Source organism: Pelobates fuscus, chromosome 3 (assembly GCF_036172605.1).
Source record: "Pelobates fuscus isolate aPelFus1 chromosome 3, aPelFus1.pri, whole genome shotgun sequence".
NCBI classification, from domain to species: Eukaryota; Metazoa; Chordata; class Amphibia; order Anura; family Pelobatidae; genus Pelobates; species Pelobates fuscus.
Genome location: NC_086319.1, coordinates 302,281,114 through 302,509,792, shown reverse-complemented (window position 1 = coordinate 302,509,792; position 228,679 = coordinate 302,281,114). Strand labels below are relative to the sequence as shown.

Sequence of the window (228,679 nt, the reverse complement as noted above, 5' to 3'; positions counted from 1 at the left end):
TTGTGTGTATGTACGTGAGCTTGTGGTGTGCTTGTGTGTATCAGTGAGCTTGTAGTGTGCTTGTGTATATCAGTGAGCTTGTAGTGTGCATCAATGAGCTTCTGGTGTGCTTGTGTGTTTGTCAGTGAGCTTGTAGTGTGCTTGTGTATCCCCTTAAGGACACATGACGGAAATATTCTGTCATGATTCCCTTTTATTCCAGAAGTTGTGTCCTTAAGGGGGTATCAGTGAGCTTGTAGTGTGCTTGTGTGTGTATCAGAGAGCTTCTGTGTGTCAGTAAGCTTGTGTGGGTCAGAGCACTTCTGTGTTTGTCATTATCAAGCTTGTGTTGGTCAGAGAGGTTGTGTGTGTGGTGAGCTTGTCTGTAGTTAGGTTGTGTTTGTCACTGAGTTTGTCTCTAGTGTGCTTGAGTGAATGTCAGTGAATTTGTGTACGGCAGTAAGCTTGTCTGTAGTGAGCTTGTGCATGTGTCAGAGAGCTTTTGTGTTTATCGGTGAGCTTGTCTGTAGTGAGCTCTTTTGTGTCAGTGAGCTTTTCTGTAGTCAGTGTGTGTGTGTGTGTGTGTGTGTGCGCCATTGAACTAGTGTGATTTATTAATGTGGGACATTCTTTTAATATATATTTTTTCTGAAATTACACAATTGACACACTGATGCCGATATGCTGATATTGGCATGGAGTGTTTCCCTGCTTAAAGAATTGTCCCCAAGCAGAGGCAGTCACAACGGACAGGGAGCATCCTGGAGGGTGGTGGTTATAGCACTGTAACACCCATGGATCATCTAGAGCGATGGGCTGCAGGTAAGACAAAAGTCTTCTTCAAAGTGCATACATATAAACAATACAAGCATACTATAGGACACAATGAATTAGAGGGCTGAAATATTTTTTTTCCAGGGCTGCTTTCTGTTGCCAGTTCGGCCCTGCACACAAAAGAAATAACAGCATGTCAGAGGTGGTTGGGATTGAAGGATAAGATACTTGTATCAATATAAGCTAGGCCAGGGATAGGCAACCTTCGGCACTCCTGATGTTGTGGACTACATCCCCCATAATGCTCTTACACCCATAATGCTGGCAAAGCATCATGGGAGGTATAGTCCAAAACATCTGGAATGCCGGAGGTTGCCTATGCCTGAGCTAGGCCAACCGCCAGACCAAATAGGGAGGGGGGAGCATGACTGCTGATCTGAGGGGTTGGCATAGCAACACAATGGATATACCTGGTTTGATAGTTAGAAGCAGGGAATTCTGGGAAAATTACCAAACTACTAGTAAACAATGCGGAGGCAGCCTGGCAGTGTCTTTCCCCAATTGTTCTGTTTTGGAATTGTTGTTAGGGTTGTGTTTTCTTTGTTTTTTTAAATTTTGTCACAGCTGCGGGTTTCCTGCGCCAGCAAGTTTGGTAAATGAATAATGCCCGGATGGGCTTGGGGAGTCGCAGCCTGAATTTGGTTGATGACGAAGGACAGGCTGAAGAGGCTCTGGAAGAAGTTAAAAGTGTACCTGTCTGCTGGGTAAAACCAGCAGCAGACAGTATTTGGTTGTGCTGGTTTAAATAAAGCTGTGGCCGTTGCCCTTAACCACTTAACATGGTGTTGGATTACTTATTGGGAAGGAAAGGATAACTGGATTTAGTGATCGAAGGAGTCAGCACTGCAGTCAAGAAAGCTATTGAGATGTGGGAACCAGGGAGGGCAGTGAAATGAGAGATGTATCACCTAGGAAGATGGTAAGCTTTCCTAAAGAGGTGGGTTTTCAGTGACTTCTTAAAGGACTGGAGGCTAGGGGAGAATTTGATGGCATGAGGTAGCAAATTCCAAAGGAATTGCAATAGTCAAGTCAGGAAATTATGAGTGCATGAAGAAGTGTCTTAGTTGTAACTTGAGTTAAAAAAGGGTGAATGTGACCAATATTTTTAAGATGGAAGTCATAGAATTTGGGGACAGACTGGCCGTGAGGAGAAAAGGTAAGACCTGAGTCAGAAGTATCTTCAAGGCAGAGAGCATGAGGAGTTGGGGTAATAGATGTCCTGTTGACTTGCAGGGAGATTGATGAAAGACTATTTGAGTGGGGGAAAGACGAGGAGTTCAGTTTTAGAAACACTAAGTTTTAGAAAATGGAAGACATAAAAGGAATTAAATTGGGCTCCCACACCAGTAAATTTACAGATTTTGTGGATGATATTACTTTATTTCCTGGACCTGTAACATTCCTCCTGAATACAATCGTTCTTTTTGAGCACCATGGCTTGATAACAGGCTTTTAAATTAACTGGTCCACATTGACAACCCTGAGCTTGGGCCCAGACCCACCAGTAAATTTAAACGCACTGACCACCCTATCATGGACAATCTCAAATTTTAAATGTTTAGGAGTACTGATCCCCAAAACAATGTCCACTATATATATCGAATAAGCATTCTCTCTAGATGGGAACACCTCCCTTTGTTTCAGTCGGGTAGAGCCATCCTGTTAAAATCCGTTATAATACCCAAACTTCTTTATCCATTACATGCCTTACCCATATTACTCTCGCGATCAGACAAGAACATTATCAGTCAGCTTTTCTCCAAATTTCTATGGGAATATAAACATCCTAAAATAGCAATGCATCCATTATCTTACTCAGATTTAATCTGGGTTTAAATATCAAAAATCTGAAACTTTGCACTCTAGAAGCACATTATCACCATGTCCTAGATTGGATAAAAGGATCACATAATTAAATCCAATTTTGAATTTACTGATTGGTACTTAACGAGGGTTATAACGGGCCAACACCCTATAGTTTCATAATACAAATCTTGCAAAACTGGATACTCTAGATGTGTTGCCCTTGATTTTGCGTCAAGTTTGTGCCTTTAAGCTTATGATTTATAAAAGAGAATTTATTTAATTCACTTTTGATTATATGTTATCACGTTTTTCTTTATTCTTTTCTTTTTCTTAAAAAAACAAACAAAAACAAAACACATCATGTAAGATGTATACATCAATAGTCTCCTATTTGCTATTTTAAAATATGATACTTGTGACTGTCTTGCTTATTATCTCCTTTTGACTCATGACAAATAAAGAGTTTAATACTAGAAAATGTAAAAACATCCAGTTAGAGATAGAAGAGTTGGGGAAAAAAGGGGAGTTTAAAATGTTATTTGCAAAGTAGTCACCCTTCAATGGTTGGTAACAGATATGCTGAACTGTTATAGAGTGTGCATCACTTTTATCCCTTTTAAGTTTAAGCACTGAAAACAGATCTCAAAAATGAAGCCTTTACGTTAATCTTAGGTATAACTCCTTTAAGCCTTATATCACGTTAACCCCTATGGGCCTTTAATCCTCTTCAAACTAAACACTCTATATATGTGATATATCTCCGAAGGTTAACCCCTCTCTAACCTTAAACCCCCTTTTACCATAATCACTTCTAACATTATCTTTAACCCTGCAATGCATTTACACAGCTGCATACACTCACCATACACACAGATTCAAACACAATGCATCACTAACAGAAATATACACATACGGGAGAGTGGGGAGAGTGCTCCCTCAGGGGAGAGTACTCAGGGGAGAGTGCTACCTCGCGCGCCCGCCCAGCAGTCCGGCTGCCCAGCAGCCCCACTGGACCCCAGGGACAGCAGGAATCCCCACAGAACTCCCAAAGGTAGGGAGGTTGGGGGATTAAATAAATAAAAAAATAATGTGCGTGTGTATGTGTGTCAGTGAGTGTGTTACTGCGTGTGTTAGTTTGTGTGTGTCTGCTAGTGAGTGTCAGTAAGTGTGTTAGTGAGTGTTACTGTGTGTGTGCCACTGAGTGTGTTTGTGTGTCTGTTATTGAGTGTGTGTCTGCTAGTGAGTGTCAGTGTGTGTGTGTCAGTGAGTGTGTGTGTGTTACTGTGTGTGTTAGTTTGTGTGTGTTTGTCAGTGAGAGTGTATGTTTTTGTAAGTGAGTGTGTATGTCTGTCAGTAAATGTGTGTGTCTGTTAGCTAGTGTGTATGCGTCTGATCGTGAGAGTGTGTGTGTGTGTAGTTAAAACCCCTTCAGCACTTACCTTTTTCCAGCGTCGGGCTCCCTTGGCGCTGGGGATCTCTCCGCCCCGATCCGCCTCTCAGCTCCGAATGCACATGCGCACATTCAAACCGCCCATAGGAAAGCATTACTCAATGATTTCCTATGGACCTCCAGCGGAATCGCGGAAGCGCCTCTAGCGGCTGTCGGTGAGACAGCTACTAGAGGCTGGATTAACTCTCAGTGAAACATAGCAGTATATTTTCAGCTGCAGGGTTAAAACTAGAGGGACCTGGCACCCAGACCACATCATTGAGCTGATGTGATCTGAATGCCTATAGTGGTCCTTTAAGTGTATCTGCATGCACTGGCGGCACGCAGGGTTCGCAGCCCTGCGACTAGGTGCCCGCCGCCATGTGTAGCGGCACCGGCCCGCGCAGAGTAAGCACGGGGGAAGGGAGGGCCACGGATCAATTTTCGCACCGGGGCCTCATGGATCTTCTGTATGCCACTGATTCACATGCTTTCATTGAAACACGCAGCTCACAAACACAGCCATGCAAGGATAGTGACATTGTAGATCCCATGCTAGCAAAGCATTGTGGGAGTTGTACAATAGTTGAGGATTTACCTTTTGCCCACTGTTGCCATACAGGGGGGCCTTAAAAAAATCCTTGCACCAGGGCCTTCTGTATTAGTTCTGCTACTAATTAAGACATTTCCTGTCATATTCTTTAGCAGACCACAACGTTCTCTAAATTGAATAAGAATGTACTGATCTGTAAATAGACATGATAACCTATGGATCAATGACCAAATATTACATGATTAGACATGGACTAAAAATCTAAACTCCCACAATTCTTAATGTTGATTTAAAAGTTAAATCAGTTTCAGAAGCTTACTAATATCTCCAAGGAGACAATGGCTATTGAGAATAATATTAATATAATGAACAAATATTGCAGCACCAACTGCTAGGAGATAAACAAACAAGAAAACAGTTTAACCTCTTAAAGGGACAATATAGGCACCCAGACCATTTCAGCTCATTGAAGTAGTCTGGGTGAAGTGTCCCCGGTGGCTACTTTTGGTCCCCTAACTGATGCTAGACATCCTCACGCTATGCACCACGGGGAGGGAGGATGGCACTTTAGGGAGCTGTAGTGCCAGGAAAACAACTCTTTGTTTTGTTTTTTGTTTTACTGGCACTATAGTTTCCCTTTAAGGACGAAGTTCTGAACTAAAACAAAACCTGGAATTTGAGCTATATGTCTGTTCAACCATAATTTACCTCTTTTATATTAAGTGCACTCACACTTTTTCTATATCATTTTGTTCAGGAGAAATAGGACTTTCGTTTCTCATCAAATATTTATATATGAAAAATAGTTTAATATGAGTGCAATATAAAATGTTTGATACATTCCGAAATTGTGTTATTTTCCACGTTTTGCGTGGCTATAAAATACACATTTGTATGCTGTGATGTACCATAAGTACAATGGTGCCCCCATGTAATGGTTTCATGGTATTTTGGAAAGTCAAAGGGTCAAAGATAGGGCTTGCCCATTTCAGTTTTTACACATTGAAATTTGACAAATTGGTTTGCTGGGCCAATGTTGTATTTGAGATCGTATGGCAACCAAGGAACGAAAATTACCACCACCATGGCATAACATTTGCAAGTAGACAGCACAGGGTATTAAAAAAGTGATATGTCCAGTCTTATATAGTAACCACTTAGTTACAAACCCTGGCCAAACTTATATACTTAGTATATATTTGTGTCCAAAGATGTCTCATAATTACTACAGTAACCCCATGCATAGGTTTTATAAGATTTTGGAAAGTTACAGGGTCAAAGATAGTGCTTGCCAATTAAATTATCTGGAATTTCTGTCTGAGTTGTGAGGCATATTCCCAATATGTAATTAATAAAAATAATATAATTAATATATAAATACATATGGAATATATACGTTCATTGTAAGTGTATAATATATATAATTTATATATAAATTTTATTATTTTATTACCGTATATACTCGAGTATAAGCCGACCCGAATATAAGCCGAGGCCCCTAATTTTACCCCCCAAAATTGGGAAAACGTATTGACTCGAGTATAAGACTAGGGTGGGAAATGAAGCAGCTACTGGTAAATTTCTAAATAAAATTAGATCCTAAAAAAATTATATTAACTGAATATTTATTTACAGCGTGTGTATATAATGAATGCAGTGTGTATATGAATGCAGTGTGTGTGTATGCAGTGTGTATGAGTGCAGTGTGTATATAATGAATGGAGTGCAGTGTGTGTATATGAGTGCAGTGTGTGTATAATGAATGCAGTGCAGTGTGTGTATGAATGCAGTGTATGTATGAGTGCAGTGTGTGTATATGAGTGCAGTGTGTGTATATGAGTGCAGTGTGTGTATATGAGTGCAGTGTGTGTGTGTGTATGAATGCAGTGTGTATATAATGAATGCAGTGCAGTGTATGAGTGTAGTGTGTGTATATGAGTGCAGTGTGTATATGAGTGTGTATAATGAATGCAGTGCAGTGTGTGTATATGAGTGCAGTGTGTATATAATGAATGATGAATGCAGTGTGTATGTGTGAGTGCAGTGTGTGTGTGTGTATGAATGCAGTGTGTATATAATGAATGCAGTGCAGTGTGTGTATGCAGTGTGTGTATGAGTGTAGTGTGTGTATATGAGTGCAGTGTGTATATGAGTGTGTATAATGAATGCAGTGCAGTGTGTGTATATGAGTGCAGTGTGTATATGAGTGCAGTGTGTATATAATGAATGATGAATGCAGTGTGTGTGTATGAGTGCAGTGTGTATGCAGTGTGTGTATAATGAATGCAGTGCAGTGTGTATGAATACAGTGTGTATATAATGAATGCAGTGCAGTGTGTGTGTATGAATGCAGTGTGTGTATGTGTGAGTGCAGTGTGTGTGTGTGTGTGTGTGTGTGTGTGCAGAGCATTGGTGGGGGTTGGGCATTTTATTAATTATTATTTAATTATTATCTTAATTTTTGTTTTGTTATTTTTTTAGGTAATTATTTTTTTATTTTATTATTAATTGTATTATTATTTTTTGTTATTATTTTAATATTATTTTTTTCTTATTATTTGTTTTATTATTATTTATTTCATTTATTTTTTCGTCCCCCCTCCCTGCTTGTTAGCTGGCCAGGGAGGGGGGCTCTCACTCCCTGGTGGTCCAGTGGATGGGCTGTAGGAGGGGGGCTGTCAGGAAGCTGTAACTTACCTTCACAGCAGCTCCTGTCAGCTCCCTTCTCTCTCCTCCGTCCGTGCAGCTCCCAGGTCAGCTTCCTCTGCAACTCTCGCGGCCGCGCGGAGCGTTGCCACGGTAACCCGTGGCAACGCTCTGACCCCGCGGCTCTCGCGAGAGTTGCAGAGGAAGCCGACCTGGGAGCTGCACGGACGGAGGAGAGAGAAGGGAGCTGACAGGAGCTGCTGTGAAGGTAAGTTACAGCTTCCTGACAGCCCCCCTCTCCCCCCAGTCTGTATTATGGCAATGAAAATTGCCATAATACAGACACTCACTCGAGTATAAGACGAGTGGGAGTTTTTCAGCACAAAAAATGTGCTGAAAAACTCGTCTTATACTCGAGTATATACGGTAATTATATATTGGGGATCTGCCTGACACCCCCCACCCCCCTGCAGCCAATACTGCTAATCAAGCTGATCCGTGTCATGTGATCGGGGTGTCAACTGGACCCGGCAAGGTAAGTATAATTTGGTGATGCTGCAGAGGCACAGATGTTAGGACGTGTCATTACACACTAACGTTGTTAAAGCACATGCCATTCAGGACTTAATGAACATCCTAACAGCGTGAATGGTTTAAAGGAACAGAGTTAGGAATATAAATTACCAGATTTTACTAATTTCATGACGTAAAGTCATGATTTTATAAAGGACACGGAGGCTCTTATTATGCTTTTCTCTTTCTTTTATTCTACAGCAGCAAAAGAAATATTGTACATATATTCCATGAAAAAGAAAAACAATTCAATCACATCAATCATATCATAACCTCTAAAGGGTTACTCAGATACCACATATGAACCAATCAGAGTGTCCCCATTACAACAAAGTCCCATGTGACCCTAAGCCACTCCTCTTTCTTTTGGTGTTGCTGATGGACACTCCAAAACTCGACATTGAAAAACAGAAAAAAAACAAACAGTACTCGTGTAGAAGAACAAAGACTTTGAATCCAATAGAAGATGACATCAAACAAAGGTCCAACCAAACTGGACGAAAAACTGGTCATCCTCCATTCGTAGACTTATGGGCATGCTTGAACCATTATGGCACTCCAATTAGGAAGCTGTAAGACAGAGAAACAAGATGGTAAAATATGGTCTTGGATAATATTTTCTCCACGTTCATATTCCAAAACTATCTAACATTCAATCTTTCTAAATATCATCACTCAAATGGTAATAGGATATCACATTATCACACATTTCTAATCCCATAACATACATAGTATTCTCAGAGGCGGGTAACTTACCTCTCGTGGGTGGGATAATACTCGCCTCCGTGTCCTTTATAAAATCATGACTTTACGTCATGAAATTAGTAAAATCTGGTAATTTTATTAAAGGACACGGAGGCTCTTATTATGCTAGTTTAAAGCTGTGTGATCACCGACGTGGAAAAATGAGAAACCGGACGAAAATAGAATTCACGGAAAGTGGATTCTCTCGACCAGTCGGCCGCTTGGAGAAGATCTTCCAATTTACAGCCTAATGAAAACGCTTTTGATGCCATCGCACCTCTCATTGAATGTGCTCCGTATGTGGAAGTATCAATGCCTGCTGACGTCATGATCCATTTGACCCATCGAGATAGAGTGACTGTGGAAACCGGGCGATGCGGTTGTCGAACGGCCAGGAATAGTTCCGCCCGTTGGGGGTCTCGGACAATTTTTTACAGGCACGGTGTAGCGTATAGCCCTTTAATTACCACCTCTTGGATAATAATACCCCCAATAACAGTGATGCAAAGAGAAAATTATTATAGTAGGCACCAGGCACTAATGTGGGGCAGAACCAGCACAACAGAAGAAATTGCACTAGACAAACACCAAATCAGTAAGCTCACCGAGTGTTCCCTCAGGAATAAGTTCCTGGGGAACACAGGGAGAGTTTTGCCCGGCAACAGGAGTATCCCCCGCCCCCAAACCGGCCGATTGGGCGCGCTAGCAGAAGTGCGGCAAAACTGCCAGTCCCAAGATGGCCGCCACGATGCGCACTAGCGTTGTGCGCATGCGCGGGCGGCCGCGCCCACGGTTATCGCGGACCGCCGGGGACCGCGATCGGCAGCGGTACCCGGTGAAGAAATAGACCCGGAGGGAGGAAATCGGAAAAAGGACGGTCGGGAAATAAACAACCCGACCGGAGGAGGGAGGGGGGCGAGGAAGACAAAGGGAAAACGGAAGGGCAACGACACGAAATTCACCAGCAAAACCCGAAAGGGTTAAAGAGACATACAACCTAAATCTGAGGAAAACAACTTAAAGGTAAATTGACTGAAAAAAACAAACAAAACTATAACTGTCAGTAACAGAGTAAAGTTTTGTACCTATCTGAGGCTGCAGCAGCAAAAGAAAGAGGAGTGGCTTAGGGTCACATGGGACTTTGTTGTAATGGGGACACTCTGATTGGTTCATATGTGGTATCTGAGTAACCCTTTAAAGGTTATGATATGATTGATGTGATTGAATTGTTTTTCTTTTTCATGGAATATATGTACAATATTTATTTTGCTGCTGTAGAATAAAAGAAAGAGAAAAGCATAATAAGAGCCTCCGTGTCCTTTAATAAAATCAGTATTCCTAACGTTATAGTGTGGAGCCCCTGTCTAAGTCAGAGAGTAGCAGAAGAACAGGGGCAGAGCTAAACAAAGCTGGATTCAAGTCTTGGGGGTTAAACCTTTTCTGAATGGATTAACCCCTAAAGGTAAACCTCATAGCACACTAACAACTTCATCCAGTACCTCCCTGGAAACTTAAAGGACCACTCTAGGCACCCAGACCACTTCAGCTTAATGAAGTGGTCTGGGTGCCAGGTCCAGCTAGGGTTAACTATTTTTTTATAAACATAGCAGTTTCAGAGAAACTGCTATGTTTATCAATTAGTTAAGCCTTCCCCTATTTCCTCTAGTGGCTGTCTCACTGACAGCCGCTAGAGGCGCTTGCGTGATTCTCACTGTGAAAATCACAGTGAGCGCACGCAAGCGTCCATAGGAAAGCATTATGAATGCTTTCCTATGTGACCGGCTGAATGCGCGCGCAGCTCTTGCCGCGCGTGCGCATTCAGCCGACGGGGAGGAACGGAGGCGGAGAGGAGGAGGAGAGCTCCCCGCCCAGCGCTGGAAAAAGGTAAGTTTTAACCCTTTTCCCCTTTCCAGAGCCGGGCGGGAGGGGGTCCCTGAGGGTGGGGGCACCCTCAGGGCACTCTAGTGCCAGGAAAACGAGTATGCTTTCCTGGCACTAGAGTGGTCCTTTAAGGAAGGGAGGACATGACTGCTGGCAGGGATAAGGGGTTGGGTCATAAGGGGATACATTGTGGCACCTGGGGTACATTAAGAAGGGGAGAAAGGGGAGGGTACTCACCAGTTCCCGGGCAAAGGTGTAGTGTTGCTAGCTTCCACAGGGACTGTAATAAAATTAATAAATAATATTATATTCAGCATATAGTAATTAGATAGCTCAATTAGCTATTTCACTCCTTTTAAAATCTTCATTGAGTACTTAGCTGGTATCGGGAGAATGGCAGCGGTGTCCAGAGATGCGGTGGTAGCCTTGTTACAGGTGTACCTGGAGTCCCATGGAGCCGGCTCGTTGGAGGAGGTGATTGCCGGTCTTGAGGCCCGACCGGCGTCAGCTACCAGGTCGGAGACGGTAGAGGATGTGCCAGAGGGCAGTAGGAGGGCCCGGCGTTCCAGGCCTCCTACGCGCTTGTCACCGAGTCCAGTGTCCAGATGGCGTGGTTGGCAGTGAGGGGAGCGGATCGTCACTGCCAGGACTTCACCAGTTCGTGGAAGAGTGAGCCGGAGGTCGGATCCTGGCACCATCGTTGAAGGACAAGATGGCGGCGTGGCGGTGAGATCCAGGAGCCCGCCGTCTCTTCCGGTCCAAATGGCGGGAAAACAGAGGACGCCGGAAATGACGGTAAGCGTCGGTGCCCGTGAACATGGCAGACGTCAGGGCGCCGGACGTCATCAGTCGGCGAACCCGGAAGTGAGCGCCGGACGTCATCAGTCGGCGAACCAGGAAGTGAGGTGTAACATCGGCGCCCAGGGCGCTGGATGCGGAGGAAGGTCAGCAGGAAGGAGAGGACACTCCCATCACCCCCAGGCAGCCGGATTCGGAAGCATTCACCTGGAGAGCAACTCAGGTCCTGCAATTGACGACCAGAGAAGATCCAGGTCAGAGTCTGTATCGGAGGAAGAGGACCTTCCAGTGCCTGCGGTTCCCCATCGGTTCGGTGAGTTTAGTAGCGCCGGCGCTGGTGCCCTAGAGCACCCAGGGAAGTGGTTGCACCTGCTTAGGGCCCTAGTGGATAGGTTTCCACAGGAGATTACTGGGAGTAGGGACTCCATAGGGCAAGATAGCAGGCTCACAGCGCAGAGCGCAGGGCTACATAGAGGGTCCTTACATTCTGGGGTTTAGGATCCAGGGGTTCAGGTTTCCAGGGGCATTTCGCGCGGGTACTGTGGGATGTGACCTAGCTCCTTTAGGGTTGCATGTTCCGCAGGATATCCAGGAAAAAATTTGGAGAGGTGAGTATGTGGATCTGCTGTCCTTGGTCTCTCCCGACAAGGATTCCGTGGACAGACCGCGCCGGGGTCAAGTCTCAGAGGCGCATAAGGGTAAGCATATCCCCAGGACCTTTGGCAACTGGTTGCAAGGTTTTAATGTTTTTTCAAGCATCCTGGTTTCCCTGACAAGGCCCCTTCACTATTTGGCTACCTCGACCTATTATGGGGGGCATATAAAATCTACGGGGGACAATGCTGGTATAAGTATGACCAGCATATAAGTATGGCCCACCGGGTTCGGGTGAGTGTGAGCGGCTTTTACAAGCGTTTAGGGCAGTCATGGGATATTTCGGGGTACCTGTCGCGGAGGCTAAGACGGTGGGCCCAGTTCAGGTTCTGTTGTTTTTAGGGATAGAGATCGACTCTGTCGGTATGGTTTTCCGTCTGCCGGAAGAAAAATTGTCGGTCCTCTTGCGACTGATTGACCTGGTTCGCGGAGCGAGGAAGGTACAGCTGCGGCAAATGCAGGTGCTTCTGGGGCACTTGGCCTTCGCGTGCCGAGTTCTTCCCATGGGGCGGGCGTTCTGCAGGCGCCTTTCTCTGTCCACTGTAGGGGTTCGGGAGCCCTTTCATTTTATCCGGGTCACGCGGCATTTGCGCACGGACCTTCAGGTGTGGAGCTCCTTCTTGGAGCGCTACAATGGTCGCTCTTACTGGTTGCTGGAGGCTGCATCTAACTCTAACTTGAACCTCTTCACAGACGCGTCCAGCTCCGTGGGGTTTGGGGCATACTTTCAGGGCAAATGGTGCGCGGAGGCATGGCCAGCACAATGGCTGGGCTTGGATGTGATGCGAAATCTGACGTTTTTAGAGCTGTTTCCCATCGTGGTCTCCTTGGAGCTCTGGGGGGAGGCTCTTGGCAACAGGACAGTGGTTTTTCACACGGACAACATGAGTGTCGTCCACGTGATAAACCGCTCCTCCTCCAGTTCCCCTCCGGTTCTTGCGCTGCTGCGCCGGTTGGTCCTTCTTTCCTTAAAATTTAATATTTCGATTAAAGCATGTCATGTCCCGGGTGTTCATAACGTGATAGCTGACTCCCTTTCTCGGTTTCAGTGGGACCATTTTCGGGAGTCGGCTCCAGCTGCGGAGGCAGTAGGTATCAGTTGTCCGGTTTCCTTATGGGAGATCGATTTGGAGGATTGAGAAGCTTGGTGTCAGACTCCTTAGCTGACTCTTCGTGGAAGGCATATCAAGCTGTCTGGCGGACATGGCTGTCTCGCAGGGCCTGGTGCTGGGGTCGGAGTCCAGGCGATTGGAGGCGACTCTGACAATGCTGGAGACGATGTTTGCGCAGGGTAAGTCCTGCTCTGCGGCCGAAAAGTCATTGACCGCTCTATCTTTTCTGTGTCGGTTTATGGGTTGGCAAGACGTTTCACGTGGTTTGGTATCCAGCGAGTTATCCGGGGTTGGAGACTTAGGAGGGCCCCAGACCGCCGCCGCCCGGTGTCAGCCGACTTTCTGGGACGGATCCAGTCGGCCCTTGGGGTGGTTTGTTTCTCGGACAACGAAGCCTCATTATTTCGGGTTTCATTTGCATTCTGTTTTTTTGGAGCTTTTCGGGTGGGCGAATTGGTTGCACGCAACCGTAGGGCGGTCGGGCCGCTTTTGCTGGCGGATATCCGGTGGTCCGAGGACTATGTAGATGTCTTCATCAGGCGTTCCAAGACGGACTAGGTAGATAGGGGTTCATGGGTACGTATTGGCGCTACGGGTGGCGTGTTTTGTCCAGTTCGTCTTTTCTTGGATTATTTGCAGATTAGGCCGGTATGGTGTCTCTCCTTTCTGGTTCATAGGGATGGGTCCCCCCTCACACGCTACCAGTTCTCAGCCAGGTTCCGTGCTGCTCTGGCTGAGTGCGGGGTAAATCCTCGCCAGTACTCGGCTCATTCTTTTCGGATAGGGGCAGCCACCCAGGCTAGTTTGTGGAGTTACTCGGATGAAGCGATTGGGTAGATGGGGTTCAAACCACTACAGGTCCCATGTCAGACCACATTTACTATAACACATTTTCTCCGTAGGTCCTAGGCCCCGCTGCATTTGGATACTGGGACATTCATACGAGTATTGGGCAGCGCGGCGAGCTGAGGAGCGTCTTATGGGAGAGATTTGGGTTTTCCCTATGAGATAGCCAGGGTAAGGTGGAGGGGTATTAGGGGTATGTTATGGCAGCAGTTGTATTCCGAGTGCGTATCCCATCGTAGGTACGTGTCGGGGCCAGTGACTCTAGTTATTCATGCAGGGGGAAATGACCTAGGGCGCAGCAGGTCAGTGGACCTCCTGCATGCAATTAGGCATGATCTGGCTCGGTGTATGGCCCTTTTCCCCGAGTTGACCCTTATTTGGTCGGACATAGTGTCCAGGCCGTGTTGGCATTCGCTGCCTCACGCAAAGGGAGTGGAGCGTAGTAGGCGCAAGCTAAATGTGGCCATTGGAAAATGTGTCCGCCGCATCGGCGGGTTTGTGGTTAGGCACAAAGAGCTGGCAGGGGACAATTCCAACTTGATGCGTAAGGATGGGGTACACCTCTCCCTCATAGGGTTGGATATCCTAAATGTGGGACCACAGTCTGGTATTGAGGAGGCGCTGGCTGCGGGGGGGGGGCGCGGTCCCTCCCAGGGGAGTAGGTAGGGAGGAACCGCGGTGGCGGTAGTCCTGGCCAGCGAAGAGGTTTGGAAGGAAGTGCCCAAGCGGCTTGGGGAGTCGCAGCCTGCTGAGAGCTGATGGCGGGGGCAGGCTGCTCCGCACTCGTGGGTCATTTTGATAGAGCTGTCTGTTGGTAATCCCCCAACAGCTGACAGGTTGTGGACGCTGGCAATAATCTATTAATAATCTATTAATAAAGCTGTGGCCGTTGCCCTTACCCATACAAAAGGTGTTGTGTATTTATTGGGCAACGGGTGGTGGGGGTTGTGGCTGGGGTCAGCAGTCAAGTGAAATTCTTATGGTGCTTGCAGTGTTCCTTTAAGTATAATTCAGTTTAGAACATATTCTCTGCAGCATCTATCATGTAGTACTATTAACTGTAAAGAAACATTTACTGAAACAAATGCTACACAACAGCACCACCTAGCTGATCTGAAAAACACAACAACTTATTGCACAAAAAATCTCCTGTTTTCCTCCTGTATGACGGACTGAATCACTCAACACTGTATTTTCTCAAGGTTGAAACAATATTTTGAAAATTATTGCATTCAGAGAAGAATGGCAATTCTCATATTTACTAAAGTCAACTATGGTGGGAATTCGGTCTCCCCGAACAAATCTGTACCAAACAACCAAATGCATTTAGTGCCTGGATGAAAATCAGTGCTCTTCCATCTGAATCCTATACACAGTATACAGTTTTAATGATTCTCAAAGAACCTGTTTTGATAAAGGGCAGGATGCACATTCACAAATTATAGTTCACTTGCTTTCATCAAGTGAATATAATTTTACGTACTATTTGGCCACTGGCAGAGCACAATGAGAGGGAATTATGTTACGGCTGGCCAGCACTTGTAGCCAGCCCCCACATTTAAATAGTGAAAATTAAATAGAAAGCCTATGGGGGTCAATAAGACCCCATATTACTGTAAGGGAAGTTTAAAACCTTCCTATGCAATACTATCCACCCCCCTGCTTTCACGCGCGAGAATCAAGTTGTAACTATTATAATATAAGAGGAAGGAGATCTTGGAAGAAGGAAATTAGGTCCTCCCAGCCTGAAAATTATTATTAGGGCCCTGCCCCTCCTTTGGGTTGTGGCCTGGGGGGACACTAGGTGGGAGCCATGGGTGGCAGCAGGGGAGTGGGCACTGATCTATCCACCGCCTCATTGAAAATTGTAAAGTCCCCCACCCGATGACCAGTGGTTGGGGCACAGAGGGGGAACTATGACATTGGCTCACAAGTCGCGAGTTTTAAATGTTTAGCAGATATGCTCCCAGGTAAGCAATTGTGTTTATCTGGAATCTAACATTGGGGCAATCTCCTTATCGTGATTGATGATCTCTGTCCAACACAATGCTTCTCAAAGACAAGCATTGAAGATGAAAGACACATGCACAGCAATCAATTCCAATGCATCCTTATGATAAGCTTTTGTGTCATCATCATGTTGTTCCACATCAGCCCATCCTTGTGTCACGCCGCCTGCAGGGTCCGCTCATGCCAGAGAGCGGTATGGGTCCCGGCATGCACGCATCATTGTGGCGGCATTCCCACATGTCGAGGGGAATGCCGACGGATCCTTACCTGTCCTGCAGACACCTGCTCGGGACCGCTCATGACGGGTACTCCTCCCCCTCTGCAATCACTAGAGACCGGCCGCTGCAGATTAGATGCTTTATGGCTTTTTCGGTAAATTTTTGTTTATTCCATTATTCAAGTTATATATGCAATGTTAACTGTGGACACGCAGGTCCGCTGATAAAACTGTTCAGGGTATTTCCTGGAAATAAGGTACACATAAATGAAAGATAACAGTGGTGACGTGCAAGTCACCCAACATCTGTCTGCAAACATTTTAGGTAGGGCTCGCAGGTCCTGTAACATGGGTGAAGGCGGGCCTTGCCCCTTGACTAGTGGTCTCAAGAGCTATTCTGGGGACTCTACTGTAACGGGTGTTAGCCCTGACCTGTGACTTGGTACGTTAGTGGTATACGATACACTCCCCCAAGGCGTGTCAGTGTGACGTCTCCGTCCTTCAGGTGCGGGCCTAAGGTCTACATTGTCGGTCGGTTTGGTCACTACCAGGCCAATCTGGGTGTTAGGTCTCAGGTCGTGCGGGGAACCCCTATTTCACGTCTCCCGTTATTTCGGGCACCCATCTGTCCAGGGTCTCTGCGTCTGCCTCCCCTTTCTGCTGTGTCGCCTCTCCGTTTTGGGTACCCCCGGGGAGAAAAAGAAGGGGGGGGGGGGTGGTGTGTGTTAAGAGGGAAAGGGGGGGGGGGGCAGTTTCCATATTGGGTTGGTTTGCTTTACCTGACCTGTTTGATAAAGCTTTCGTGTTCCGTGTTTGGTGGTGTGTCGTCAAGTCAGGCGTCTCAGTCCATCAGTAAGTCTCGGAAGTCTGCTCTAGTCGTTGTCTAGATCCAGTGTGTCCAGATTGTCATATACGCCTGTGTCCTCCCCTCTGCCAGCAGGGAGAGCTCCTCCAACGCCCTCAACTCCTCCATCCGTTGGAACCATGTGTCTAGAGGAGGTGCACATTGCTTTTTCCAGTAGAGAGGGATCAGGCTCTTGGCTACATTAAGTATCCGGATGGTCAGGGATTTTTTATAGGTGGACATTTTAGTTGTATTGTGATTGATCAGGAATGTTGCGGGATCTAAGGGTAGCGTGGTATCTGAGAATCGTGTGATGATCTTGTGTATGGCCGTCCAGTATGGTCGGATGATCGGGCAGTCCCACCATATGTGGAGGTATGTACCCGTGTGTGTGGTGCAGCGCCAGCATGTGTCGTTTGTCGTGGGGTCATATAGGTGTGTTTGGAGTGGTGTGCGGTACCAGAGAGCTAGGATTTTGTATGCAGTTTCCTGCGTCCCGCTGGACGGTGCGCAGTGAAGTGAGAGGGTGCAGAGTTTGTCCCACTGGTCAGGTGTGAATGTGGTACCTAACATTGTTTCCCATTTCCCCATGAAGCTTGGGGGTGGCAGCCGCCTCATCCGCATGATCATTTCATAGAGCGTTGACAGGCCCCTGGCCAAGGTATCCGGATCCATGCACAGCTCTTCAAAAGCTGTGAGTGGTCTGAGGGTGTGCCTGTTTTGAGTAGTGTCCCGTACGAACCCCGCTAGTTGACTGTATCTGAATCGTGTCATAAATGAGTGATTGGGGGTTCCTGTCATGGCCTCTAGCGTCTTTGTGTGGCCGTTGTCTAGGGTGTGGCATAGCCTCGGCACTTTGTGGTTCAGGAGTAGAGCCAGCGACCTCGGTTCTCTTCCCGGAGGGAAGGCCTGATTGTGGACCAGTGGCAGCATTGGGGATGGTGTGGTGGTGAGCGAGAGTGGCGTTGCCATTGTGTGCCACACGTGCATGGTAGCTTTGATCAGGGGGTGTGGGGCTGCCAGTAGTCTACCCTGTTGGGGGTCCAGCCAGGGGAGGACTGCCATCGGTCTCCCTACTAGCGTCGCTTCCACGTCCTTCCATAGTTTCTGCACCCCTTGTTTGGTCCACTCCAGTATCCTCTGGATATGGGTGGCCCTGTGGTATCTCTTGAAGTCTGGCAGGGCCAGGCCTCCCTTGGCTTTCGGTAGTGTGAGCACGTCGTGTTTGATTCTCGCCTTTTGTTTCTGCCATGCGAACCTCAGGGCGAGTGATCTGAGGGATGTGAAGAAGGCCTCCGGGATGGCCGCAGGGATGGCCTGGAACAAGTACAGGACCCTTGGGAGGATATTCATTTTGAGCACCCCCATTCTTCCGAACCACGAGAGGCGGACCTGGTCCCAATCTTGAAGATCCTTCTGTATGGTGGCCAGGAGCGGTTGGAAGTTTGCTTCGTATAAGCGGGAGAGGTCTTTTGTGAGCACTGCACCAAGATATTTCAGGGAAGTGTCAGACCATCGGAATGGTAGCTCTCGTTGAAGGGCCTCTGCCCTGGGTTCCGGGATAGATACATTGAGGATTGTGGATTTAGAGAAATTGATTTTAAGGTTCGATAGAGCCCCGTACGTTTCAAATTCCTTCATGATCTCGGGCATGGATACTTCTGGTTCGGTCACAAAAAACAAGAGATCGTCAGCGTATGCTGCGACCGAGTGTTTTCCATGTCCCGCCCTCAGCCCAGGGATGTTCGGATTGTCGCGCACCGAGTTCAGGAACGGTTCCAAGGCTAGTATGAAGAGCAGGGGGGAGAGTGGGCAGCCCTGCCTGGTCCCATTCCGTATTTGGAAGGGGTCGGTGAAGGCCCCGTTTATGCAAATTCGAGCAGTAGGTGCCGAATATATTGCTCTGATCCAGGCCATCATGAATGGTCCCAGTCCTAGTGTTTCCAGGGTCTAGAACATGAAGTCCCATGCGATCCTGTCGAACGCCTTCTCCGCGTCAGTTGAGAGCAGGAGAAGGCCCTCGTGTCTAGTTTTTGCGACGTGTATCAGGGACAGAGCTCTAATCGTGTTGTCCCGTGCCTCCCGGTGTGGGGTGAATCCCACCTGGTCTCCGTGTATCAAGTTCGGGAGATAGGCCTGCATTCGTTGTGCAAGTACCTTAGTGAAGAGTTTCAGATCGCAGTTGAGGAGTGATATGGGGCGGTAGTTCGCACAGTGTTCGGAATCTTTCCCTTCTTTGGGTATCAGGGCGATGTTAGCTGCCAAAGTCTGCGTCGGAAACTGCTGCCCTTCTCGGATCGCGTTTAGCGCTGTCGTGAGGCGAGGGACGAGAAGCTCCGCGTAGGTCTTGTAGTAGCGGGAGGGCAGGCCATCTGGACCGGGGCTCTTACCCGCCTTGGACTTTTTGAGGGCCCATGCTACTTCGTGTGCCTCGATTGGTTCATCCAGGTCCGCTCTCGCCTCTAGAGAGATGTGCTTGCGTATGCGCGGTTCTAGATAGTCTGCTATCTTAGTCTTCCTGTCGTCCCCGGACTCTACTCCTCCTTGTGCGTCTAGCGAATATAGGCCAGCATAATATGTCCGGATAGCTCTGGCCATCTCGGTTGGCATGGTTCGTAATTTCCCTTCTCCGTCCCGAATCCCTGGGATGTAGGCCGCCGCTCTCTTTTTGGCGATCATGCGGGCAAGGAGGGCACCACATTTGTTTGCGTTTGTGTGGAAAAATGCTTTAGTGTGTAGGTAGGCCCTGTTATGAGTGGCGTTTAGGATGGTGGAGAGTTCCCTCCGAAGTTCCGTCAGTTGTGTCCAGTCTGCTGGTAGGTGGGTTTGTTTGTGCCTATGTTCCAGGTCCTGTATATCCGTTATTAAGATTTTAAGTTTCGCGGATCTGGCCTTTTTTAATGCGGCACTTTTTGCTATAAAGTGGCCCCGGATCACGCTTTTATGGGCCTCCCAGAGGCAGAGGGGTGTGACATCAGGCGTATCGTTCTCTGTAAAGTATTGTGTCAGTCGTTCCCTAGTCTCCGTGGTCGTTACTTCGTCGTTTAGTATTGATTCGTTGAGTCTCCAGTTACTGCAAGTGGGCCTGTAAAGTGGGGAGACTAATGTCATTGTGATCGGGGCGTGGTCGGACCATGTCGCCGTCCCAATGTCCGTTCGTCTTACTTTGGTCAGGTAGTAGTGTGGGATAAGGAAGTAGTCTATTCTGGAGTATGTGCTATGGGGAATGGAGTAAAAAGTGTAGTCACGGTCGTCAGGGTGAAGCGCTCTCCAGCAGTCCACTAGTCGCTGCTCTTTCATGGTTTTCGCAATATGGGTCAAGATGTGTTGGGGAGTCGCGGAGGACCCCATAGATGTGTCTATGGTTGGCGACAGGGCCACATTCAGGTCGCCTCCCACAACTAGGCAACCCTCCGCAAATCCCTCAATCTTTTTGAGTGTCGTGCGGAGAAATTGGTGTTGGCGTTTGTTGGGGGTATACAGGTTCGCAAACGTATATGTGCGGTTTGCGATCGTTCCCTTGACACAAACAAAACGTCCGTGGTCGTCTCGCAGTGTGTCGGTGGGAGCAAAGTGAAGTGATCTGTGAATTAGTATCGCTGTGCCCTTGGATTTCCCTTCAGGGTTATTGCTTAAAAAACACTGTGCGTAGTGGCGGTCCGTCAGTCTGGGTACTTGGCCTTCTTTGAAATGTGTTTCCTGGATAAAAACTACCTGTGACTTCTGGCTATGAAAGTGTCGTAGGGCGTGTGAACGTTTCTCGGGCACATTCATGCCCTTAGCGTTAATGGAGAGGAATTTTATTTCAGCTTGTTTGTGTGTGGCGTGGGACGGCATATTTGGTACGGTCCTAAGTGTACAGGGTGTGACGGTTGGGAGTGGTCAGGGTGGGTGGGGGCGGCTGGCTTTCCCCGTGGGCCCCGCTGGGAGAGGCGAGCGTCAGCTACAAATAACAAACTGTAGAACAGATTAGAACAATAAACCTTGTTGGTGTCGAAGCACCAATAAAAATGTGAACTAGAAGGATAAGGTGAAAAACACAAAAAGAAAAGAAAAGACTAGGGTACTGGCTAAGCAGGAGTCGGCTGCGCCGCACCTGTCGGCACCGTCGAGTCCCCTCGCCAATTTCTGTGTGCCCCCGTCTGGTGGGAACGTGGCCTTGTGACCTCTATCCCACTTTTCCCCTTTCCAAGGGTCAGGTGAGGAGTAACTCTTCTCTGTCTAGGTTCCCCGGGACCCCCGGCCCCCCTCCTCTTGGGAGCTATCTGGTCGTTCCGGGCGGTGTCGGCAGTTACCTGGCCCAACTTCCACCCTCCCTCTCCCACCTCAGTGTGTGCCCGTGTGCAATCCCCTGGAGTCGATCAAGTATCTCCTGAGTCACCTCCATCACCCCACTGTCCCTTTGCACGGCAGTGTGTGTCTGTATGCTAACGTGCAGGCTGGTGTGGCAGCTGAATGTGTCTGGTTGGCTCGTATGGTCCCACACGTATTCCCACCCCCACCCTAGCGGTCGTGCCTCCCCGTTGAGGTTGTCCTGTAAGGCGGGGGGGCTCGGTTGGGGGTCTGACTGCGTTCCCCTGCCAGGGCTACTCGGGTTATCTTTTGGGGAGTTCCTTCCCGTGTGTTTCCCGATCCCTTTTCCCTGCGGCCCCATACGTGGTCTCAAACCTTCCCTTCCTCCCCCCCCTCCCGATCCCCCACCCAAGCAGGCGTTCATTAAGCATTAAGTCCCCCGTGCGTCTTTCTTGCTTTTCCAGGGTGAGCAGTCAGCTTATCCCGGATAACCTCTTCAGGGTACCCCCCCACCTCCCCCCGTATCCCCCACCCAAGCAGGTGTGTAGTAGGCATTAAGTCCCAGTGTGTCTTTTGCTTTTTTTTCAGTGTGAACATTCAGATTGTCCCGGATAGCCTCTTCAGTGTACCCCCCCCCCTCCCCCCCTGGTACGTGTGGTGCAAGGTAGTGTAGCAGTGCATAATGTGGCCTAAAAGTGTTGTGGGCCTGCGTGTATATTGTCCCAGTGCATAGTTACTAGTTCAGTGCGCTGCTCCCTGCTCGTTGGTTCTTCTCGGAAGTCCCTTAGCGCGGTGCTCCAGCCGGTCTCACAGTCTCCAATCTCGTCCGGTTTCTGCGCTGTTGCGGTAAAGATACTCCTTGCTGCGTGGGTGGGCTATTGTAGAAATCCAGCGGGTCTGGCCAAGACATGTGGAGGGGGGGCAGGTGTAGTTCTTCTGACAGCTCTTGTAAGTCCTGTGGGGTGCGGATCAGCCATGGGCCTTGCTGGGTGATGGCTATCAGACCTGTAGGGAAGGTCCAGCGATATCGGATTTTCTGTGATACAAGCAATCTGGTAAGTGGTTTCAGTGCTCTGCGATACCCCAAGGTGGCTGGGCATAGGTCTGGGTATATTTGTAGTTGTCGGCCTTCAAAGTCGGTGTCGCCTTTTGTGCGCGCTGCATGTAGGATGTCTTCTTTCAGGGAGTAGTGTGCCAGGCAGCAGATCACATCTCTAGTTGGTGCTTCTGGTGGACCCCTGGGTCTTAAAGCCCTGTGTGCTCTGATAAAGTCTATGGGAGTCTCTTTGGGGCGATTCAGGAGCTCATTGAATATGGCCGTGAGTGTACCTTTAAGAAGAGCTGGTGAGTCTTCTCCTTCTGGCAGACCCCTTATTCGTAGGTTTTGTCTGCGGCCTCTGTTATCCAGATCTTCTATATGTCTGGCCATTGCTTGCATTTGGGTGTTCTGTTTGGCTTGACTCACAGCATGGGCTGCTTGTGCTGCAGTGAGGGAGTCATGATCTGCTTCAATCTGGGCCATGCGGTCTGCTATGCCCTGGATATCAGCTCTCATCAGCTGTATGTCTGCCCTGATGGAGGACTGCAGGGCTGAGGTGGTCTGGGTAAGATCTGCCCGTGTGGGCAGTGCTTGAAGCAGGGCTAGCCATTCTGGTGGAGGGGTTTCCCTGGCTTCGTCGCGGCCTGGGGAGAGGGAGTGTGGTGTGGAGGCCTCTGATGGCGTGTAGGCCTCAGATTGCGCCTGGGATGGCGGGTCCGGCGCTGCGGCCAGGAACTGCCGCATGGAAGCGGTCTGACTCACCGGGCGGGTCCCCGAGGGTCTGGGGGTGCTCCCCGCCTTGGTGTGCTTCCCCATTCCCGGGTCCGAGGTTGGCAAATGTAGCTCGTTAGAGTGGGGCCGGAGGAGCTCGGTTCCTATGCGGCCATTCCGTTCCGCCGGCAAGCCACGCCCCCGCTTTATGGCTTTTTAGTCCTTAGAGTGCCATTCCATTTTGAACGTGTGGGTGTGTTTTACACACACACACACACACGTCCACTATCACATGTTTCCCTGCAGCCAATCAGGGAGCACCTTAGGCTATATATACCTTTTCTGTCCATTTCTCTGTGCCTTGTCATGGTTTCCATTGTGGTTATCTGAGAGCACATTTCTGACTATCCGATCTCTGTATTCCTTGACCTTTGGCTTGGCTCCTGACTATTCTGACTTCTATATTGACCCTTGGCTTGTTTTTTGTTTCCGTGATTGCTGTGTTCTTGTCCATATCCTGTTTTTTCTTTTATCTGTTAAATCCGGCCATTCTAAGGCCCGGTAATACTTCTTAGGGTTTTCTTAAAATTTTTACTTACGCTTTGCGTGTTGGGCATCAGCTATTCCTGACACCTTGCAAGCACGCTGTCTTGGCGTCATACTTGATTCTGGTCTCATCTTTGAGCCTCACATTCAGTATGTTACCAAATCCTGTAGATGCCATCTTAAAAACATAGCCCGCATCCGCCCTTTTCTTACACAAGATGCTACCAAGGAGCTTGTCCATGCTCTAGTAATTTCCCGCATGGATTATTGTAACCCTCTCCTCTTTCCAAAAGCCATATTGCCCCGCTACAGTCTGTAATGAATGCGGCCGCCAGACTGATTTTCCTCTCCAGTCTGTCCTCTCATACCTTAGCCCTCTGTCGATACTTACATTGGCTTCCTGTATTCTATAGGAGTCAATTCAAAGTACTAACCCATGCCTATAAAGCACTGACCAATTCTAGCCTCTCCTATATCTCTTCACAGATCCATAGGTATGCCCCTTCTCGGTCTCTCCGCTCTGCTCATGACCTTCTACTGTCCAATTCTCACACCCGTACGGCCAACTCACGCTTGCAGAACTTCTCGCAGGCGGGTCCCTTCCTATGGAATAGCCTAACTACCGCCATCAGACTCTCCCCTAGTCTTCAATCGTTTAAGAAGTGCCCTAAAACCCATCTCTTTATGAAAGTTATGGCCTCCCAGAGTAACCTCTACCTCACATACTCTGCTCTGCTTCACTTTGATTGCTATCTCCTGTCCTATTGTGTTTTATACCCCACCTCCTATAGACTGTAAGCTTGTGAGCAGGGTCCTCTTCAACCTATCATTCCTGTAAGTTTTCTTGTAATTGTCCTATTTATAGCTAAATTCCCCCCTCTTATAATATTGTAAAGCGCTACGGAGTCTGTTAGCGCTATATAAATGGTAATAATAATAATGACACCAAACATGAAAATGTTCGATTTTTGAAGGTAAAAGTGCTTCTAGTGGCTTAGAGCTAAAAGTAAACATTGCTGTTTCACAGAAACAGCTGTCCCAAAAAAGGGACAGCAATCTATGCACCAAAATCATTACATTAAGATATGTGGTTTTGGTACTTAGAGTGTCCCTTTCAATATAGTAGATAGGCAAACATAAAATTAAAAATTCCTGGAAGTGACAACACTTTGATAGCATACCCATTTTTATTAGATAGTTTGCTTTGCATTTTCTGGTGTCCAAATTCTTTAAAACGTAAAGAATATGTGTGCTCCTGGTGGATGCAGTGTCTGGAAATAAAGATTGAAAATGGCAGCCCACATGGAGTTCAGCATCAGGTAGGTATAACTTACCTCCACTGCACCCCCAGGCCAGTGCACTTCATCCACCCAAGCAGCAATGTTACTATCAGCTATTTTCACAAATTATGCATAGATCAGAAGGTGACAGAGCCGCTTTAAGAATTAGAGTCTGGTCATTTGAAGCTTGTGATTAAGTCTGATATACATCTGATCTGAGATTTAAAAACAAATGAAACACATCTAATATACTTGTAGCATGATCTCATCTATGCCAGTCTAAAAAGTACTAGTATTGTAATGCTCTGAACATTCATATGCATATATATATATATATATATAACCACTAGGGCTGACTGTTGTTTGGCTGCCTTGGAGCTATCAGTCCTATGGAACAAGAAATGATTGTTCTTGGTCATGAGATTACTATGACAAATAATCAGAATAATCACAAGACAAAGTCGGTGTTTTGAAAACAATGACTACCAGCGTCTCTGCTTCGTCAGATTATGTGAGAGGAGATGGTTTAGAAATTCAGAAAAGCCAAAGTGAAAAAACTTGGTGACTATGACTTGTAAGATCAGAAAATGTTTGATAGAAATTGGGAACTTGAGAGAATTGAAGTATAGAGATCAAATAAATACACACGTTACTCACAATTTAGGCATAAACTATTATGATGGTAAAAAAATATATATATAGAATGATTGATGCAGATAATAGACTAGCCTTTCTAGCTAGATTGCACTCTTTAGCTTGCAAAGTTGGTCCTGGTAATTTCTTAAAACCAAATCAAGAAGAATGCGCAGTCTACACTGATCAGCCACAAAATAAAAACACCTGCCTAATATCATGTCGACCCCGTCATCCTGCCAAAACAACTCTGATGCATCGAGGCATGGAGTCCAGACGACCTCTGAACATGTCCTGTGGTATCTGGCAATCTGGCACCAAGGCATTAGCAGCAGATCCTTTAAATCCTGCAAGCTGTGAGTTGTGGCCTTCATGAATCAAATTTGTTGTTCCAGCAAATGCCACAGATGCTCAGTTGGATTGAGATCTGGGGAATTTGGAGTTTAAGGGAACACCTTAAACTCTTTGTCATGTTCATTAAACCATTCCTGAACAAATGTTGCAGTGTGGCAGGGTGCATTATCCAGTTGGAAGAGTCACTGCCATGAGGCTACTGTTCACTTGCTGCCTAATATGTCCCTCTCCTTGACAGGTGCCATTATAACAATATAATCAATGTATATTCATCTCACCTATCAATAGTTTTAATGTTGTGGCTGATCTATGTATAATGGGCAACACTACAAGCATCACTTTAAAGGGACACTTTAGGCACAGCTCATTGAAGTTGTGTGGGTGCAGTGTCCCTTGTCCCACTTACTCCAGCAATGATAATCATTGCAGTTTTTAAGAAACTGTAATAATTACCTTGCAGGACTAAGACAGCCTCTGGTGGCTGTCAATCAGACAGCCACTAGAAGCACTTTCTGCTTGTTAGGCGACTTTTAGTTGCGAAACTGACGCTGGATGTCCTCACTCTCTGTATGAGGATACCCAGCGTCAGTTAGTTACCCATAGTAAAGCAATGCTTTCCTATAGGGTGTACTAATGTGCTCACCGTGAGGGAAGCACAGGGAAGAAGAGTACTAGGAATACAGATTTTTATTCCTTGCACTATTGTTTTCCTTTAAATATCTGTTTTGTCAGTTTGTTAAGTAATTTAAACAAAACGAAGCGGTGGATTTGCTAAAAAGCATTGTGGAGAGTACCATTACAACCCTACCAACCTTGTCAAACAACTGTCTGGGTCAGTTCAAATTTCGGGTTCCTTGGTTTGTTCTAAGTTGTCCTACTTTTGTGGACATCAGGAACTTCAGAAAGCATAGTTTGAGTGCATTATTAGACATACTCACACTACACTAAGGGCACCAAGATCATGCACAGAGTGCCCTAACAGTGCTTTGTGACTCATTCACCATTAATGGGGGCCTATGCGTAACCTATTCGTGAATGACCTGGTGCCTTTTTCCACAGCTTTCTACAAAATGTGGAAAAAGGCACCAGAGCATTTACGTATAGGTTAAAAAAAAAGTATTTCTACTGAGTGGCACTCTCATAAAAACATGACAAATTGGCAGGGGATCTGTTCTTGCACAAAGTGAATTGTGTGGGTTTTTTAAATACCTGGCATACGTGTAAATATAATAATCTGAAGTGTTTCTACAAATGCCAATATGGTAGCAAATACATGCCAAATGCTCTGAATGGAAGTGTTAAAGGGACACCATAGGCACCAAGAGCACTTTATCGCAATGAAGTGGTCTGGACGCCATGTCTCTGTAGTTTTAACCCTAAAAACAGCGGCATTTTGAAAGAACAGCAAAGACAGCCACTTGAGGTAAAACTCTGCTATTTCAATCAGGTGATCTCAGAGCATTTTCCATGTATGCAAATTAGCCGAGAAACTACCTTTTTAAATCTTATAGGGTGGGGAGTTACCTAAACAGTGACTAGGACACTATAACATTAGGAATACCCATTTGTATAATAGTGTTCTTGTGAAGCAGCACTGTGACGTCCCAGATTTTGGTTTTAAATTAATCCTTTTTTTTTTTTTGCATCTCTATTTTCCTTTATTTCTTTATTTTCAACTTCACTTTAGTTGTTTTTTTTTTTTGTTATACCTAAGACAAAGTACGTAGTAGATCTTTGGCAATGGATGAAGCTTAGCAAAGTTTCATTTTTAGTTGCTAAGCTAATTTACCCACAATCCACCAGTGGAAAAAGAATCCCACAGAGCAGCAAATTGCAGAAATCATAGACAGAGGAAAACAAAATGGAGGCATTGAGGTTTTGAAATCCAGTGCAAGGTAGAAACTCAATGAATAAAAAATAAAAGTAAGTGGCAAGGGAGAGTATACTCATTAAAATACAAGAGATACAGTGATGCTTTAAATACCTCAGAAAATGGCAAAAGGACATGTGAAGTAATTCAGAGTGGCAAGAACTGATTTTCTGGAAAAATAAACAGGCAAAACAAATTGAAAGAAAATTGGCAATTTAATGAAAAAGACTTTCAGCCAAAGTTAGATTATTATATATCTGGATTAATTACAAAAATAAATAGGAAGTTAGAGAACTTAGTTGTATGGTGATGAATTGTCATATTTCCCTATTACTATCTTGCGTTATGAAAAATAAGGAGCGTGAATAAATGTATGTTGAAAAACAGAAATTGATCTTAAAATAAAAGGAAAATGGTCAGTGGGCAGTTGACCACCCCCTCACGCTTTCTGCCCAACAAGAACAAAGCTATTCCACCTATACATTCTGTGGTGTTAGTGACGCTTATTCCGCTTATTCCAACTGCATCTGCGGAGGTTACAGGCACCGCAAGACCATTGCAGGGCCGAACCATTACAATGAAAGGCATTTGAAATAAAGGGAGAGTAACAGGAGTGAATTAATTTTATTTATTTCTTACGTAGGTGAAATGATGTGGTGACTACCAGCACCAACACATTTTAGAATACGTTTTGTTCTACAAAGAGTGGGGGGCTGGTGGGGTGGGAGGGGCGGGGGGGGGGGGGGGGGGGAAGAAAGCACACAGTGTGTATTACTGAGGGAACAAGCTTGCAATTACTTACTACAAAATTGGTTCACTGATGTAGATTTCTATTATCGATTTTTGTTCAAAGTGGTTGTAAACGTCACTGACAGTAGCACGCTAGGCAAAATTATATTTTTTAAACATTTTTTTAAAAGTTTTAAAATTCACTAAGTGATTTTTAAACATTTTTAAAAAAGTTTTAAAATTCACTGTGATGAGGGCTACGACTGTTCTGTCGACTACGAGCACTATCCTCATCATCCAGCCATTCCCAGTTCAATTTCTCTGTCCTGGTTCAGCACTGTTAACAAAACAAAAAAAAAAAACAACAAAGATTCTGTCTGGTGACACTTTGGAGCAGAGGTGTTGGACTAAAACATTATTGGGTCAGAGGAGTGTCAGCCATGAAGTCACACAATTAAGCAGTCGTGACATTTGCAGACACACCATTTTTTTTAGTATTAGGTTTCTCCTTGATTAATTGTATTTCTTGCTTTAGATTATCAACCAATGTTCTTTTAATTGATCTCCAATATAATTTTCAGAACATAACATTTGAAATGGTGAATGGCCAGAAATGCCTGACACAATATGTATATTTTATCATTTCCAACCGCTTTGAAATGTAACTAGGTTATTCACTTTTATAATGTTAAGTCAAAAGGTAATAATTATATGTAATGTCACGCTAACCAAGAGGGCAAAGTCTGAATTTACTTTCATTCTACAAGATGACAGAATAAGCTATTTTTTAAGCAAAAAAATACATTTGTGCTAACGTCATTAGGAATCTGAACTTTGATAATCTGTTTATATTTGTTTATTACCACCATATATGACTCTATATTTTACGTCTGAGAAACATAATCTGGAATAATACACCAGAAATCAATATATATCTTACAACAACAATGAAAACATCGCTTTAAATTCTATACTCTTACTCTTACATTATTTACTACAGTTAGAATTGCTAGGAATTTAAAGTGAATGTCAAATTAAAGACTAAAATAACTACACTGGAAAGAAAATCAACTATCTTTCCAGTTTAGCTACTTTGACCTTTAAAAATGAAATTCACTCCCACTTCGCCCAAAAGAAACCACTCCCCCTCCTGAGCCGACACTATAACAAGTACTACACAGCGAATTCCCCAACAGGCAAACAAAACGGAGTGGCGATTATGCTTAGAAAATCATGCCCCCTAACTGTCACACAAACACACGTGGACCCGCAGGGAAGATATTTGACAATCGCAGGATGCATAGGCCCTCAAAGATACGCGTTCGCATCTATATATGCACCTAATCACACGAACAAATCGTTTTGGCATGCCATGCAGGCCCACCTCAAACTCTTCCCCTCACACCACCTGATAGTAGGTGGCAACCTCAATGCCACAATGCAACCAACCCAAGATAGACACCGCACCGGACCACCCACACACAACCAACCACCAGCGCCGGTGCAAGGATTTTTGCCGCCCTAGGCAAAAGTAAAGTTTGCCGCTCCCCCTCCCCCCGTGACATCACAATGCCCCACCCATATGACCTGCCATGTTAACTAACGCTAGTGCTGCAGTGCTGCAGTGCCGCCGTGTTTACATTAAAAGGCCTGCAGGGACAGGCTATAGACACCAGAACCACTACATTAAGCTGCAGTGGTTCTGGGGACTATAGTGTTTCTTTAATGTGAGGTAAATTAGAGATTAGTGCCACGAATAATATACTAGATTGCCCACTTACAACCAGATGAGGATGATGATGGGCTCTAGCTGCAGTCTGGCTCCACTGGTCTGGTGTAGAACAGGATCTCTGGAGGCTGTTTGTAACTGTGGTCACAAAAATCAATGTTCTGGGAGAACGGGAAGCAGCTCCATTTTTGGGGGGCCCTTTACACAGCTCAAGGTCTGGGTCCCAGGGTCCACCTTCATGTTCCACCAATGAGTTTGTTCGCAGGGGGTGGAGTGTGTAGGGGATGTCCTGATTTGTGTGTAAGGAATGCATTGGGTGAATCTGTGTTTGTATGTGTAAGGGCTGCAAGGTGTGTTTCTGTGTATGTAAGGGATGAAGTGTGTGAGTCTGTAAGGGGTGCTTTGAGTGTGTGTAAGGGGTGCATTGAGTGTGTGTAAGGGGTGCATTGTGTGTTTCTCTGTGTGTAAGGGATGCATTGTGTGTAAGGGTGTCATGCCCCAGTTACCGGTAATTCCTTGTCTCTTCCGGGTTGACGGAGTTTAGCCACACCCCCTCTCTGACGCGATCTCGCCACGCTACATAATGCGACCGCGCCAGATACAAGACGCTGGATTAATGAACAGCGTTACCGCGATATCAAACCGGCTGAAAGTTTCTCTGCAACCAACCTGTGTACCGAACCGGACTGGAACTCGAACTAACCTCCTTCTCCTCTCCTCGACCACGGCTAGTATCTGGACTTCTATCATCCTGCCTCAGGAAGAACCTCCCCGGAGGAGAACTCCGGAACCTGAAGTTCACCCTCTGGAAGCTAAGTCAATTGTTTCATCTTTGATCAGAACTTCCTTCTCTCAAGCCTGCTGAGCATTCCTTCCATAGTCTGCTCTCAAGTTTCTCCAAGCATTTCTGCTACAGTCTGCTCTCAAGCCCGTTAATCATTCAGGCAGCAGCTGCTCCCTGACCTGCTATCTCTAAAACCAAAACGAATCTCAGCTGTTACAACTTCATTCATGGCTTTTTTTCAATACACTTAAAAAACTGCAACCACCAAATGTGCTAGATTGCATGTATATAGGAAACTGCTTACTCCAATTAAACCACAGCGAAGTATTTAAAGATCCAGTACCTGTATTTTCCTATATTGAATAGACAATTCCTATTTTATCCTCTAATTTTCTAATCATCTATTTAAATCCTAAGAAATCTGCAGTTGCGCTCCACATCAATCTATGTAAACGTGACAAAGGGTTGCATTGTGTGTGTAATGCATTGTGTGTTTTTCTGTGTGCAAGGGGTTCATTGTCTTTGTGTGAAAGGGGTGCATTGTGTGTGATTGTGTGTGTGTGTGTGATGGATGTCAATCTCTCCCCCCTCCCTTGTCACTCTCTTCTCCCCCCCTCCCTTGTTACTCTCATTCCCCCTCCCTCCCCGCCTCCCTCCCCTGTCACTCCCCTTCCCTGTCAATTTCTCTCTCCCCGTCAATTCCCCTCCCTGTCAAAGTCTTCCCCCCCTGTCAATTTCTTTCTCCCCCCTCCCTGTTAGTTTCCCCCCCGTTAGTTTCTTTCCCCCACATGCCTGTTAGTTTCTTTCCCCCACCTCCCTGTTAGTTTCCCCCCGTTAGTTTCTCCCCCCCTCCCTGTTAGTTTCTTTCTCCCACCTCCCTGTTAGTTTCTTTCTCCCCCACACCCCCTGTCAGTTTCTTTCTCTCCCCCGTCAGTTTCTTTCTCCCCCCCTCCCCCTGTCAGTTTCTTTCTTCCCCCTCCCTCCATCCCCTCCCCTCCCTCCCTGTTTCTATCTTCCCCCTCCCCCCTCCCTCCCTGTTTCTTTCTTCCCCCTCCCTCCCTCCCTGTTTCTTTCTTTTCCCTCCCTCCCCCCCTCCCTGTTTCTTTCTTTTCCCTCCCTCCCTCCCTCCCTGTTTCTTTCTCCCCCCTCCCTCCCTCCGTTTCTTTCTTCCCCCTCCCTCCCTCCCTGTTCCTTTCTTCCCCCTCCCTCCCTCCCTCCCTGTTTCTTTCTTTCCCCTCCCTCCCTCCCTGTTTCTTTCTTTCACCTCCCTCCCTCCCTGTTTCTTTCCCCTCCCTCCCTCCACTACCTCTGTTGTAGTGTGGCCGAGCTCTGTATGGTCCGGCCGGGTACAGGGAGCTTTTTTTTCCTGTACCCGGCCGGACTAACAGGAAGTGCACACTCAGTGTTCACTTCCTGTTAGTCCGGCCGGGTACAGGAGACAGATGCTCCTTGTACCGGCGGACCATACAGGGCTCGGCCATGCTACAGTGAGGGAGTGACAGGAGGGAGTGCTGAGTGCTTCCCTCCTGTCAGCCCCTCTCCTCTGGCTGCGCCCGGGCGGTGCGCCCTCATGGACGCACCAGCCCGGGCAAATCTGCAGCCACCTGAGGCTCTCTGCAGAGCGCTCGGGCGGCTGCAGCATGAGGGGGGCCGGCGCTCCTGGCGGCGCCCTTTCCCAAGGGGCTCCCTAGGCGGCTGCCTAGTTTGCCTAACAGGTAGCGCCGGCCCTGCCAACCAGCGACAGCCAAAGCAGATAAACTACTACTCGCTTTCGCAAATGACTCCAACTTACTAGACATCTGGAGAATCCAACATCCTACAACGAAAGACGAACATAGGCTCCATAACATGGTCAGACCACGCAGACATCACCCTAAAAATAAACCTACCAAACATAGCGGGACCCTGGACATGGTGTTTGAACCACACTCTTGCACAACCCGGCCAACGTAGAAACCATCCAAAACGCGATAACTGAATATTTCACGATAAACGCACCCTCAGTACAATCCGAAGGAATACTATGAGCAGCTCACAAAACAGTGGGCAACTAAGGCCCTTCAATGGACCAAACAGCTTTTTTATGAAAAATCGAATAAAGCCGACGCACTACTAGCCCGGAGATTACGCCAACGCGCAGCACACAAACACATTGACAAAATCACAGCTCCGGATGGGCAAATAAAAGACCTACCTGACCAGATAGCGGGAGTCTTTCAAACATACTTCGCGGATCTCTATAATCACAACCCACAAGCACGCCTAGAACCGAACGCCCTCCGAGACCTGAAAAACCGATACTTGTCCTCCACCACACTACCAGCCCTCAATCAATCAGCAGCGGACCAAATAGCCGCCCCAATCACCGAAGAAGAAGTGGCAAAAGCCACGAAGAACCACAAGCCAAACAAATGCCCAGGCCCTGACGGATACATGGGACTATATTACAATTCATTCACGAACACACTCACCCCACACCTATGCAAATTGTTCAACTCAATACTAACCGGGGACCCACTACCGACAGACATGCTACAAGCAAATATCTGCCTTCTTCCAAAACCACATAAAACACTCCTAGACCCTGGCCACTACCGCCCTATCTTACTATTAACCCCTTAACACCGCAGCCAAATGTACAAGTTGTGAACGAAACAAAACGTAAACAAAACCTGGCATTTGCGCTATATGTCTGTCCAACCGTAATTCACCTCTTTCATATTAAATGCACCCCCCCTTATTATATATCATTTTATTCAGGGGAAACAGGGCTTTCATTTAATATCAAATATTTAGCTATGAAACATAATTTAATATGAAAAAAATGGGAGAAAATAAGATTTTTTTTTATTTTTTTCGTTCTACATGACATTTTAACTGTCAATGTCATAATACTGTTTGCTTTTACTGCAATAAAATACACATATTTGTATTCAGCAAAGTCTCACGTGTAAAACAGTACCCCCTATGTACAGGTTTTATGGTGTTTTGGGAAGTTACAGGGTCAAATATAGCGTGTTACATTTTAAATTGAAATTCGCCAGATTGGTTACGTTGCCTTTGAGACTGTATAGTAGCCCAGGAAATAAATTTACACCCATAATGGCATGCCATTTGCAATAGTAGACGACCCAAGGTATTGCAAATAAGCGATGTCCAGTCTTTTTTAGTAGCCATTTGGTCACAAACACTGGCCAAAGTTAGCATTCGTATTTGTTTGTGTGTGAAAAATGCAAAAAACGCCAATTTTGGCCAGTGTTTGTGACTAAGTGGCTACTAAAAAAGACTGGACATACCCCATTTGCAATACCTTTGGTTGTCTACTATTGCAAATGGTATGCCATCATAGGGGTAATTTTCATTCTTGGGCTACCATAGGGTCATAAAGGCAACGTAAGCAAACTGGCGAATTTTAATGTGAAAAAGGAAAGTTATAAGGTTAAATATAGTGCTAGCAAATTAAATTCCCTATACTTTCGGCATGGGTGGTCAGGCAGGTCCCGCTAATTGTAATTAATTAGGATACCTAATTATGTAAAATTATTACATAAATATATGTGTAGAATTAATATATGTATATATATATACATATGTGTATATATACGTATATATATATATTTTTTTCTTTTAATATTTTTATTTATATATAGGTATATATAGTGATATATACGTATATATTTATGTATATAGATATATATATTATTTCGTTCTACGTGTATTTTGATATAAATATATATATATTAATATCACAATACAGTTAGAACGAAATAAAACACATCTATATATTTTTTAATATTTTATTTTTAATTATTTTTTTTATTTTATTTTTTTACGTATTTACATATTTTTTTTATATTATTTATAAATATATATAACAATAATTATATATATATATATTTAATCAGTATCAGTCTACGTGTAATTTGATATTAATATATATATAATTATATATATATATTAATATTAAAATACACCTAGACGGTGTATGTGTGTGTATGTATATGTGTATATATATACTTAGATCATATATATATAATATATATATATATGATCTAAGTATACATTTTTTTTTTTTACACTTATTTAACATTTTTTTGATTTGATTTCAGCCAGCAGGGGGACCAACTGTCATTACAGTTGGTCCCCCTGCTGGCATTGCTGCAGCCAGCTATACCGGCCATGTGATTGTGAGGTCCTCGCAAGGACCTCACTCTCACATGACCGGGAGGGACCGGAGGAGGAAGATGTGCCGCGGGGGGGCTCCCTGGGAGTCCCCCCAACCGCGATCGCCGGCGTGGGACCGCCGGCGACCGGGTAAGTTACTAAAAACCGGAGGGCGTACTATTACGCCCTGCGGCGTTTAGAGCCGCTTTAAAAAGGACGTAATAGTACGCCCTCCGGTCTTAAGGGGTTAAACGTGGACATCAAATTGTTTACAAAAATTTTGGCCAACCGCTTAAACCCCTACCTAAACAAACTAATCCACCCAGGTGGGCTTCATCCCCAACAGACAGGCCTGCGACAATATCAGACGCACATACGACCTTATATGGATTGCAACACACAAAAAGACCCCTACCCTGATACTGTCGCTCGATGCAGAAAAAGCATTAGATCGCTTGCTCTGGCCATTTCTATTCGCAACACTTCACAAATTCCCCAAACCCTTCCCCAAACCCTTCCTAATCGCCCTACAGACACTTTACGAAAAAAAAAATGAAATTCACTTTTAATTCATAACAATTATCGCTTTAATGAATAACTCTGTTAGTGTATTCTCTATTTGCACATTTTGCATTTAGGCATGTCATGAATTTACTAACATTCACTAATATCTGCTGTGTTATCTGTGCAAACAGTTTATCCATAGTGGGACAAGAACTAGAACCAGTGTGCAGTGGTTAGTACCTACCAAAAGTGTTGCGAGGAAAGACAATCAGTGCACTGGCAACAGGACCATGGGAGCCCAAGGCTCATGGATGCATGTGGGGAGTGAAGATTAACCCATCTGGTCTGATCACAGAGAAGAGCTGCTGTAGTTTAAATTGCTGACGGAGGCAGTGTTATGCTTTAGGCAATGTTCTGATGGGAAACCTTGGGCCTTGGCATTCATGTGGATGTTACTTTGACACATACTTCCTAGCTTGAGATTGTTGCAGATCACATACACCCATCTGTCACGGGTGGCGGTGCAGAGACCGGGACCCCTGAGTGCCTGAAGATGATGGGAGTCTCAGCGTGGAAATGGACATTCAGGGCCTGGAACAGGATAACCACACGCCCCCTGGTGTTGAGCACCAGGGTTTGTGTGGCCACATACCAGGGCCCTGAAGCAGCTAAAGCGGAAGCCAGGAGCAGATGAAATTATGCAGACATCCCAGGATATGGATAGGGAGGCTCTGCAGCAGATATGTATCCAGTACAGAAACAAGGCAAGACTAGAACAGGCACCTAACAAGAAATTAAGACATGACTAGAAGAACCCAGAACCGGAGCAGGACAGAAAGCAGAACCCAGAACATGTACACAAGACATGAGGAAAACATGAACAGGGCAGGACAGGGCTGTACATGAACTGGGAAGACAAAATAAAACAAGACAAGAGATACAAGGCAAAACAAGAGGAGACATAACCAAGTACTATATATGTAAAACATTGGAGATTTAGACATACATAAATGGCCAAGATGTATGCAAGCCACCACTGCCCCAAAGTACTCAAATTATGGTGGGTCCTAACTGCCTAGATATTCTTGACTAAATAAACAATAAAACACACACACTACTTACCTGCAAAGAAAGGAGCAGAGGTAATGAGACCAGGACCAGACTGAAACAAAAAAGGATTAAATGGCAAAGGAATGGGTGTGGCAACAAAAACAAACATTTAAAGCAGGTTTCCCCAAACTCCGGCCCTCCAGATGTTGCTAAACTACAACTCCCATGATTCTCAGCCTATCTATTTCATTCATAGAATCATGGGAGTTGTAGTTTAGCAACATCTATAGGGCCGGAGTTTTGGGAAGCCTGATTTAAAGGAATCCAGGAGACTGGGAATTCCAGGAACGGAATAAAGAAATGAACCCAAAAGACCCTGCATAAAGAAAACCAGACATAGAATAGAAAATCAGAAAAAACAAGAAAAACTAAACAAGAATTGTAAAAAGAGTACTGGATACCAGAAGCCAAGGCCAGACAGAACACAACAGGATGTGACACCTTCATGGCAATAGTATTCCCTGATAGCAGTAGCCTTGTTCAGCAAGATAATGCACCCTGCTACACTGCAAAAATTGTTCACAAATGGTTTTAAGAACATAACAGAGAGTTGAAGATGTTGCCTTGGCCTCCAAATTCCCCAGTTCTCAATCCAATTGAGCATCTGTGGGATGTGCAAGAAATCCGATCTATGGAGACACCAGCTCTCTCAACTTACAGGACTTAAAAGTATCTGCTGCTAATGTCTTGGTGCCAGATACCACAGGACATGTTCAGAGGTCTTGAGGAGTCCATGCCTCAATGCATCATAGCTGTTTTTAGAAAAGGTAGCAAAAAATCCCTAAACACAGGGAACAGAAACAGCTAAAGAGTTGTAAAAGGAGAAAGGGTAGACAGGGATAGCAGTGATAAAGTGACTACTATATTGACAGAATCAATAATATAAGTAGAGTCTCTGTCAAAAAAAAAAATCCATCTCTAAATCCTAAAGAGTCAATAATGGGGCATCCCTATTACATCTACATCACTGGACTAATCCCTCTGTCAATATAGTAATCACTTTATCACTGCTATCCCTGTCTACCCTTTCTCCTTTTACAACTCATTAGCTGTTCCTGTTCCCTGTGTTTAGGGATTTTTGCTACCTTTTCTACCTGCTATTGGACCTTTTTCTTTCCATACTAGGCTATTATTAGCTAGTGTCAGGTTTTACTTCCATTAGCTGGCAACAGTAATTAGGTAGGATCAGGCTGCTATTCATTACTGCTATTCAATCCTATCTCGCTAATACCATATATTTTTCTGAGCTGATGTAGGGGATATGGTTGTGGGGATATCTATGGGATAATAATAGTAAACAGTTGAGAATTGCCCACTATTTCAATTCTCAGATCCCAAAGATCGTTATTGTGTAAGTGAAATGTATTCCATATAAATAAAATCACAGTTTGTTACAAAAATAGATACAATTTATTGTGACATTTTAAATAATAATAAGTAACATGCGTGACAATAATCAATGAAATTTTAGTATAACATGAGTATGCAATCAATGGCAATATATTTTCCAACGGTTAACACAGCTTAGAATCTACAACATTAGCTGTCAAGAAGATTTATGATGGGCTCCACAGAGACAAAGAAAGTTTCACATAGAGACAGAGCTGCAGCGTAAAGCCATAAAAACTTTAGCTGTCAGTTAGAATAACCCTTTCAATGCTTGCTAGATCTCCTAGGTAATTAAGATCTATTCTCATGTGATTTTAAATAAAGTAACAATTAAACCAGTTCATTAGTCACTTCCTGGAACCATCCAATAAGAGAAATCTACCAAATTCTACAAGCTGAATTTTTAACTTGCCTAAACAGATATTTTATCTTACTTAAGAGCAAATCAATACACCTGGATAAATATCACGATATGCTAACATGTGATATGTCACATAAATACATACTTATTAATTTCTATCTGCAGAATAGAAAGTTTATAAATGTACTTCTTATTTAACTAAGATTTCTAAATATCGAAATCTGATCGTGATTTATCCAGTCATATATTATGCTATTAGAAAATTTTAATTAATTTAGATTAATTAAATGAAACCAGTATATTTACCAGTTAAAGAGATGTTCTCACCAGATGTTCTCAGGTAGCTAAGTGTCAAGGAATGTTTATTTCTCGCTCTGACTCTGCTTGCTTCTTACTTAGCCTGCTTCCGACTTTCTCTGCATTCCCCTGCATACCTCTGTCTTCCCTTTGTCTTAACTTTTAAAGGAAAAGTTTCTTTGTTCGTCATTAGGTAATAGACCAAGTATTTGGTCTATAGAGGGCAGTCTCGTCCCACTAAACATACCTATCCAGGAAAGAGTTAACTTTTCCTGGTGGCTATTTTGACGTCATTTACGTTATCTTTATAGTTGCCTATAATTTAAGTTTTCTGTCAGATCAAACAGTTTCTTTAAGTTTTGTCCAGACTATGTGTCTGGCAAATTCTGCTATAATTTCTAATATGACAGTTATAATACTAAGTATGACCCCTAAACTTACAATGGGACTCTTATACATTATCGAAAGTAAAATTAAATTATTTAATCTTCTCTGTCACAAATGTCTGGGTTTAGAATTTATTCTATTCCATTAGCAATTAGCTAACAGTCTGTCCATCCCCGTTCTCATCTCTTATCACTTGGTTTGTTTATACTATGCATTCCTTTAGCTCTGGCAAAGTGGTTAGTTTTACCGAAAGGATAGAAATGTTGTGTCTCTTTATTAACTTGAAAATAACAAAATGGAGTCTGGTCTGTTCAGAGTGACTCAGAATATACACTTTTAATTTCTATCATAGCACAAAATGTCTGCCGATATAAATACCCTGACATGGTCTACCTCAGTATTTTCAGTATCATTAATACAGTTTTTGTTATTTTCTCTCAAGACCTTTTTCTAGATTGTACTGGGATTTTAATCTAGTGGTCACTGTCTATGAGAGATATTTATACATTACTTTGGGTTACCCCCTGTTTTCCTAGTCTAGGTGACCATATTGGTTAAGGAACAGGATGTTGGAGCTCTGTTAAGCCCCTATCCTAGACCTCTAGCTCTCTTCTTTATTATTATTCTACATTGTAACACTGCTATCTGTCAGGAATCCCTGAATAACCCTTCACAAGTATATATTTTTTAAAAGAAGACAACCTAAGGTATTAAACTTTGGGTATTTTGACTCTTTTCATGCAACCATGGCCCAACGTAGCGGGGTGTAAATTTTTGTGAGGGAACACAGAGCCATAGGTTGCGGGAAGACAGCCAGACCCTCTCTCCGACCTGATAGGAAGGCGCAGGAAGGCGTCTGCAGTCGGCCTGGAGTTTGTAGTTCTGCATTGCACATTGCAAAGAGTTCTGAACCTGCGCCCAAGTGGAACGGAGTTCCCTGAGATGTTCCTCGAATGCCGGTATCCCTTGTGGCATGAATGTATCAGGCAACATGGACGGTTGAAACCCATAGTTTGCCAAGAACGGGGTTAGCCGGGAAGAGGCATTAATCGCACTATTGTGGGCGAAGTCCGCCCAGGGTAGCAGATCAGACCAGGAGGAGGAGGAGAAGGAAAGCGGAATTCCCATTTGTGTACAAAAAGCTATCCAAAATCTGGACACAAACTGGCTACCCCTATCTGAGATTATTACTTTGGGTAACCCATGCAAACAAAAGACCTCCCAAGCAAAAATTGTTGCAAGTTCTTGAGAAGTTGGTAGTTTTTTCAAGGGAATGCAATGCGACATCTTAGAGAATCGGTCAACAACCATAAGAACTACTGTATTGCCACGGGAGATTGGAAGATCTACGATAAAATCCATGGACAAGTGAGTCCAGGAGACCCACTGGAGGGTATTGTGGGGTTTTATTTTGAGCGCATACAGGACAGGCAGCTATAAAAGCGGGAACATCCAAGCGGAGACTAGGCCACCAAAATTACAGAGGGACGGATCAGATTAACTGTTTTTTGCCTGGATGTCCAGCTGCTTTGGGGTTGTGATATGTACTTAAAAAATTAGTATGGAGATGAATAGGTACAAAACAACGGCCATTGGATTTATCTGGAGGAGCATTAATTTGTGCAGCCAGAATCTCCTTGCCTAGGGATGAGGTGAGGTTAGTACGGATGGTGGCCAGTATATGGTCCAGAGGAATCACAGGAGTAGGGGTTATCTCCTTTGTTGATGGAGGAGAGAACTGTTGAGACAAGGCATCAGCCCGCATGTTTTTATTACCGGGCAAATAAGAAACCACATAATTGAATCTTGATAGGAAAAGAGCCCATCTAGCTTGCCGGGGGAAAAGCAGCTTAGCTTCGGAAAGATATGTAAGATTATTGTGGTCTGTGAGGATGAGAATTGGCACTGGAGTACCCTCAAGAAGGTGCCTCCATTCTTTAAGAGCTAAAATTATAGCTAGAAGTTCTCTATCACCAATCTGGTAATTGCATTCCGCTGGGTTAAATTTCTTAGAGAAATACCCGCAGAGATGCATGGAGCTCTCTGGGTTAGGATGTTGAGACAGGAGGGCGCCTACTCCTGTCCCAGATGCATCGACTTCAAGAATGAATGGTAAGGCAGGGTTAGGGTTTGCCAGTTTTGGATCTGCAGCAAAGATGACTGAGAGACTCAAAGGCAGTAATGGCTTCCTGTGACCAATGTTGTGGATCACCATCTCTCCTGGTCATATCCGTGAGAGGTTTAACCACGGAAGAAAAGTTGCGTATGAACTTCCGATAATAATTGGCGAAGCCAAGAAAATGCTGTGTAGAGCGAAGACCCGTAGGTATGCCCCTGTTCGTTTGTTCCAGAATATACCAATTAAAACTACCGGACGGACGGCCACCCAGCAGAGAAGTGTGCTGCTGGTTAACCTCTTGGCCCCAATTAGAACGTTGTGGTTATCCGCAGACACCTCTCCATTCTAACCGTATGCAGGGTGGTCGTCGTTCGTATGCCGACCACGAGGCGGCGGCCATTTTAAACACACGAAAGACCAGCGATGTTCGGCGAAGATTCTATGGAACTATAAACGGACACTTTACCTACCGAACACCGCTGAAACTACCAATCGCCCTTCTTTTTCGTCAAGGCATACGAACACCGCTCCGTTCGGGTGTTTGGATCATACGCATGGACTTAACCCAGATAGCCATCCCATGGAGTCAATCGTATACCGAAAAACATGTGAAAGACTTTGACTCCATGGCGATTGAACTGTGCGCATTGGATCTGAGTGCTATTCGGTATAAATATGCACTCAGATCCAGGCTATCTGGGGATATGTTGCTCGAAGCCCATGTATTCTGTATTTGTGTAGTTATATATTTTTATGTGTTTTTACAGTCTTGTATAAAATGGCGGTTTGCCTCTATCCCTGGAGATAATTAGATTCCTTCCCAATTATCTCCATGTAAAGGGGAGTGTTTAAACCTGGGCCACTGCAATTGGCTACTGTACAATATATGTCCCAGTCTCCCATCTGGTCCCCGAGGGGAGTGTCCACCAGGTGGGAGACTTGCATAAATACTCATTAAACAGATTCCTGTTTTACCCTCAAGACGGAGCTTGGTCTCGTGTTTGGGGGGATTGCTACTTGGAAGGATTTATTTAATCTGTTTTAGCCGTGGAAGGAGTTTGGCTGATTTGATGTTCGTGGATTTACCTCATTCCCTTCCACTCCGTTCGGGAGTTTGGCGGTCGGTCGTGCATAGCCTGTGTCTCTGAAAAGGGGGATTATCGGCTAAACAGCGTTTTCATCTATTTGAGCTGTGAGTGTCTTAACAACTGGTGGCAAGCGACGGGATGATCCTCATCGCCCAGAGAGACAACTACACACCCAGAATTAATGGAAATACCGTACCAAAGGCTGAAACGAGCTACCCTTAAAGATTTACTGGAAAAAGAGGCAGACAAGCCAGTAACCTCAGGAAGAGGGAAATGATTGCCATACTGACCGAGATGGATGGAGTACCAGGGACTGAAGGAACCAATGGGCCCAGCACAGCTGACAGAAACCCCGAAGAGGCAAGCTTTGACTGGGCGGTAAGAATCAAATTGGCCCATTATGGTCCCAACCCGACTACAGAAATCATCGACCGGGTCATAGCAGCTGTGGAGGCCAACCTGCTACGCCAAAGTGGTGCTGCAGCAGCCCCAGTTCCAGCAACCCCGGTGGAGAAAAGGAAGGTACAGTTTGCAGCTTTTAAATCCTTCATTAAAACAGAAGGGGAGATTGATGGGTACCTTGCTGATTTTGAGCGGCCATGTGCGCTACACAAGGTACCCGCAGAAGACTGGGTTACTATATTATCCGGAAAGTTATCCGGCCGGGCCAGTGACGCTTTTCGGGCCATTCCTGATGAGGAGATCGTAGATTATGTGGCTGTAAAGTATGCTTTGCTTTCCAGGTATGCCGTTACACCGGAGGCATACCGGAGGCGGTTCCGGGACACTGCAAAACTATCTGGGGATTCCTACTTTGAATGGGCATGTAAAGTACACCGCACTGCCGCTCACTGGATGGCGGGGTGTCAAGCCGTATCCGGGGAAGAGGTGCTGCAGATGTTCCTGCTGGAACATTGCTTTGAGAAATTATCCCCAGGCGTCAGAGAGTGAGTAAGGGACCGTAAACCCTCCACCCTGCATGATATCGGTGCAATCATGACATTGCTCCAAAAGCACTTGGTGTCTGAGAACCAACACACCGGAGACACTGTGGCTGTGAGAGTAGCCGTAGGCGCTGTGTTTCGCCGACCCGTTGCCCCGGTATATTTGGATTGGGGAGTAGGCGCTAGACATGTGAATGTGGGGATCATGAGGGATTTACCAGCTGACGTCCTCCTTGGAAATTACCTGGCCCCTCTTGTCTCCGCATACGCTCCCATGGGTCCCGCCGAAGTTAATGCTGTGACGACTCGTGCCCAGACCTGTGCCGCCGAGACCGGCCCACCTGCTGCTGAGACCCAGGTAAGACTCTCTACCCAGACTTGCACCTTAGATGAGGCCCCCTTAGGCTGGGATACCCCAGAGACGTACGGGAAGGAAACCCGGGAGGATCCGACCCTGGAGAAGTATAGGGCTAGGGTAGATGCTGGGGAAGAGGGAGGAGATGGGGAGCGTTACAAGTGGGTGGGGGACAGGCTGTATAGGTTTCCTAAACCATCCCAGAAAAAGAATACCCCTCTGCAGAACCGGCAGCTGGTGGTACCTGCGAAATACCGGCAAGAGATTCTGCGGATTGGGCATGATGTGCCGTTAGCTGGACATCAAGGCTCCCGCCGCACAGCTCATAGGATCATTCAAAATGTATTTTGGCCCAAATTTAACGGAGATGTGCGGGTATACTGTAGCACTTGTGACACATGTCAACGGGTAGGTAAACGGGGGGATCACCCAAAAGCTAGGCTTTTGTCTATGGCTATCATTGGTGAACACTTTTCCCGCATAGCTGTTGACATTGTGGGTCCACTGGCCAGGGCTAGTCCATCAGGTAAGAAGTATATTCTCACCGTGGTGAACTATGCCACTCGTTACCCAGAGGCAGTAGCGCTGTCTAATATTGAGGCATAGACAGTAGTTGATGACCTGGTTAAGATTTTTACTAGGGTAGGGTTCCCTCAGGAGATTCTCTCAAACCAGGGAACTCAGTTTACCGCTGTGCTCACCCAGCAGCTGTGGAAGGTGTGCGGCATTAAACCACTGCTTAGCTCACCTTATCACCCACAGACTAACGGTCTCTGCGAGCGATTTAATGGTACCCTCAAGCAGATGCTGAGGACCTTTACTGACACTTGCAGAGACTGGGAGCGATTCCTGCCTCATCTGCTATTTGCATACAGAGAGGTGCCTCAGGAATCTACTGGGTTCTCTCCCTTTGAGCTACTCTATGGGAGAAGGGTCCGTGGACCCCTAGATCTCATTAGAGGACACTGGGAGGGAGAGACAGAGCAGGAAGGGACTCCCATAGTACCATATGTTCTGGAACTCCGGGACTGCATGGAGAAACTGTCCCTAATGGTAAGGGAGAATCTCCAGGCGGCCCAGGGGAGACAGAAGAGGTGGTACGATCGGGGTGCCCGACGGCGGGTCTTCCAGGTGGGGCAAAAAGTTTTAGTGCTCAAGCCTGTGAAGACGAACAAGATGCAAGCATCTTGGCAGGGCCCGTATAAGATAGTAGCTCAGGTATGTGATACTACCTACCTTATAGTAAAAATAGAAATCCAGCGCACTCACGTATCAACTAATACTAATACTAATGCGCTGGATTTCTATTTTTACTGTACTTATTGGCCCCCAGCAGCACCCCATTTAAGCATGTTTAGGTGAGTGCAGCCAGCCCCTTACTACCTACCTTATAGCCAGCTGTGCAGATGAAAGGATTCAGCGATCCTTTCATGTGAATATGCTGAAGGAGTATCAGGAGAGACCGGAGGATGTCGCTGCAGTGTGTGCCCCGGCTGCAGACGACCCAGAGAATTTACCCCTGCCTGACTTACTAGAGAAGGATCCCCAGACTGACCTCGCTAGTCTTGTACAGCTAGGGGATCGGTTAAGCCCCACGGAGAAGGTACAGGCAAAACAGCTTCTGTGGGAGAAGCAGGCGACGTTCTCCCAAGAACCAGGCTACACTACCCTAGCCTGGTAGAGACCCCCGGACAGAATCCCTTACGACAGCCACCCTACCGTATCCCTGAAGCAGTCCAGGAAGGAATGCGGAAGGAGATACAGGAGATGACTCGGCTTGGAGTTATTGAACACTCTGACAGTCCTTGGGCTTCGCCTGTAGACCTAGTGCCTAAGAAAGATGGGACCTGCCGGTTCTGTGTGGACTACAGGCAGCTCAACGAGCGGACCACCACTGATGCCTACCCGATGCCCCAGGTAGACGAGTTATTAGACTGTATTGCCAGGGGACGCTATCTGACCACCATAGACCTGTGTAAGAGCTACTGGCAGACCCCCTGGCCGAGGATGCTATCCCTAAGTTGTCCTTTGTCACCCCATTTGGCCTGTACCAGTTTAAGGTCATGCCATTTGGGATGAAAAATGCTCCGGCTGTCATGATCTGCTCTGCTCTGTTCTGATGTCTGGACTTGGCTTCTGGTATCCAGTACTCTTTTTGCTATTCTTGCTTAGTTTTCCTTGGTTTTTTGGTTTTCTAGTCTATGTCTGGTTTTCTTTATGCTGGGATTTCTGGGTTCATTCCTATAGTTCGTCCCTGGATTTCCCAGTCTCCAGGTTTCCTTTAAATGTTTGTTTTATGTTACCACACTTATTTGTTTTCCATCATTCCTTTCTGTTTCAGAGTCCTGCAGGCAGCTGCTCAAAGCTTCTGCCCTTTTTTGCAGGTAAGTGCCATATATGTCTACTTAGGATGTTTTAGCATACATTAGGCAGTGTAGGACCTGCCAGATATGGGGTACATTGGCGTTGTTGGCAGGCTTATGCAATGTATGATCTTATAGTGTGACTAAATCCCCATGATTTTCATATGTAGTACTTAGTTATTTCTCCTCTTGTTTTGCCTATGTTATCTTGTCTGCTTTTAGTTTGTATACCCAGCCCATGTACAGTCCTGTCCAGTCATGCCCATGTTATGTTCATGTTTTCCTCATGTCTTGTGTATATGTTCTGGGTTTAGCTTACTATCTTTCTCTGGTTCTGGGTTCTACTAGTTCTGTCTTGTTTTCATGTTTGGTGCCTATCTCTAGTCTATCCTTGTTTCTAGTACTGGATACAATCTTGCTGCAGAGCCTCCCTATTCAGCTCCTTTGAGGTGTGCTTAATTTCCAAGCTCCTAGTTCCTGGTATCCGCTGAAGCTGATTCAGGGTCTTGGTATGTGGCTGCACAAACGCTGGTGCTCAACACCAGGGGGCGTGCAGTTACCCTGCACCAGAACCTGCTAATCCACCTCCACGCTGAAGACTCCCACTTAACATCAGGCATATTGGGTCCCGGTCCACGCACCGCCGCCTGGTCACTGTCTGGGTTCCGGGCACCGGACTACCACCCTGACACCGGCTACCTTCCATCGTATGGTGGATAGACTCCTTGATGGCTTGGTACATGTAGGGGTGGTTCTGGACAAGATTCGGGCCGCTGGCCTGACTTTGAAACCAAACAAGTGCCATCTAGGCATGGGTGAAGTACAATACATGGGTCACAGAGTGGGGTGTGGGAGCCAGAGACCCGAGCCAGCCAAGGTAGAGGCAGTGGCTAACTGGCCCACACCTATCACGAAGACCCAGGTGCTAGCCTTCTTGGGGACAGCAGGGTACTACCGACGTTTTGTCCCGGACTACAGTAGTATTGCCAAGCCCCTGACCGACCTGACGAAAAATAATTTACCTAAGCAGGTCCTGTGGTCTCCAGCTTGTGAAGCCGCGTTTCAGGCACTGAAGCAGGCTCTTGTGAATGCCCCTGTCCTGGCTGCTTCAGTCCCTAACAAACGCTTTCTTGTTCATACAGATGCTTCCATGTATGGACTGGGGGCTGTGCTGAGCCAGGTCAGGTAAGATGGAGGAGAGCACCCTGTCGCATATCTCAGCAGAAAGCTATTACCTCGGGAAGTGAGCTATGCAGCAGTGGAGAAAGGAGTGTTTAGCCCTGGTCTGGGCATTCAAGAAATTGAGCCCCTATTTATACGGACAGGAATTTTCCCTTATAACGGACCACAATCCCCTTGTCTGGCTTAACCGAGTCTCAGGAGACAATGGTAGACTGCTGCGGTGGAGTTTAGCCCTACAACCGTATAACTTCACCATCAGCTACCGACCCGGGAATGCTGATGGATTGTCCCGGCAAACTGACATCCCTACCACCTCCTAGTCCGGTCATCCCCAAGTTGACCCACCAAAGGGTCAAGCCGGGTCTGCCGGAGTGTCCCACAAGGAGGGAGTCGTGTGACAGATCCATCTGTATAAACTGATACTGCTGGTTCGTCTGTTTGCCGCTTTTCGTGTAATTGCCTGTCCGTATGCCCCTGTTCGTTTGTTCCAGAATATACCGATTAAAACTACTGAACGGACGGCCACCCAGGAGAGAAGTATGCTGCTGGTTAACCTCTTAGCCCCATTTAGAACATTGTGGTTAACCGCAGACACCTCTCCATTCTAACCGTATGCAGGGTGGTCGTCGTTCGTATGCCGACCACGAGGCGGCGGCCATTTTAAACACGCGAAAGACCAGCAGTGTTCGGCGAAGATTCTATGGAACTATAAACGGACACTTTACCTACCGAACACCACTGAAACTACCGATCGACCTTCTTTTTCGTCGAGGCATACGAATACCGGTCTGTTCGGGTGTTTGGATCATACGCATGGACTTAACCCAGATAGCCATCCCATGGAGTCAATCGTATACCAAAAGACATGTGAAAGACTTTGACTCCATGGCGATTGAATTGTGCGCATTGGATCTGAGTGCTATTCGGTATAAATATGCACTCAGATCCAGGCTATCTGGGGATACGTTGCATGAAGCCCACATATTCGGTATTTGTGTAGTTATATATTTTATGTGTTTTTTGAGATAATTAGATTCCTTCCCAATTATCTCCAGGATAGAGAGGAGGGATTTACTCATGTAAAGGGGAGTGTTTAAACCTGGGCCACTGCGATTGGCTACTGTACAATATATGTCCCAGTCTCCCATCTGGTCCCCTAGGGGAGTGTCCACCAGGTGGGAGACCTGCATAAATACCGGGCAGGTAGCCCTCATTAAACAGATTCCTGTTTTACCCTCAAGATGGAGCTTGGTCTCGTGTTTGAGGGATTGCTACTTGGAAGGATTTATTTAGTCTGTTTTAGCCGTGGAAGGAGTTCAGCTGATTTTATGTTCGTGGATTTACCGCATTCCCTTCCACTCCGTTCGGGAGTTTGGCGGTCGGCCGTGCAGAGCCTGTATCTCTGGAAAGGGGGATTATCGGCTAAACGGCGGTCTCATCTATTTGAGCTGTGAGTGTCTTAACAATTGCAAAAACCAAAGGGCCTTACTAGGTATTCATAATGCCCACTCCTGGTGTTAAATGCGGTTTTCCATTCGTGGCCCTCTTTTATCCTGACGAGATTATATGCCTTCTCAGATCAAGTTTAGTGAAGACCGTTGCTCCCTTGAGGCAGTTGAATAACTCTGTGATTAACGGAATGGGGAAGGCATTCTTAATAGTAATACGATTGAGACCCCTATAGACAATACAGGGTCTCAACTTGCCACTCTTCTTTTTCACAAAGAAAAAGACGGCCCCGGCAGGAGAAGATGACTTTCGAATGAATCTCCTTGACAACGCATCGGCAACATACTCCTCCATGGCTTGATTCACTGATACAGACAGTGGGTAAATCCGGCCACAAGGAGGAATGGCATCAGGTTGGAGTTCGATACCAAAGTCATAAGGATGGTGTGGCGGCAGAATGCTGGCCTGACCCTTGTCAAATACACCTTGGAATTCTTGGTACTCAGCAGGTAACGAACAGGCAGAAAATGTGCCCAAATCTTTGACCGGTTTCCGGAGCCAAGAAAACGTGCATTGCTGGGACCAAGATAATATCTCAGATTTGTGCCAATCAATTGTGGGGTTACGCCTCTGTAGCCAAGGGTATCCCAAAACAACCGGGTAATGTGGAGACGAAATCACCTGGAGTTGGATCATATCGTGATGTAGAGACCCTAAAGCCAAAGATATGGGCAGAGTCTCATGGATAATGTGGGTTGGCTGTATTGGTCTGCCATTGATGGCTTCGAATGCTAGCGGAGAGTTACGAGGCTGTAAGGTTACATAGTGCTCCGATGCAAATGCACAGTCTATAAACAAGCCTGCAGCCCCAGAATCAAGTAATGCCAGGATATTAATGGATGAATCAGGCCAGGAGAGGATAATAGGCACCAAGGGTTTGTCCTTACATCTCTGGGTCTGCAGAAAGACCACCCAAGATCTGCCCCTGACAGTATCTTAGGTTCAGGCATCTTACCGGATGAATCGGGCAAGACTTTAGCAGTATAGGCCTTCCCTCCTCCTAAAGGCCCTCTCCTCGACAGAGGGGCGTGAGAAGCCTAACCGCCTCGGCTCCACATCGCCAGAGGCCTCACGACCAGGATTCATGGGAGGTGAGGGAGGCTTGGGTGGGGAAGAAAAGCTTGGTGCATATACAAGAGGCCTCCGCAGGCGCTTCCTGAATGAGGATCTCTCTTGGAGTTTGATATCAATGAGGATGACCTAGGATATTAGTTCCTCGAGATCTTTAGGTAATTATCTGGCTGCAATCTCATTGTTAATAACATTGGACAGCCCATGTGAAAAGGCAGCCACGAGAGTCTCGTTGTTCCAGCCACCCTCTGCTGCCATGGTACGGAATTCACTGGCATACTCGTCAATTGTTCTTGTGCCCTGTGCATTAGACTTGAGTTGTTTGGCAGCAGAGGTGGAGTGCGCTGGAATATCAAAAACCCTTTTAAAGAACGCAACAAATTCAGGTTATTGTAAATAATGGGCCTCTCTGCCTCCCAAAGAGGTTTTGCCCAAGCTAGGGCTTTTTCAGACAGCAAAGAAATCATGAACTGGACTTTGCTTCTGTCTGTAGGAAATGCCTGGGGAACCATTTCAAGGTATCCTCTAATCTGGTTTACAAATTCTCTGCACTGAGCTGGGTTGCCCCCAAAATCAGGGCCAGATTAAGAGCTCAGTAGGCCTGGTGCTGACAATTATGATGGGCCTAATTACAGAATCTTATCGACCAAAAACACTAAAACAGTCATACCTCCCAAGCATCTTATATCTGATGGAGATGGTGTTGGAAGGAAACTCAAAGGATGCAGCCATAAGAAAACACATACTCTATGCTAATCTCTCTCTAATTTATGCTTTCATCTTTTCATACCCCCGAACAGCAGTGTCCAGTGAAGCAGGAAGTCAATGGGCGGGGTAAAATGGTGTGCCACTGACACGAATCACGTGACCAGAACTGCCAAAACGGGGCGAACAAGGGGCATGTCTGTCCAAAGAATTGGAAGGCTAGCCTAGCATCAGTGTCCCTATGTATTACAGTGTCAGTGTCCCCATGTCACCCAGTCCCCTTGTCTCTCAGGGTCCTCATTTCTCCACGTGTCCCCATGTGTCAGTGTTTTCTTGTCACTAGGATACTAGGGGACACAGTGAGACATGTGGACACAATGAAACACTGGGAGACTAGGGGACTAGGCGACACCAGGGAACACTGAGACACCAGGGAACACTGAGACACCAGGGAACACTGGGAGACATAGGGGCACTTGTGGATACAGACATGGGGACACTGGGAGACATGGGGACACAGACACTGGGAGACATGGGGACACAGACACTGGGAGACTAGGGGGCATTGGCAGACATGGGGACACTGAGAAACTAGGGACACTGGCTGGGAGGCATGGGGACACTGAGACACTTGGGGACACTGAGACATGGGGGCACTTGTGGACATAGACATGGGGACACTGGGAGACATGGGGACACTGAAGAATTTGGGGGCACTGGGAGACATGAGGAGACTGAGACACTAGGGACACTGGCTGGGAGACATGGGGACAATGCAACTCTAGGGACACTGAGAGACATGGGGACATAGACACTGGGAGACTAGGGGACACTGGGAGCCGTGGGGACACTGAGACACTAGGGACATTGGCTGTGAGACATGGGGACACTGGGAGACATGGAGACACAGTGACCCCAAGTGTCTCAGTGTCCCCTAGTGTCTCAGTGTCCCCATGTTTCCCTGCTGATTCCCCCCCCCCCCATCCTTTCCCTCCCATCCTTCACTACCCTGACCTGTCTGAGCACTCTGTGCTGTGTAGCTGCTCCCCCGCGGATCAGTGAGTAGAGAGGCAGGGAGGGATATGCTGTAACTTCCTATCCCTGCCTCTGTCCACACACAGTGACCCCTACTGGCTGGTGCTGGTATTGCAGAGTAATCTCCATTTATACTGAGAAAAATATCTGCATTTGTATTGCCGGTTTTACTGCAATACCGGCACGGCCAGGCAGCCCCAAATACTGGATGTACTGGTAAAATACCAGTCAGGTGGCAAATCCAAGAGTAGTGTGTAAAAACAAAACAAAAAACTTTTTTTAAATGGGCCTATTCCATGGGCCTGGAGCTGCAGCTCCATCAGCCCCTATGTTAATACGACCCTGCCCAAAATACTGAGGGAGCTGGACAGACTCCTGTTCCTCTAGCCGCAACAGGTTTGGAGGCTACAACCGGTGCTAGAACAGGAAGTGAGGCAGAGGTGGCCGGGTGCTGGATACGAATCAGCAGGGTCTGGAGAACATGTGCACACTGGTCCAAATGGTGGTTCTGCTGGTAACACAGAGTAAATGGGTTAGGTATAGGTGTATTGCCGGTACCATCTGGATTCATGGCCCTTGCGTAATGTTAGGGACCAGGAACCAGATAGAGACAGAACTAGATGCAAAACACCTTTATTATAAATAGAAAATAAAGTAATAAGCAAGAGCAAAGTCCAGAAGGCAAGCAGGGGTCAGGCACCAAAGCGGGTAGTCAGACGGGCCAGGATCAGGAGAATGGAGAGCAGCGAAGTCAGGAACAAGGCCAGAGTCAGGAACCAGGAACAGGAAACAGAGAGTCTTCTGGGAAATAGGAAACCACGCAAGGGCAAGGAGGTACTGGAACTTGCTGCTTAAATAGGCTGCACTGATTAGCAGTAGGGCTGGTTAGTACTATCAGGTGAGTAACCGTGGCAACATTAATGAAGGAGCTGATCGTTAAAATCAGCTGAAAACTCAGGCACAGAAAAAGGAAGGGTTGCTGTTTAACCCCTTCAGGACGGAGTCAATAGTGCACGTTCTGATCAAAACAAAACGTAAACAAAAACTAGAATTTGCGCTATATGTCTGTTCATCCGTAGTTCCCCTCTTTCAAATTATATGCACCCACACTTATTATATATCATTTTGTTCAGGAGAAACAGGGCTTTAATTTATCATTAACTATTCATATATGGAACATAATTTATTATGAATAAAATAAAAAAAAAATGTGAGAAAATAAGATTTTTTTTTAACCCCTTAAGGACCAAACTTCTGGAATAAAAGGGAATCATGACATGTCACACATGTCATGTGTCCTTAAGGGGTTAAATTTGCATTTCCGTCTGACATTTTAACTGTGAATGTCATAATACTGTTAGGTTTTACTGCAAAAAAATGCACATATTTGTAATCAGCGATGTGTCACGAGTACAACAGTACCCCCCATTAACAGGTTTTATGTTATTTGGAAAGTTACAGGGTCAAATATAGAACATTCCATTTTCAAATTGAAATTTTCCAGATTAGTAATGTTACCTTTGAGACGGTGTGGTAGCCAGGAATGAGAATTACCCCCATAATGGCATAGCATTTGAAAAAGTAGACAAGCCAAGGTATTGAAAGTGGGGTATGTTTAGTCTTTTTTAGTAGCCACTTAGTCACAAACACTGGCCAAAGTTAGCGTTCATATTTGTTTTTGTGTGAAAAAAGCAAAAAACGAATATTTGGCCAGTGTTTGTGACTAAGTGGCTACTAAGAAAGACTGGACATACCCCACTTGCAATACCTCGGGTTGTCTACTTTTGCAAATGGTATGCCATCATGGGGGTAATTCTCATTCCTGGGCTACCATACGCTCTCAAAGGCAGCATAACCAATCTGGTAAATTTCAATGTGAAAAAAATGAAATACAAGCCTTGTATGTGACTCTCTAACTTTCCAAAACACCATAAAACCTGTACATGGGGGGTACTGTTATTCTCGGGAGACTTCACTAAACACAAATATTAGTGTTTTAAAACAGTAAAACATATTACAACAATAATATAGACCATAAAAGTGCCGTTCGCTTGTAAAAAATGCGAAAAACGTCAATTTTACTTAAAATATCATCGTTGTAATACAATTTACCAGTTTGAAACACTAATATTTGAGTTCAGCGAAGTCTCCCGAGTAAAACAGTACCCCTTATGTACAGGTTTTATGGTGTCTTGGAGAGTTACAGGGTCAAATATAGTGCTTGCGAATTAAATTCTCTGCACTTTCTCCCTGCGTTGTCAGGCATGTCAATCAAATTTTAATTAATCAAATCACATAATTACGTTAAAAGATTATTTAAATATACACGTAGAATTTTAATATATATGCATTTATAGGTATTTAAATTCTACGTGTATACTAATGTAATATTTTATGTAATTATATGTATTTATCTATATATATATATTTGCGGTTATTTGTATTTTATATATATAGATATATATAGAATTTCATTCTAAGTGTATTTTGTTACCGATATATATATATTAATAACAAAATACAGTTAGAATGAAATTACATATGCATATATAATTTATATTAAATTTTGATTCAATATTTTATTTATTTATTTTATTATTTTATTTATTTATTATTTTAATTATACGTATTTATATATAATATATATATGTACATCTATTATATATATAATATATATACATATTATATATATGTAACGTCATTCTAAGTGTATTTTAATATTAATATATATACTTATATTAATATTAAAATACACTTTGTATGACGTTACATATATATAATATGTATATATATAATATATATACATATTATATATATATATATATATATAAAAATACTTTAAATTTAATTTTACACATTTTTTTTTTTTTACTTTCCCACCAGCAGGGGAACTGTCTGATATTTCAGACAGCCCCCCTGCTGGCAGATCCATAGCCAGCTATAGGGGGCCATGTGATTGCTCTTTGAGAGCGATCACATGGCCCCCGGGAGCCTCATTTGCCGGAGGAGGGCTGCCTGGGCTCTCAGGCAGCCCCCCAGAAGAGGATCGCAGCGGAGGTGAGTACACCTCTCCTCCTGGGGGCTTAAGCCGTACCATGCTGCCGCAACGGCTTTGAAGCCCTTTTAATGCGGGACGGCATGTTACGTTGTAACGGCGTTAAGGGGTTAAAAGAGCAAAGAAACCCTGACAAATATATTATAAAATGCTTTAATTATCTTATAATATATTATATACCGTATATACTCGAGTATAAGCCGAGTTTTTCAGCCCATTTTTTGGGCTGAAAAACCCCAACTCGGCTTATACTCGAGTCAGAGTCTGTATTATGGCAATTTGCATTGCCATAATACAGACTGGGGGGAGAGGGGGGCTGGCAGAGCTGTACTTACCTTTCCTGCAGCTCCTGTCAGCTCTCTCCTCCTCCGCCGGTCCGTTCAGCACCTCGGTCAGCTCCCAGTGTAAGTCTCGCGAGAGCCGCGGCTCTCGCGAGATTTACACTGGGAGCTGACAGAAGAGCAGAACGGACGGCGCAGAGGAGGAGAGAGCTGACAGGAGCTGCAGGACAGGTAAGTACAGCTCTGCCAGCCCCCCTCTCCCCCCCACTGAACTGCCACTGGACCACCAGGGAAGGAGAGCCCCCCTCCCTGCCATATATCAAGCAGGGAGGGGGGACGAAAAAAAAAAAAAAGAAAGAAATAAAAAAAAAAAAAAATTAATAATAAAATAAAAAAAGGGGTATAAGGACCACTATGGGAGGGGGGGGGGTATAAGGACCACTATGGGAGGGAGGGGGTGGGTTAAGGACCACTATGGGAGGGAGGGGGGTATAAGGACCGCTATGGGAGGGAGGGGGGGTATAAGGACCACTATGGGAGGGAGGGGGGGGGGGTAAGGACCACTATGGGAGGGAGGGGGGGGATAAGGACCACTATGGGAGGGAGGGGGGTATAAGGACCACTATGGGAGGGAGGGGGGTATAAGGACCACTATGGGAGGGAGGGGGGGTATAAGGACCACTATGGGAGGGAGGGGGGTATAAGGACCACTATGGGAGGGAGGGGGGGATAAGGACCACTATGGGAGGGAGGGAGGGGGGATAAGGACCACTATTGGAGGGAGGGGGGTATAAGGACCACTATGGGAGGGAGGGGGGGTATAAGGACCACTATGGGAGGGGGAGGGATAAGGACCACTATGGGAGGGAGGGGGGTATAAGGACCGTTATGGGAGGGAGGGGGGGGTATATGGACCACTATGGGAGGGATGGGGGGGGATAAGGAACACTATGGGAGGGAGAAGGGGGATAAGGACCACTATGAGAGGGAGGGGGTGGGATAAGGACCACTATGGGAGGGGAGGGGGAAGTAAGGACCACTAGGGGAGGGGAGGGTAAGGACCACTAGGGGAGGGGTGAGTCAGGACCACTGGGGGGGGGAGTGAAGGAACACGGGGGTGGGGAGGTAAGGACCACTGAGGGAGGAGGAGGGGAAGTCAGGACATATGGGGGGGGAGGGGGCGGCAAAATCTTTTTTGCCTACGGCGGCAAATATCCTTGCACCGGCCCTGCACACACTGCATTCACACACTGCATTCATGCACACACACACTGCATTCATGCACACACACACTGCATTCATGCACACACACACTGCACTCATACACACACGCTGCACTCATACACACACACATACGCACACACTGCATTCATTATACACACACTGTAAATAAATATTCAATTAATATATTTTTTTTAGGATCTAATTTTATTTAGAAATTTACCAGTAGCTGCTGCATTTCCCACCCTAGTCTTATACTCGAGTCAATAAGTTTTCCCAGTTTTTTGGGATAAAATTAGGGGCCTCGGCTTATATTCGGGTCGGCTTATACTCGAGTATATACGGTATGTATAATACATTTATTTTATTATTTATTTTTTTACTTTTTAGTAGCCTGGGGGACTGTTTGACAGCTCAGACAGTCCTTCTGCTTGCAGTTCCATAGACTTCTATTGTGGCGATGTGATCACATGGCCCTGGAGAGCTGGGGTGGCCGGAGCTGCTGCAGGGGGACTGCCAGGGTCTCCGTCAGTCCATCCCGACTGTGATCACCGCGGATCGCTGGTCCAGGTAAGTCCAGAGCTCCTATTTGCCGCGGATGTACCTAGTCCTTAACAACCGTTTTTTGTCGGACGTACCTAGTACATCCGCAGTCGTTAAGGGGTTAAGCATGTGGTGAAAACCATAAAAATATATACAAATGTACATAACTTAAAAAGACACCCAACATAATACTGTATCAAATATAAAATACAATCATAGCTTTACAAACTATGCAAAAGCATAAATATAGATATGCAATTGGTCAGTTTTTTGGAATCTGCATATTGTAATTATACAAATCAATTTTCAGTGTCACCAACAGAGGGAAATTGAGACTGATCACATGTCTGAAAGTAAAAATCTCCTTTTAAAACAAGGGTATCCCAGCCTTTCAACAATAGCAAATCTAAATCTGCCTCCCCCAAAATAGAACCCCATTCCAGGCCAGGGCCTATACTATAGTCGGTTGAAAGTAGGAAAGTAGGACCTGCAGTCCACCCCAAGTACCAAGTAGTAAGGATGAACCTATGGATGCATTGACAAGGAATGTTTATTAGTATGTATGGTGTAAAAGATACATATAGGGCCAGTGTTTCCATTACGCCACTAAGGCGGTGGCCTAGGGCGCAGATGAAGGAGCCGGCAGGAGAACAAAAGGTCTCCCTGACCGGCACTGTGTCGCCGTCCCCCAAAGCCAAACGACCATTGCTTCTTCTGTATTAGCGCTCTGCCGTAGGCAGGGCCGGACTGGGGATACAAAGCAGCCCTGGAAAAAAATCTATGCCAACCCCATAAGTCATTGCTCCAAGTATTGTCACATGTAATACGTACGGCTATGTCTTGCCACCCCAGACGATTGAGTCATATATAAATACATATTGTATTTACAATATGTATTTATATATGACTCAATCGTCTGGGGTGGCAAGACATAGCCCCTTACATATTATTGGTCAATATATATATTTGTTTTTTCTAATATAAAATATTCCTTTCAGAGTCAAACATTTAATTATACAGTAAGTATACTCTCATGCAGACATAGACAATCTCACTGACATACACAAGCTCATTGATACACAGCATCATAGACAAACATTCTCACTGATATCTATAAGCTCATTGACATAAATACACAAGTTTACAGATGCACACAAATAGGCTCACTGACAGACAATCTCACTGACATGCACAGACATGCTTATTGGCATACACACACACAAACATAGTACAGACAAACTCTGACACGCACAAGCTTACTACAGACAAGCTCTGACACGCACAAGCTTACTACAGACAAGCTCACACACACACGCACAAGCTTACTACAGACAAGTTCACACACACACACACAAGCTCACTCACTAGAATGCACACACACAAGCTCACTCACTAGCAGGCACACACACAAGCTCTCTCACTAGCAGACATATATACACAGACAAGCTCACTCACTAGCAGGCACACACACACACAAGCTCTCTCACTAGCAGGCACACACACACAAACAAGCTCACTCACTAGCAGACACGCACATACACAGACAGGGCTGGCGCCACCGTTAGGTGAACTAGGCATTCGCCTAGGGCGCTGGCCTGCTGGGGGCGCCCACCGGGAATTTCCTGGTGGGCTCACCCTGTCTTGGGCCGCAGCACCGGGCCGCTCCTCCAGGCACCCGAAGGTGGGGGCACCCAGAAGAGCCCTGTCACAGTATGGCAGAGCAGACACCTTCTTACCTTGATCACAGGTGCCTGCTCTGCCATCAAATCCCGGTGACCGGAGGAGAGGGGGGAAGGAGAAGGCGGCGAGGGAGGCTGTTCTTGCAGCCTCTCACTCCTCCCTCACACGCCCTCTGTGATGCCGTGAGCCAGAATATGACGTCATTCCGGCCCCAGCCTACTAAACGGCGGGCGGGAGGAGTGAGGAGCTGCCCCACACTGGATCCTAGGGAGGTGAATGTTTAAGTGTTTGTCAGTGAGTGTGTGTGTGTCACTGAGTGTCTGCCTGTGTGTGTGTGTGTGTGTCATTGAGTGTCTGTGTCTGTCAGTGAGTGTCTGTGTGTCTGTCAGTGAGTGAGTGTATGTCTGTCACTGAGTGTCTGTCTGTGTGTGTCTGTCTCTCAGTGAGTGAGTATATGTCTGTCAGTGAGTGTGTGTGTCTCTCAGTGAGTGAGTATATTTCTGTCAGTGAGTGTGTGTGTGTCTCTCAGTGAGTGAGTATATTTCTGTCAGTGAATGTGTGTGTCTGTCAGTGACTGTGTGTTTGTCTCACTGAGTGAGTGTATAACTGTCAGTGAGTGTGTGTGTCAGTGAGTGAGTGTATGTCTGTCAGTGAGTGTCTGTGTGAGTGTGTATGTCAGTGAGTGAATGTTTTTTAGTGAGTGTGTATGTCTGTCACTGAGTGTATGTCTGTGTGTGTGTCTGTCTCTCAGTGAGTGAGTATGTGTGTGTCAGTGAGTGAGTATATGTATGTCAGTGAATGTGTGTCTGTCAGTGACTGAGTTAGTGTATATCTGTCAGTGAGTGTGTCAGTGAGTAAGTGTATGTCTGTCACTGAGTGTCTGTGTGAGTGTGTCTGTCAGTGAGTGTGTGTATGTCTCTCAGTAAGTGTCTGTGTGTGTTTGTCAGTGAGTGAGTATATGCATTTCAGTGTGTGTGTGTTTGTCTGTCAGTGAGTGAGTGTGTATGTCTGTCAGTGAGTCTGTGTGTATGTCTGTCAGTGAGTCTGTGTGTATGTCTGTCAGTGAGTGTCTGTGTGTGTGTGTCTGTCAGCGATTGAGTGTATGTCTGTCGGTGAGTTTCTGTGTGTGTGTGTCAGTAAGTGAGTGTATGTGTGTCAGCGTGTGTGTGACAATGAGTGACATGAAGGGGCGGCAAAATGGATCTTTGCCTAGGACGGCAGAAATCCTTGCACCGGCCCTGCACACAGACAAGCTCACTCACTAGCAGGCATACACACACACACACAAGCTCATTTACACACACACACACACACACACACAGGCAGGCACACACACACACAGAGACAAGCTCACTCACTAGCAGGCGCACACACACACACACACACACACACACACACAGACAAGCTCACTCACTAGCAGGCACACACACACATACACACAGACAAGCTCACTCACTAGCAGGCACACACACACACACACACACAGACAAGCTCACTCACTAGCAGGCACACACACACACAGACAAGCGCACTCACTAGCAGGCACACACACACAGACAAGCTCACTCACTAGCAGGCACACACACACACACAATCACTGTCATGGCTGAAGCTTACCTGGTAGGTGAAGTTTCCATTTTGTAGCCTCTTCCTTCCGGCGAGCAACGTGTGGGGGTGGGGCTTACGCGAGGGAGGCGGAGCTATGTTCAGGAGGCGTGGCTTGTGTGCGGAGGTGGGGCATGAGGCCGAAATTAAGGTAAATGCTGCAGAGAGACTGACAGGGCTGTCAGACCGGCCCCAGGTGCCGCGGGCCACCGGGAATTTTCCCGGTATCCCGGTGCTCCAGTCCGGCCCTGGCCGTAGGTTACCGCGGCAATGCTCTCATATATTTCCTGGCGCCAGCTGTAAGGAGCTGCCTGCACCCATTCTGTAAAGCAGCAGAAAGCTCCTCTAGTTACTGGTAAACAGCCACTAGAGGCAGTCACAACACTGCAATGCTAACATTGCAGTTTCTTCAAAACTGCAATGTTTTACATTGAAGAGTTAAGGGAAAAGGGACACTGCACCCAGAACACTTTAATAAGATGAAGTGGGCTGGGTGCCTATAGTGTCCCTTTAGAGACACATTACTGGGAGTATTATTAGTGTGCAGATCTGTTATAGAGGGACAGAGTGATTTGGGCCCAAAATAGGGACACTTAGATGTATGTAAATAGGTGTGTAGTTTTACTGGGTTATTTTTTTCCTTTACCTGGTTTATTGTGTATTCTACAGCAAACAAATGGTTTTCTAAAAAAAAAAAATCAAAAAGTAGTATAAGGCGAACAATAATGCTGGCAAAGCATCATGGGAGGTGTAGTCCAAAACATCTGGAGTGCCGAAGGTTGCCTTTACCTGTCCCAGGCCCTCTCCACCAATGGGAATTTAGAGTCTACAGAGAATATCCAGGTAAGGCTTAGGGCGTGGTTACCTGAGGGGGCAATCTAATCTGTGAGCTCAGGTTTTGCAGCTGTGTGCATGTTGTCTGAAACACTGAAATCTGTAGGTGTTGGTAACGTCTCACAAATCCATTCATATGTTTTCTTAACCCGTTCGCGCCGTTACGACGTGCTATGCCGTCACGGCATTTATGGGCTTAAACGCCTTCACGACGGCATAGCACGTTGCGGCGTTTTAGCCCACCCACATGGCTCTGATCCCTCCCAAACTGCAGATCACGGTTGGGGGACCTGCCTGGCAACCCAGGCAGGTCCCCTGTGGCCAATCCGTGGTGATCTGCAGTTTGTGATCGCAGTGACAGCCAGTCACTGCGATCACTGTTACAGTGTGTCAGCCAATGATTTTAAATCACTGGCTGACAAATTGTCTCTGCCCCTCTCCTCACCTCACTTCGATCTGAGAGAGAGAGGCAGAGAGATCGTAGCTGGAGAGTCCTGTGGAGAGAAAATTGTTAAAAAAGAAAGTAAAAGTAAAAAAAAAGTAACCCTTCCAGTGCTGGTCACAGCATTTTACACTGTGATCAGCCTGTTTAGGGATTTTAGTACATTTGTACTATTATTCATTTTTTTTTTAGGGTCAAAAAAATGTTTACATTTTTTTTTTACCCTTTGTCAGCTGCAGCAACCCAAATCACCCTTAACCCTTTCCCCGCTGCCGTGATCACTGTACTGTACAGTATCGCTACTGTACAGTATTGTACCAGTGATCACTGTGATCAGAGGGCTCTCTGATCAGGCTGACTTTTTGGGGGGGTTATTTTTATTAAAAAAACAGAAAATAAAATACAAATTAACCCTTTCTGTACTGGTCGCAGCAGCCTAAACTGCGATCAGTACATTTATTTTATTTTTTGTGGGTTTTTGAGGGTGGGTAGTAGGGTGTTAGGCAGGAATTAGTAATTTAGTAATTCCCCCCCCCCCCCTTTTTTTTATTAATTATTGAGTAGTCCCCCCCTAGAATGGCACGTCGCTACTCGGCCGAGGAGGCGTACGCCATTCTGGCAGGCAGTGATAGTGACACTCTGCAAGACAGTGACACTATCACTGCCTCTGACATTGAGGCTATGACTGACTCCTCTAGTGATGGTGCCCCACCACCACCAACAAGAGGACGCTCAGCGACCCCAATGCCAGTTGGAGACTGGGTGCCCCCAAACCTGACGGCCCCAGATATTCCCCCATTTACGGCGACCCCTGGCATCACGGTTATAGTGGATGCTTGGGAGCCCCTCAAATATTTCGATTTGTTTATGTCAGAGGACGTATTTCAGTTATTGGTGGAGCAAACCAATTTATTTGCCAACCAATATCTGACTGCGAATCCGGGGTCACATTACAATCGGCGTAATATGTGGCACCCCACGGATCTCGCAGAAATGCGCAAATTCTGGGCCCTAACTCTAGTTATGGGCATTGTCAAAAAGCCGAGTATCAGGTCCTACTGGTACAAGCACCCCATCCTGGCGACCCCTCTTTTCCCTGTGGTTATGAAGAGGGATCGCTATGAGCAGCTGCTGCGTTTCCTCCACTTTAACGACAACACACTGTGCCCCCTAAGAAACGACCCATTGTTTGACAGGCTGTACAAAATTGTGCCCCTAATTGAACTCCTGTCAGACAAATTCTCCCAAAATTATGTCCCTGAAGAAAATATTTGTATAGATGAGTCCTTAATGAAATTTAAGGGTAGATTACTTTTTAAACAGTATATCCCTTCTAAACGGTCCCGATACGGTGTAAAATTGTATAAATTGTGTGAATCAAAATCTGGATATACATGGGCGTTTCGTATTTATCAGGGGAAGGATAGCCATCTTGACCCACCAGGATGCCCTGATTCTGTGGGTACATGTGGCAAGATAGTATGGGACCTAATCCTTCCCTTGTTAAATAAGGGATACAGGCTATGGGTCGACAATTATTACACAAGCATAGAGTTATTTAAAACTCTATTTTGCTTTGAGACCCTTAGCCTGTGGCACAGTGCATAAGAATCATAGAGGATTCCCCCAAACCCTGGCAAGAGGTAGACGCAGTAGAGGCTCCCTTTCAGCGCTCCGCCAGGATGAGTTGCTTGCCCTTCGCTTCACCGATAGGAAAGATGTGTACATGTTGTCTACAATGCACGACGAAACTTCAGTGCCAGTGTCTGTGAGAGGTGGAACTGAGCAGCTGGAGAAGCCGAAGTGCATTGTGGATTACAGCAAGTTTATGGGGGGAGTAGACTTGGCTGATCAGTGCATACAGCCCTATCTGGTGAACCGGAAGAGTAGGACCTGGTACAAGAAAATTGCAGTCTACATAACCCAGATTGCAATTTTCAATGCCTATGTGCTTTATAAAAAGGAAGCCATAGGTAGACCATGCCCATTTCTAGAGTTTATGGTCCAAATTTTGTCTCAAATTATATTTGCCCAGACCCCAAATCCTAACCCTCCTTTGGAATCAGAAGATGTCCAACGACTTTTCAGCAAACATTTCCCTTCCCGAATCCCCCCGACATCCTGTAAAAGGTCACCCCAACGAAGATGCCGTGTTTGCTGGAAAAGAGGAGTCCGAAAGGACTCCAGTTATTATTGCCCCTCCTGTCCATCCCTACCCGCCCTCTGCGTAACAGACTCTTTCAAAGTCTACCATACAGAGCTGAACTACTAAATCACTCTGTATGGTACTTTGGCAGTTTGTTTGCTTGATTTCCCTGGATTCCCTGACCTCGGCTTGTCCTGACTATGCTTCGTTAGCTGCCTGTACCGACCCATTGGCTTGTTTTACCGACTACTATGATTTCTGGATTCCCCTGACCTTGGCCTGTCCCTGTTTATCCCAGCCATTCTAAAGTGGCTACACCAAACAACTCAAAATACTACATTTGTAGTACTTGAAATGTGCCTTCTAAAAAAAAAAGCAAAAAACTAATCACAGGGTTAATGCTACAGTATCTGAGTCAAAGATCTATCTGCCTCTCTCTGCCTTCAGATCAAAGTGTATGTGGGGGTACTGTACTATTCCTGTGATATACTAAAAACCTGGAAACGTTGTACATGTAGGTATCGTTATATTCAGAAGACAGTGTTAAATCAAAATACTGAGGTTTAAGTGCACTAATACCAGGATTATGCCATTTCTAGTAAAAATGCAATTTATGTGATTAAAAATAAAAAAATAAAAGTAGAAATTGCTACATGGGCCCATCATTTCTGTTAAAATTGCTAGACCAAACATCTCAAGGTCTGCCATTTGTTGTACTCTGGGTTGCCTACTTTTGAAAATGGTATGCCATAACGGTGGAAATGTTATTACCCAGGCTGCCATGCTCTCTAAATAGCCACATAGGCCCAGCAAATCACTTTGTCAAACTTACAAGCTAAAAGGGCATCTAATATATTTCGCTCTGTACTTATCGGAAAGAATCTAAAATAATGATACGTGGGGGTACCGTTATATTCAGAAGACAGTGTTAAATCAAAATACTGAGGGTTTTTTGTTTTTTTTTAATTCTTTATTTTTATTCGTGCATGAGGTTAACATGTGAGTTTGCACTGCCACAATAGCTGGTGCACTCAAGTTCGTGAACACGCTTAGTTACATGGCATTATTGACATTGCACTTTTTTAATAATTATATAAACAGGATAATTTCTCATGCTTATGAATACAAGTTATATTAGTAGTTGGATTCACAGATATGTGTCGCTTTATGGTCACATTAAGATTAATGGTCATGCTGGGACATTGCGTCACAGTGCATAGTTTTACACTTTTAGCTTTGCGTTGGAGTGTACTGTGGTATGCCCTTGGTACGGTCTGTGCTGCGATTTGTAATTGTGCCCCGTTATTCAAAAGAGATTTTATGCACAAAGAACCGTCTCATATGATCAGTAGCACTATTCTGAGTAATGCCTATTGAGAGCTAAAGGGCTTAGATTTAACCAGGGAAACAAGCTGGGTGTTTGACACCTGAAGCCAAGCATGCAAGGTAGTCCGAGGGCACCCCCTAGGACTATACTAGCCGTGTCATTTAAACGCTGTGCTAGGTATAGAAGTGGGCCAGCTGAGGTAGACTATATTCAGCCTGACCAGCGCAAATATTAGGCCTTCCAGCATCTATGGTAGGGACACTTAAGGTCATAATTAATGAATGGTTGGGGATTGAAAGCCTGCCGGGCTTAAGTTGGTAAAATAAAGTTTTACCTACACCACATATGGAATTCAGTATAGTATCCGATTTTAAAGAAACAAGGGTTGCATAATATGTAACATTGCTTTTCCTGCTATATAAGAATAATGCATTTTATACAAGCAAGTGAACCATTAGTATAGTGCCTTGTATGATCTGGTTCAAGTTGCTATCTCAAGTTATGCTGGTCTCACACAAAATAAAATAAAAGCAAAGGCAGAAACTCTGTGAGAAGTAATGTAAAAGAAAATAATAACATGTTAAAGACTGTTACTGTGCACACTTCTAGCCTGTATAATGCAGGTCTTATGTTATGAGGTAAGGTAAGGGAGTCCAAGTGTGTGGTGGAATCTCGGTAAAAATAAATTTAGTAGGCCGAGATTACCACGTGGCATGTGTACGTGCATATGCTGACGTATCGATCAGTTGGTTGCACGAGGCAAGATACGATCAGTAGTGTACGGAGCATGTGCAAGAATACAGGATGTAGTATTCCCCTCCTCCATTGTGCTGGACAGGCCATGCGGTCAAGCAGGAAGTTAATTCTTATTTGTATTTGATTGGTCAAGAGAATGTGCGGGTGGAGCTTAATATGGGAGGAGTTATGTGCCTATATAAGGAGCCTGCACTATTGTCCGGGGCTCAGAACTTGCTGTATTTTGGTGACATTAGTCCCTCTGAGTCCCGATCGGTGATCCAATAAAGAATCTCTTCCTTCCTGAAGAAACCTGTGTCCATCTCTCTGTACTTGGCTTCCGTCAGTTTCTCCGGTATCATTTGGTGCATTGGCCGGGAAGCTCATCGTTCAACGGTAGCTGAGAGGCAGAGGCGTGAGACGGTCTATCTTTGCCCACGTTCTCTACGGCTGCACCCCTGAACTTCTGCGTGGACCTCCCTTCGTCTCGGCGCCACTGGTCTGTTGTCCAGGAGATCATCGGCCTCTACGTCAGAAGTGCTGGGGTGTCCCCGTCGATGAGTGTGAACTCAGGTTCAGGAACGAGGAGGTAAGACGACCGCTGTTTTAGACGGCGGACCCACTAGGGGTATACCGATTGTGCGGTAGGCCCAAAAGGGGTTTAAATCTGTGTATGGAATCTGCCCCCTCTGTCGGAGGGAAGGAGCGAAGGCGCACCGCTCAATCGAACGCTCTTTAGTAAGACCGTTTGATTTGGTTTGGAGTCAGGCAGGGTTCTGTGTAAATAGCCCTAGCCGGACACCGGTGTCTTGTCTAGACTAGCGTTCTAGGGTGTATATTTTGTTCGCTAGGTCGGAGGGACCGGGAGACTAAGCGGCGTCTGTGTAAATTCGGTTCGCTAGATCTCAACCTATCTTGGCTAAGTGGGAAGGCGTGTAAATTTGGAACCCACTAGATTTTTGATAGAGTAAATAGACTAAAAGGGTGCTGTTGTAAATTCCGCCCTCTAGTTCGCTATATGTGGTGCTTGGGCAGTGTGGCTAACCAAAACGGATGTAGATAGTTTTAGGTAGTCCATTCAAGGTACTGGCCAATAGTTTAGTTGGGAATTGTAAATGTGTTAAAGATTGTTAGTAAAGTGTATATCTTGTTAGATAGCGCGAGCTCAGCCGTCTAGCGAGAGTGTTAATAGTGTGTTGCTGTATCATAGTGCACGGTACCATAACCCTGTATATTTACTGACAGTGTATATAAGTACTAATCATTGTCGTCTATTGCATGTTTAACACCATAACCACTAATAATTGTATTGTGACCTTAAATTGTGCTTTGACTTATGCTAACCGTACTGTAACCGCTATTTGTAAAAGACGATGTTACTGGGGTGTGTTATAGACGGGTAATTCATATATAGAGAATTATAGCGTGGGTGACTGTATAGTTTCGCCAAAGGGCATAATATTGATTATTCTAGTGACTGGTGTAACAGCTGTGTGTGTACGGGAATTCCCTGAGTGTTTATTGTGTTATTGTGTACGTTTCACTTGGTAACCGTACCACGTGGTGCTGTTGCCGAAGGAAACAGGTGTGACTGTTGAATAGAACGCGTGCATAGTATTCGTTGTCAACGACGTTCCATTGATAAGTATGGGCGCGTCGGAGTCAACGATTTTGGATCCCTTAGGTTGTATGGTAAAGAATTTTAAAAAGGGATTTAAAACATGTGATTTCGGAGTTAAAATGTCTCCTGTACGTTTGGTCACTTTGTGCACTAGGGAGTGGCCTACTTTGGTTGCGGCATGGCCGCCACATGGTAGTTTGGATCCAGCTCTGGTACAGCGTGTACACGTGGCTGTATCAGGTAGGCCTGAACTTTACGGACAGTTTCCATGTATTGATTGTTGGAGACAGGCCGTAAACGACTCGCCAAGATGGATTCAGATATGCCACGAGGAGCAATGTCGCCTCATGGTGGCCAGGACTTGTTTGTCCACTAGGGCTATGGTTAGGCCCATTTTGGACACGCCCCCTGAGTCCGAGATCCTTTTGCCGCCCCCTTACTTCCCTTTAGGAGGAAGAGGTGACGCGAGTGCAGGAAGTTCTATACCCCTCCCCTCATTGCCCCCATCCACTTCCGCTTCCCCCTCCAGTACAGAATCCACCCCCCCTCGTATTAAACCTTCCCTTCCGGAACCAGAACCAACCCCCGTTAGATCTGAATATCCTGATTGGGCGCCACTTCAAACTTCCGGTCAAGCTTCTTCTAGCTCGGCTGGGAGTATTCTATTTACCAACTTTTCCAAAAATCAAGCTCCCACATCCTCATGCCCTATTACCCCCCGACTGGAACCTATAACCGACGCCTCTTCACGTAGCCCTATACTAACCAGACAACTGACCGGTACCCAACAACTCAAACATTGCCAGATGCCTCTTCGTCTGAATCCTGGGTCAGCCTATCTCGATGCCGAAGGGCGAATGGCATATGCTGACCCAGTCTTCGTATATGTCCCGTTCACGACTACCGATCTCTTGAATTGGAAGACCCACAACTCCTCGTACACTGAGAAACCACAAGCTATGACCGATCTGTTCACCTCGATAGTTCAGACACATAATCCGACATGGGCTGATTGCCAGCAGTTATTAATGACATTGTTCAATAATGAGGAAAGGACTAGGATTAACCAAGCGGCCATTAAAGCGCTAGAGGATGAAGCCCGTGCTTTAAACCAAGCCAATCCAGCAGCATGGGCCGCAACACATTATCCTAACACTGATCCCGATTGGAATGTTAATGGCGCAGATATGGTTCAGCTAAAAGCCTATAGAGACGCTATAATTGCTGGCATGAAAGCCGGAGGGAAGAAAGCTATTAATATGTCGAAGACAGTTGAGGTGATTCAGAAAAGTGATGAAGCGCCCAGTGTCTTTTATGACCGATTATTGGAGGCATACCGCTTGTATACCCCCTTTAATCCGGAAGACGCTGATAACTCCCGAATGGTAAACTCCGCCTTTGTCAGACAAGCTTACGGAGATATTAAGCGCAAGCTACAAAAGTTAGAAGGGTTTGCAGGAATGTCTATCACTCAACTAATGGAGGTAGCGAATAAAGTATATATGAACAGGGAAACAGAAAGTAAGAAAGAGGAAGAGCGCAAGATGCGTAGAAAGGCAGATATGCTAGCGGTAGCAATTGCAGGCGTAGATAGACGGGGCCCAGATAGAGGCGATAGTAGATGGAATGAGGAACCCCTGAGTAGAAATCAGTGCGCATACTGTAGGGAAGAAGGGCATTGGAGAAGTGAGTGTCCACGAAGGGAACAGTATGAGAGAGACAGACCCAGGGCAGGTTATGGAAACTTTAGAGGCAGAGCGAGAGGTAGAGGAGGCCCCGGAGGGAGTAATGGTAATAGAGGAAGTAATGGGAACAGAGGAAGTGTAAGGGAAGATAGGTACTATCCAGCAGCGCAAAGGTCCCGCGATAGAGAAGGTAGGGACTTTGTAGGATTGGCTGACACGGTCATGGAGGACTATTGATACCGACCGGGCTCCATCCCCCTTGGTCGAGCGGAGCCTATGGTCGATGTATCAATAGGGGGAAAAAGGAGTGCGTTCATGATCGACACTGGTGCTGAACATTCGGTGGTGACTAATCTAGTTGCTCCTCCATCTGGAAGAACTATTACTGTAATAGGAGCAACTGGAAGAAGTGCTGCAAAACCGGTTCTTAAAAGTCGACTCTGTACATTGGGAGGCCACGTAGTAAAACATCAATTCCTTTACATGCCTGAATGTCCAGTCCAATTGCTGGGACGTGATATGCTATCCAAATTACAAGCGCAGATTACGTTCCTACCAAATGGAACAACATCCTTAAAGTTTAATGGACCTTCAGGTATTATGACATTATCCGTACCAAAGGAAGAAGAGTGCCGACTTTATACAGCGTTGACTAGCCAAAACCCTAGGAGTGATGAATCCTTATTCAACATACCAGGAGTTTGGGCAGAGAACAACCCACCAGGACTGGCCCGCAATATTCCACCTATTAAAATCGAACTAAAACTTGGGGTTTATCCAGTGAGCCTAAGACAATATCACATCCCGCAGAAGGCTAAGAAGAACATCCAATCTTATCTGGATAAGTTCATACGGTATGGTATCCTAAAATTCTGTACTTCCCCCTGGAACACCCCATTGCTGCCTGTTCAAAAGCCCGGTACAGATGAGTATCGACCTGTGCAGGACTTGAGAGCAGTCAATGATGCGGTTGTTAGCATACATCCAGTTGTGCCCAATCCATATAACCTGCTTGCTTTAATTCCGGGTGGGGCTACTTACTTTACAGTCTTAGACCTCAAAGATGCCTTCTTTTGCCTCCGAATTGCCGCAGAAAGCCAATGTATCTTCGCTTTCCAATGGGAAAACGCTGTGACGGGCTCAAAACGCCAAATGACCTGGACAAGACTGCCCCAAGGGTTTAAAAATTCACCTACCCTATTTGGTTCAGCTCTAAGTCAAGATCTACTGGATTTCGAGTCCATCCCAGGAGAGTGTGTATTGTTACAATATGTAGATGACTTGTTGATAGCAGCAGTTACAAAGGAAATATGTCAGCAAGCAACGCACGATCTACTACACATTCTCTGGAAGGCAGGATACAAGGTGTCTAGAAAGAAGGCTCAGTTGTGTTTGCCAACTGTCAAATATCTGGGATTCCATATCTCTGAAGGTCAAAGAATTATGGGGCCAGAGAGAAAAGAAGCTGTATGTCAAATACCGATACCCAAGAATAGAAGACAAGTGCGAGAATTCTTGGGGGCAGCAGGCTTCTGTAGGATATGGATTCCCAGCTACGCGATACTGGCAAAACCTCTGTATGCAGCTATCAAGGGTACAGAGCACGACCCCTTCTTATGGACTCAAGAACAGCAAACGGCATTTGAAGATGTGAAGAAGGCTTTGATGAGTGCCCCAGCATTAGGTCTACCTGATCACACACGACCATTCTACCTGTATGTACATGAGCAAAGAAGAATGGCTGTGGGAGTATTGACACAGTACTTGGGATCATGGCAAAGACCTGTTGCCTACATGTCTAAGCAACTGGATGCAGTGGCCAGCGGACTTCCACCTTGTCTAAGAGCCGTAGCTGCAGCCGCCCTGCTAGTAGCTGAAGCCGATAAACTCACTCTGGGTCAAGAACTTTATGTACGAGTTCCACATGCAGTACAGAAGTTGTTGGATTACAAAGGAAATCATTGGTTTAGTAACAGCCGTATGACCAAGTATCAAGCAATGTTGTGTGAAAACCCAAGAGTGCATTTAGAGACTGTTAATACCTTAAATCCAGCTACCCTTTTGCCACAACCTACTGAAAGTCAACATGATTGTTTGGAAGTGATGGATGAAGTATTTTCAAGTAGACCAGATCTTCGTGATTTTCCCATCCAGAACCCCGATGTTCAATATTACACCGACGGCAGTAGTTATGTTAAAGAAGGGATCCGCTATGCAGGATATGCAGTAACAACGATAGACAAGGTGATAGAAGCTCGGCCACTGGCAAAAGGAACATCAGCACAAAAGGCAGAATTGATAGCACTGACACGAGCGTTACAATTGGCTGAAGGTTTAAGAGTGAACATCTACACGGACTCCAAGTATGCGTTTTTAACCACTCATGCCCACGGAGCTTTGTATAAAGAAAGAGGACTATTGAATTCAGAAGGCAAAGAAATCAAGTACGCAGCTGAAATCCTACAACTATTGGAAGCAGTGTGGGAGCCGAAAGAAGTCGGTATTATACATTGTCGAGCACATCTGAGAGGAGATGGTGATGTAACCAAAGGAAATCGGATGGCAGATAGTGCAGCTAAGCGTGCCGCTGAATCAGAAAGACAGGAATATGTGGAGCATATAGCTGCTCTTATACCAACTCCACTGTCTCAATGGACTCCAGTCTATACAGCTCAAGAAGAGGAGTGGTTAAAGACTGAACCTGGAAAGTATTTGGAGAACAGATGGTATCAGTTAGAAGATGGAAGAATAGTCATTCCAGCATCACTAGCGGTAGAAATTGTCCAAAACTATCACAACGGGACACATTCTGGGAGAGACAGTACAGAAGAATCTCTCAGAAAACATTTCTACATACCAAGATTGTCCAACCTGACTCAGGCCATTGTACGAAGATGTGTAACGTGTGCTAAAAATAATGCAAGGCAAGGACCAGTAAAGCCACCAGGAGTCCAGTTTATGGGGGGACTCCCCATGTCCGATTTACAAATTGACTATACAGTAATGCCTAAATCTGGTGGACATCGCTACCTACTGGTAGTTGTGTGTACCTATTCAGGCTGGGTAGAAGCATGTCCTACTCGTACGGAGAAAGCAGGAGAAGTTGTGAGATTCCTGCTACGAGAAATAATACCCCGATATGGACTACCCTGCTCTATAGGATCGGACAATGGTCCAGCTTTTGTTCATCAGTGCCTACAACAACTGACTCATATGCTTGGTATAAAGTGGAGGCTTCATACGGCATATAGACCCCAGAGTTCTGGTAAGGTAGAGAGAATGAATAGAACTATTAAGAATCAGTTGGCTAAAATGTGTCAGGAAACCCAACTTAAGTGGAACGTTCTCTTGCCCATAGCTCTATTGCGAATCCGCAGTACACCTACCAGAAGGATGGGCCTCTCTCCTTTTGAAATCATGTATGGGCGACCACCTCCCGTACTTGGTTACTTAAGGGGGGATTTGAGTCAGTTGGGAGAAGGAATTACCCGGCAGCAGGTTGTAGAGTTGGGTAAGACTATGGAGGAGGTACAGAAATGGGTACAAGATAGATTACCTGTGAATATTTATCCCCCAGTACATAGTTACCCCCCAGGAGACCAAGTGTGGATTAAAGAGTGGAATAATGTACCGTTAGGGCCCAAGTGGAGAGGTCCTTATGTTGTTCTTTTGTCTACCCCTACAGCGATAAAAGTAGCCGAAGTGACTCCGTGGATACATCACTCCAGGGTTAAACCAGCAGCAGTCGATTCTTGGCAAGCTACAGCAGATCCAGAGAATCCCTGCAAGATCCGGTTAAAGCGCACGACTCAGTCGGAGTGACGAGGAACCTTGTGGATTACAAATTTTATTGTTTCAGAGATTTGGTAAGTGAGTGAGAAGGCCATAATAAAGCCTGTCCGCTCACCAACGAGTGTATAAGTCAGGAAAAGTCTCGAAGGGACCCCTGTGAAGACGAGCAGAACTCCATTCCCTGCAGCCCTTACACCCTGGAAGCTGAGGTGCCATCGCACGGACGAAGACTGAGGATGACGACGAAAGATGTGTTTCTGATAATGTTTTTATATGTGTATTTTTATATTCAGGAAGGTAGAGGTACCGACACTCCTAGCTGTGAGGTATGCATTAAGACTACAAGAACAGGTAACCATATTTCCCAGACCCTAATTTGGCATTCGCAATATGAGTGGTTTGGAGGGCTTAAGGCAGTGGTAGGTGGAGTCCTACTGATTTTAATGTTGTGTCTACTCCTGCCATGTCTTATACCCTTAGTAGTTAGGTCTGTGCAAAGCCTGATAGAAAATATAGCAGAGAGGAAGGCTGCTGCACAGATAATGGCAATTTATAAATATAAGGCTCTAGATCAAGGAGAACCAATGCAGGAAGATGAGTGTTGAAGATTCACATCATAGATAAGTCTGGTCTGGTTCATGGTAACTTGCGGTGTATGCAAACCAAGGTTAAGTGATGCCTCAAGTAATTGTGAAATATCAAGAGGCATCAAAGGGGGGAATGTGGTGGAATCTCGGTAAAAATAAATTTAGTAGGCCGAGATTACCACGTGGCATGTGTACGTGCATATGCTGACGTATCGATCAGTTGGTTGCACGAGGCAAGATACGATCAGTAGTGTACGGAGCATGTGCAAGAATACAGGATGTAGTATTCCCCTCCTCCATTGTGCTGGACAGGCCATGCGGTCAAGCAGGAAGTTAATTCTTATTTGTATTTGATTGGTCAAGAGAATGTGCGGGTGGAGCTTAATATGGGAGGAGTTATGTGCCTATATAAGGAGCCTGCACTATTGTCCGGGGCTCAGAACTTGCTGTATTTTGGTGACATTAGTCCCTCTGAGTCCCGATCGGTGATCCAATAAAGAATCTCTTCCTTCCTGAAGAAACCTGTGTCCATCTCTCTGTACTTGGCTTCCGTCAGTTTCTCCGGTATCAAGTGTAATGAGGTTCGTGCCTGGCAGGCTCCGGTCGTGTGCCGCTGCTCAGCCGGTCCCCTCCGAGTGCCTAGTACGGTCCCTGGGGAGATTGGTAAGAGAGGGCCCAAAGCAAGGGTTACCATTCAGCCTGGTGTCTAGTGTTGCAGCGTCGCAATGGTGGACGTCTCAGGCGTCCCTGGAACCTGCAGCAAATGTCCTCTTTTCGCTTGTTTACGTTGCCCATAGATTTCAGCTGCGGCATGAAGAGTACATTGATGCTGTTGCCCTTTATGGCTGGGCCGTCATCAGACGCTGCAGTCCCGTTGAAAAGGTGTATCAGGTAAATTAGAGTGTCACCTTTTGCCGGGTCGGCCCGCGGGTATGTTCTTTTAAGTGGGGAGCGGTGTGGGCTGTTTCTGCGCCTCTTTGCCTGTTTCGGTGATAAGCCTGTGGTGGATCCGGCATTGGCGCCATCACTTTTACCATCCGCCATCTTGTCTGCCGCATCTTGGTGTCGGAGCAGGGCGGCCCTTCTGCTGCGCCCTAGGTGATCGGGGCATGCGGAGGTAAGGACCGGGATCACCCCCCCGGTCCAGAGGGGGGGGAACGGGGCCATTTCCCGACGGGTCTGGCCTTGGCTGAGTACCGATGGGCAGGATAGTGGGGCAGCGGCCGTCTGCCCCACTCACCGCCGGAGTAGGCCTTGTTTGCGCCAGTGAGGATTCTTCCTCCAGGGGACTGAAAACAGTCAGGCCAGCCTCACCCTGGGTCCGGTACTTTCCACCCGATGTGGTCCACCTCAGCCGGTCGGCTTTTTGTGCCAAAAGTCCAGTTTTCATGTTTATTCTTTTGTAGGTGTCAGGAGCTGGTCTGACATGCGACCATCTTGCTTGGCGGCCTGGCCCCGCCCTCAATACTGAGGTTTTAGTGCACTAACTTATACCAGGATTATGACATTTCTAGTGAAAACGCAATTTATGTGATTAAAAAGACGAAAATAAAAGTAGAAATTGCTACATGGGCCCATCATTTCTGTTAAAATTGCTAGACCAAACATCTCAAGGTCTGCCATTTGTTGTACTCTGGGTTGCCTACTTTTGAAAATGGTATGCCATAACGGTGGAAATGTTATTACCCAGGCTGCCATGCTCTCTAAAAGCCACATAGGCCCAGCAAATCACTTTGTCAAACTTACAAGCTAAAAGGGCATCTAATATATTTTGCCCTGTACTTATCGTAAAGAATCTGAAATAATGATACGTGGGGGTACCGTTATATTCAGAAGACGGTGTTAAATCAAAATACTGAGGTTTTAGTGCACTAACTAATACCAGGATCATGACATTTCTAGTGAAAACGCAATTTATGTGATTAAAAAGACAAAAATAAAAGTAGAAATTGCTACATGGGCCCATCATTTCTGTTAAAATTGCTAGACCAAACATCTGAAGGTCTGCCATTTGTTGTACTCTGGGTTGCCTACTTTTGAAATTGGTATGCCATAATAGTGGAAATGTTATTACCCAGGCTGCCATGCCCATGCTCTCTCAAAGGCGAAATAGGCCCAGGAAATCACCTTGTCAAATTTCCAACTTTGAAATGGACATCTAATATATTTGTCCCTGTGACTTCCCCCAAAAAACAGAAAATCCGGTACATGGGGGTACTGTTATATTCAGGAGACAATGTTAAAAACAAATTGTCCTGTGAAAAGTGAGTTCATGTGTGGAAAAAAGCACAAATAAAACTATTACCGCTATGTGGGGCCTTCATTTCTGATAAAGTGGTTAGATCAAACATCTTAAAATGCACCATTTGAAATACTCTGGGTTGCCTACTTTTGAAAATGGTATGCCATAATAGTGGAAATGTTATTACCCAGGCTGCCATGCTCTCTCAAAGGCAAGATAGGCCCAGAACTTTGCTTTGCCAATTTTCAATGTGTAAAACCAAAAATGGACAAGCGTATATTTGACCCTGTAACTTTCCAAAACCCCATAAAACCTATACATGGGGGGTACCATGGCGCTCGTGAGACATCACTGAATAGAACTGGGAGTGTTTCAGGGCAGTAAACTATATAACTATCAAAACAGAGGGAGTGAGAAGAGTTCCCCGTAGAAACGGGGTCCTTAATCTCACTACCGCTACCCCCAGTCTTAGTATCAAAGCAGTAAGAACAAAGAAAATAACAAAAACTTTAATAGAACAAATTTAAGAAAAAACTATAATATCAAAAAACACACCACCTATTAAATCACCCCACTCCGTGAGGGTTAAAAACAAGATAATAAGATGCGACTGTAGATGTAAACTGGCGAACCAGTGTGGCTGGGTGCCTATTGGAATACAAGTAGCAACAGCAATCACAAAAGATACTAGTGTATCAAGTTACTAGGCAAAATATAAATTGTGAAGATACATAGTTGCTAATCTAGCCTCCCTTGTAACCTCAGCCTACCTACTGATTAATGCCAGGAAACAGCACCAAAGCCGGGGGATTCCCCCAATTGCAGTATTCCTAGGAACAGCTGAAATCTAGTTATCTCTATATAATAACTTTCGATAGTCCTAAGGTGTACTTAACTTTAGTCCAATATCAAAATACCTGGTATAACCAGTGCACCAAAAGGAAGTAAATCGAAAGGAAAGTAAGATCAAAATAGTATATACAGAGAAAACAAAGTAATGAAAGGGGCCGAGTCTAAACAGAGTTAAGCAAAAAATACAGTTACCATTGCTGCTCCTAACTCAGAGAAATCCCTCTAGTCTGTACCTAGGGCTGTGAGGTTTTCCCTCAAGCTGTCAAAGCAGTCAGCATCAAAAGTATATCTGTGTGTCCAGTCATATGGAACAAACTGCCCAACGCGCGTTTCGGCGGTCTCACCGCCTTTCTCAAGGGCAAATAGTACATAGTGAGCCTCCCTTTACCTTGTTTATATACCCAACCATCTACTAATCTAGTAGAAGGTGGGGTTTCAAATTGCCCGCCAGCCGAATCCAATGATTACCGCTGGTGGTGTTGTGCGCATGTCCCTTTCACCGGCGCATGCGCGGGAACTTCTCCCCCTTCATGGGAATAGAACCTCCGCCCGCGCATGCGTCAAAACTCAGTCTTCGGGCCAGGCAGAATGCCCGCTCGTGGACATGCGTATGTCGGTTACTAGATATCGGCGCATGCGCACAGACTATGTATATGTCAGTCTGTTCGCGCATGCGCCAGGACTCAGGATTGGGCGATACGCTCGTGGCGGTACGCCGTCAAGTATTGGCGCATGCGTGCGGACTTAGTGCCTATAAGTATGTACTCTTGCGCATGCGTCTGGACTTAGTCACCAAACCAGGCGGTCCACCTGGCGAGGATGATAAAAGTGATAGAAGTTAAATCAGCTGCCAACCAAAGTAGCCCCTAACGATTTCAGCAAAGTCTGAAATCTAAGAGAGCCCAGAGAATATTACCTTAAGCAGTATTAAGGGCCCCAGAGTATAGGCATATATTACCCACATCGGGATAACGTGTCTGCTAATGGGCATCTGTGGTTAGTCTCTGTCGTGGTACGATAGGGGTTTACACATCTCAACCCATATCCCCGAATTTATTTAGAGAGGGGGAGGGCGGATGTAAATAAGGTGGCTTGTAAGTCTGAGTATCATATAGTTCGGTATCTAGTGGGGGCAAACATTTAAGAGAGGCATAATTCGTAATAAGTGACATATTATGTATCAATAGGAGAAAATAAAATTAAAGATCCATTCAAATGTTATGAACTAAGTTGATTATACATAATGAAAGAGTGGTTAATGAAGCAAGAAAGGCATGGTTCAAAAAATAAATAAGTAAATAAACAAAAAAGCTAACTATATAGTCCATATCAAAACAATACAAATATAAATCATAAAAATGATTATAGACAAGTCAGATGAATGGGGCAAAAGAGAAGCCCTCATTTAGACCTCTCGGTTGGAGTGTCTTTAGCTGATAGATCCATTTGGATTCTCTCTGTCTTAGGATTCTATCGAAATCACCGCGTCTTTGGTTCCTTTTCACCAATTCAAGGCCGCAGAATCTGAGGTTATTAGGGTCACCGTGATGGTGTTCCTTTAAATGTCTAGATATTGGTGTATCTAAACGGTTCCTCGGAGACCTTATATGCTCCATAATTCTCGCTTTGAAGGCCCTGAAGGTCTTGCCTACATATTTCTGTCCACAGGCGCAGGATAAAAGATATACTAGTCCCTTGGTGTTACAATTAAAGAAATCTTTTATCTTTACGGAGTTTTCACCTGTGCTATCAGTTACGGTCTTTGAGCCTTTGGAGATGTATCGGCAAGCGACACATCTACCGCAGCTGTATGAGCCACAGGGTGGGGTACCTAGCCAGGTGGCTCTTGGTTGTGTTGGGGTAGAGAAGTGACTTGGTACCAACAAGTCTCGGATGTTACGTCCCCGTCTAGCCGTAATATCAATGTGAGGGCCAAGGACCTGTTTGAGGTGGATGTCGTTCAGCAGTAAAGGCCAAAATCTGTCCAGTGACTTCCTAACCTCGGGCCAGCCAGCCAGCAGTAAACTATATACTGATGTTAATATTATCAGTAAAAGTACAGTTTTTATGTGAAAAACACAAAAAAAAACACGGAACACTAACTTTGGCTAGCATTTTTGCCCAAGTGGCTACTACAAAAGACTGGCCATACCCCATTTTGAATACCGTGGGATGTCTACTTTTTCAAATGGTATGCCATTAAGGGGTAATTTTCATTTCTTGGCTGCCATACGGTCTCAAAGGCAGCATAGACACAGCAAACTAATCTGAAAAATTCCATTGTGAAAAAGCATAAATGGATAAGCCTTATATATGACCCTGTAACTTTTGAAAACCCCATAAAACCTAATACATGGGGGGTACCGTGGCGCTCGTGAGACATCACTGAGCAGAACTGGGAGTGTTTCAGGGCAGTAAACTATATACTGATGTTAATATTATCAGTAAAAGTACAGTTTTTATGTGAAAAATGAAAAAAATAAAAACCTAACACTAACTTTGGCTAGCATTTGTGCCCAAGTGGCTACTACAAAAGATTGACCATACCCCATTTTGAATACCTTGGGATGTCTACTTTTTCAAATGGTATGCCATTAAGGGGTAATTTTCATTTCTTGGCTGCCATACAGTCTCAACGGCAGCCTAGACACAGCAAACTAATCTGACAAATGTAATTGTGAAAATGCATAAATGGATAAGCCGTATATATGACCCTGTAACTTAAAAAAAAAAACATTAAACCTATACATGGGGGGTACCGTGGTGCTCGTGAGACATCACTGAACAGAACTGGGAGTGTTTCAGGGCAGTAAACTATATACTGATGTTAATATTATCAGTAAAAGTACAGTTTTTATGTGAAAAATGAAAAAAATAAAAACCTAACACTAACTTTGGCTAGCATTTGTGCCCAAGTGGCTACTACAAAAGATTGGCCATACCCCATTTTGAATACCTTGGGATGTCTACTTTTTCAAATGGTATGCCATTAAGGGGTAATTTTCATTTCTTGGCTTCCATACAGTCTCAACGGCAGCCTAGACACAGCAAACTAATCTGACAAATGTAATTGTGAAAAAGCATATATGGATAAGCCGTAAATATGACCCTGTAACTTTCAAAAAACCCATAAAACCTATACATGGGGGTTACCGTGGCGCTTGTGAGACATCACTGAATAGAACTAGGAGTGTTTCAGGGCAGTTAACTATACACTGACAATAATATTATCAGTAAAAGTACAGTTTTTATTTGAAAAAAAAAAAATGAACACTAACTTTGGCTAGCGTTTTTGCCCAAGTGGCTACTACAAAAGACTGGGCATACCCCATTTTGAATACCCTGGGATGTCTACTTTTTCAAATGGTATGCCATGATGGGGTAACTTAAATTTCTTGGCTGCCATACGGTCTCAAAGGCAGCCTAGGCCCAGCAAACCAATCTGTGTAATGTCTATGTAAAAAATAAATAAATAGACAAGACGTATATTTGACCCTGTAACTTTCCAAAACACCATAAAACCTATACATGGGGGTTACTGTTTTACTCATGAGATATTTCTGAATACAAATATGTATGTTTTATTGCAGTAAAACCAAACAGTATTGTGACATTAACAGTTAAATTGACATGCAGAAATTGAAAAATATCAAAATTTCTCAATTTTTCAAACTTTTTTAGATTTTATTCATATAAAATGGAGTTCTATATATGAATGTTTGATATGGAATGAAAGTCCTGTTTCCCCTGAACAAACCGATATATAATAAGTGTGGGTGCACTTAGTATGAAAGAGGTAAATTATAGTTGAACAGACAGAGCCAAATTCTGTGGTTTGTTTACGTTTTGTTTTGATCACAACTTGTACATTTGGCTCTGTCCTTAAGGGGTTAAGAATATAAAGATCCAGGTAGGTTTTACAGGTCAGTGTTGCTACTTAGCAATCAGTTATCAGCTGCTCAGACTAGTGCTTGAAGTAGATTTAAAGGGTCTCTTTTTGTGTGTGTCTTTTAGCCCAAAGTATTCTTTGGTATGTAAATACTACTTTGTCTAAAAATGATATTATCCATTTATCAATAGAATTACTATATTGCAAGTTACAAGAAAATAGGAACTTGAATTTGTAATTCCAGGTTTTTTAAGGCAAATGAAAGTTAGTAAGTATTGGTTATTTTACTGAAGAATATTGCAGTCTAAAGATAAACATATCTATACATTTTATAGTTCTGAGTCTGTTGCAGTGATAAGCAGTATATTGGCAATGTATAATTCAAGGCCAATCATGTATATGTTTTGCATGCGGTCTCTTAACGCTAAGGGATTTCTTCACTAAACTCTGATTTACAGCAAATTAAAGACAGATTTAAACATTTTAGGTAAAATATCTACATTGTGCTGTTTTTAGTGAAGAAACCTGCAAACTTATTTTTTTCCAAAATCCAACGGCATGTTTTGCCTCTTTAGCATTTGAAGGTCTTGAAGAGCCCAATGCAACACATCTGTTAGTTTATCTGCTTAGAATTGATGTTGCAGAACATTCTGATATGTTGAAATAACAGTTCAATAAAACTGTTAAATATTTTACAGCCTAGTGCTTCCAAGTTGTTTCACTTTATTGCCACAATACTTCAGCCAATGTGAAGTGTACTTGCTCTTTCTGAAGTGTTTTTATACGGAATGTGAAATTTTTCTTCTTAACTGCTGGAGGTCCTATAATTTAGGAGCCATAAATCTTATGACAATTACCCCAAACACAAAAAGCACCCATATGATATCCATAAACTAAAGAGCTACTGCCTGACTCTTATATCATCCACATGATATGCAAATAACAAACACTGACATGACATAATAAAAGCAACACAAACACCCTAAAATAGCTGAGACCTGACTGGGAAGAATTTCAACTCGGTAATGCCACATTTGCTACTTGGTTAGAGGAAAAACGGACTGCAGAGCTGGAGGAGACTAGATAGATGGCCAACCGGTATTTAGCGTTTTAGTCACTTTGCATATTTTAGAGAATCGAAAAATGAAGTCTATTAGGCTTAAATAACCGAGCTGTGACCATAGTTGAGTGGTAGAATTTCTGTTCCAAAATTGTTAACCCCAGACAAATGCTGAGACCATCAGCAGGTTCTGGAATAAAACAGGAGAGAGAGAGAAGAAAAATGGCATTTCCAAAATATGTATGTATTTCCCAGGTTTTGGTCTTTTAGGGCCTTAACAGTGAAGTGTGGCTGATACCACTGTAAGTGCAGTGAGCAAGGGTACCACATATAGATTATCCTTGTCCCTTAAAGGGACACTACAATCACTAGAACAATTACAGCTTAATGTATGTATGTATGTGTGTAGTAGGACCCTGTTATTGTAGTTTCCTCTCCCGAGTTAGTGTCCTCAGGAAGCACTGCTTAAGCATATCAGTAGGTGAAATCGCATTATGTGATGTGCACCAGGCCCATGCATAGGGCACTTCAGCAGGGCTCTCTGTGTGGTCCTGTATGTTGAGAGCTGGCTGGTAGGCTAGTCTGCCCACTTTCCAGAGCTGATCTGCCCATTATGGGCATCATTGGTGAAGGCCACTTCACCCATCCCAATTCCATACAACCTCCTAGTGTTGGTATTTTAGGCAAGCTATTTGAGTTGTTGTCCATTCGCCTTATTTTTTTGCTCCCTGTTTTGTTTTGTTTACGATTGGGAAACAAAAAAGAATTGTGATATTTATGTATTATAAAAATAATTTGAAAGTGAATGGGTTGGGAAAATAGTTTTGCATAAGTTCTGATCTAGTTTATATATGTGGGTCTGGAAGACTTCAAAGCTACTATACTGCCCAGGAATCGGGTAGAAGATTAACATTGTCTACCCATTCATTGAAATCCTGAATCTTTAATTTTACACTCAGGCCAAAGATAAGTGCATGTTAGATGTTTTAATAATTTTACGAGCAATCTAAGAGGCTCAATGTAGGTCAACCTTTTATGATACAATAGCAGATGAATACTGTAATTCATTAGTAAACTGTAAATGTAAGCACTATAATTCGATTCAAATGCTACCAACCAATGTTGGGTTTATCAACATTTTGTATTTAAAGAATCTGTGTGGCAACCTTTGCACTGCTCTGCAACTCCAACATTGGCTGTCAGTGTGATGGGAATGACTGTTTACCAGGAAGGGAAGAATACTGTCTGCTCATCCCTTGATAACTTCCAAATCACCCCTTAATCCAAAAATAAAAATATAAAAGTAACTCAAAGTCAAGCTAAATATGTGTAAAACTGCTTTGTGTTACTATTCAATGCCATTATGAGAGACACCATGTCATGCTGTCAATTATAACACACCAAACAAGTTTGCAGCGCCCTAGTCTGCAGACAGAAAATATTGCCTGCCTTTGAAGTAGGATTAAGAGTCAGTCTAAACTTGCAAGCTGTGTGAGACCTGCCCCAGCAGGTTAATGTCACATAAACAGGTTTACTTCCAGAATCACCATACACAGTGCATTACTACATGCAACAAGAGATTACAATCCAACTATATGAAAACGCTTTCATCTAACGTTTCAATGCGAGTGTAAGTGTGTAGTATAAACACACGCGTCTCTCTAATATTACTTTTTTTCTTTTTTCTTCAAATACATTTTTTATTGAGAGTGTCACAAATATTCATATACAAGATGAAATCAAAAGCAAAGAGTCAATAAGCGAATGATATAGCTGACGTTGCTAACATCAGACGGGGAGTGCAATAGCATGAATACAGCAACAGATAACAAATACAAAACAATATAACTGGAGTTGCAAACTGGCCGGTATTTTACTAAAACAGCCAGCATTTAACACCAGTACTCTAAAATACCAGAAATTCAAAGGCCGATAAGACTCTAGGAGAGAGAAATAGAGCCAGAATATCTACTTCTATTATAGATAGCAGGTACACAGACGGCTACATATGCACAAAATGACACAGATACAGTGGACATACACGCACACACTCGCTGTATACACACACTCAGACACAGTGTGCACATCCTGTTATACACACTCTCAAAGTATACACGCAATGACACACAGACAACAGTATGCAAACACTGTTATACACACATTTCAACAATGACACACTGCTACTAAACTCACACCCATTCAGACAGTTTACACATACACTGATTTTTCTCACTCCCTGTGATGTTTTGCAACATCAAGTGATGTTGTTATCTGTGTCATGCATATATAATTAAGTATGCAAATTAGCATGAGCAGTTATTTTCTTTTCTTTTTTTTTTTTAGAACTGTATGGGATAGTAAGATTAAAAATATGCTGCACGTAATTACCAGATTTTACTATTTACATGACGTAAAGTCATGATTTTATTAACGACACGGAGGCGAGTATTATGCTGCATTCTTTCTTCATTTCCCTCAGCAGCAAAGAAAAACTTTAACAATGAAATGAACACAGGAAACAGTTAGTAACATATATCTTTCATGGCAACCAACAGCCAATCAGGTTCCACTCTCCAGCATAATAGGCGGTATTCCCTGAACTATTTCCTCTTTCTTGCGATCCCGAACTTGTACCGCCATCCAACCGAAAAATACATTCCAATAAGGGAACAATGCCATCAGTGAACGAACTTCCAATTCAAGCTGTAAGAGAGAGTAGAATATGGTAATATCCAAGTATAAAACTGGATTTATGCATAAATAATACAGTATAAGTGACTAGGCAATATCTGATATAAAGTAGTATTCAGTCAACATGTATGAGGTGCATACAAACATAAAGGATTGAACCAAATCACCTTACCAGTGAGCAAATCTGAACCAAAGAAACTTACCGTAAATAACTTACCCAGGTGAACCACCATCCAGGGAAGAGTGGGAGGGATAATACTCGCCTCTGTGTCGTTAATAAAATCTTGCCTTTACGTCATGTAAATAGTAAATGGTAATTTTATTAAGACACGGAGGCTCCTATTATGCTGGTTTAAAGCTGTGATATAACTGTTCCAGCAATGTGTTCGATTGGTTTGAAGTAAAAATCACGAAAAGTGGATTCCGAAGACCAATCGGCAGCTCGTAAAATATAGTCTAGTCGGTATCCTACCACAGAGGCTTTAGAGTCCACAGCTCCTCGAACAGAATGTGGAGAGAATACGGAAGTGTCAATCCATTTGACCCATCTGGCCAAAGAAGGAGAGGATACTGGAAGGTGTGGTTTGCGGACAGAGATAAATAATTGAGGTCTCATAGGATTCCGGAGTGGAGCCGTACGGAGTTCGTATTCCCGTAGGCATGCCACTGGGTACAAGAGAGGCTTCTGCGGAAACGCCGGGTATAGTACGGACTTTGAAGACGTTTTGGTCCTTCTAGAGATTTTAAAGAGAACGCCTTCCGGTGTAAAGGATCGAGCGTCTGTGTCCAGAACCCGTACATCCGAGACTCTTTTTTGCATGAAATGAGGCAGAAAAGCATGACCAGTTTTGCTGACCGTTGTTTGAGGGATAATGAATTATCCGGCCATGACGTTAGAAAACGGAGGACAAGAGAAGCATCCCAGACTGTAGTGTAACGAGGGAGCGGAGGACGAGAAAATCAGCAACAGACAAAAGGATGTTGTCCGATGGGGGCACAATCGACGCCTTGATGTCCAGTGGAAATCACCGAACAGTAGAGGTTAACCGTGCGGTACGCTTTCCCTGCTTCAAAAAGGAGGTCATAAATTGTAAGATTGCTGTCAAAACCAGCCATTCCATGCATTCTAAGCAGATTTATAAGCTTGTCTCGTGCCAGGTGCCCATGCATTCTGAAAAGTCTGAGAGTTGATTGCGGAACACCTTTGATTGACCAAGGTCCCCTGGAGTTGAGCGTTCAAACGAGAGGCAAAGAGGTCTATTCCCGGAGGTCCCCAAGTGTCCATGATGTTCCTTAATGTCAAGGGGTCCAGACGCCAATCGCTGAAGTCTTTGAGGTGTCTGGAGTACCAATCCACTGTGGTGTTGGATAGTCCGGGAAAGCTTTCACCCTACGGTAGCTTTTGCGGACCGGCAATAAATTGCCGCAAGATATATCCTTGGTGCTATGAGAAATGTGCCTCCCTCTCCCTGGGGAGCTCTAACCTGCAGCTCCTTCGGGTTCTTCTCTCACGAGCTTGGAGCGTTGCCGTGATTAACGCTCTGAATCTCGCAAGAGTGAACTCTAGCAGCTCCTGAGGCTGCTAGAATTCACTCACCACTGCGACCACTGCAGGAGATGTCCCCTCATCCAGGCAAAGGTAATCAGAGAGAGGGGATATCAAAATAACGTTTTTTTGTTGTTTTTTTTTTAAATAAAAAAAAATGTATATATTTACTAATCTACCATCCAACCCCACAGACCCACAATCATTATCCCCCCATACACACACACTGCCCCCCATACACACACACACGCTAACCCCCCGTTACACACACACACACGCCCCTATATACACAGTGCCCCCCCCCCCATACATACACACACACATACTGCATCCCTCACACATACCATTGGGTTTTATTTCTGGCTGACGACGGTCCGCAAAATATTTCTCCTCTTTTCGTCGTCCCCGGGTGCTAAAAGGTTGGATGGAGAACCCTGCCCTAAAAGACTGCAATGATGTAGTGTCTTTATGTTCTCCTCGGGTAAAGGTCTAGGAGATGATTTGAATATTTTAAAAACTGCTACTCTTTTTACACATGCTCAAGGTTTTTGGCATCTGTGCAACTGGCACGTGCATAGCAGTTTGCATGATGAGATTCTATGGTACACTGTTGTTTTCCAGTGTACAAGGTGACTCCCCCACCCAACACACAATACACTTTAAAAAAAAAAAGAAGAAAAATCTTCATACAGATGCGTTGCATTTCCCATCTCTTTGTGTTCACATTCCACTCACTGTCAATTTAATCATCTACAGCCTCTGGTAGAGGTTACCTAGCAGAGTTACTGATTTGCAGATACATTGATAACACAGGAACAAAGCTGTCCTGATTTATCTTTTCACCTGTATTTGCAGAGCTGTTAAGCTGGTCAGTGGCAGACAGACACACTCTATGCAATCACAAGTAAGTCGCAGAGATATTGACTAATCCCATATTAAAGGAGACTGTTAAAAATCTATCCAGCCTGCATACAGCTTCTTTGATTTCTCCTTGTTGGACATACTTGTATTTACACTATACCTCTCTTGTCCTCACTCTTGGAGGGGGTGGGGGGATAAAAATGTGCCGATATATATACATGTCTATATCTCAGATGCCAAGCCTATGTTCACTACTCAGTGTATATTGAACAATCTTTGTTGTTATCTTGCACAGTTAAAATAAGAAATTTAAAAAAAAAAATACAAATAAAAATCTCTCCAGCCTACCAGTTGCTGTAAAATCGCTTATCGTTATCATTAGCAATTTGCATTTCCCTAAAGGAAATATTTCTCCAAGAAAAAAAAAAGAACGAAATGGCATATACCAAACCAAACAGACTGCAGGCACATACACATACTATTACTATTTTTTTTAATATATCATTTTTTCATTTTTGTTTTTTAAATATATATTTCTAGTTCTTTAGAAATGTCACCAGTGAGTGCCACCAGGTCCATTGGATAGGAAATGTTTAATTTGGTTTTAGCATAGCAGCTGCTACAAAGAATATTGCCCTTTTGGCTAAGTATTATGGGAAACATTGTCCTTTATCACTGCAGTGCCAACATCTATCCACTATTGACGACTTTTTACAGATCTTTCACCGATGGATATAGCCAAATCACTGTAGTGTTTCTGAGTACACTGCATGTCAATAGGCATTATGGGGCTATTATGTTGAAAATACTATGCATAATTCATACGCTGCTGGAGGAAACAGAGGCCTTTCTTCATAAATTGGCTTGTCTGGACTGGTGTTTTGATAAATGTAATGGAAGATATAAGCAATTAGGAAAAACCTTGAGTACCTACTCTCCATTTTTTTTTGTCTACAAATTCTCCTCTGTGTTTTTATACCACCGCCTGATGATATTGCTCTTTGTCTCTACTAACCTTTACTGCTGCGATTCAATAGCAATGTTTAACTCTCCCTCTCTCTCTCTCTTTCATTCTATTGTTCTAGTAAGTGTAATTGGGATTAACACTTCAAAAGATATGAGCTTTTAAGGAAATATTTTCATTATATTTCCCTTGTTTGTTTGTTTGTTTTTTTTTATTAAAAAGTCAACCTGATTGAAAAATGTACCAACACAATTCCTGTTTATATTTTTCAATATTCCATTATTAGGCTATATAATGACAATCCCTGTCAGAGCGTTAAACAAGTTTGATATACTTCCCTAATGCTAACTACAGAATACAATAGAGTTTTAAAAAAAATCTCTGTGGCATCAGCTACGTCGTAGAACTCTACTGCAGATATATAGCAACTTACATACCTGTATATACATGCCATGCAATTATTTGTGTGGCCAATGAAATGCCTAATTTCCCTATACCAGTGATTTCATTGAAGGGTGGGCTTATAAGTAAAATTTCATAATCTTGAATGTTAAGAAAGCACCTGTCATTAAGTTGGATAATGAAACATAACTTACATTCAGCTCATTACGGACTAAATAGACACTGTCCTGATATAACATTTATTAGTAGATTCTCGTTTGTAAATGTTTAAACCGTTAGACCTTACTATGCAAAAGCAAGAATATCCCATGTTCCAAATATTTAGAAATAAAGTTTTGTTTTTGTTTTTTTGTCCCTGTTAAAAGAGGCTACATCTTTAAAAACTGAAAAAAGTCTGTCCAATCATTGTGTGACTCTCAGTTTGGCGGCTAGGTGATGAATGATAACAATAAGTAACTATTCTGATATCTGCTGACCAAAGAACACATGATTTATACTCCTAGCTGCAGCAATGTAAAACAAGTAATGCAAGTATAATAGTGTCTGCATTATCTTTTAATATCCACATTAATATATTTTGTAGGTTTCTTAACTGAGATTTGATGTTTCAAATGGTCAAAGAGGGACACTTTAATTTTAGTGGTGTTATTGGGAGTGTGGTGAGGGGAATGGGCAGGGCTGGTTTGAGAAATTCAAGGTGCCTTACTAAGCATTTATGTAACTAAAATGTAATTTAGACAGCCACAATGTAACTTATTTACACAAACTGTTTTCTAAACCCATTTATTGTAGTTTAAGCACTTAAGAACAGGGACAATAGTACAAGTTCTGACCAAAACAAAACTTTGAATTTGACTATATGTCTGTTCAACCATAATTTACCTCTTTTATATTAAGTGCACCCAAACTTATTATATATTATTTTGTTCAGGAGAAATAGGGCTTTCATTTCACATCAAATATTTATATATGAAACATAACTAAATATGAATACAATCTAAAACAAAGGTTTGAGAAATTAAGAAATGTTGTTTTACAAGTTCTGTGTGGGATTTTAACTGTGTATGTCATAATACTGTTCGCTTTCTTCCTCGATAAATTACAGGTATTTTTTGCTGTGATGTCCCACAAGTACACCAATATCCCCCACATACAGGTTTCCTGGTGTTTTGGACAGTTACAAGGTCAAATAAGGAGCTTGTCCATATCTTTTTTAACACTTTGGAATTTGGCAGGTTGATTTGCTGGGCCTATGTTGTAATTGAGACCTTATGGCAACCCAGGACTGAAAAGTACCCACGTGATGGCATGTCATTTTTAAAAGTAGGCCCCCCAGAGTATCCCAAATGGGGTATTTTGAGTTGTTTGGTCTAGCCACTTTCTGGTGGCAAAGAGTAACATAAACAGAGTCATGCTGCGGTTAGGGGATCCAGAAATCAGAGTAGTCACTAAATCAAAACCAATAAGTAGGTGCAGGCAGCTGACATAGAGTAATCAGGAGAAGCCGTGGTCAGGAATCCAGAATAACATAACGAGTCTCATATAGAGTGTTCTGAAGTAGTAGTTTAACTCTGTATGGTACACTTTAAAACATTCAGATGCCCATAGGCAGGTAGAAATGGCCAGTAAGGGCAATAACACGTAGAGTCCCTCCTAACACCTTTTTAGTAGCAGACTCTACACTTTTTCTGGGGTGACTTTTTGTGTGATATAGGCGGGAATCTACTTTGGAAGTGTCTGTCACAGAGTCTTCGGACATCTTGACGTCAATGACGAGAGATTAGGGGGCTGGCAAAATAAAATATCAGACAAAAGCTTCAGGTTAAACTCCAAAAAAGTGTATTGCTTCTCTGTGGCTGCATTATTGTACAGTATTTAGTGATTATATACTGCAATCGGGACAAGGAAGGTGGCAACTTCTTTGTTGTATTCAACAATGCACTTTTGTTGTCTCGATTTGTGCATTGCTTCTACAGACTGACCCTGGCACTGTGCTTTCGTCATAAAGTGTTGATAACATGTACATGTAGTTTTTGCCTGTGCACCCTAGGGCCAGCACCTCATCATGGCGCAAAGCAGTTTTTGTGGTTTTTGCCAGTAATCAGTTTCTGGGAGAAACCTTTACGGTTCTTTTGCACTGTGGCACAGGCTGGGGTATAAATATATATTTTTATTTATTTATTTATTTTATTTTTTTAATTCTTTATTTTTGCTGTGCCAGAAATAACAAAACGTGTTTATGATGCCACAACTGCAATAACAAGCAAGGTAGTATCGTACAATATAAGACAGTTGCATGGCAAACAGAGTAAGTTAGCACACATTTTTTTTAGTTAGTAAAACAGTTAGGTCTAACGTGCCTAAGCAAATTACTGTATATAGATAGTCGGCAGATAGTGTATCTAAAACACAGATATTCTCAAGGTTAAAGATAGAGACATGCATATATCAACATGAATTTTAAACAGGAAAATTTCACAGGGAGGCCCCTGGCTAGTTGCATGTGGTAAGAAGTGTGCCAGGGGTGATACCAGAGATTAGGAAAAAGATGCTGGAGTGTAGTGTCACAGGAGTTCAAGGGTGTATGAGAGTTTTGTCACGAAGGTCATTATGCAGCCCTGGCACCTGTATCAGCCTATGCCGGATACTGGTATCGCATTGTCCTGCGGCTTTAAGAGGAATGGTGGTCCTCTGAGTCTCTGTGTGTGCCCACAGGTTGTTCCTTGTGACCAGATTGCGATTATTCCTGGCACCGCAGTTCGTTGATGGGTCTCCATGATGGGCTGCGGCACGACCCTCTTGGTAGCTTTCCTGCGCCGGATCGGTGAGCTCTTCGCGGTTCGCCGCCATGTTGGGGGCCTGCGTGCTGCTGGAGCCCCAGGCTGCTGCTTGGTGTGTATTTGCCGTGGTGTAGAGCCGCTACCCGGTTGTTTTAAGGGGGGGTGCTGCATCCTGCTCTCCACTCTCTGCCAGAAATCTTCAAAGATTTTGTCCAGTCTGGACAGGGCATCTTGCCTTTCCCCCATATTGCTGGGGATCCTCGTGGCAGCCGCCATCTTAGGTAAGTCGTCGGGTTGTGTGTGAGCCGGCATGGCTTCACCCCATGGTTCTGTGCTAACAGGGCAGCCTCCCAGGGGTGGACCGGGATCACCCCCACCGGTCCAGGGGGGGGGGGGGAAACGGGGCATACGTTTTCCAGTAAGTGCCGTTGTGAAGCCCCAGACCGGGAGATCGGCCGCTTCTCCCGTCCGGTGCAACCTAGGCCGCATGTTCTGAGACGTGCCACAGATGGGCTCACGTTGAATCTTTGGGCCCTGCAGTGTTACTCAGCTGGAACAAGTAGTAGGTGAGGCCCTGGATTCGACCCAAATCAAGCTGGGTTAAGCAAAAGTTTGCTTATTAGTCAGTATAGGAGATGAGTTCCCTCAATGCACGTCTCTCCTCCATGCCCGTCAGGCCCCGCCCCCATATTTTTTATTTATTTACTTTTTTAAAATAAATTTATAATGGTATAAATATGAATTAGCCGTATTCAGAAGAGGAAAAGATACTATACAATTCTGACCCTATAGAATCAAGGCATTCTGTCGGATCTCATTGACTGTCTTTTCCTGCATATATGCAAAATGCCCAGGTATACCCATGTGTGACGAAGTGCCCTTCGCCACTTGTGCCTGGAGAGGACTAATTACCAGCCTCTTGCCGTAGGACTATGGCCCCTGGAAGATTTTGCCCTTTAAATCTGTTATTTGGGCATAGTAGATTTTATTAGACTGGTTCTGGCCCTTTAAATGCTTTGACATACCAATGGGGTGCAGGCATCAGAAAAACATATCACAAGCATGCAAGACCACCTGTCTGAGCTACAAGAATCAGTGCCGCAAATCTATACACACCAAAGAGACATGACTGCACAGCTCACTGCTCTGGAGGAACGGCAAAGGCGCACTAACATAAAAATAAGGGGCATCCCTGCTGAAATCTCACCAAACGAATTACCACACTTCTCCAGACGCCTCCTGGCCACAATCTTGCCTCCAGCTACAGCAAAAAAACTAGCCACAGCAGAGATCTATCGTCTACCCTCATCCGCCAGGACACCCACAAACATTGCCCGAGACGTGATACTAAAGTGCCCAACAGTACAAGACAAAATACAGCTCATGGCGGCTCTCAAAGGGAAAACACCACTGGCTTTCGAAGGAACTACATTGACTTTTTTCCAGGACCTCACGAGAGCCACCCTCACCTGGAGAAAAACCTTCTCTTCGCTCACCAGTAGCTTGAAATCGGCGAGCATTGAATACAGGTGGGGGACCAACGGCTCACGGACAGTGAAACGGAACGGAACTCTACACACACTTACCTCAATGGAAGGCGCACCCGTGTTCCTAGAAACACTGGGTCTAGACATCCCGATCGCTGCTATCTCACCTCGGAGAACAACCACGGATAGATGGGACCCAGAACGCATCACTCCCTTTGTCCCACGGGCTGGGAGCTCCCAGAACACAGAACAGCGACCGCCTCTGGAGACCGGTTTGACGCAGGGCACCTAACCCTTTCAGCGGAGGCATATTCAGGAATTAATTAATCCTCGCAAATCCTACAACTACAATTTTATTTTATTTTATTTTTTCTCTTTATCTTTTATGTTTTCTCTGTTCGGGGTTGTTGTTTGTTTATGTTGGCCTGCCTATTTAACCTTTAAAGGCCTGCCTAATTAACCCCTTCAGGACGGAGTCAATAGTGCACGTTCTGATCAAAACAAAACGTAAACAAAAACTGGAATTTGCGCTATATGTCTGTTCACCCGTAGTTCCCCTCTTTCAAATTATATGCACCCACACTTATTATATATCATTTTGTTCAGGAGAAACAGGGCTTTAATCTATCATTGACTATTCATATATGGAACATCATTTATTATGAATAAAAGTAAAAAAAATGTGAGAAAATAAGATTTTTTTTTAAATTTGCATTTCCGTCTGACATTTTAACTGTGAATGTCATAATACTGTTAGGTTTTACTGCAAAAAAATGCACATATTTGTAATCAGCGATGTCTCATGAGTACAACAGTACCCCCCATTAACAGGTTTTATGTTGTTTTGGAAAGTTACAGGGTCAAATATAGAACATTACATTTTCAAATTGAAATTTGCCAGATTGGTAATGTTACCTTTGAGACGGTGTGGTAGCCCAGGAATGAGAATTACCCCCATAATGGCATACCATTTGAAAAAGTAGACAAGCCAAGGTATTGAAAGTGGGGTATGTTTAGTCTTTTTTAGTAGCCACTTAGTCACAAACACTGGCCAAAGTTAGCGTTCATATTTGTTTTTGTGTGAAAAAAGCAAAAAACGAATATTTGGCCAGTGTTTGTGACTAAGTGGCTACTAAGAAAGACTGGACATACCCCACTTGCAATACCTCGGGTTGTCTACTTTTGCAAATGGTATGCCATCATGGGGGTAATTCTCATTCCTGGGCTACCATACGCTCTCAAAGGCAACATAACCAATCTGGCAAATTTCAATGTGAAAAAAATGAAATGCAAGCCTTATGTGACTCTCTAACTTTCCAAAACACCATAAAACCTGTATATGGGGGGTACTGTTATTCTCGGGAGACTTCACTAAACACAAATATTAGTGTTTTAAAACAGTAAAACATATTACAACAATAATATAGTCCATAAAAGTGCCGTTCGTTTGTAAAAAATGCAAAAAACGTCACTTTTACTTAAAATATCATCGTTGTAATACAATTTACCAGTTTGAAACACGAATATTTGAGTTCAGCGAAGTCTCCCGAGTAAAACAGTACCCCCTATGTACAGGTTTTATGGAGTCTTGGAGAGTTACAGGGTCAAATATAGTGCTTGCAAATTAAATTCTCTGCACTTTCTCCCTGTGTTGTCAGGCATGTCAATCAAATTTTAATTAATCAAATCACATAATTACGTTAAAAGATTATTTAAATATACATGTAGAATTTTAATATATATGCATTTATAGGTATTTAAATTCTACGTGTATACTAATGTAATCTTTTATGTAATTATATGTATTTATCTATATATATATATTTGCGGTTATTTGTATTTTATATATATATAGATATATATAGAATGTCATTCTAAGTGTATTTTGTTACCGATATATATATATTAATAACAAAATACAGTTAGAATGAAATTACATATGCATATATAATTTATATTACATTTTGTTTCAATATTTTATTTATTTATTTTATTATTTTATTTATTTATTATTTTAATTATACGTATTTATATATAATATATATATGTACATCTATTATATATATAATATATATACATATTATATATATGTAACGTCATTCTAAGTGTATTTTAATATTAATATATATACTTATATTAATATTAAAATACACTTTGTATGACGTTACATATATATAATATGTATATATATTATATATATAATATATATACATATTATATATATATAAAAATATATTTAATTTATTTTTACACTTGTCTTTTATTTTTTTTTTATACTTCCCACCAGCAGGGGGACTGTCTGATATTTCAAACAGTCCCCCTGCTGGCATATCCACAGCCAGCTATAGAGGGCCATGTGATCGCTCTTTGAGAGCGATCACATGGCCCCCGGGGGCCTGATTTGCCGTGGGAGGGCTGCCTGGGCTGTGAGGCAGTCCTCCCGAAGCGGATCGCGGCGGAGGTAAGTATAACTTACCTCCTGGGGCTGCAAGCCGTTACGGCGTGCTATGCCGTCATAACGGCGTTAAAGCCCACTTAACCCGTGACGGCATAGCACGCCGTAACGGCGTTAAGGGGTTAACCTTCAATAATATATAGACTGCCTTAATGTTATTGAGTGCTATTTTGGTTCTTATAGACATAAGGGAGTAAGCAGGTATTAACCCTAATTTATAATTAATTAAAAATATGATTTAGGAGGGGAGAAAGAGGAATAATTAGTTGTGCATGCAGTGTACATATTCATTTTCCTCCTTTTGAAAGAACAGACTTAAAGCAAATTTTGGAAAAAAAAATAAATAACTTTAATTTACTATGTAAACACATGCCATGTATTCTAATCAGACCTCCTGTCTTTTTGAAAAAGATATACAAATAATTGGAAATGTGTAAATCCAATAATTTTAGGTATTTCTGAACACTGTACAATGAACCGTTATTTTTTCATAAGTGCACAGGTATGTGCTAGTAGTTCCTCCCATTTGATCTATACATCAAAATCAGATAGTCTATTTGACCCTTAGAGTGTCCCTTTAAATAAATTAACTTGGTGGAAAAATATTGAGAAACTATACAACAATAATAAGAAACTGAATGCTAAATGCATGAATGTAGGCTGTATCTCGGTGCCATTTTCTTTGCTATTTACTTCTATTGCCTCTTAATTTATTTTGCATTTAATGTGTTTTTAAATTAAGTAAGTAAGAAAGGGTATCATTCATTTTCCAAACTATTTGTATTTGTGCCTTTGCTGTTGTAGGTAATGTAATAAAGAATAACACTTCAAAAAAAAAAATGCTTTGACAAAGGATATGCAGTTTTGCTATGCACTTCTGATGCAGAGTGTGAAGAAAACCCCTGTTTTTTGGGCTTAGTTTGACTGTTTTATTCCCCCCCCCCTCCCTCCCTTCTTAGAACACCAGTGTAAACCCTTAATAACTGTCAAATATTCAAACACTGTCTGTCTTTAACTGTCATTTTGTTTTCCTCTGAGGAGGAGTTGTTTTGCTGCATGAGTGCTGTTGCTTTGTGTGCTCATTAAACAGACCTGCTTGACCCTTTCTTGAAGCCTCGTCTCATGCTTGGGGGGATGGGATAAGTCTGCAGTGCTGATGGTGTCAGTTGGAGTGCTTGGAGTCTTCGGCAAGCACTAGGAGCATCGATTGGCGGAGGTACTCAGTCGGAGTGCTAGCAGATCCGTCAGATTTTGGTGGCCGAGGTGGAATGGCGGTGTCATGTCTTTACTACCGGTATTACATTGTCTCTTCAGGGTTGACAGAGCTTAGCCACACCCCCTTCTCTGACGCGGTCTCCCCACGCTACATAATGAGACCGCGCCAGATTCAAGACGCTGGATTATTGAAAAGCGTTACCGCGAAATCAAACCGGCTAGCAAGATTCCTCTAAACCTTTTTTTGTGCACCGAACCCGGACTGGAAAACTATCGAACCTCCTTCTCCCCTCCTCGACCACGGCTAGTAACTGGACCTTCCTCATCCTGCTTAACAACTTCCCTCCCCGGAGGAGAACTTAGGGAAACCTGATCTTTCACCATTGAAAGCTAAGTCATATTTTGAATCCGTAATAGGAGATTACCTGCTCTCAAGCCTGCTAATCGTTCCTGCTGCAGCCTGCTCTCAAGTCTGCTAATCATTCCTGCTACAGCCTACTCTCAAGCCTGCTTACCTCGAACTCCAAAACTAATCATTCCTGCTGCAACTTCATTTCTTATTTTGCTCCGTTTCCATGAACTTGCAAACTCCTATGTGCTATACTGCATGCATACCAGAAGCTGCTTACTCCGTTTAAACAAACAGCTAAGTAAACATAGCCCGCATCCGCCCCTTTCTTGCACCAGATACTACCAAGGAGCTTGTCCATGCTCTAGTAATTTCCCGCATGGATTACTGTAACCCTCTCCTGATTGGTCTTCCCAAAAGCCGTACTGCACCCCTACAGTCCGTAATGAACGCTGCTGCTAGACTGATTTTCCTCTCTAGTCGTTTCTCTCACACCTCACCCCTCTGCCAGTCCTTACATTGGCTTCCTGTATGCTATAGGAGTCAATTCAAGGTACTTACTCACACCTATAAAGCACTGAACAACTCTAGCCCCTCTTATTTCTCCTCACAGATCCATAGGTATGTCCCTTCTCGGTCTCTCCGCTCTGCCCGTGACCACCTCCTGTCCGTTGTCCGCATTCGTATGGCCAACTCACGCTTGCAGGACTTCTCGCGGGCGGCTCCCTTCCTATGGAATAGCCTGCCTACCGCCATCAGACTCTCCCCTAGTCTTGCATCTTTTAAGAAGTGCCTTAAAACCCATCTCTTTAGGAAAGCTTATGGCCTCCAAGACTAACCAATACCTCACATACCTGTCTCTTGCCCTCTCCTAAAGGGCAGTCCACCTTATTTGATTACAAATTCCTGTCCTAATGTGTTTTACACCCCACCTCCTATAGAATGTAAGCTCGATCGAGCAGGGTCCTCTTCAACCTATTGTTCCTGTAAGTGTTTTTGTAATTGTCCTATTTATAGTTAAATCCCCTTCTTAATATTGTAAAGCGCTACGGAATCTGTTGGCGCCATATAAATTGCAATAATAATAATAATAAAAAAGATACAGTACCTGTGTTATACGTAATTAAAGATACAGTACCAGTGTTATCCTCTAGTATCCTAGTAATCAATCCAGGTCCTAAGAGATCTGCAGTTGTTTTCCATTTAAATACATGTAAGCATTACAGAATAATCCAGCCTTTGTAATGGATCCAGCAGATTTCGATTCTAAATTTACTATGTTGAATCAAAGAGTCGATACACTTGCCCAAGGCATGCAAGACCTCCAGGTTACAAATGAACGGATTCTTACTTATGTAAGAGACTTACAAACACATACTCCTCATACTGTTCTGCACTCAGCTAGCGATCCTGCTGTCTGTAATCCCGAAAAGTTTTCTGGAGATCGATCCAAATACAGGGAGTTTCTTAATTCCTGCAAATTATTGATTGCTTTAAAACCTAGATCTTATCCCACTGAAAGATCTAAGGTTTGTTCAGTTATCTCCTTTCTAAGAGGTGAACCTATGGCCTGGACCCATTCCTTTTTGGAAAATGATGACCCCATCTTATGGCTTAATTTTGAAGCCATGTCTCTTCTTTATGAAGATCCCAACAAACAATCTACAGCTGATTTAACCATTAGAACCTTACATCAAAAACATAGACCCGTCGAAGACTACATTGCTGAATTTAAAAGATGGGCAATAGAAACTCAATGGAATGACATAACCCTACGCAACCAGTTCCGAATTGGGTTATCCGAAGCAGTAAAAGATGAACTTTCTAGAACTGAACTCCCTACTACATTAAATGCTCTGATTCAACTGTCAATCAGCATTGACAGAAGACTTAGAGAAAGAAAGGCCGAAAAAGCTATCTCGAGTTCATTATGGAAAAAAACATTCAGTCCTTCAAAAACGCCTGAAAAACCATCATTACAAACAGAACCTATGGAAATAGGGGTAATAAGAAGTCCTCTCACTCTAGAAGAGAAAACCAGAAGACGACTACTAAACCTCTGCATGTATTGTGCCTCACAAGATCATGTGATCCCAGAATGCCCCTTATTGAAACGTCCAAAAGGCGGTAAGCATGCTTATACCACTTCTATACTAAGTGCACTTCCCTCCAAATCAACCACTCAATTCTCCTCTATTTCTCTCATATTACAGTGGGACAAAAAAAGAATTACGACTGAAGCCATTATTGATTCTGGTGCAAACGGGGTGTTCATCGATTCCTCCTTTGTAACAAAAAATAAAATTCCTTGTGTTCGCAAAAGCACTTCTGTTTCTGTCAGAGTGATTGACGGCTCCCTCATATCCTCGGGCCCTATACTAAATGAAACCATTCCTTTAAGAGTGACCACTAGCAATACTCATACCGAATATCTTATATTTGATGTTATCTCATAACCTCTTTATCCGGTTATACTGGGGATCAACTGGTTAAGGAACCACAACCCACAAATTACTTGGTCTCCCTTCTCTCTCACCTTTAGTTCTGCTTATTGTAAAGAAACATGCCTACAACATATTCCAATCTTTCAGGTTATTGAAGAACCAATTATACCTTCCTGTTATTCTGAGTTCTCAGACGTATTCAGTAAAAAGGAAGCTGAGACACTCCAACCTCATCGTCCCTATGATTGTCCAATAGACCTCATACCTGGTGCCCCCATCCCTTTTGGGCACATCTATCCTCTCTCTGAATCAGAACTAAAAATCCTCAAGGAATACTTGGATGAAAACCTCCGTAAAGGGTTCATTAGACCTTCCAGCTCACCTGCTGCTTCCAGTATGTTTTTTGTGAGAAATAAAGACCAGACTATACGTCCCATCATAGATTACAGAGCTTTAAACAAAATAACAGTTAAAAATCGTTACCCTCTTCCCCTGATAAATGAATTGATTGAACGGTTAAAAACAGCTACCATCTACACCAAGCTTGACCTCCGTGGGGCATATAACCTTATTAGAATCAAGGCTAACGATGAATGGAAAACTGCCTTCCGGACCAGATATGGCCTTTACGAGTATCTTGTGATGCCTTTCGGCCTCTGCAACGCCCCCGCAACCTTTCAACACTTTATAAATGACATCTTCAGGGATCTTCTAGATGTTTGTGTTATCATTTATTTAGATGACATTCTTATATATTCTAACTGTCCTGAATAACACAAAAAACACGTGAGATGGGTGTTATCCAGACTCAGAACTCACAAATTATACGCTAAACCAGAAAAATGTATTTTCAACGTTAATGAAATTACCTTTTTAGGATACGTTATTACACCTCATTCGATAAGCATGGATAGTTCCAAAATCAACTGTATCCTCAACTGGCCCATTCCTTCTAACGTAAAAGAATTACAACGTTTTCTGGGGTTTGCCAACTTCTATAGAAAATTTATTAAAAATTACTCCAACGTAGCTCATTCACTTAATCTACTTAACAGCAAAAAGCACTTGGAATGAAAAAGCTCAAGAAGCCTTCGATGAATTAAAAAGAAGATTTACAACTGCTCCTATTCTTCAACTTCCAAAACCCACATTTCTCTATGTCCTGGAAACAGATGCTTCAGAGACAGCCATTGGAGCTGTCCTCTCTCAACACAAAACACCTCAAGATCCTCTTCATCCAGTTGCCTTCTTCTCACGATCCATGTCTCCTGCTGAGAAAAACTACCCTATAGGAGAAGAGAATTACTGAGTATAAAAGCAGCATTAGAAACCTGGCGACATCTTCTTGAAGGAACACAAACTCCTATAATGGTATATACTGACCACAAAAACCTTGAATATCTTCACTCCAACAAGACTCTCTCTGCTAGGCAAGTAAGATGGAATCTTTTCTTCTCTCGGTTTAATTTTCAAATTGTTTTTAGACCCGGATCCAGAAACAAAAAGGCGGATGCCCTTTCCAGAATTCACCAAGATCTTGAATTGAGAGATCCTCCTGTAACTGGAACTCCTCCTCATACAGTCATTGGAATCCTAACGTCCCTTATAGATGACATAAAAGGTCTAAGCAAAGATGCTCTTGAACTTCCCAAGTCAACCAAGCTATCAAAGAAAAATGGTCTCTATTATTTCAATAACAGGATTTACATTCCTCCCATAGTCAGAAATAAAGTACTCAAATTAATTCATGATTCTCCTTTGGCTGGTCATCCTGGAATAAAAAAGACCCTAGAATTATCCAAGAGATACTATTGGTGGCCTCGCCAGGACAACACCATCGAATCCTATGTCAAAACTTGTTCAACCTGCCAAAGATCCAAATCTGAACATCATCACCCATTTGGTCAATTATTGAATCTACCGATTCCGGAAAGGCCTTGGCAATCCATTTCTATGGACTTCTTGGTAGAACTCCCCCCTTCTCAACATCATACCACCATTTTAGTAGTAGTGGACCGCTTCACGAAAATGTCCCATTTTATCCCCTTGAAGAAATTACCCTCATCATCTGAACTTTCAAAAATATTCCTCGATAATATAGTGAAACTTCATGGACTTCCTGATGAAATCATATCAGATCGAGGAACCCAGTTCACCTCCAAATTCTGAAACGCATTGTGTTCTTCTCTTCATATTCAACGCAAACTATCTTCAGCTTATCATCCCCAAACCAATGGGCAAACTGAAAGAGTTAACCAATGCTTAGAGCAATATTTACGATGTTATTGTTCCCACCTACAAGATGATTGGATCACATGGTTGCCTATGGCCGAATTTGCATACAACTCAGTTCATACCAGTAGTAAAATGACTCCCTTCTTCTCAAATTATGGGTTTCATCCCTCTTCGTTTCCCACTCATACCATTCCTTCATCTAACCCCACCGTTTCAAATCAAATTTCTTACATGTCTTCCCTGTTTCTTAAATTGCATGAAAATCTTAAACTCGCATCGTCTAATCAAAATAAGTTTTTTGATACTAAGAGGCAACCTCCTCCAGCTTATAAAATTGGTGATCTTGTCTGGCTCTCCTCAAAAAACATGTCCACCAACCGTCCTTCAAAGAAACTAAGTTCTCTCTTTCTTGGTCCTTTTCGAATATTGTGAATCATCAACCGTAACGTGAAATTGAAGCTTCCACCTACTTTGAAACTTCACCCTGTCTTCCATGTTTCCTTGCTCAAACCTCATCTTCCTGACCCTTTCCATAGAGATGCACTTACTACTCCTGATCCTATTTTGGTACAAGGTGAAGAGGAATACGAGATCCAAAAGATTCTGGATTCGCGGATCGATCGTGGCTCCCTGCAGTACCTCATTAGGTGGAAAGGTTACGGAATTGATGAGGACACTTGGGAAAACTCCTCTATGATCCATGCAAACAGGTTAATTACCGCATTCCACAAACGCTATCCGTCTAAACCATGTTGATAGCACCCTGTGGGTGCTCCTTACAGGGAGGGTACTGTCATGTCTTAACTACCAGTATTACATTGTCTCTTCCGGGTTAACGGAGCTTAGCCACACCCCCTTCTCTGACGCGGTCTCCCCACGCTACATAATGAGACCGCGCCAGATTCAAGACGCGGGATTATTGAAAAGCGTTACCGCAAAATCAAACCGGCTAGCAAGATTCCTCTAAACCTTTTTTTGTGCACCGAACACGGACTGGAAAACTATCGAACCTCCTTCTCCTCTCCTCGACCACGGCTAGTAACTGGACCTTCCTCATCCTGCTTAACAACTTCCCTCCCCGGAGGAGAACTGTCATGCCTTAACTACCGGTAATTCCTTGTCTCTTCTGGGTTGACGGAGCTTAGCCACACCCCCTTCTCTGACGCGGTCTCCCCACGCTACAGAATGCGACCGCGCCAGATACAAGACGCTGGATTATTGAACAGCGTTACCGCAAAATCAAACCGGCTAAAGATTCTCTGCAACCTCTACTTGTGAACCGACCCGGACTGGAAATCTACATATCCTCCTTCTCCTTTCCTCGACCACGGCTAGTATCTGGACCTTCCTCATCCTGTCTGAGAAACTTCCCTCCCCGGAGGAGAACTCCGGAACCTGATTTTTCACCCTTTGAAGCTAAGTCAAATTCTATATCTGTAATAGGAGCTTTTCTGCTCTCAAGCCCGATAAGCATCCCTGCTACAGCCTGCTCCAAAGTCCGCTAAGCATTCATGCTACAGCCTGCTCTCAGGCCTGCTATCTTTAACTCCAAAACGAATCACTCCTACTCAACTTCATTTCTAAACTCCTGTGTTTCCATAAAACTTGCAACTCCAGTGTGCCAGATTGCATGTATGTCAGAAGCTGCTTGCTCCGTTTAAACAAACAGCGAAGTAATTAAAGAAACAGTACCTGTATTATCCATAATTGAATACTCAGTTCCTATTCTATTTTCTAAGTATCCTATTCAACAATCTAAGTCCTAAGAAATCTGCAGTTGTGCTCCATATCAATATATGTAAGCGTTACAAGAACTTGGGGAAACCTGATCTTTCACCATTGAAAGCTAAGTCATATTTTGAATCCGTAATAGGAGATTACCTGCTCTCAAGCCTGCTAATCGTTCCTGCTGCAGCCTGCTCTCAAGTCTGCTAATCATTCCTGCTACAGCCTGCTCTCAAGCCTGCTTACCTCGAACTCCAAAACTAATCATTCCTGCTGCAACTTCATTTCTTATTTTGCTCCGTTTCCATGAACTTGCAAACTCCTATGTGCTATACTGCATGCATACCAGAAGCTGCTTACTCCGTTTAAACAAACAGCTAAGTAATTAAAGATATAGTACCTGTGTTATACGTAATTAAAGATACAGTACCAGTGTTATCCTCTAGTATCCTAGTAATCAATCCAAGTCCTAAGAGATCTGCAGTTGTTTTCCATTTAAATACATGTAAGCATTACAGGCGGCCTAGTGTGAGGAGAAGCAGCCCAGAGACACTGGTAGCATTACGGAGCTACATGTGAGGGCGACGCTAGCACTCGTGCAGCACCCCTGTCTACAGCGAAAACCAAGGCGTGGATCAGAGCGCTAGTGGCCCAGAGTGGGGCCGAGCGAACATGACTTATTGCTATGAGGGCGACGCTTACATCATGGAGGTAAAGAGGCGGCTAGTCGAGTATGGCCCAGACCCTTCGGAAGAGGTGATCGTCCGTATCATGCAAGAGTTGGATGAGGAGAACCAAGCAGCACGGGAATGTGAGTTCAGATTGTGGAGACTGGGGCTCGGGACAACCGGTCTCTCTCCCCAGCAGCAGACCGAGTCACAGGGAGAGGAGAGCAGCAACCTCCCTCCCCAGCGGCAGTGCACCGTGCAGAGGGAAGAGACAACCGGTCTCCTTCCCCAGCAGCCACAAGAGGTACCCGAAGTAAGGGTCCTCATAGACTGGTCCTGTGAGGAACCCCAACAGTCATAGCTAAAACGGACTGCGGGAAGCGATCAAAGATCGCTCCCGCTGGTATAACCCTGTAACTATCTGCCAGACATCCCAGGCAGATAGTAACAGCCAATTGCGGCGTGTGAGCGATCCGCAATCGCCCACAATTGGCTGCTGTCAAAGTGGGTGTTACAAACACTCACTTTGACAGTGATCTCTGCCCCTCTCTCCTCTGTAGCGTTTTGTGAGGCGAGAGAGACAGAGATTGTGATAGTTTGTTGCAGCAGTGTTCAGTGACCATCAGAAAGTATCAGTATTTTATTTTAAAATCTTTTAATCCCTTTCCTGACAGATCTGTTACAGCAGTGCATTTGTACTGTCTGTCTGTATTTTTATTTTTTTTTGCCCTTAACCCCTTAAGGACACATGACATGTGTGACATGTCATGATTCCCTTTTATTCCAGAAGTTTGGTCCTTAAGGGGTTAAAGGGTTACATTTGTTTTAAAAATCTGTGTCTTGGTCTGTTTTGGTCTGTCTTAGTCAGTCAGTTCCCTTCCCCCAAATCTCCATTCGATTTTTGTGACAGGAGTTAGTTTAGGGATTGCTGTTTAGTCTGTTTTAGTAAAAGAAAAAAAAAGTGTTTGTAATTTGTTTAAGTCGTGTGTAAAACATGCAGCGTATGTATAACTTGCAGGAGGCATATGCCTTCTTGGCGTCAGACTCTGACGCCACTGACACTGCGTCAGATTTTGACCCAGGTCAGTTTTCTGACACGTCTAGTCAAGACGACATGTCATCTGTGTGTGAGCCGGCTGAAGAAAGAAGCTGTGCTTCCTCCTCTACGCCAAATGTGGAGGAGGACTGGGTACCTCCACAGTTAGCCGAGCCCAACGTCCCCCCTTTTAGTGCCAACGCAGGCATTAATGTTAATGTGGATGGCTTCTCCCCAATGCAGTATGTAGAACTATTTTTAGGGGATACCATCTGGGAGGAGATTGCTTCCCAGACTAACTTGTATGCTACCCAATTTATTGATAACAATCCAGGTAGCTATACAGTCAGGGAGCATGACTGGCACCCCACAGACGCCCCAGAGCTTAAACAATTCTGGGCTCTTACAATGCTCATGGGGATTATAAAGAAGCCATCAATTCGCTCATACTGGAACACCAACCGAATAATGTCTAGTCCAGTATTCTCCCAAACCATGCCTAGACTTGGTTACTGCTGAGATTTTTACATTTCAGTGACCCTCTGTCACCCTAGAGATCACCCCCAATACGATAGGCTTCATAAAATACGCCCACTGGTAGACCATTTTCAGAACAAATTTTCGGATGTTTATATCCCCCAACAAAATGTATCCATAGATGAATCGCTAATGAAATGCAAAGGGAGATTAGGGTTCAGGCAATACATCCCCTCAAAGCGCTCTAGGTATGGCATAAAACTGTACAAACTGTGCGAGAGCGAAAGTGGATACACGTTTGCTTTTCGTGTATATGAGGGGAAAGATGGTCAACTGGACCCTCCTGGCTGTCCTGACTCCCTGGGGACAAGTGGGAAACTTGTATGGGACCTACTAAACCCCTTGTTTAATAAAGGTTACCACCTTTATGTGGATAATTTTTATAGTAGTGTCCATCTGTTTAAAACACTTTATGGTTTACAGACACTGGCCTGCGGCACTGCCAGAAAAAATTCCAAAGACTTTCCACAATGTCTCATAGAGGCAAAATTAAAAAAAGGCGAATGTAAAGCACTTTGCAAACCTGAAGTGCTTGCACTAAAATTTAGGGACAGGAAGGATGTCAACATGCTAACCACCATCCATGACGAACGCATGTCAGACGTCTCTGTCCGGGGCAGAGTAGAGTCCAAACCGGTTTGCATCAGGGTGTATAATAAGTACATGGGGGTGTTGATTTGGCTGATCAGCTGATGCAGCCATATCTTATTTTACGGAAAACAAAAGCATGGTATAAAAAGGTGGCTATCTATCTGATGCAAATAGCAACCCACAACTCATTTTTGCTTTTTTTTAAAAAAAAGTAATCCAGGGAAAAGCATCTTTCTCCAATTTCAGTTGAAAATAATTTATTTAACAATTTATGGCATTTTATTTTTAAGTTTCCGCCAACTGCGAGGAGAAAAAAAAAACAGAAACGTTGCCGGGTCTGTTTTAAAAGCAGGAAAAGGACAGACACCCCTTTTCACTGTCCTGTTTGCCCTTCGAAACCAGGACTGTGTGTAGGAACATGTTTCAAGCTGTACCATACAGAACAGTTGTAAGAAGTGTTCCTGAATTTTTATTTTATTTTTTGTTTCTTTGGAAAGCAGCCATTTTTTGTTAGTCAGTTTCCTTCCCCCAAATCTCCAGTTAGATTCTATTTGCAGCAGTCAGTTTAAAGATTGCTGCTAAATGTACATTTGCTACCTGCACATTTGGTCTAACAAGTTTTCTGGCAGTAACACATAACCAGCTGGCCAAAACCAGATGACGTGTGCATAAAAACCAGAATTTTAAAATTACCACTACACTTTCTCTGTTTTTTGGGGGGAAGAAGTAAAAACACCCCATCTTCTATAACCTTTGATGTCTACTTTATAAAAATATATACTATATATACTTTCATGATGGTAACATTAACTCGGGGGTGCAAAAATATGTCAAACTGAAGATAGACCAAGCATACCTATATATCAAGTTGAAAAATTGTCATGTACAAGTTCTGATTGTTGCCTTTTGGCCCCCAAACAACCCAGCAACGCTATACATGGGGGGTATCACTGTAATCGGGAGATTACGCTGAACATATTGGGTTGTTGTTTGGCAATGACACATAACAGGATCTGTTAATTCATGCCCAAAGTACAATGTGTGTGACAAAGAAACAAAAAAAGATTACTACCCAAAAGTTTGACAAAGGCTGGTGGTAGAATTCAGTGCATGAAAAGTGTTAAAATACCACCATTTAAAATAGGTTTGATGGGGGTAAAATACACTGGCTCAAATGGGATATGGGTTGATTACATTTCAAAATTCCAAGTTGGGAAACTGATAAGCGCACCTGCCAAACGCGCACCTGTTCTTTTAGCCCCCAAAGAACCCGACAGGCCTATGCATGGGTGGTATCACTGTACTCAGGAAATCGTGCTGAACACATATTGGGGTGTTGTTTGGCAGTGACACATAACAGGATCTGTTAATTCATGCCTAAAGTACAATGTGTGTGAAAAAAGCTGAAAAAAATGTACTACCTCAATGTTTGACAAAGCCTGGTGGTAGAATTAGTGCATGTAAATTGTTAAAATACCACCATGTGAAATACCCTAGGGTGTCTACTTTTCAAAAAATATATGGTTTGATGGGGGTAAAATACATTGGCCGGCTTCAAAAATGTCCCAAATAGGACATGCATGCAGGTTGACTACAGGTCAAAATTCCAAGCTGGGAAACTGATATGCGTGCCTGCCAAATGTGGCCTTTTAGCCCCCAAACAACCCGACACCTATACATGGGGGGGTATCCCTGTACTCGAGAGATGTTGCTGAACACATATTGGGGTTTTGTTTGGCAGTGACACATAACAGGATCTGTTAATTCATGCCTAAAGTACAATGTGTGTGAAAAAAACAGAAAAAATATTACTAACTCAATGTTTGACAAAGCCTGGTGGTAGAATTAGTGCATGGAAATTGTTAAAATACCACCATGTGAAATACCCTAGGGTGTCTACTTTTCAAAAATGTATGGTTTGATGGGGGTAAAATACATTGGCCGGCGTCAAAAACGTCCCAAATAGGACATGCATGCAGGTTGACTACATGTCAAAATTCCAAGCTGGGAAACTGATGCGCATCTGCCAAATGTGGCCTTTTAGTACCCTGGGATGTCTTCTTTAAGAAATGGTATGGCTTTATGGGGTATTTGGATTATATAGCCTGGTAAAATATTCTAAAATAGGACATGGGCACAGCGTAAAAATGTAAAGTTTGAAAAAAATTGGAATGGCTGTGTCCAAAATGTGCCCCTCCGATGTCCACATATACCTGGCAGAGGTACATACGGGGGTATTTTTGTACTCCGCCGACATAGCTGAGCAACATATGAAGTATTATACAGTGGTAGCACACATAAGGTTTGCAAAATATACTGTGCAAACTCACTTTGTGTGTCAAAAAGGCAGAAAAAACGCTTATTACCACTACACCTGGTACAAGCTAGCGGAAAAATGATCCCACGCTAAGGTTCAAAATATGCCTTTAGAAATACCCTGGGGTGTCTACTTTAAGAAATGGTAGGCCTTTGTGGGGTAGTTTGAATTTAAAACCTGCGAAAATGCTTGGAAATTGCACATAGGCCCAGCGTCAAAATTCAAAGTTCGGTCAAAACTAATATGGCTTGGTCTCCTATATGACACTGTAGCTTCACAAAATAGTGCCAAAGACATTCATTGGGGGTGTCTTTTTACGCAGAAGACTTAGCTGAGCATAATTTGGGGATTTTGAACTTAGTGGCACATATGAAATATACAAAATGCCCAGCAAAAATGCAATCCGTATATAACAAATGCCCCACAGAGAATACTTGACTGGCACACCCACTCGGGCAACAAACAGTGGATAACGCTGGATAAGGAACACCTACACCCAACTCTGATAGCATTGATCTGGAATGCGGGACGCTCAACACCATCAACCCTAGACCCTGACTCTCTGGTAACACACACACTGAGGGTATGGGACAAAATTAGGGGAGCGCCCCAAGTATCCCCAACGCCAAGCCCACTAACCCAACTCCAGCACAACCCCAAAATAGGAGGGGGAATACCACCACAGATCTGGGAATTTATACACAGAGGAAACCACATTCCTATACGTAAGGCGCTACACAACGCGGACATAAAACCACTGCGAGACATGACAGAGGGCCACACGCCGACGAACCTACAAACGTTCCACTACGCACAACTTAAACACTTCTACCAGACACTCCCGGATAGAGAAGCAATCCACCGAGACCCAACGTGGTTCGAAGGCCTCTGCGAAAACACAACAAACCTAGACAAAGCCATATCCCTTCTCTACCAGCACCTACTAGTCGGACACCTTGAAACCAAAAACACTTATAGACGACAATGGGAACGTATGCTCGACAACACCTTCACTGACACCCAATGGGAAAAAATACTTATCTTACACCACAAATGCTCGTCCAGCTCCAAACATCAGGAGACCAATTACAAATTACTAGCAATGTGGTACAAAACTCCAGATAGTCTGCATAGAATCTTCCCGTCAACGCCCAACACATGTTGGAGGTGCGGCTCGGAACGAGGAACATTAACGGCGTGGGACTGCCCCCAGATCACGCCATTCTGGGACGCGGTCCGACAAATAACCAAAGAGATACTGGGGGACGCAGGGGAATTCAATAGGGATCTGGCCTTATTGCACTCCACGTCACTCCCTATCGGGGCATACCGAAGATCTATTCTCAGACACTTCCTGAATGCCGCCAAAGCACTAATCCCACAACATTGGAAATCGACCGTGATCACCACGACGGCACAGTGGATGGACAAGGTGGACGAAATATACACTGCGGAAAGGATACAGGCATCCCTATTGGGGACTGAGGAGAAACACGTGGACAGGTGGGGACCATGGATAGTTTACGTGGCGGGACGAACGGCGGGAGCGAGGAGCGCCACGCGGGTGTGAGCGGGGGGCGGGGTCGCGCATCCGTCTGGTGGGGGCCCCTGTCCGCCCGCGGTGGGCGCGCGCCCGTGGGAGGGGTCCACCGGAGCAGCCGAGCGGGGGATGGTCCGAGGTCAAACAAACCCAACCCTCTATTCCCCTTCTCTCGTACCTCTATCTTCTTCTTCTCCCTCCCCTCTCCTTCCTCTCTCTTCTTCCTCCCCAATCCTTAAGCCACCAACCTCTCTCCCGCCATAATGGCCACATAATTCAAAACACCTATAGTACACCACATTAGAAATAAAACCAATTAAACCTCTGAAGCAGGGCCGGACTGGGGATACAAAGCAGCCCTGGATAAAAAAATTATGCCAGCCCCATAAGTCACTGCGCCATATATTGTCGCGTGTAACATGTAAGGCTATGTCTTGCCACGACAGATGATTGAGTAATATATATATGCATGTCCCTACAGGCTTTTCAACGTAAACACTGACTTTTCAGAGAAAAGGCAGTGTTTACATTGCTTCAAAGTGACACCGCTAGTGACAGTCACTCAGACGGTCACTAGAGGTGCTTCCTGTGTCAGTGCACGTACATTCAGGGCCTCCACCCTCTGCAGGTGCTGAACATTCCCCATAGAGATACATTGATTCAATGAATCTCTATGAGGAGAGGCTGATTGGTGTAACGTTTTGCAGCCAATCCAATGGCAAAGCATTGGATTGGCTGAGATCATCAAGCTTGATGATCTCAGCCATAGAGGCAGGGCCAGTCGAGGGGAGACCAGCTCGCTGCGTGGGGAAAAAAAAGGTGAGTAAAAACACTATTTTTAAACACACATATACAGCATGACAGACACAGAAACACACATATACCATGACACACACCCCATGACAGAGACACACACACACACACCATACAGACAGACACCATGACACAGACAGACACACATATACCATGACACACACACCATGACACAGACAGACACACACACCATACAGACAGACACACACACACCATGACACAGACAGACACACACACCATGACACAGACAGACACACACACCATACAGACAGACACACACACACCATGACACAGACAGACACACACACCATGACACAGACAGACACACACACCATACAGACAGACACACACACACCATGACACAGACAGACACACACACCATGACACAGACAGACACACACACCATGACGGACAGACACACACACACCCCATGACGGACAGACACACACACACACCATGACGGACAGACACACACACACACACACCATACAGACAGACACCATAACACAGACAGACAGCAAAAGCATATGTGAGGAAGGCTGAACTTGATGGACGCAAGTCTCTTTTCAGCTATGTAACTATACAGACACACACCATGACACAGACAGACACACACACACACCATACAGACAGACACCATGACAGACACACACACACACACACCATACAGACACACACACACACACACACCATACAGACACACACACACACCATACAGACACACACACACACACACCATACAGACAGACACCATGACACAGACACACACACACCATACAGACACCATGACACAGACAGACACACACCCCATGACACAGACACACACACCATACAGACAGACACCATAACACAGACAGACACACACACACACACACACTACAGACACACACCATGACACAGACACACACCATGACACAGACACACACACACCATACAGACATACACCATGACACAGACAGACACACACACACCATACAGACAGACACCATAACACAGACAGACACACCATACAGACACACACCATGACACAGACAGACACACACACACACCATACAGACAGACATGACACAAACACACACACCATGACACAGACAGACACACACACACACACCATACAGACAGACATGACACAGACACACACACCATGACACAGACAGACACACACACACACCATACAGACAGACACCATAACACAGACAGACAGAAACACACACACAAACACATTACTCCTACCTGCCAGGGGGTCGTGCAGTGCAGGAGGCCGCTGGGGCAGGTCTGCTGGCGGCCGCTGGGGCAGGTCTGCTGGGGGAAGTCTGCTGGCGGCCGCTGGGGGACTTGTACTGGCGGCCGCTGGGGCAGGTCTGCTGGGGGAGGTCTGCTGCTGGCGGCCGCTGGGGGACTTGTACTGGCGGCCGCTGGGGGAGCTGCGCTGGCTCTGCTCTCCTGCCCTCGCGCGCTGCTGAATGAGACCGGTGCCGGAATATGACGTCATATTCCGGCACCGGTCTCATTCAGCTGCACGCTGGGAGAGCAGAGCCAGCGCAGGCGCGCAGCTCCCCCAGCGGCCGCCAGTACAAGTCCCCCAGCGGCCGCCAGCAGCAGACCTCCCCCAGCAGACCTGCCCCAGCGGCCGCCAGCAGACCCAGGTGTCTGCCCGGCCCCAGGTGCCGACGGCCCACCGGGAAATTTCCCGGTATCCCGGTGGGCCAGTCCGGCCCTGCTCTGAAGTCACATGAAACACTAATTGTTGCTTACTCTACCAACTCAACACGGGCATAGACACAAGATGACTGCTAACTAGACGAGTCCTACCGACAGATGAGAAACAGAAAACGTTCCACGACCAAACTAGAAAGCTGCAACTATATAACGCAAGCCTGCCTTAACGACACAGTTTCACGGGACTGACGTGTCCCCCTTCATGCACAACAGGACACGCCCGTCATAGAACACTCTCTCACAAGCTTAACAATAAAAGCCCTGCCGACAATACCGCTTGACATACATTGAAACAAACTATTTCCAGAACACCAACATATCAACAATAACCCAGCCTAAGCTGTACTCAAACTTCACGGCACACTCCTCAGACACACAACGCATTATGAACAGAAGAGCTGTTCTAGGTAACACTACACCACCTATACAACTCGACACCACTGCTGGGACAGGAGCGCCCACCCGGTCCAATATAATATCTAGCACGCACCACAGCAACTCGAACATGCACGATCGGATCTGAAGCATAAACTCAAACAAGTATGGCTACTTGGTAGCAACTCATGCTTCTCCTAATAACAGCGATGCACTAAACTCAATAGCAATGTTACTTAATTATCTTATGCCATATAATACTGTTACTTGTTTCTAAACGGGACCTGCGAGTCTCCTTTGTTTTCCTCTGCTTTATTATTGTAACTGTTCAGATGATACAAATAAAGCTTTGAACCTTCTAAAATAACAAATGCCCCAAATTATTTTATACCACATACTTTGGCATATATTGGTGAAAGTATGGGGGCATGCTAAGGCACAATATACACCTTATGAGATACCCTGGAGTGTCTACTTTTACAAATGGTAGGCCTTTGTGGGGGTTTTTTGGAACAGTCAAACTACTATAATACCCCAAATGGAAGCATAGGCTCATTAAATCCGTCTCTCAAAATTCGACTGTGAATACTGAAAAGGACAGGTCTCTTATATGGCACTGTAGCTTCACAATGGGGGTATCATTTTACTCAGCAGATGTAACTGAACACAAAATAAAACTTTGTACAGGAATAGCACACACCAACTTTACAAAATACACATGAGAAGTTCTTTGTTATAAGTTTGTGTGCCAAAACCCCCAAAAAACACAATTTTACTCCAATATTTAGCAGAGGTTGGCGGTGAAATGGCTACGTAGAAAGTGTCAAAACAACCATAGGTAAATAGCCTGTGGTGTCTACTTTATATAAATATATACTTTTGTATGGCAATTTTGTTTTCTTTTATGGCTATTAAGCTTACAAGACAAACATACCAAATTCTAAAATCGCTCCACATTAAAAGTTTATTTTACTCCTTGTGCTTTGTGACCTGTAACTACCCAAAAAAACTTAAGACACATTATATATTCTGTAAATCAGACCCAGACACATTATATATTCTGTAAATCAGAACAACTAAATGAATTTATTTTTAATTACCGTATTTATCGGCGTATAACACGCACTTTTTTCCCCTGAAAATAGGGGAAAAATCGTGGGTGCGTGTTATACGCCGATATCCCATAATTACTTACCTGTCCTGAAGCGTGGGCCGGCTTCACAGCTTGCACCGTGGTACAGGAACTTTAATTTCATGTTCCGGTTTCCGGCGGGACTGAAAGGAAGTGTGCACAATAGTGTGCACACTTCCTTTCAGTCCCGCCGGAAACCGGAACATGAAATTAAAGTTCCTGTACCGCGGTGCAAGCTGTGAAGCTGGCCCACGCTTCAGGACAGGTAAGTAATTATGGGAGGGGAAGTACACTATGGGAGGGGAGGGGAGGGGGGGGGGAAGTACACTATGGGAGGGGAGGGGGGGAAGTACACTATGAGAGGGGAGGGGAAGTACACTATGGGAGGGGAAGTACACTATGGGAGGGGAGGGGAGGGGGGGAGGGGAGGGGAGCGGGGGAGAGGGGGGTGGGAAGTACACTATGGGAGGGGAGGGGGGGAGGGGTTGGGAAGTACACTATGGGAGGGGAGGGGGAGGAAGTACACTATGGGAGGGGAGGGGGGGAGAATACTATGGGAGGGGGGGAGAATGGGAGGGGAGGGGGAGAATACTATGGGAGGGGAGGGGGGAGAATACTATGGGAGGGGAGGGGGGGAGAATACTATGGGAGGGGAGGGGGGGAGAATACTATGGGAGGGGAGGGGAGGGGGGGAGAATACTATGGGAGGGGAGGGGAGGGGGGGAGAATACTATGGGAGAGGAGGGGATGGGGGGAGAATACTATGGGAGGGGAGGGGGGAGAATACTATGGGAGGGGAGGGGGGGGAGAATACTAGGGGAGGGGAGGGGGGAGAATACTATGGGAGGGGGGAGAATACTATGGGAGGAGAGGGGGGGGAGAATACTATGGGAGGGGAGGGGATGGGGGGGAGAATACTATGGGAGGGGAGGGGATGGGGGGGAGAATACTATGGGAGGGGAGGGGATGGGGGGGGAATACTATGGGAGGGGAGGGGGGGAGAATACTATGGGAGGGGAGGGGAGGGAGAATACTATGGGAGGGGAGGGGGGGGGACACTATGGGATGAGGGGGGAATACTATGGGATGAGAGGGGGGGAATACTATGGGGGGGGAAATTTCCTGGAATTTCTTTCTAAAAATGAGGTGCGTGTTATACGCCGGTGCGTGTTATACGCCGATAAATACGGTACTTTCCTTAACCTGCACTTATTGTGCACACATTATTATTGCAAAAACTGTAAAAAAACAACATTTTTCTTTTTTTTTGCATTTTTCTGTATTTTTTTATAATAATAAATAAGCATTTATATATATATATATATATATATATATATATATATATATATATGTTACATCAAATTAAAGCCCTTTCTGTCCTTTAAAAAACGTTATATATTATGCGTCGGTGCAATAAATTAGTAAAATGCAAATTGCAGTTGAACGCAAAAAGCGAAAAATGCTGTTGTCATTAAGTGAAAGACAAGCTTCTGAAGCTGCGTCCTGAAGGGGTTAATGTACAAACATCGCAAAAACAGTCCGGTCCTGAAGGGGTTAATAACTGTCATATTTTCAAACTCTGACTGAACTTAACTGTCATTTTGTTTTCCTCTGAGGAGGAGGAGTTTTGCTGCATGAGTGCTGTTGCTTTTGTGTGCTCATTAAACAGACCTGCTTGACCCTTTCTTGAAGCCTTGGCTCATGCTTGGGGGATGGGATAAGTCTGCAGTGCTGATGGTGTCAGTTGGAGTCCTCGTCAAGCACTAGGAGCATCGATTGGCGGAGGTACTCGGTCGGAGTGCTAGCAGGTCTGTCACACCAGTGTTGCGTTTACACAATTTATAAAATATTATTCCATACCAAGCCCGCTTTGATGGAATTAACTGCTTGAAAAGCAGTCTTCCCTTGAACATCAAAAGGGACTTATGTATGCTGATATTTTGGTCAGGTGAAAATGTTTTTTACAAGTGATCAATTAGGGGCCTAATTTTTGTGTTGATGGTCATACTTTGTGCCATTACTTTGGGGCACTGGGTGTTATCACTGAAATGGAGGAAACTGTGAAGCTATGTATATCTATCCCTCTTTTTCCAGGGATTATTAAGAGGCATAACTAGAATGGGGTGCTTATGCCAGTAACTCCTAATACTGTTTTTCTTTTTTTCACAATACCAATTACTAGCATCGGCGCCCAAAACCTCCACATGTCAGTGCTGTCAGAGGGGTGTCACATATTATTTCTTCTGTAGTGAGAATTGGGATTGGCAGCTATAGATGGGCATACACATTTGTTTGTTCAGCCATAAGCTCATCATAAACAGGCCAAAATAGTTTTCTGTCTCACAATAATAAACTCTTGTTGTTATACCAGGGGTTGCCAAAAATGGAGTACTTCAGTGGTACCCAGTTATGCTCAGACACAGTGCGTTGTTACGAGCTCCTTCTGGATGATGTTAATGTGGGAGCCCCATCACCAGAAGGCTAATTAAAGTGCTCTACATTTGACGCAGTAAGTGTCTCACTGCCAGGTCAAAGGGGTCACTCTCCTCTCCCCTTGCACATCAGCATAGCGTAAACACCAAATAAGAAATACTACACCAATCAGCAGAATATAGATGTTCTCAAACTGGAACAATCTAAAAAACAAAAGTACAATACATAGTGCAGACAGTAAACACTTAAAAATGAGCCCTATATAGGATATAACTCACAGGATGTAGAGCCGTCCGAGGCTCTATGTAATGAGCTAGAGGGTGCCTGAACCAGCTAAATCGACATCCTAGAAGGAGAGTAGCACAAGAATGGAGTAAAATATAACATACATTTATTGGATATTGGATATAAAAAAGGGACAATTCAGCGATACAAAGAAGTATAAAAAGGCTTGTAGCCTAATGGACACCGCAAAGTAATTAAAAAGTCCCAAAGTTCAGTTTAAAATAAACATAAACAAAACAGCAAACACTTTTCAACTCCTGCTGGAGTCTTCCTCAATGCTGAAGTGCTCTCTCCCTGGTTAGAATAAATACCATCTGCATCAATCCTCAAGTCGGCACAGCTGTGTAGCTTCCTGTTTCCGCCACGGCATACGTGCATCAACATGCCGCAACCATCACGTGATTCAGACGTGATTGTGTCACTTCCGGGTTTTTGATCGTTCAAAGAAGGGCAAAGTAAAACAAAAGTCCCATGAGGGCAAAAAGTCCTCAAATAATATATGCATAATAACCTTTAGGAATAATCCCAAACATCAAAAAAAGACAAAAACAAAAGAAAAATTACAACAAGATGCATATAAAAAGGACCATATAGATACAATCTAAGATAAGGGGGTAAAGGACAATCTTAAAGAAACAATTAAGACATTTGTGGATTGTTCCAGTTTGAGAACATCTATATTCTGCTGATTGGTGTAGTATTTTTTTATTTTGTGTTATTTATCTCCTAATGTGTTGTGGGATACACGTATACTACACCTGTATATATATTTCTACCTGATAACGCCTACACACCTTTGCACTCTTTTGTATAGTGTAACTCAATCCTCGGTAAGCGAACTCTAAGGGGTACGCCCACTACAGGCATGTGGTATGCCAGGGGCAGGCCAGATGGCTGGCCACCTTAGAATCCGCCAGGAGGTGGCCAGCTGAGGGAGAATGGAAGTGAAGGCAGCAAGGGAGCTGTAATCTGTGTTCCTCCAGCACTGCTCCCTCACGTGTGCTGTTTAATGCATGTTGGAAACGTGTGTGTGTGTGTGTCGGTCGGTGTCCTCGGTGTGTTAATTAGAGAAAAAAGGGACAGATGGTTTTGAACCCAAAATAGAGATACATGGAGTGTACGTAATTTCTCCTATTGGGAGAAATTGTCAAATGTGCAGAAAGGCATATGGGGATATTGTATTGGCTAGCAGGGCATGTATCAGAATGCATATCTCCCAAGGGTCCCTATTTGTGAGGGACAATTCAAGGATTTTACTATTACCATGACGTAAAGTCATGATTTTATTAATGACACGGAGGCGAGTATTATGCTGCACTCTTTCTTTATTTCCCTCAGCAGCAAAGAAAAAAACTTTATAAACATAACCAATAATAACATTAACAGTCTCAGGTGTATTCTTCCCAGCAACAGGAAACAGCCAATCAGGTGCCACTTCTCCAGCATAATAGGTTCTGTCAACCAATCCTGTTCCTCTTTATTTGCAGTCCCGAAGAAGTAAAATTATCCAACCAAACATTGAACCGGTTATAAAGGGAATGTCCCACTCCCTGTGAGGTAGATTAGACTGTAAGAGAGGAAAAATATGGTAATACCTTAGCAGAATACTGGATGTATGCATAAATCATATGTATCCGAGGTATGGTTTGGTTAGTGTTCTTGCCAAATGGAATATGTAGTTTAACCTATAAATTGGGTGACCGTAAAGGCTTAGATTATCGGAACTAGTGGCTTACCTGGTTCCAATCACAAAGATAACTTGACATTTTAGCGAGTATAACAGTAGCAGAGATACAAGTTTATAGTGACTTACCGTAGGTCAACTTACCCAACTGCCATCAACATTTCCACCGTCGTCGGGTGGGAGGGAGGGATAATACTCGCCTCCGTGTCATTAATAAAATCATGACTTTACGTCATGGTAATAGTAAAATCCTTGAATTTTATTAAGACACGGAGGCTCCTATTATGCTGGTTTAAAGCTGAGAAACTACCGTTCCTGCGAAGTGGTGTATTGGCTTGAAATAAAAGTCACGGAAGGTAGATGCCGAGGACCAGTCGGCTGCTTTCAAAATGTCTTCCAGAGGACAACCTATCGAAGAGGCTTTGGAAGCCATCGCTCCCCGTATGGAGTGGGGTGAAAATATGGATGTGTCGATTCCTGCTGTAACATAGAAACATAGAAACATAGAATGTGACGGCAGATAAGAACCATTCGGCCCATCTAGTCTGCCCAGTTTTCTAAATACTTTCATTAGTCCCTGGCCTTATCTTATAGTTAGGATAGCCTTATGCCTATCCCACGCATGCTTAAACTCCTTTACTGTGTTAACCTCTACCACTTCAGATGGAAGGCTATTCCATGATTCCACAACCCTCTCAGTAAAGTAATACTTCCTGGTATTATTTTTAAACCTTTGGCCCTCTAATTTAAGACTATGTCCTCTTGTTGTGGTAGTTTTTCTTCTTTTAAATATAGTCTCCTCCTTTACTGTGTTGATTCCCTTTATGTATTTAAATGTTTCTATCATATCCCCCCTGTCTCGTCTTTCCTCCAAGCTATACATGTTAAGATCCTTTAACCTTTCCTGGTAAGTGTTATCCTGCAATCCATGAACCAGTTTAGTAGCCCTTCTCTGAACTTTCTCTAAGGTATCAATATCCTTCTGAAGATATGGTCTCCAGTACTGTGTACAGTACTCCAAGTGAGGTCTCACCAGTGTTCTGTACAATGGCATGAGCACTTCCCTCTTTCTACTGCTAATACCTCTCCCTATACAACCAAGCATTCTGCTAACATTTCCTGCTGCTCTATTACATTGTCTGCCTACCTTTAAGTCATCAGAAATAATCACCCCTAAATCCCTTTCCTCAGATGTTGAGGTTAGGACTCTATCAAATATTCTGTACTCTGCCCTTGGGTTTTTACATCCAAGATGCATTATCTTGCACTTATCCACAATAAATGTCAGTTGCCACAACTCTGACCATTTTTCTAGGTTACCTAAATCATTTGCCATTTGGCTTATCCCTCCTGGAACATCAACCCTGTTACATATCTTAGTATCATCCGCAAAAAGACACACCTTACCATCAAGACCTTCTGCAATATCACTAATAAAAATATAAAAGAGAATGGGTCCAAGTACAGATCCCTGAGGTACCCCACTGGTGACAAGCCTAAGCTTCGAATATACTCCATTGACTACAACCCTCTGTTGCCTGTCACTCAGCCACTGCCTTACCCATTCAACAATATTGGAATCCAAACTCAAAGATTGTAGTTTATTGATAAGCCTTCTATGTGCAACAGTGTCAAAAGCCTTATTGAAATCTAGGTAAGCAATGTCTACTGCACCACCCTGATCTATAATTTTAGTTACCCAATCAAAAAAATCAATAAGATTAGTTTGGCATGATCTCCCTGAAGTAACCCCATGTTGTCTCTGATCTTGAAATCCATGTTTTTAGATGTTCAACAATCCTATCCTTTAACATGGTTTCCATCACTTTCCCCACTACTGAAGTAAGGCTTACTGGCCTATAGTTGCCCGACTCCTCCCTATTACCTTTCTTGTGAATGGGCACAACATTCACTAACTTCCAATCTTCTGGGACTACTCCTGTTAACAATGATTGGTTAAATACATCTGTTAATGGTTTTGCTAGTACACCACTAAGCTCTTTTAATAGCTTTGGGTGTATTCCATCAGGTCCCATTGACTTATTTATCTTTACTTTTGACAGTTGAAATAGAACTTCTTCCTCTGTAAACTCACGTGTAATAAATGACTCATTTATCCTTTTTCTTAACTGAGGTCCCTTTCCTTCATTTTCATCTGTAATTACTGAACAAAAATATTTATTGAGGCAGTCAGCTAGACCTTTATCCTCATCTACATACCTTCCTTCTTTTGTTTTTAATCTAACTAATCCTTGTTTTACTTTTCTTTTCTCATTTATGTATCTAAAAAAGGTTTTGTCCCCCCTTTTTTTACTGACTGTGCTATTTTCTCTTCTGTGTGTGATTTGGAAGCTCTTATAACTTGCTTAGCCTTTTTCTGCCTAATCTTATAGGTCATTCTGTCTTCCTCACTCTGTTTTTTTTTTATAATTACTAAATGCTAACTTTTTGTTTTTTACTATTTTGGCCACATCTGCGGAGTACCACAGCGGTTTCTTGAATTTTTTTGCTTTTACTGACAAGCCTAATGCAATTTTCTGTTGCCTTCAGTAGTGCAACTTTTAAATATTCCCATTTCTTTTGGACTCCATTTAAATTGCTCCAGTCTGATAATGACTCCTTTATGTATATTCTAATTTTAGAAAAGTCTGTTTTTCTAAAGTCTAAAACTTTTGTTTTTGTGTGGTGTGACTCAGTCACTGTTCTTATATTAAACCACACTGACTGATGATCACTGGATCCTAAACTTTCACCTACAGTAATATCTGATACCAAATCTCCATTTGTTAACACTAAATCTAGTATGGCCTCTTTACGAGTTGGCTCCTCAACGACTTGTTTTAGAGACAATCCCAGTAGGGAGTTTAGAATATGTATGCTCCTGGCACAAGTAGCTATTTTTGTTTTCCAATTCACATAAGGAAGATTAAAGTCACCCATGATGATAACTTCCCTCTTCATTGTCATTTTAGCTATTTCTTCAACTAGTAGATTATCTAACTCTTCAATTTGTCCTGGGGGCCTATAAATAACACCTACACGAGTTACTGTATGATTATCAAATTCTAAGGTAACCCAAACGGACTCTATGTTCGCCTCCATAACCTTTATTAGGCTAGATTTTATGCTATCCTTCACATACAGGGCCACCCCTCCCCCTTTCTTGCCTTCCCTGTCTTTTCTATATAAAGAGTACCCTGGTATTGCCATGTCCCAGCCATTTTTCTCATTATACCATGTCTCAGTAACATCGACTAAATCTACACTATCAGTTGCCATTATTGACACAAGTTCATGGATCTTATTCCCTAAACTGCGAGCATTTGTAGACATGACTCTAAGCTCATCAGTTTTTTGTTTTTTGTTTTTTTTAAATATTCTTTATTTTTGCAGTGCTTATAATTGGTACATGCTTACAAATGGTACCCCAACGGCATTCCATTTGTTTAGTGCGAGACATTTGTTACAGCGGGTATCAGGTAGACAAAGCACTTTTTTGTTTTGTAAGATATGACATATTAAACAAGCTTAGACGTAGATTAAAAGAACTGATTATGCAAGAGTGTCAGGCTAGTTGGCTTTCACTGAGATATTATAGCATGTTTCGAGACATAGCTAGCTGCGTGTAAATTAAGTGGTAAACGTTACGCTAAACATCCGCATTGTATGAAAAGAACAGATAACAGCAAAAAAAAAGATCTGCTAGGTTACAAATCGACTATAAACGTAAATAAAACCAAGAACAGTATGGGTGAGCTGGAGGGTAGTGCCAGATTCGAGGGTAAGTAACTGCTGTTGCTCCATTTGTAAGTGGGAGTGCAGTTTGATCCACTGTGGGTGTGAGCTGAGTACCCATTAGGCAGGTGTGAAGTGAAGTTACTTAGGTTCTGTCCCTTGGTATCGCTTTATCTAGTGGGGATGCGAGAATGTGTAAACCCTGTGGTGTTGTTCTGGGCGGGTAGGTTGTGTCTACATAACAGGTATGGTCCCTGGTAAGTATCTTAAAAGAGGTCATGTACCCTTAAGAGTGGTCGGAAAGGCGACCTCAGGCATTAACGTTATGCGTCTTGTAGTATCTGAATAATAGTATATAATAAGACAGGTAGCAATACGATAACAATAACAAAACAAATCGTAAGAGAGAGTGTTGTGCAATCAATTATAGTTCGAACATAGCGTCGAGTGTCCCGTTCTGCAACCAGGTGGGCATCTTGGGTGTAGGCCATAGGTGACGTGCAGCCGATGTTCCAGGTGCTCTTCATGGGATGGTCTTGGAGTCGGACCGCGTTCGCCTGGAGCCATTCAGGGCCTATCCGCAAAATGGTAGGTGAGGGTCCTTAAGTCTGACTGTCTCAGCGTGAGTCCGCTGATATTGCTGTTACGGTTGAGTTTTTCGGGACAAATGTCTCGGAGGTGGCCGGATTCCCCATACGGGAGCTGGAGGGCCTGTTAGGTTGTTGGATGGCATCCTGAGGGAGGCCCCATGTTGCCAGGTGCTTTGTTGCCTCTGTGAGGTCTGATATTAGATAGGTGTTAGACCCGTGAAGCACTTGCAGTTTGCGGGGTGGGCGCCATTGGTATTGTATGTTGCGTGCGCGCAGTAAGGTGGTGAGGGGTCTGAGGGTTGAGCGCCATTGCATTGTTCCCTTCGAGAGGTCTGTGTAAAAAGAGAGGGACATGTCCTCAAAGGCATATGGCGTCTTACCCCTGGTGGCCGCCATTACTGTCAATTTATCCTGTCGTTTATGGAATTTGACGATAATGTCCCTGGGTACCGTCTGCGGGGCTGTCGTGGGTTTAGGTATACAGAATGCACCATCAATGCTTATCCCCTTGGCCTGTCTTGCGGGGAGAATTGTGCTTACCAGACGCCGAATTAGATGGGGCACCTCGGCGTCCGAGATCGAGTCCGCCACACCCCTGATCTTGAGGTTTTGGGCCCGCCGCGTGTCTTCCATTGCCGCCATTTTGTGTTCCGCCTGGATGTGTTGCAGCTGTAGGGTGGCGATATCTCTCTGCATATCGGCAAGTTGCTGTGTGTGGCTCGTTGTGTTTCGCTCGACGATATCCACGCGGTCCGACAGGCCTTGGATGTCTCTTTTCATTTCCGCCATGTCGGCCTGGATGCCTCGTCGGAGCTCTGCCAACAGCTCCCTCATCTCCGCTTTTGTGACCGGAGCTGCGTCCGCCTGTGCCTTGGGTGTTGTCGGCGGTTTTGAAGCGGGTAAGGCCACCTCCTCTTGGTCTGAGAAAGGGTCCTCGGAATTAGTAAAGTCGTCCACATATCCCGAGTAGTCCGCCATGTTGGGCTCTAGGGCCTCTTGCGCCCTCCGCCACAAGTCCCCAATACTTGCTCCCGGACGTGTTCCGTCTGCTTTTAGCTTTTTACTTTTCTTCCCCATGCTGTCTAGTTTGTTGGGGCAAACAGCTTGGTCGAGTGGTTTGGTTTTTGGGGGGGAATATTGTATAATTTCGTCGAAATAGGCTTGTAATAGCATGGAGCTCCCTGAAGATGCGACCCCTCAGTTCGGCTGTTGGCTCCGCCCCCCCTAAGCTTATCATTTTTTAACCCACTTGCTACAGGCACCTTCTGTCCTTTTTTTGGGGGACAATTGGATTGATGTTTTATCACCCTTTTGCCCCCCCCCTCCTAGTTTAAATACATCCTAGCAAAACCTCTGAACTGCTCACTGAGAACATTTGTTCCCTTTTGAGAAAGATGCAAACCATCTTTTTTGTACAGTTTATTTCCATTCCAAACAGAGCTACCATGAGCAATAAAGCCAAATCCTTGCTCCCAACACCATTCACCAAGCCACAAGTTAAAGTCCCTAATACGCATCCGCCTGTCATTCTGAGTGTTATGCACAGGCAGAACTTCAGAGAATGACAGTGTGGAAGCAACCTGCCGTATATCATTGGCAAAAACACTAAAAACTTCCTTAACCTCTGAAACCTCATTGCAAGCCAAGTCATTTGTCCCTAAATTGCAGGCAGGCCTGCTGCCACCTCCTCTACTCCTCCTACTCCATCCTCTTCCATAACCTCCTCGGCTGAGTCCTCTTCTGCTGCTGCGTAGCCATAATCTATTTGACCCAGCGAGCCAGGGTCGGGGTAGACACCGGTAGGTGTGGTTTTTGGAAGGATATGAAGAGTTCATGTTTAGTTGGGTCCCGAAATGCCGTGGTGCGAAGTTCGTAGGATTGTAGGCATTTAACCGGGCACAAGCGTAGGTTTGTCAGGAAAGGATGGGTATGTCACTCTCTTTGTTGAGGTTTTCGTTCTCCGGGTTATATCGAAAGTGTCCCCTTCTAGGATATAGGACCGTGCGGTGACATCTAAGGCCCTGACGTCAGAGACCCTTTTGCAGGATACGAGGCAGAGGAGCATAGCCAGTTTTGCTGACAATTGTTTCAGAGATAATGTTGCATTATCTGGCCAGGATTCGAGGAAGTTGAGGATAATGGAGACATCCCATAGTACTGAATAGCGTGGCAGCGGGGGTCGTGCGAATCTGATGCCGCGTAGGAGTCGGCATACCAGCAGGTGGCGTCCTATCGGTGTTCCCTCAATGCCTTGGTGTGCGGCTGAAATGGCCGATCTGTAAAGGTTCACTGTGCGGTATGCTTTGCCGCTTTCAAAGGATGAGGTTAAGAATTGAAGGATCGACGTCAGAGGAGCCAATATGGGATCCAAGTCCCGTTCCATGCACCAATCGCGCCATTTGCTCCAAGCAGATTTATAAGCTCGTCTCGTGCCGGGTGCCCATGCGCTCTCGAGAAGTTGGAGAGTTGATTCCGAAATTCCCTCGACTGGGTAGGGCTTCCTGAAACCAGCCACGTTGTGAGGTGAATTAAACCTTGTTGAATCAAGGGATGGGGGGACCCATCTGGGTCCCGAAGTAGATAGTCGAAGTGTGGGAGGATGCGGGGTATGTCTATCGCCATCTCCAACAAGGAAGGAAACCATGGTTGGGCCGGCCATAATGATGCCACGATCACTACAGTTCCCGTCTGTCGCCGTAGTTGCAGTAGGCAACGGGGAATCAATGCAAATGGAGGAAAAGCGTAGTTCTTTGTGGAGGACCAGTCCTGGGTAAAGGCATCTGTTGCCAGTGCCGCTGGGTCCGGTTTCCAACTGAAAAATCTGGGAAGTTGTGTGTTCAAGCGGGAAGCGAACAAGTCCTTGTCCAGAGGGCCCCACAGGGACTGGATGTCTTGGAAGACTCTGGGTTCCAGGTGCCAATCGCTGGAATCCCTGAGATGTCTTGAGCACCAGTCCGCCGTTGTGTTGCAGAGGCCTGGGATGTACTCTGCTGTGACCGAAATGCCTTGTGCCAGGCAAAACTGCCAAAAGTCCCCTGCCAAATTCGCCAGGACCTTCGATTTCGTGCCTCCCAAGTGATTTATATACCGGACTGCCGATATATTGTCCATTTTCAGAAGGATGGCACATCGGGCTTGAGTTGGAGAAAAACTGCGGATTACAAAGGAACCGGCCAGGAGTTCCAGGCAATTGATGTGAAGTGCTGATTACACTTCGGACCATCTGCCACCTATAGATACATTGCCACAGCGTGCCCCCCAACCGTGTAAGCTCGCATCGGATTCTATTATTATGTCTGGTGCGGTGCCGAAAATGGCTCAGCCATTCCAGGCTTCCATATGGGAGAGCCACCATTTGAGTTCTGTTTTTGCCTCTGTGTTCAGAGTGATCATGTCCGCGTATGAGGTCCCGTCTCTCAAATGGGAGACTCTTAGGCGCTGTAGCGCTCGGTAGTGCAGAGGGCCTGGGAAGATGGCCTGTATGGAGGCCGCCAAGAGGCCAATCATTCTCGCCAATTGTTTTAGGGAGATCTGTGAGGTCGCCAGAGTGCGTCTGATCTCCTTCTTTATGTTGGTTAATTTTGTCGCCGGTAAGTGTAGGGTCTGTAGTGTAGAGTCCACGATGAGACCCAAAAACTCTATGTGCTGTGTCGGAGTTAGGATGGATTTTTTCCAATTGATGATGAAACCTAAATTCTGCAATAGAGTCTGAGTCCACGTCAGATGGGTCTCGGTAATTTGGGTGGGCTGACCCATGATGAGGATGTCGTCTAGATATGAGACGAACCTCTCGACTTCGTAGTAGCGCCATCCCGGGCTTCATGAGTTTGGTGAAGAACCATGGGGCTGAGGATAGTCCGAATGGGAGACAGGTGAATCTCCATTTCCTTCCTTGCCATATGAATTGTAGGAAGTCTTGGTGGTGTTGTGCAATTGGCATTGTGAGATAGGTGTCCTGTAGGTCTAACTTGACCATCCAGTCCGACAGTTGGAGAAGATCTCTGAGGCAGTGTGTATGCCTTCCATTTTGAAATGGTTGTAGGCAACATAAAAGTGTTGAGTTGTTTCAAGTTGATCACTGGGCGGATGTCTGCCCCCCACTGCCCATTGGGAAGAAGGAAATATGAGAGGACTTACCATAAGGTCGTCTGCTTGGCTCGGTTATAGCCATGTTCACTAATTTTGGTTCTATTTTCAGTAAAATCACTTTGCGACGTTCTGTGGCCATCGCACAGTTGGCATTGCCAATCAGACAAATTACTCTTTGTATCCAACCACTTATGGCGGAACGATCCAACTCCTGGTCGTTTTCGACCATATCAATTTGGTTGCTAGGCCCAGTATATCTAAAATCTTATCCTGGCAGTTGCGCAGGGAGAAATCTAGGCCTTTATTAGGCTTCCAACCTGTCTTGCCCAGGAATTGAATGATTTTCGGGTCCACTGCAGGTGTTCTGCAGGCCTCGTCAGGGATAGTGGGACGTGGGTATTCTGCCCGTAGTTTATTACGCGTTGCCTTATTTAAAGGCTTGCGAATTCTCGATGCTATGTATTTGGCCACATGGGCAGAAGGGGACCATTCCGCCGACCTTGGATGACGCAGGTCATCGGGGTCGAACAGAGGTTCCCCATAAGGGTCTGAGAGTTTGCTTGCATCGTCTGGGGCCTTAAGCTCCATGTCATACGAGTCCGATTGAGGCTTATTGTGCTCTCTGGGGTCATGGTCTTTGGCCATGCCATCTGACTCGGGATCTGATGGATCCTCCGTATCCATGCAGGTCTCTTCTTCAATCTCGCTGAGATCCAACTCAGTCTAGTTGGGATTTTGCCCTTTTCCATAATCTAGCCGATTTTGCCCGGCTAGTGGCTCTTTTGCGCGGTGTTACATTAGGCGCGCCATCTGTGACAGGTGTATAGCTGTCCATCTTTTGAGATTGAAGTGTGTTTAATTTTAGCCATGGCCTTGCGGCCAGTGTAAGGCTGTGTTGGGGTTATAACAGGCAAAGCCTGGGTAACAATCGGCTGAGCCGATTTCTGTGCTTTAAGCAAAGCATGTGTAAGAGTCTGTGAAATTGACTCAGACATCAGTCCCATTGCCGACGTGAGGGCCTTAGTCATGACATGTGACATAGAGTTGTCAATCAATAACTGCATATCTGCAGCAGGATCAAATTCAGCAGGGATAGCCGCTGCAATATCAGATACCCCTGCTGGTGTTTTAACACTCCCTAAATTGGTGTTATTAGACCCTGAAGGAGTGGGTACATCATTGTTACCAGGCATATTGGGGTGTATTTATTACTGTCACCAATATCAAAGTTGTGATAGAAAGATAAACCTAAATGGAGGGTTGATTAACCCAGAGGAGAGAAAGGGGTAATAGGTCTTTAAGGGAGGAGTACTCACAGAAAAACATATGCATATACGCTAGGAAGGAATAAGGAGCCGTCCGACCGCCACAGTAGCTGAAACCCAACTCCGAGGTCCGGTCGTTGGGGGTGGAGCTGCGTGCTGAGCGTGGGAACAAAGAAAATGGGTGATAAGAGGAGAGCCGGCTATAAAGCCGGTTAAGCGGTGCTCGCGCAAAATTGTAATCACTGTGATGTGATTACATTTGTGAGCAGGGAGCCGTGACCGGGGAGCCGGTCGCACGGTTCTGCTCTGTGTAGTGGCGGTCGTCCCCGGCGGGAAGGGAAAAAGGGCGCGAAGCGCCGTGACAGGGTATTAGCAGCTCCAGCCAACGTCCCCGAGCCCCGCAAAATTAGGCTGTGGGAGTTAGGCTGGGCTAGGGAGACCCAAAAGGGGAAGCAAATAGGAAATCGTAAAGAATATAAATACTAATCCAAAGTCATCAATGGCAATTGAAACCATGTAAAACACAACATAGTACCATGATGTTATAAAATTAACAATAGCAACATAAATATCATTAATACTAATAATATTAATAATAATATTAATAATATGAATAAAATTACTAGCAATACGAATTATTACAATAAACAGTAATCCCACAGTTAAGGAGCCTGAGGGATCAGATATGCTTAACTGAGGGAGCAGCAAAGAAAGAGGAACAGGATTGGTTGACAGAACCTATTATGCTGGAGAAGTGAAACCTGATTGGCTGTTTCCTGTTGCTGGGAAGAATACACCTGAGACTATTAATGTTATTATTGGTTATGTTTATAAAGTTTTTTTCTTTGCTGCTGAGGGAAATAAAGAAAGAGTGCAGCATAATAGGAGCCTCGGTGTCTTAATAAAATTATATTTTACTTGTATAACTTGTTATAGGTCATCTAGAATTTCTCAGAATATCCCTGCCACTGGTCGCACACCCCCACACACACAACCTTAAAATGTAAAGTGTCCCTCTTCGTCCATTTAAAAATTTGTGAGGTATGAGAATGTTGACCAAATATCAATCCCATGGTTTTACCAAGCATAGGAGCAGAAAATCTAAATTTGTTGTCCTACATCCCAAAATTCTCACCCACTAATCCAGGATATGGATAGCTTGTCTAAAGTAGGGTTATCTCTATTGACATACCTACACTTTGGCCCTGACACATGACACATGTAAAGGCAGTATGTCAGACAGAAAATACAATATGTTAATCTTGTAAGATCCTTATGCAGCTCTGGGCTTGCTAAATTACACATTTTAGGATTTTCTCTGGTGTCAGAGAAACTGTATATAACAATGTTGGCGGTGATGTTCGCATAGGATTATAAATTAAATTTCCTATAATACATTGATTTTGTGAGCCCCCCCCCCCTTTGTACAGTAGATTGCCGTTTTTAGAAACACACCACGAGATCTGGGAGCTTGTTGATTTCCTAAACTTTCCTTTTATCTGATATTATTATGTGTTCATCATCAGTTTCCACAGACAGTCACTTCCTCCTCCTCCCCAGCACTATCTTTATTGACACTCTGTCAGGACTTTATAAAACAAAGGTTGCAAAGAATCTTGGATTGGCTTCAGATAAGAGAAGAGTCTGACTTTCATATGGCCATATGTTACCTTTTTTTTGTTTTTAGGGTTGGGTTTAAAGGGAAATGCATTATTTGACAACAATTATTTTTTTTTTTTTTTAAGCCAGCAAGCAAATACTTTTAAACAAATATTGAAAGCAAAATAATGCAAGGAAAATATTTGAATAGTGAATAGTATGTAATAAAGATGTATAAACTAACTATAAACATGCTCCGATTACTTTATTGGGTACGCTTCTCAGCTAGGGGAGTTTCTTCAGCCTACTCCCTCCTCTCTCTTACCCACCCAGCTCAGTTTCACAGCATTTCACATGACAGAAACAGGAGAGAGACATCAGACACAGAAGCCTGCTCTGCATGGTCTTCTCTCCCCTTTTCAGGATGTTGCAAGGTGAAGCTATATTCCAATTGTACATATGTAAATCAGGGATGCCTAATGTATTTTTTCTGCCACTGCTATAGATAGCACACTGGTTGGGTTAGTGTCCCCCCATGTGGAAAGCATAAGAAAGAAGGGGGGGGGGGGGGGGGCGAAATCACATTTACCTGCCTTGTATCAGCCTGTGGAGTTAGGCAAATGTATCACGCAAAGCTAAAGATTGTGAATGAGATATTTATTTCAAAGTGATGAATGTCCCCTCAAGTGAATTAGTCAATTACAGTGTAATCAAAATCATTCACTGAAAACCAGTGTTATTGTCAAAATGTACAGACATTCAGCTGTTTGCAATGGACAAATCAAACAAAAGCAATTGAAATAGCCCAACACATTAATGCTACAAGCAGTTTCCTCAAATTCAACTGAAAATGCAACTTATAATGACTTCTACAGTCTAAGAATTATTCAACCCCTTTATGGCAAGCATCTTTAGTTCGTAGTAGAGCACCCTCTTGCTGTTATGACCTACTGCAAACGAGATATATAGTCAGACACCAGCTTCTGGCAGTGTTGGTTAGATATTTTCTTATTAGTAATAAATTAACTCACAGGCATCTAGGTTCCATGTTCCAACTGCTGACATTTTCTTAATTTTAGCAGGGTTTATTAAAACATTATGGCTTCACAAAAAGGTTGCAACACTACACTGACAAACAATAAGAATGACTGGCAATCCCCTTTCTTCTCAGTCAGAGGAGCTGTATGGCTCGTCAAGTTATAGAAAACTGAAGAGCAAATTTGTAGAACCTACCTTACTGTTCACATTACCTGACCGTTTTTGGTTCCTGTGTCACTTTTTTTGCTGATCCCTCTATGTCCTAGACCTTTATGAGGCTGTTGCCATGTGCATAAACTTTTAGAATGCCAGCCTATAATCTTCCATTGCCCATTCAAACCACTTCTACCATTGCTTCAATGCACAAAAGTGCATTATTTTCATAGTATTTTTGTTCTAGGTTTCTGACTTTAGATCAGTTATTGACTATTCTATTCTCTGTACTCCTCACCTTGGCACTGGTTAACATATTCTCGCCTTTCTGGAATCTTGACCTCAGCTTGTTTGACCTTACTTACCTGCTTCAATGATCTCTTTGCTATCCTTAGGCTATTTGTATTAAGCCAAATGACTCAGAACTAGTAATATACTCTATCCTTGTTTACTCTATACTGTCTGGGGTGTGTGTATGGGGTTATAGCTTATCCTGACAAAGTCCCAGAGTCTGGTTTATACCTTGCTATGGTCTACAGGGGTTTGCAACCTTTGGCACTACAGATGTCATAGACTACATCTCCCATCAGGGCCGCCATCAGTGGGTGACAACCATGATGGTTGTCACAGGCCCGGCGGTACTGGGGGGCCCGGACTGCTCTGGCAGTCCCGGGCCCCACTTTCCCTCTCTGCACACATAGATAGCGTATATCGCTATCTATGTTGCCAACGCTGTAAAGGCCGCGGGTCTCGTGAGAGTTATTGGAGGCAATGAACTGCTGTGAAGAAGCTGTGTGCTGGGCCCCCCTCTGCGGTAACAGGGAGCTGGGCGGCCCCCCATGCCACCGGACCACCAGGGATGGAATCTCCCCCCTCCCTGGACACAGGTAAGCAGGGAGGTGGGAATAACATTTAATTTAATTTAATTTAATGTAAAATTAATTTGAAAATGCCCCTATCCCCACCCTCCCTCTCCGCAGATTGCACATTTACACACACACACACACTGCATACACTAATACAACACACACTCTGCATACACTACACTGACACACACACACTGCATCCACTACACTGACACACACACACTGCATCCACTACACTGACACACACACACTGCATCCACTCCACTGACAAACACACTGCATACACTACACTGACACACACACTGCATACACTAGTACAACACACACACACTGCATACACTACACTGACACACACTGCATACACTAGTACAACACACACACTGCATACACTACACTGACACACACACTGCATCCACTCCACTGACACAAACACTGCATCCACTCCACTCATGTGCAAGTGTATCTCAAAAATGCATTCTGAGCTCGATTCAGCTGATCAAACTACACATGGCCTTGACATATGTTACACTTCTCATCAATAGTACACCAATACCAAGGGTAAGCTAGGAGATGCTCTAAAAAGATGTATCCACTTATCTATGCATTGCAAAATGATATATGAATGAACTATAATTCATGTCTCCTTTCATTGTTAACAAAAATGATTACTATTTGGGGGCGTGTCCTGGACGCGGACCGGAGCAGCCGCATGTAGAGAGAGCTCCGAGCCTCGCCGGCTGAAAACGAGCAATTTAAGCCCACACAGCAAAAAAAATACAGCCAACAACACACGATGTCTCAGCCCAAAGGAAAGCGGGCCGCAGAGAGGAGCGTAAAAAAAAAAAAATGTTTTGCATCCAGAGCAGCGCAAGGACGAGCCTCACACCAGGCTGACCAGGCCCAAGATGGCGCCGACGGCGAGCAAGAAACAGAGGCCAAGACAGGGGAATGTGAAACTGCACTGACACACAGCTCCGTAAAAGATTACTAGATGACATGTCCGACAAAATTGTGGAGAAAATGCACAGAGCTATTAAAGACTTACGCAAGGAATTGCAAGACATAGGCCAACGCACATCCCACGTTGAGGACCAAATCTCAGAAATGGCGGAAGCTCACAACACATTGGCCGATACGGTGGAGAGCCTAGAAGCCAGACTGAACGACCAAGATCTAAAATTAGCAGACATGAAGGACAGGGCAAGACAAAATAACCTCCGCATAAGAGGGGTTGCAGAAACAATAAAAACAGAAGAACTCACCGCCCATGTCACGAGTCTGCTGAGAGAACTGGCTCCGGACCTCCCGCAGGACTTGCTACTGCTGGATAGGATCCACAGAACCGCTAAGCCAAAATTCCTACCCCCAGACACTCCAAGGGACATACTGCTTCGGATGCACTATTTTCACGCCAAGGAGGTGATACTTAACGCAAACAGGAAAAAGAAGGAGATGCCCGAAGCATATAGAGGAATGAATATATATGCCAACATCTCCTCATATACCCTGAAGAGAAGACGGGACTTTAGAGAAATCACAACGAAGCTCAGAGAACACAGATGGGGAAACCCCACCAAACTCCTGGTGACGAAAGATGGGAAAACCACGGCCATCGGGTCCCCAGAGGAAGGCCAAAGAGTGTCCCACATCACAAATGGAAGCAGAGGGGAGCAGAGCCAGGACCTCACCGGAATGGAAAAAGGCAAAACGCAGATAGAGGGAGAGATCCTTAAGCGAAAAGGCCCCGAGACAATGAACTAAGATGGATTGACATCACTGGGTCTGGGTAATGTACTGGACACTACACAGCCACAAGGCAACACAAGTGCTCACGAGTATGCATGAGCATAGATAGGGAAACACTTATAGCTTGTCACACTGAGGGAATGGGGGAGGTATATTCCCTAGTCCAAATACCCAAGTTTGATATATCACCAACCACCCAGTGCGTCCCATTAGATAGATAGGGGTAAGGCTGGAGAGTTAACCGCACAGCCACCTGGCTGTTAGCAATGATATCTTTTTTTTTTTTTTTTTTTATTCTTTATTTTTGGCAGTGCAGTAGTGAGTACATCATTTGGCAATGACATGAATAAGGTACATCGATAATATACAATAGACAGTGTTGGTTTGTATAAAGATTCAAAGCATACTGCACTGTTATTTTATAGTTAAAGTAGTGTAAACAACATTTATGAACAGAGTAGTTACAAATCTCAGCTTGCATGTCTTAACCTCCCACAATGATGGCGTTTACATCCACTATCTGGGCAGAAGGGGAGACAACACATCTGTTTGAGGAGCTGGCCAGGCTTATGAGGCGGTTAATGTTAGGCACATGTTTCAAACACAAAAACCAAAAATTAAAATATAAGATAACTGTGAATAAACATGCTGGGTTGTCCAGTCTAACCCTAGGGATGTGCGGCGTAGGCCGACTAGGATTAACATATCATGGGCCTGAGGTTCGGGGACACTAGTGGCTCGCTGATTTCATGGATGGTATGCTAGGACAAAGGCCCCGAACTTGCTGAGGTGATTGGCTGCCTGTTAATTTAACTTGACAGGGTGATTAAAGTATAGGGGTTGTCCAAATTTAGTTCCCCTGGGTTCAAGCATGATAATGCTTGAGGAGTTCCGTCCCCTTTCCCTCTTTTAATTCTCTGTCCCTGTTGGGATCTAGGCATCAGCTGCAAAAAATTTAAATAACCTTGGAACTAGCATTCCTGTCTTAGGTTGAGCGGGCTTCCTCAACTGTTGTAGCTTCAGGAAACTAAGACGTATGCTAATTCTAAATAATGACAAATAACAAATAGTCTGGCCAGGCTTGGCTAGTTTAAGGTCACTTATGTTGAGGTAGAGGCCGGTACAATACATGTGTATGATATATGCATCAATGATTAGGCAAGCATTGTCCCCTCTACCCCATTTCTGGACGTTTTACCCAAGAAAGCACCAACATGAGAGATAGTCAAGTGGGGAACAGAAAAGAAGAACAAAAAAAGAGAGAAAACATAAAACTTATGCTGAACATGGTTCTTCCCCACATACTGTGAAATAAGCGGTATAGCGGAGAGGCATAAAGAGCATATTTGCACAAGATGGTATCATCTCAGCAGTCTGCCACACTGCGTCACCCAATGCCACTTGCAGGCTGCAGGCGAGAGTCCACCTCCAATCTGGGCTTTTCTGCTTCCTTTCTCGCTATACTGCTTCCACTGATGTGCAGTTCACGGAGATAAGTGGTACTGCTGGGGCATAGCCACGCACCCCTCCTGCCCCCGGCCAGCGCCTGAGCTGGCTCCATGATAGCTCGAGTTCGGGCCCCTTTAGAGATCACGTCTTTCCCATCCGGGAGAGTGCAGGAGGCTCTGCACGGCTTGCGTTTTTGCTTGCGTACTTTAGGGGTCGGTCGCCTGGTGGCCTTTGTCCCTGGGGAGCGTGGAGTGAGATGTGCTGTCGGCTTTGGCATTGATTTGCCTGTGTGTGACCTCTCAGATCTCACCTTGCGACGTCGCTTTGGTTCCGCTTGGGGGGCCACATCTGAGGCCTCCTGCTCTGTCCTTTCTTGCAAGGCGGCCCACCAGCGGTTGAAGACTGCCTCCAGACGGTCAGAGAGAGTGCCGTTTTGTTCAGGCGGGTTAGTTTGGTGTGGCATCTGGCCTTGTGTCTCCGAGACAAGTGTGTCCGCCATCTTGTTCCCCACAGTTAGGCAATTGCTGTGTGATTGTGGAGCAGAACTCCGGTGGTAGGTAAGTCTGAGTGCTTTGCGAGTATCGGCACCTGTAGAGGTGGGGACCGGGATAACCCCCATCGGTCCAGAGGGGGGGGGTGCAGGGTTCCGCCGCAGTTCAGCCTGCACTGCTCAGCTATGGAGGTCGGCCTTCACTCCCAGCCGAGACCGCGCTAGGCCTCAAGTTTGCTGGATCAGAGCTCCGTGTCAGAATATCTCGTGTTTGCCACAATCAATGCTCGGGGTATCCCTGGCACCCCTTTGAGTGCTCTGGAGTCGTTTTTTGCTTGTTTTTTTTCATAATTAACACCGATTATAGCAAGATTTGTGAGGAGCCCTTGTCCCATGCGTCCGTTCAGTTAGACGGTCAGGCCCCGCTCCCAGCAATGATATCTAACAAAAAAAACAAATAAAAATCGAATGTCGAAATATTCTGGACGCAAAGGGCTACACCTGAGATGTGGGCCACACCATTGTAGACACTAAATATAGCCGCAGAGAGAGTTGGCTCCCGCAGGACTTGAGGCACTAAGCCTCGACCCCCAAGGCACGACAATGCAGTGCCAAGCCGCTATGATGGCACTAATGGTTCTATTGAACATTCTTGTAAATACCTATGTTTATGTTCCTTTCGTTATGTTTTATGTTGACCTATGCAGTGTTTATGTTTCGCACAACATGTACTACACTATCGAAGATGGGGTGGGGTTAGTGGGTGACCTGACACCATCAAATGTAAAAAAGATGACACCACCTGGACGTGAACACAAAACTCCCTGTTCCGCTGATCTTGAGGGGAACATGAGACACTCATGGAGGGTTCCGCAGCTCGGCTCGTACAAGCTGGGGAGAGCAGCGACCCTCAAAAACCAAGACAGTAACATGAGATATTGTGAGAGTATACCCTATAAGCCACCGTGAAGTTATGTTCTTTCAACGTCAGGGGCCTTAACGCACCAGTGAAAAGGCACCTACTCACTAGAGAAGTAAAATAACTAGGTGTGGATATACTGTGCTTACAGGAAACCCACTTTAGACACAATGACCACCCAGCAATACTGACCACCGACTTCCCCTATCAATTTCATGCAACCTCCCCTGTCAAATCTAGAGGCGCATCTATCTTAATAAGCAAAAATTTATCAGTCTCGGTACACTCCCAAGACGTGGATCCAAATGGGAGATACGTAATACTGACAGGGTTGCAAATATATATTCCCCAAATACTAATCAAAGTTTTACACAAAATAGCTGATATCCACACAGGTATCACGGTGATAGGGGGAGACTTCAATCACATACTAGATCCGACACTGGACACTACCCTACCCCCACAAAGGAAAAACCATAGACCCCTAAAGAGACAATGCAGGGCTATGGCGAAACTCTTACATGACAACCATATGTATGACACATGGAGAATTACCCACCCCACAGAAAGGGAACATACACATTATTCAGCAGTCCACAACTCTTATTCTAAAATAGACTGAATTCTCATAAAGGGATCTGCACTAGACCAAATCACTGAATGCGACATCCACCAAATCACGTGGTCTGACCACGCTCGAGTAATGGCAGAACTAAAAAACATGTATGATTTCAAACACCGTAGCCCGTGGAGAATAAATAGTTCACTGCTGAGGGCAGGGAATTTGCAGAGACCCTGACGAGAGACATACAATCCTATTTCATAACCAATGACTCAGGGGATACCTCGGACACAACGGTATGGCTAGCACATAAAACGGTGCCAAGAGGCCTCCTGATACGCAGAGCTCCATATATGAAAAAGATGACACAATCCAAGCTTAGGGCGTGGCAGGTAGAACTATATGAGCTCAACAGGCTCAACCAAGCCACTCCAACGCTGGAAACAAAAACCAAAATAGCGCAGATCACAAAACTCATACACCAACAAGCACTAGATAAACTTAGCGGGAACATGCATAGGCTTAAAATCAACCATTACGTGTAGGGAAATAAAGCAGGCAAACTGCTAGCGCAGAGGTTGAAAGACAGACAGACTAACCAGAAAATATCCCACCTCATAGACCAAAAGGGAACCAAAATATCCACCCCCAAAGGCATTAGCGATGTGTTCGCAGCATACTATGCGTCCTTATACAATATAAAAGAAGATAAAAAGGCCAAACAACCAACAGCTCTCAGTATAGGGAATTACCTAGATGGAGTAAGGCTCCCTAAGATCATACCCCAACAACAGAGGGATCTAATAAAACCAATAGAAGACCAGGAACTGAGGGAGTTCATCAGAGACCTCCCAATGGGGAAATCACCAGGGCCAGACTGGTTCGACAACCACTATTATAAGAAATTTAGCGCAACTCTGGTTCCGTACTTAGCCAGGATGCTTGGGGAAGCGGCACAAAAAGGGGAGCTTCGAGGGGGGTGGAAGTGCGCCAGTTTTGTGAGCTATAGAGCTAATGAGTTTGGAAGGAGTCGCAGGATACCCCTTAGGTTATCCCCATCAACATAACCTACACCGCTGGGCAGAACCGAACCATACTAAGGTAGGGGGCCAACACCCCATAACACTGCCATCCAGGACCATAGACACAGGGTCACTGGAGGGTTGCACGTCCTGAAGGGACCCTACACAACAGATGGCCACATGCCTCACTACTGCCTAGAGGCTACAGGGTAGGCAGGGGGAATAGACAATGTGGCAAACCTAGCCACTTGGGACTGCCTAAGATAGAATGGTTGTGCCTATTTTCTGGTTTTTTTTTGAATTCTTTATTTTTGTTGTGCGTATAGACGTAACATGGTGCATATGCGGTACCCCAAAGGCAATCCACATGCTTTTGCAAACATAAAGTACAGTGGGGTATATAACAGTTCTTGCACATTTTTAGTATTAAGTTGAGTAAGATTAGGGTGTAACAGTACTTGGAATTATTCTTGGCATAGTAGGTACAAACTGAACAACTGGCTTTACATAAACGTCTGGCTATATTGGTTCTGACATATTATGTTGGAGTCGCCGACTTCAAAGTGTATGTTTAAAACTATGATTAGGCTTAGTCTGCGCGTCAGCGCCTCTGTTAACAACATAAATTCTGCGCGTCTTTTAACATCATAATTTCTGCCTTCATAAGGATTCCCGAGAGTACTACGGGCTGGCACTAAAAATTGTCTACTTCGTTAATCGACAGATTACAATAGGTCGCACGTTGGTTGGTTCTAAGCCGGGGTAGGAAAAAAAAAAAGGCAACAAGCCATATAAAAACGTCTGACCACATAAATTATATTATATACTGCTTACGTAATTGACTGTAGGGTGTATGTGTATAGCTATAATCAAACTTAGTCTGCCCGGTAGCTGATCTGCTGACCTCCTAGATTATGCATATGTTGCATTTCAAGTGGGTACTGCAGGTTAGTGCTAGGAACTGTCTTCAACTCTAATGTACTGGTAGTACACAGTAGGTCGCTCGTTTGCTGGTTTTGTGCCGTAGCAATAAGGGTAGTGAGATTAAGATAACACAACATTCTATACAATAACTTCTGATCACATGAATTCCTTTGAGTGCTGCTTATGTAATCGGCTCTAAAGTGTATATTTAAAACTGCATCTAGGCAACATACAAGGGCTGCAGAGCATATAGTAGTGGTTTTCAAGTCAAGGAGAATATCGTTACATTCGGTTATTATTAGCGTGTGTCAGGCCCAGTAACAAGGAGGTATACCATCAATGAAATGTCAGTGAAAAGCTGATGCGAATTGTATCCTTAGCATATGTTAGCAGGTGGCCTAATGCAGTGCTAGTTTATGTTGTAATTCATGGACCGTTGTGTGTATGGTGTACTCTGCTGGTCAAGACCTGCTTGGAGCTTAACTATATATGCTGGGCTATAGGGGAACGTACTATTCTCCTGGCTGCCTGCCCCTATGGTGTGGTAAAATTGTTAAACAGTGAGATAAATAAACAGAGAAGTGAGTACAGTTGAACTAATTGGTAGTGACTTGTGTTCCACTAGTGTGGGTAGTTTAGCCGTGTTGTATATCCAGGGGAGAGACTAGGTGCCAGGGGGTAAATAAAACATAGGGTGCCTTATCTAGTATGCGGGCGTGCTGCCGTTAGGCGAGCAGGTAAGGCAGGAGCCTTCTAATTACTTCGTGCCGGAGCAGGCGGTGGGGCAGTAGCAAGGGGTGGTGTGATTAGCACTCACGGTGTGTTAAGCGACAGGTGATACGTGTTACGGTAATGCCTTGGCCGCAATCAACTAGCAGTGAGACCTTAATAGGAGGCATGCAGGATAAACATAAACAGTTAAATCAATATTAAAATTAAGATGATCGAAACCAAAAATAACACATGGAAACATTAGTCAGGCCTGCAGTATGTGGGTTGCTTGGCCTCGTAGTAACAGTCACTGAAACCCGGGCAGGGTGTTAAATCTCCGCAGTCCTGTCATGTGGTAACTGTAGCATATGGGTCGGGTGTTAGTCCCTGTGGTACAAATGGGGTTGTTCGGGATGGGTCCCAGGTGCGGTTCGGGGATGGAGTGCTCTGGCAGTTTGGCGGCGTGAGGGAGTCTCGTGGTAGGCCCAAGGCCTGTAGTAGCTGTGCTGCCTCGCTCATGTCGCGGATTTGGTGGGAGTCTGTACCCTGATGAATGGTTAGTGCGTGTGCTGGCTGCCATCGATACTGGAGGTCTCGGTCTCGTAGGAGCGTGGTGAGTGGGGGGTGTACCAGGGTTCCCGATTCTGTTCTGGGGGGTACACAAATTGGGTATAATGGCTCGGTTTTCTCGTTTGGGCCTAGGAGCTCCGGTTTGGTGCGACTGCTGTCTGCTCTGCCTATTTTCTGTTGTGTACTGCGCGCCGGTATAGTGTGGCGTCTCCGGCTATGTTTAATTTATGCTGTACTGTGTATACCTGTTCGAATCCTCCCCATTCGTTAGCATTGCTATTAAAACTGACTAAGTTGTATATTTTGAAGTAGAAAGGTAACGGTTTATGTCCTCGTGGTTTTCATTACTGTATGTTACAGCAGGGGCTGATGGGAGGAGGACCTGGAAACGGTAGTCTCCCTCCAGTCCCCTCAACCAAAACCACTGCTGCCCATCTTTGGAAACCCCTGTTAAGTGACCTGCTATAAATATCAGTTTTTTTAATAAAGTGACAGTTGAGTGACCTGCTTTAAATATCAGTCTTTTTGAATAAAGTGTCAGTTGACTCTCAGACTGTGTTTCGTCTGGTTCTTGGGAGGATTTGGGAATATTGCCTGCTTCCAGCTTTGTACTTGGATTATTGTGTTCTACCAGCGGAGATCCTGGGATTATAATATTGCAGCTCCGCAACAATTGGTGGCAAGCAGCGGGATCCAACCGTACAGCAGGAAAAACGCTGTTTATACAATTGGAATTGACATACTGGAAAGCAGAAGGCAATTGATACAGATGCAGAAGTGAATGGGGACGGACTACACCATATTGAAACGGCAAACGTTAAAGGAGCTGTTGGAAGCCAGGGGTAAGATAGCCAGCAATAAGCCTAAAGCAAGACTTATTGCCGAGCTAATGGAAGGAGACCGAGCTCGTAGTGCTACACCCCCAGCAAACTTGGAGGAGACCCCATTTGAACAAGAAATGAGGACAAGATTGGCATTTTGGCCCGCTCCAGTATCTCCAGAAATTATGACCATAATTTCGGCGGATGCACAGGAGTACGTGATGGCGCAAAGGAATCAAGCCTTCTCACCTCAAGCAGAAACCGCTGCTGTTTCAACTGTGGGCCAGGGAAGGCCAAAAATACCACATCATGCATTTAAAACTTTTTGCGAGGATAAAGACGAAATAGATGGATTCTTGCAAGATTTTGAAAGATTGTGTGACTTGCATGATGTAGAGCAAGCTATGTGGGTACCCTTGTTGGCAGGCAAACTGTCTGGGCGTGCAGCAGACGCCCTCCGGGCTGTACCCAGAGAGGACAGCAAGAATTATGACAAGGTAAAGCAGGCGCTATTAGAAAGGTATGCCATTACCCCAGAGGCATACCGGCGCAAGTTCCGAGAATTGAAAAAAGGGGACAAAGACTCACATGCGGAGTGGGCACACAAGCTTGACCAAGCCTCACAAGGCTGGATACAAGCCAGCAGAGCTACCACCATGGAGGAGTTACGCCAGATGTTGCTACTGGAGCAGTTTTGTAATGGCCTGGCACCAGAGGCTCAAGAATGGGTGAATGACCGAAATCCTCACACCCTAACCGAAGCGGCATGATTGGCCGACCAACATTATGATGCTAGGAGGCATCATAAAAATAATAACCGAGGGTATGCAAAACCCAACCCGCAACCGTTTCCAGTTATTGCTCCTGCCCCAGCGACAGCACCATCCAGACCAGCACTTGTGGGACAACCTCCCCACTCCCGTTATAATGGCAGGGCCAACATCCAGTGCCATGCCTGTAAGCAATGGGGGCACATGGCCCGGGAGTGCACCCAAAACCGGAGCCGCCAGAGCTGGAATCAGCTCCGGCAGAATATGGCCCCGCGGGCAGCTGCCCATTATTATCATACAGAGCCAACTTTGCCAGGAGTGCCGCTTGAGTCGGCTGATGAACCCCTGGGCGTTTTGCACGATGTAATGTCCATCCATGCTACTGACAACCGACAACCACATCGCCAGACCGTGACTCTGGAAGGGAAAGAGGTACAGGGGCTACGTGATTCCGGCGCTACCTTAACTTTGGTTGCCCCGCATTTGGTGTCAGGATCAGCACATACCGGGGGATCGGTAGCAGTCCGGGTAGCAGGGGGTGCCATGTACCGGCTACCAACTGCCAAGGTACATCTGAATCGGGGTGCGGGGGAAGGTATGGTGGAGGTGGGGCTGATGTACAAGTTACCAGCTGATGTTGTTTTGGGGAATGACCTGGGGCAAATGACTTCCGCTTTTGTGCCCCAAAGTCCTCGCCATGAGGCATATCCAGTGACCACCCGTCAGCAGGCTCGCACCACGGCTTCATCTTCCACACACTCTGAGGCTCAGGTAAGAGACAATGTACCCCGTGTAACCCGTGTTTCCTGGGATACCCCGACTGACTTTGAGGCAGAGGTTAAAAACGATCCCACGTTGCAAATATATAAGGATAAGGCGACAGCTGGTCAGACAGGTTTAGAGGGAGAACAGTATGTATGGGAGAAAAATCTGTTGTATCGTGTTGCTGAGCGGGTGGTAGGGGGGTCTGTACATGTGACTAATAAGCAGCTTATAGTGCCCCAGAAATACCGTCAGGAACTGCTTAGACTTGCCCACGATATTCCGCTGTCTGGGCATTTAGGGATGACAAGAACAAGGTACAGATTGACACATGCATTTTTCTGGCCAGGTATATCTAGAGATGTGAGACGGTATTGTCAGACATGTGACATTTGTCAGAGAGTGGGAAAAAGGGGTGACCGCCACAAAGCGAAATTGTGCCCCCTTCCCATTATTGAAGAACCCTTTAGCAGAGTAGCAGTGGATATAGTAGGACCACTGTCCAAGCCTAGCCCTTCCGGCAAGCGGTATATTCTGACCATTGTAGATTATGCCACCCGGTACCCGGAGGCTATAGCCCTTTCCAATATACAAGCAGAAACGGTAGCCGAAGCTATGATGAAGATATTTTCCAGGATGGGATTTCCCCAAGAGATAATTTCGGATAGGGGGACCCAATTTACAGCCGAAGTGACCCACCAGCTATGGAAGTTATGTGTCATTAAGCCAATTGTAAATTCTGCCTATCACCCGCAGTCCAATGGGTTATGTGAGCGTTTTAACGGTACCTTGAAGCAGATGCTCAGGACATTTGGGGAGTCCCATAAGGACTGGGAGAGGTTTTTATCTGCTTTTTGCCCCATCTGCTTTTTGCGTACCGAGAAGTGCCACAGGAATCTACCGGCTTCTCTCCGTTCGAGTTATTGTTTGGGAGAAGGGTGAGAGGACCCCTAGACTTAATTAGAGAGCATTGGGAGGGGGGGAGCAGTGCAGATGGAGTCCCCATTGTGCCATACGTGCTGGAGTTCCGGGACCGCTTGGAGGCTCTGACCCAAACCGTACGGGAGAACCTCCGGGCGGCTCAGCGGCGACAGCGCCGGTGGTACGATAGGGGAGCCAGAGACCGTAGCTTTCAGGTGGGACAGAAAGTTCTAATTTTGAAACCTGTCCGCACAGACAAGCTACAGGCCACCTGCCAGGGCCCATACCAAGTGGTAGAACAGAGATGTGACACCACTTATGTGATCGGCCCGTGCTCTGGGGTAGGGAAACGACGCATGCTCCATGTGAACATGCTCAAACCCTATCACCAGAGAATAGAGGAGGTAGCAGCCATCTGTGCCCCAGCCACTGAGGATTATGAGAATCTGCCCTTACCAGACATGTTAGAAAAGGAAGATTCTGCAGAAAACGCTACAGGTGTGCAGCTGGGGGAGCGGCTAAGTCCCCAGGAGCGTGCCCAGGTACAGGAGTTGATTGCGGCAAAAGGTGCTACCTTCTCCAATTTACCAGGGTACACTCTGTTAGCTACCCACCGAGTAGAGACCCCAGGACAGCTCCCTATGAGACAGACTCCGTATCGTATCCCTGAAGCAGTAAGGGAGCACATGAGGAAAGAAATTGAGGAAATGTTGCAGTTAGGGGTTATCGAACATTCAGATAGCCGCTGGGCATCACCGGTAGTGCTAGTACCCAAAGGATGGCACCACGCGGTTTTGTGTAGACTACCGGAGGCTCAATGACAAAACAGTGTCTGACGCCTACCCGATGCCCCGTATAGACGAGCTGCTAGATAGGATGGCAAGAGGCCAGTATCTCCCTACCATTGATCTGTGTTAGGGATACTGGCAGATTCTACTAGCCAAGGAGGCCATCCCCAAGTCGGCGTTTGTCACCCCGTTTGGCCTGTATCAATTTCGGGTCAAGCCTTTGGGATGAAAAACGCTCCGGCTACCTTTCAGAGGATGGTAGATCGGCTACTGGACGGGTTCCAAGAGTACGCCTGTGCGTACTTAGATGATATAGCCATTTATAGCCAGACCTGGTCAGATCATTTGAAACATATTAGTGTGGTCATTGACCGTATTGGAGAGGCAGGGCTGACCCTAAAACCTAGCAAGTGTCACATAGGGATGGCAGAGGTGCAGTACCTGGGACACAGGGTAGGATGCGGACAGCAGAGGCCCGAACCGGCCAAGATAGAGGCAGTAGCTAAGTGGCCTACCCCCAGGACAAAGACACAAGTATTGGCGTTCCTTGGTACCGCTGGTTACTACAGAAAATTTGTGCCCAATTACAGCGCCCTGGCCAAACCCCTGACGGACTTGACCAAGAAAAACTTGCCACGACAGGTCAACTGGGCCCCTTGAGTGTGAACAGGCATTCCATGAACTAAAAACTGCATTAACTAAGGCTCCTGTGTTAACTGCCCCTGATCCAACTAAATGATTTCTTGTTCACACAGACGCTTCCATGTTTGGATTGGGGGCAGTACTGAGCCAAGTGGGAGCTGATGGCGGAGAACATCCCGTAGCTTACTTAAGCAGAAAATTACTACCAAGGGAAGTAAGCTACGCCGCCATCGAGAAGGAATGCCTGGCCGTGGTGTGGGCCCTCAAAAAGTTACAACCTTATTTGTATGGACAACCATTCTCCTTGCTCACAGATCACAACCCGTTGGTGTGGCTACACAGGGTGTACGGAGACAATGCCCGGCTGTTGCGCTGGAGTTTGGCGCTGCAGCCGTTTGATTTCACGATCCATTATCGCCCTGGAAAACAGAATGGTAACGCCGATGGGTTGTCCAGACAGACAGAACTTGAGAAATGGTCTGTGAGCACTCCCCCGGACATCCCCAAGCCGATCCGTTGGGATCAGACTGTGTATGCCGGCTTGGTTCTGGGGGAGCATTGTGGCAAACCTAGCCACTTGGGACTGCCTACGATAGAATGGTTGTGCCTATTTTCTGTTGTGTACTGCGCGCCGGTAGAGTGTGGCGTCTCCGGCTATGTTTAATTTATGCTGTACTGTGTATTTCTGTTCGAATCCTCCCCATTCGTTAGCATTGCTATTAAAACTGACTAAGTTGTATATTTTGAAGTAGAAAGGTAACGGTTTATGTCCTCGTGGTTTTCATTACTGTATGTTACAGCAGGGGCTGATGGGAGGAGGACCTGGAAACGGTAGTCTCCCTCCAGTCCCCTCAACCAAAACCCCTGCTGCCCATCTTTGGAAACCCCTGTTAAGTAACCTGCTATAAATATCAGTCTTTTTGAATAAAGTGTCAGTTGACTCTCAGACTGTGTTTCGTCTGGTTCTTGGGAGGATTTGGGAATATTGCCTGCTTCCAGCTTTGTACTTGGATTATTGTGTTCTACCAGCGGAGATCCTGGGATTATAATATTGCAGCTCCGCAACAGACAAACAAAACACAACAGTGGGGCATGCAAAACCACCCAACGTAGAAATGGTGCATATTGAATATAACAGAGTACGAAACACCACCGGGTAACACCGGACCTGCGAGTCCATAATACACATGCTATTTACTCAAGAAAGCGACCTGCGAGTCGCCCAGACACGTATGTCATCATATGCCTTCCGATGTATAAGCTTTTGTGAATGACCAGAGGGACCTGCGAGTCCACGTTTCTCTTTTACATGTTGCAAAATCAACAAAAACGAAAGGTTCAATAAGAAGATATTTACAAAAAAAAAAAAGAGTACTAAACACCATGTAACACCGGACCTGCGAGTCCACAATACACATACTATTTACTCAATAAACTTTACTCAATTTACTCAGTCGCCCAGACACGTACGTCATAACATGCCTTCCAATGTATAAGCTTCTGTGAATGACCGGAGGGACCTGCGAGTCCACGTTTCTATTACATGTTGCAAAACCAAAAAAAACGAAAGGTTTAATAAAAAGATATTTACAAAAACAAAAAAAAAAAAAAGGGGAGCTTCCTAGAGAAACACTAGTCGCGCACATTGTCACACTACCGAAGCCTAATAAACCACCCACCACACCACAAAATTTCCGGCCCATCTCCCTTTTAAACACTGACGCAAAACTTCGCTAAATTATATGCAAATAGACTAGGAACCATACTGCCCCACATCATACACAATGACCAGGTGGGATTCGTAAAGGGAAGACAGGGACCGGACAACACTAGGAAAGTCATCAATCTCCTTTACCACCTGAAAAATCGAAATCAAATTGTAGCACTGTCGCTAGTAGTGCTGCCCTATAATATGTTTGAATCTCTATTTGTTTCCCTAGACGCAAAAAAGGCTTTTGACCGCCTACACTGGGGGTTCCTAAGGGAAGTGCTGGTCAGATCTGACATCCCCCCGAGGTTTGTGTCCATAGTGGAAGCGCTGTACAGCGTGCCCTCGACGAGGGTCATGAACTCGGGATTCCTGTCCGAGACGTTTCGGCTCACAAATGGCACGAGGCAGGGATGCCCCCTGTCCCTCCTGCTCTACGTCCTGGCGCTGGAGCCACTGGCGGTTAGAGTAAGAGCAAATACATCCATACATGGCATACAAGTGGGGGGAAAAGAACATAAAGCAAACCTGTTTGCAGATGACATACTACTCACACAGATATCGTTACCAAATCTCTTACTACAATCTTACTACAAGCTCAACGCCACGAAAACCCAGGCGATGGGGGTAGGGGTACCAAAACACACGATAGAAGGGCTACAGAGATCGTTCCCATTGGACTGGAGGGAGGACCACCTCACATTCCTAGGACTGAAAATCCCAAAGGACCCAGGGAGCTCTTGGGCCTCAACTATGGGAATCTACTAGGGGAAATCAGGGATACCCTGAAGAAGTGGGATGATAAATTCATGTCATTGGTGGGGAGAATGGCAGCCGTGAAGATGATGATACTGCCAAAATTTCAGTATCTGACCAGAACACTACAGATACATGTACCTAACACATACCTAAAACTACTACAAAAAAAACATTAACGCCTTCGTATGGGCATATAAGAAAATTAGGATAGCTATGAAGGTCCTTACTAAATCTCAGTCACAGGGAGGACTCGGCTTACCAGAGATTCAAACATATTATAGGGCAGCACTACTAGCGACAGTGCTACAAGCACATACAGCTCACAACCAACCACAATGGGTGGAGATGGAGTCGACTTGGGTATGCCGAAGAGGCCTAAAGTACCTACTATGGGTACCACACAAACACCGCCCAAAAAATCAGGACATACCAGCTACCACAGAAACCCTGTTAAAAAACTGGGACATGACCCGACACCAATTGGGATTCAAAAACGTCAGGTCAGAGGCCACTCCCATCTACAGCATACACTTAGCCAACAGAACAGACGAAAAAAGAAACTCAACCGCTGGAGTGACCCAGGCTGGTCGAGTGTACAACTGGATATGATAAACAAAATAATAATAAATTGACAAATAAAGTGATCTAGTGAAAATACCAGTAAATAGTGAAGAACTTGCCTAAATGGCTCACCTCTATGTACATAAAAGGGCTCTTTGTTCCATTCACTTTATTTCACTTAGGGAAATCTATCAACATGTGTAGGCAACCAACACTCTAAGTATGGTTATGCACATGTAGTCACCCTAATCTTTGTCTTTTTCACCTCTCATTGTACCTGGGGTTTTTGTCACTTTTAATTATCTGTTGAGCACTTCTCACAGAACCAGCATTTGGGGTTCCTGTAACCATTATTTGTTTAGCGTTACAGTTAAATTGCCATTTTTTGTATGGATTTAGGGGGACGATAGTAGGAATATGGTTATCCCCCATACTTTAGATGCCTAATGTCATTTATGCTAGGTATCCATTTACCCATTCATGACACCCCTTATGCCAGCTGGACTATTACTTAGTATACTGCAGACCAGATACTGCATACATATAGGTTACTAAGTATTATAGACCTCCTTGCAGTTACACGGCTTAGCACCGTGGTTAGCTGTACATGACAGCACCCCAGATACCTATGTTAGTCATTTGACTTATACCTACTCTATGGGCCCCTAGCTCTGGACCTGACCATTTGTTTCTACTTAATAAAGTCATTAGCCAGTTAGCATTTTGGGAGCTCTGTAGGCGCATAGGGATTAAATTATTTATGTACATAGAGGTGAGCCATTTAGGCAAGTTCTTCACTATTTACTGGTATTTTCACTAGATCACTTTATTTGTCAATTTATTATTATTTGGTTTATCATATCCAGTTGTACACTCGACCAGCCTGGGTCACTCCAGCGGTTGAGTTTCTTTTTTCGTCTGTTCTATAAGCTATAGGGGTTAAGCCCCAGGACACCACTGGAGTGTCCAACTAGGTGCTTCTCCACCAGTGAAACTGTCCATATTGTTTGGACTCATATCACAGGTGGAACTTCTACTATATACACTTAGCCAACCCCTCCTTCAACCACCGCCCATGGATCGCGGGTGGGTGTACGACACTCAAAAACCTTTACAACCAGGGGGGATGAGGCAGTTCCCGGACCTGCAACACAGCTACGGCCTACCGCAAATAGCGATATTCTCATACCTACAACTAAAGGGGATACTGTCCCAGTCTATCACTTTAAATAGCTCAACACACACAGAACGCATAGAAAGAATTTGCGAATCCAGGACAATGCCCAAGAAGGCCCTCTCACTTATGTACTCGATACGCAACAAGCCACAACAAACACAGAGGGACAACTTCCAAATAGCGTGGCACAGGGACATAGGCAAAACCTTCTATGAGGATCAGTGGAGACAGGCTTTGACAGCACACAAAAGCAGATCCCGATGTGCAACCCACCTGGAGCTCATGTATCCCAACACCTCAGGGACATGCTGGAGATGCTTAAGGGCTGAGGGCACAATGCTTCACATATGGTGGACATGTACAATCATTAGGGAATACTGGAGGGAAGTGAAAGGAATAATACAGGGAGTGATGCACAACACAACTAAACTGTACCCAGAATGTTCCCTGCTATTTATGTCATTAGAGAATCACACGAAAACTGCTGTTTCACATATTGATAGCAGCCAATAGCTTGATAGCCAGAGGATGGAAAGAGACACAGAGACCAGAGAGACACGCCCCGACTCAACTAATATCGCTAAATATGTCCTACGAAACTAAGACTACCCAACAAATGCATCCAGCGAATTATATGACAGAAGCTAGAAACACATGGGCAGAATATCTCAGACAGGAGGGATAGGGAGTAGAGACAGAGGCATGAGCACGTGACCAGAGAGGGAAAGGAGGAAAAAAAATAAAATAAAACCCACAACCCACACAAAAACCCACAGACAGGGAACAGCGGAATAGACACCCACAATGTACATAGTTCGGGGGTGACTGACCCAGTAGCTACGACTTATAGGGACTCAGAGTATGAAAGAATACAGAAAGGCGAAGTCCCCCCAAGCCACAGAGAGGTTGGAGGAGAGGATTCCAAAGAGGGAGACAGCCAGGGGGGAATATTTACAGTGACAGTGACAACCGGGAAGGGAATATGATAGACAGAGGAAGTAAACCAGAACTATACCCCTATGTATCCTCGAGATATCCTCAATACTCCCCCAATATCCTTTTACTGAAAGCATTACAGGAGGACTCAAAGACGCCAACCACAATCACAACCAGTAAGAGACAAAAAGGGCACAGACCATAGTGAGTGTACCATTGAAATAACGGTACCATTGTAATGAGATGCATTTGAACAATTACCTGTAAAATGAATGCTTACCCCTCCATCCTTTCTCTTCTGTACTCCCAGTTACGATATACAAAATAAAAATTGTCAAATTGAAAAAATTTTTTTACTATGTTTACTTTTTTATTCTTTTTATTTTTAATTTTGTTTGTTGTATGTAAAATTACAGATGTCATAAATAGTACAAAGGTAGCAGAAAACAGAAGTACTGCAAGGGGGTGTATAGGAGCACACTTTTGGAGCTGCATTCTGAAATAGGTGGTTACCCCAGGTTGTGCAATACAGGTACAGATAATCATGTTTCCATGGTATACATTAAGTCCGGTTGACTCCTCGCTTAGAGTCTGTTGTTTTCTATGCATTCGTTGTATCTGTAGAGCTAGGTGCTTGTTGGGATGAGAGGGTGATAGTTTGAGAAGATTCTGTAGCTAATGTTGGGGTAGTCATACCTTACGACCTGTATATGTTAGGGTTAGTATACTGTGTTCGTCCTTTGGAGTGCTAGGATTGTGTTGTTGCGTTCCCTATTAGAGGTATCCCGGTGTGGCATGTTGTCGGTATAGGGTGGGTTTTCTGTATGCATTCCTGTTGTCGTAATGATGCTTGTGCTCCGCGTTGGGCCCCAGGTTAATCAGTGGTTGTGTGGGCTAGTGTATTTGTGTCATGCATAGGGTTACAGGAAGTGAAGAGAGGTTAAAGGAGGACAGAAGTTGTATGGGAACGAAAGGATAAAGAGAAGTTGAGAGGTCAGGGGTATCGACCGGTGCCTCAGGTACCACCACTCTTTTCTCAGAGTAAGGTGAAGGGAAGTAGGGTTGAGGGTAGATGGAGAGGACGCGTTCAGCCATTTTTACTTTACTTTTTTTTATATTACACTGGAAAAATTGGTGACTTGGTAATTTTCCAGTTGAACAGTGGATTTACAGGCTAATGCTGTGTACATAATTGTACATCATTTAGTACCACTGCTGTAATACTTTAAATATATGTTTTAACTCTCCCCTGGATTGTCCCTTTAAACACACTACATGAAAGTGGTATGTTACCTTCGATAAAATATTTTATCCACCATGTCACGTAGAATCCTACCTAGATTGAACATAAAATGGATCAGAAACTTTACAGTGTTATTCACTTAAGTGAGAATTCAGAGTTAATTTCAAATCTAAGGCCAGAGTAGCTGAACTCAAAGCATTGCAGACTTAGAAAATGTTTTCAGTTTGGGTATTTTTACCTTAAAGGGACACTATAGTACTCAGAACAACTACAGCTTAATGTAGTTGTTCTGGTAAGTATAGTCAGTCCCTGTAGGATTTGTAATGTAAACACTGCCTTCTCAGAGAAAAGGCAGTGTTTACATATTGCCTAGGAACACCTTTAGTGGAAGTCATTCACCTCTAGAGGTGCTTGCTGTGACAATGCTGCACAGTGTATAACACTGGCATTCAGAGTCTCCACGCTCTGCATGAAGAAGCTGAATGTTCCCCATTAAATGCATCTCTGAGGAGATGTTGATCGGTTCAGCGCAGCCATTTGCTGTGTATGCGCAATAACCCGCCAATACTTTCCTACGGAAAAGCATTGGATTGGCTGAGAACATCAAGTTTGACTGGCGCAACACTGGAAAAAAGGTAAGTATATTCATCTTCTCAAAATAAAGTGAGGGGGGCCAGGGACTTAGTCATTTTACCACTATAGAGTCCAGAATACATGTTTGTGTTCCTGACATTATAATGCTCCTTTAAACTTAAAATTCACATTGAGTTCACTTTGAATTCTCACATTAGTTTATTTTGTTAAATTTACCCTTGTAGTAAAAGAGAGTGCCTTTTAGAGTGTGTGACTGTTAGAAATGTCGCTTACATGAAAGAGACATATTTTCCTTTTGAAGATCTGTTAAGCTCTTCTAAATTATTCAGAGCATAGTCCAATTATATACAAAGAGTCAGGCAGGTGATAATGTACCAGAACTCTGTATGGTTGATTAGAGAAGCCATTTCTTTCAGACTCTCAGACTCTTTGCCCCTAAACAGTTTAAAAAAAAAAAATTAAATAAAATAAAAAATCACCAGGCTATATGTAGCTAGGGAGATGTGAGATTTGAGCAGAGAAGCCGTGCATTAGCTTTTTATTTATTTATTGGCAACATGTAACAGATGTCAACTGTTTGCACAACAGAAGAATACATCTAGATGAGTAGGGGAAGAAATGATTGAACAGTGGTAGTTTAAACCATACTTTAATCCCAATATATTCTAAAATGTCTGCACTTTGTTCATTTATGTTATTACACATATTGTACTCAGACTGTGAATTTCTTTAGCAGTGACTTTTAACCTTGGCCCTCTTGTTTAAATATCAATCCTTTTTCTCCCCCTCCCCCACCTTTGCCCCCCATTACTTCAACAAACTGCTACGGTTACAGTTTTTTTCCCGGTGGGGGGGGGGGGTTGCGCAACATTTCAATAAAATTTGACAATTTCAGTCCTGCGACCTCAGACAGTGCAAATATTAAAGGGACAATCTAGCTCACAATTGCAGACTGTTATAAAACATTGCTGAGCTATGTAAAGGCTGCTATTTACTCACTTTGCCAAAGAAATAAGAAAGCACGTTCACATGTGTGATAATGGTTGTGCAGACAGGGAATGGTTAATGAAATCTTGTGGCTCGGCCGTGTAATAGAGGCTGATACATGCAACTGGTTATACGAATAACAGCCAATAGGAGGTGCTGAGAGTACTTCTGATTGGTTATGGGGCTAAATTGGGCAGACCTTCATGGATTCTTGCTGCAAGGCCTGTGTCTACAACACTACAATTAAACCGTTTCACTGCCAGAGCCTGCACTCAAGCTTCAAACAGGGCTGTTACAAATTTATAGTGGTGGTATATTAGGTGTGGTTTTTTTTTTCGCTGTGGAAAGAATTTTGAGGGTTACGATTGTCAAAGCTTTCTGAGTTTTAAGTTAATTTGTGGAGTTTGTGATTAAAGTGTATTTCCTATGTTTTGTGTTTCTCCCTATATACATGAAGGCTGAGTGGCTCAGTATTACTGGGCAGCCTAAGGTTCACTCCAGATCCCCATTGAAAGCATATTAAAGCAGTGTTTGGAAACAGTCTTCTTGGATTCTAGATCCAGCTGTTTTGTGGAGGGCTGGTGAATGACCGTGGCACTCATCGTGTTAGCCTGCCTCTTTCTGATGCATTCCAGCTGCTTCTGCCAAACAAGTGAATGTTTGTCTTAAGAGCATAGGAAAGCAGGATGTGGCAGACCTATCCAGCACATGCCCTCCACATCCTCTGCCATTACAGTGTCTGGACAGACTTTTATTCCAGTTTATAAAGCTGGCTTAGTACAAAAAAAAAAAAAAGAAAAAAAAAAAAAAAGGAGAGAGAAGGGAAAAAAACCTCCCAGAATGAATCACTTCCCTTTTGTATGCAGTTTGTCAGTCACAGGGCTCCTCTTGTAACAATTTCAGACTGTAGTTTACTAGGGTTCTGTGGAAGGACTAAAGGAGGGTTTAAGTGAGAGACGTGCACCCAGAAGCAAGACCACCCTCTGCCTCTCCCTTTTTGACACGCTGGGTTTTTTTCTGCTTGCTTCTTCAGGATGTTTCAGACTGTGAGCGACTGGTTTTGGTGGGACAGAATTTGGCTGCCATGTAACTATACCTGGGATGATTTGGAAAACAGCGAAGGGACTGGCTCCGTCTCCCAGTATCAGCTTTTCATCACTCTCCCTTTGGCTTTATTCTTCATGCCCCTCCGATATGTTTTCGAAAGGTAAGAATGTCTCACCCTGCCCTGTCCTTTCCAGAATGGATTTCACACTTTACTATTCTTTTCCGTTATATGATTCTAGAATGATTCTGGAACTACAAACATTCGCAGTCCAGCCCTCCCTCGCTCAGACAGGAACTAAGCTTGTTGCATTAGTTTGATAGAATGTATAAAGTCCCTCTCTCAGCAGGGTGGGTAAACCATAATATTACTCTTATTTAAGGATGATGAATGTATCTAGTCCTATATTCTGCCCGTGGTAAAGATAGTGTGAAACTATATGCTAACTTTCTTACTGCATGAAACTTCTCAATTCTGACAGTATAGAAAAGCATGACGTTTCTTTCATTTAAGGTTTCCTTTAGGATGTTTTACCTATAGATGGTGCTACTTTGTAAGCTGCTTGTGCAGTTGGTAATGACCCCACAATGTCTCTGGGACCCTATAATCTTATAATCACACTTCTGACTTATTTACATTTTATTGTGTGCATACAGACGTTTTGTTTGTTATAAATATAACACCTTTTGGTTGTTTACAAAACAGATCGCTTGTGGCCTTCTCATGAGCAACAGTTGATTGGTCTATGAAAAAGTATAGAAACTATGTGATTTGCAAAACAAATGGCAACTTCTTTTTAGTTTAGTTGTGAAGGTTTTTATTTGGCTTCTTTTAGGTCAAATGTAAAGTTGCTTTCAATGGGATATTTAGTTTCTTAAATCAAAAGAAATACCTCAATTGTGTCAAAGCATACAGTTTGGTAACTAAACTTAAGTAAAAATAAAATATATAGAGCCAGCACAGAAATGTCACCTTTTAGGCTAAAATAGATGATCTGAAAAAGAGAAATGGAGTATTCCTCCCTCACCCCACCCCACCGCATTTTAGCTTTTGTAGCTAAATTTTTCAAATCTCTTCATATTTCTCCACAATTCCTAGTTTAGTGGGTCTACCCCACAATGATTTAAAGACCATGTGACAGCAGGAAGCCGAGGGTAGGGAATTTTCACGGGGTAGGGTTTTTTGATAGAACACCGGTAGCTAACGAGACCACTGTTAAAAAAAAAAAAATCATTGCAGGCATCATGTTTACCTTTTTTCTTAAATAGATTTTTCAAGAAAAAATATATACAACCCATTAATAAACACTAAAGTATTTCCAACTTTAAAAGATGGGTATTTGTTCACAGCTGATCCCAAATATTTTTGTGGCATAACTCGTTTTTTTTAAAACAATTATGCTGCTTTTAAAGGAACACTTCAACCACCATAATCACTACAGTGTTCTGTTTTAAAATAGTTTGAATTCTTACCTTAGGCCTGACAGCCGGTGCTTTGTGACTAAATTACTAATTAATTTTAAAACCATTTGATTGATTACAATATATTAACATAAAGTAAAACTGAATGATGCAACAGGTCATATTTGATTTAAATATATATTTTTTCCCTTCGTAGCACTTCAAAATCAGCTTAAGGATCCCCTTAATGTCCAGTCAGCCACTGTTAGTAGAAAGGTTACATTGCACATAAACATTAGTGATTATAGGAACATGTTTATATAGAGTTTGTGTAGGTTTGTCCTAATTGTATGCAATTAGATAAAAGAAGTTAAAAAAAAAAAAAAAAAAGTTTAGAGATTTCACTTGGGGAAAAAACTTTTGATATATCTCACAAGTTCCTGTATAGCACTTTTTAAAATTGTTTCGATTTAGTAAAGTACTCGAATATTCTTTCCATCAACTTAATAAGTATATGTCCTGCATCGTTTGTTCCTTTCCATTGTATTATTACTAGATACCATTGATAAATTGTATAATCAAATTACAAAAAAAGTGCACAATTCAAAGTAATTGGGAAGTGAAAAGAGCTCTAAACACCTTGAGTTGTATGCCATAAACCACCTCCACAAATATACATAAACGGTATATAAATTAGCTCCACCTTATGTATGTTTTATACATTGTATAATGACTGCATACATTAATATAGTATAAATTTTCCTGCATATTGCTATATCTTTACCAGATTAATACCACTCACCATAAGCCAATGATAGTGAAGTAATGGCAATCCAGCTGTTTAGAGCTTTGTTTTCTGACATGCTTAGTCTGAGCATTTTTGGTTGGCCACTATCATTAAACTAATCGAAGGTGAAAAACAAGCTGCTTATTAACCGGATACAAGGTTTATGTATTGAAACTCTACTTCTGTTCTTGGCTGTGTGTCACACAGACCCAAACGCAGTTTAGATTACCCACTTAAAAGGTTACTCCAACCACCATGACCAATACTGAGTTATGTTGAATTGTGTGCCTGGGGATTGTTAGACCCCCGGCACACGTGACTTAGGCAGCCCAGAACATTTTTTTCTGGGCTGCCTAATGTCAATTCTGTGCATAAAAAGCTGGCAACAGACTTAAAAAGAGCGCCTGCAAGGGGAAGATAGCGTTCCCCTCGGTAAGAAGCCTGCGATTGGACCTGATGCAGAGGTGTGGAAAGTGCATTCCAGGTAAGTAATAACTTTATTTTAAAGCTTATTTTTTTAATTAGGGGGTGGGGGACCTAAACTATAATGCCCAATGGGGTATTATACAATTAAAAAAACAAAACAAAAAAAAAACACAGCATGGAAACAAAAAGGTAGGCGTTACCCTTTAACCTTGTATCTTGATTCCAAAATTCTTACAAGTTACAGACTTGCAGTTTACATATTTTTTTATTTGAAAATGCCACTTGTGCTGATGGACTGATGTTTAGTAAACAGACATTTGAAGTATTTATTTTTATTTAACATGTCCAGCGTTGTATATTGTTGTGCAGGAAGGCGATGTCTTGTTTTTCTTACAAGCCAGAGACAGACTTGGGCTGCATACCTTCTCTGCAATGAATGATATAATCTGGCTTGCATGAACAAGGCCTCTGGTCATGTCTCTCCCTGAGGCAGCACTGTGAGTCTGTGTGAGTCACTACCATGTGCTGCTACCTCAAACACACAGGGCCAGGAAGCTCTGGGCGTGTAGTGTGGATTTCTGCTGATAGCACAGTCATCATCTCCATGAAATATAAATTCAGCTGTACATGGGATGAATTAGTTATCATTATATTGTATGGTTATAATTATATTACGATCTCTGTAGAGAGGTCAGAGTAAGGTTAGTTAGTGATTAGTGTTTCAGCCGTGGAATTGCAACTCTCAGCACCTTTAGTTCTGCAACAGCTGGAGAGCTACCTGTCTGTGTAAATAGGTCTGATCTGGCTGCAGTTGTTTAATCATAGAAACACTTGTTTGCAGAATGGCACAACAAACACTCTGCCTATAGACTGTCACTCACAAGCAAGGCTGTACCTGGTGTTCTTATCTGTTTGCAATTCTACATTACGCTTTTGTTTTGAGTTCTACGATACAATGGAAACGGTTGAGCATCAATATATAAGTAAATCAGTAGATCTATGCACTATGCATATTTCAAAAATTTACTAAACCATGTTTTTCTTGATCATTATGGAAACAAAAACATGTTCATGGGCAGTAAGGATCCCCTATTAAGTGGGGGGCTTTGCTGTAGGATAGTCCCTTGATTCCTTTACTGGCGAATTCAGATACAAAGGGGTTGCAGCACTCCATATCATAGAAATAAATTCGGAGTCAGTCATGTCCAAAACTAATCTAGATGTGTGCTTTTTTTGTTTTTGTTTTTTTTAATCAGTATCTTTTGTTTTAAAATGTTTGGAATGGGATAGAAAATATTTTAATAGAAATTTTCATAGTGTCTGTAAATATATTAGTGAACCTGAATATGTATTTGTAATTATTTGTTCTCTGGACCAGATCTGGAAGTGTTCATTTAAAAAAAAATAATACTTTAATCCTTCATGCCATATGCAACAGGAAGCGTTAATTAAAGGGACACTATAGGCACTACAACCACTTCATCTAATTGAAGTGGTGTGGGTGCACTGTGCCAGTCCTTAACCCTGCAGTCTTAAACATTGCTGTTTCTAGGAAACGGCAATGTTTTCATTGCAGTGTTAAAACTGCCCCTCGGTGTTTCCTGCTGTTACACAGAGTTAACCGCATGAAACGACGTACGTTTTCCCCTAATTGTACAGCGCTGCCAAATATGTTGGTTCTTTATAAATGCCAGTAATAATTCAAATCAACTACTTGCTATGGCACACGGGTTGAGTGGAATAAATAAAAACAAGCTAGACTAAGTAGCTTTTCTATGGCGAAGGCTGGATTCATAGATGCAAGTGGTATTCTTGACCTCTCCGTTATAAAGAACTGTACACTCCGACATTAGACTTTGTCAACATGCTAAATTAGAATCTGATTAAATAAATCATTAAAATTTATTGCTTGGACAAAAAAAAGGTTTTCTTGGCACTCCCTGTTTAAAATCACTCATTTATTTTTGAGCTTCCCTGCCTTGTGACACAATGAATAGGTAAAGCTTGTTTTAGAAGCTGTGGACACTCCTGTATAGCTCTGTAACTGATATGGGTCACTTCTACAAGAGCATTTAGTTGTGTTTACAGAGCTATGTAGAGTTGTACCATATGACATTATGACATTACTGGGTTATTTGCCTTGTTATTTAGCACCTATGTGCGGTGACTGGCTCAGTGCTCTCTGCATGTCATTAACCCTTCCCACTGCCACAAAAGTATGCATCCTGTACCAGCGCCTGCTTCCTGACATCACTCGTTTACTACATTTAAAAGAGATGCTGAATATCTGAACATCTTCTTCTGTTTATAAAGAACACACAATATGCAGCGGCATGCAGTAGTGTCATTCAAAGCTCATTCCATGACAAGCGGCATTCATTCATGATATTTATAGATTAGAAGCATACCTGAACATTATAACCATGGTTTGTTTTTGTATTTAGGTTTCTGAAGTTCACTACCGCCAGCTACAATTATATATATATTTATATTTAAGTAACATGAAAGTTACCTGAACAGGAAATTATACTCTGCGGTGCACATGGCACACCACTGCTGTGATATGTGATAACGCAAAGTTAGTCCTGCCGCCATTCCAGAATGACCGTATAGAGCATCTGAGCATAAAGATCCTAGTTTATTGCAGATCTCCCTGATTGATAGGCTGGCCAAAAATCTATTTTTCAATAACCCCTGTTGGGGTGGGATTGAAAATTAAAGTATTCAAATGTATTTAATGATGGGGAAAACATGTTGGTAGAAAGCAAATCATCATGTTAGTTCTGTTTTAACTGGATCATGATGTTTTGAACCCAGGCATAGATTCTTGTAATGCATATTGATATCCATTTATCCACGAATAACATTTCTACTAATGTCCATTCCTGTGTGTGAAAGGTCTTCGAAAGACCTTTGCAGTGCCTAAATTGCAGAAATCAAAATATTTCCGGCTAGAAATTTAAAATGTTTTATTGGGCTGTGCCCTTAAACAGGCAGGAAATCAAAAGGGGAAACTCACTGAAAAGTAACAGACATGTAGCATGGGTATCAACATTTCACACTAATGCACCATCTTTAATGATGAAATACATTAGGTACAACTAGAGTACTCCTTGTAAAAAAGATGAACCTATTTGTACCTCTCCTCAAACCATTCTAGAACTCTAGTGTTTTATTCTAGATGCATAAATATTGCAGACTAACACAGTAATCAAGTTTGTGTAAGCATACTGTTTTGGTTTATTTTTGTTGTAAAAAAAAAGAAAATAATACAAAGGTAGAAGGGGAAAAAAAATTGGAAATAGGGAGCCTTTTGATACAAAGGTGAGTGAATAGAAGCAGGCAGATATACTATTAGAATCAAAGATTAAAGGAACACTCCAAAAACCATAAGCAATAGAGGTTATGGTCCCTGGATTGCCCTGGGCACTCGTGTTGGGACTTAGCTCATTGGCTGAGAGCAATCAGGCTTGGTTTGGTTCAGGAGAGGCTTGGTTCAGGAGAGCTAATGGAAGTTCTTGCTCATTAAGTTTTTGCTCTTGGGAGATGGTACTGGAGGCAGCGCTCAGTGGACTAAAAGTCACACTGTACTGAAGCGAACAAACTGTAGTGGTTATATTTGGAGTGTTCCTTTAATATGTTTAAAGTTGTTTTGCCAACAAGTTATCCATTATATGAATAAATCATGTTTTTGAATGAAAGCTTTTCAAAACATAGAGATTAGAATATGGGTTGCAGTGCAAATGGAATAAACCAAATGGAGATGACTTTTGCAGTTGATGTGTAGTTCAGTTTGCAATACGGTCTTGGACCAATGTAATCACTGGTTTGACCTATTTGGTAACTTATTTTGTAAGAAATAAACTTTTAATTAAATTTACATTTATAGATGCAGCTCCAAACCCATTATTTTTAATCTGATCAAATCTGTGGGACACAGTTGCTGATCTCGATGGAAACCGCAATCTCAATAATCATAGGCCGTCAATAAACATCAGGCATGTCAACCCCTTAGCACAGGGCTTGACACGTTTTCCTAGAATTTAGCACATTGGGCCAAATGTTAAGAGCCAGACAAAATTAGATACACATCAATGCCAAGTATTAGGAGCTAGACACAAAAAGAGGCTCACTCTTTCTCACAAACTCTGATAGATTTAAATCTAGAACTGTTAAAACAATATGATTTGAACTTAGTAACAATATATCTTTTAATTGTATGCTGCTTATCTTAACAATTGTATATTGTTTTAACACCTTTTTTGGGCACCCAAGAGAGTGTTATTTTGTGGGGAGGTATGGAGAGTCACTACCAACAATCACTACATCAGAGGCAAGGGGGAGCCCCTTTTTCCAAGGCAGCAGGATGCTCTGCTTTATAGAACTGCATTTAGTCCTAACTAGCCTGGAACTCCTCACCGGATCGATATGTGGCCAATACCCGGTCGAAACTGTATTCGATTATTTTTCGGGCTTGGCATCTCTGATCCGGCTGATATTTGATGTACGCAATAGGGAATCGAGACTTGTCCGGGACTGTATAATTCGTAATGTGGGACTGCATGGTTTACGTTGTTGCTAAGTTATAGGAGAACCAGCCAGTAAGCGCCCTGACCAAAAGCCACTCAGAACTTTCGGCATGCAGAACATGATTTTGCTTAGTTTGATATAGTTAACTTGATACAATTTGGATATTGAATTGGGCAACAACACTGCCAGAAAGGTCAGTTGATCTGTCCTTCAGTCATGTGAAAAATTTATTTTTGAGGTAATTCAATTGCCGCTTCTCTGGGTTTGAAAGGAATACTCCATTGCACATTTTGGCCTTGGGTTTACTATAGAAAGCCTTAACTGCCGCTGTGAAGCGGAAAGGGAAGTTACATTTGCTAAGTACTGCTTGCAGGAATGACCAATTAAAGGGACACTATAGTCATCAGAACAACTATAGCTTTTTGTATTTGTTCTGGTGAGTATAATCATTCCCTTCAGGCTTTTTGCAATAAACACAGTCTTTTCAGAGAAAATGCAGTGTTTACATTACAGCCTAGGGATAACTCCACTGGCCACCCCTCAGATAGCTACACTAGGTGCTTCCTGGAGCAGTGCTGCACAGTGAGCAGTACTGCCATTCAGTGTCTCCACCTTCTGCATGGAGACAGTGAACTTTCCTTATAGAGATGCATTACTTCAAGTTATCTCTATGAGGAGATGTTGATTGGCCAGGGCTGTGTTTGGCTTGTGCTGGCTCTGCCCCGATCTGCTTTCTTGACAGTCTCAGACAATCCAATGGGAAAGCTCAGAAAGCTTCTGATGTCAGCCAAGTAGGCAGATCAAGGGCAGAGCCAGCAGCGGATGACTTGAAAAAACGTAGAATTTTACTATATTTAGCAAGGTAAGGGGGGGCTTGTTGGTGATTTCATCCTATAGGGTCAGTAATACATGTTTGTGTTCCTGACCCTATAGTGTTTCTTTAAGGTGATCGAAAATCTTTACGACATCTAATGAGAGAAAAACGCTCTTGCTTATTTTTGTTTTATTAAGGCTATAAAGGAGATCGAGTGCTTTGCATGTGTCTTCTGTTCTTTGCCTTTCTCTGACAAAACCTACTTGATCTGAGTGTATGATGGTATAGAGTATATCAATCAGTCTATTGGAGAATACTCTTGCATCATTTTGATGTCCAACTTGAGTAGGGAGAGCAGAAAGTTGGGCATTTATTGGGTGGGTTGCTAGCCTTTTCGTAGTGTGGAGACATGTGCCGTTAATATCTCAGATGATAGGGTATATTTTTTTTATAATAAAGGTTCAAAAAGCTGTCTGTCCCTGGTAGGTGAACTTTGGAAAGGAATGTTTCCTGACTGGTCGGTTGGTGAAGGGAGTTACCATGTTTTAAATTATATAAATGACTATAGAACTTTGTAAACTCATAACAAACATCTTTGGGTTTTTAGATGTTTATGGCCATCTGTTGTAAGGAATTTTTTATTTTTTTTTGGCTGGTCTGTCTCAACATTTGAGAGTAATTTACATACATTTATACATAGACCCCTGGCAAAGGTCACTAAGTAAAGAAATCAGCAGGAATACTCTTTGGCATGCCATCCAACATTCATGATTTTGGTGTCCTGGCGATGTTCCCTCACGGCCTGCCCACCCCGTCCTAATCTCATACCTCTCAAAGTTGTGAGGTATGCATTATAATGAAGGTTACTTCTCTTTTAAAATCTTTCTAAATAATTGTTCATTATATGTAATCCCTAAGGTAATGACCCATATAATCAAAAATAATGTTGGAGGTGGTCCTGCAGAACCAAGCAAGCACAAGGAGCTGTTTGTCTTCTCATTTCATACAGCTCTCCCCTGTTTGGAGTCTTTTGAATGTATTGGTTAATCCCTAAAATAGTTTCTTAACTTCTTATCTTCTGTAGCAAATTAATTAAACAATGAATTTGTTACTGCATATGGTATGTATTTAATAGTAAAACCATTAGATTGCTATATTAGTGTGCTTACAATACTTTTGTATACTGAAGAACATGCTTTATTGGAGTGTGAAGCTATCTCCTGCATAAATAGGAAAGTTACAACATAACAGAAGGTGGTGCTTTTAATGTAAATACAATTGTACAGAGGCTTCCTGTTCTTTGAAGAAAAGAAAAAGGAAGGATGTAATTCTAAACAACAAGTTCATTTTTGGTCACATTCCAATTCATACACTAGTTTTTACAGCATCTTAATGGAAGATTACTGGTAACGTTATTATAGGATTTAATGTTAAACAACGTATTATTAGTTTCCCTCAATGCAGCTGTATGAACGTTAATTATGCTTAAAGGACCACTCTAGTGCCAGGAAAACATACTCGTTTTCCTGGCACTAGAGTGCCCTGAGGGTGCCCCCACCCTCAGGGACCCACTCCCGCCGGGCTCTGGGGGGAGGAAGGGGTTAAACTTACCTCTTTCTCCAGCGCCGGGCGGGGAGCTTTCCTCCTCCTCCTCCTCGCGACGTCATCGGCTGAATGCGCATGCGCGGCAGGAGCCGCGCTCGCATTCAGCCGGTCGCATAGGAAAGCATTCATAATGCTTTCCTATGGACGCTTGCGTGCTCTCACTGTGATTTTCACAGTGAGAAGCACGCAAGCGCCTCTAGCGGCTGTCAATGAGACAGCCACTAGAGGCTCTGGAGGCTGGCTTAACCCTCAGTATAAACATAGCAGTTTCTCTGAAACTGCTATGTTTATAAAAAAAAAGGTAAAAGCTAGCTGGACCTGGCACCCAGACCACTTCATTAAGCTGAAGTGGTCTGGGTGCCTAGAGTGGTCCTTTAAAGGATCACCATAGGGTCAGGAATACAAACATGTATTCCTGACCCTATAGTGTTAAAACCACCACCTAGCCCCCCTGGGCCCCTCATGCCTCCATAAATATAGCAAAATCTTACTGTATTCAAGCCTGAAGTTGTAACTCTGCATGCTGTTAGACTCAGAAAGACAAACAGTCTGCTGACATCATTAGAAGTGGTGGCCTGATACAATCACAATGCTTCCCCATAGGATTGGCTGAGACTGATAAGGAGGCAGATCAGGGGCAGAGCCAGCATGTTTCAAACACAGCCCTGGCCACTCAGCATCTCCTCATAGAGATGAATTAAATCAATGAATCTCTATAAGGAAAGTTCAGTGTCTGCATGCAGAGGGAGGAGATACTGAATGTTTCAATGCATTTTAGGCAGCCATGACCCAGGAAGGATCTCTGACGGCTATCTGAGGAGTGGCCAGTGAAGTTATCACTAGGCTGTAATGTAAACACTGCATTTTCTCTTTACAGCAACAGTGACTATAGTGTCCTTTTAAGTGAGTATGTGTGTGCCTGCAGCAAAGAGCAAGTTGGGAATGTGTCCCCTATAGAATTTGCCATTCTGTTAATATATATGGGGCTTAAAGGATACCTGTAGTAACACCCACAAAGCTTGATGATGTCAGCACAGGAACAGAGGAGAGGTGAGTATAGCTTGATATATTACATTGAATACATTGTGTGTCATGATCATGTATCTTTATGATATATGATGTATTCATTATGAATGGGAGCGATTTAAGGCAAGTTTTATTTTTCCATTACAGGTTCACTTTAAGAGTGACAGTGTATGTATAATAGAGAAATGTTATTTATATAGCGCCATCAAATTCCGCAGCGCTTTACAATGGGTGGACGAACAGACATGTAGATGTAACCAGACAAGTTGGACACACAGGAACAGAGGGGTTGAGGGCCCTGCTCAATGAGCTTACATGCTAGAGGGAGTGGGGTAAAATGACACAAAAAGGTAAGGATAGTATTAGACTAGTGACAGGTGCACAAGAGGAATCAGTCAGGAGCTATTAACAGTTTAATTGATACGCTTTTATGAAGAAGTGGGTTTGTAAATAGCTCTTCCATTTACTACAGAAAGAAAGAAATATAAATATATATATATATATATATATATAAATATATATATATATATATATATATATATAAATATATATATATATATATATATAGATAGAGAGAGAGAGAGAGAGAGATATCCGTATAAATAATACTACCTACTCCTTTATAAGGCGGTCTCTGTTTCACAACCCCCATAGATGAAGAGCGAGAACATAATGCTGCCATGACTTTCATTCCGAAAAGAAAGTTACAGTAAGTATGCAAATTTCTACATTCCTAATGATGCCATAGCAACATTGACTTATGGTAAATACCCAAGCCATACATGTATGCGGTGTGACATAGTTTAGATATCGGCTAAAACAAAGATCTTGGACATCGGCTAAAATGTACAATAAACATTACTGATATACATGAATATCAAAGTCAACTTCTTAAAGTGTAACCTCCTTAGTAGGAAAACCAATTGTTTAATTTATGGTACTATATCTGTCCAGACAAAAGGAGTGTACTCTTTTTGTCTGGAGACCTAGAAAATAGCTTTAATACAATCAAAATATTGATTGTGTACGATTTTTCCAAGTCCATTTCAAACGTGTATTGCCTGCAGTGACAGGAACACTAGTCAGCCAATTTCAGGAGGCAAAAGGAAGGTATGAGCATAATATATATAACATTTATATATAGGCATATGAAATACCAATCAAAATTACATGTAGGCAAATGAAAGCAGCCGATCGCTGTAGATCTGGATAGAAGACTTCTAACACATATTAAGATGGATTCGTATATAGCCATTTTTCACTGTTAAGTCATCCACCGTGTAAAATATAGGAGTTCTATATAATGCACAGTCTATATAATGCACAGTATTTACCATGATATGACATTTGGTCATTCTTTCAAACAACTCAATAGCTTGTCAATATTTGGTTGTCAAGATGTGAACCAAAACAAACCCACACAAGTTGTTCCAATACAGGGACTTTCCTAATTATTCTGAATATTACAACATACAATAAACAGTTTTTTTAAACCGCAGAGACCTGCTAAGAGGGATTGAAAATTGAGTTGCAAAGGAGCGCAAGGTTTACTCTGCTTTTCTGCTATAGAAATACCTAGATCGATAGACGTGGCCAGCTGGTAATTAAAACACTTGAAAAATAACGAACTAATCTAACTTTAAAGAAACACTCCCACCTTCATAATAATGTAAGCTTATTGAAGTTTTTATGGAGGCAGGAGTGTCTGGATGGGCCGAATGGTTCTTATCTGCCGTCACATTCTATGTTTCTATGGATACAGTCTTGCATTCAGGGGTTAAAAACTGTTTTGCAATAGTTTAACCCCCAAGTTGGTCCTTTGGCACCTGACACAGTTGCTTCCTTCACCTCTGACTGCCCAGTATGAGGACGATTTTGCTGAGCTGCTGGTGATTGACTGAAAGTGTCACTTACATTGGTGCCAACAGCCCTGAGTCTGAATAGACAGCCTCAGATTTTAGGATACTGTCTCCGCAAATTTAGGTCCTAGGAACCTGCCCCCCATTTTGGAATCTGATGGCAGATTTCAAAATGCAGGAGGTGATTGGGCACTTGTACTATGTTTAGAGTATTTCAGCATTGCTCCAGGCATGGCCTGTTTGAGGGAGCAGGTTGTCAGAAAAAGCAAGAACTGCAACACAAGAGATTCAAATGAAGCATAAATTCCACCAAAGTGAACCCGACACCGTTTCAACTTACTATGGTTTTTGTCAAGCTTGTGCTTACCACACCGTTTACAGTGCTTTTAGGGTGTTTGATGCCTTGCTACATTAAGTGTGCTTTAAACCCTGCAGGTACAGGAGCATTGGGGACGTTAAGTACATGTGTGGCGCTCACAGCAATGTGCGTAAGACTCTACCATAGAGAATCATCGAATAGATTGATTCTCTATGGCCGACCGTGACGGCACTGGGCATGCGCACGTGACGTTATTGTGTGAGAACCGGGAAGTAAGATTCCTGGCTGTCATACCCAGAGGCTTGGAAGTGTAGCTCCGAGCCACACTTCCAAGCCCTCTGCGTAGGAGAGCCAGGAATCTATAAGCTTATCTGAAAGCTATCTTCCACTTGCAGGCAGTGCAGGCGTAAAATATGAACAGAATTGACATTAAAGGACCACTATAGTGCCAGGAAAGCATACTCGTTTTCTTGGCACTATAGTGCCCTGAGGGTGCCCCCACCCTTAGGGTCCCACTCCCGTGGCGCTCAGGGGGGAGGAAGGGGTTAATCCGCTGGCGCTGGAGACTCTCCTCCCTCTTCTTCTGTCATTGGCTGAATGCGCATGCGCGGCAAAAGTCAGTCATTCTCAATGCTTTCCTATGGACGCTGGCATCTTCTCACTTTGAAAATCACAGTGAGAAGCGTCTCTAGCAGCCGTCAATGAGACAGCCACTAGAGGCTGGATTAACCCATAGGTAAACATAGCAGTTTCTCTGAAACTGCTATGTCTACAGAAAAAAGGGTTAAACCTAGCTGGACCTGACACCCAGACCACTTCATTAAGCTGAAGTGGTCTAGGTGCCTATAGTGGTCCTTTAAGTAGCGCCGAACATCTTGGTGCCAGATAGCACATGACACGTTCAGAGGTTTTGTTGAGTCCATGCGTTGACGTATTAGAGCTGTTTTGGCAGCATGAGGAGGAATTACACAATGTGATTTTAATATTGTGGCTGATCTGTTTAGAGACGGCCTGTTTCCACAGCCAAGGGGCTCCCAGCATTTTATTTAAAAAACAAAAACAAAAAGTGCATTGCAAAGAAATGTTACAATATGTCATGAAGATGTATCAGAAAAATGTTTAGATACACTCCATAAGCATATGTTGCCAGAGTGAAATGGTAATTAATATTCATACCACAGAAAGTTCAATTCCTAGAAAAAATACAATGTACCGGAAAACAGGCAACGGCCGACTAGAAAGACATGTGAGTCTGGGGGAAACAAAAATAAAGCGTGTATTTGAGGTTTAATCAAGGCAAGCAAACTTTATAGGAACAAATAAAAACAGCAAACAAATCTGTCTCATTTCAAACCATCAAGTGTATGGTTCCATAAGCTTCAAGTTTCTTGAGAAAAGGTAAATCTACAATACAATGATGTAGTGGCAAGCGGGCATATAAAATCAACCGGTCTCAGGATCACAAGATGAATCACAGGATCAGCATAACCAGAAGATCAAATAGTATAAAATAAAATAAAATAAACAGCTGTTTATTTTATTTTATACTATTTGATCTTCTGGTTATGCTGATCCTGTGATTCATCTTGTGATCCTGAGACCGGTTGATTTTATATGCCTGCTTGCCACTACATCATTGTAAGTGTGCTTTATCATTAAAGTGTATTTTTTACCAAGATACTCTGCACTATTATGCTTTTTTGTTCCCTTCTATGTACACTATGATGTTCCACCTATCCTGAGACATTCATCGTCCTATAAGATATGCCTACAATCCATTTTGGTTTGTGAGTGTGAATTACTACCCATATTTCCACTCCCCTCTTCAAGTTCACAGTATTATGCTATGTTTTTTTCTGTTATTATTGTATTGTAGATTTACTTTTTTTCCACATCTATTGAGGACCAGGAGGAGTCCTAACTGCAATACATTTAGTTCAAGGGTAACTGTTTAGTTTTTAACTATTACCCACTAAGAGTGTGTTCTATCCACTAGTGGGTGAATCTGTACTTTCTATATTAAGTTTCTTGAGAAGTCTCGTCTGCCACCCAGATGTCATCAGTCACTTAAGTTGTGATGCTGTGTGGTTACATGTACAAAAAATAAAAGGGACTTGTTTGTCCAATTTCAGCCCACACTTGCATTTGATCAGAGATACCACAACATTGGATTCACAAATGTTTGAATCCTAAATTATTTGCCAGTCTGGTGATGTAAAAATTGCTGGCTTTTAAGAGCTACTAGAACTACAGTTTAGGCAAGGAAAATATCCAACCTGTGGTTTACCATGAAATCTTTGTTGGAATTAGAATAAGCAGGGGAGCTTTATATTCCGCTTTAATCAAAGGGTCACGTAGGGATTTATCCATCTTTAAGGCCATTATTGAAGGAATTTTCAATTAATCAATATCCAAGTTGGCCCTTTGTAAAATGTGCTTATATTTCAGTTTTTCTTTCTTTTTTTTTTTTTTGTGAATGGGCTCTATAATGACTAACAACACTCATGGGAGGCTTGTGTTTCTTCAGATTATTTACTTGCCTATTAATCTGAGGCACAAGTTTACAACGATCTTTAGTGTTAAAAACAGACTGTTCTTATATGAGCAATTTCTTTGGATATCCTTGTTGTAGAACTTTATTATACGTCTGTGACTACAGTTATCTGTATTGATGACCATAAACTTGACTCTGTAGAGATAACTCGGAGGGAGTGCAAACAGCAAGTCCTGTCAGTAGATTTAACAAATGTCTCCAATGCGGACCCCTGTTTTAAATTTTGTTTTATTTATTTATTTTTAACTGTAGTGTTAAGGAAAACTTACGGGAACATTGATGGAATTAATCTCCTTCACTCTAGTGCTGTGGCTCTTTTGTTGATTGTTGCTGTATTGTTGGCTATTATAAGGAGGCTATGAGAACACCATCGCAGATCCCTTGCATCAATTCTTTATGAAAGACAAGCCCACTCGAAGGGCAGTCCCGTCCCCTTCAAAGGCTGATATGCCCTCTGCATGCCTGCTCTCTCACCTGCCACTTCTGAAAGATTGACAGGTTAATGCCTACCAACATACCTGCCTATCCCCTTCTATTGAGATAAACCGTATGTGCGGCCTAGCAAATCCTTCCTCATACTGTGAAGGCAGATAGAAAGGAAGTGGTGGGAGGGACATCTGTGTTGGGCACCTAGGGACCAACTTTGAGGCTAGTCTATTGCAATAAGATTTATCCTTTGAAGGTGTGACTGTGCAAGGACATTTCTGCCCGTATAACAATGTACAGCGCTGTGAAATTTGTTTGCTCTTCATAAATAATAACTTCAATGAGCTCAATTAAGGGGGTGGTAGTGTTCCTTTTATCTTAAAGGGTTCTGATTCCTTGGCAGTGAATTACATTATGATTTACTTAGCTTCTTTACTTCCTGTATGGAGCAGGGGAGGGGGGTATTTCTGTTGACCCTTTCTGAAAGGGTGCTAAACTCTACCCAGGAAAAATGCATGTCCCACGTATGGTTAAAGTGTTACTTTATGATAAATGTACTATTCATATACAAAATACAGTTGAATGATATAGGCATCTTGTGTTTACAAACTCACATAACTCATAATTACCTTTTGACTTAATTAACTATAGACTAATGGGAAAAAATACTCTGATACCTACATTTGGAAAGATCTAGATAATAGACATCTGCTTTACAAATATACAATGTCTGATCAGTGAGGAGAAAATCAAGCTGCTGGGGTTGCAGTATTTTGCAGTTTCACAAAACAATCGCCTGTTTGATCAATTGAAGTACATTCAAACCACAGCATAATGGAAAGGGAGGCTACTCCATGTTCTTGCCTCAAGTGTATTTTTTTCCTAGTCACACCTTGTTGTTCATTAGAGCAATATAAATGCACAAGATGTGACACTGGAATGAAAAAGCTCTCACTCTTATCTCTTATTCCACTCAAATTTTCACATGCAGAAATATTTAAGACAAAAAAATGCTACTTTCTACCTTTTAATCTGGAGTATATGAACATACAGTTGAATTACTGTAAAACAGATTGTTGTAGGATTGACCTTAAAGGAACACTATAGACACCAGGACCACTACAACTTATTGATGTGGTACTGGTGAATAGCCTGTCCCTGCAGGCTTTTCAGTGTAAATGCTGCTTTTTCAGAGAAATTACAGTGTTTACATTGCTGTCTAGTAAAACCTCTAGTGGCAGTCACTCAGACGGCTACTAGAGGTGCTTCCTGTGGCAGTGCTGCGTTGATTTAATTCATCTCTATTAGAAGAAACTGGTGCGTGCACAATAGCCTCCCAATGCTTTCCTATGGGAAGGCATTGGATTGACTTAGATAATAAAGTTTGATAATCTCTATGATGGAGGCGGAGCCAACAGCTGCAAGAACAGCGCAGCGTGGAAGAAAAGGGGGGCAAAATCATCTTATTACAGCACAAAGGGGGACTAGACACCTGGATTTATAGTTCTAAAATAACGGTTTCCGACACTATATAGTGTTACTTTAAAACTACTATTCTCCATTTTTTTTTTTTTTTTTTTTTATTCCAGGTCTCCTTCAGCAATGGCAGGGGAACTTATTAGGCTAGACACCTGTAGCCCATACAAAGACACTAATTATATCTCTTAAATATTAACTCATTAGAGGGAAAATAATTCCAATTCAAAGCAAATACTTTCTGATATAACATGTGAATGTGTGTGTATGTAATAATTATCAGCATATTTGTGTTTCTATTGTAAATAATTTTATTATTGTGATCTACTAGGAGCTGGCTTACCCTTTGGCACTCCAGTAGATGTAAAATTCTCTGCTAGGCAGATCCTAGCTTATATATCCTGGTACAGACATCTTTATCTCATTTTTGATCTGTATCTTTCTTTCGGCAGGGTTGTTGCTATACCTGTGGCCAGAGCCATGGGTATAAGGAGCAAAGTACGACTAAAAGCTTCTGTTAATCCAGTTTTGGAAGATTTCTACATCTCGTGCTCTAAGCGCCCATCTCAAGTAAGTTATTTTCAAAGATGCACACTACAGAGCAAAAGTCACAGTATATCACTACAGATGTCTTAGAAAATACATTTTACTATGTTTACATTTTGTCAGACCGCAGGGGCAGTTTATTTTTATTTTTTTAATCTATCACTACATTTAATGAACACTCAAAGGAGTGCTTGATGTTTTGCTATGGGGTGAATGTGCTCAGTAGGTCAGTCATGCTCCGTGTACTAACTAATAAAAGAACAAAAAATGAGCAACATTCGTCAAATCAGTATCTAACATTAGAATAGTGGGTAACGATAGCGAGATCATTTGACTGTGCAAATTATACATGTTGCATGTTGTACAGACATGCAAAGCACAGTATGCTGCTCTGGGATAAACTTAAAACTACAGATGTGTGGGCCAAGAGGAGTTTTCATATAATGTTTATTATATTTACATAGATGGAATAGATTTTAAAAACATTTGTAAATTGTTGACTCTGCAGAATATTAATCTCTAAATGTAGGTATCCTGTTGATTTGATAGCAGGATGTAGCTTATTTACACATTTCTGAATAAACTATATCTTTATGTACCAAACAAACAAATGAACGACAATGACGTATTGTTAGTCCTTCAAAATATATGCAAACAATATCGTCTCTTTAACCCCTTAAGGACTTTTCTGAGCTCTTATTTGCTATGTCTTTCAGCATAATTTAACACTTTCTGTTTAAAGAAACACCCCAGATAAATAAAGTTAATCTTGCGGAAGTGCTTTATGTGTGTGGAGTCTGTTCTATTTGTAACCGTTTATAAAAGTGCAGATTTCAATAAAATCAGTACTTTTCTATTTAGGGACATAATCTCCACCTTGACATTAATTCAGAGAGCCAGGGAGGTTTTCTTCCGCTTCTGTTAGCTCCAGAGCGCTAACGGAAGCAGCAGGAGTGCCAAGCTGCAGCACGCCTGCTTCCCCCTCATTTCAATAAACTGTACACCTCATGCAGAGGCATAGGCAAACTGTGATCCCATACATGCCCGCAGCTCCAGTAGAAATGCTTCTTAATGAGTGTTAAGCCTCTGATTGGAGTGTTCCCTGGCACAGACTGAAGGTCTGCATGTGGATTTTGGGAGTATATCTACTAAATTGTTAAAAAAAAATAAAAAAAAAATTCTAAAGATTTTCAAGAGAGCTTATTTTTTTTTTTATTTTTTTTTTCAGTGTGCCCATACATATTATACATCATTTTATGATTTTATGAATAGACTGGTTAGAATTTCTTCTCATACCCTAAATGTATACATAACACAACTTGAAAAGTGAAATATTACATGGGGGCGGGAAACTTTTTTTTTTTCTTTTCCTCAGTTTTGCTTATAATATCTACACATGTGTAACTAAAGAAGAAAAACTCAAATAGGTTCCATTTTTAGTCCTAGGTGCAATGCACAATATGTTCATGATTTCAACACATTTTTTGAAGTTATAGGACAAATATTGCAAGGAGTGAACTTGTTTTAAAGGGATATCTACAGCTTATTGGGTTTGTTCTAGTGAGTAGAATCATTCTCTTCAGGCTTTTTGCTGTAAACATGGTCTTTTCAGAGAAAATGCAGTGTTTATATTAATGCCTAGTGATTACTGCCCTGGCCACTCCACTAGATGGCTGCTAGAGGTGCTTCCTGGGGCAGTGCTGCCATTCAGTGTCTCATCCCTCTGCATGCAGACACTGAACTTTCCTCATAGGGATGCATTGATTCAATTCAGCTCTATGAGGAGATACTGATTGAACAGGGCTATGTTTGGCTTGTGCTGGCGCTGCCCCGATCTGCCTCCTTGACAGTCTCAGCCAATCCTACTGGGAAGCATTGTGATTGGTCAGATCACCACTTCTGATGTTGTCAGCAGGCAGCTGCAGACTTGAATACATATAAGATCTTACTATATTTTGGGAGGCAAGGGGGACCAGGTTGGCTAAATGGTGGTTTTAACACTATAGGGTCAGGAATACTTGTGTCTTCCTGACCCTACAGTGTTCCTTTAAAGCTAAACCTATGCAAAGTTGAATGATACTTCTGGTACATTGAAGGCATAATGGAAGCTCATGTAGTCATTATAGGATTAAAATCAGGGTGCAAACAGCACACCACAAAACCCCACTCATGTTTAGGGTGCGGGCACAAGTATAGATAATCCCAGCGTTTCAACTGGAAGGCCTTTGTCAATAGCTAGGTTCTTATAAGTTGTTTCTCTAGACCAGCTAATTGTTTTTAAATAATTTTGAGATATGAATTTGTACCTTTTGACATCTATGATTTGATTCATGTTACCGATTTGCACACTATATATTACTATACTCACTCATACTAAGTCAAATTGAAAGTTAAATTTCTAATTGGTAGGTGTCTACTTTATCTTTTGGTTCAATCATGGACAGAGAGGATGATAACTTTTTGATATACCAGGACTTGAGATCCCCCCCTCTCTAGGGATCTCTGGTGATATTTTGTTTGTCTTTGGGTACAAGCCCATGGTAGAACTTGCACTATCCACACTGACTATGGCATGTTACCTAATTGTATGTCACAGTGAAGGAAATGCATTGTTTTTATTCTTTAATTGAAATAAAGTATTTTATTATTCATTTATTATATACTGTATGATGTGATGCTGTGATATGAAATTTACCAGCCCAGAACTCTTGTTCCAGCCTGACTTAATGCCCTAATACAATTGTAAGTGCATGTTCTGGCAAGTTATATGTTTTGCCTCAATTTCTTTAAGAAACTTGCATCACTGATGTGCCTTACTGGTAATTGACTGTTTTCTAGTGAGCCTTAACCCACTAACCATACAACATTACTTTTGCACAAAATTACTAAAAGGAACACTCCACTGCCCAAATTCAAACACAAAAAATACTACTTATTAGATATTCCCTTAATGAAATCATGCATGGAAGTCATTTATGCATTTTTTTTTCAAAGTGGGGTATAGCTAAAAAAAAAAAGCTAAAAAAATCTCTTGTCTGAACCCATTTCAACCCCTCACCCCCCCACCCTTCTTTTCCAGCTCAGATTTTCTGTGACTGTCCAATCACATACTTCTTAATGCAGCTTCACTGAGCTAAACTGACTGGCAGTAACAGGACTGTTTGTCTGATTAACAGCCTGGGGTGTAACAAGGTTAATTTATAAAAGTGCCAAACTTTATTGAAAATCTGCACTTTTTGTAAAATTAAACTGATTTAGGTATTTGAAATGATCCTTTACGATCAGGAGATGTAATATTTTTTTTATTTTTTTACTTTCTTTAACCCCTTAAGGACACATGACATGTGTGACATGTCACGATTCTCTTTTATTCCAGAAGTTTGGTCCTTAAGGGGTTAAAAGAAAGACCACACCTCTATAATACAGGTATTTCTTGGCCTGCAGCATTACTACAGTTCATAGATGTGCCTCTCATATAAACCTGGACAGCCGTTCAGTTTCTTTTCAAGAAGTTTCTGCCTAGATCTGAACTTCATATCCCATGAACCAATGCTAGGCAGAGGTATAGAGTGGCCTGATTGACTGACTAACTTTCTGCTCTGAGGACTTGGAGCTTCATATCTTTTGTCTCTATTATTTAAATTAACACTTCAAGCAACATAACCACCACAGTCTGCTGAAGTGCTCTGACACCGTCCCAGTGTAATTTGTGTAAAGTATGGTTTAACAACTTACCTGGGTTCATACCATGCTTCTGGAAATCTCCTGCAGCAACTGGTTAGCTGTATTGAGTTAAGCAGCGCCATGCAGGGGGTCATTCTGTTGCACTCTGTGATATATGGTAAGGGTATATAACTGCAGGTGTTCTGCAGGACCCGTGTAACTACTGCACAATAGTTTGACAAAATACACTGGAACAGCAGCAGGGTACCCCCGGAACCATAATTACTATAGTGGGCTCTAGTGTTTATAGTGCTTAGAGGGTTCCTTTAAATGTAAAAAGCCAACATGTGAAACACAAAGCTGCAAGATAAAGCATGTAAAAATGGGCAATATGCTTGTTGAAAATGAATATGGGGAAGTTGCATTATCTCCAGATGTTTAGATACAAGCATTTCAGAAAATGTGTGAAATGGTCTTCCTTATATTCGTATAACTGCTGACATGCAGATAGTTGGTTGAGAGTTTTGTGGAAACCAAATGAATTCAGAAATGCTGCCTTATCTCAACAGTACTAGCTGGTGGTTCTCTAGGTGTGGGCAATGTTTTGTGACAAACCAACAGTAGTACTAATGCAACCCTCGGGATCATAGGTTCTATTATGGACAACCATATTCATTCTTTCAAAGTTGATCTAATTAGTATGTACAAGATGGGCAATAATTCGTATTACTTTTATTTATAGCACCAATGTTCTCTGTCAATAATAATCTCTTGACCTATTTAATAACCAGGTAAATATTTTTTTTCCTTTGTTTTCTCAAACAAGCCACAAATGTTTGCAAAAAATGCACACATTGTTTGTGTAACAGGGGACAAAAACCCAGTTACTAAACTACAGTCTTGTGTCTATCCAGAGCATTCTACAATGTGGTCTTCCTTGTGACTTGATGGCATTGCCTATTGTCACTGTTCAGAGACAGAACCTTTTTGTCTTCACACACAATGACACTGTGACACAAGCTGTCTCTGATTATAGCACAGGATCATCTATTTTAAAAGGCAATAATGATTTTTGCCATGTTTATTTCGGTCACAGTTGTGTTGTTTGAGATTTGCCTCTGTGTATACCATTACAATGTCTTCCTAGGGTTGACAGGATTTTAAATGGGTTTTCTGTTAAGCAAGGCATTTCTTTTGATTCTGTTGTGCAACTGCTTATCAAAACAAGCCTCTTGAATTTGCTAGCTTTATTTTAGGTGTCCCGTCCTGTAAGAAACTCTTCCATTAGGGTTATCAAAAGAGAACCTGGTTTGCCTTTCATCTAAAATCTCTACTTTTCTTGAATACTATTATTTATGGCAAACTCCAGTTTTGAGATTAAACATAAACATGGAAGCGAACATAATTCACGTTTGGCAATAAAAAAAACTGTGCTTCCAATAGTGATGTAGGTTAACCCCGCTCTATTAAAAAGATACAACCATTCTATGAGCCATAAATTGGCCACAATGAGACAGTTTGACAAAAATCAATTACACTGTGCTTAATGCATAACAGACCAAACACAGCTTCATAAGGAGTCCTTGGTATTAGACTGCCTGTAGAGGACAGACCACCACAGAGACAGAATCAGAACTTATCAGGACTTGCCAAAGCTCTACAAGAGGCGTTCAATTCTCAGCTGGGTAAAATCAGCACAGGAGTAAAAACTAAAGCATGTGTTTTTTTTGGTAATATATTATGGTTTGCATTGGAGTGCAATATGAATCGAAAGTGAAGACATGTGTAGACATTGATGGTGAATGGGTTAATCTATATATTTGGCTACCCTAATAATATGTAAACCTGTAAATTGAGTTGGTGTGGTTGTTTCCCCCCCCCCCCCCCGCCCGCCTGCCCCCCCAGTTCATATCTGAATGGAATTGGCGCCATCTCCCAGGCTAATGGCTAATTCATAATAAGGGCTAACAAATTTTGCAGTTAAGTATAATTTAAGATGCTAGAGTAAAATGGTTCAATAGGTTTACATATACGGTACTTATATATAATAGACCAAGCACCATGTCCTCAAAGATCCCATAATATACATTGCAACCCTTTTATTCAAAGTGCCGAGTTAGATTGCCTTCAAGCTATAAACGTCAAGTAAGGCAAAACAATGTAGGCAACAAATCTGTTTAACTATGTGTTGACCTAAGCAGTGTTTGGTCAAAGCTGTGGGAACCTGGAAACAGGTGTAATGTCCTGTTTGAGAGTTGTTACAATTTCACAGAACAGTCAATTATGATGCAATAAAACCACATTTGAAAATGTTTGTTAAAAAGAACTCCCAAATCCTACACAACAGGAAAATCCTCAAACACCCTTTATATTGGCCATAATATTGATGGTTCAGGTTGAAATTAACCACAAGCAATTCACTGTTTAGTAAATAAACCAAACATGTTCTATTTATTGTAATGGGGCAAGAAACCTGTAATTAGTTTACCTTTTGTTCTAGACACCAGCTTAGTACCAGTGGCTGATTTGCTCCAGAAATCTAGCAGTATGATTTATCTTTACTCTTGAGAGGGGTAGTCAACCTTTTAATACCTACCGCCCACTTTTGTAGCTTCGTTGATGGTAACATTTCCTTACTGCCCACCAGTGCCGCAGTAACTAATTTTATAGCGCAAGTGTTTTTTGTTTTTTTTTAAAGTGTATTATTTTTATTTTTTTTAAAACATGGACTTAAATTTATTGTATTCTATTCTTCTTTTTAAGGTGCATTGTGTAGATGAGGGGTGCAGTGTGTGTGTGTCAGTCATTCTGCGTGTGTAAGGGAGGGTAGTGCATGTGAAGGGTGAAGTCTGTGTGAGGGGACAGTGTGTGTGTGTGTGTGTGTGAAGGGTGTAGTGTGGATTTGTCTTTGAAGGGTGCATAGGGTCTATGCTGTCTGTAGGTGGGTGAGATGTGAAAATCTATCTTAATGTCTCCCCCTCCCTTCCTCTTACCTTTTACTGGGGGGGGGGGGGGGGGGGGGTGGTGGTCCAGTGGTGGCATGTTCACTTTAGCCTGCAGCTCCTCTGGCTGCAGGCTGACTCTCCTGTCCTCCTGCAAGCACAGATCAGAGCATTGCCATGAAAACACGCAGCAACGCTCCAACCAGCCTGTTGATTGAGATCTTTGATCTCCTCACAAGCCCAAGAGGGCTTACAGCAAGGCTGGCTCAGCATGGGCCGGCAGGGGAGACAAAATTATCTCCCCTGCCAGCCTTGGTCCACGGTCATCATTTTCTGCAGAACCCACCACCGCCCAACTGAAATCTCAAACCAGCCACTAGTGGGTGGTAGGGACCAGGTTGACTACCCCTGCTCTAAAGTGAAACGTGGTATTTTAGAAAATGGTGACTATCTGTTCTAATAAGAACTAATGGTGACAGGTGGTGAGCACTAAAATAAGGTTAAGCTATACAGTCAAGATGAAAATTTAACATAATAGACATTCCAATCATATAGGCTTAGATGTATGATGGTAAAGTAAGATGCTCCTTCTTGGGTGGATAGGATTTCCTCGTATATAAAGAGACAAAAAAGAAGGGAAGGGGAATACAGCCAATCCTGGTGCATTAACTCTGAAAATACAAGAGTGAGTAAAAACACACGGTGGCCTCTCACCTTCTTAGACTTGGCACCTAGTATAGCAGCATGGAATATCGGAAGTTAGACTGCATGAAGACTGGTCAGATTACAGCTGGAAAGTTATACACCCATCCCAAACAACGCTCGTGATTGGTAATATCACGGGCGTTGTTGAACCAATCAAGGGACTTGGTGAGATATTTAAACCTGGAAGCAGCAGCACTCAGTATACCGATTGATAAAGCCGGAACGGCGAAACACGTCTCGGACTCCACATTAAGCAGATAAGTTTTAAAGTTTACTTATATCTATTTATTTTAATTTGTTTATTCAATAAATTGCATCAAATCTGGAAATGTTGTCCTTTGGAATATTCTACATTGCTGCTGCCAAAGAAGGGTTGTATCTCCTTTAATGATACATATGCTGCTATACTAGGTGCCAGGTCTAGGGCACCTAAGAAGCCACTGTGTGTTTTTTACTCACTCTTGTATTGTAAGAGTTAATGCACCAGGATTGGCTGTATTCCCCTTCCCTTCTTTTTTGTCTATATACGAGGATATCCTATCCACCCAAGAAGGAGCATCTTGCTTTACCATCATACATCTAAGCCTATATGATTGGAATGTCTATTATGTTCAATTTTCATCTTGACTGTATAGCTTAACATTTCAGGGTAAACTTTCAAGCTTATTTTAGTGCTCCCCACTTGTCACTATTCGTTCTTATTAGAACAGATAGTCACTATTTTCTATTTATCAAAATAGGGTGGAGAGTACCTATATTGTGGTCTTGCTGCTTACAATAAAATATCCACTTTATTGTATATAACTACTATACACTTTGTTGCACTTTATAGTATTTATAAGCAAAGAGCACTTTGTGTATTATGTAGTATTTTAACTTTAACCGTTGTTCATATTATTTATTTTAAACTTCCCTGTGTGAAGGAAGGAGCTTAGAGGCTGGAAACAATTGGGACTTGAGATAGGTCTGTTTCCAAAACTGAAAGTGGTTATACCTTGACTAAATAAAGCTACATCTTATCAGCAATTGAGTACCTGAACCTCTGTTTGCCTCCACCATTGTTTCAATAGTGATAGAGACCTTAATTTCAGGACCACTTTTACTAAAATAACACCAGATGTTTGTGGGAATATCTATAGATGTCTTGAGATGATCTAGTGCAGTGTTAGTTGGCCTTCGGAACTCCAAATGTTTTAGACTACATCTTAATTGATGCTTTGCCAGCATTATGGGAGATATAGTCCACAACACCTGGAGTGCTGAAAGTTGCCTAGCCCTGGAATAGTGCAATGGAGCAATCTGCCCCGTAGATGCTCTGTAGATCAGGTAAAAAAAGATAACCTATCCTCTATCTGCATTTTTTGAATGATTGAGTATAACCTGCAAATTGGTGCCTGCATCTACTCAACAGAACAGTAATTATTCTGAGTTCTTTGAGGCTAGGGTCCTGGTTATAGTTGACAGGGTTTCCAGGCTTTATGCCGTAATAAAATCTGTGTCTTTTTAACACTTTTTAAAAATAAAGCATCTTGTCACACTATTCTATTTGATATTGTTGGTGGTATGTGCTATCCCACACCCACCTATCTTATGGATTGCATTAAGACTGTATTTATGTTTTCTTCCACTGGCAGTGATATAATGCACACTAGTTTTATTTTCTCCTGACACGATCACCGAACAAGGACATCCTCATCAGAAGCAGCATACGGACTACCCCAACACTTTTGCTTAAAAAAAAAAAAACAAGGTTTCGCTATAGTGAAACCCCGTTCTGCTTCTCCTTCTCTTACTCACATATGCCTTTTTTAGAACACAGCCCGGTCATCTGCAGGAATAAAAGCAGGACAACATAGCTAATGAGATCTCCAACCAACAACAACAGCCGGGTAATGAGCCGGGTAAGGTACCCAGGGATCCGATTAACTCGCAAGGGGTGCACCTTAGATTCCCAGAAGGGCAATACAGCCATATGCCACAAACATAAAGAGAGCACCTTAGATACGGTGGGAAGGACGGTATGAGGGTACAGCAAAACCTGTGCTGACGTGCGGAGAATACGAAATAGTCCTATAGTAACTAATATATTGCAGATGAACAGAGCTGTGTTGACGAACGCAAATGTTTTTACTGTTAATATTCAACAAAACTGAAATGTGCACATACGCAATACCTGTCATATATGTCAATAAAGAATTTAAAAAAAAACAACAAAAAAAAACAACCAAAAAACAAACAAACTGGCTAGGTTATAAGGTAAATTAAAATCCAAAAGTCAGTTTTGCGTTTTTACCCATTAAAATAAAGGGCAGCCGAGCCAGAACTTTTGAGAGTAACATCCTCACTAGTTTAGCTTGGTCTTGTTTTAGTTTTAAGAAGGGTAATATAAAATGGTTAGTCATAATACTAAGGGTGAAGTGCAGCTAAAAGTAAACTTCTTATGTCCTCACTGGCTTCGTGATAGAATATGAACGTGTTTCTTATAAAAATATTTCTTTGTATATATATAAGATAGCATCTCACGTTATTTGAAAAATTACCACGGTAAAGGTATGGATATCAAATTCACTGGTCTGTAATATACATGTTTTTGCCTAATGACTTAATTCGCAAAGTCCAAATCACATGGCAATGTGCACAGGTCAGAAGTAAGGTTTAGTTTAATTTTACCAAGATCCAAGGGTATTATTTAACTTCATTTTGTGTGACATCACTTTTCCTTTCAGAAATTTATAATGCATGACATATTGATGATTTTGGCTGATTCTTTTGTATTACCAGAGTAGCGGACAAGCGAAAACGGAAGAGAGTAGCTCAGCTGTCCTCCATTAAAAAAAACTCCCCTAAATATGAGGATTTAAAGTAATATTAATACAGGAGCCAAAACAACAATATTGAAGTTTTTAATTAAATATAATCATAAAAGGCTAGAGACAGGCTATGTTCCCCTTACATTGCATCAGGATACGACACAGGAAAACTTGGAGAGTCCCTACCCTTCAAATATATTCCCAGTTGGAAAGTAAATGTGTCTTTTCCAACAGTCTAAAACAGTCTCCCAGAGTCCCAGGGGATAGATATTTTAACTTACAGAATGTCGGGCCAATTCCATTTATATATTAACAAGCACAAGATGATAATTTTAGTAGTATGAAGCAATATATATATATATATATATATATATATATCTATATCTCCTTGAGGCGTATGCTGGATTTGCATAAATCTTCACTCTTACTCTTAAAGGGATAATTAATTTAAAAAGTGGTCTGGGTATTGATAGTCTCTTTTTAAGAGCAGTGTTAGCTTTCAGCCCAGATCTTTGTGAACTACACTTTACAATTTTTAGGTTGTCTGAATATTATGGGAAAGGTCAAACGTTATGAGAGCCAAAATGAGCCATCAACTGTATTTACAGGAAATGAGCTTTGTAGAATAGAAGCAAATATGTAACTGCTCTTTTGATGTACTACACCTGTGTATAGTGACTGTACTAGGGCATAGGAGCAGTGGTGTGTGTGTGTGGGGGGGGGGGAGGGGGAGAGCGGATGGTGTGTGTATGTTGGGCAATGTGTGTATGGGGGCAGAGTGTGAATGTGTGGTGAGGAGGGTAAAAAAAAATTATAAAAATAAATAGATTTATGTCCCTCCTCCCTGCTTACCTTTACTGAGGGAGGAGTGGGGATATTTCTCGATCTCTGGTGGTCCGGTGGTGAGAGTGGACTCTTGCGAGATTTGGAGCATTGCCGTGGTAACCGCGGCAATGCTAAGTGCTCGCGAGAGTAGGACCCGGAGGAGCTTCCGGCAGAGTTCCCGGGTCCTGTATGCCTGAGGACCGTGGAGGGAGATCTCTGGTCCTTGAAGGCACATTGCAGGGCTGGCGCTTGGATAGTGCCAGCCCTGCATTAGCCGGCAGGGGGGAGAGCCTTTGGGGGTGGGCCAATTGCCCCATTGCCCCCCCCCCCCCCCCCCCTTGTTCCGCCAGTGCGCTAGTGACTTATTCAGCTTCCTGCATCCATTGCATACTCAACCCCTAATAGAGCATTTCAGAATGTTTGTAAACAATAGGCACCAAGATACGTCCGGGTGGCAGAACACGAGCGGGTATCCCACAGACCAGGCTAGCCAGGATCCAATGAGGCTTCATCTCCAGTCAATGGTAGCTGCACTATCTGACCTTGCAATACCTTCCACCATCTCTTTTATGGGAGAGATTCACATTGTGACCTAATATTTCCCCTAGTGATGACCACCAAACGCCTCCCCGGCATGCCATTAACCTCCAGAATCAAGCAGCTGTCCCTGAGAACGAAGGACGGATCCAGGAAAACACAAAAACAAAAATGCAACCGCCACCCAGTGCAATCAGTGCCTCCACGAACCGACTGTCTCCTCGCCCAAAACAAAACCAGACATGGGCCAAAATACACTCTCACACCACACCGCGCTTAACAAAAGACCGAAAATGAGAACACACGTGGTACACATCTGTGCGCTGACAGATGCAAACATCTAAAATGTATACCTACAAAATGATCTTATAACAATTGTGCCAATGTGTGTTGACCACCCGGACCCCAGCTTCCCGCACACCCGTGGTGCTATGCATCCATGCCAATATCACAACCCTCTCTGGGCTCCCCCAACGACCAAAAGTCCCGAATCACCCTCCAGCATGTCGTGAGACCCTCAACACTACCTGAGCCCCCCACCACCCACGACCCCCCAAACATGCATCTCCTCAATCAAAAAAAAACAACACACCTGCTTATCACAATCTATGATCTCTTCCACCAAAGTTCTATAAATCAGCACCATCCAACCCTTTCCTGCAAATATAACAGGTCTAGAAGACAGCGCAGGGAAAGACAGCCGTAGTAAATTTCTTTTCTTCACACAAACATGATGGTGACAATGCATCCCCACTGCAACGCTTTTGCCACCCAGAACGTCGTATATTACTGTTGTGACATCATGGTGAAATGCCGTATAGAAACATAGAATGTGACGGCAGATAAGAACCAGTTGGCCCATCAAGTCTGCCCAATTTTCTAAATACTCTTATTAGTCCCTGGCCTTATATCTAGGATAGCCTTATGCCTATCCCACGCATGCTTAAACTCATTCACTGTGTTAACCTCTACCACTTCAATTGGAAGGCTATTCAATGCATCCACTCTCCTCTCAGTAAAGTAATATTTCCTGATATTATTTTTAAACCTTTGCCCCTCTAATTTAAGACTATGTCCTCTTGTTGTGGTAGTTTTTCTTCTTTTAAATATAGTCTCCTCCTTTTACTGTGTTGATTACCTTTATGTATTTGAATTTTTCTATCATATCCCCCCTGTCTTCTTTCCTCCAAGCTATACATGTTAAGATCCTTTAACCTTTCCTTGTAAGGTTTATCCTGCAATCCATGAACCAGTTTAGTAGCCCTTCTCTGAACTCTCTTCAATATATCAATATCCTTCTGGAGATACGGTCTCCAGTACTGCGTATAATACTTCAAGTGAAGTCTCACCAGTGCTCTGTACAATGGCATAAGTCAGGGCTGCCATCAGAAATTTCGGGGCCCCTAACACAGTTCAAGGTTTGGGCCCCCAGGGGCGTGCCTCCATATCCCGCCCACAGGAATACACAGACACAAACACATGCACTGATACAAAAAGGACACAGATACAGACACACCCAAAGATATACTGACACACACAGACATACATAGTGACACACAGACACATGCTAACAAACATACACATACCGACATACACATACATATTGACACACACACACACACACACACACATGCATATTGACCTAGATACATACATACAGACATAATACAAACTAACAGGCCAACAGAGATACTAAGACAGACATACATACTGACAAACAGACATACACAGCTGATTTTTTAGCCTCCCTCCTGTTTCTTGCATTTTCTTTGCAGGGGGTGGCTGGGGCTGATGAGAGTTGGTGTGGGCTCGGGTTCTACCTTCCTCGCGGCCTGGCTGTGTCTCCTTTCTCCTGCGTGGAGTGAGCTGGGAGGAAGTGACCAGCCGTCACTTCCTCCCAGCAGCACTTGTGGCTGCATTTTGTTTTTTAAAGTGCCACAGCGCTGACCGGGCCCCTGAAAATATAGGACCCATTGCGTGGCCCTAAATGCTTGGGCCACCTGATGGGCTCTATCATCATGCGGACCCCAGTGCAGCTACACCGGCAGAAGATTTGCCGTTACACATGGGGCCTGGGCGGCAGGGCCGCTGGGCCCGTGACAACTGTTATGGTTGTCACCACCTGATGTCGGCCCTGGCATGAGCACTTTCCTCTTTCTACTGCTAATACCTTTCCCTATACAACCAAGCATTCTGCTAGCATTTCCTGCTGCTCTTATACACTGTTTGCCTACCTTTCAGTAATCTGAAATAACTACTGCTAAATCCCTTTCCTCAGGTGTAGAGGTTAGGACTCTGTCAAATATTCCGTATTCTGCCCTTGGGTTTTTACGTCCAAGATGTATTATCTTGCACTTATCCACATTAAATGTCAATTGCCATAGCTCTGACCATTTTTCTAGTTTACCTAAATCATTTGCCATTTGGCTTATCCCTTCTGGAACATCAACCCTGTTCTATATCTTTGGATCATCATCAAAAAGACATACCTTACCGTCAAGACCTTCTGCAATATCTCTAATTAAAATATTAACCCCATAGTGACCGCGGATGTATGGGGTACGTCAGCCAAAAAACTGTCGTTAATGAGCGCTGATGTACCCTGTACGTCCGTGGCCAAAATGAGTGCTGGAAGTGATTGTGATCGCTTCCAGCCGCTCTAAGGGTATTATTGAGGCATTGTAGAATACTCCCCCTCACTGCCGGGCACCGGAGTGATCACTTTTGGGTTGCCGCACGTGGCGCCCGGCAGTGTAGTGCAGAGCATCGGAAGCCTTCAGGCAGGCTTCCAATGCTCTGCCTGTACAGAGTGCCTCAAGGGGTCTAGGCACTCAGTAAATGTTTACAAAAATAAAAAAAAATTTAATAAAAAAATTAACACCCTCCCTCTTCCTTCCCATGTACTTACCGATCGCCGCAGTTCCTCCGCCAGTGATCGGTCTTCTTCTGAGGGGGACTGTCTGGGCTCACCCTAGACAGTCCCCCTTCTGCAATTTAGGACCCCCAGGGTCTTTTAGAGCAGTTACATGGCCACACAAGGTGTCCACAGTGCTGCCAGCAGGGGGACTGCCTGAACAGTCCCCCTGCTGGTGAAAAAGTAAAAAAAAAAAAAAGTTTCAAAAATTTAAAAATAATAATTAAATTAAAATACACGTAATTTATATATATATATATATATATATATATATATATATATATATATATTTCATACTAAGTGTATTTTTTATTAATGTAAAATTACACGTGTGTGTGTGTGTGTGTGTGTGTGTGTATGTATATATATATATATATATATATATCATTTAAAATAATTGGCGGTCGTAGATGCGTAACAGATTTTGAAGGTGAAAGTTCGGAAAAAGTGTTTTGTGTTTTTCTTTTTACTCCCCCCCCCCCCCCCCCCCCCATATTTTATAAAAAAAAAAAAATCATGGGAAGTTAAATGATAAAAATAATGGTATCTTTAGAAAGACCATTTAAGGGCGAGAAAAATGGTATATAATGTGTGGGTACAGTAAATGAGTAAGAGGTAAATTACAGCTAAACACAAACACTGCAGAAATGTAAAAACAGCCCTGATCCTTAATGGTAAGAAAATTAAAAAATGGTCTGGTCACTAAGGGGTTAAAGAGAATGGGTCCACGTACAGATCCCTGAGGTACCTCACTGGTAACAAGACCTTGCTTTGAATATACTCCATTGACTACAAACCTCTGTTGCCTGTCATTCAGCCACTCCCTTACCCATTAAACAATATTGTCAAACCATTACCTGATGGCTATCCAGCAGAACTACATCTCGTCTGGTTACAAGTGGACTGACAGGGGAAAACATTGTATAATTGACTGCAGAGATATTGACAATCCTATAAGTAGCTATACTGAGAAATTACCACATGGTAAAGAGAAATAACACACCAGAATATGAAAGGCTTAGACGTGGGACAGTCCTCATGAAATGCACATATTTCTTTACGTCTTTCATACCTTTTTTTTTTTTGTATTTTAAGAACTCTAGTATTCTAGAGTTCTATATGGCAATAAAAACACTGGTTTAAAAGTGTTTATAAATTAGCTTGTGTATCTAAAGCAGTGCTGTACTACACATTTCTAACTGTTGTCCTCAATTCACCCACGCCATGCATCCAGATGTTCCTCTTAAACCTCCACCAAAATATCCAGAGACTTTTGTTTTGAGTCCCTGCTTTTACACAATTCGTATTTCCTTTTATTTCCCATGTTTGGCATCTTTGCTCTCTGACTTACCCTGGGTAAAAGATCTTATTGATTTCTTCATGCCATTCTTCCTACTAGTTTCCTAAGAATGCAAGAAAAAATGGAGTAGGAGGGGCTCTGTAATAGAAAACAAGACCTTCCACCAATGAACAAAAAAAACATGAATATAAACTTTAAAGCAACTTTTATCAGTCTGATCTATATATCACATGCTGAGGATGATTAGGACCATCCATACAAAGATCTGTGAGTTTTGTGCGCAAAAAAAGCCTTTTGTTTTTGTCAGTAGGTGCCTGCCCTTCCCTGAAAATGTACATACCAGAAGAGCCTATGAACTACGGCTGACTTCACCCTGGTCTTCCTGCATGTGAACATTTTATCTTACACTGTGTCTATTGTGCATCTTGTTAAAGGGACACTATAGGCATCAAGACCATTTCATCTCATTGAAGTGGTCTGGGTACAGTGTCTACCAGACAGCCTCTAGAGTTGCTTCCTTTAGTAACAATGCTGGACGTCCTCAGGCTCTGCATGACTACATCCAGCATCAGAGAAAACCCTATAGGAATGCATTGACTCAATGCAGAAACAAAAAATATATACTTGTCCTGGATTTGAGGTGCCAGTCCAGATTTTGGACTCTGTTCTGGGCTTCCAAAAAGAGCAGGAGGACATTTCTGCTCATGGTCAACCTAGATTGACTACTTGGGAGGCCTGCATAACATCTCTGACAGACCGCCATTCCAGGGGCTGTTGTTCCTAAAAAAGAGACGCGTGGGAACTGCGAAATCACAGAGCTTTCATATATCAAAAAGATTGTTTGGTTTTTATGGTACATCTTCTGAAATGTCAGCCTTTACATGGGACCTTCAAACAAAAAAATCCTATACTGTTATTTAAAAAAACAAAAATCAAACCAAAAACAACAATTTGCAATACAGTAGCCGCAATGAAACGTATGAAAGCATACTCTTTGTGTAATGATATGGTAATGACGTTCAATATTTAACTTTAAGAAGCAGAGTAGCCAGCTATCGCAAATGTCAAAGCTATGATTACAACCTTTCCACATAAATGTGGTTTAATGACTATATGTTGTGTACAAGATTTAGCTGACAAAAGTCACTTGTTCATTATACAGGAATGTGTGGCTTTCTAATTATATATTTTACCCAAAATGTGTATGTGGAAGGGCTAATATATCACAGCTCATGACATCAACACCTACCACATGGTACAAAGCTTCTTAGTAAAGAATGTTGGCAGTTGAGAGTAGAGTGTATATAGATGTCACTTAAGATGGATTCCAAAAACATTATCATAATATTTAAACAAAATTGCTCCTGTTCTTTGAATGACTGCAAATATAGGTTTCATTTCCAGAGGGGCACTATATTCTCTTCTTTTCACTCCCCCTCTCCTCGCTTAGCTTACTTCAGTATACAAGCGTATAATGAAAGAATAGCACCTTGTGTTTTTAGAAAATATATAGATTGCATGGGAGAGTTGGGGTAGAAAGTAGTAGCTATTGGGGAAACAAAAGCCAGTAGAGAAAGGAAATTAGGACAGAGGGAGAGCTAATAATGGTGGAGCAATTTGTATACCAACAGTTTCTAAATTGTTGCTCAAATACCCACTTACTTTTCATTTTCACATAATCCATCTAAGGCAGAAATATCTTGGTGTACATTGATAAAGATCTTTTTACCCCCTGTGCCACACAACTTTTATATAACACTGGACTATAAAGTGGGACTTGGTGCACCCTCCATGCAGTAAGTGTAATGTTTGCTCAGAAATGTGTTCTCACACTGAGTAGGAGTCATTCTCGGTGTTGGTTTATTAAGGCAATCCCCTATTCCCGTTTCACCCTTGTTGAGAATGATCCATTCCACCACATGCGGTAGAAAGCATGCCCTCCCCATTGAGACACTGTATAGTAGTGGCTCGTTTCAAACAATGAAATCTCCAGATTCATCTGATTTTAATATAAAAGTGATTTAAGAGAAAGGGAAAACTAGGACGGAAGAAAGCAGGCACCCTTGCTTCATTCCATTCCAACAGCGAACGTAATTCTATGAGTTTCACCCTGGAATCATTTGTAGATTGCCATTTTTGCCCAAAGAGAAATTGTAAACCGCTAAGATCTTTAAAATATTCAACTCTGTTAAATACCTTTTCAGCATCCAATGATTGAAAGAAGTATTTACCTGAGAGAAGGGTAGAAATGACACCGTACACACATACAATAAGTAACTAAGAAGAAAGAAATATTTTAGAATGGGGTAGAAGTAAGAAAAAGAATGCAAAGTTAATATGTAAAATGCTTTATAACATTTATTTCTATTTCTTTATTTTGCAAAAACTATACAGAATAGGAAATGAAAAAAATTGCAGCTAATTAGTCAGGTGAAACGGTGTAAAATGTATTCAAATTACGTTGTTAACCTATAGTGTCCCTTTAATAAATGAAATCTTACATGAAATTAAAAATTTGTCTGTAGCCACAAACTGTTGATGGAGTATTTTTAGATAAATGTGAATTATGTAATTTCTCTTTTCACAGACAGAGGTCTATGGTTTGGCAAAAAAGATCAACCGAACTTCTATTCAGGTGGAACGCTGGTTCCGGAGGCGGCGAAATCAGGATCGGCCTGCAGTGATGAAAAAGTTCCAGGAATCCTGGTAAGGATGTAAAATGATACTAGAGATGCTAAGTTAAAAATGTCATAGTGATGCTTCAATGGCACAGTTTTCATAAAACATCAGTGTAATTACAACATCGGTCATAATCGACAGGAATTAAAGTACACTGCATCTGAGGACAAGTCTATATTTTACAACATAGAGCAGTGGATCCCAGCTTTTTCTGAAACAAGATAAACTACAGTGAGAGCAAACTTTTCAAGGCACACCTTTTTACATTATACCTTCATCCGCACGTTATTAATTTCACATTCATACTTCTACCCAAACTGACTTTTTAGCTTTAATTAAAAAATCATACTTCATGTTGAGGCTTTAAAAAAAACAAACAAAAAAAAACAAACAAACATATATTTTAAACACTGAATTCAAGCTACCACAATTCTGAAGTTACTATGTTTATGGCACACTGGTTGAAAACCATTGATTTTGAAGAGTATTGTCCTCTAACCAGACAGTCAGGATGAAAATGATGGCATCTTAATGAAAGTTGATAGTCCCTTAACCTGCTGCTTTTTGTAACTGATTCCATTACTTCCTCGATTACTGGTGTCTGGAAAGGATCCTGGGAAGGCAATCTTTGCCCAGCACCTCTCCTGGCATATCAATAAAGGGAGAGGGGCTGAATGCAAGCTGCAGCTCAGGAATGTAACTTCCACCACTATATGTGCTGGTACTGACCCTAGATCAGGCATAGGCAACCTTCGGCACTCCAGATGTTTTGGACTACCCCTCCCATGATGCTTTGTCAGCATTATGGGTCTAAGAGCATTATGGGGGGGATGTAGTCCACAACATCTGGGGTGGAACGGAAGGTTGCCCTGTCTTAAATTAAAGGAGCTCAAATGCCAAATATACCATAACTCACATTATACCCCTGTTCCCCACCCCCCAAATAAAAATATGTAATAGAAAAATGTAAATCATTTTAAAACATAATCTCCAGTCTCCTTTTTATTAGAATGTTTTCATAAGTCTGATTTTAGTAATTTTCCTGTTGTAAATCTTATAGTGCATGTTCTTTACTTGATCTGTGGTGAGCAGCACCTCTTGCTGTCTTGCTGTGTATCTGTAAACATGCAGAATATTTCACTCAGATTCCTTTTTCTGAGCAGACTGTGTCTGCCTGATTTACATTGAACGTAAGCAGAGCAGGCCCTCCAAGACACTTTCCATTATTTGCATGTGATAAAGTTACAAATCTCAGCTCTGTGTAATTTGTATACAGTGTGAGAGGTGCTGTGTTTGGATAACACAAAGGGGACTGACTGCTGTGGCACTCAATGTGCAGAGACTGACGGACCACACCCTTCTAGTACGCTGTAGCCTGTCAGTTCTCAAACCTCTGAATCAGCACAGCTTTCCCAATGCTGTGTTCTGTTACTGCAAATAACTCAGGGCTTAGAAAATAAACTATGCGTCATCTCTATTCCCACAAGACTCACTTTGGCTGGCAGAAATATGGCACCCTGACTGCTTGACCACTCATTTAACAGGGAGAAATAAGTTACACAGCTTAATTGTGCATGTATGGAACCAGCTATATTATATGTATACTATGATTAGAATGCACACAAAAAACAAGAAATCATGCCGCATTTATATGATCAGCCTTTATATGAAATGATACATTGAAATACATTCATATCTAAATGTAAAGGTTATGGGAGCTGTCCGATGAGATTTACTGCGGCAAAAGCCTTGCATTTTACAGAAAGCACATAATGGCAGGCAGGGCCGGATTAAGAGCACAGTGGGCCTGGTGCTGATAATGTTGGGCCTAATTACGGAATCTTATTGACCAAAAACACTAAAACAGTCATACCTCCCAAGCATTGTGTATCTGATGGAGATGGTGCTGGAGGGAACCTCATAGGATGCAACTTTAAGAAAACACATACTCTATGCTAATCTCTCTCTAATTTATGCTTTTATCTTTCAAGTAAATCCATAACCCCTAACAGCAGTGTCCAGTGAAGCAGGGTGGGGTAAAAGGGTGTGCCACTGGCGCAAATCACTTGACCAGACCTGCCAAAAGGGTGAACCTGCCCAAAAAGGGGGCATGTTTGTCCAAAGAATTGGAAGGTCAGACTGGCATGAATGCATGTCAGGCTGCCTGCCAATCCTGCAGGCTGTCCAACTAAGGGCATACTATGCAGGCAGCACCCTGAGCTTGACATAAATGCGTCTAATGATGCGCTCACTCCATGCTTTCTAAGGACTGTCCCCTAGCACTCGCTGGTCCACTAGTCTCCTTACCTTCTTACTAGCAGGCAGAAGTTCCTGGTATATAGTCTGAGACAGAGAAAAGGTGTATGTAGTGAGTGTAGAAAAAAGGGGACATGCCACAGTGTTAGAGAGACCAACGTCTGCATTACCTAAACTAATTTTGTCATCCAGTCCACACAAGTTTTGTTCCCATACATCCCTCTTAAGCTTCCAAACTTAAAGGGACACTATAGTCACCAGAACAACTACAGCTTATTGTATTTGTTCTGGTAAGTAGAATCATTCCATTCAGGCTTTATGCAGTAAACACTGTCTTTTCAGAGAAAATAACTCCACTGGCCGCTCCTTAGATGGCTGCTAGAGGTGCTTCCTGGGGCCGTACTGCCTAGTGTGCAGCACTGCCATTCAGTGTCTCCACCCCCTGAATGCAGACACTGAACTTTCCTCATAGAGATGCATTGATTAAGTTTATATTTGAGGAAATGCTGATTGGCCAGGGCTATGTTGGACTTGTGCTGGCTCTGCCCCTGATCTGCCTAGTTGACAGTCTCAGCCAATCCTATGGGGAAGTATTGTAATTTGCTCAGACCACCACTTCTGATGATGTCAGCAGACAGTCAGTTCAGAGGCAGAGCCAGCAGCTGCAGACTTGAATACCAGTAATATTTAACTATATTTAAGGAGGCAAGAAGGGTTCAGGGTGCTGGTTTTAACATAACAAGGTCAGAAATACATGATTGTGTTCCTGACACTATAGTGCTCCTTTAAGCAAGAGTATGTGAAGAGTAGTTAAGGTTGCCACCTTTCTTGAAAAAAAAAATACCAGCCTTAATCATTTGTATAATCAATTAGTTATGCGTGACATCACATGATGTAAATCACAAGGAGTGACATTCTGTAAAATCACCAACAAACTACTCAGTTTGATTCTGCTGTATAGATGGATTGCTCCCAGTGTCTCCGTCTCCCAGTGTCTCAGTCTTGCAAGTCACCCAGTGTCTCAGTGTCCCTATGTAGCACAGTGTCAGTGTCCCCATGTCGCCCAGTCCCCTAGTCTCCCAGTGTCCCCATTTCTTCCAGTGTCCCAATGTCTGTGTGTCCCCATGTCACTAGGATACTGGGGACACAGTAAGACATGGTGACACTGAGAGACCCGGGGACACTGAGACATTTAGGGAAACTGGGAGAAATGGGGACACTGAGACACTAGGGACACAGACACTGGGAGACATGGGGACACTGAAACGTTTGGGGACACTAAGACACAAGGGACACAGAGACATGGGAACACAGACACTGGGAGACTAAGGGACACTGGGAGACTAAGGGACACTGGGAGACTAAGGGACACTGGGAGACTAAGGGACACTGGGAGACTAAGGGACACTGGGAGACTAAGGGACACTGGGAGACTAAGGGACACTGGGAGACTAAGGGACACTGGGAGACTAAGGGACACTGGGAGACTAAGGGACACTGGGAGACTAAGGGACACTGGGAGACTAAGGGACACTGGGAGACTAAGGGACACTGGGAGACTAAGGGACACTGGGAGACTAAGGGACACTGGCTGGGAGACAGACACTTGGGGACACTGGGAGACACGGGGACAGTTGTGGACATAGACATGGGGACACTGGGACATATAGGGACACATGGGTACACTAGGCACACTGAGAGACATGGGACACAGACACTGGGAGACTTGGGGACACAGACACATGGGGACATAGTGTCTCCGTGTCCCAATGTCTCAGTGTCTCCCAATGTCCCTATGTCTCACAGCGTCCCCATGTGTCTGTGTCCCCATGTTTTCCAGGGTCTCAGTGTTCCCAGGTCTCCCAGTGTCTGTGTCCCCATGTGTCCTAGTGTCTGTGTCCCCATATGTCCCCTAGTGTCTCAGTGTCCCCAGGTCTCCTAGTGTCTGTCTCCCCATGTGTCTGTCTCCCCATGTGTCTGTCTCCCCATGTGTCTGTCTCCCCGTCCCCATGTGTCCCCTAGTGTCTCAGTGTCCCCAGGTCTCCTAGTGTCTGTCTCCCCATGTGTCTGTCTCCCCATGTGTCTGTCTCCCCATGTGTCTGTCTCCCCATGTGTCTGTCTCCCCGTCCCCATGTGTCCCCTAGTGTCTGTGTCCCCATGTGTCCCCTAGTGTCTGTGTCCTCATGTGTCCCCTAGTGTCTGTGTCCTCATGTGTCCCTGCTGCCTTTCCCCCCATCCCTCACTTACCGGAGCTGTAGAGCTGCTGTCTGGACACTGTGCTGTGTTGCTGCTCCCCCACGGATCAGTGAGTAGTAGAGAGAGGCAGGGATATGCTGTAACTTCCTATCCCTGCCTCTCTCCACACACACTGACCCTTACTGGCCGGTGCTGATATTGCAGAGTAATCTCCATTTATTCTGAGAAAAATACCTGCATTTGTATTGCCGGTATTACTGCAATACCGGCACGGCCAGGCAGCCTCAAATACCGGCTGTGCCAGTAAAATACCAGTCAGGTGGCAAACCTAAGAGTAGTGTGTAAGTGAGCCTATTCCATGGGCCTGGGCCTGGAGCTGTAGCTCCATCAGCCCCTATGTTAATCCGGCCCTGATGGCAGGTACTAAAATAAACTGAAAAAAAGAGAGCATTAAATGAATAAAACAACGTCTATACAGATAAGCCGTCTGTTGGAACAACTGACCTAGGGCTGTCCAATCTGTAGACAAAACAATATAGTGAAAAAATTAATACTATAGGTATAAAATAGGTACCAGCAGCTGAAACACAAAAAGAATTTCCCAACTTCTCAAAATAGAATGCAGATAACAATGCCAGCCCTTAGTGAATCTGCCCCTCTAGAATATTGTAGGGGTATGTTAGAACAGTTCTATATAATAAGAGATCCTAAAATAAAATTTATCGGTCCCTTTATGATAAAACATAAAACATGAATAAAAGTAATAGGCACTGGGGGGGTGGTGGTCAAAATTTTGTCCGTATCAATATTGAACCACATAGTGTACTGGGCATACCTTAAAAATAAAATAATATTGATTTTGTGCCAGAGACCACATGTACGGTGCCATTTTTAGATTAATGCTGGGTAATTACAGAGTAACTTCATTCCGAGATGGTGCCTGAAGCGTTTTAATGGCCTTGCCAATGATTCAGCAGTTTAGAAACACCACAAAACAAAGGATTCTTGCTCTGAAGGACATGACAGAAGAAGTTACGGCTAAATTGTGGCAACCGAACATTGCTTTTTGTACACGTCTGTGCTCCCTTTATGTGTATATTTTATTTAAAATAACAAACACAAAAACACTTGTTAGTTTTAGCAAGAGAAAAACTTTTAAATGGGAACTGTCTGTTCTCACGATTTTTATAGTATGTTTACTTAATACTTACATTAACATGCATATTTGTGAAGTCGGAAAAGCTAAAAACAAATACAGAAAAGCTCTCTTTATACAGCAACTGATGCCTCCATCTTGGCACACTGTCAGTTGTTGTTATAAATTATGTCATTTACAGAAATTAAACAATATTTCTATTTCTCCTTATTTGCAATGTGTGTCTGGATTGAATTGGATTGTGATGTCATTTGCACAATTTTAATATAATTTCAACAGATCATTAGGTGGAAATAAAAGTTACACTAGTTATATGGTAGAATTTCCAGAGAAAGTATTCCCTTTTAGTTGGGTAAAGCATAACAATATAGATTGTGTGCATGATCTGGGTGGGACCAACACACCATACGCTGATTCCGTGAAGACTTATCCTGCAAGGAGTCATCATGTGGAAGGGTGTCTGGAAGAAAATCTTTCCAGTAGACTAGCCAACTTTAAGGGCTTCAGCTTTAATATAGTGTAATTAGAGGCTGCATGAAACCACTAGGGACAATAATTACCAATCAACAGGAGAGCAATCAACCTTAATTTCAGAACAGGATGAAGCCATTCCAACAAGCTGCCGTAATCTTGTTAGAAAGAGGACACACTGGAGTTAAGTTACCATCTGCTAACTTTTCCCTGCAGACCCAATAAATTATTTGGAGAATTGTTGTGTAACCAGCCAGGGAAGGCTTTTTTGTGTGCAGTCTGATATGCCATTATTTGTGTAGTAAAGCTCTGTCTTTAGAACAGCAATGAATTACAATTCCTATCATGATTAGCCCAACAATGTTCTTAAAAGCACAACTAGGTTTTCTCGACTACATCAGATAATTGTATGTTCTCAAGTATATAAGTTTATAAATAGATTTGTGTTACAGATGCTGAAAATACACACAGTATCACCTGCCCAAGCAAGCTGAGATCAGACAGTTGGTGCCGTGGCAATACCTCATTGCTTTGCCTGCAACACAAATGCATGCCAATGTTGGCGCTGTGTGTGCGTGGAGCTGGTCAGCTGATATTCTGCCACACAGGACCACTTGCGTACTAGCTCTGTGTGACCTGTGCAGCAATGGAAATGGCATAGGCACATTAAGTCTTGTGAGTACAAATAGGGATGCAATAAAGGCAGCAAAGGCATTGGAAATTTCTTATGGAACCAGGACCATAATTGTTTTAATTGCACATAAATAATATGCCACCCTTCAAAAATCTCGCAGTAAATACCTGAATGTTATCTTTGAAGTAAGTTCATTTGTAAAATTTCCAAGTGGGTTGATGTCCAGTGAAGTCAAAATATTTGTTTTCGGTAGTTTCATTTATTTTTTAAAATAGCCTTTATTAATCACTGTATGGGGTATAATATATAATATTTTGAGATTGTGAAAAATGTAAAAATCTGAGAGCTCAAATATGGTAAACCTTAGAATAACCAAGCAGGGTTTATAGATTTGTCTGACATACTGACTCGCGAAAAAACAGAAATGATGCAATCTGTGTTTAGTAGACTGATTTTTTTCATGGATGAACTAAGGAAGCTCTGTACCAAATACAGTATATTAACCAGATCTTTTTTTACATCTAGAGCAGGGGTAGGCAACCTTTTAGCAGCACTGTGCCGATATAGTATTGTGATGTCTCGTAGCGTGCCGGTCCTATTTTTTTTTTAAATGAGGTGTGTATGCTGCCGTATCCTGCTTGTGTTATTTTTACTGTAATTGCTTTGTATTGTTGTATTTGTGCGTATATGCAGGGCCGTCTTTAATATTGACTGGACCCTGGGCAAAGCATTTGTTTGGGGCCCCCTGGACCCTGTCCCCCCTCCCCAGGCGTGCAATCACGTCATCCACCTCAACGCAGTGGCGGACCTAAAGTAGAGAGGTGCAAGAATTTTTTTGGGCCTCCCTGTTGCACGAGTGATTAAAAGGTAGATCCCCATCTGTCGTGCAACTCCAGTAAAAAACAAGTCTTTGTATGGAATATGTTTGTATGTGGTGTTGGCGTGGCTGCAAGCATGTATTTGTGTAGTGTTGGCTTTTGAATGCAGGGGTGTATTTACATATAATTTTGATGTGTAACACAGACATGTGTTTGTACGTAGTGTTGAAATTTGAATGTAGGGGTGTATTTGTGTGTAGTGTTAGTGTGTGAATGCTGAGATGTATGCACATATACAAGCACACATAGATATATACACACTGAAACACACACACAGACATACTGACATACTGACACACAAACACACAGATATACTGACACAGATTTACTGACACACACACACAGACATACTAACACACACACACAGATATACTGACACACAAACATACTGACACACACACAGACAGACATACTGACACAGACATGCTGACACACACACACTGACATACTGACACACACAGATATACCGACACACACATACTGACACACACACACTGACAGACATACTGACACAGACATACACACATACAGATATACTGACACACACAAAAAATTACACTTTTAAACCCACCTACCTTTTCTGCTGGTGGCTGAAGGTGTTGGGAGTTGGGGTCTGGCTCTCTCGGCCAGCCCCCCTCCACTCTGCCTACTCTTCTTTCCCGCACGCTCCTCTCTTTGTGGGAGGAAGTGTTGCACGGCCGTCACTTCCTCCCTGCCTGTTGCCAAAAAGCAAGGGGCCCGCTTGCGCTGTTAAAGCGCCTCAGTGCGCCACCGGGCCCCTGCTGACAGAAGCCCACCAGGTGGCCCTTTGTGCACGGGCCACCCGGTGGGCCTCCTTAGTGTGCGGATTACCGTCCGGGGGTTAGAAATAGTGGAGGCCAGCGGGGCTCATGGTGCAGCTGCCCAGTTTTCCCCACGTTAAAGACGACCCTGCGTATATTAGCTATTATATTGTATATGTTCATGAGTAGTTTATGGTATTGTGTATGATACATATGAATGTGAGTTGTGTATGAGGGCTGCTTGTGGAATTGTGTGTGGATGGATATGTCACATTGTGTGTTTGGTAGTATGTGGGGGCTGTTTGAGGTATTGCATGTGAGAGACTGCATGTGGGGTTGTGTGCATGTATGTAGATTGTTAGTGGTGTTGCGTTTGTGCAGATTATGTGTATGTTTGTGTGTGGGCTCTCCGTACTATTTGTATGAGGGATTACACAGGAATCTAGCAGTCTGGGTGGCTTCCCTGGGTTCCAGTGGGGACCAGCCTGGGCAGGTACATGTCAAGGACAGGAGCTGCAACAGCAACTGCGAGCTGCTCTACTCCAGTATGGATTCCTATTCACAAGTGCTGGGAGGAAGTGATCTGAGATCACTTCCTCTACGTGCTGCAATGCATAAATTGAGGATTGTCCTTCACCACCTTTTCGGATTAGCAGATATCTGAAGTTTTACTGGGACACCTGATAGGCCAGAGCCTATTTGTCTCTAGCAGCCTGGAGTGCCGTGCAAAGACACCTCGAGTGCCGTGCATGGCACTAGTGCCGTAGGTTGCCTACCTCTGATCTAGAGTGTCCTGATTTTAAACATCTCTATATGTTCCTTTGCAGCTGGAGGTTTATTTTTTATCTTGGAGCTCTGGTCGGAGGAGTTGCAGTTCTTTACGATGTAAGTAACATTTTGGCATGCCAAAATGGATATATTTGAATCACTTTAATATGAGAAGTAAAATATTTTCAATACTATTTTGAGTACTGGATGAAATTTAATGGAAATACTCGTTTTTTAATTATTGTGCAACATTCTAAAAGGAACTTTGGTTGTGTGTTATGCAGTTACACTACATAGGTTTGAATGATATTTTCTATACCTTGTCATTATTTATAATGGTATAACTTGCTATATTTATAAAATAAAAAGCTAAAGAGTGTCCTATTTTTTCCTTTTGGAAATAGTGCAGATTTCAACATAAATTGAAATTTTTTATAAATTATACTGGTAAGTGGTAACACCCCCTGGCTTAACAAGCAGACATGTCCTGTTACTTCCTGGTTTGGTTAGCTTAGTTGCATTGAACTCAAGAGGAGGCAATTGCCCAGAACACCTGCTTTGCAAATACAATTGAGCTGCACAGGGAAGTCAGTGATTGGACAGCCACAAAAAGTCTGGGAGGGGTTAGAAGAGGAGGGATTTCAAAGACCGCAGACAAGAGGTTTGCAGTTTTTGGAAGGTTTATTTTTATTTTTTTAAATATATTTATTTATTTATTTTTCAATGAACAAAGTTTGGGAGATATCTATGAAACAGTGATTTAAAAAAAATATTTTTTTTGTTTTGTTTTGTATTTGGGCATTTGAGTGTGCCTTTAATGTCGAAGTTTTTGTTTATACAGGGATATAACCAGATATAGGCTAGCTGACCATTGTGTAACAATTAAACACTATATAAGGTTGCATACTTTGGTGTAGAAAAACAGATATGCAGTATAGAAGGTATGCAGCATATTGATTAGCAATGCTAATAATGCAATATTAGGAACACTTTGTATGTGCAGCAACTCTGTTAAATAAACTATATAGCGGATGGTTAGTTACCATTACAATTGTATTTACTATTTCACAATGAATAAACAAGGCAGTCTGGTACCCTGAATAGTGGCACTTGTTTGAGGGTTTAATGTGAGATGATGTCATTTTAACCCGTTATTGGCCAGATTATAGAAGAAAGTGACGAAGGTTTGTTGAATACATCCTGCAATTTCTTTTAGACGATCAAAACACTTTCCTCATGGAAAAACAGAAGATATTCTCTCTATTAACTTGGCTCAAGGGGCTTCCCGCTGATTAAAAACCACAAATCTCTTCCCAGCAAGGGATAATATACTCTGCCTCTTTATTCACAGGTGATTTCCCACGAACAAAGTGCTGTATATATTTGTAGCTGGCAGTACATTGAATAACATTCATTCATTGCAAGGGAAAAAACATCTGATTAAAGTTGGCTTGCATAAGGCGTATTGTTGTGCTGAAATGTGTGTCTCTGCCTTTTTCAGAAACCTTGGTTTCACGATGTATGGGAAGTTTGGGTGGGCTACCCAAAACAGGCAAGTGCCACAATGTTTTATTTTCAAATTCACCAAGTATATATCGTTGTACTATCATATCTTTGCTCTACAAATACGTTTTTGCTTTTTCACATATCCAGTTGCCTTTTGATAGCCTTATCAATTGTTCTGTAATAATTTGTTAGTTTTTGTTATTTTATTCGTCATTTACTGCATTTCGTATTGCAACATATTCCTTATCATGAGTGTAAGTAGAGATTTGGTAGACATTTGTTTTTTAGATCTTATTGCCAGCAATAAAGTATACTTTAGGGCATACGTTAAATCTTTGTAGGCGAAGAATATTCAGATTTTTATATGGAAGCATAGTGAATACAGCCCTCTCTCATAAGGAGAATTGACTGAGGTGCAAAATGTTAGGAGAATGATGGATAAGGAATACAAACTTGACAATGGCATTTATTGCAGATTGTAAAACAATGTTACTCCAACCTCCATGACCACTTCTCCTTTTAGAAGTGGTCATGGAGCAAGCAATCTGTACGTGCAGCGTTTCTGCTTGAATCGCTGCACATACAGAGATATCTGGACTTTTATGCCCCTCTGTCCATCCCTCCCTGTGTAAGTCAGACCTCCCTCCCTTCCTAATTCCTACTTTCTATTCTGTGTCTCCCTTCTACTCTACCTCCCCCCACCCCCCTTGTCTACTCTTCTGGCAGCTGAATGGCCATTAATTGGCACTCACTGCGCATGTGCCGATGCTGCATCAGTGCTTCTCATTGCTTCTTCATCATTTGATTGGACAGTGACTAGGAAGAAGATGACCTGGTATGACAACAAAGGAGACTTAGAAACTTAGGTTATGGTTGACGATGAAGTTGCAGTAATAAAGACAGGAAGTAATGCATGCATATCACCTTTATTTTAATTGACATATTTTTGCTTGCTGTGAAAGTCATGTTTATTATTTAAATTTTGTTTGGAGCCAGAAATTAAGATTTTTGTGCGGCTCTGACAAAACGTTGTGTTGGATATTGAGTATTCCGTCCTGTATTTGTTTCTCATGTTATCATTTGGATTTGTGTTGTCTTTAGGAAGTACTGACGTCCCAGTACTGGTACTATATACTGGAATTGAGCTTCTACTGGTCCCTTCTATTCAGCATTGCCTCGGATGTTAGAAGGAAGGTAAGAGCAAACTTGTGCATGCAGACAATTGTGTGTCTATGGTTTACAATAACATGCTCAGGATTGCCCATTCCTGTATTTTCCATGTGTGTTCTCTTTTCAGAAAGGAAGTAAAAGGAAACTGAAACCCGTGACAGGTTACAATCTCTGACATGTCTTTAGAAGGAAATAGCAGGCATTTTTGTTTTACTTAATAATATTAAAGCTTAGTGTTAAAATCTCTGGAGTGCCTGCATTACAATAAACAATAACTACGATCATGTTCAACTCAGTCTGTTATCTGCTGCATCAAACAGGAACTGGAAGTATGACTAAATACTAGTTACACATTTTGTGTTTAAACCATATAGTCTAGCACTCTGTATCTCAATTTTATTCAAGTTATTACAACTCAGTGGGTATTGTTTAAAAGGTTTTGAAATTGCCTGAGACTTGGTGCGCCGAGGTCTGTGGATGCTCTTTCAAGTCTGAATTCTTCATCATATGAATGAACATTGATTTCTGTGGCTAGCAAGCTGCAGATTTCTTCTTGGGGAAAAAAAAGTGATAAAACATGATGATTGAAATCTATTCATGTGCAGATGCACATGCAGAAGCAGGCAATAATTTCCATTGAGCTCAGCAGAGACCCAGGTGCCATGGAACCACACAGCACTTCAATGGTTGTAGCAATTGGATTGCCCACAGTGGAGTTTATGATCTTTCTTCATTTTGTGACTAGCATATATACACTTATGATTTTACGTGGTGTCACTCACAGATTGCCTGTATGGATTTGGCACCACACCCATTCATGAAAGCACAATGCATCCTGAAATGACCATAACACAATTTTTTTTTTTTTTTTTTTTAAGGATCGATATTTTTTAGAACTGTAATGTGGTAAAACTGTTTTGAACCAGGCCAGGCATATCCCTTTATATATTCTTAGCTTAACTGTGTTGGTGCTGCTGTTTAACATCAATAGTGAAAGTAGTGCCATTACCTTAGTCTGAATGAGGAGTTATCCTATCACTAGCTTCCTATGTACACTGTAAGCTACACACACAGCTGAAATGAGGACAGATGGAGGGATGTTTTTGGCCTTTTGTAGACGTCCTGAATGAGCACCAAAGCTGACCCACTTCTAACTATAGTTGGACAGGTTGGAGCACATATATTCTATTATGCTGTGTTTATTAAACATAATCTTTTTAACTAGAGTATTGTATTTGAGTATGTGTGTAATTTCACTGTTTTCTCATTGCAGGACTTCAATGTACAAGTCGTTCACCATTTAGCCACCATTTTTCTCTTGAACTTTTCCTGGAGCGTCAAGTATATCCGTGTGGGCACACTCACCCTGTTGGTTCACGATGTCTCAGACATTTTACTGGAGGTAACATTTTCACCTTGATTTTTAATTGCGATTCAGCTTGTTTAAAATATTTCAAACAAAATGTGAGATTTTAGCCTTTTTTGTTCACCTTTACAGCAGGCAGAGACATACTGGATTTAAATATCTAACTCTTGTTTCTTTTTCTGTCCTCAGGCTGCCAAAATGTGCAGTTATGCTGAATGGAAGAAGTCGTGCAATGCCCTCTTCATTTTGTTTGCAGTGGTTTTTGTCATTAGCCGACTCATTATCTTCCCCTTCTGGTAAGCCATATCCCAGAGCCAGATTCATATTTTTGCAATGACTCTTACCCACTCATTGGATACACATTTATTGTTTGTGAATGGGAACAGTTGACTAGACTTTTGAGTTTAACAAGGGAAGGTAGACAACCTTACTCATGGGATGAATAAGCGAAGTAAAGAGAGCGAGATGAAGAAGGTATAGAAAGAAAAGGCGTCTGAATGAAACATGTACCCTACAGCGATGGGCCCTATTGAACCTGATAAGCCTTGTGCTGTGACCATACATTTTGTAAGAATGTTTCATATTTGGGCTGTCAGCTATCCATGAGATGGGTATCTTTATGTTTCAGGATAACCGTTGACCTTTAAGGAGTATAACTATTGCATCCATGACTGGACTCAACTTGCAGCTAGTGTAACTAGAGTTTCTTCTCTTGGGGATGTCAGACCCTCCAAGGGTCTCATTTAAGTTGTTTATTAAAGATGCTAGCTCTCAGGTTATCTGTTAAGGTGTATCTTTCTCTGCTGATGGAATATATCGTCCTCAGCCATCAAGTTGTTCAATAACATTCTACATGTTTTACATGGACAAACATGTGGTGATTCATTCTAATGTCTGGATACTGCTACACACGTAGATAATTCTATAAACAGATCCAGCACACCACAGTAGTGAAAAAGATTTGATTACAGTCCCACAACAAGAAACATTCAACCTAACAGGAATATCTTCGGCAAGCCGTTAGCATAGACACATTCTGGCTCTAGAATAGCTGTACTGCAGATCTAATTGACTTAACGTGGCAATGCCACCGTTCCTGTCATTAACTTTACTCCCTACTATAAGTACTGGACTCTAAACCGACTCAATAAGAGCACAAAACTCTACTCTACACCAGTGGTTGTCAACCTTTTCTGAACTGTGGCCCACTTTAATTAGATGACAAATTCTAAGGCACACCTGTTCAGTGCACATATGTTACCTGAACTGGTGCGTTCCAATTCCTACAAGTTATCATTAAAATTTAAATGTATGAGCATTTTATTTATTGAAAAAAACACTTATGAAATAAACTCTACCTCTCACCAAAAAACTTTTAATAGTAAGAATAATAGTGGCTGGGTGAGGTATTTTACTTTTGTCCAGGGTACTGAAATGACTGATTTGCACACAGGTCCCTGTAACCCCATTGAATACCGTCATTGTAAACCGTATAGCCGAATTTTGAAACAAACCTGATTACCCAATTACCCAACTGATTACCCAACTCTGAGTGGAAAGCCTTCCTAGAAGATTAAGACTATTAACGCAAAGGGGCACATATTAAAATCAATTAGCTTTTTATGCAATAAAAGCTAATTGCACTTTTGGCCACGAAGTATACTTGTCGGTAAACAAAGTGATCAGAAATTCGGAAGCTTTTGTGCATTCGGCCTGTGCCAAATGAGAGTGCACTTTGAGCAACCATAATAAAAACACAAAACTGCTCATTTTGCTTCATTAATCACACATGCGCAAACACACCTAGCAGATACTCCGTGACTTAGTACATAGTCAGAAGGGACGTCAAGTTCACCTAGTACAGGGGTAGGCAACCTTTTAGCAGCACTGTGCCGATATAGGATTGTGATGTCCCGTAGCGTGCCGGTCCTATTTTATTTTTATTTTTTAAATCGAGGTGTGTATGCTGCCGTATTCTGCTTGTGTTATTTTTTTCTGTAATTGCTTTGTGTCGTTGTATTTGTGCATATATGCAGGGCCGTCTTTAATAGTGACTGGACCCTGGGCAAAGCATTTGCTTGGGGCCCCCTGGACTCTGTCCCCCCTCCCCAGGCATGCAATCACGTCCTCCACCTCAACGCAGTGGCGGACCTAAAGTAGAGAGGTGCAAGAGTTTTGGGGGGTGATTAAAAGGTAGATCCCCATCTGTCGTGCAACTCCAGAATGCATTGACAGCTGGGGCTCTATCATTTACCCATGTTTGCAGGTCTGTATTTAGCACTAAGCAGTTTTTGTGTGTTTGAATGTAAACAGGTTTTTGTATGGAATATGTTTGTTTGTGGTGTTGGCGTGATTGCAAGCATGTATTTGTGTAGTGTTGGTTTTTTAATGCAGGGGTGTATTTACATATAATTTTGGTGTGTAACACAGACATGTGTTTGTACGTAGTGTTGAAATTTGAATGCAGGGGTGTATTTGTGTGTAGTGTTAGTGTGTGAATGCTGAGATGTATGCACATATACACACACACACACAGATATATACACACTGAAATGCGCGCACACACACACAGATACACACACAGACATACTGACGCGCACACACACAGACATACTGACACGCACACAGACATACTGACACACACACAGACATACTGACATACAAACATACTGACACACACAATGTCATACTGACACACACACACAGATATACTGATACACATACTGACACACACAAAGACATACTGACACATACTGACACACAGACAGGCTGACACACACACACAGATATACTGACACACAACCATGACACGCACACACACTGACAGATATACTGACACAGACATACACTTTAAAACCAACCCTCCAGTTTCCTACCTTTCCTGCTGGTGGCTGAAAGGTGTTGGGAGTTGGGGTCTAGCGCTCTCGGCCAGCCCCCCTCCAATCTGCCTACTCTTCTTTCCCTCTCTTTGTGGGAGGAAGTGGTGCGCGGCCGTCACTTCCGCCCAGCCGCTGCCGAAAAGTAAGGTGTCCGCTCCCGCTGTTAAAGCTCCTCAGCGTGCGACCGGGCCCCTGCTGACAGAAGCCCACCAGGTGGTCCTTTGTGCATGGGCCGGTAGGCCTCCTTAGTGTGCGGATTACAGGCCAGAGGGTTAGAAATTGTTGAGGCCAGCAGGGCTCACGGTGCAGCTGGCCAGTTTGCCCTGCATTAAAGACGGCCCTGCGTATATGAGCTATTATATTGTATATGTTCATGAGTAGTTTATGGTATTGTGTATGATACATATGAATGTGGGCTGTGTATGGGGGCTGCTTGTGGAATTGTGTGTGTGTGTGGATGGATATGTCACAGTGTGTGTTTGGTAGTGTGTGGGGGCTGTTTGAGGTATTGCATGTGGGGTTGTGTGTATGCATGTGGATTGTTAGTCGTGTTTCATTTGTGCGGATTGTGTGTATGTTTGTGTGTGGGCTGTCCATATTATTTGTAGCAGGGGAGGGTTATTCTGCATTTCTGTGTATATCTAGCAGTGTGGGTGCCTTCCAGTGGGGACTAGGCCGGCCAGGTACATGTCAAGGACAGGAGCTGCAACAGCAACTCCGAGCTGCTCTATTACAGTGTGGATTCCTATTCACAGGTGCTGGGAGGAAGTGATCTGAGATCACTACCTCTACGTGCTGCATTGCATAAATTGAGGATTGTCCTTCACCACCTTTTCGGATTAGCAGATATCTTAAGTTTTACTGGGACTCCTGATAGGCCAGAGCCTGTTTGGCTCTAGCAGCCTTGAGTGCCGTGCAAAGACACCTCGAGTGCCGTACATGGCACTAGTGCCGTAGGTTGCCTACCCCTGACCTAGTATATAATTTTGTTTAGTGGGGTGTTTGCTTAGGTTGCTGTCTTATGATGCAAATAACAACATAATGCAGATAATGTAAGTTTTTACACATGGAAGCAAATTCATAATGTTCATTAAGAGTGATGGTAAATCTCATAAAACACTCTGGGCTACAATTTAAAGGTAATCTACATAAACTATTTAATTGAATAGAGTTTGCATTTCCAGATGGCTCTCCAATAATTTGTCTCGTGTTGGAAGCTGTCACATGACTTGTTAACTTTGTTTATGTTGTAACAAAGCAAAGAAGGCATTCTCTCTGCAAGCAAACGTGTTTAAAGTATGGAATGGGAGTTTAATCAAATTAACCGTTATAATGAAACTTCACTGCAAATGCAACGTGTAGAAGTTGTCTTCTATGTACACACACACAAATACTGTACATTCACAGATTTGCACACACACAAATGTGATTTGCATATGTGTAAGCAGCATGATTAATGGAGGATGTGATGTTGTGAGTATTTAAGAAGAGTGCAGAAGTACATTATGGAGAAAATGACATAAAGTATATTGAAAGGCACAAAGTCTAGCATTAGGCTAGTGCCCTAACAAACACAAATAAGTGTCACTTCATGTGTGAGGTCTGGCTCTAACCTGAATATAGTTAACTGCTTAAATGCTGACATAATTGGCATTCCAGAACATGGAGCAGATTTGTTTGGGGATTACATTGCTAACCACGATAATAACCAGCTCTCAGAAAAGCTCTTTCTTTACAAGTCCACTTAGTTCTGAAAATGTGCTGAATTGTACACCCCCCTTCCTCCCCCCAGGAGAACTTCTGGTGTTCTTGCAGTGTAACCTACATATAATGTGTATGTATGGGTGTTATTGATAGACAAAATCTGACATGCTTATTCCCGACATGTGAATATTTGATATTCAACAAATCTAAAAGGTCACGTTTCAGGTTGATGAATCCAAAATGGTTTCACTTGTTTTAAAAAAATATGCCATTCTAGTCACCGTTCACGTACATTAAGTGGCTACAGATACATGAAATACTGTACCTTTATCTGTTAGTGGACTACAACACACACTCAAAATATTTGGCTAAAACAAGTGGGTTGCTGGAGGCATTGGTGTTCGCTATTGGCTAGCAGCTGGAGGTTCAGAGCACGCATGCGTGTGTATAATAACATATATTGTTGAGATATATATATAATATATTCTAAAAATCCAGCCTCTATTTGGGATCCAACTTATTCCTCAGCACTTTAAATATGATGTAATAATATGATTGTAATAATGATGGTGTATAAAAAAAAAAGGTTGACCTTAAGAGGGTGATGCTACACAAGTGCCTGGTTGAATGAATCTGTTATCCAACCCAGTCATAATGTACACCAAAATAGGGATGTGGTTTTTGTTGTTTTTGTAGATTAACTTTGTCGTATTTGTATTATGTAACAGACAACGTAATTACTAACATGTTGTTCATGGGGTATAAATTATTTGTACTCTTTACAATGAGTGGGCCACAATGGGATGTGTGTTTAGAATGGAGATACCACAGATTTTTTTTTAAGTATGAAACCTTGTCTAAAATGCTCTTTCTTTTTTAGGATTATCTATGCTACAGTGGTCTACCCCCTGTACTACTGTCCGCGATTCTTCCTGTATTACTTCTTCAACATGCTTATGTTCACTCTGCAGTTTCTTCACTTGTACTGGACATACCTTATCTTCAGAATGGTGAAAAAAGTAATTTCAGGAAATGTAAGTTCTGTGCTAACTGTTCATACTGATCTAAATATTATTGGATATCAGAGCTCGGAGTTGCAGCACTGCTCCCTTTATGCAATGTGTCTTTTGACATTTGTGTTAATTTTGGGTAAGGTAACTTTTTGGATCATAGATGTGAAATATAGTGTAGTGTTCTGGGATAACCGTAATCCTAATAATAAGAATCAAGAATGTAAATATTTATTTATAGTTTTCTTCTGTCCTTAATAAAATACACACACACACACACAATATTGTGGCTGTATACTTGCACTCAGGCTGAATTTGCTATGGCCGGGTACCAGTCCCAGAGGTCAAATGTTGCATATTTTCTAATATTTAAAATATATTGGAATAAAAGATAAAAAAATACACTCTCTCTCTGTCTCTGTATCTGTCTCTGTATCTCTCTGTCTCTCTCTCTGTCTCTCTCTCTCTCTCTGTCTCTCTCTCTCTGTCTCTCTCTCTCATATTTGTCATAAGGGTTTCTAAGTTCCTTTGATCAAATCTTCATACTAGTCCAGTTATATCCTTAAAACTTCAGTGTCAGTGTTTGTTGTTTTTTGTTGTTGTTTTTTTTAAACTAAGGGACACTATAGTCACCAGAACAACTACAGCTTATTGTATTTGTTATGGTGAGTATAATCAGTCCCTTCAGGCTTTTTGCAGTAAACACTGTCTTTTCAGAGAAATTGCAGTGTTTATATTACAGCCTAGTAATAGCTCCACTGGCCACTCCTTAGATGGCTGGTAAATCTGCTTCCAAGGGCAGTGCTGCACAGTATCAGTGCAGACACTGAACTTTCCTCATAGAGATGCATTGATTTTACTATATTTAGGGAGGCATGATAGGCCCAAGGGGATTAGATGGTGGTTTTAACACTATAGGGTCAGGAATACATGTTTGTGTATGTTTGTGTCTTGAGGAGAACAAAATGGAGGTGTCCAGATATTGCGATCTGGCTCAAGAAATTAAATGATGATAAAGAATATTGATAATTTTTATGTAAATCTACAACAAAATGATGCAATTAGAAAGTTTTGATTTTGAGGGATAACACACATTATAATATTTAACCAACAACATGTCAGAGGATTCGCAATAACAATGTATTTGGCATCCTGGTCTTGAAGTTGTTAATAGGCTATTTACACTTATACATACATCCACTGCTTTATGGGTTTTCTCTATGCCCCAGTTTTGTTCTGAGGATAATGAGCCTTGATAAAAGGATTAGACTTGTGTTGCGTAGTTTTCCTGTGCTGTTCTCCCAGTACTCCCAATCCTTTACTGGGATACTGGGATAGGCACCAAGGAGTTAAAAAAAACTCTATAGTAAGAAGGAAATGAGCATTGCAACTCTAGAAGTTGTGTGGTCATTCTTGCACTTTACAGATTAAAGTATTACAAGCACCATTCAGAGTTCGCAAACTGCAAGTGGGTGTGTGGGAAGTGGCTAATCAGAAGACAACTTAACTGAAATCTTTTTCAGTAGTGTCTTCTCATCTGTTTTCTTTAAATTATCACTAAATCAAATACAGACTTAAAAACTTGATATTTTTCTCCATTCTGACCCTTGGTACAAATCTTTAGTTTTGAGGTAAGACCCCTCCCTTCCTTGCATGTGCAGGCATCCAAAGGCTTATTATTTTGCTCTTTGTGTTTGTGCCAAGTGAGGATTTTTGAGCAGAACTCTGCCATAAGCCACAGAGCTCACACAGCGCCCCCTGGAATCTTTCCAGCTCACAGAGGCCAGGGAGGAGCAATGGAATGCTCTGTTAACCCAACCGAATGCTTCGGGCATTATATATATTTGATATTATTCGTTTATCTAACACAGGCATGTTCACAATGCTGATACAAATAATACAAAATAGGAATAGTAGGTGATGATAGCCCTACTCAAATTGACTCACATGGTTATTCATTAATGTGTGAACTGCCAGGAATTCAAAGTGATTTTCTAATTTAACTGAAGATAGCAGAAGTGAAAACAAATCCGACTTAGAGAATTTATTCAAATCAATTATTTTAACTTTACGTCCCTAACAATTTTTCACTTTAGTGAATAATGCTGTGTGGGTTTATTGACATTCACATGGTCATTCAATACACATACTAAAAATTCTCATGTATTGAATCCAAATGGAAAAACTGAGATGAAATTAGCTGATCTGGAAAAATGCTCCAACTCTGCCATAGTCACAACTTGGCTATTTCTGTCTGTTTTTCCATTCAGATTTTTAGAGTTCAGTGAAGAATCCTGTGCGTGTATACCTAATTGCCTTTAAATGTGTTGGCCTTATTTGGAGTCTATGTACTCTGAGGCCTCTCAGTGGACAAATTAATAACTTCAAGTGAATGATTGTCAATATGTGCAGAAATAAACAGAAATCTCAATATTGTCATAAGTTTCCTGCTGTTCTTAAGACACTGATCTGGACAAATTGCACAGTCTTCAATATTTTTTTTATGACTGTTCAGAATAAATCACAAATATGTCCTGCTAGATCAAAGGGTTAAACTAACAGTTGTGATGCATTTTGATCATTCTAAAATCCTGTTTTTCATTTAAGTCAGACTAAATATTTCTACTGCATTCATAATTTATAGGGAAAAGGTATTTTGTAAAAGATTAATGCTCCCAAATGAAGCTGAAGTCCACAGTAGATTCTAATAGAGGAATGTTATCTTTTATTTAAAAAGCCACATAGATAAATCTTATCAGAGAATATTAATGTTTCTGTCTTTCTAAAATGTCAACAACTTGTTCTCATAATAAATGCTAGAAATATTTTGGATCCGTTCATTTGAGAAGTGATTTTAGTGGAAAAGAAACAATACATTCTGAGGATTAACTGCAGAATAATATTGGGATGGAAAATGCACATACCTGACTTTTAAACAAAGAGCACTGCTATGGTGTACAATATATTGTTTTTATCATTATTAGCATGTTATAGCACCAACATATTCTGCAGTGCTTTTATAATGAGCATCTAATATGGCCAATAACGGACAAGCAATATGTATGTAAAAAGAAACCACACATAGCGAAAGATCTGTACAAACATGCTTACAATGTAGACATCTGGGGCGTTGCGTGAGGTGGACGGGGAATGCACTGGAACACGGTTCTCATGTACACAACCTTTCATTAATACACCCAATCCCTCTGCAATACCGAGATAGATGTGAAACTTCAAATGACATCGTTTGCTACAGTGACATTTTTTTTTTTTTTTTTTAAATTCTTTATTTTTGTGTGCATAAAGAAGGTTAACATTCACATTTGCGTGTGCCCTGCCCCAACGGCAGGCACCCGCTGTACAGCAGTAAACATCGTTGCTGTGTGGCATAACATGGAAATACAATGCACAATTTTTATTTTTGTGTTGTAAGAGACTTTTAAAAAAGACATCGCACAATTAGTAAAGATGCAGAACTAAGTCATTTGTCAACGGATATATTAAAGACAGCTTCTAAAAATGTGACATTCCAAGCTTCAACAAGATATTCGTGCATATGGATTCGGGCTGCGCTTTAAACGCCTCATGTATCAGTGTGCGCAGTGCTCTTGTGTAGTGATTGGCTAAGTGGGGTGATCGGGCAACCAATTCTTTGTTTTTTCTCTCTATCGTGAATGCTTAGCGCAATGTCACGTACCGGCCTAGTTATTGCAGTTGGGCAGGTGGGAGGGTTTAAGATTTAGAGCTTAATAAATATAATTAAATGCGTTTTGCATAGGGCAGGTACTGTGGAGTGGTTAATTGTAACTGCTGTATTCATCCTTAATTAAAGGGGGGGGCTAATGCCCCATCTGCCTTAAACGACGTAGGGCAAGAAGATAGGTTCAAGGTACTTCAATCGGTGTATTGCATCACCCATTATCGCAGCGATTATGAGCACTGCAGATCCACATAGGGAGTGCAGGGAGAGTCCAGCCCCAACGGGGATGCTGCAGGAGGATTAACTTTTCTCAAATAACTAAAGTACAAGTACAAGTTACATACATAAATAAAATGTGGGCCCTCTCTCTATATGTGAGAGAGCAACCTCAAACATCCGTATAGAGCTCACACTAGCCCAAACAATTTGCAAACCGTATAGCCTAGAAGCGATAGCCCCTTATTATATGCGGCAGTGGTAAGTGCTTCGTGAGATGGGTAGGGAGGTGTCGGGAATGTTATGGGCTTGTAGAAACATTATTGGGTGTGGTTGCATGCCGTCCCTAAGGTATTCTACGAGGAAGCCCACTTCGTTTGATGCGTCGCTAAAGACTGGGGTATTCGGGAGTCTCACTCCAGTTCCCTTCCTTTTCCTTACGTGAGCAACATAAAACATACTATTCCCGCCATCTAAAGGTACCAGAAATCAAGGCGTCTGAGGTGGTTCCCCTTTACATATGTCCCAGTTTAACTAGATGAAAGGGATATGATATGTCTGCTTCAGCTAATGATATCCTAATTCTTATGGGATGCTGTCATACCCCATTGTTTCTCGTGTATAACTAACTCCAGCGACACATCTTCAATTGGTATGAGCAAACCCCTCCACTGCCCGAGAGGGCCCCGTGGTCAGAGACCTCCATGGCAGAGAAGGGAGCACAGGACAAGGAATGAGAACATTAATTAGAAGAACATTTGAGCTGATGATATACAGCTGGCTGTACATACAGCCCCCCCCAAAAAAAAAAAAAAAAAAAAAATTATAAAAAATAAAATAAAATAAAAAGGAAAATATGTATATGGCATATTTAGTCACTGTTCCATATCCAGCGGTAGATGTCAGCAGTGAAGTCGGAGCATTCGGTCTTTCCTCCCAAAACATTGGGTCGTGTAAGGGTTCTTTTCCTCCAGGACTTACGATGTGGACCCAGCTCTAGCAGTTAGCACTTTATCCCTGGGCACGAAGACACGTGTTGCTCCGGGGTCCCACCCGTGAGGGTTAGACGGGCCCAGCGAGTCCGGTGGTAGTCCCAGTGCTTGCAGGTGGCTTGCTGCATCCTTTAGGTCTCGTATGGTGAGGACTGTGTCTCCGCGTGGAATCTGGAGAGACCGAGACTGGCTCCATCTGTAGCTGATGGTCTTCGTGCTTAGGAGGGAGGTAAGTGGCCGGAGTGACCGTCGCCAAGCAAGTGTTCCCCCTGACAGGTCTGCAAAGAAGGTTAAGGACATACCTTCGAAGTTATAGGGAGTATGCCCCCTGACTGCCGCCATCACTGCCGCCCTGTCCCTGAGGTTCTGGAACTGCATCACGATGTCCCCAGTGGCTGCGGTTGGAGCCTTAATCGGCTTCTGCAAGCGGAATATGCCTTCCAATGATATTGTTTTAGCCTGCTTTGGTGGAAGTATGGCAGCCAGGAGACGCCTTGCGAGGTGTGGGAGTTCTGCTTGTGGTATCGTCTCCCCGACACCCCTTAGTTTTATGTTCCTCTGTCTCCTCTTGTCCTCTAGGGCGTCGAATCTGCTCTCGTTAGTTGCGCCTTGTTTCATGAGTTCTTCTACCTGCTGTGTTAGGACATTAATTTGTTGTGAGTGGGCCTGTGTTTTGTGCTCCATTTCTCCGAGGCGGCCTGTCAGGCCCCGCAGGTCCTCACGGAGCAAGGCCATGTCTGCCGAGATTTTAGTGTGGAGATCCGCCATGATCTCCCTGATGGCCGTTAAGGTTACTGGGGCAGTATCAGCAGATCCTTGCAGGGGTGCTGCCCGTGGTGCCGGTTGCCGCGCCATTGCTAGCAGTTGGTCGTCGTCCCCCTCCTCCGACATTCCATCGGAGAAGTCAGAACAGCCGCCATGGAGGGACGCCATTGCAGACTCCTGGGCGCCATGCGCCTGCCGCCATAGGTCCCCAATGCTTCTCCCCTGCAGGGGTCGGTCAGGCTTCAGCTTTTTCGTTTTCTTACCCATTGGTAAGTGTAAAGCGATTTAGAGGTGCCTTTTTTTTTTGCGGGTCACCCCTATATTTTAGGTTGTTTTTCCGTAGTTTAGGCGGAGCTCAGAGGCCGTGCGACTGTCCGCTCCAGTGGTTAGGCCACGCCCCCGCTACAGTGCCATTTTAATGCACCATGTTTGGATTATTGCTGTGGGTGCAGGTTTATTTCAACAGATGAAGAGTTAATACAAAATGGTGTGAAAGTTATAAATATATCCTCAATTCAGTCACAGATTTGGTGTCTTAATTTGATTCATAGAACATGTTGATGTTTATGGTTGGACATAAGGTAGGATATTGGGAGAGGCATAAGCCAGTTTTATTTGGGTGCGGCCATAAAATTTACCCTTGGGCTGAAGCCTTGGTCTTTTTGGCCACTTGGTATTACTTCTGAGTGTGCACCACAAGATATTTTGTCAATCTTCCTTATGATAATAATTCTTGCTTACAAACCAAACCGGTCTGTCTTTCTAAACAGAATCCCCTGAAATACTTTAGTTTTATTTTGTCTTTATTTTATGGCAGTTTAAGTCCCCTCTCTAAAGTTATGTGGGTTTTTATATATCTATTTTAATAAAATGTTTTTTTTTTTTTCTTCGCATAGATTGTTGGTGCTACCTTGATTTAAGTTTTTTTTTTTTTTTTTTTTTTAATATGTAGTGAGTCACTCCCTCCTCTTAAAGGTTTAGCAGCTTTTAGTTTTTTAGTTTTTTTTTCCATCACTCATTTTCATTTTTCACTTTACCTATATTCTTGTTTGTAAGGCCATATTTGTAGCCATATTTCAGTTTGCATACTTTGTATGTAGATACAATTGTATGTTCTTTGAACTTTGGAGAAATAATACCAATGTGTTTTTATTTACTAAGGAACTGTATACCTGAACTTTGTTTCAGCAATCAACCAAATAAATGAGAGTATTCGCAGATAATGCAAATTCTACGATAGTGCATGGTTACATCCGCCAAAACATGTTTGATCGTTTTAATGCATCTATTTAGAGGGGCTGAAGTGAAGCGGTTCGCGTTTGTACCACAATTTTGTTTTCCTTATCAAACCATGTCCACATTAATTATTGCATTAGCACCTGTCACCCACAACAGATACGAGAGAACCCAAAACTCTGATGTTAGTATGCTTGAAACAGGACAGCCCTGCTGAAATATTAATTTGCTTTTTGTCTTCTTTGTACAGATGTCTGGTGATGATCGAAGTGACAAAGAGGAAGAAGAAAGTGAAGGAAATGAGGAACCCCGACTAACAAATGGGGATGGCAAACAGCGCATTCTGAATGGCCAGCATGAGCGTTAGCACATGGAAATGTTCTAAGCTATGCTCCTGATCCCTACCCAGAGAGAGTTAAGCAAGACCCTAATTATCTGCATTGGCTTTCTAGATGGACCAGGGGAAGGGGACAGAGGACCTCAGCAGGAGAGGCACCATTGGCCAGAAGGTGCATAGTCCCTTTTTAAAGGGACCACTTGTGGTTCAAACTAGACCCTGCCCTTTTTTATTTTTGAAAATAAACCAAACCATAGTTTCCTTTAAGCGAGGGGGCTAATTAATATTGTAACCTATTGTCCTGTCAGGAATTGTGTTGTTTTTTTTGTTTTTTTTTTGACAATCTTTATTTGAAAAAGTTTGTATGAAAGTAAGAAAATAGAACAAGATCAAACAAGTATGGAATAAAGGTGTAAATGGCGAACCTAAAATTTCAGAAACACAATTGTTGCCATTTGTACCCTGAACAGAATATGTTGGGAAGCATTGATAACATTTAGATATAGAGTTAAGATTAGAGGGGGGAGAGGGGAAAAAGAGAAGAAAAACAGTGGGGGAACAATGAAAAGGGCACGGGCATGAGAAAAGTTTGTTTTATTATTTTTGTTTAGTTCTCATTTTTTATTTTTATTTTATTTTGAATCCTGGCAGTGCAAGAGGTTAATTAAAACAAGCGACATGGCCAGATCGCTCCATTCCTACTTTCATTGCTTCTAATTTAAGTAATGGGCTTCTAACTCCTGATGGTCTGATGAGCAGGATATACAAGGACAGCCCATACCACCAATATATCTAATTAACCTGGATCTCTTCATCCTCCACAGTACTGGACATGATATCTATTTATTGCACTTTAATGTCATCAATTCTATCCGCTGCCCTGAAACTATCTGTCCAGCACTCCCTTTAGCAACAAGGGAGTTATTGATGCAGTGTACCAAAAGGACAGTGTGCACAAACACCATCTTGGCTTTATGTTTACAGACGCAGAAGAACAGAGGTGCAGCTCTGTAAACTACACTGTATGAGAATCTTATTGCAGGAGGATCTAATGTTTGGGAGGGATCACGTTTTTATGCAACCTGCTTCAAGGGCAAGGCAATAAGAGCATATCCCAGACCATAGCACAGAAGTATGAATGATGTAACTGGTTTCATTAAAGAGCAGGAGACATTTTGAACTTTAGTCCTCAAAAACATGCATTATGAAGATAATAGCTGATGCTCTGAAAGTTTTGTAAATTCCAAATATTTATCTTGGTATCAGCCTTATCCTGGGGGAAAGTTGGACTGATTAAACTTGGCTTTATCTTCAGAATGACAGAGGGTTTGCTTCCAATTCTTCTTGCACTCAGAGATTATTTGTATATTATCGCAAATGCCAAGAAAATTAATCCGTAAGTCACATCTGTCTGCCTGTGGCACTTGGCTGATAAATAGAAACTCCTCCGGTTTCAATCGGACTAAGTTTCCATGATGGCCAGCCATAAGCTGTGACATCAATGCAGCTATAGTCCAATTGCACCTGGAGGATTCTGTAATGCTAACCCAGGAAAGAGACATGAATTCAGTGTAAACTGATATAAGCTAAACAGGTCAATGTCGAATTTTTGGCTAATCACACTGGATTCAGCCTCTGTTTTATTTTTTATTTTGAACATTTTTCTTTTAGCCCTTCCCAATAAATACAACAGTCTGGGCTTCGCCATTCTGGATACATTACCTGTAGGTAAATGCAGGGTGGAAAGTATTAAACCCAAGACAGTCTGCTCTTAGCAGTACAAGACAGAGCTGTAGTTTTATGATAGAAATAATCAGAGACAAAATGTGCATGTTGCTATTTTGTTTTGTTTTGTTGGTGTCTGGCCTAACCAGCCATTACTGTTCACACTAATCTGCTTGCATATTTTGTACTCTTAATATCCAAATGTAATTAAAAGAAATATTTGCAACACATTATGTCAGTTTCGTTAAATGTAAATGTCTACTGCCAACAGATAATGCAGGTAATCCTTTAAAGTATATATTAGTGTTTTTGAAGCTATTTATACAATCCTATAGATCAGAGGCTCCCAGCCCTCAATGCACACTGATCGTTCAGGTTTAATTTGTATCTGCACAGGAAAATAATCCTGGACTGTGGTGTGCTGTGTGGACTCTGTTGGGAACTACTGCTATAGTGGAAAATGTATTAACTTAAAGGTACACTATAGTCACCAGAACAACTATAGCTTATTGAATTTGTTCTGGTGAGTAGAATCATTACCTTCAGGCCTTTTGCTATAAACACTGTATTTTCAGTGAAAATGCAATGTTTACATTACAGCCTAGTGATAACTTCACTGGCCACTCAGATAGCCGTCAGAGATCCTTCCTGGGTCATGGCTACCTAAAATGCATCCAAACATTCAGTGTCTCCACCCTCTGCATGCAGACACTGAACTTTCCTCATAGAGATTCATTGATTCAATTCATCTCTATGAGGAGATGCTGATTGCCCAGGGCTGTGTTGGAATTGTGCTGGCTCTGCCCCTGATCTGCCTGTTTGTCAGTTTCGGCCAATCATATGGGGAAGCATTGTGATTGGATCAGGCTACCACTTCTGATGATGTCAGCAGACTGCTGTTTTTCTGAGTCTAACAGCATGCAGAGTTACAGCTTCAGGCTTGAATACAAGTAAGATTTACTATATTTAGGGAGGCAAAGGGGGACCAGGGTGGCTAGATGGTGGTTTTTACCGTATAGGGTCAGGAATACATGTTTGTGTTCCTGACCCTATAGTGCTCCTTTAACTTGCCAAGAATCTTTTCTTATTTGCCCCACACTACCAAACCTTAAAGCGGCACGGTCATGCCAAACTTACCTTTCTTTAATTGATTCCTCTTCTCTCAGGATCTGTTCTTCATTTCTTCTGGTCTGCTCTAGTTTTCTTTAAAACATAAGACAAAGTAAGGACTATTTGTCTTATGGAGGTTTCCTACGCCTGACCAGCGGAGGAGCAAAGTGTGCTTCATTTCCGTTGGTCAGAGCAATTTTCCCACATTTCTTACCTTTCCTCCATGTTTCCGCAAAACCTCCTTTCACTTTTCCCGAACGTCCGTTCATTTAGACAGAACGCCAGCGAAACTACAGAATTGCGTCCAAACAGAATGAGAATAGTTTTTCCATTCGTGTTAGGACGCAATTCGGGACTTTGTTCGGATCGGAATTTCATTTGAATGAATGAAACTCTGATCCTATTTGTGCTACGGCTGCATCTTGCAGCCTCTTAGTAGATAACTCCCTAATTCTCACGGTATTAGGCAGCTATCTACCAAAAGGCTGAAAGACCTAAATAGGTCTTTCAGCCAAATTTACTAATACTAAGTAAAGATTACTTAGTAATAGTAAATTCTGCCCCTACTTGCTATACCGCAAATATGGGCATGTCTAGTAAACAGTGAGTGTCCACCCTCCCGCGGGAGTGGGGGCTATTAAACTGAAGGGGGGACCTAGCGTCCCATACCCCTGAGCGGCAGATGGGGGCCCTAAATAGAAATGTGGGAGGGGAAACGTATTGTCTTCCCTCCCCCTTAGCGGCGTGTGGAGGCCCTAAATAACTAAGTGGAGGATCTATTGTCCCCCCCCCCCCACCCCTGAGCGGTGGGTTGGGGCCCTAAATAACAATGAGGGGACCTATTGTCCCCAACCCTGAGCGGTGGGTGGGGGCCCTAAGTAACTAAGGGGGGTATCTATTGTCCTCCCCCCTACCCCTGAGCGGTGGGTTGGGGCCCTTAGTAACAATGGTTACAATTGTCGTTGTCTCCCCCCGTCTCCAACCCTGAGAGGCTGGTGGGGACACACACATACACACACCTATTGGCCTCGCCCCCCCACCCCTGAACTGCGGTTGGGGGCCCTAAATAACAAAGTGAGGGGGGCCCTATGTCACCCGCCACTAAATAACAATAAGGGGGGGGGGCTTATTGTCTGCCCCCACCCCTGAGCGGCGGATGGGGGCCTTAAATGAAAATGTTTTCCCCCACCCCCACCCAAGGTGACTAGGGATCCCCAAGGTCCTAGTCACCCACCACACCAAAAAAAACAAAAACAAACAACAAGCCCCTACCTACCCCCCTCACCCTAAAAATAGTGAGGGGGAGAGGGAAGAACTAAGTACCTGTAAAAATGTTTTAATAAAAAAAAAAAAAAAAATCCATTATAAAAAAAAAAAAAACCTGACACTAAAATAAATCCATCTTCACCCATGGAGGGCACGGCACAGACTTAGCTCCGCAGGGTGGGGAAAGTCTTATAAAGCCTTTGCACGCCCTGCAATTAGGCTCAGTGCGCTCTGACACTACTCTGACGGGTAAGTCCAATAACTGATTGGTTGTATTTCAAGCCAACCAATCAGAGTGCTCTGACAGGGAAGTCTCTACATTTACCTGTCACAGCGCTCTGATTGGTTGGCTTGAAATACAACCAATCAGTGTTCTGTGTCATTTTATACAGCATGGGAAAGTTCTTTGGAACTTTCCCACGCTGTGTAAAATGACTCATAACACTGATTGGTTGCTTTCAATTTGAAATCCAACTAGAGTGCTTTGTCATTTTACACATAGCGTTGGTACGTTCCAGTAGTCTAAAGATTAAGGAGCAGCACACACCTACAAATACATTTTATAAGACTTCTTAAAATCACCTATCTCAGCTAAAAAAATATGGGAATTCAGTTCCACCGTATGTCTTATCCTATAGTCTTACAAAATGTCAAAATGTATATTTAAGTATGTGCTTGTTCCTAAATCTGTAATATGTATTCATTTTGGTCACTACAGCAGCACCATTCATGCAGAATGCATGTTCCAGGTGTACCCCCAATTTCCTTTTGTCTTTTGACGGACAGTCTGTGCTTTTACCTGCTTTTGTGCACGGAGTGAAGACCATAGAGGCTGCTTGTTTTCAAACATGTATATGGCTGAAGGATCCTGTCATATACTAAAGGTAGGTGATTTTTCTTTTTTTCCCCAAATACTTAATACATTTTTTTTTTAAATGCATACTTTGTTTCAAAACTTGAACAGATTGTTATAGTAAAAAAAATGATAGTTTATCTGGAAAAATAAATCAACATATTTTAATTAAATTAAGTACAATACAAACTTATCATCCTTAACCCCTTAAGGACCAAACTTCTGGAATAAAAGGGAATCATGACGTGTCACACATGTCATGTGTCCTTAAGGGGTTAAAATGATGTGGAAAGACGCACAGTGTAAATATATGGAATAAAATGCCTAAAAAGTACTCTTTAAACTGTAGAATAGGATGACAGGACTCCTCCCAGTCATCAGAATACAAAATATAAACAAAAGATCTACAGTAAAATAAAACTCAGTAGTACAATTAATCACACCAATATACTAGTGTTCAAGGTTACACTCACAAAAGTATATTGATTGTAGACGTATCAAATAATTTGTACAAGGTCCACAACACGGAAAATGGGCATGTAGTAGAGAATGAAAAATACACAATAAGTGTAGACTGTTAAAAACGTCATTATCACACTTACAAGCTTGAAGTGATATATGAACATATCATATCCACAAAGTACAATCCCCAGTCATCATCCACATGGTTTCATTGTGAAGGATAAGGAGTACTGCTTCTTGATTAACAGGGCAGTTTATTGGATACATAAAAGCACAAAATTGAAGTAAAACTAAAACAAAATACAAGCTTCCTACAGTGGCCCAACCCTATGCGTTTCATCAGCTCAAAATCTGACTTACTCAGGGGTAATTAAAATCCAATCTCCTGTATAGTGTAGTTCATCCTGTATCATCCGGCGTTGTTTTAAATGTAGCTTGTGTTCGAAAAAAGCGCTTCAGACCTAGTTTTCATGTGCCGTCTGTTCTTGTGCATGTATGGCGTTGCGTTTCATCAGTCGGGAGATCGGGGAATGTGTTCCACTTCAAGTGCTGTGTTGATTTCTTATGCCATCTTATATAAAGTCCCAGCGTTACTCGTAGATGATATGTGAAGAAATAAAAAATAAATAAAAAAAAGTATGTACCATGATCTTAAAAAGTAAACAAAGCTTCAAATTTAGATAAATCACCATAACAGAAAAAATAATACAAACATGAGGTCAGAAGGATCCCTACAATGTCTGCAGGGATTATATAGTTTTAACGAAGTTTGAAATATTAAATATATGTCAAAAATACATAATATCCTCAAGGTTCTCATTCAAAAAGTGAAAACAATGCAACCTCGAGGCTTAAACATTGATATTCATTTTTTAAAATCTATTTTTAAAATGACTTAATCTTTTTCTAAATGATTCAGTCTTATTTTAAAGGTATTTGTAATTTCCTGAATTGATTCGCTACATTTTGTTTCTCAATTTTTAACATTTATTCTTAACTATATTTTTGTTTTTTATGAGAGGCTTGTTTTGTACACTTTTGGAATGAGAACCTTCGTGATTTTATTATGTATTTTTGACAATTTATATTTATAAATTATAATATAATTAATATTTCAAACTTAATTAAAACTATGTATTCTGTGCAGACATTATAGGGATCCTTCTGACCTCATGTTTGTATTATCTTTTTTGTTATGGTGATTTATCTAAAATTTTAAGCTTTGTTTACTTTTTAAGATCATGGTACATACATATTTTCATAATATCTACGAGTAACACTGGGACTTTATATAAGATGGCATAAGGAATCAACACAGCACTTGAAGTGGAACACAAGTGCATTCCCCAATCTCCCGACTGATGGAACGCAACGCCATATGCGCACAGGAACGGATGGCACATGAAAACAATGTCCGTATTTTTTGTGAACGCAAGCTACAGCTGGGACCATTCGCTGCTAATAGGCTCGCGGTAACCGCGGGAATGGTGCCCTCATATTTAAAACAATGCTGGAGCTGTTATGCATTCCTAACAAATGTTATATGTTGATTGATGTGCTGGAAAAAGTCATTGGGGCAATGCTAGCGCGAATGTTAAACTTACTATATGCACCAAAAATAAAGAATTATAAAAAATAAACAATGCTGGATGATACAGGATGAACTACGCTACACTACACCGGAGATTGAATGTTAATTATTACTCCTGAGGAAGGGCCGCAAAAAAACCCCAACAAACAAATTTTCATACAAATGTGGGTACAGTATTAAAAAATTAAAATAAAAAAATAAACAGCATCCCCCTCTACTAAATCCCAGCACCCCTCTCTAGCCAACAAGCAGACTCCCACTCACATGGCCGCTGCCAGTATGCGATTATGGAGTCAGGCTTCTGGTATACCCCAAATGCCGGCGTCCACACAGAGTGCCAAAGCGGATCCTCCCGCTACTTCTTGAAATCCTGTCAAGGTGGAGCACATCGTCACATTGGAATGGGACGTGGTGTTGCGTGCCTCCGTGCGCCTCCAGGTCCTCCACTGTCCAGCCACGGCCATCGCAACACTGACTGAGACACACACTCACATCATTTTATTTATCCCTGGGGTCTAGTGGGGATCTTCTATCTGGAGATCTCCTTACTGCTGCTCACTGCTCCCTCACGCGCACAGTTTAGTGGTGCGGGAATATGACGTCTGTTGCTGCTGGCTCTGCCCCTGATCTGCCTCCTAGGCGGTCTCAGCCAATCCAGTCCTTTCCTATGTGAAATCATTGTGATTGGCTGAGAGAATCACGTCCGATGATGTCAGCCAAGCAGGCAGATCAGGGGCAGAGCCACCAGCAACAGACTGAAATAAAAGTAAGATTTTGCTATATTTAGGGATCAACTGGGGGCCAGGGAGCCTAGATGGTGATTTTAACACTTTAGGGTCAGGAATACGTTTGTTTTCCTGACCCTACAGTTTTACTTTAAGTATTCTTGAAAAAGGAAAAAAAAAATGAATTTCTATAGCAAGCTAGATCAAACATGTATTTGAGTATTTAGGTAGATTATTAGTAAATATGATTAGAAATAGGTGTAGAGTGACTGCATTAATTTTATTAAATGCCTCTAGGGCTTCTAGTTATGAGAATACATTTATAGTGGAAATGTCGAATTGTGGCCCTGGTAAATACCACAAAATAGACACAGATCCAGTCCAGTTTGGAAAATGTAATGGTTTTATGACTAATTTGGCTCATCTGCTGAGCATTAATGGACACAGGAGAAATTTTGACACAGCAACATTACAAGGTTTCTTTTTTTTTTTACCAGGAGTCTCTAGGTCTGAGAGATAATTGAGCTCTAAACTGGATAACTCAATTATCTCTCCGTTACAGGAAATAACATACAATATTCCAAATCACCCCAAAAACATAAAATATTATAGGAACCCAACAAGTCTTATATTCCCAAATAGCCCATGTCAGAGCGCCCAACATATCCAAAAAGCGCTGAAATCGGTTCGGTGAAACAAAATTGCCATTTGGAATTCACGAGGCGATGCCCCGAAAGAGTTCAGGGGAATCCAGGGCAGTGGCCGGTCTCTGTTTGGTGGTTCCTGTACGGACACCGACGAATGCTCCCCTGGCTCATCGTCAGTTGGTAGTTCCTATCTCCCTAACGTGGTTCGTGTAGCCGGTCAGGAACGTGTACGGACAGCAGACTTCGTCAGGATTCGCAAGAAAGGAGTTCCTTGCGCACAACGACCAAGTACTGCTGCCTGTGTTTGGTAAACAAAATGGCCGCCACACACTGGACCACGTATTTTCTGTTATGCAAACGGCCACCCAGGGAAAGCACTAGAGTTAATTCTTTAATTGCAGTTAACCACTAGGCGTGGCGGGGTTCTGAGTCAAAGAGGTGGACCACACAAGTAATGTTCAGTTCTCAAACAGGGGGACACGGGTTTGTTCGGCAAAACTAAATATATGTTCGTGCAACCCCAGGGAATGATAGCATGACACACCCTGTCCTGTCACTACTCTACTCTCAACCTCAGCAATATTTTTTAATGCTCTGTTTCTGAACCTTGTTTTAGTGAGGAAGAGGAACTGAAACCAAAAAGGAAAAGCGCTTTATGCCTCCGGATTAAATTTAGAAAGCAGCCTCAATGGTTCACACACACCTGATTTGACACTGTTTCTGCTGCAATAGTAAAGCATTTATTTTTATCACCCTCTTGTATCTTAACGGTTATACCCTCTATAGTGTATTACGCCACCAAAGCAGGTCCATTAAACCTACTACACCAATCAAGTCACCAAACCTCTCCTGAATTCAATTAACACACTGCATCCTTACATTGGCTTAAACACTCATTAATATTTGTGTGTGTTTGTATATATGATCTACATATCTATATAATACACATTTTCTCTAATGTTCTCCCTTTTATTTTTCACTTTAACACTAACTTCTTTCATCACTAAAATATCCCTATCCTTTCACTCACCTGTTCCTGGCAACACCATCATCATTACTTCCACCTTACTCCCCTCCCCTCTCTATTCATCCCTTGCACTCTACACATACCTTTCCAGCCTATCTCCACCAACTCCTCCCAAATCCTCTACTTACATACCCTCCTACAAAACTTTCAAATCCTACTCCCACCTTCACTTCCTTTCTATCCTTCTGCTCCTAGCAGCTGGTGATGTCTCTCCAAACCCCGGTCCCCTCTCAACAAACACAGCACATACTAACCCAAGGACCCACACTAATCTCATACCCATCTCATGTTCCTCTGGATCCTCCTTCAACACTGCCCTCTGGAACGCACGCTCTGTTTGCAATATAACTAAATCCACTGCTGTCCATGACTTCTTTATCTCTCGTTCAATAGATTTACTAGCCTTAACAGAAACCTGGCTCTCCCCCTCTGACACTGCCACCCCTGCATCTTTGTCCTTCGGTGGTCTCCAACTTACCCACAACCCAAGAAACTCTGAATGTAAAGGTGGTGGTGTTGGGTTTCTCCTCTCCCCTCACTGCTCTTTTAAACCTCTTCCCACCCCCCCTTACCTCTCTTTCCCGTCATTTGAAATACACTCAATTCGCCTTTTCAAACCCTTCTCTGCTAACATTGCTGTTATTTACCGTCCCCCTGGTTCCCCTCTTCTCTTCCTTGACCACTTTGCTGCCTGGCTACCCTATTTCCTATCTTCTAACATTCCATCCCTAATTCTCGGGGACTTCAATATTCCTATAAACCCACCTTTGACCTCTGCAGCCACTAAACTACTTTCAATGACTTCCTCCCTCGGGCTATCGCAGTGGGCAAATTCTCCCACCCATGTAGCTGGCAATACCCTTGACCTAATCTTCACTTATGCATGTACAGTAACTAATATCTGCAACACTCCATATCCACTCTCTGATCACCACCTCTTATCATTTGCTCTTGCGTACCCCCTCACCCAACAACCTCAGCCTAACCCCCCTCAACTCAGGAGGGACCTTAATTCTCTTGATCTCCAACAGTTGTCAGCTGACATTGATTCACAACTGCTGTCCATCCCTTCCCTCTCCTGTCCTTCACTGGCCATCTCCATATATAACTCTACTCTTACATCTGCCTTGAACACTGCAGCGCCACTCCAAACCAGCACCTCAAGGAGGACCCGCCCCCAACCATGGCATACTAAATCAACGCGCTACCTGCAAAGATGCTCCCGTTGTGCTGAACGCTCCTGGAGGAAGTCTCGTACCCAATCAGACTTTCTCCATTATAGATTCATATTCTGTTCATACAGTGCAGCCCTTGCCCTTGCCAAACAGTCCTATTTTTCCTCTCTCATTAGTTCATGTTCCCGCAACCCCAGGCGTCTCTTTGACACCTTTAATTCTCTTCTTCGCCCTGCTGTGGCCACCCCCAAAACTAACCTTACTTCTGATAACTTTGCATGTTACTTCACTGACAAGATTGAACAGCTAAGGAAAGAATTCTCCCCTCCTTGCCTTTCTGTTTCTCAATCACACATAAATCATGCCTTTCCTACCCTTCAGACATTCTCCCCAGCTACTGACCAAGAGGTGGCTGCTCTTCTTTGCTCCTCTCGCCCCACCACTTGCCCGCTCGATCCTGTCCCATCTCACCTTATCAGATCTCTCTCCACTTGTCTCGTGCCTTCTCTAACACACATCTTCAACTGCTCGCTCTCTTCTGGCATCGTCCCTGCTGACCTTAAACATGCCACTGTAGTACCTATACTAAAAAAACCATCCCTCGACCCATCCACCCTTTCTAACTACCGTCCCATATCCCTGCTCCCTTTTTCCTCAAAGCTTCTGGAAAGACTTGTCTTTACCCGTGTGTCTCATTTCCTCAATTCCAACTCTCTCCTTGACCCCCTTCAATCTGGCTTCCGCCCTCTCCACTCTACAGAGACTGCCCTTATCAAAGTCACTAACGACCTAATCACAGCTAAATCCAAAGGCCACTACTCCATACTAATTCTTCTTGACCTCTCAGCGGCCTTTGACACCGTTGATCATGCTCTCCTTCTTCAAACTCTTCAATCGCTTGGTCTCTGTGGCTCTGTCCTCTCATGGCTTTCCTCTTATCTCTCCCAACGCTCATTCAGTGTCTCCTTTTCTAATGATACGTCCTCCCCTCGCCCTGTCTCGGTTGGAGTCCCCCAAGGCTCCGTCCTTGGTCCCCTTCTATTTTCTCTTTATACTGCCTCTCTTGGCAAACTTATTACCTCTTTTGGATTCCACTACCACCTGTACGCTGATGACACCCAGCTATATCTCTCCTCCCCGGACCTCTCCCCTGCTGTCCTGCAACGTGTCACTGCTTGCCTTTCTTCCATCTCTGACTGGATGTCCTCCCGCTTTCTGAAACTCAATCTCTCAAAAACTGAGCTCCTTGTCTTTCCTCCTCCTAATACTGATCCTCCTCTTTCACTCTCCCTTCAAGTTTGTGGTACCAACATCAGTCCATCCTTGCAAGCGCGCTGTCTTGGCGTCATACTTGACTCTGGTCTCACCTTTGAGCCTCACATCCAGCATGTTGCCAAGTCCTGTAGATTCCATCTTAAAAACATAGCCCGCATCCGCCCCTTTCTTGCACCAGATACTACCAAGGAGCTTGTACATGCTCTAGTAATTTCCCGCATGGATTACTGTAACCCTCTCCTGATTGGTCTTCCCAAAAGCCTTACTGCACCCCTACAGTCCGTAATGAATGCTGCTGCTAGACTGATTTTCCTCTCTAGTCGTTATTCTCACACCTCACCCCTCTGCCAGTCCTTACATTGGCTTCCTGTATGCTATAGGAGTCAATTCAAGGTACTAACTCACACCTATAAAGCACTGAACAACTCTAGCCCCTCATATCTCCTCACAGATCCATAGGTATGTCCCTTCTCGGTCTCTCCGCTCTGCCCGTGACCACCTCCTGTCCGTTGTCCGCACTCGTACGGCCAACTCGCGCTTGCAGGACTTCTCGCGGGCAGCTCCCTTCCTATGGAATAGCCTGCCTACCACCATCAGACTCTCCCCTAGTCTTGCATCTTTTAAGAAGTGCCTTAAAACCCATCTCTTTAGGAAAGCTTATGGCCTCCAAGACTAACCAATACTTCACATACCTGTCTCTTGCCCTCTCCTAAAGGGCAGTCCACCTTATTTGATTGCAAATTCCTGTCCTAATGTGTTTTACACCCCACCTCCTATAGAATGTAAGCTCGATCGAGCAGGGTCCTGTTCAACCTATTGTTTCCTGTAAGTTTATTTGTAATTGTCCTATTTATAGTTAAATCCCCTCTCATAATATTGTAAAGCGCTACGGAATCTGTTGGCGCTATATAAATTGCAATAATAATAATAATAATAATAATAATACTACTACGGATTACATTACAAAAAGTTCTATATATTCCCTATACTCTCCTAATTCTGAAATTAGAGTTGACATTTTGTCGGAACAGCGACTATATTACACATGCAGAGAAAATCAGCATACAAATTTTTTTGTATACTGACACATTCAGCTGTTCACATTATCACCCAACCTAAACAATCACAGAGTTCTGATCCTGTAGCAGATGATGTACTGGGCAGCATGAAGTAGCTAATCTGTGTTGCTGTGGCCAGTGGGAGCCTGAGGAATGTGCAGCTGAGAACATTCTTTCCTCTCTCACTGATAAGCAGCATTCTGGAGAAATGCACAGTTCAAGAGAAAAGACTAACAAAAATTTGAGTGCCACTCGGGACTGACCCAAAACTCTGTATATTTAACCTAAGACGTCATTATTGTCACGTATTTATCCGCTTATAAAAATGTGATTATTGGAATTTACTGCTCAGACAGGAAAAGTTGTGCCGAACAACATTACTGTCCTGACAGGAAAAGTTGTGCCGAGCAGCAATCAAATCCACAGGAGGGTTTGTGCTGAGCAGCAATTATGCAAATGGGAACCTGGTAACTGCATTTGGGGTCAAAGGCCGATTACAGCCTATCAGATCCAGAGGAGGGGTATTTAGGCCCAGTTCTCATCCTGCTCAGTGCCCTGTCGTGGTTTCCCTTGTGGTTGTCCGAGAGCGCGTTATTGATTCTAGTAATTCTGGTTATTTGACTTTGGCATTGTTTTTGACTTCCCTGTTTTCGGGCATCCCTGATTCCTGGCTTTTCCTTATCGTTGTGTCTCTTTCTGTATCCCATGACTTCGGCTATTCCTGACTATTCTTTGGTACGTTAGTCCGGCCATTCTAAGGTCCGGTATACGTTGCCTATCAGTCCTCTGTGTTACACAAT

The 228,679-nt window shown here is 43.2% G+C and overlaps 1 protein-coding gene across 2 annotated transcripts; it reads left to right on the top strand.

The window, feature by feature from the left end:
- The first annotated feature begins 86,127 nt into the window (after window positions 1–86,127).
- CERS3 (ceramide synthase 3) lies at window positions 86,128–216,918 on the top strand. 2 transcript variants are annotated; one of them, XM_063448831.1, is made up of 11 exons: window positions 86,128–86,215; window positions 152,789–152,962; window positions 170,475–170,592; window positions 188,852–188,970; window positions 198,144–198,201; window positions 199,586–199,636; window positions 200,692–200,784; window positions 202,034–202,162; window positions 202,316–202,422; window positions 207,590–207,743; window positions 214,879–216,918. In XM_063448831.1, the coding sequence occupies exons 2-11, from the start codon at window positions 152,790–152,792 to the stop codon at window positions 214,993–214,995; spliced, it is 1,119 nt and encodes a 372-aa protein (XP_063304901.1). In that variant the 5' UTR covers window positions 86,128–86,215; window position 152,789; the 3' UTR covers window positions 214,996–216,918. The 2 variants fall into 2 exon arrangements, with proteins under 2 accessions (XP_063304901.1, XP_063304902.1); XM_063448832.1 differs by lacking the exon at window positions 86,128–86,215 and adding an exon at window positions 151,963–152,075.
- The last annotated feature ends 11,761 nt before the right edge of the window (window positions 216,919–228,679 follow it).

Coding starts and splice junctions, on each gene's coding strand:
- CERS3 (XM_063448831.1), top strand. CDS start 152,790: ATGTTTCAGACTGTGAGCGACTGGTTTTGGTGGGACAGAATTTGGCTG. Junction 199,637..200,691: donor GGGTGGGCTACCCAAAACAG/GCAAGTGCCACA, acceptor TGTTGTCTTTAG/GAAGTACTGACGTCCCAGTA. Junction 207,744..214,878: donor AAAAAGTAATTTCAGGAAAT/GTAAGTTCTGTG, acceptor TTCTTTGTACAG/ATGTCTGGTGATGATCGAAG.